The following is a 288,358-nucleotide window of genomic DNA, read 5'->3' as shown; positions in this document are numbered from 1 at the left end:
AGATAATGAAAACCATGTCATCCTTTGCCAGGAACCAGCAATCTATCATCTGTGCCACACCAGAATTCCCACATCATCCAAAAGTTCTTTAACTGGGTAGTCATGATAGAAATGGGCCAAAAATACTTGTTCTCATACTGAGTCAAGTATCTATTCTTGTTTTTTCTTCAGCCATCATAGATTCATAAAAGATGAGCAAGATCTCCTAATGTATGAGTTTAGTGAGTTCTCTTTTTCATTCTAGCTGGTTACCCTATCTGTAAATAACCTATAATGTAGACCTACAACATGGCAGGCAAGAGCAGGATATTGTAATCTCATCTAATCTCATAATAATCCTTATTATTATACTCTGCTTTTAGGTGAGAACCTGAATCTCAGTAAGACTAAGTAATTTTGTAGCATCATTGTAATTAGAGGAGTTTAGATTTGAATACAAGTCTGCCTGAATTCAAAGGCTCTGGGAGAATTTTGATGTATCTGGAACTATTTCTTGTATTGCTTGTCCAAGTATTCATTCACTCACTGAACAAATATTCACTGAATTCTTTCTGTGTACCAGGCTCTGTGTGGGCAGTGGAGATATAGTAATGAATAAAACAGACCAAAAACAAACAAACAAAAAAATCCCTGTCCTCTGGCTTGCTTTCCAGTCTATAGGAGACAGAAAATGAACAAAATACATATGTAAAATAAGTAGCATATCATATGCTAATGATATGCTCAAAACCACAAATCAATCATTGTGATATGTCACATCAACAACATGAAGAATAAAAATCATATGGTCATCTTAATAGATGCAGAAAAAGCATTTGACAAAATTTAATATCTATTCATGATGAATACTGTCAACAAAGAGTGTATGGAGGGAACAGGCCTCGAAGTAATAAATGTCACATACTACAAGCCCACAGCTAACATCATACTCAGCAATGAAAAACTGTAAGCTCTTCTTCTAAGATCAGGATCAAGAAAGGATGCCCACTCTCAACACTTTTATTCAATATAGTATTGGAAATCTCAGCTAAATCAATTAGGCAAGAGAAAGAAGTAAAATCATCTGAATTGAAAAAGAAGAGGTAAAATTGTCACTATTTTTTTTAATTTTATTTATTTATTTATTTATGATAGTCACACAGAGAGAGAGAGAGAGAGAGAGAGAGGCAGAGAGAGAAGCAGGCTCCATGCACCGGGAGCCCGACGTGGGATTTGATCCCGGGTTTCCAGGATCGCGCCTTGGGCCAAAGGCAGGCACTAAACCGCTGCGCCACCCAGGGATCCCAAATTGTCACTATTTACAGATGACACAATATTATCTTTAGAAAACCTTAAAGATTAGACCAAATTTGTTAGAACTAATAAGTGAATTCAGTAAAGTTGTAGGATATGCAATCAATACACAGAAATTTGTTGTGTGTCTCTACACTAATAATGAACTATCAGAAAGAGAAAAATTTTAAAATCTCATTTATAATTGCAACAAAAAGAGTAAAATAGTAATAAATTTAACTAAGGAGGCAAAAGACCTGTACACTGAAAACTATAAGACATTGATGAAAGAAATTGAAGACACAAATAAATTGAAAGATATTCTGTGCTCATAGACTGGAAGAATCGGTATTATCAAAATGCCCATACTACCCAGAGCAATATACAGATTCAACACAATCTTTATCAAAATTCCAATGGCATTTTTCACAGAAATAGAACAAATAATCCTAAGGTTTGTATGGCACCACAAAGACCCCAAATAGCCAAAGCAATCTTGAGAAAGAAGAACAAAGCTGGAGGCATCATGCTCCCTTATTTCAAACTCTATTACAAAGCTATAATAATCAATAGCATTGCATTGGCATAAAAACATGAACCTAGATCAATGAAACAGATTACAGAGCCCAGAAATACACCCATATATATATTGTCAGTTGATTTATGACAAAGGAGCCAAGAATATACAACGAGAGAAAGAACATTATTTCTTTTCAATAAATGGTGTTGGGAAAACTGGACAGCCACATGCAAAGGAATAAAAGTGGCCCACTATGTGTCATCATATGCAAAAGTTAACTCAAAATGGATTAAAGACCTAAATGTGAGACATGAAACCATAAAACTCCTAGAAGAAAACATAGGCCATAAGCTCTTTGACATTGGTCTTGGTAATGATTTTTTGGATTTGACAACAAAACCAAAGGGAAGAAAACCAAAAATAAACAAGGTGGGTTACAATCAAACTAAAAAATCTGCTCAGCAACAGAAACCATTAACAAAATGAAAAGGCAACACCACCTACTGAATGGAAGGAAATATTTGCCACTCATGTATCTAATAAGGGGTTAATATCCATGATATATAAAGAACTCATAAAACTCTATAGCAAAATACCCCCAAACAATCCAATTAAAAATTGGGCAGAGAATTTGAATATACATTACTCCAAAGGAGACATATAGATGGCCAGCAGGTAAATGAAAAGATGCCCAGCATCACTACTTATCAAGGAAATCAAACCAAAACCACAATGAGATATCACCTCACATTTGTTAGAATGGCTATTATCAAAAGACAAGAAAAAATAAGTGTTGATAAGGATAAAGAAAAATAGGAATTCTTGTGCATTGTTGGTGGGAATATAAATTGGTGCTACCATTATGGAAAACAGTTTGAACTTTCCTCAAAAAAATTAAAAATAGAACTACCTTATGATCCAGCAGTTCACTTCATTATGCAAAGAAAGTGCATATACACTAACACAGATATGTGCAATCCCATGTCCACTGGAATATTGTGTACAATAGCCAAGATATGAAAATAACCTAAATGTTTATCAATGAATGAATGGATAAAGACAAGATATATGTACAATGGAACAGTATTCAATCATAAAGTAGAATGAAATCTTGCCACTTGCAACAACATGGATGGACCTTAAGGGCATTTTGCTCGGTGAAATAGGTCAGATAGAGAAAGACAAACACCATATAATCTCACTTATATGTGGGATCTATACAAAAAAGAGAGAGAGGGATCCCTGGGTGGCTCAGTGGTTTAGGGCCTGCCTTTGGCCCAGGGCGCAATCCTGGAGACCCGGGATCGAATCCCACTTCGTGCTCCCAGTGCATGGAGCCTGCTTCTCCCTCTGCCTGTGTCTCTGCCTCTCTCTCTCTCTCTCTCTGTGTGACTATCATAAATAAAAAAATAAAAAAAAAGAGAGAGAGAAACAAAACAAAACAAAACAAAAAACCAAACTAAACCAAGCTCATAAACATAGAGAACAGATTGGTGGTTTCCAGAGGTGGGGGATGGGGTGGACAAAATGGGTGAAGGAAGTCAAAAGGTACAAACCTCCAGTTATAAAATAAATAAGTCACAGAGATGTAATGTACAACATGGCAGCCATTCTTTTTTTCTTTTAATATTTTACTTATTTATTTATTTGAGAGAGAGAGAGAGAGAGTGCAGGGAGGAGCAGAGGGAGAGGGATAAGCAGACTCCACTCTAAGCACACAGCCTGACATGGGGCTCAATCCCACAACCCGCAGATCAAGACCTAAGCCAAAAGCAAGAATCAGATGCTTTAACTGACTGAGCCACCCAAGCACACACCTCTTGCAGCCATTCTTTTTTTTTTTTAAAGTTTTAATAGAAAAATGTTATTTTTCTTTTTAAAAAATTTATTTAAATTCAGCAACCTTCAGTTTGCTTCCTATGATTAAGAGTCTCTTGTTGGGATGCCTGGGTGGCTTAGCAGTTGAGCGTTAGCCCTTGGCTTAGGGTGTGATTCCGGAGTCCTGGGATCGAGTCCCACATTGAGCCCCCCTTGAGGGAGCCTGATAATCCCTCTGCCTAGGTCTCTGCTTCTCTCTGTGTCTCTCATGAATAAATAAATAAAATCTTAAAAAAAAAGAAAGAGTCTCTTATGGTTTGTCTCTCTCTCTGATTTCATCTTGTTTTATTTTTCCCCTCCCTTCCCTTTTGTTCCTCTGTTTTGTTTTTTAAATTTCACATATGAGTTAAATCATATGATAATTGGCTTTCTTTAATTGGCTTATCTTGCTTAACATAATATCCTCTAGTTCCATCCATGTAGTTGCAAATGGCAAGATTTCATTCTTTTGGATGGCAGAGTAATATTCCATTGCATATATATACATATATATCACGTCTTCTTTATCCATTCATCTGTCAGTGGACATCTGGGCTCTTTCTATATTTATATGGCTACTGTGGACATTGCTACTCTAAACATTGGGGTGCAGGTGTCCCTTTGGATCACTACATTGGTATTTTTTGGGTAAATACCTAGTAGTGCAATTGCTGGGTCATAGGGTAGCTATTTTTAAGTTTTTGAGGAATCTCCATATGGTTTTCCAGAGTGGCTGTATCAGCTTGCATTCCCACCAGCAGTGTAATAGGGTTCCCCTTTTTACAAATCCTCACCAATATCTGTCAGTTCCTGACTTGTTAATTTTAGTCATTCTGACCAGTGTGAGGTGGTATCTCACTGTGGTTTTGATTTGTATTTCCCTGATGCTGAGTGATGTCGAGCATTTTTTCCTTTGTCTGTTGGCCATCTGTACGTCTTCTTTGGAGAAATGTTGTTCATGTCTTCTGCCCATTTCTTGATTGGATTATTTGTTCTTTGGGTGTTGAATTTGAGAAGTTCTTTATAGATTTCGGGATGCCTGGGTGGCTTAGTGGTTGAGTGTTTGCCTTTGGCTCAGGACCTGATTCCAGGATTTGGGATCGAGTCCCACATCGGGCTCCCTGTGAGGAGCCTGCTTCTCCTGCTGCCTATGTCTCTGCCTCTCTCTGTGTGTGTCTTTCATGAAAAATAAATAAATCTTAAAAAAAATTTCTTTATAGATTTTGGATACTAGCCCTTTATCTGTTAAGATATTTGCAAATATCTTCTTCCATTCTGTAGATTGTTTTGATTTTGTCTACTGTTTCCTTTGCTGTGCAAAAGCTTTTTATCTTGATGGAGTCCCAGTAGTTCATTTTTGCTTTTGTTTCCCTTGCCTTTGGAGATGTGTCTAGTAAGAAGTTGCTGCAGCCAAGGTCAAAGAGGTTGCCGCAGGACAGCCATTCTTAACAATACTCTATTGCATGTTTGAAAGTTGCTGAGAGAGTAAATCTTAGAAGTTCTCATCACAAGAAGAAAATATTCTGTAATTATATAGAGTTACGAATGTTAACTAGACTTATTGTGGTGATCATTTCACAATATATATGAACATTGAATCATTATGTTATACACCCAAAACTAATACCATATATGTCAATTACATTTCAATAAATAAAAAAAAGAAAATACATCAGTCAGGTAAGTCCTTACTAAGGAAACAGTTAAACAAATACATAAAAACAGTTAAGTTCTATCAGATTGTCATTAACTCTGAGGTCCCAAACACTCAAGGGAGAGGGATTTTCTTTCAAAACTCATTGTGGACTTTTTCCTCTTGCAAGTGATAGGAAAACACACTCAAATTGACTTAAGCAAAAAGTGGGAACTTACCAGCTTAGGGAATTGAAAAGTCCAGGGCAGGATGGATTAAGGCATCAAACAATGTCAATGTCATTAGGACAATCCTCTTTATTTCCTATTTATTTTACTCCATTTGGGCTGCAATAGCAAGAAATACAGAGCACATAGCTTAAACAGCAAACATTTATTTCTCACAGTTCTGGAGGCTGAGAAGTCTGAGCTCAAGTTGTTGGCTGTATCTGATGTGGGTGCATTTCCTGCTTGCTAGATGGCTGTCTCCTTGCTGCATCCTTACATGGTGGAAAGAGAGAGAGTGTGTCCCTCCACCTACAGTTCCCTCATTGTGACCTAATCAGCTCCCAAAGTCTCCATCTCCTAAAACCACTACACTAGGGGTGGGTGGTTAGGATTTCAATGTGTTGATTTTGGGGAGATACAAACATGCGGTCTATTCAGTATCTCATCTTTCCTCTGTGGTGACTCTATTCTCTAGCTTCACACAAAGGGAAAAGTGGCTGCCAGCAACTTTAGGCCAACATCCTGCCTGGTCCAAACCCCAGAGGATGGGGTTTGAGCAACGGTGTTCCGCAACCTACAGTCCAAGCAAAAATCTCACTGTATCTCATCGGGTAGCATGCTTCTCTGGAGACATTACCATGATAGGGAAGGAAATATGAGCTCCCATTGGCTGGGTGTAGTTACCTGCCTCCCCCAGAGTGGGAGTGAGAGTCAACCTACCAGCAGCAAGGGAGGGTGGGGCCCAGAAGAAATCTGGGGTGTTGCCGGAAGGAAATGAACAACTGAGAGTGTAGAAAGCAACTAATATTCACTGTATTTTTTAAAATCTAAAACCAGTTTCTCTTATCCTTCTGTATGCACTATTGGTCCAGTGTGTTCCATGCCCAAAGGATGGTCAAGCATAAATTTCTCCCTAACAGATGGTTTGCAGATAGCTCTAGTTCGTTCAGTGGGACTGGTGGTTTCTTGGGTCTCCTGTTACCACATAGAACTTGTGGGCAGGGCAGTCATGGGCAGTCAGTCAGCCTCTAGAGAATGGCTGGATATACGGTTCTGGCCTGTGACCTCTGTGTTTCCTCTGTGAGTTTCAGTGGGCCACATCGCAGTGCCTGATATCACCAATTTCAGGAGTTCAAGGCGTTGATTGATTGATTAAAGCCTAGTTGACACGTGATGTTACACTGGTTTCAGGCATACAACATAGTGATCCTACAAGTCTGTGTTATACTACGCTTGCCAGAGTTTAACTACCATCTGTCACCATACAGTGCTGTCACAATACTATTGACTATGCTCCCTGTAAGGAGTTCACGGCTTTTAGAGTCTTGCTCTAAAAGCAAGATGCACTTACTGATGCACTTACCCAACATGCTGAGGACACAGTCTTAAGTGCCGAAAATGGAGTCCTGTTACATTGGTAGAACCTCACTATTTTTTCTAGGAAGTGCTATGCTTGGGTCACCTGGGTGGCTCAGTGGTTGAACATCTGCTTTTGGCTCGGGTCATGATCCTGGAGTCCTGGGATCGAGTCCTGCATTGGGCTCCCCGCAGGGAGCCTGCTTCTCTCTCTGCCTATGTGTCTGCCTCTCTCTGTGTCTCTCATGAAGAAATAAATAAAAATCTAAAAAAAAAAAACAAAACAAAACAGTAGTGCTATGCTTGTGCTTTGGTGCTAGATGGTCAAGGGGCTGGGATCTTGATTCCACCACTTATTGCTATGGGAGCCTGGGCAAGTCATGTGACTTCCTGATCCTCAGTTTGCTCATTTGCATAATGAGGTCATTAGGAAAAGTAGGTAAATGAGCAGGCTTAAAGAAGCAGTATACAGTGGGGGACTCAGAACATTTTGTTCTTTTTTATTCCACTTCCTTGCTCTCTTTTTCCATGAAGCCGTATCAGTATCCCTCGGAGTCCATGTTCTACAACTTGCAGATAAACCTGTCAAATAAAAAGAAACAAAAGGGATGGGCAAGTGAACCCCGGGGCAGAGCTAGGAGATGTGCTGTTGCGTGGAAAATCAGAAGTTTTGGAATTAGACTGAATTTTGAATCCAGAAGGCCTTAGGAAAATTATTTAATATGTCAGAGTTGTTTTTCTCCTCTCTACAATGAGAAAAGCATTTATTGCTCTTTTGGATTATTGTGAGGATTGGTTGAAATAATATATGTTAAGGAATCTGACACATTGAGGTCTTCAGGGAGTCTTAGTCCTGTTCATTTTCACAAGTAACTAATGTCTGAATGAACTCTGATTGGCAATCAGGAAACTCACACAAAGGGATGCCTGGGTGGCTCAGTGGTTGAGCATCTGCCTTCGGCTCAGGGAGTGATCTTGGATGGGTCCCACACTGGGCTTCCTGCAGGGAGCCTGCTTCTCCCTCTGCCTATGTCTCTGCCTCTCTCTGTGTGTCTTTAATGACTAAATAAATAAATATTCTTAAAAAAAAAAAAAAAGAAACTCACATGAAAATGCCCCAGAGAGAATAATTATTTTTCTGAGGCCGGAATGTCCAGAACTCTGCCTTATTCTCCTCCCTTTTGGCTTCTGCAATGTTTTCCATTCTCTTGGAGGCTGGGCCAAGGAAATAAAAGTCTGTCAATAAAGGTGTACTGACAACCTGCTATACATGAAGAGAATGGGTGGGAAAACACATAAGTAGAAGATATGATCCTTGTCCTTTAGAAGCTTCTGACTTGATAAGGAGAAACAAACATGCAAAAGAGGCTATTTAAAACACTCATGAGCAAAATCATAGCCTGTCTGCCCAGTGTCAAGGTAGAGTGTGAATGCATTACCTGAACAGGATGTGCAAAGTCAGGGAGGTTTTTTTTTTTTTTTTTTTTTTTTCAAAGAGCAGAGATTAGCACAGAGAAGAGGTCCCAACAGAAATTCAGAGGTAGACTGAAAAATCTGCATGTAGGATGGTGGCCTCCCTGACTTGTCCATGCACCGGGAGAGTATTACATAGGGGTAATGAGGATAAAAGTCAAGAGGCTCTTGGGCAATTGAATGAGGGCAATTACCAGTTGGTGTTATTACCTGTTACTGGCTCTGGTAACAAAAACAAATCCAAACAATCTCCCCAGACCAACAGGTTGGAAGGAGAGTTGAAACTCATCCACACAAGGCAAGGAGTCTGTCTCCTCATTATAGCTTTCTATAACTCTGAACTTCTTGGCAGTTTGTATGTAGGGGAAAGGTTACTTTACACTGTGTAGGGCTGCATTGAATGAGAACTGGAACTCTGTCAGGTGGCACATGTCAGCATAGATCAGGTCCCAGTTACACCTCTCACTGGGACTTGGATCCCTGGGTCTGCCACTTGCATGGCTAAGGACACAGGACTTTGAAGGTGAGGCCTCTGGACACCAGTCTGCAATTTCAATCTCCCAAGACTACCTTAGCTTCCAAACCTTCCTCTGTGCTCTTCTCTACAGCTGGGTGACATCAGGGCATGGCTCTGATTCTTATTTGCTGGGTGGAATTTAGCCAGCTAGATATAAGGATGATGCTAATAGTGGGAATTCTTTCTTCTGATTGCTAGGAGGTAATTCACTTGAAAGGCTTAGCATGGTGTCTGGCATACAGGAATCACTAAATACTAACTTGTTGTTATCTTATTTTTTAAATATTCTTTAAATATTTAAATATTTTTTAGATATTTAAAAATATTTAAATTTTTAAAAAGATTTCATTTGTTTATTTGAGAGAGAGAGAACACTTACAGGGAAGAGGAGGCAGAGGGAGAGGGAGAAACAGGCTCCCACTGAGTAGGGAGCCCAACTCTGGGCTTGATCCTAGGATCCTGAGATCATGACCCAAGCTGAAGGCAGATGCTTAAACGATGAGCCAACCAGGTGCCCCTAACTTTTTGTTATCTTAAACAAGTGTGGGGTTTGGTGGGTTACTATTTTTCTCTGGAAAAGGGCAGATCTATATGGCCTAGAATGGACTGGAGCTTAGGTTAAATCCAGATGTGATTCTAGCATGATGGGATGGAGACTCTTCTGATTTTAACCTACAGTGGGAAGTTTCATGGAAAGATCCAATGGAACAGAGGCTCCTGTGTATGTTAACTTTTTTAAATTTAAATTTTATTTTTTTTAGTATTCAAAACGCAGTTCCTAAGTAACACTTTTTCTTTTCTTCAGATATTAAACTGAAGGTTAATGGATACAGAGCATTGTCATCAAAATCTCTGTGTCCTACCTAGTTCCTTTATGCTCTAGGCCAGTTTGTAAGAAATGATAATAGAAAGCCTGCTCAGGGAATATTTGTTGAGGAAGAGAACTGGATTGATGACCATATTTGATCCTTTATGTAATTCCAAAGAATGTATTGACAACTGGAACCTTCTTTAGACAGAAAATGATGTCATGCAGCCTCTCTGGGTAGGAGGTTTCAAAACACTGCCTGGGCTGTGGCGCTAGGTCTTTCAGATAGCAGATTGCATTTCTCCTCTGGCCCACTCCCTCTGCAGACCACAGTTGACAAATGGAAGCATGTGGATTCTCAGGGTTCTGGTCTATGGCCTTGGGTTGAGAGTGAAGATTCTGAGTTTTGGTCGTACTGACTGCTTGTCCATGGGTGTGTTGCTGCTTCTCTGGGTCTCAGCTTTGGGGGTTTCCAACTGACATTCTCTGAGTTCCCTCCAAGAACTAACTTTCTTTCTTTCTTTCTTTCTTTCTTTCTTTCTTTCTTTCTTTCTTTCTTTCTTTCTTTCTCTTTCTTTCTTTCTTTCTTTCTTTCTTTCTTTCTCTCTCTCTTCTTTCTGTTTCTTTCTTCTTTCCTTCGTTTCTTTTTTTAAAAAAATATTTTATTTATTTATTCATGAGAGACACACAGAGGCAGAGACATAGGCAGAAAGAGAAGCAGACTCCCTGCAGCGAGCCCAATGCGGGACTCAATCCCAGGACCCTGGGATCACGACCTGAGCCAAAGGCAGATGCTCAACTGCTGAGCCACCCAGGTGCCTCTGCTATCTTTTCACTCTAAAAATGTATAACTTGCTTTCTAGCTGAAGAATATGGTCTTACCAGACTAAAACAAAGCTGATGTGAACTTGCTTCATTCCGTTATGAACTTTCTCTGGCTTTCCAAAAGGGGCAGAAGAAGAATTTCAATCAGATTAATCATGAGGATGAGCACATAGGTTGCTAAATCCAGGACACAGAGTCTGCTCTATTGCCTTGAGGTAGTACCCTCCACTGCCTCTATCTGCCACGGGTCGAAAAAAATTCCCATTTTTTTCACTCTCTCACTGAGATTGCTCTCTTGTTTTCTGCACTGACTTTCAAGTCCACGTCATTTCAGAGAGGCTTCCCTCCGTTCTCAGATACCCAGCTGGGGCAGCCAATGATCTCTTTCCACTTGGGACTGTGGATGTATGTGTCAGAGCAAGTCGAATCATGGAGAATGCATTAATTCTCTGACATGCTCCCCAGACAGGTCTGTTTTCTGTGCAACCAAGCTCAGTCCCTTGCCAAATTCTCAAAACTGACATGTGTCTGAAGTTCCATGAGGACTTGGGTACCTGGGTGGCTCAGTCGGCTAAGCATGTGCCTTTGGCTCAAGTTATGAGCTCAGGGTCCTGGGATCGAGTCCCACATTGGGCTCCCTGCTCTGCGTAGAGTCTGTTTCTCCCTTTGCCTCTTCCCTCCTGCTCTCTCTCTCAAATTAATAAATAAAATCTTAAACAAAATTTTAAATTCCACGAGGACTGTTTGATCCCAGGTGAAGTACTTGGTTTGGGTGTGTTTATAAAATTGATAGAAGGCTGCATCTGAGAGAAGCCACCCATTGAGTGGTGAGAACTGGCCATCCAGAATATAACATTTTCTAGCACATTTTTTTTTTTAAGTAGGCTTCACACCCAACGTGGGGCTTGAACTCATGACCCTGAGAACAAGAGTGGCCCACTCCACCCACTGAGTCAGCCAGGTACCCCTTTAGCACATTTTTTAAAGCCTGTACCACCTTACAGGCTTAACAACATCACTATGTGGTAGGTGTTATTAAACCCATTTAACAGATGACAAGAATGAAGTTTGGGGAGATTGAGTTTAGCCCAAAGTCACATAACAAATAAAAAGTGATTCTGGGGACCTAAATCCAAGTGTTTTGATCATGAGTTTAGTGTTCTAACTGATACAGCAGAACCAGGAAGTCAATTCAAATCCACATTCCCACATCAGCAGGAAGAATTCTGTGAACATTTCTCGGTCACTGATCTCATGAGTCATAGGTCCAATTTGTTTGCCAATACCATTTTTATGGTGGTTTAGTCATTTTCCTCACACTGTATGTCTCATGCAGAACAAAATTAAGTAGATAAGATACTGGGACTACTCATGAAAAGTTTGCATTCCAGAGAAACAACTCAAGTGACAGAACAAGGTTTTTTTTTTTTTTTTTTGGTTTAAAGTAAGAGCAGAGTAAGGGGCAGGAGACAAAAAAACATTCTCAGAGGGAAATTGTTCCACCAACGCAAGTTCTAGTCACCAGTATGTTCTTTCATTCATCACATATTAGCTCAGTATCTATTATGTGTCAAGTTCTGTAGTAGTCACTGATAGCACAAAGATAATACTTAGTCCCCACCATCAAGTACCTGGTAGTTCCATGGGTTATCTAGAAGAATCAACAAGCACCAGGGTGTGAAAAGGGGCCCAGGAGATATGTATACATAAAGTGTGCTGCACTAAGACAGGAAAGACCTATTTTACCCAAATTATAAAGGGCTAATAAAATCTGGCCAAATAAATAAGGGAGAAATGATCATTTCAGAAAATCATCACCATCATGAGTCCCACCCCATCACCATATAATTACTTCCTATGTGCCAGACACTGTTGTAAACATTCTGTAGACATTAACTCATTGGATCCTCACCATAACCACAAGGAGATTCTGTAATTATCCCCATTTTTCAGATGAGGAAAATGGATAGGGAATAAGTGACTTACCAGAAGTCAGCCAACTGGTAAGTGGCAGAGTCAGGGTTTGAACCTGGGCCACTTGACTCCAGAGAGCATGTGGTTGACCACAGTGATGCCTACGATGGAAAGAGCCAACTGGTGTAAAGACGAGAAGGTGTGTGTAGGTGTCTGTGTGCAAAACTAGATGCATTTCATTGTGCCAGGAGCATGGTACATTGGCAATAGTGTCTACTTTTGCCACCCTCCCCTCTCCTTTGCTACACACCCCATCTTCTAGTTCCTCAACATTTTGTCCATGCAGTACAATTCTGAACTCGTAGCGTAAGTGCTTGAACCACCAGCGAGGCAGATTTTAGCTGTGTATCTGCAAAAATGCTAGCTTATTACAGACTGGTTTTCATTCTTTTCTTCTGACGCTGCCTAGCGCCAAGACCTCACTCCCTGCAGTTTTATGAGGGTATAATGGGAGGGACCAGTTTATTTCTGATTCACACAGACTTGAAAAGGTGCCTGTGGAAACCCTGCCATCTGTGGCCTGGACTTCTGACTTCCTTGTCCTGAGAACCCATCAAACCGTAGCTCATCTTCAAGCTCAGATAATCGAGATGAACAGATGCCTTCAGAAGAAAAGTAATTTTGATGCTCTGCTTACTTCTCTGGGTCTTTGTATTCTTGTAGACTTAGACCTGGATTTTTCTCCCCACTTTGTCAGTTCTTTGATACTTTTATGAGGATGAAAAAGAAAAACTATCCAGCATGCCTAGTAATTGTCAGCCAGAGAGTTAGTCCAAATGGTGAGTCTCCCCATTTCAGGAATCTTAAAGTTCCAAGGTCCATCCAATTTTCTCAATGACTCTATGATGTAGATGTAATGAATCTTATTTTTCCAATGAGGCAAATGAAATGCAGTGAGTTTAAGTAACTTGCAAAAGGTCACACAGCTAATAGATATTGAGGCCAAGATTCTCACTCAGGGTTTATTTCCTACTGTCCCCTCCCCATTCTCAAGTTCATCACATACTAGGAGTCTGGTTTTGGAGAAATCACTTTCCTCTGTTTAAATTTCTTCACTCATTAATGAAGATAGTAAATGGATCTCTCTCTAAGAGCTGTTTGGATGAATTGAGCTAACACATGTAAAGATTTACAGCTCTGTCTCACACATAGAAAGAACGTTATAAATGTAGTTATCATAATTCTCTAGGTTAAGTGAGGCTGTCTAGAGGCTGGAAGTCTACATGACTTGCTTCAAGTAGAAAGCATTCTCTCTAACCATTCTCTCTCTCTCTCTCTCTCATTCATTCATTCACCACTTAATGGATCCCTCTAATGCCTAAGGTCTCCCAGACAGCAGACATGGAGGCCTTGTAGAACTTTGGGCCAAGGCCATGGGTGTCTCCCTGCACTGGAGTCCTACTTGCCAAAGGGAGGAGTTACTTCCTTTCTGGTCTCTAGGATAAGCAAGGAAAAGCCTGTCTGAGTAAATGTTTTGTAATGAGAGAATTTTCTTGATCTCCTTCCTTATTTTCTTCTCCTATTTCTGAAATCCTGTTTCTTCCAGTCTCTAGAGACACATTGGTTATGTTCCAAAACAGTCAGTTACTATCCCGAAGGTTCTGCCACCAGGCCTTCTCCTCTCTCAGATTGTAGGAGTCTTACAGCATTTAGTTATTTGTCTTAAAAAAAAAAAAAAAAGCTTTGGTTACCTCTTCAAGACTGCCAGACTCTCTCTGAAAGAAAAGAGGCAAAACTCAGGAGAGCCAGAGAGTCATCTGTGAGCAGGGAACTGACTAACCACAGATATCCCTTGAGTACCATGATATAGTCCTGAGAGAAAGTGAAGGGCAAAAAAGTCATAAATAATCATTTTATTCAGCAATAGAGGATTGTCAGAATGCAGATTTTGGGCGCAAGGTGGATTGAACAGCTATCTGGATTGAGTGCTAGGAATTCAAATGTGAAGGAGGGAAGCCTGTGTGTATTTGTGTGTGTGTGTGTGTGTGTGTGTGTGTGTGTGTTGTGATTGGTTAGGGTCCCACTTAGGAGGAAGGGTGAATGAGAATACTGCCCATGTGATGGGGAGAAGGACAATGAGCCCAAGGTCCAGGAAAATGGGGAATGACTAGAAATAATATATTCAGTGAAAATCCAAATATTATAGTGGAGGGGCTACCATCATACGTAGGTATTTAATTAGAAGGTGGCTTAAGGCAACATGTATGAAATCGAGCAGTGTCTCCTCTGATTTGGTTCATTTGAACCAGTAGACTTAACATACACTGCATAATTTTTGATAAAGCTACTCCTGGATGCATGAGTACTTTTTGTAATAATCACCTAGAGATTGTAATAATCACCTTGCCCTTGAGAATAGGAAAGTGAAATGTCTCTTCATTCAGAGACTGACTATATGATGAAATCAGAAGGGTTAGATCCCAGTCATTCCAAAGAAATGGAATCTAACATATTTTGCTCTGGCCTCTGAATCCTGAGTTAATACAAATTGTTTCTGTTCTCATACTATTTCTTTGGATCCTCACTCTCTTAGAGGAGGTCTTGCTCCTGACCTTTGGACCTGGACCTGGATGAAATGAAGCATAAGGAAGGGGTTGAAGAAAGTGTTTAAGACCTGAGATCAGGGGATCCCTGGGTGAGCTCAGTGGTTTAGCGCCTGCCTTTGGGCCAGGACGTGATCCTGGAGTCCTCGGATTGAGTCCCACATCGGACTCCCTGCATGGAGCCTGCTTCTCTCTTGGCCTGTGTCTCTGCCTCTCTCTCTCTCTCTGTGTGTGTGTGTGTGTGTGTCTCTCATGAATAAATAAATAAAATCTTTTTAAAAAAAGACCTGAGATTAATAAAAAGATCATTCCGTATGATGCCTGCTGTGTGTTGCAGAAATGGGCATTACCTCTTTAAAGTGTTGACTGGATTGGACCATTTGTGAGCATAAAATAGCTCAAAACAGGGGGCACCTGGGTGGCCCAGTCAGTTAAGCATCCAACTCTTGCTTTTGGCTCAGGTTGTGATCTCAGGGTTGTGAGATAGAGCCCCACATCAGGCTCCACACACAGCGTGTAGTCTGATTGAGATCCTCCCTCTCCTTCTGCCTCTCCTGCTTGTGCTCGCTCTCTCTTTCTCTAAAATAAAAAATAAATCTTACAAAAAGACAGCATAAAACCGTACTGATATATTCATTATTTTAAAATTTTGTGACAATGCAATTTTATTGAGGTTTTAGACACCAATAATTTCATCACTTGCTTTCTGTTTATGTATCACTTTGTATAAAAGATGAACACTGTTGCAGATCTCGTTGCTGTTCATTAATGCCCCAGGATAAAGGATCATGAGGTGTATTCAAGGCACTTTTTTCTTGCATACTTTGAAAGAAAGGATGAGGGAACAAAAATGGCAGAATGAGCAATGGAAAAAAGAGGGAGTGGGGTTTCACCCTGGGTCCCCAAGAGGCAACAATGGAAAAATCACATAAAGTGAATGAGAAATCCAGAAAGTCATTGAAAGGAGCTGGAAACAGTTAAGAGAATGCAAGAGAAAGCAAAGGCCAAGCAGTAGGAAATAGAGACTGAGAGTCCCAGGTGTGGGCACCAGAGGGACTGGGATATTTCCAGTTGCAGATGGAGGCATTTTCCAGAAACATGAAAGCCTGTCACTGCTAGAAACAGAAAGGAAGCTGGGAGCAGAGAGCATGACATGATGGGATGACAGCTCTGCCGTGGCCCATGTGATGGATGCCAACCGAGGTGAAACTGAGTAGAAGCTGAGAATGGAATCAGTTCTTTCCACCTGGGGAGGCATATGCTGCAGAGCTTGGAAATAATTCCAACTCAGATCCCTAAAAAAAACACAAAATGGTATACGGAAGTGGATTTCCAGTTATTTACTCAGGATTACAGCTGGTCTGGGCTGCAATCCCCGCAGATTCACATGGAGGAAGACTTTGACCCCAAAGAAGGGAATGGACATTTGTTGAGCAACACAATGAAGTTGCGAAAAGGATGCCATCCTCCCCATGTTACAGGTGAATGGAGGGATGGAGTATAAAGTGACAATACATTATTCATCCATGCCCAAGGTCACACGATTGAGAAGTGTGAAGGTGAGATTCAAACCCTCATCTTTCTGTCCCCAAGCCTTACCACTTACATCATGCTGGACATTGTTTCATATTTGGAAATCTCACCTAGGGCCAAGTTCTTTATATACTTTCTCTGAGCTATAACAGGATCCAGCCATGAGCTTAAGTGTCAGCGTGTCAGCATTTCAAAAACCTGCCACTTCCACATGACCCTAACACCTAGAGCTAAAATTGGACAGGATTTCAGAGCCCAGACGTTTCTTTCCTTTTCTGATGATTTCGGGGGGGTAGGGGTGGGGCAGGGAGCCCTGAGTGGGTAGATACCAGATTTGGAAATATGTCCTTAACTGGCCCTTGGGCTTAATCTCATATATTCTTTCCTTATAGTCTTAGACTTGTTTAAGAAGTAAAGACCCCAGAAGAGGAAGCACAGTCTATGGGTTTCCCTATTGTTATTTGAAGGATGAGGTGATAAAGTGACTTTATATCTTTAAAAACACTTTATTTAGGGGCAACAGGGTGACTCAGTCGGTTGAGAGTCTGACTCTTGGTTTTGGCTCAGGGCATGATCTCAGGGCCATGAGTTTGAGCCCTGAGTCGGGCTCCAGGCTAAGTGGAGAGTCTGCTTGAGATTCTCTCTCCCTTTCCCTCTGCCCCTCTCCCCACTCATGTGTTTTCTCTCTCTCGAAAATAAAAAAGTAAATTAAAAAAAAAACCCACTTTATTTACTTATTTACTTTATTACTTTATTACTTTATTTACTTAAACCCTTAAATGATTTGAGCATAGAAACATTTTAAATTAAAAAAAAGAGAAACATTTTAAATAAAAATATCAACTGTGTAGGGGAAGGTAACTAACTTTGGTTGTGAGCTTGTTATGTATTGGGTGCTTTTAAATCTATAATATTTCATTTACTTCTGGGAAGGAGAGATTATTATGCTCCCTTTGTAGATGAGAAAACTGAATTTCAGATGTTACAAAAATAGTAGGTGAAAAAGTCAGGAGTTGAATTCAAAGACACTTGAATCTTTTTTTTAAAAAAAATATTTTATTTACTTATTCATGAGAGACACAGAGAGAGGCAGAGACATAGGCAGGGGGAGAATCAGGCTCCCTGTAGGGAGCTTGATGAGGGACTCAATTCCAGAACCCCAGGATCACAACCTGAGCCAAAGGCAGATGCCTAACCACTGAGCCACCCAGGTGCCCCGAGGCACTTGAATCTTAGCTAGGTATCATGTCATACTTTAAGAAGGAAGCCAGAGGCTTTAAGTGGGTAAGCCTTTATGGAGTGAGCTTTAAAGAATTTAGAATGGTATTGGGAACATGGTAACCTATAAATGTTAACTACCATTACTAGTATAACTAGTATCAGAAGACTGGCTGTAAAACCTCCTTTTGAAGAGAATCTCTAATACGGCGGTCACTTCTCAACTGCATCTGGCAGATCAGTTAATACATGAAGATATGATAGTGATCATTATTCTGATAAGACCACTGGCATGCGACATTTTTAGAGTGATTCAGGACTTGTAAGCCTTCCACTGTTTTCATTATTATGGAAAAAGGGTTGTCATCTGGGTTTCCAGGAGGCTTTCATAGTCAACAGCTGGAAGGAAAAATACAGGAATTGTTTGAGGCCAGAGTGTTGGTGGTAGTTTCAAAAAGACAAACTCAGGCCTTTCTTGTGATGAACAGTCCTGGGTCTCAGAGATAAGAGACACAAGGGCCAAGGGAGTCGGGAAAGGATTGCCTCGAACTCTGTCCACCTGAAATGTTCCCAAGATTAATGAAGAGGACCAGGGGCACCTGGGTGGCTCAGTGGTTGAGCGTCTGCCTTTGGCTCAGGTTGTGATCCCGGGGTCCTGGGGCTGAGTCCTGTATCGGGCTCCCTGCAAGGAGCCTGCTTTACCCTCTGCCTATGTCTCTGCTTCTCTCTCTTCTCTCATGAATAAATAAATAAAATCTTAAAAAAAAAAAAAAAAAAGACCAGGGTGAGCTATGACTGAAGACAAATCAATTAAGATAAGGTAGAAGGAAAAGGATTGGCTCTTAAAAAAAAAAAAAAAAAAAAAAGATAAGGTAGAAGGATGGCCAATATTTAAGGACTGTGGAAATGAATTGATGTTACACCTTGGTTTTTGCTTCATGTGAGCTACTGCTAACTTGCTGGTCAATTTTTCAGGTCTTTAAAAAAAAGTTACATTTTGAACATAGTGCCCTACACTACTTCCCTGTCTGGGCTTCTGTTCATGCTGATTCTCTGTCCAAGCTCTGTCCTCGGGGCTTCCTGTAGCATCATTTCCCCCAAAGAAGCTTTCCTAACTGGCCTTTCACTCTCCCCATTCTGGTCCCTGAGACCCCGGGCATGCCTTTCTACCTATATCATAGCTCATATGGCTTTGAATTTATCTCTTTTTCTGCACTGAAAGTATCTGGTATGTGTCCAAATCTCCATGTAGACAGGAGCACCTGGCCTTCTGTCATTCATGGTGATGACATGGTGATGAGTGTGTGTGTAAACAAACCCCCAAGAATGGCAACTTGAGCTGAACCTCATCTGAAGTTGTGAACACCTCTCAGTTAACCATGCAGATGGTAGCTGGGACCACACACCTAAAAAAAATGACCTGCCTTCACTTGTTTTTTGAGTACTATCTAATTGCCAAATCTCATTTTAGGAGACAAAAAAGATACTTTGAAAGACGAATCCAAAAATCTAGGTATAAATTTTATTTAAAAAAATATTTTATTTATTCATGAGAGAGAGAGAGAGAGAGAGGCAGAGACATAGGCAGAGGGAGAAGCAGCACCCCTGTGGGAAGCCTGATGTGGAACTTGATCCCCGGACCTGAGATTATGATCCCTGGACCCTGGGATCAAGGCAGATGCTCAACCACTGAGCCACCCGGGTTACCCAAAAATCTAGGTATAAAAAGACATGACAGAAGGGCCACAGAAGACAAGGATGAAAGGTTGGGTAATACATTTCGTTTTCCCCAGAAAGTAGACTTCTCTGGGGCCAGCATGATGTTGTTGCCATTCCCGTAATGTCCCTTTATGTCAACAGCCAGAGATGGAGGGGAGTGTCGGCTCCTGCAGCCTGCTCTCCAGCTGATCGTCCTTCCAGTCAAAGCTGGGAGCAAGCCTGGTGCAGGCTGTGGTAGGCAGGATTTGAACTTCCCTGGCACATGTATGAAACAGTGTGATCCAACTGGTAGCAGAAATTCCACGTCTGTGCAGGAGAACATCTGCAGATTTTATCTTCAGTACAGCCCAGATACAGTCACACTTGGTATTTAAAGAATGAAATGAAGCAACCACAGAGAGAGATAAAATGGCAAGTACTCTCTGTCCAGAGCCTCTGTAGCTGTTTCAAATGTGAATAGTCTTCATAACTAGACAAGGAAAATGGGGAGATGGGGGGTGGGGTGAGGAGGCGAGAGATAGGAGGATTTATCTATCAGAGCTGGTGCGTGCACAGTAATCAGTTCTGTGCCAGCTTTGGAGTGGAGGGAACTACTTAGAGACAGGAAGATGTGGGCTCCTGGCTCTGGCATGTGCAAAATGATGTAGGTACAAAGTTATTCATTGCAACATTGTTAAAGTAGCAGAAGACTGGAAACATTCCAATATCCAACAATAGAAGACTGGTTAATTAACTTATGGTATGTCCATACAATGGAATGCCGTGCTCTGTAAAAGGGAAAGAATGAGGAAGCTTTTATTGTGCTGATATGGAAAGATCTACAAGATATATTGCTATGTGAAAAAAGCAAGACACAGGGCAGTATGCAGAGTACGCCATGTGTTGTGTACTCTGCAGTACACAAAATGGAGAAAAAATAAGAATATTTATTCTTACTAACTGGTCTATGCATAAAGAAATGCGAAAGTATAAAACAAGGGACTTGGTGGCTCCTGGTAGTTACCTGTGTGTGTGTGTGTGTGTGTGTGTGGCAAAGAAGACAAGAGATGGGAGGAACTGGATATTTTGGGGTCGGGGTTACGGGAAACCTTTTATTATTATTATTATATATCTCCATACACTTTACAGTTTTTGAAGCATGGGATTGTACTATCTATTTATAAATTAAATGAAACAACAAGCTTCATAGCTCTGCCGCCTTGTTACCAGCTGACCCCTGGACATTGACCTAACAACTCCCAGTCTCCATTTTGACCTCAGGGAAATGGGATATTTATATGGCCTGGCTGGCCTGTTAGGTCACTGGACAAGAACATAGAAGGTACTAAGGAGGGGTGCTCACAAACAGGTGATTCCCCTTCCCTGTGAAAGTTCCAGTGTCCCTCTGACATGGGCAGGATTGTGATCCACCTGCTCAGAATTTCTCAAGAAATATTTTAGGAGCAACTTTCTGCTGCTTGCCTTGTCATGACCTTATCTGAGTCCTGAGTCCAGAGTAAAAAATAGCCAGGGAGCTTAAGAGTTCAATAGCCTCTGAACACTCTTCCTCTAGGGAGGGCAGCCTTCTAGAAACCTCCGCTTTATTTTCCCCTTGGTTGATTTCTTCCAAACGGGCTCCTCTGAAGGATCAACTCCTACTAGATCTCCCCAAAGTGGGGGTTGGGGGAGGCGGGGGGGGGTGGGGTTCAGGTATCTCGCCGGGAAGGAAGCTGAGTGTGGGAGCTCTGAGTATCTGGAGACATTCCGGTTCATCCTCTGGCCACTTTGCTGTATTGCTTTCTCTTCAAATCAGTCCTCCGGGCTTCAGAACCCTGCCCAAGGGAGGGGACAGAGGCAAGTTCTCCTTTAACCAAAGCCTTCTGGCCTGGGGAGGCCAGGGAAGACACCTGGGAATCAGGGGGGCCTCTAGGGGGCCACCCAGCACCCCACACCCCAGGCCTCCCTTCGTGATCCGTGTTGGATGACCCGGGGCGGGGGCACAGAGCTGCAAGCAGAGCTCGGACGTCACGGAAGAGCCCTCGGCTCGGCTCCGAGCTGAACAAAGCCTGCGGGGAACCTGCTCAGACCCTCGGGGTCCTCGCTGAAGGGAGCAAGCGCGGCCCCTAGCGGCCGCTCCTGGACGTGCTCCCAGGGTCTTCACGCGGGTGGGACAGTTCCTCCTCTGCCAGGCCACCGCGCGGGAGCCGCGGGAAAGAGGCGCAGGACGTTGTCCTCTGGAAACCCTCTCCAGGCAGCGTCGTGGCCCGTCCTGCAGGCGAGAGAACCAGGGAGTCGGGCTGGACCCGCTCCCATGCGGCTGGGGGCAGGTTCCCTTGGGAGCCCTGCTTCTCACCCCCAAGTGCATCCAGAACCGCTCCCCTTCCTCCTTCCTGAGTCCTGTCCACCTGCTGTCCTCCCCCAGCTCTGTCCCCTTTCCGCCTCTGTTAATAGATGATCAGGTTATTGGAAGCCCGGCTGCACTTAATCTCAGGCAGTGATTTGCTGCATTGGTTGCTGCAGAGATGGGGGGGGGGGGGGCGGGGAGGAGGTAGGAGTGCTCCTATTTCTTGAATGAAGCCCAAGCCAATTTGGGTTAGTTGAGAGTGGGCTTGGAGTTGAACTTGATCCATTCACCTTAACCTATTTATGTTCTAGGCTATTGAAAAAGCACACAACATCCACTCTTCTTTTTCTTGTCCTAGAATTTTGGTATTATGGAATGCAGTGTTGGAAATACTGATCAAATCAAACCCCCTGATTTCATGGAAGATCAATATAAATTCTAACTTTGTGTCTTTTTTGGAACAAGAAACAAAATAAAATCAAACACTTGAACACTCGTTGGGTACTGAAATTGTTTTAGGTACGGGGCACCACATTTTCTCTAACCCAATCTTGGTCCCGTTAAGGCAATTAAACAGATGTAACATGGCACTGACTTTTTGCACACGTGCCTTCAAATTTCTGTTTTCTGTATTACAAGCTACTGTCCACACACGGTCATAAATCCCCAGGGGGAAGTCATATGGTACACCACGTGATGAACTTTGCATCTGTTTTGCAGCTGTTCACTTTGGACTTTAATTTTGCCTTTTGGAAACCCTAGAGCAGTGCTTCTCAAACATGATCGTGCATATGAATCACTTGGGGATCTTGTTAAAATGCAGATTTTGAGTCAAGAGGTCTGGGGTGGGCTGAGATTCTCCAGCTCTAAGGAGATGCCAGGTGGAGCCAGTTCTGGTGCTCTGGACACCATACTTGGAGTGGTAAGGTTGTCAGATAATAGGAAGAAAAAGACTGAAGCCCTCGTAGGATCAATGTCAACGTGCATGCATCTAGGATCAGCCTGGCTGTGGAGAAATTGTCATTGGTGATTCTCATCTGCCCTTTCCCTCATCCCCTGGTCTTGCTTTTTCCTTTCTTTTCTTTATTGCTTTTCTTTTCTTTTTTTTTTTTTTTTTTCTTTGTCCTACACTGTGGTCTTGACTGGAGAGAAATTGAGAACAAAGCCAAAAGCTATGTCGATACATGATTTGTGGGTAGCATCTTATGCTTCTTTAGGTCATCTATGCTGGAAGAAAACAAAAGGGCCCGGCAGCCAGCCATAACTGGAACTGGAGTGACCTCAGCAATGGGTGTGTGAGCACCAGAAGCAGACCTCACACCCGTGGTTTCAATTCCCTCACCATTATTTTACAGACATAAGAGAAGCAGCAGGCAGCCCCAGGGGCCTCTGATCTCTCTCTCCTTTATGTAGCTGTGATCTAGGGCAGGGTTTCTCAGCTGCAGTACTGGTGACATTTGGTGTTGGGTTGCTTGTGTTTGTTTGTTGTATGGTGTCCTGTGCATTGTAGAATGTTTAGCAGCATCCCTGGGCTCTACCTAGTAGACACCGGAAGCCCCCCTATTCTACCTCCAGTGGTGACAACCAAAAATGCTTCCAGGCATTTCCAGATATTGACTTAGGAACAAAATTGCTCCTGGTTGAGAACTACTGATCTAGGACAAGGCATAATTTGACAGTTGTATTGAATGTATGTCTCCACTGTATGACACTGTATACACCCCACTGGAATGTGTGTACCACTCCAAGTATGGTGTCCAGAGCTGCAGAATTGACACCACCTGGCATCTCCTTAGAGCTGGAGAATCTCAGCCCTCCCCAGATCTCTTGACTCAAAATCTGCATTTTGACAAGATTCTCAAGTGATTCATATGCATGCTTGTGTTCCAGAAGCACTGCTCTAGAGTTTCCAAAAGGCAAACCATTATCTATCTGCCTTTTCAAATTGCATCTTATCTTCCATGCTCCAAAAGGACTGTTTCTGTCTTTCCTTCTTTTTTCTTTTTTTCCCCAGGAGGACTGTTTCTGAGTGGGATACCACAAAATGAAATTTCCAAAAAAGTGAAGCTAAGGCATATGGGTTTGTGTTCTGGCTGCTAGAAACACTGGGTTGAAAAGGATTCTGAGGATTCCACATGGAGCAGGAAAGAACAGTATGCTGTGGGTGCAGAGTAGAGGTTTGCCATGAGTTTGTCCTTTTTAAAACTATGAATTTCCATCTTTCCTTGCGGCCCAATATTCAGTGTGCTCTCAATGGGGGCAGTGACTGTGGTCTAATGGAAAGCATATTGGCCTCAGGGGCTGAAGATTCAGATTGGAATCCCAGCTATGCAATTTACTAAATATGACCTTGAATGAATGGGTCATTTAATATCCCTCAATCTCTGTTTCCTCAGCTTGGAATATGGCATAGGTTGGTGTGAAGATGAAAGGACATTGGGAGTGTGCAGAATATAGTAGCTGGCTTTTGGGAGTGCTCGATAATATATGTGTGTTTATACATCCTTTATTATTCATCTAATATACGGGGGACAGAAATTTTGGGCCAGGAAATATGGTCCTATTCTGAGTGCTTGGAAAATTTTAGAGGAATGTAAATGGTCCAGAAGGAGAAGGGATGAGCTGGGAGGATTGGGTCAGTCGTCCCCTCAAGGTGGAGATCTGTTTGGAAGTCTTTAAACCGGCCCCTGCTGAGAGAATAATTTGGAAGGAGGAAGAACTATATGTATTAGCAGAATTCTCAAAGTGTGGTCCCCACATCATAATCAACAGCATCACCTGGGAGCTTGTCAGAAGTGAGATCACAAGGGCTGGGCCCTTAGCCCTCACTTGAGTCATAGGCAAGATACTCAGGCCCTCACTCAGACCTGTTTTCTTGTCTTTTTTTTTTTTTTTTTAATTAAGGTGTAATTGACATACAACATCATATTAGTTTCAGGTGTACAATATCATGATTCAAAATTTGTATATTTTGTGAAATGATCCCCACAGTAAGTTTAGTTAGCATCCATCACCATATGAAGTTATAACATTTTTTCTTGTGATGGAAACTTTTAAGATGTACTCTCTTAGCAACTTGCAAATATGCAATATGGTATTATTAACTATAGTTGCCATGCTACATGTTATATCCCTGTGACTTATTTATTTTATAACTGGAAGCTTGTACCTTTTGACTTCCTTCATCTATTTTGCCCACCCTCCACGCCCGCACCTCTGTGTGTTGTCTGCATACGAGCTTGGTTTTTGTTTTTGTTTTTGTTTTTGATTCCACATGTAAGTGAGATTATATAGTATTTGTCTCTCTGTTTAACTTATTTCACTTAGCATAATGCTCTCAAGTTTCGTTCATGTTGTCGTAAATGGCAAGAATTCCTTCTTGTTTATGGCTGAATTATACATACATATAATATACATACATATATATATATAACACATCTTCTTTATCCAGTTTATCCATTCATCCACTGATGGACACTTAGGTTGTTTCCATATCTTGGCTCTTGTAAATAATGCTGCAATGAACATGGGGGTGCAGATATCTTTTTGCGTTAGTGTTTTCATTTTCTTTGTATAAATACCTAGAAGTGGACTGGCTGGCTCATATTGTAGTTCCATTTTTAATTGAGGAAACTCCATACAATTTTCCATGGTGGCTTCACCAACTTACATTCCTACCAACAGCGCACATGGCTTCCCTTTTCTCTAAATCCTCGCCAACACTTATTATTTCTTGTCTAATTGATAATAGCCATACTAACAGGTGTGAGGTAATACCTCATTATGGTTTTTATTTGCATTTCCCTTATGACTGTGATGTTGAGCATCTTTCCATGTGTCTGTATGTTTCCTTTAGAAAAATGTATATTGAGATTCTCTGCCCAATCAGAATGTTTGTTTTTTTTACTTGGGTTGTATGTGTTCTGTGTCTTATAGACACAGTTCTATACTCTACTGTCTATAAGTGTCTATACAGTTCTATACTCTACTGAATATCAGTTCCTTATCAGATATATGACTTGCAAATATTTTTACATATGGTGTAAGATAGTGACCCACTTTCATTCTTTTGCGTGTTGTTGTCTAGTTTTTTTCAATGTCATTTATTGAAGATTCTGTCCTTTCCCCACTGTATATTCTTGGCTTCTCTATCATAAGTTAATTGACCATATATGTGTGGATTCAGAGTTTTTTTTTTCCTTAGGCTTACTTCCTACAAAGTATGAATTTTTTAATCCATAGCAGAAAAGAAACAGTAAGTTAGAAGAGGTGATATAGAAGAGCTATTAGAAGTTGGGCCAACGAAGACAAAAATGAGGTGACAATTGATAAAGAATGAAAAAACTCAAATATTAAGACTGGATTTGAGTCCTTTAACATAAGGCAAACAGCCACACACCCCTCAATAAGTTTTGTGGTCATTACTTAATATCCTAAAAGTCGATATTTGTAATGTGGTTTAGAATTATCTAGAAAAATTTAAACCATGTTCTTTGATCTTGGTTTAAAATCCCCTAGATGGCGGGATGCCTGGGTGGTTAGTAGTTGAATGTCTGCCTTTGGCTCAGGTTGTGATCCCGGGGTCTTGGGATCAAGTCTCACATGAGGTTTCCCACAGGGAGCCTGCTTCTCCCTCTGCCTATGTCTCTGCTGCTCTCTGTGTGTCTCTCATGAATAAATAAAAAATCTTAAAAAAAATCCATTGGATAGCGTAGGGGTGCCTGCCTGGCTCTTGATGGAATATGTGACTCTTGATATCGGGTTTGTAGGTTCAAGCCCCATGTTGAGTGTAGAGATTTCTTAAAAATAAAATCTTGGGGAACCTGGGTGGCTCAGTTGGTTAAGCGTCTGACTTCACCTCAGGTCATGATCTCAGGGTCCTGGGATCGAGTCCTATGTGGGGCTCAATGCTCAGCAGGGAGTCTGCTTCTCCCTCTGCCTTTGCCCCTTCCTCCCACTTGTGCACTCCCTCTGCCTCTGCCCCTTCCTCCCACTTGTGCCCCCTCTCTCCCATATAAAATATTTTTAAAAATAAAAAAAATTCTTAAAAAAATAAAATCTATAGGATGACATAAATTTCAGAAAGATTTTTTAAAAAATAAAAAACACACTTCAAATTAATAAAATTTAAGTACCTTAAGGACTTAGCTTTATTTGGAAATTTCACTCTGTGGTAAGTTCCCTTTCCCAAGAAACTGATCATGAGGCACCACTGTAACTTGTTAGAGGTCATGAGCCATGCTCTATGCTTTTTCTATAGCTTCCTGAGCATACTGTAAGAAATCAAATACATGTTGGCTGATTAAGCTTCTTTGTAGACATTGAGCAAAAAATAGCAGAAACTCAATTGTTTTGTAGCCATCATGCTGCTCCTGCCTTGCTTTATTATTGCTTCTATCTCCAAAGCCACACATTCTCTGTATTGTTAGCTTCCTTTTTTCCTCTGGAGAAAATGAAATATATGAGTGGAGAGCGACTTTGCTGGGAACGTTATTTTCCTTTCCATATTGTCTCTCCATAGCAGTGAACTTACCTGCTAGCTCCCTTTGGGTACTCATCATAATCACAGATCTTTAAGAGCAAAGTGATTTTCATCCCTTATTACCAGCTAGGAAGAACATTGCTTCTGGGTAGACTATTTGTTGAGATGACTTATTAGGAAAGCCTTAATGAATTCTCAAAGTGTGGTCCCTGGACCAGCAGCTGTAGCATCAGCTGGGAGCTTGTCTGAAATGTGAATTTTCTATCCCCACTCAGACCTACTGAATTAGAAACAGTGGGTGGGACCCAGAACTTGTGATTAACAGACCTCTAGTTGATTCTGATGCATAGTCAAAGCTGAGATTCATCGTTCTAGATTAGAGTACCAGCCTTCATCCATCTCACCCCTAACTGCACCCCTGTAGGGACAAGTTGTTCTCAGTTTGGAATATTTGGACTATAAACTTAGAGAGGTACCCAAGTTTAGTAGAAAGATCAGGCTGAGCTAAACCTGATTTTAAATTCTGGCTCTGCCACTTATTATGTACACGTCTTTGAGCATATTCTTAATGCACACTAAATATTTATTAACCATTTTGAGACTCGGTTTATTTAATGCTTTCCTTAAAGGACTGTCCTAAAGACAGAATGAGTGAATGTGTATTCCAGCACTTTGAACAAAACTTCACACACAAAGGCCATTAGGACTCTTATCCTTCCTTAATCTGTTTAGGCATCAGAGATGTTTCTACTTGGAGAATGTGTTTTCCCACAAAAATAATGTTCAGTGCTCAGAACCAAATATATATGAAATACATTGGCATTATATTTTAGGTATATTATGGGTTAAAAACCTTGGGACCTTGGAACTTAATTATCCATTTATTTCTTCATTTGGTCATGCTTTTAAAAGGTACAATACGATTTCCCTGTGGGGAAATATATTCCAACTTCCAAAATGTAATTTACACATGACTTTTGGGACATGTTCTGTTCATTAGAGTTTCTAGGCATATATTATAGCTTTAATGTAATCCAGATAGTCAAACTCAAAAAGCCAGGGTTTGGGAAGCTCCACAGAATGAGTGCTTTTCCTCCATATTAGTAATATTCTTTATAATTAAGTAAAACTCAAAGGGTAGCAGAGCCGCAACTTGTTTCTGGTGCTATACTGAGTTGAAATGATGAAATCGAACACTAAGGCAAAGTGCTGTGACTTGAGGAGCAGAGGGCAGTGGAAACTCCAAGCGTGGGCACCTGTTGGCCATGAGGTAAAATTCATTGTCTGCAGAGTGAATTTCTCACTGTGCATCTTGTAACTCAGTCACCACGTCATCAGGTGGCTTCAGTGCTAGTGTTCAAGGGCAAGAGCTCCAGGTCCCTAAAAGGAACCACTCACATTTTCTGCCTAACAGGAAAGGCACACATAGTGAGGTGAGATCTCAACTTTTGTTCAAGGTCAATGATACATTTTCCCTTCCTTAAAACTTGTCTGTGAAAATTTAAGTGGATATGTCCCAAGGGGCCTGCTAACTTATTGAAGCAATGTAGCATGGTTGGCAGTGGTGCATATGGAGTGGAATACCTGGGTTATAACCCTGGCCTTATTTAGTGTAGACAATGTGATCTTTGACAAGTCATACAATCCTTCTGAGCCTAAATTTCCACTTCTGTAAAAGGTGGGTAATAATAATAATAATAATAATAATAATAATAATGCCCAACCTTCCAAATTCACAGGGCTATTGTTATTAGGAACAAATGAGATGATGTATATGAACATCTTAACCATGCCTTTATGGGTGTGGAATATTTAACAGGAAAAATCCCTAGAAGGGTATCAGACAGAACTTTTTTTTAACATTAAAAAAAAGATTTTATTTATTTATTTGAGAGAGAGAGAGAGAGCACGAGTGGGGGTGGGGAGGGGCAGAGGGAGAAGCAGACTCCCCACTGAGCAGGGAGCCCCACATAGGGCTCAATCCCAGGACCCTGAGATCATGACCTGAGGTGCAGGCAGCCACCTAACTTAATGAGCCACCTAACTTAATGAACCACCCAGGCACCTTAACATATATTTTTTTTAGAGAGAAAGAGAGTGAGAGACAGAGGGGAGGGGCAAAGGTAGAGAGAGAGCAAGAGAGAGAGAGAGAGAGAGCAAGAGAGAGAATATTAAAGTAGACTCCATGCCCAGCTCTAAGCCTGACTTGGAGCTCGATCCCATGACCTTGAGATCATGACCTGAGCCAAAATTGAGAGTTGGACGCTTAACTGACTGAGCTACCCAGGAGCACCTCAAATGGAACTTCTTTGACTACAGGGGGAACTTTTGATGGCAGAAGGCACAGAGCTCTACAGATAGAATGGCCTTGAGTGACAAGAGAGATTTTTCAAGACAACGTGCAACCAAGAAGTTCCTCTTTTCCTATGTAGAGCCAAGGACTCTCTGTCTCTTCCACCCCAGCTGGAGAAGGTGTTCACATAGGTTTCCCACAGGCGTTTGTAGGGGTGGTGTGCAGTGGGCATTTGCAGAATGTCTTAATTTAAACACTCACATCAACTACGTTTCAGAGTCTGTGTGGAGCTTTTCAGCAATCAGTGGGAACAACTTAACTACAGCAACAGGAACGCAGTTGGAAAATCTGAACTTAAAAAATTATAAGCAGTAAAGCCATGTTGCCTTGTCATTTATGATTGTCCTTTGCCCATCCTGGCAGAGAGACGGAGGTTTAGTAGAATAGAAGGCCTCTAGACATATTTGTGGGTGTGGGCACTACGCTATGTGAACACTATGCCCCAAACAGAGAGATTAGGTGATCAGATGCACACTAAATTCAGAATGAAGGGCCCTCTTGCCCTGCTTTTCCAGTTGCTATCAGAACACTGGCACCAGGGCCCTCACCTCTGGGCAGGAAATTGGAAGGCTATTCTTGGTGAAATAGACCAGACAAAGAATGAAGAGCTATTTATACTGACTTCAGGGATTTACTTTAAAATACACCATCTGGGGAATCCCTGGGTGGCTCAGCGGTTTAGCGCCTGCCTTTGGCCCAGGAGGCGATCCTGGAGTCCCGGGATTGAGTCCCGCATCGGGCTCCCAGCATGGAGCCTGCTTCTGTCTCTGCCTCTCTCTCTCTCTATGTCTATCATAAATAAATAAATCTTAAAAAAATAAATAAATAAAAATAAAAGACACCATCTGTCCAATCCTCCAGGGAAGTTCAAAGTCAACACAACTCATTATCTGCCCAGACCTTTGACTGACTTTTCTTCTCTACTGGCTATTACGAGTAGAGAACCAAAAAGTTCTGGATGTCTGAGAAGTCTCTATCATGAGAGACTGAGACGAATTAAAGCAAATAAATAAACAAATAAGAACAAGGTAGAGCAGACAGAGGCAAGACAGGGAGAAAACACACAGTAAAAAAGAAACTATAAATCCTCAGAAGGAAAGGAGAACATACTGTGTCTATGGAAAAAAACCCAAACAAACAAACCAGGAGGCTATAAAAAAGAAACACTCAGAGGACAAAATGTGCTTCTGGAAATTACAAACTCAATAGAAGAAAAGAGAAGTACCCAGAAAGTAGAGCACAAAAGTCCAAAAGGGAAGCTAGAATAAAAACGTAAGAAAATGAAAGGATCAGTGCATGAGATCTAATATCTAAATAACCTGAGTTTCCAGAATGAGAGAACAGAGAAAACAAAGAGAATGAAATCATCAAGGAAAAACATTAAGAAAATTTCCCTGAATTGAAAGACACGAAGTCACCAGATTCAAAAGGTTCACTGAAATGTAGAGTAACATGGATAAAATTAAACTTACAAGGGACATCTTTGACATTTCAGAAAGCGTTAACAAATAGGAGTTTCTTTCTGCAAGCTTCCAGAGAGAGAAAAAAAGGATTAATAGAAAGGATTAGGAATAAAAATGAGTTTGGACTTTTCAACAGCACATCGGAAACAATATCATAGAGTGGTACTTTCAAAATTCTGAGGGAAAATTTCATCCTAGAATTCTCTACCCAAACTATCACTTAAGTGTGAGAGTTGAAAAAAACATTAGTAGGCACACAAAGTTTAAAAACCCCTTATGTCTCATGCACTCTTTCTCAAGGAGCTCATCTCAAGTAGGATGTAGTCTATAGAAAAGGAGACAACACATCAAGAGAGACATGGGGCACAGGAATGAGGAGATCCAGTTAGAACAGACGAGGCATCAGTCCCATGGAGGATGGTGAAAAAAACCCAGAATGGGGGTGCCTGGGTGGCTCAGTTGGTGGAGCGTCTGCCTTCAGCTCAGGTCATGATTCCAGGGTCCTAGGATCGAGCCCCACATTGGGTTCTCTGCTAGGTGGGGAGTCTGCTTCTCCCTCTCCCTCTGCCCTCTTCCCCCCACCTGTGTTCACTCATGCTTTTTCTCTCATAAATAAATAAATAAATAAATAAATAAATAAATAAATAAATAAAATCTTTAAAAAAAAAAAAAAGAATAAAAGATTCCAGAATGGGAGCTGTGTTTGCACAGTGGCCGGTTGGTACAGCTTGGAGGAGGGAACTTGACAAACAGGTTGAGTGCTGCCATCAGCAAGATCCACAACTGCCACTAACTTTTCTTTCCAGTCAAGAGCAGTGTGTCTGATAGTCATACTATCTTCTAAACTTGGCTTGTCTTGACCATGTACTGGTGGAATGTCTACATGCACTGCTGCTCAGACCTGCTGAGGACATTCATTTCACCCCATGGAATTTCTGTCTACACTGACTCTTGAGTGCCAGCACTAAGTTACAGGTTTAGAAGCAGAAAATACTCCACAGTCCACTAAGAAGGCTGCATACCCTGTGCCTGGCTCATACTGCGGTCCTGCTCGAAGCCCTACCTGTGGCAAGCTCTGTGTTTTCTGAGGACTCCCTGACAAGCCCTGGCCCTACAGTCTTCACTGGAAGGCGGGTAGTTGAGGCCAGGCTATGATTCAGACATTTTGCTCATTTTTACTTTTTCTCAGGAGCCTTCAACTAAGAGTCATCATTGCCTGTTTCTTCCATGGCTAGGGGTGTGCTTATTACTGAGTTTTTCAAAATGAAGTAATCTATTGTTGAGGGATACATATACTCATGCTACAATTACTCTTTTTTTTTTTTTAATACAAAAGAATGCTTGACATTAATAGGAGGATGATGGGTTAATTTTCTGGGAAGCGAGGGTGGGGAGCAGGACGCATTTAGAGGCAGGCACACAGTGGACTTTAAAATCACTTGTAAAAATAAATAAATAAATAAATAAAATCACTTGTAACAGGGGTGCCTGGCTGACTGTTGATCTCGGGGTCATGAGTTCAAGCTCCACACGGGTGTAGAGATTACTTAATATGTAAACATTACGATTAAAAACAGTAAAAATCACTTGTATTTTCAGATCTAGGTGGTGGAACATTGCTGCTTAATTATTTTGAAAGTGTACACACATGTTTTGTACACTCTTCTCTCTATATTATATGTATTGTGATAAAATTGTTGAAATAAAAATGAATCCAAAGTCCTGTTTCTGGAGTGGACGCTGGAGTTATCTTGGGCCCCAGAGTGGCAGATTTAAGGCAGCATTATTTTGACCCTGATAGGGAGGAGGAAACTCCCAATTACTTGGGTATTAAATTCTCCTAGGAAGTTTTCTTTTCTGACTTGCAGAGGCCTGTTCTTCGGGGATTGAGTCACTGGAAACATCAAGAGAGATGCGGTTACTTCTTTACCAACTGCTGGGCTGTGCTTAGGTGCTCTGCTTTAATTCAGATTTTACTGGGGGGAAAAGCCCCTAATTATAGTCAGTTACTGACTCATAACTATACTTTGCTTGTGGTTATTTCCTCTAAGAGGAATATATGTGGGGCAGCCCGGGTGGCTCAGCGGTTTAGTGCCGCTTTCAGCCCAGGGCGTGATCCTGGAGGCCCGGGATCGAGTCCTACGTCGTGCTCCCTGCATGGGGCCTGCTTCTCCCTCTGCCTGTGTCTCTGCCTCTCTGTGTCTCTCATGAATAAATAAATAAGATCTTTAAAAAAAAAAAAAGAGGAATATATATGGTGTTTCTGCCTGATGTGTGTGTGTGCGTGTGTGTTGTTTATTATCACTCTAAAAGTCTTTCTTAGACCTTCCACTGCCACAGGGTGGGCCTTGCCAGGAGCTCTTCAATCTGCTCCCGTTGAGCACTTGGTGTGGGATTGCTCCAGCAGACACCCCCAGGGATGGGCGGGGCTTGCCGATGCCCAGCTCTCCTGGGTGTTATTGCCCCTACCTCCTGAGCTCAGTCCTAATTGAACAGAATAGAAGGACTACCCTGTTCAGTCAGGACTCTAGGTTGCCAGGGGCAGAAACCCGATCCACAGATCTGAATTCAAAGAGATTGAAAGGCTCATTTAAGTCTATGTGTGCATAGCCTAGGAGCAGATTCAGGTTCATCTGGACCCAAGGGTTCCCAGAAAATCGTTAGCGTCTGTTTCTGTCTGCTTTCTTCTGTACTGGCTTCCTATTCAGGCTGACTCTCCCCAGCGTGGTGGCCTGGAGCCCTCACAGCTTGTACTTCAACTGGTTCATAAGTTCTCAGTGTAAAAGCAGCTATTGCTCACGAATTCCAGCACAAGTCTGAGGCGCTTCCTGGTTTGCGGAGAAGGCCATGTGATTGTCCCTGGAGCGATGGCCTGGGCTGGAATGACAGACTGCTCTCACCGGCAGCACACATGTTATGTCCACCCCCAGGCCTGGGGCGGATTCACCACGCGATGACTCAGAGAAGAAAGGTAGTTTTCGCCAATGCAGCTATGCATACATAGAAACTGCCTCTGGAGCCAGTTTTCAATAACTGATGTTTGAATTTATGTTATGTTATGTTTATGACAGATTTCAGGTCTACTTTATGAACTACCATTATCTTCTACCTGGGTGTCTTTTGCAAATCTTCATACTTAACAAAAACACGCATAAACACCTTAAGGTTTTGGGGGCGCCCGGCTGGCTTGGTCGGTAGAGCATGTGACTCTTGACTCTTGTAGGTTTGAGCTCCATGTTGGGCATGGAGATGACTTAAAATCTTAAAAAAAATCCAAACAAGCCCCAAACTTAGACATTTCCAATTCAGATGAGTAAAGAAAATCTCTTACTAAAGCAATTTGACAAGAATAGAGCCCTTATATCTGTGTATCAAATGGAGAAGAAATCAGAAGTGATCTACTTGCTGCTTTGATGGGTCTCAGAGAGCAGTCTAGTCTGACTTGGGGCCTTTGGTTCAGTTTGACTAAGCAGCTCATGGTTTCAGTGTAGTTCAAAGGCTTATATAGTCGGTCTTCTTACTTGAAGGGATTTCTAACATAGTACCTAGAGGTGCGTGGGAGAACTTTTAGATCTAAGAAGGTTGTCCCAGTGTTTCTCCCTTATTAAAGGGAGATTCACCTTTCTGACTTTGTGTTTTGCTTTCCCCATAGGGGCTTATGTTACTTGCTTTCATTGCCCAGTGGGTGAGATGCAGTTTGGGGATCTGTTGCTTGCTTGCAGATACTTTACTTGCTCTGTGACTTTGTCAGTTAGCCTCTCTGTGTTTCCAATTTCATTATCACTGTGAAAACCCGGTACATAGGATTGTCCACATCAACCTCCTAGGACGGTGCTGGCACATAGTGAACCCTTTCTTACCATTCTTGTTACTTCATGGGCTCCTGGAGCACAGGACCAGGGGCTGGTTTGACTTGTGGTTGAGCTGGGAAGTGTGGAGGGCAAAGGGCAGATGCCTGAAGCTCAGCAGCCTATTAAAAGTCGAATAGAAAAATAGACCAGAGGAAACCAAGCCGCTTTCTCTTTAGATAGCGATCAAACCTCCCCTCGCTGCAGACTCTGGGCTTGGGTATGGCCAGAGATCAAAGGCCCTCTTATGTGCAGTGACATTTCTGAGCACAGGGCTGAGCTGTAAAACTCTTGAATGGAAGGTTTTGGCACTTCGAGCAGCTTGGGCTAGAAAGGCAGAATTTTTATAGAAGCAATTCATGGAACTGCGTATGCTCCTGGAGAATCCAGACTATTATGACTCACTTGTCTCTTTATTACTTTGGACCAAGAACTGTTGTTTCCTTTAGAGTCCCTCTGTAGGAGCTGAGCCACAGCCTAGGGCCAAGACCATCTTTCAGGAAGACAGTGTGGCTTCAGTAAGCATGAACAGGAATACCCCTTTGTTGGGCTCTGGGTCAAGCGTCCAGTGTCCAGGACAAAGCCGAGTGGATTTTATTTTTACCAGGAGATAGAATTTCTTTTGGAAACTGGCAGCATCCTTAAATGCTTCTTTCACTTCAGATAAGCTTCCCTTTTGTCCGTCTGCCATTTTCATTTTATGAAAGCACAGGCTCAATCGGATTGTGTGACGAGGAGGGGACAGTAGACCAACTCTGGAGAGTAGAAATCAGTGTGTCTGTGTGGCCTCATGTTGCAAGTAGGGACCTCAGAAGGGGTCATGTGGAGTCCGGTTTGTCTGAGGTCCCCTAAGGTCTCCTGGGAAGAGCTGGGAAGAGGATTTGGGGGCTGATAAGCCTTGTGTGGTAGGCAGACCTCTAAGGCAGCTTCCAGCATTCTCCACTTCCTGGTACTTACTCATTTGTGTAACTGCCTCCTCCCATATTTGTGCTGGGCCCAGTGACCTGCTTCTTATGAACAGAATTTGACAGAGGTAACGGGATGTGGCTTCCATTATTAAGTTACAAAAGACTGATTTCTACTTTGCTGGGACTCTGCTTCTCCCTACTGCTTTCTCATTCTCTTTCTAGTCCTTTCCACTCATGCTTCCAGGAAGCTAGAGGCCATGTTGGAGAGGAACTTGCCATGTGACAAGGAAATAACAGTGGCTTTTGGCCAATATCCTGCGGAGAACTGACAATTCCAATGCCTGTGAAGAACTGGAACCTGCCAACAACTACTGGCTGAGTCTGGAAGTGTGTACTGCTCTCCTTGAAACTTGAGTTGACTGCAGCCCAGCTGTCACCTTGTGAGAGTTCCTGATGCAGAAGACCCACTTAAGTTGTGCCTGGATTCCTGACCTTCCAAAACTGTGATATGATGGCGTGTAGTTTTGTTCGCTAAATTTGGGGGTAATTTTAATGCCTCAATACAAAACTAATATGCCAGGTCAATGAAACTTACTATCTTGAACAAAGAGGGAAACAAATTCTGCGCCCAAAACTCTGGGGTTTTGGGTAGTCTTAGTGGGTTGGGAATGCACTATGAAGTAGTGGATCATCCTGAATTTGTGGAGACAGAGGTTCTTGGTCTCTGAAGAACATGGTCTAGTGTTAGTTATGGTCTTTTTTTTTTTTTAAGATTTTATTTATTTATTCATGAGAGACACACAGAAAGGCAGAGACATAGGCAGAGGGAGAAACATGCTCTGTACAGGAAACCTGATGTGGGACTCCATCCCAAGACTCCAGGATCATGCCCTGAGCCAAAAGCAGATGCTCAGCTGCTAAGCCACCCAGGCGTCCTTTTAAAAAAAATTTTTTTTTAATTTATTTATTTGAGAGAGAAGAAAGTGTAAGTAGGGAGAGGCAGATGGAGAAGGAGAAAGTATTTGAAGCAGACTTCACACTGAGCACAGAGCCCCACATGGGGGTCGATCCCATGACCTCGAGATCATGACATGAGCCAAAACCAAGAATTGAACATTTACCAGACTAAGCCACCCAGGCACCCCAGTTATGGTCTTTAATATGGTACCTAGGGGTTATCTCAAGACCTGGGGAAAGAATGTCAGAACCAGAGGAGCTAAGATTTTTTTGGGATTCTAACTGAAGTTGAAGTCACTGGTTGGGAGGAAATCTCCCCTTTGGTGAATCACAGCAGGAAGTGTTAAGTGTGAGACAGATAGGCACATTTGGGTCTTTATTCACTGATAACTGGTTTCAGAATAGGATTACCATATGGCTGGGAGGACAAGAATCACAAAGACAGATGAAATTGTAGAGAGGTGGTATGGGAGTGGCAAGTGCTGAAGGATTCCTTCAAGCAGCCCAGAAGAAATGACATTATTAGTGCTAATGGAGGAAAATCACACTTCAGTAAAACAAACAAAAATTTAAATGAATACTGCTCAATGTGGAAAATTTGAATAGACTTGGGTAAAGATAAGAATAAAAATTATTCACAGATAATCTCACTACTCACAGATAATCAATGTTAATATTTTTGTATATTTTTCTTTGTCAGTGCATATTTTAATATTGTTGGTATTTGTACTGTGTATACAATTTTGGTATAATTAAAACTTTAAATTATGAAATAATTAAAACATATGGAAAATAGCAACACCAAGTGTAGTGGTTTAGATTGATGGCAATAGAATGCTCCTTCATCCACTGCAATAACACTGGCTAGATAAGATAGACATTTATTTTTCTCTCACATAAGAGACATCTGTAGATAGTCAGTCCAGGGCTAACTTGACACTTCTACAACATCATCATTAGGAAATCAACTTTCAGTTATCTGCTGTGCCTTTCCTGAGGTGTCCTCATGCTTCCAAGATAGTTGTTGGAAGTCCAGCAATCGCATCCACAAGAATGCCTCTTCCTCTTTAACTTTTGGGAAGTTTCCTACAACATTTTTGCATATATTAGGTATATTTAGTCAGTCATGTGACGATGTCTAATTGCATGGTGGGCAGAAAATTAAGTCTTTTATTCAAGATGATGATGTATTCTTGTAAAAAATCTTTGCCACACCATGGAACCACCTACCAGATTTAACATATGTTACCACTTTGCTAATTTGGGTCCATTTTTAAGGTTTGAAATTAAGAAGTGAAGAATTAAAGATATAGATGGATTCTACTTTCATTGAGGATGTAGAAAGCTAGAAGAGTCTCTTCTGCTTAGCAAGAAGAAGCCAGGTAAACTACAAAACCATAAGCTTTTTTGGAACCCATTATAGAATTAAGGTTGGAGGGTGATGAAGTAGACTGAAATCCAAAGAAAGATCCTTCCAAGGAGAGATAGATACAAACATTAGGCTTCCCTTTGGCAGAGGCTGGGAGAAACACTGGTACCATACTAGTCAGGAAGAAGTGAACTAAAATTTTTGATGAATTTCTAAAGGCTTAATGTGAGTTACTGTGATAGTACAGAAATCTTGGAATTCCCAGATGTAAGGGATTAGCTAGGTTCTTCATCATGGACCTCTGTTGAGTGCTCATGAGAAAGACTGAGGCAAGAAGGGAGACCAGAAAAATCTTGCCTAGGTTGTTTTGACCTTGAGGAGATTGTTAACCACTGCAGGAGACTTTCTCCCTGTGGTTGCTGTAAGTTGTTGAAGGAGGAGTGTTCACCTCCAGAAGACACACAGTGGCTGAGGGAAAGATAAAAGAAAAAGTTCATTTTTATCTCAGGGAAAGAGGGTAGAAAACAGTTCTAAACAAGAATCTTAGACCAATTTTATTTGTGGTCTCCTACCGGTAGGGAAGGTGCAGAAAGCTATTTCCTGAACAAGATCTTATAAAGGTATAAAGCAGAGTTTGGTTGCCATGAGGTAGAAGGACAGGATCACTAAGGAAGTAATACCTCTGAGACCCAGGTGCACATGGACTTCCAGGAATACAGAGTTTCCCTTTTACACCCGCCCCCCCCCCCCCCCACCACATACACAATTCAAGCAAGTGAGTATTGAGTATCAAGCTGACCAGTGGGGTGGGAACAAAAGTATAGAAGGAGATCCCCTGTGTGGTGCAGGCACACAGGGAAGGTTGAATGCTAAGATTGGAAGAAAAATATCGAGAAAACCTTGCTAACATCCAGCCCTTGCACTAAGCACAAGGTAACACTAGGAGAATCTGAAGCCATAGGTGCACTGAAGGTAACCACAGCAACAACAAAGTTCAAACCCTACTCAATTTCTGATTCCATCAACTCAACCCCCCACACTAATGATCTGCTAAAAGAAGACACGAGCCCATTTTCTGGCATAAATATTCTCTACCTCAGTTGTTACTGTTTTAACCACACTGCCTATTCAATTAAAAATTACAGGATATACATATAGGAGAAAAGCCCATTGTTAAAAGACAAAGATGAATAAAACCAAGCTCAGGGACTATTCAGATGTTGGAGCTATCAGGGATTTTAAAATAACTGTGATTTATGTCTTAAAACCTTGAAAGGAAAACGTGGATGACATACATGAACAGATGGAAGATTTCAGCAGAGAGATGGGAAATATAAGAAAGAGTCAAATGGAAATGCTAGAAATAAAAAGCAAGCTAACAGAGATGAAGAATTCTGTCAATAAGCAGTTTAGGAGACTATACCACTGAGGGAAAAATGAGTGAACCCAAAGATAGGTCAAAAGAAATTACCCCAAACACCCAAACCAAAACACAAAGAAAAAATAAAAATGAAAAATAAAAAATGCTAGAGAACCAAAGAGGTATGGGGAATATCAAATGATCTCACATATGTATAATTACACCTTAGAAGAAAAAAGAATGAGATAGATCTTTTCTTTTCCTTCCTCCCTTCCTTCCTTCCTTCCTCCCTTCCTTCTTTCCTTCCTTCCTTCCTTCCTTCCTTCCTTCCTTCCTTCCTTCCTTCCTTCCTTCCTTCTTTCCTTCCTTCCTACCTTCCTCCTTCCTTTGTAATTTCTACACCCAATGTGGGGCTTGACCTCACACCCTGAGATCAGGGGTTGCATGGTCTACCGACTGAGCCAATCAGGTGCCCCATCCCATTTTCTTCCTGTTCTCAAAGGTAATCATTTGTCCTGAAGTGAGTGTGTATCCTTTCCATCATGTTTTCATACTTCTTGGTACACTGGAATGTGTCTGAAACAATATATAATATAATTTTTGTTTTAAAAATATGTAGAAATGGCATTATGGTATCTTTCTTTGCAATTTAGTTGTTTTAATTATAAAATTAAAATAGATTTAACTACTTTAGGGTATCCCATTGGTTTATTTATCCATTCCCCAAATGTTGAAAAGTAGATTTAATTTATAATGTTATAAACAATGCTGCAATTAATATTTTCACATGACACCTTGTGAACATGTGACTTCCATAATTTATTCCTCAGCTTGTAATTCTGAGTTGAAAAAGAATTATTTTCAACAGTACAAAGTACTGTCAGATTGTTCATCGGAGTGACTGAACTGATTTTACACTTCTGCTAGTAATGAACAACACTTTGTTCTTCTTGACACTGTCATACTTAGTATTATCAGACTCTTAATTGTTGCCAAATTATGAGTGTCAAATTATATTTAAATATTGTTTTAGTTTTCATTTCCCCTGAACATCTCTTTTTATTTATTTTAATAATCTCTACACCCAATGTGGGGCTTGAACTCACAACCCTAAGATCAAGAGTTGCATGTTCTTCCAACTGAGCCAGCCAGGCACCCTTCCCCTGAACATCTTTTTATATGTTCATTGGATGTTTCTGTTTGTTTCTGTTTCTGTAAATTCTCTAATCATATCCTTTGCCCATTTTAATGAGATTGCCTTTTAAAAATGTTTGTAATATTTCTTTGTCCTAGTTGATTAATCTTTGTTGATTATATGTTTATCTGTGGCTGTCCTTTTATTTTGTTATGGACCTCTTTTTTTTTTAATCCGGAGGTTATAATTGTAATTCATAAAATTTGACCTTTATGGTTTCTCGTGGGGTTTTTTTTTTTTGTGTGCCTTATGAATTACTTTCCTACAGTAATATCATAAAATTACAGTCTCTTATATTTTATTCCAAAAGTGAAAGAAATACTGTTTTTCACATTTACAATTTGTTTTATGTGGGATAGAGTCTAATAGGTCACTTTTCTGCATGATGTCAATTGTCCCAGCAGTATATTCTAAATTGTGTTTTCTTTCCTCAGTGGTTTTAAACACCACTGCTTTTGAGTTCCAAGTTACCACTTATATGTGGGTGGATCTGTTTCCAGCCTTCTTATTTCATCAGAGGTGTCTGGGCTTTCACAGCTGCAAGAACTGGAGTTTTGAGGAACTTTGATTCTCAGCAGACATATTGAGTGTAAACTCAAGAGACTTGGATGGACCACTTTCTAAACGCTCAGATTGTCCCTCTCACTAAGTACAATGTACGAGTTACATGACTGGAGTTGTGAGTATGATTACATGACTTGGGGAAAAAGGTAAAGGAAAATTAGCCTGTTCCTGGTCCTATATCCCTCTCCCTTTTTTCCTCCACCTTTATGAATTATTGAAATTTTCACCATGGCATTGTTCATTAAAACTTAAATCACGTGATAGAAGGGGCAACATACCTATTTGTCAGAGTAGGAAATGGGTTTAAGGAATATAACTCTTCCTTTATTTTTTTTCTCATAGGGCAATAGAATGGGAGATTAGAAGAAATCTTTGAGATCATTTGGTATAGCTATTCTGTTTTCTAAATGGATAGAGCAACCACATGGAGATATGCCTGGGACCGTTCATGTTTATACCAGTTGTTCCAGAATAATAAATAATGGTAGCTTCTTTCATTATCAAAATGTCTTGGTTGGATAATAAATTATGTGATCCTCCTATTGATCAGAAAGCAGATTCTTAGAAGTGAAAAGATTTTCTTTTGAAACTTGTTTTATTAGTCACAAATGGATACTGTTGATAACAGATTTCCCTAACCCCTCTCCTAGGAAAAAATCCAGTTGTAAGTATATTTAAAATTTTGTCAATTTTGAAAATATGATGTGCATTTGAGGTCTTGATTAATGATACACCTGGGAATCCACAATTAATATTTAATTGGTTTGAAAACATAAAATAGGGTGACCAAATTTTTGAAGAAAATTTAAACTAAACACTACAGGTGAAATAATTTCCATACATTACACAAATATTGCAGGTGGTGTCATGGGAGCCAAACTTCAAGTCCCTTTATTGTTTATTATTCTTTCTTTGTTGCTTTCCTTAACAATACTACTGTAGGGTCTGGAAAAATGCTGGACTGAGCTAATATATCCCCTCACCTTCTATTACAAATGTATAGAAATGTTGGATAAACCATACATATGTAGTTTATATATGTGTATAAAAACAATATATATGTAGTATATCATCATATATATACACACAAATATACATAATACACACATATATAAACTATATATATAATTAATATATGTGCATACATATAATTCACACACCTACATATATTTATATAAGAATAAAGGTAAAAAATAATAAAGAATTATTTCATATGAAGAACCAAAAAAAATTACTTAACCAGAAAGGAATATGTTGGTAAATCTTTTTTTCTAAAAAAGATTTTATTTATTAATTCATGAGAGACAGAGGGAGAGAGAGAGAGAGAGAGAGAGAGGCAGAGACCTAGGCAGAAAGAGAAGCAGGATCCATTGAGGGAGCCTGACGTGGGACTTGATCTCAGGTCTCCAGGATCACACCCTGGGCTGAAGGTGGCGCTAAACTGCTGAGCCACCTGAGCTGCCCATATGTTGGTAAATCTAACCACATTAATTAAGATTTTCCTACTTATCCAAAGGCAGCATTAAGAGAGTGAACATACATATTATGGAGTGGAGAAAGTTCTATGCCACACGCCTAACTGACAAATGAATTGTATTCAGTAGAAAAAGCCAACCAAGGAGTTGAACAGGGACTTCAGTAAAGAGGAAGCCAAGCTCATTCTTTTTCTCTCCTTAATTAGAGGTGAATCTCGGTGATGGGTATACAGATACTGAGCTTGCTATTATTCTTTTTAAATTATTGAAAATTTGAAAACAAAACATCTGGAAAAATAAAAACATAGCCAAACTCAAAGAAAAAGTAAGATTCCCAGATGACAAAACTGCAGAGAACTCACATGGAGAGCAATAAATAAATGCACCAGCTAATGCAACAGTGATGTAGGGAAGATCAGTTTTTGGTATGAGCTCTGGAACGTGGGTCTGTAGTGGCAGGAAGCATGTGAAACAAAGAACTGAAACTGAACATCCTGCATATAACCAGATTGCAAGGAATGAACCCTTTCTCCAAAAAAAGGGATTAGAAAATTCTTCTTAGTATCCCAGGAAATCAGTAAGAAAGCTTGTCTCGGCCTGATGTTTTGGGTAAAAAAAAAATCTCTTTTGGACTGAAACTACATTCTTGTGCCGTAGTGAATGTTGAGTGCAAATGTTTTGTTAACTGCATTATAGATGGATAGCTTCAGACAGATGAACTCTCTAAAGTACCCAGTAGAAGCAAATACAAAACTACTCTAAAGGGATACTTTCTTAACCTAAGGTGCATGAGATCTCCAGTAAGTATTAAGTCATGATAAAAAAAAATAACAGGTCATGGGGTGCCTGGGTGGCTCAGTTGATTAAGTTACCAATTCTTGATTTTGGCTCAGGTCATGATCTCAGGGTCCTCGGATCAAGTCCTGTGGTGGTGGGGTCCACGCTCAGTGGGGAGTCTGCTTGAGGATTCTCTCTCTCCCTCTCCTTTTAACCCTCCCCCCCCCCACAAACACACCCACACCCTCTCTCTCTCAAATAATAATAATAATAAAAAAACTGTTCATGTAAGGAAACCATCCACCATTAGGAATGAGACAAACACAACACAAGGAAGGATTAGGACCTTAAGGACATGAAGCTGTATAACGATGTGAGTGACATAACAAAATGAAAATCTGTAAAACAATCAGATTTTAGAAAAAAGAGGGATGCCTGGGTGGCTCAGTGGTTGAGCATCTGCCTTCGGCTCAGGGTGCGATCCTGGGATCTGGGATCAAGTCCCACATTGGGTTCCCTGCATGGAGACTGCTTCTCCTTCTGCCTATGTCTCTGCCTCTCATTCTGTGTCTCTCATAAATAAATAAAATCTTAAAAAAAAAAGATTTTAGAGAAGGGAATCATGGTGGAAGAAGGGGATACTATAAGAAAAGATATATTTGGAAAATAAGCAAATTAAACTTTTCTTTAAAAAAGATTTTATTTACTTATTCATGAAAGACACACAGAAAGAGGCAGAAACATAGGCAGAGGGAGAAACAGGGTTCCTGCAGGGAGCCTCATGTGGGACTTGATCTCAGGACCCCAGGATCACGACCTGAGCCAAAGGCAGACACTCAACCACTGAGCCATCCAGGTGCCTGCAAATTAAACTTTTAACAATGAAAAATAATCATTGAAAGTAGAAAAACCCTCTGTGGATGGGATAAAGAGCAGGCTATACAGGTCTGATGAGATAATTAGGAAACTGGAAGTCTGTTCTGAGGAAATTACTAGAATGCCACAGAAAGATTATGAGATGGGAAAAATGAAAGACAGTTTTCGAGGTGGGAGTAGAATGCCTATGGAATGAGACAGACCAACACAAGTCCAATTGGAATTCCAGAAAGGGAGAAGAGAAAAGAGACTAGGAAAAAGCAGTATTTAAAAAAGAGAATGACAGAGACTTTTCCAAAAGAAAAGACATGTCTAACTGCATGTGAAAATGAGATTCTTTTTAGTTTTAGCTGGACCAAAAGATTGAGAACAATTCAACAGGAGACAACTATGACCTAGATTTAAAAGTTAGCTTCTTGGTCACAAATGCAAGACACACTAATAGATTGCAAAACTGGTCTGATGATGAGTCAGTTGCCTGCTTTTGACCTACATAAGACAGTAAAGATGAAGAGAGTTCATCTCTGAAGAGAGCCTTAGAAGGGAGTTGTCAAGAGAGTTACTGATATGCTATGTTTTCATGACCATCGTGGAGGAGGAGCAGGAGGATGCTTTGCCCTCATTTCAGGCTAAGAGAAAGTGACTTAGTGGTGCTGCTTGGCCAGCCCAATATGTGTTTCCTGTATTGGAGGATCCTAGGGAAGGTCTATGACTCATTCCTGAAAATTCTAACATCAAGAGTCCGTGGTAGAGCCACTCTTGCCTGGTAGCAGAACGGTAAGTTGTGGCTGCAATATTGGGACAGGGCTGCACTTCCATTAAATGTAGCTAAAGATTGCTTTCTGAGCTGCAGAGGGGAAGATGTGAATTGGAATAACTTTACAGTTTTGAATTTATATTGGACTAGCCCAAAATTATGTAATTGTTAGGTTATTATCTGAGATTTCATATTGGAATGGGGAAGGAATTGCAGAGAAGGTCTGAAGGGACTGAAAGAAGAATCAAATTGGCTTTTTCTTACACCTTTCTTTGGGTCTAGCTTAATGAAAACAGTGTCTAAATATGAACCTTCAGGGGCACCTGGGTGGCTCAGTGGTTGAGTGTCTGCCTTTGGCTCAGGACATAATCCTAGGGTCCTGGGATCAAGTCCCACATCAGGCTCCCTGCAGCCTCCCTCTGCCTATGTCTCTGCCTCTCTGTGTCTCTCATGAATAAATAAATAAAATCTTTAAAAAACATGACCTTCAAATTGTGAAATTACAAAGATCACAGTTAATATAAAATCAATTTGTATTTATTGCCAATTTTAGTAACATAATGAAGAAAGAGAAAAACCTTCCCTTCTTTAGAGTAGAAATGAACCTCCAAATGTTATACTCTGAGAGGATACATCACTGATGTGATATTCCCAGGCAAGGATGTATCATCTGAATCTAATGGAGATAAACTTGAGAAACTAAAAATGAGGAATATTCTATTTAAACACTGGGAAGGGGCTGTAATAAAATGGTAAGTGTCATAAAAGACAGAGAAAAGCTGTATAAAGAGTGTAGAGTCATGAAGGGGCTAAAGATATATGACAGCTAAATCAATACCTAAGACTAGCTTGGATTGTGTACTTTGGGGGTAGGGGAGAGGATGCTAAAAAGAACATTATTGGATCAATTGAAAAAATCAGAATAAGGATGAAAGATTAAATACAATGTATCATTCTTTAATTTACTAAAGTTGATAACTGTACTGTGGGCTATGCAATAGAATGTCTAGGGAAATGTACACTCAAGTATTTAGCAGTAAAGAGCATGATATGCATGACTTATCTTCAAGTGATTTGGAAAAAAATGTGTGTGTGTGTGTGTGTGTGTGTAGAGAGAGAGAACAAATAAAGCAAAAGGAGTAAGAGGTTAATAGTTGGTGAATTTAGGTAGATGGTATATGAATATTCTTGAACTATTTTTATTTTGCAAATTTTCTTTAAAATTGAAACTATTTTTGAACATTAAAAAATGCAAACACAAACAAAAAATAAATGAGGAACCAGAGAGATGAAATAGATTGCCTACAGTGAGATGATGTCATGGCAGCAGAGTTCTCATGAGCAACAGTTGAGTCCAGAGACAATAGGATTATTTTCAAGCTGCTTAAGGAATGCAACCTTCAATCTTCAGTGATTTTTATCCTCTCTAAACTATTTTTCAGGGGTGAAGGCCAAATAAAAAAATTGAAAAAATAAAAATACTTAGATAAAGATTAATTTTTTAATTTTATTTAATCTTTATGTCCAATGTGGGGCTCAGACTTATGACCCTGAGATCAAGAGTCATGTGCTCCATTGACAGAGCCAGCCAGGTGCTTCCAAAATATTAGCTAATAATGAAAATGATCACTCACCGTTTCTTGCTGAAAGAGCCACTAAAGGATGTACTTCAAGGAGAAGAAAATATAGTTCAGAAGAAAGGACTGAGATGCAAGAATACAAAGTTGAACAAAGCAATTAGTAAGTGTGAGCAAATCTAAATAAAATTTGACTAAAAATAAAACTTTAAATGATTTTATTTTGTGGTTAAAGATGTGGAACTAAAATTTTAGACAATAATAACATGAAAGATGAGAGGATGATCCACAGTTAAAACATTTTAATATTTTACTTTAAAAAAAGATTTTATTTATTTATTTGATGGAGAGAGACAGAGCATAAGCAGGGGGAGTGGCAGGTAGAGGGAAAGAGAGAAGCAGGCTCCCCGCTGAACAAGGAGCCTGACACAGGGCTCCATCCCAGGATTCTGGGACCACGATCTGAGCGGAAGGCAGACACTCAATTGGCTGAGCCACCCAGGCGCTCCTCTAATATTTTCTTTATGGCAACCATAGATTTTAATGATTTAAGCTAAATTAAAAGAAAATAGACAGAATCTGTAATTTCTTAGATGGTTAGAGGAAATAGATAATAAAGACAACATGATGCTCCTTTTCCACCAAAAAAGGGTAGGAAAGGAAAAAGCATAAATAGAAAAAAAAATGCAAAATAAGGATGGTGGAAATAAATTCGAATCTATTGGTAATCACAAAAAATGTAAAAATTCATAGGATGAGAAACCACATAGAAGTCAAAACAAACTGACTAGATCTGTGTGTATCTACAGGCATCTCAGAAACATTGTACTGGGTGTACCAAATGAGATTCAAAAGGATACACATCCTTTGGGACCACTTTGCAAAATACAAAAAGACGCAAAACAATGGTATTTATTGTTTATGAATATAAGAATATGTAGCAGAATTGTGAGTGGAGGAATACACATCAATTTAGTGGTTATCTCAGGAGAAGATAGGAGTGGATGGGATGGGAGGAAGGTAAGTGGGTGCTCCTAACTTTAGCTGCACTTTTATTTTCCTTAAGAGAACCACTCTTGAAGCAGTCATGATAAAAAGTTAATGTGTTACATTTGGGTTGTAGAATGTGAGTGTCTATTATATTAATTTCTGGATTTCTTTTTGTATTTAAAGGAGTAATTTAAAAAGCCACAAAATCTCTCCAGTTTATGTTTAATTCCGTTTTTCCAAGGACAGAGAGACGATACAGTTCTGCTCTCATGGATGTGGTTTTAGGTAAGGATGCGGTTATTCTTTGGTTTCCCCTGGATTCATGGCCTCTGTGCTGAGTCCCATGGACTGGGGCAGCCAGGTTCCCTCATCAGTTGGCTTTCAGGTTCAGCCCAGGGGAGGCACAAGGGAGGAGCCTGGAGGGTGAGATGAAGAGAGGTCTGAAAATTTCTTCCATGCTTCTTCCTGCTTTGGTGTCCCGTGGCTATAGTTGCCTCCTTCCATAAGCACGACTCCACCAAATGGCTCTTCCTTCAGGGTTCCTGCTCTCATTGGGCTCTACTAATATTATTTCCTGCTCCTGTGTCAACACGCCTGGGGGTGTTGACCATTTCTCACCTTTGCTTGTCTCCTATATGCCTTACCATATTCCTTGTTTGTTTCCTTAAACTTGTTGGAAACTCTGAGAAAGATACCTGCATTAAAAATTTTGCATTTTAACTTCTTGGGATGACATAATAAGACACTGTGAAAAATCAAAAATGATTTTTTTTTTTTAGTTTATAAAACTTCTTTGCCATGGATGAAAAGATTGATAAGGTGACCTCCATGTCTCAGCCCATTGTGCTATCTGAGCATGTGTGGTTGACAACTTCTTGGGGAAAAGGAATCATGGCTGACATACACCAGAAGAACTGCTCATGCACCAAAGGTCTTAAGATTTCTTGAATGGTATCATTTGTGTTTTATGATTTCATGTACTCAGTGAATTTTGATTGAGTGCTGCTTTGTCCCAAGAACTGTGTATGTAGGGATACGTTGTTGAGCAAGAGGGAATAGTCTTGTCCTCAAGGAGCTTCAGTAGATGGGGAAGGTAGGCAGACCTAGTATGAAGACATATGGTAAATTCTAGGAAGATGGAGGTAGTGAGGGGGTCCCAGGAGGTTTATCCCATCCAGTCTTGAACCATAAGAGATAGTTTTACAAGGGAAATAACATCTAATCTCAAACTTGAGGTTTATATACTAGTAAGCCAGATTAAGGAGAACAGCTGGTAAGAAGGGATGGGTTTTAGTTTAAGATGTTCTAGGTAGAGAGAAAGACAACTTGGACAAAGACCAGCAGGGGATAAAAAGCATTTGGGAAATTGAAAGTATATCTCTTGGGTTAATGTATAGATTGCAGGAAAAAGGGGGAGAAAAAAAGCAGAGGTCAGATCTTGAAAGGCCTTTTAAGTAAGTTTAAGGATAGGAGTGTTATTATGAGGTCAGTGAAGAGCTGTTAAATCTTTTAAAGTAGGTGGTATACATATTATAATGATATTTGCATTTAAGAATGATTATCCTGAGAATGAATTTGAAATAAATAAAACTAGAGGGGAGTTATCTTAGTAGGTCTCTGGGGTAACCCGGGCCAGAGATGATGAGCTGGGCTTGAGTCAGTTGGGTCAGACTGAATGGCTACAGCAGATAGGATGGCTAACATGGACAACCTGAACCCATCCTGTCACATTCAGGCAATTGTTGTCATTATTTTGCCTGGCAAAAAGCAAACTGTCATCTCCTTGCTGGGTTTTACAGACTGTGAACTCCCTGCAGGCAGGGAATATACATTTTTAAAAAAGATTTATTTATTTATTCAGGGCACGGGGAGAGTCTTAAGCAGACTGTGGACTGGGAGTGGAGCCCCATGTCGGACTTGATCTCACGACCCTGAGAGCGCGACCTGAGCCAAAACCAAGAGTCAGGTGCTTAAGAGATTGCACCACCCAGGTGGCCGAGGCAGGGTACATTTTGTAACCATCTCTGTGTCTCCAGTACTTTGAGGGGTGCTCAGGGAATGACTATTCTTGAATAAAGGAATCTTAGGGACAGTTTTTTTGATGCAGTGGTCATCCTGATGACTTCCAGACCCAACTAGGAAAGTTCAATAACAATTGTGAAGTCAATGTCTAGAGCTATTTTTCAGAGGCACAGGAAGGCGTGCGTGCTTTAACTTGGTTCACCATGCATATTGAAATGCGCAGGCTGCTTTTGCCTGACTCAGTTCTCTTGTGCCATCTGCTGGGACGAGCATTTCATGGCACACCAAAGTGAGATAAGCAATGAAGACAAGTCTGAAAGCTTTGTGGGAGAAACAGCAGACAATCCCCTGGGCAGCCTTGCAGTTTCGTTGGGGAAACAAGTGTTGTGCCCAAGCCACAGTCTGTTTGCTGCTAATCTTTAGTAGTTTCCCAAGACAAATATCCCTTTCTACCGGTTTTCATGTAGACGATCTTAAATCCCTGTATTCTCCATCAGGTTTTGCAACAATCCAGTGATACCAGCCGCTATTATTGTCACTGGTTTTGAAACTCAGATAGGGAAGCACAGAGTTTTAAGTAAAATGCCAGTTCTGAGCAGTGAACAAGTGGCCGAGGAAGCACTGAAGTCTGTTTTACTCCCAGTTGCACAAAACATTTCAAACACAGTAAGAGAGAGGTCAAGAGTGGCAGAGATAAGCTGCTTAGCCTTAGCATGGACAGGGCGGTGGAGCAGAGAAGGCTGGCTTGCTCGGTATGTGCACTTCAAATGCCAAGTATTGGTAGGGGGTGGTTAAGGGGGCGGCGAAGGGGGAGCTGCAGCAGCAACTTTCCTGCATCATCCATTCCCCAGGGACAACTCAAGGTGATGTCCCTGAGGGAAAATTTTTTAGAATTCTATGAAAATTGTTAGAGCTTGCACCAAGATGGTACCTAAAGTCTTTGGTGAACATTGTCAAACAAAATAGACACTGCTATTTTGGTTAACATATATGGTTAAAACAAAGAAACTAGCAGACCATCCTTTTATCATTTAAGCTTGTTATTCTTATATTAAATACATACTTGCATAAATCCACAAATATACTCTTGACATTAAAAGACCCAAACATTCAGGGAAAGCTAAAAGTCTCCTTTGCTTTTCCCAAAGATACCGCAGTTAGTGGTATGCTTACAGATCTTTTTCTGTGTGTTTATTATACACACATGGTTCCTACGGGAACGTAGAATATGGTTTAATGTTTTGTCCACCTATATGAATGATATCTTGCTGGACTGCCCTGTCCTGCCATCTCCAACCGAGGGCCATACACTCTCCTGACCCATTGGGATGTGCAGTTGGGTTTCCATGAGGCTCCTCCTGGGGCGCCCTATCTAACTGCCCAATAACAGCCATCCTCTGCCCCGCTCCTGTCCTCCCCACATCACGCCTCCAGGCTGGCTGCTCTCTGCAGCTCATATCCAGCTTTTTTTTTTTATTGTGGCAAATATACATAACATAAATTTTTACTATCTTAACCATTTTTAGGCATTCAGTTCAGTGACATTAAGTACATTCACATTGTTGTGTAACGGTCAACACCATCCATCTTCAGAATGTTTTCATCTCCCCAACTCTGCAGCTGTGAAACACTAGTTCCCCATTTTCTTTCCCCCAGCCCCTGGCCACCATCTTCCTACTTTCTGCCTCTATGAATTAGATGATGCCAGGTAGCTCATATAAGTGGAATCATATGGTATTTGTCTTTATGACTGGCCTATGTGGCTTAGCATTGTGTCCTCAAGGTTCATCCATGTCATAGCATGTGTCAGAATTCCTTTCTATTTTGAAACTCAGTATTATTTCATTGTATGTATAGACCACACTTTGTTTACCTATTCATCCACTGATGGACATTTAGGGTGTTTCTTCTTCTTGGCTATTGTGAATAAAGCTGCTATGGACAATTTAGAAAATATTATTTTATACAGCAAATTCACAACCTTATACGAACTAGTTTTGTGTGTTTTCTTCTTTGCAACCACATAATCCCAGATGAATATACCTTCAATCTTGTCAAAGCTCCTGAAGACCAAACTGTAATAATCTTATTTATAAAAATAAATTAAACCAAGTTGGGCATATTGCCTAGGAAATTTGTATGACATAATTGTAAGAAGAATACTGTCCGTTGATACATTTGACTATTGATTTCTACCAGTCACAATGAGAAATTGGGGATGAAAATGTGTGGGTATTTTGTAAGGTTTGGACTAGAGCCAGTGATGTGACAAACTGGAATTCTCAATTTGTAAGAATGCTATCCTTGGGTTTGTTGAATCTTTTAGGTCTTTCCTGACCCTTCCACAACTAGAGGACAGAGAATATAATAAGGGACATTGTTCTTCCCTCTCAGGACATTGGCTTATTTTATGTATCTCTGGAATCATGAAGAGAGCACAGATTGGGGATTAGGCAATTTTAAATCAGAACAGTCACTTTACCGTATCTTGACACATGTAAACATAGGCAAGTTCCTTAATTTTTCCTAACTTACAGTTCCCTTAAATGATGAAAGTAAATGCACATCTTCTAAGTTCTGCTGAGAAGAGTAAATGAACTGACATATGCAAAGCACCTCACATTCCTGAGTCAGAGGGTACATAACAAAAAGTAGCTGCCTTTGTGATCAATCTTATTCATCAGTTTGAGATACAGATTTATTTTAATATTTAACTTAAATCATTCTATTATCCTGTCCTAGTTAGAGTGAAAATGCATTTTTTCTTTTCCTGCTATCCTCTTTTCTGTGATAACTCCCAGCAGGGGTACTCCATGATTCCTGTCTACTGTCATCTCCAGCAGAGAAAATGGGAAAATCAGTGTCCAGGATTTTTGGCTGCTGTTGCTGGTCCTGCCACACAGTGTCGCTGTTGAAGCAGACAACTTTGTCACGGGGTGCCATCCTCCTGGCTCAAGCCCAGTGATGTTAGGGAAGGGGGAATGGAACATAGTGATCTGAGAGCAGCTCTTGTATCTCATCTCAGCATGCTGCAGAGATCACCTCTATGTATGTACTTGTTGTGATCCAAGCAAAGTTATAAGACCACTGTGTGTGCAGGAGACAACTTCACCCCTGTACATCCTGCCCATGGCTGGGGCTCAGTCTTGCTGCCTGTTTACTTCTCAGGTCTTTGGGTGATACAGCTAGAAACTCCACAATAGATGGCTTTTTTGCATGTGAATGGTTACCACCATGCTCAAATAATTAGCGTCTTCTCTCTGGCAGTATTTGCTGGCAGGTTCCTGCTTCAAAGAGGCCCTTGTAGGACAGCCAGCTGTGACCCAAGGTTGGAATACCCGTCTTTGGGTGCATCTTTGCACAGATGAGTTCCTTGGGCCTGGCTGCTTCTGTCCACACTCACACGAAATGGGCAGGAATCAGGAGGCAGATAGTGCTGAAGAAATGCTGGATGGGGATCCCTGGGTGGTGCAGCGGTTTGTCGCCTGCCTTTGGCCCAGGGCGCGATCCTGGAGACCCGGGATCGAATCCCACGTCGGGCTCCCGGTGCATGGAGCCTGCTTCTCCCTCTGCCTGTGTCTCTGCCTCTCTCTCTCTCTCTCTCTCTCTCTGTGTGACTATCATAAATAAATAAAAATTAAAAAAAAAAAAAAAAAAAAAAAGAAATGCTGGATGTATACCAGTTGCTGACTCCTGTCACTAAAGCCAGATCTCAGGTCTTTAAATGTATCAAGGGTGCCCACCGTGGAAAAGGCATTCATGAAGAGATACCCAAGATAAATAGTCTCGTCCAGAAAGCAGGTTGCTAAACTGTGTGTACAATATGATTCCATTTCCCCCTATTTTTTTGCACTTCTCTGTTGTCTGAATTTATTTTTATAAAGTGTGTGCATTACTTTTGCATATAGCAAAAATGATAAAGATTAACAAACATACTCTATTCTGCTGGCATATTGGTCAGGAATAGAGCCATCCCCTAAAGAAGAAGTAGGGAGTACTGTGGCATCTTTATAAGAATTGTTTTTGGAGAAATTGGGAAACCTGTACTATCAATTTTAAAGTGATGAGCATAAAATAAAATCCACAAGGTAATGTAAAAGTATATCTTCTTTCCTTAAAAGGTTTCTTATAAAGGGCACCGGGGTGGCTCAGTCGGTTAGGCATCTGACTCTTGATCTCAGCTCAGTTCTTGATCTCAGGGTCATGAGTTCAAGCCCTGTGCTGAGCTCCATGCTGGGTGTGGAGCTTACTTAAAAAAAAAAAAAGGATTCTAAAAAGATCAAAACAATATCAAATTCTTACAGTAACCATACCCTAAGGACAACAGCAGAACCAGTTGAGAGCAGACAGTGTTTCTGCTTACTTGTAGCCTAGAGAAATTTCTTTGTTTTCTCTGCATGCAGGCTTCCTTTTTCTGTTCTTACTTTTGATCAAGTGGTTGGTGACTATATTCTTTCCATTTGATTATGTCTCTATGATGCATAGTGTCTGAGTAGCATGCATCATTCACTTAGAGATTAGAAACTGAGTAAATGAGGAAAATTGACATTTAAATGTCTATAATGTACTGAGCATTGGACCAGTGGTTTCACTGTTCTCATGGTCTAATGGCTTTGAGTCCAAAGGGGTTTAAGAGAAAATCCAAAGATCTAACCTTTTTTCCCCCAGTTCAGTTTTCTAAAATAGGGTTTATTTATTTATTTATTGATCTATTTTTAAATAAAATATTTTATTTATTCATGAGAGACACACAGAGAGAGGCAGAGACATAGGCAGAGGGAGAAGCAGGCTCCCTGTGGGGAGCACAATGTGGGACTCAATCCCAGGACCCTGGGATCATGACCTGAGCCAAAGGCAGGCACTTGACCACTGAGCCACCCAGGTGCTCCAGGCTTTATTTTTTAAAGCAATTTTAGGTTCATTGGAAAACAGGAAGGTACAGAGAATTCCTTCCCATATACCCTCTACCCCACATATGCATAGCTTCCCTATTATCAGCCTCCTCCACCAGAGATACATTTGTTACAGCTGATAAACCTACATTGACATATTACTATCATCCAAAATTAGGGTTCATTCCTGGTGTTGGACACATTGTGGGTTTGGACATGTGTATAATGACACTCATCTACCATTATAGTGTCATACAGAGTAGTTTCACTGCCCTAAACATCCATTACACTCTGACTTTTATCCCTTCCCCACCTCTTAACCCTTGGAAACCACTGATACTTTTACTGACTCCATGGCTTTGTCTTTTCCAGAATGTCATGTAGTTGGAATCATGCAGTACACAGATCTTCTCAGGTTGGCTGCTTTCATTTAGTGATATGCACTTAAGTTTCCTCCATGTCTTTTCATGGAGTAATAGCTCATACCTTTTTATTGCTGAACAATTTTCCATTGTCCAGATGCACCACAGTTTACTTATCCAGTTGCCAGCTGAAGGACTCCTTGGTCACTTCCTGGTTTTGACAATTATGAATAAAACTTCCATAAGCATCCATGTGTGCTTTTGGGTGAACATGTTTTCAGCTCCTTTGAATAAATACCAAGAAGATGCTGGCTTAATGAAGATGTGTGGCTCTTGGCTCCTGCATCTGTGAACCTGAGAGCTACAAATATGTATGTATATTTCTTTATAACAACGGGGGAATTCAAATTTGTTCAAATAAAAAGTCTACTTTAGCTGCATTAATTTGGGTAGTATTAGCTGCTGGATTGGATTAACACCAATTCTCAGTGGATTAACACAATAAAAATATATTTCTCAATTCCCTGTCTAAACTGCTTAGGAAGCTTTCCATGAGGCAATTCAGGATCCAGGCTCCTTCTCTCTTGTGGCTCTGCCCTCCACTAGGTATGTAAGGTTCTTTTCATTCAGCCAATGGTGTGGGGAGGGAGCTTGTGTGGTGTGGAAGACACACATATTTCTTGATCATTTTGGCTTCCCAAGATAACATCACTTTTGCTCATATCTCATCGGTGAGCATGAGTCCTGCCTAGAAGCTGGGCCTGGGAATATCATGCCTACTGGATAGTCACTTCTCCGAAACAATTCTACTCCACGGAGGCGGTCACTCATCTTTGGTGGTCACTCAATCATTTCTACTATAGGTATAGTCATGACTCAAGGAAATGATTTTGAATTCTGGAAAAATTCAAGAGTTAATCTCCTCCAAAGTCACTTTTCAACTAGCAGTGAGTGGCAAGAAGGGGAGGTCATTTGGATGACCTCAGAGGGAAGGTCAAGTTTTCTCACAAATCATTGATTGACCAACATGCTATCTCCTCAACAGAGTGGTCCCATCCCACATGAAGCATATCTATCTGTCAACAAAGTCTTTGGAGGGGTAAAACATCCTCCATGGATTGTAAAGAATGTCAAATGTCAATGTATTTGCAAATATTATTAGTATAAATGAATGCCCTTTTGTGAAAGAAGTAGTCTCACCTCTAAAACACTGCTATTGGAATTTTTTATTGCTTTAGCCATTTGGAGAACAAACTGGTGTCGTATCTTGAAGTTGAAGTTGCGGGTATCCTGTGACCCAGCAATTCCATCAGTATTGTTGGTAAGGATTGACTTCCCAGTCAGGAACCCCAGACAACTAAAGAGTACAAACAACTGCATATATAAATGACTCCCAGTGGTTTCATTTTTCTACAAGATGACATCTGAAGAGCAGGAAAAAATTGACCATTCCTACGAGAGAGAAATCAATTCTTTTGGAATGCCACTGTTAGTAGCTGAAAATGCAATTGGCAGCAAGTTTCTAAATGGTGGAGATCATCATCCTCAAAGCAAGCCTATCTGAGATTCTGAATTTGAACAGGAAAAGATATCTGTGCCAACAAGAATCAAGGAAGTATTAGCTCTTACAGGTGCATGGGCAGATACATGAGAAGGGATCATATACCTTACAGTCACATTTTAACCAGTTAAAATAATTTTAAAAAGATTTTTAAGTAATCTCTGTAGCCAATATGAGGCTTGAACTCACAACTCTGAGATCAAGAGTCACATGCTCCATTGACTAAGCCAGCCAGGCACCTCCTAGTTTTTAAAAAATTAATACAATTATTGATTCAGGGGCAAGAAAAAGTATAGAATTTATCTATTGTAGGGTAAGTGGGGATTTATAGATAATAATTTGCTTTGCAGACTGAGTATTCAAGTAATATGACAGGAGCATGGCATGATCACGAGAGTGGCATGTATAGAAAATTTTCTTTTATGTGGGGACTTACCTGAGGACCTATTCTCTTCAGAAGATGCTGGAAATATAAGATGTAGATAAAATAAAATAGGTCTCAGAACAAAAAACATGTCACTAACTTCATGGGCTAAAGCTCACGCCTTTTACTCACAGTGATTTCCTTGCCATATCACTCAGAGCTTACTTAATTTAATTTTGTGTTTCTGTCTAGTAAGCTTGGTTTGCTGATTCTTCCTTTAAGTAGCAGTGAGAAGGAACAAATTAGAAGTGCAGTGTGTGTGTGTGTGTGTGTGTGGTGGGATGTGGATGTTCTATTAGAATAATGGTTCTTAACTAGGGGTGATTTTGCCTCTCCCCTCACTAGGGGACATTTGGTGATGTCTGGGGACATTTTTTATGGCCATGACTAGGGAGGAAGGGAGAGCTGTTATTGGCATCCAGAAGATGATAATATCATAAGACACACAGGACAACCCCCTCCACCAACATAAACAAGAATTATCTACCCCAAATGTCAATAGCGCTGCCCTTGAAGCAGTCATAAGGACATCCGCAAGATGTGTGTGGCTACTTACAACCTAACAGTGAAGAAGGAGGTGGAAAAATGATAAAAACGCGCATAGGAGCTTTAAAAAATTAAATTTACAAAAGCATGTCAATGTGGCATGGTTTAGCACAGAGGCAAAGAACTCTATGCATGTCAATAACCCCTGAGGCTGTCTCTGTATCAGAGCACTGATAATGGCTGTTCAAATAATGTTAATATATTCAGTTTAATAAAATAGATGGGTGATCTTTATTACCTGCAGCTAGGCGGGAATGTAGATGGCAGACACTGATATCACTGATAAACATATACCTCTGACCTCAGCCTGGAGCTAAGGGATTGCTACCCAGTGCACTGGAGGCAGAATTTATGTGGGTAAGGACATACATTTGGGTGCTCCAGCCCTGTCACGGAGTGACCTTGGACACAAGATTTTAAGTCTTCTGAGCCTCTAGAGGGAAATAAAATATCTACTATGATGAGTGATGTGGAGATTAAATAAAAATACTTGTACCTGATGCATCGAACGCATTTAATAAACGATAGTTCTTATTACTGTAGCTATGATTAAGAGAGTATTCATTATAACAAATAATATTTATATTTATGACATTTTTATAATAACAAATGAGAAATAAAAGGTAGTTTTTATGAATAATCTGATGTCCTGAGGTCTAGACATTTGGGCGTCTTGGTGTTTGGCAAACAAAAGGCTGTTGGCACAAAGTCAGTGACCTGTCTTCTGGTGGCCAAGCTCACTCACCCATTCACAGACAGCTGTGATGGGTTCCTGGTACACAGTTGGGGGGGGGTGCGGGGGTCCCTCCAATCCAGACAGGTCTCCAGGATTGGAAGAGGAGAAAGAAGGAAAGTAACAGAAAATTCATCTGACCTTGAACCACTGATGGCATGATGCTCTTGCTGAATTTCCTTAAGCCAACAGCCAGCTCAGTGCTGCTGAACAACCACTAGTCTTGATTCTTCTCACTGCTTCAGGCTAGGAAAGCAAAGGAACTCCGCAGGATTGCGTATTGTACTAACTGATTTCTATCAGGAAAAACTCGGTATCCACGAAGCAGTCAGGCATCCAGGACATGTTTAAGGACATCAGTGACTGTCCCTCCTTTAACTCCCAGACTTCTAACTCCTTCATCTTCAGACAGAACTGGGTCAGCATCCTGGCGTTGTCGCTTACTAACTTACCTTGGCTAGACAACTTGTGACTGATAGAGAAGCAAGTTACTTTATCTCTCTAAGCCTCGGTTTCTTTACCAGTAGAATGGGAAAGTAATAACTCTTCTATTTTTCAGTTTTGTTTAATACATCTCAACCATATTATTAAATAAAGATTAAATGCACATATTCAATGACTATTAAATGTATTTATTAGATAAAATAATGTCTGGGAAGCATGTCCCTGAGAGTTGGCATAAGAACTCCATGAATGTTAACTGCTCTTTTTATTATTAATTATTACCACCCTTGGGATGGATTTGAATGACCCCAATAATCTTGGTCTTAAAGTGGCACTGCTCTTAAGGAGAGTTTATCTATTGGATTTACCAATATAATAATACTGTGTGTGGGTGTGTGTGTCATGATCTCAGGGTCATGGGAGGCATCCAGGCTTGTCCCTGTCCTTCTGCCTCTGCCCTCCTCCCCACCCCCCATCTCTCACTCTCTCTCTCTCTCAAATAAGTGAATAAAATCTTTTTTAAAAATTCTTTATTTAAATTCAGTTTAGTTAACAAATACAGTATTGTTAGTTTCAGGGGTAGAATATAGTGATTCATCAGTTGCATATAAAATCCAGTGCCCTCCTTCATGCCCATCACCCCATTCCTCCCCCATCCCATCCTCCCCTCCAGCAACCCTCAGTGTGTTTCCTGGAGTCAGCATCTCTTATGATTGCCTCCCTCTTTATTTGTTTATAAATAAATAAAATATTTTAAAAAAGAAATGATAAACTCCTCTCTTTTTTAAAATCCTTTTATACTTTTATGTGGGTAAAGGGATATGTTTTGGGATATCCCAAGTGTTATTTCAAATACTCTGGATTATGCCCCCCCCCCTTAAATTATTGTCTGTTGTAGAAGCTAATGAACAGCATGGGTCCTCACCAGCTGGAGCCTGATGTCCACTGTGAGAACCTCCTGGCTCTGCTCGGGTAACATTTCGTGTTTGAAGGCATTTGTGTATATAAAGGATGGGACTTGTCTCACTCAGGACAAGCTTTCATTTCTCACTGTCTGAGCAGATAAAGGTGGAATAGCAGAGTTGTCGGTGGAGATCACTTGAAATACTGGTTTGCTCTGGGGCTTAGACCTGGATCGTCTTCTCTTTTAATGCCAACTTCCCCGATGATTTCTCCCTGTCTGCTGGCTTTGAATACCATGAGCATGCTGATGACTCTCAGACTTTTCTCAGCAGCCCAGACTTCACTCCAGAGGCCAGTCTTGTCTATTCAGCTGCCTACTTGATATCTCCACTTGGCAGTCCAGTGGGTAATCCAAACTTGACAATGCAGAACCACACTCCTGATTCCAGACACGACCAACCCTCATGAAGCCCACCGCCATCTAGCTCCGTAACTGGCTCCACGCCAATAATGAATTGTCTGCTCTTTGTCTCCATCCCTGAGAGGGGGGTCCATGAATCCATGGACTCTCCCATGTGATATCTGTGTCTTTGTTAATCGTGGTGGGCCTCTCAAGAGGTGACTCAGGACAAAGGCTGACCCTGTCAGAAATATCAAGCATGTGATTAGATGGTTGGGGCTTGGAGCCAGGTGATACCAGCTTGATGCCTGAAGGAGGAGGGGAGCTGGGGATTTAATTTAGCTCTGTGGCCAATGATTCAATCGACTGTGCCTATGTAAGGAAACCCCAGTAAAAACTCTGGACACCAGGGTTGAGTGAGCTTCCTGATTGGTGACACACATTGATGTGCTGGGAGGGTGACCAGTCTGAGGGACACAGAAGCTTCAAATTTGAGACCTTCCCAGACATTGCCCTATGTGTCTCTTTATTCAGCTGGTCTTGATTTGTATCTTATATGATAAAATGAAGTATAGTGTTTTCCTGAGTTCTGTGGGTTTTTCTAGCAAACGATCAAACCTGAAGGATATTGGAAGCTTCCAAGTAGGTAGCCAGTTGGTTAAGAAGTGTGGGTGGCCAGGGGCTCTGGAGCTGGTGTCTGGAGTGAGGGGAGTCTTGTGGAGGACCATGCTCTAAACCTGCTCAGTCTGACCTTTGTTCGGGTGCTTGGTGTCAGAGCTGCATTGCACCAACCCCTTTGTAAAGGCTTTGGAGTGACGTGTCACACATCATTTCTGTCTTCCCCTCTACCTCCACATCCAATCTACCAGAAGTTCTGTTGTTTCTGCCTCTACAACGTTGTCTTAGCCCATCTACTTCTTCCCGTCCCTGCCACCACCTTCCCATGCCAGCCACCATTGTTTCTTGCCTGAACATCGTGACGGCCCCATCGTTGATCCAGGCATCCTTTCTGATCCATTAACACCATGATACCCAGTCTATACTTCAAAATCCCTGGGGCACTTAGAAGAAAATACCTAGTACTAAAACAAAGCCTGGGCATCAGTATTTTTAGGAAGCTGTCCAGGTGATTCTAAGAGACAGCCAAGGTTGAAAATCAGAGCATTGATATGACGAGCTCTTTACTGCCTCTAGGCCTTTGTCCTTGCTGTTCCTCCCCCTGGAGTTCTGTTCCCAGCTCTTGAAATTGCCAGATCTCAGTTCAGACATCATCTCATCCAAAAAGACTACCTAACGTTGTTCCCTGTTTTCCTTTCTTTTCATTATTTTGTTTCCTTCGTACTACTTATCTTATTCTATAAGTATCTTATTTATTTAGGTTGACTTGTATCTGTCTCCCCCAGTGGAATGAGTACCATGAAGATAGAGCTCTTATTTGCTGCTACATCCTCAGTGCTTAGCACAATGCTTGGCACTTACAGATGCTCAGTAAATACTTTTGAAGTGTTTCTAAAACAGGTGATTGCATAATGCATAACTGAAAAAACTAAGTAATGCTCTCCATGGAAAAATAGTACTCAGGGAATTTAATAGTGTTTTTGTTCTTTATGTAACATATTTGTATCTATATCTCTATAGACATACATATGCATGAATATGTATATAAGTATGCATACATGCACACACGTACATAATTATGCATAATATATGAGTGTTATATACAGTGTTTTCTCAAAAGGATAATTCTTGAAGAATATTTGCCTGAGTGTGAAAATGTGAAGTACATGAATTCCATGAGCCCCAAATAGCACTGGAACATCATGCTTTGGGCTGTCAGATTGGAGGTTGTTCAAGTTGGGGTCCCAGACTCAAAGTCTTCATGGAACATTCCCTTTGCCTGACCAATTCCTGGCCATCACTCAGGCCTCACTTTCAGTTTCACTCCCTTGCCCCAAGGTAGGAGTACCCCCTGGTGGAGATCATTGCAGAGGCTTCGATGCGCTTGTTTGTTTGATGCTTCAGCGCCCTGTCTCTCAAGGACTGTGTCCTGTCTGCATTCTCGCGGGGCAGCAGACGCAGTGCCTGGTACACACCTGGAGCTCCACATGTGCCCTGGATGCACTTGAGCAAAGGGCAGCAGTAGGAAGGCTTCAGAGACATTCCGCTGGACTCAGACTCTGGCTGTCCTAAATCCTGGACAGAACCTCTTCCCCCTCATTTGTTAAAGAGGTAAAAGAGTCTCTACTTTCAAATATTTTGGGGATGGCCAAACTTGTCCTGGGAACTATGTTTTTGTTTTGTTTTATTTTGTTTTAAGTGGGCTCCACACTGGGTGTGGAGTTCAAACTCACAACCCTGAGGCCAAGATCTGAGCTGGAATCAAGAGTTGGACACCTAACCAACTGAGCCCCCTAGGCATCGCAGGAAATACGTTTAAAAGCTAAACTCATTAAATTTATATGATATAATATGATATATTAATTTTATCTTATTGGCTTTCCTAATATCTTTTCAAAGCAGAGCCCTGGCCCACCATCTCAGCACAGCCGTGCCCATGTGTGCATACCCCTCCACAGTTCTTTCACTCAGTAGCACATTTCTGAGTATCTTCAACTATAAGCAGGGCTCTGAGTTGCACAGATTCCATGGAGCTCAAGCTCCCTCCTGGGTCTCTAGCTTTGCAGAGACTCAGAGGATGAGTTAGCATCTGTGACAAGTAAACAGAAAACCCATGCTGGGATCTTCGGGTCACTTTTCTTCTCTGATCATTGAACAATAGCATGTACAGGGAAGTTGTGAGTCAGAATATTAAATCTGGGGAACTAGGGTGCCTGGGTGGCTCAGTGGTTGAGCTCATCTGCCTTTGGCTTAACTCATGATCCCGGGGTCCTGGGATGGAGCCCCTCATCGAACTCCCTGCTCAGCGGGGAGTCTGTTTCTCCTTTTCCCTCTGCTGCTCCCCCTGCATGTGCTCTCTTGCTCTCATAAATAAATAAATAAATAAATAAATAAATAAATAAATAAAATCTTAAAAAAATAAATCTGGGGAACTAACAGTAACTCATGCAATGAATAATTTTCAATCTGATTATCAGTGTCACTGAACTTAGTGGTGAGGCTTCGTTGCTGGATTACTGAGGTTTGGAGCCAAAACCTTCTTTTTTTTAATCCTTGAAATGTTTAGCTTACTTACAACCCCGGCAGGGGGGACAAGGGAAGGTTCCAGGCACAGGCAAGTCTGCTCCCTTGTAGGAAAATGAATCTCTTTCAATGAAATAAATTTGCTTCTGAAAGCTCTTTTTGGTGTTTCACCCTCTCTCTCTCTCTTTCTCTCTTTCACTTTCTGTAATTTCTGAGCAGATGCAGCAAGGCTGCAGTAAAGTAGGGCCCTGCCCCCTTCAAATTTGGAAATAAGGGAAATGAGACTGCACTCAGAAAATGGAATAGAAAAATTCATGCTAGAAGGGATTATCTACCTGTGGAATAAACTATAAGATTGTTTGTCTTAAATATTTAAGCAGAGGGGCACCTGGATGGCTCAGTAGGTTAGGCATCTGACTCTGGATTTTGGCTTAGGTCATGATCTTGGGGTTCTGGGATGGAGTCCCATATGGGCTCTGCACTCAGCATGGAGTCTGCTTGAAGATTTTCTCTCTCTCCCTTTCTCTCTGCTCCCTTCCCCCACTTGTATGCTTTCTCTCTCTCTCTCACTTCCTCTAAACAAATAAATCTTCAAAGTAAACTTAACAAAATAAATATTAAGCAAAGAGTTGATGGATACCCCAAGCTCTAAACAAGTAGAAGAATAAGGGCTCTATAGTCACAAAAAATCTACTTTCAAATCTGCACTTACCTTTCACTACTTGTATAATCTTGGACAAAGTTATTAATTTCTCTAAATCTTAGTTTCCTTATTTTGAGATTTTAAGCAGAAATGTATACAGTAGAGAACATATTGTAACAGTCAAATGAGGTAATTGTATCTGAAGCACCTGGATCACTGGTATTAAGGAAAAGGCAATCCTCAACATCATCATCTCATCATCCAGGTTACTAGGGCACTGTTTCAAGGAGGTGTGACTATTGGATGTGACCACAATTTTGGAAAAGGATTGTCAGCATTTATGGCAGCATTTGCTGCATGCTGGTGACCGGATGAAATGCTGTTCTTATATGTTAATCCAACAAGGCTGTGAGGTAGGTACACTGCCTCTCTCTGTTTTATAGATGAGGCCACTAGGGCACAGAAATAGAGTCACAGAGCTGAAAGTGGTAGAGACAGACCACCAGCTCGGGGGGATCTAGCTCCTGAGCTCAGGTGCCGAGCTACTGACTGTGTCAGCCTCCTTCCAAGGCACACCCTTTCACCCAATCCACTGCTGGCTCCCTGTATGAAGAAAGACTGTGGAAGAGAAAGGGAATGGTGGATGTAGGGGATAGGATGGGATAAAGTGATTCATATTACTGAAGGTATGGAGGCACAGCGAGAAGCCTATCAAATGTTTTCATTCTGGTTTAGCATTTTATCAGAAATTTGCATAGACCTTTTCATTTTTCTTCGTAGTGCTGTATAATATGTCATATGTTATAAGATATATAGTATTATAACGTATACCTATAAAATATTTTAAATATTATTTGCAATTGCTTTTATTCAATGCACTAGGAAGATAGAGCATGCTTGTAGGCTTTGGTTAATCTTATTTCCTTCTCTCTTTATTTCTTTGCCACATATTTATTGTAGGGTCTGCTTTGTGCTAGGCATCATGCTGCAGGAGTGTCCTCAGAGGTACTTAAATTCAAGAAGCACGGGCTTAGCACAGAGATAAGTTATAGCACTTTTCCAATCTCCATCCAAGGAAGATCCATCTTCTCCAGCCTAGTTGACTTTCATGGTCCTATGGAAGGCGGATTCCCACTGAGATGCCACTCACCATCTTAATCCTTGTTCTTATTTTATACATACAAGAAACTATCTGATGACTTGGATTCTGATTCATACATTCCACAAAGTCTGAGTCTTTTGGTCAGTGTGGTCATTATGTTACTCATTATAAATTAATAAACTGACATTCTGTGTTCTATTCACAAGTTTTTGAAAATTGTGTTAGTGTGAGATCACCCCTGAGAAGTGGTTACATTCTCTCTGACTCTTGATGCATAAATTCCTTGCCTGAGGAATCGACTCTGGAACTTGGTGAGTTTATCAAAATAGTGTCCCCTTTTGAGGTCTCCTGGTGCTCAGTTGGTATGTATGAATTTTGTTTGAAAACACTACATAATCAAATTTCCAGACAAGTGACAGGGCCCACTTTGGGTAAAGAAAAAAAGAAAAAATACTGTTCTTAGATTGGAAAATATTACTAATAATAGTTCTAGTCTCACAGGACTTTTTTGGGATTCATTAACAAGTTTTTGAGATTCATTCATGCCAAGCTATTTAGCTCTGAGTCATTTTTTTTCTCTGCAATAGAATGAACCTATGAATATACTACAATTCATTTACCCATTCTACTGTTAGTGGACACTATAGTTGGTGCTGAAAGCTGGTTTGCTTTGATAAATCATGCTGCTTGAATTTTCACATTCAAGTCTGCCAGTACACATGTGGATGCACAAGCTTCTTTAAGCTACCAACCTAAGGGCAAAACCACTGTATCAGAGTGGATGCAAATATTCAACTTTGCTAGGTCACTTTTCAAATGTTTATACCAATCTTAGTGGGTTTTGAGGTAAAAAAAAATCAATAAATGCTATAATTCATAATAAAGCTGTAAGCATGAATAATGAATAGGTTTTCAGGGAAAAACAATCACATTTGCAGTTTACTGATTTTGTACAAGTAAAAAAAAGATGATTTCTAAAAGGAAGATAAAGTGATAAGTATCTGAAAGTTGAATTTCAATGAATTGCTGATTCATTTGTCCCCTAGATCTATGTGTAAAGAAATTTTCCCATAGTGACACAAAACCTCTGGAGCTTTTGTATCATTTTCTTGCAAAGCACAAGACCTCTTATAAGTTAGTCGAGTTTCCTTCTCCCAGAAAATTGCAAGAAAAAGAAAAAAAAAAGATTTTCTTAAGAAACTGATTAATTTAATCACAGAGACCAAAAACTATAAAGGAATCATTTAAAGGAGCACTCTTCTAATAAAAAGCACAATTATCCTATTGTTTGAGTGCTTCAAAAACCATCCTGAGAGTTCAAGACAAACATTGTGTGCAGCAGGACACAGAGAGAGCCGCTGACAGAATGGGGTATTATGACAGTGTTGGATGCTGAATAAAATCGATAGCATACAATGTTGAAGAGCAATTGCACTGCCTGAAAATTCAGAGAGGTATCTGACTTTACATTTGGATATAGTCACTGAGGGGTGGTATTAGTTTCCTGGGGCCACTGCAAAAAGTGAGTACAAACTGTTGTGGGGGCTAGAAGTGTAAAATGAATTACCCCGAGCTGAAATCAAGGTTCTGGCAGGGCCATATTCCCTCTGGAGTCTCTAGCGCATACTTGCTCCTTACGGCTTCCAGCTTCTGGTGGCTGCTCTGTGACATATAACCACTGGTGTTTTTGCACAATTGGCAAGCATCACATGCTTTTCTTGGCTTGTGATAGCATCATTCCAATCTCTGCCTCCATCCTGGCATTGCCCACGTGGACTTAATCCCATCTGTGAAATCCCTACCTTTCCCGGGTAAGGTAACATTCACACTTTCCAGGGATTAGGGCCTGATATTTCCTGTGGCTGCCCTTTTGCCCATTCTCTGGGCAGAGTGGGGGTCACTGTGATATGCATATGAAGTGCATGACTTTTTATTCCATTTATTACTGAAATTGTGCGTTTCAAGAGGAAAGATTTTAAAATATTTAATCAGTCTTACTTTGTGGGCCATGATGTTCACTTAACGAGGGTCTTTGGGAAAAATATTGGTGGAGCACCAGCTGATTTACAGCAAGAAAGACTTTTCTTAGCTGCATCAAAGGGATGGATCTTGAGTGTCAAACCACAAAATGCTTTCTCACAAAGAATAACTGGCACCTAACCGTATGCCTCCTAATCTTCACTTAGCATTGAAGGAAATACTAAAAATTGTGAATAAGAACAAATCATGACCTCTATGTGCACTGGAGAAACACACGGTTAGGGCAACATTGATTTCCCCAGTGAGTACGCTGCTTTGGTTGGGGGAATAATATATTTTTGTCTTTGAAATAAGGGATGACGCTAAAATAGTTTTCATAATGCTATTTATGTCTTAATTCATAAACCTCAGTAGCTCGAATAGTGTAAATTAGAGGTCTAACCTATCATATTAGAGGCAAAAAACCTCTACATGGGTACTCAGGACACGATAGCAGGATTTCTTCACTAGGCTGAACTGTACTGTAGAATTTGCTTGTGTAGAGTTTGACCATTTACCTATTCTCTTCTCTTGTTAGATTAAAAGATGAAGATGAAGATAGGGTGTTTGATATGAAAAAATCCATATCCACATTCAAATACGGCAATGGGATATGAAAGGGTGAAAGTTGTCTGTCTTCAAAGTCATCTCCCCCAGAAACATTTACCTTCTGACTTTCAGATGTCATTGATGGTCAGTGTAGCATCCAATGGGGCAGGGAAAGTGCTGTCCAGTGAGAAACTATGTTGTCTTAAAAATAAAATTTGATTTGAGATTTAAAAAATCCACTTTACTGAGGTATGACCAACATGTAAAAAGCTGTGTATGTTTAATGTACACAGCCTAGTGAGTTCGGGGATGAGTATATACCTGTGAAGCCATCAATACCACTGAAGCCATAAACATATCGGTCACCTCCCAAAGTGGAAACCATTTCCTTTTTTTTTTTTTAATTTCCAAAATTTGTATACAGGCAGCATCAAACACTACTAAACTTCAAACATGTACCAGAACCAGTGGTCCACATTTGTGCTGAGCAAGCTTTGTCTTCTCTGCACATGGACACATTTGAGAAACATTCTCCCATCTATGCCTACTCTAAGTGAGGCATTGGAGGAAAAAAGATGAACAAAACATTCTATTCGTCAAGGATTTGAAATTTAACTGCAAGATGAATATATATAAAGAATGCTGGAATAATAAGGTGGAGTATGGTGTGTAATTATACAAAGGAATTGGTATTTGCTTAGCAGCACTCAGGTAAGTAGCAAAACTAAAGCTAAGAGAGGATTTTCTGGCTGTATCACTGTATTTGTAGTTTTAAAAAATTTTAAAATTTAGCGTGGAAAATGTTTAACATATACAAAAGAGTGCTCTGTGTTGAGCCATCATTCATCCATTTCACAAATCCAATAATGATAAAACCCATGATCATTCTAATTTCATCTATATGCCAACTGCTTCTTCCCACTCTACTCCCTGGATTATTTTTGAAGCAAATCTCAGATGTGTTATTTAATTTATAAATATTATTAATCTGTCTTCAAAAATATGTGATTTGAAAAAAATCCCTGCAATATCATTGAATGACATAAATTTACTACTTTTCAATCTTGAATATTTGATGAGTGTCTCAAATTTTTCTGATTCTCTTGTAACAATGTGCATGTGCACAGGAACTTGTGTGCACCTGTGCATGTGTTATGTGTGCATGTGCATGCGTATGCATGCATGTATGTGTGTGCATGTGTATGTATGTGTGCATATGTTTATACTTGGTTTATTGGGATCAGGATGCAAACAAGGTCCATTTATTGTATTTTATTGATTTATCTCTTTAGTGTCTTTTTAATTTTTGGTTGCCTTTCCTTGTTTTCTTTTTTCTGACCTGACCATTAGAAAAAAATTATGTGGTCAAATTGATCCGATTTGTCTTACTGCTTCTGGATTCTCTGTCATGATTAGGGAAGATTTCCCCACTCCTAGGTTAGATACATTCACCCTTGTTTTCTTCTGTCTCATTTCATACTTTACTTTTAAACCTCTGATCTGTTTGAAATTTATTCTAGTGTATGGCATGAAGAATCAATCTAATTTTCTATTTCCCCAAATGACTCTCCAAATTTCCTAGTGTCATTTATAAAATGTTCATCCCCACAATGATCTTTTTAATTTCTTTATCTTGTTCTTCAAGGGAGAACATTAGTGTGAGAGAGATGAACTAATATTATTCAGACATTATAACAAATAAGGCAATCCATATGTACTGACATAGATAAATGTCCCTCATATATTAAAGTAAAAAAAAAAGATACAGAAGAGTATGCATTATGAATCAACTTTTATTTAAAATACTTGTTTGTATATAGGCATATGCAAATGATATATATTTATGTTACATATAAAATATAAAAATAATGTATATTTATATAATATATATTTATATCACAGATATAATTTATACATATAAAATAAGATATTCTTTATATATATGAAATACCTGGAAGGATATTCTTCAAATTGTTAATAATGGCTGGTAATGGTTTCCTCTAGTAATGGGATGGGGGTAGAATTTTAATTTTTTTCTTTGTATATTTCAGGATTTAGTTTTTCTTTCTTTTTTTTTTTTAAAGATTTTATTTATTTATTCATGAGAGACAGAGACGCAGAGACACAGGCAGAGGGAGAAGCAAGCTCCCTGCAAGGAGCCCGACGTGGGACCCAATCCCCGGACCCCAGGATCAGGCCTGGGCCAAAGGCAGGCGCTAAACCACTGAGCCACCCAGGGATTTAGTTTTTCTATGAGAATGGGTCTGCTTAAAAAATTCAAATCTGAGAAAAATAGGGCATTAGCATATGCTGAATTTCATTTAACGAATGTGTGTTTTAAAAGATTTTTATTTATTTATTTATTTATTTAAGAGAGAGAAAAATGCATGTGCAAGAGAGTTGGGGGAGGGGCAGAGGGAGAATCTTTAAGCAGATTCCTGGCTGAGCACTGAGCATTGAGCAGGACTTAGGGTTTGATGAGATCATGACTCAAGCTGAAACCAAGAATCAGATGCTTAACCAACTGAGCCACCCAGGTGCCCCTAACAAATATTTCTTGAGTTCTGTCTACTAGATTTGCTTGTATGAACTATGTCTATAGTTCTCTGACTCCATATTTAAAAACCATCTACCTGTTCTGCTTCTGTTTCCTCCTCTCTTAAAAAAAGAAAGAAAGAAAGAAAGAAAGAAAGAAAGAAAGAAAGAAAGAAAGAAAAGAAAAAAAAGCTTCAGAATGCACTCTGAACAAATAATTAGGAGACCTGAGGTCTTGTCTCCATTTTTCCAGGCTAGCTGGTGAACATGAGTTGGTGCCTGTCTTCTCTGACCCTCTGGGTCTGTATCTATTAAATGGAGGCTTGGATCAGATCCTCTCTGTATTGTGACGTCCTTCTCTGGAATTACATGACCTGAAAATATTTACATGTATTCTGCATGTGTCATCTGACCAGTCCATTCCAGCCAGGCTGGATAGTTCCAGTACATTCCTGTCTATGCAGCTTGGCTGGAATACAGTATGAGAGAGCATCTACTCTGTTGGATTATGTCCATTCTGCAGACTAGGATAGCGATTTATTTATTTAATTTATATTTAGTAAGTATCATAGTTGGAAAATGCTGGGCAATTTTTAGGAAAGGAATTAAAATGGGATTATATAAGCCCCTTGAGTCGTACATTTATATTTATTTTTTTGGATATTGAAGTTATTCTATTGTATTCAATAATTTTTTGAATAACAAGTTTTTATATAGCCTTTTAAAATTTTCTGAGGACAGTATGATTGCTTTTTAAATGTATTAACTTAAGCAAAGTCAGCTATATGTACGTGATTCTAGTGTTTATTTTTCACACAGGATGGAGCTTACATGCCAGCTGACTTCCTCATCTGTGCTTAGCTGAAAAAATAGCTTTTTTTCCAATGCCACAGGGATTGTTGGTTGGATCGATCAATGTATATCTGAGTACTCTGCTTGAAGACAATTAAAGGAATCAATTTCGACTGTGATTTTTTCACATTACAAGCTGCCATTGGAAGCTAACACTAACATAAAATACATTTCTCTTAAATGTATAAATACATTTCTCTTATATGTTCATTACAGAAAATTTGAAAAATTTTCAGCCTTTTACTTGGAGATAACAATTGTAATGATTGTTAAGGGTGTATTATTAATCCCTAATATTTATTCCATGCATATATTTATATGATAGGATATAAATTTGAGATATTAATCTAGGTAACTTCCCCCACTGCATTCCCTTGTACTCTACTACCCTGGGGGTCATCCTTCACTCCTCCCTCTACTCCACCATTTCTTTGAAGTTTGACAATTGCTTTGTCAAACTATTTTCAGAATTAAAAGCCTTGAATGTCTAGCTCTTAGATGTGAATATTTTAAAAGTTCTCATCCTGATGAGTTCAGTGCATAAAATTGGGAATAAACAGCTAAAAGGGAAGAGGTGCCAGGTTCCAAATCTCTCACAGGAGATGAGGAATCCCCAGCCTGGGGCAAGGCCTTGTGGGGACATAGAGTCCTTGCCAAGAGAGACGTGGGTGAGGCTGGCCCTCAGGGGGAGCAAGCCCTGAGCTGCTGCCCCAGCCTCTGTCTGAGCGAATACCATCTGCTGTTGGCCGTGGGGAGCCTGAAGGGAGCTGTGTCAGGGCCCCCTGGCCATCATGTCCCACATGAGTAAGTATTTGTATTATGAGTGCCAAGGAACCAAGTCGATGTTCTCTCCTTGCCATTGTGCTAGAAACGCCCACGGAGATCAGCCGGTGGTTTTTTGGCATACTGATCAGCTGGCACGAGTGCTGTCCATCTGTTCCCTGAGACACTGCTAGTCTCCATCCAAATTACCTGTGTGTGGCCAGTGTCTGCTTCATTGGTCAACAACACTTGTGAGCCTAGCTGGAGACTATGCCCTGGACAACTGGAGGAACAGTGGTCAGGTCATATGGAAAGACCCAGCTATGGTTCTTTGGTGGAACTGTGTTAATCAACTCTCTGGGAGCACCTGTCTCGTCTCTTAAACACCCCAAGGCAGGATCATACTGTATAGCTTATCTGGAGACCCTGCCTTTCCCCTTTATAATCTGATCATACACTTCCTCCTGCAATGAAATATTCTTCCAGAGAGTGATTTTAATGGTTTCAGAGCATGTGCAGCCACCATGATTTGCTTTAAAAATCCCCTCGTGTTGAACACTAAGGTGACTTCCAGTGATTTGCTGCTGCAAATGTTACACTGCATGTAACAGCGACTTTCCTTGTGAAATCTTTGTGAACATCTCTGAATTGAAAAATGGCGGGAAAGCGTGAGATAAATACTGTGAACATTATACCCTGGGTTTTGGCCTAACTTTCGGGATTACTAGTGGCCCATAAAGCAGCTGAGGCTCCAGCTGCTTTGCAGATGGGCAATGCTAGCAGAGGCTCAATATGGGCTTAACACACTGGTGGGAGAAGAAAGAGAGACACAGGAATATAAGATTGCCATGGAAACATGCTCCTTGACTAAATACATCTTGGTATCTTAGAGTCTGTGATGACCTGTGTATGTGAAATGAGGTCCCACTTGGAGCTCAACAATTTCAGATGAGATTCTCTAGACTGCAGCAGCCCTTACCTTCCTTTTTACAACTAAGAAGTCCAGTTGGAGTTGTCCCTATACATGTACAGAAAAGCCATGAAATATTAATTCTCTGTTACTGACTCTTAGAGAATCAGTTCCTTTCAAATCAATGCATTTTGCATTATGCATAAGAACACCACAAAGTCACACTTCTCATTGTCCTTTGGGTTTACCATGTGGGAGGACCAGGAATACAGACCCATGGAAGATGCCGACTGGGAGGGTTGAAATCTTTTTCTGTGTTTTTACTACAGAATATTCTCAATCAGGGCCAAGGAACAGGAGTGTGTTCCTCCTCAAACAACTCAAGACTTGGAAGCATGAGGTTTGTTGAGATCCAATGCATCAGTTTGATTTTTTCCCTCTTTGATAGTAAGGAAAGGAGAATGACAGAACTTTAACATATTTTATCTCTGTTTATCTGCAAGGAACACATACTCATTATGGGAATCTGGAGAATACAGAAAGACATAAAATCTTTAAAAAAATTTTTTCCCTTTTAAATAGACTATTTTTAAAACAGTTTTAGGTTCATAGCAAAATTCAGTGGAAAGTTCACAGAGTTCCCATAGACCCTCTGCCTCCACCCTTCAGAGTGTCCCCTATCATCAACATCCCCAGCCCCCAGAGTGCTGTGCTTGTTAAACTCACTGAACCTACATTGATTCATCATCCCCCAGAGTCCACAGTTGACATTAGGATTCACTCTTGGAGTTGGACATCCTACGGGTTTGGACAAGTGCATAATGACATGCATTTACCACATGCTATCACACAGAGTAGTTTCACTAAAAATCCTCTGTGTTTTGCCTATTCATCCTTTTATTTTTAACCTACTTGTGTCTTTATATTTAAAGTAGGTTTCTTTCTTGTTAACAACATATAGTTGAGTCTTGCTTTTTTTTTAAATAAGTATTTTTTTAAAATTTATTTATTCAGAGAGAGAGAGAGAGAGAGAGACTGAGAGGCAGAGACACAGGCAGAGGGAGAAGCGGGCTCCATGCAGGGAGCCTGACGCCGGACTCGATCCCGGGTCTCCAGGATCAGACCCTGGGCTGCAGGCGGCGCTGAACCGCTGCGCCACCGGGGGTGCCCGAGTCTTGCTTTTTGATCCACCCTGTCAATCTTTATCTTTTAATTGGTGTACTTAACCATTGACTTTTAAGGTGATCATTGATAGAGTTGCATTAATAGCTACCATATTTGTTTCCAGTTTCTATTTATGGTCCTTGTTCTTATTTTTGTCTTACATTCTTTTTCCATCAATTGCAGTTTTAACTGAGCATTTTCTATCACTCTGTTTTCTCTCCTTTCTTAGCATGTTAATTAGACTTTTTTCCCACTTTTTTAAGGGTTGCCCTAGATAAAGTTTGTAAATACACTTACCACAAATCCAAGACCACTTTCAAATAATGCTATATTGCTTTGTGAGTCATGCAAATACCTTATAATAACAAGACATTCTAAATTCCTTCCTCCTGTCCCTTACTTATACCTTGTATCATTGCTGTAGTTCATCTCACTTATACAGAGGCATACAGAGATACATGTGTATATACACACACACACTTATGCTTCTTTATGGAATTGCATATACTTGTGTGTTTATATATAATAATAAGCATACATAATGGAACACATCATTGCCATTTGTTATTTTTAACACACTCTTAAAAATCTGTCAGATCAGTTAAGAGTAAGAAAAAAAGTTACTTCATGTACACCTTCTCTGCTGGTCTTTCTTTATGTAGGTCTTAATTTCTGACCTATATGCATTCCCTTCTGTCAGAGGAAGTCACCGAGAGGACCTGACTGCTGATTGATTCTCGAGCCGCCCCAGGGCAATCGAAGACTCCTCACCTCTCTCTGTCCTTGGAATCCCTCCCTGTTCTTGGAATGTCTGCTCTGCCCACCCTTCCACCGTGGGATCCATTTTCAAGTATGTAGTTTTGAGAGAATAAGGTGCTATTGAAATAAACTAGATGGTGTTCTACTGAATGCAGAACCAGAGATTTGATCACACCCCAGGCAGGGTGCAGAGATCCACTGGTCCTGCCACCTGCTAAGATGAACCTCATAGGTAAGCTCCCTTGTTCATTAAACCTGCCACCTTCCAACCTAGAGTGGCTGTTTCTCTCTTAGGTCGCTCCGAGGTTTCCATTCAACTCTTTCTCTCTGAAAAGAAACCTTCTTCTTCTTCTTCTTCTTCTTCTTCTTCTTCTTCTTCTTCTTCTTCTTCTTCTTCTTCTTTCTCCTTCTCCTTCTCCTTCTTCTTCTTCTTCTTCTTTTTCTTCTTCTTCTTCTTTTCTTTTTCTTCTTCTTCTCCTTCTCCTTCCCTTCTCCTTCTTCTTTTCTTCTTCTTCTTCCTTCTAAATTTAAAGATTTATTTATTTATTTGAGAGTGAGAAAGAACTAGCAGAGAATAGGGTCAGAGGGAGAGGGAGGAGCAGAGTCCTCACTGAGCAGGGTATTGGATGCCAGGCTCCATCCCAGGACCCTGGGATCATGATGTGAGCTGAAGAAGATGCTTAACAGACTGAGCCACCCACGTGCCCCTGAAAAGCTTCTCTTAATCTGTATCTTGTAAGACAAGTCTACTGGTGACAATTTCCCTCAATTTTTGTCTGAGAAAGTATTTATTCTTCACTTCTGAAGGATAGTGTGTCAGAATGCAGAATTCCAGGTTGGTGGGTTTTGTTTTTTTTTTCTTTCAACACTTCAAACAGTTCACCTGTTGCTCTCATGGTTCCCAAAGAGAAATTGGATGCAGTTGTTACCTTTGAACCCCGACAAGTGAGGGATTTTTTTTTTCCTCTCCAACTTCTTTCAAGATTTTTTCTTTGTTTCTCTGCAGTTTGAATGTGATACATCTAGGTACAGATTTTTCTCAATTTATCCTCATTGTTCTCTGGATCTGTGGTTTGGTGTCTGACATTAATTTTGGGGATAGTCTCAGTTGTTCTTGCTTCAAATGTTTTTTCTATTCCTTCCTCTCTTCTCCTCTTGATGTCCCCATTACTTGTATGTTATGAATTCTATGGGGGGAATTCTTGTCTCAACTGCATGATAATTTTTTTTTAAATTGGAGTATAGTTGGCACATAGTGTTACATTAATTTCAGGTTGTGTTGTCCCAGTTCTTGGATATTTTGTTCCACTTTTTTTCAGTTTCCTTTTTTGTTTTTCAATTTCTTTTTTCTTTCTTTCTTTCTTTTTTAAATTTATTCATGAGTGACACACAGAGAGAGGCAGAGACACAGGCAGAGGGAGAAGCAGGCTCCATGCAGGGAGCCAGACATGAGACTCGATCTCAAGTCTCCAGAATCAGGCGCTGGGCTGAAGGCAACACTAAACCGCTGAGCCACCCGGGCTGCCCTAGTTTTCAATTTCTTTTTTTTTTTTTTTTTTTTCATTTTTCGGCACAAGCTGTATAAAGAACAGAACACATTTTTTTTTTTCACATTTTACTCAGTCCAACAAGCCCAAGCTGTTGGGCTGTTGCTCTTAACAATCAGTGGAGGCTTCAGGCTTTGCCACTTAGCACATTGTCCACGGCTCTGGTTACCTGATCAGCACTCAGGCTGTTCAAAGAGACATTCTTCTCTTGGGCAAATGCGTAGCGGGTCCAGAGTTTGGGCTGCACATCGGAACACTCGCTGGTTAGGATTGGCAGGTCAGGAGTCGCCTTCTTCAGCTCTACATAGTGTTTCTTGATGAATTCCCTGACGCCCTGACTGCCGGGCGAGCACTGGCACAAGTGGACACGAATCTCACGCAGGGCAACTTTGGCCCCAATTCTCAGACTCGCTGTGGCAGCTGCCATCTCTGCTAGTGCCTAACTCCCCCTAGTTTTCAATTTCTATGGACACATCTTCAAGGTTGCTCAGCCATGTCCTGTCCACAAATGAACCTGTTAAAGGCATTCTTTGTTTCTATGACAGCATTTATGATTTCTAGCATTTTTAAATTCTTTCTTAGCATTTCCATCTCTCTGCTAACATTATCCTCCTGTTCTTCCATCTTATCCTTTTTTTCCTTTAGAGCCCTTAGCGTAGTCATCATAGTTGTTTTAAATTCACCTTCTGATAATTCCAACATCTCTGCCATATAGGAGTGTGGTTTTGATGTTTGCTGTCCCTTCAAACTGTTTTTTGCCTTTTAGTTTGCCTTATAATTTTTTGTTGCAAGCTGGACATGATGTGCTGGGTAAAGGAACTGCAGTAAAGAGATTTTTCATAATACGGTGGTAAGGTACAGGGGGAGGGAAAGTGTTCTGCAATCCTGTGATTAGGTATCAGCCTATTAGCAAGTCAGCACCCATGGGCTGTGAACTTCACCGATGACTCTCAGTCTCCCTCCTCCTGGCTTAGGTGGGACAGGATGACTGATGTTGGATATTTCTCTTCCCCAATGTCGGTTAGGCTCTGACAAACCCTAGTGGGGTCAACAGTTTCTCTTGAGGGCAGGTCTTGTGAAGAACAGAATGTTCTGGCATATTTCAAAATGGCCACATTTCTCCTTCCCTTTGCCAGAAGCCTGAGGGGACTTTTTTTTTTCCCCATCTTCACTGTGAGAACCTCGTCCAACCCCTGGAGGTAAAACTCACAAAAGTATGGGGACTCCCCTCGCCCCCCGTGACTGGGTCCCTCTGGAATTTTTAATCCCATAGACTTTTCCATGTTAAACTTCCAGCAAATTATCAATTATAGTATGGGGTCTCTTGCCTGGGTGCTGGTTTCTGCAGAGGTTTCCACCTGGGGATTTCTCTTCCTGTAAATTGTGAGTCTCTATGTTTGCCTGGCTGTCCCTCCAGTTTTGAGAGCAGCAGTTTGCCCTGTGACCTCACTTTTCATATGGATTTAAGTGTGCTTAGCTTTTTCACTTGTTAAGACAGAGTGAGGATTTCCCAGCTCTTTATATTTCAGACTGAAAACTGGAAGTCTTAGAAATATATTTTGTAAAAATCTGTAGACATCCCTACAAAATATGAGCACTCTTAACTATCTTTTCTTTTTAAAGATATTCTATTTATTTATTCATGAGAGATGCAGAGAGAGAGGCAGAGACAGAGGCAGAGGGAGAAGCAGGCTCCCTATGGGGAGCCCGATGGGAGACTCGATTTCAGGACCCTAAGATCATGTCCTGAGCCAAAGGCAGACGCTCAATCACTGAGCCACCTAGGTGCCCCAAAACAGGTAACTATCTTGATGCATTTTCATATAGAAGTGCATATATATGTGTGTGTGTATATATATATATATATATATATATATATATATATATAGTGTGTGTGTATGCATGTAATTCATACATTCATATATAATATGTAACTGCTTTAAAAAATTGTTGATTAAAGTTTGCACAGCCTTTGTATTTAACTTTTAACTTAATTTCCATTTGTATTTTTCTGTGTCACTAAATAATCTTATTAACAGGAGTTAACATTTAATCATCCTGTAATTAAAGATGATTCATGGTAGAAAACCCACTGATGAATTGAGGAAAGTTGGTTAGAAGAAAGTCAATTATCTGTGAATCTTGAAATAAAATTATTTTAGTTCAGTTAAAAAATGTATATTAAATACTCTAAATTGAGGATACAGGTATATGGAACATAGATTTTTGGCTTGTGGAGCACATATCTAGCTAAGGAGAAGATGAACAAACAGACAATGACAATGATAGCAAAACATAGGAAGAATATGGTATAAATATATGACAAAATGTTTGGGGGTGAGAGGAGAAGCACCTTACCCAGTTTGGGTGGCTTCCTTAAGTGATAGCAAATGAGCCGAGTTTGTAGAAATGGCAAGAATTCATCCAGATGAATAGCAGGCTGAGGAAGCCAGGTAAGTGAATTTTATAAATGAATGAAATTAACCTCCTTCAAGTCACAAAACTTTTGTTTTAAGTTCCAACAATGTTTGATAAAAATCCTATATGAGCTAACCTTTGTCCCATTCCTTGTAAAATAGGATTCTTTGACCATAGTCAGATTAGGGAAGTGTGGCTTCTGCAGTGATTGACATATGGTGGGCTCTGTTCTGCATAGAGTAATACCTGTGAGTTTCTGTTCTCTTTTCAAGAAAAATACAAGACTTTGAGACCAAAATGAAGATAATAACTGAGGAGGAACTTGGTACCTCCTACTAGCCCAGTTCTTATTTTTCCCTATATCAATCAATGATTTCTTTTTAAAGATTATTTATGTATTTATTCATAGAGACACACAGAGAGGGAGAAAGAGAGAGAGAGAGACAGAGACAGAGAGAGAGAGATTGAGAGAGAGGCAGAGACACAGGCAGAGGGAGAAGCAGGCTCCATGCAGGGAGCCCGACTCGGGATCCAGGGTCTCCAGGATCACGCCCTGGGCTGCAGGTGGCACTAAACCGCTGAGCCACCCGGGCTGCCCCAATCAATGATTTTTTAAAAAGATTTTATTCATTTATTCACGAAAGACACAGAGAGAGGCAGTGACATAGGTAGAGGGAGGAGAAGCAGGCTCCATGCAGGGAACCTGATATGGGACTTGATCCCGGAACTCCAGGATCAGGCCCAGAGCTGAAGGCAGAGCTCAACCACCAAGCCACTCAGACGTTCCTCAATCAATGAATTTTTTTTTTTAAATCAATGAATTTTTATTTGCCCTCTAGTACCATGCCTGGTTCCACACCTCAGCTTCACATGGGCTGGGGCCTCTCTTTAGGACATGTAGCTGGCTTCCTGAAAAATACAGCTTTCAATTTTTTTAAATTAGGAGAGTGTTTTTAAAAACACATATTGAACATAATTGCAGTATTTAAAAAAGTAAGAGTATCTCTGCTTGAAGCAAGGTGTGTGTTTATATGTATGTGTGCGTGTGCATGTGTGCACAGGTGTGTGCACATATTAATGTACTGAAGCATCTAGAGCACAAACCACTTGGCATGCCTTTGCCCTGGAGCACCTGAACCCATTTCACACACTACTGACTCAGAACACAGAACTATGAGAGATGAAGGGACTTGCCAAAGCTAATTGTCTAAACTCCTCGTTTTAGAAATAGGAACTCTAAGAGTTATCAAGGCATTGTAACTTTCTTCTCCCTACCAGGGAATGGGACCAAATGATCACTTGGGCATTTCTAAAAATTCTGATGATATTATTCCCCCACATGCGTTTTCCTAGAAAGGAACTCTTGACATAACGGAACTATCTCGGGCTTCCACTCAAGAAAATGTAGTGAAATAATAACAGGTATACAATTTATTATCATTGTAGTACTTTCTGTGTATTCCACACTGTGAAAGCATTTTCTATGCTTATGATCTTAGAAAAATTTTTTCAAAGATTTATTTACTTATTGAAAGAGAGTGAGAGAGTACATGGGGGTGAGGGGCAGAGGCAGAGGGAGAGAGAGAATCCTCAAGCAGACTTCTCACTGAGCATGGATCTGATGCTGGACTTGATATCATGACCCTGAAATCATAACCCTAGCCAAAATCAGGAGTCAGACACTTAACTGACTGGCCACCCAGACCCTATCTTAGAAAAGTTTTTAATCGCGGTAAAATACATGTAACAAAATTGACCATTTTGACTATCTTTGTGCAGTTCAGTGCCCTTAAGTACATTTATATTGTACAGCCATCATCACCATCCTTCTCCAGAACTCCTTTTATCTTTCAGAGCTGAAATTCCACTCATTAAGCAACAACTCTCGTTCCCCTCTCCTAGCCCCTGGCAACCATGATCGTATTTCTATCTCTACAAATTTGACTATGTTAGGTATCTTCTAGAAGTGGGATCATATAATATTGTCCTTTTGGGATTGGCTTATTTCACTTAATGTAATGGCCACAGGTTAATCCATGAGTCAGAATTTCCTTCTTTTCAAGAATGAATGATATTCCATTGTATGAATATACCACTTTTTGTCTATCCACTCATCTGTTGATGGATATTTGGGCTGCTTTCACTGCTTGGCTGTTATAAACAATGCTGTTATAATCTTGGGTCTAAAAATAGATCTTCAAGTCCTTCCATTTCTTGTTGGGTATATGCACATAAGTCAAATTGCTGGATCAAATTTTAATTCTATTTTTCATTTTTTGAGGGAAAACCATACTGTTTTCTATAGTAGTGCCATTTTACATTCCCACCAACTGTGCACAAGGGCTCTGATTTCTCCACATTATTGTCAACACTTGCCCGCCCTTCCTTCCTCCCTTCCTTCCTTCCTTCCTTCCTTCCTTCCTTCCTTCCTTCCATCTCATTCTGGTTTTGATTTGAATTTCTCTAAAGATGAGTGATGCTGAGCATTTTTTTATGTGCTTACTGGCATTTGTATATTTTCTTTGGGGAGGTATCTATTCAAGTTCTTTGTCCACTTATATTTTTATTATTTTTAATTATTTAAAAATTTTTTTAAAAATATTTTTTTATTTGACAGAGAGAGAACAAGCAGGCAGAATGACTGGAAGAGGGAGAGGGGAAGCAGGCTCCCCACTGAGCAGAGAGCCTGATGTGGGGCTTGGTCCCAGCAGAATTATGACTCGAGTTGAAGGCAGATACTTAACTGACTGAGCCATCCCAGCACCCCTATTATTTTTTATTTTTACAAAGATTTTTATATATTGTTTTGAGGGGGAGGAGGCGATGGGGCAGAGAATCTCAAGCAGACTCTACACTGAACACAAAACCCCATGTGGGGCTCGATGTCATAACTTATGAGAGCCGAAACCAAGTCAGAGGCTTAACTGAGCCACCCAGGTGCCCCAAGTTCTTCATTCTCTTTTAAATTGTTTTTTGTTGAGTTATAGGAGTTCTCTCTATATATTCTTGATATTAAGCCCTTATGTAATATATAATTTGAAATTTTTTTCTCCCATTCTGTTGGTTGCCTTTTTACTCCATTGTGTTCTTTGATGCACAAAGCTTGTAATTTTAATGGAGACCAATTTATCTATTTTTGCTTTTGTTTCCTGTCTTTTTGGTGTCATATATAAGAAAGCAATGCCAAATCTAATGTCAAGGAGATTTCCTCCTATGTTTTCTTCTAAGAGTTTTATATTTTAGCTCTAATATTTAGGTCACTGTTCCATTTTGAATTAAATTTTTAATGCAGCATTAGGTAAGAGTTGAACTTATTTTTTTCATGTGGATATCCAGTTTTCTCAATGCTGTTTTTTGAAGCAATGTGACTTTCATAAAACCATAGAGCTATATAGTAGCAGAGATGGGCCAGGACTTCATTTCCCTGATTTCCTTAGTTTTTACTATTTCCTCTGATATTCTTTGTCACTGCCCCATTGCCCACTGTCTTTGATAACTGGGGCATTGCTATAACCGCACAGAGGTGTTATGGAGCATACAGTCTAAGAGTATACTTGCATTTTATTTTATTTTAAATTTCATTTTATTTATTTATTTTTAAAGATTTTATTTATTTATTTGGGGCAAGAGAGAGCAAGCACAAGCAGGGGGAGCAGCAGAGGGAGAAACAGGTTTCCCATTGAGCAGGTAGCCTGACACGGGCTTGATCCCAGGACCCAGGATCATAACCAAAGCCAAAAGCAGACACTTAATTGACTGAGCCACCAGGCACCCCAAGTATACTTGCATTTTATTTTATTTTTTTAAGATTTTTATTTATTTATTCATGAGAGACTTAGAGAGAGGCAGAGACACAGGCAGAAGGAGAAGCAGGCTCCACGCAGAAGCCCGATGTGGGACTCCAGGACCGTGCCCTGGACTGAAGGCAGGCACTAAACACTGAGCCACCCAGGGATCCCCCTATACTTGCATTTTAAAGAAAGAATTTGTTGTCCTCAATTTTTTAAATGAGGAGGTCGTGCAGTGCTTTTTGGCCAATTGGTCATCCAGCTACTCCTCTACTTTATTGTTCCACTAAGTCTGGAATGGAGACCAAATTACAGATTTGCCCTCATGGTCACCTGTCATTCATACTTTACTTCATATACTTATCTTTAATACACCATGGGGCTGGGGATCCCTGGGTGGTTCAGCGGTTTAGCCCCTGCCTTCGGCCTAGGGAATGATCCTGGAGTCCCGGGATTGAGTCCCACAACAGGCTCCCTGCATGGAGCCTGCTTCTTCCTCTGCCTGTGTCTCTGCCTCTCTTTCTCTCTGTGTCTTTCATGAATAAATAAATAAAATCTTAAAAAAAATAAATCATGGGGTTCCTTAAGAACCAAGCATCCTCTATCAGGGAAAGAAAATAGACTCATTTAATAAAGTATAAATATTTGGAAATACGAATTATGAAGTGATTAATGTGAAAAGTCTAGACTTAGTTAACTTAATTTCTGAACTACACTCTATCTCCTGAGACTGTCTTTGATCATAATTCTAGTTTGATTCATATCTAAACTGCCTTCTCTCTCATTTTCTTTGCAGGAGTTGGTACTTGATGTAATCCAGAGGGAAAGATTTAGTAAATTAAGGAGTAATACTATTTAAAAATCACTTTCAGAATGTGTTAAACTGGACAAATTTCACTCAGTATAAGCCTGTGCAACCTGATATATATTGGGTCCCACATGGTCTAGCCTTGGCAAAGTGATATATTTAAAGAAACATAACCTAATGACTGAAAGTAATTAAAAGCAATTCCAATATTATCAATCATATGCCTGTTGATTTACATAAAGGTGGATTCTTGGAGCATCTGGGTGGGTCAGCTTGTTAGGCACCTGACCCTTGGTTTCAGCTTAGGTTGAGATCTCATCTCATCTCATCTCATCTCAGGTCGTGAGATGGAGCCCTGCATTGGGCTCTGTGCTCAGTGGGGAGTCCGCTTGAGGATTCTCTCCCTCTACCCCTCCTCCCACATGGGCACACTTGTGTGCTCCTCTCTCTAAAATAAATAAATAAATCTTAAAAAACCCATTAAAGTAGATTAAATTCACAACCCACATTTCTTCCAATCTCTATCTCTTCACATATTTGTCCCTTCCCATCCACCCCCTCCACTGCAATCAAATAAATATCCTTCCCAACACCTATCCAGTGGCCTTTTCTATTTTATTCTCTTCTCTCTTTCCTTTCTGGAGATCATTTTTCTTCCTCAGCCATTTGCCTCCTCAAAGATTTTACTAGCATGCACCATAAAGGGGATGGGAATGAGCACCTCTCACCTCTCTTGTCCAGACCACTGCCATTTCTAGCCCAAATTACTGCATTAGCATCTAAACTGGTTTCCATGCCTCTTCTCCTATCTCTTACAGTCTGTCCCTAATACAGAAGCCAGATGATCCTTTAAAATTATGTCAGTCTTGGGGCACCTGGGTAGCTTAGTGGTTGAGGATCTGCCTTTGGCTAAGGTTTTGATCCCAGGGTCTAGGTCCCCCATCCTGCTTCCCACAGGGAGCCTGTTTCTCCCTCTGCCTATGTCTCTGCCTCTCTCATGAATAAATAAATAAAATATTAAAAAAAATAAAATTATGTCAGTCTTATCCTCCCCTCTTCCTGAGTATTTATTTGTTTACCATCTGTTTCCTTTACTAGACCTTAAGCTCCTCAATAGTGGAGAATTTTGTCTATGTTTCCCTGTTGTATCCTCTGAGGCAACAATGATGGCCAATACATGAGGGGCACCCCAAATCTGTGGAATGAAAAACTGGGCTGATTAATGAAGTTTTTGTTTTTTATGTCTGTCCCATTTCTTCTGTGTAGCATGCCCTCCATAAGAGTTGACATGATTTCAGCTTCAGATTACAGAAAAGACAGCATGCTTTAGTTTACAGAAGCAAATATAAATAAATTTTGAACACGGACAATAAGGTACCATTAAGGCTTCACTATCAATGAGGAAAACAAATCTTCTATCTCAAGGAAAACAAATTCTATATTTCTGTCTGCCTTCCTGCTGCTATTTGCCATGTCACAGTTCACAAATATATCTGTATCTATATGTCCCCCCCCCATTTGTCTCCTTTTAATAAACAGAGGATTAAAGGAAAAGAAGTGACTTAAACAATAAGGAAGTTAATGTGCTCATATAACTGGACCTACAGAGGTAGCCAAATTCTAGCATCTGGATAATGACCTTGAGTTTGCAGGTGCTTTTGATTTTTCTCTCTGACATCTGGTACTGCTGTATGGACACCTCATAGCCTCATTCTACATTTCATTCAGCCATTGGTGCAGAAATAAACTCTGCACAGTGGTATGAATACCTGGCTTCAGCTGCATAGCGTGTTTTTTACTTTCTGCCCCAAGGCTTTTCTGATACCAGTTTTGGGACTCTTGTAAGAACTTAATGGAGGGCCAGCTAAATACTTGTGTATAATCAAACCTGCAAGTATGAAGAAGTCTACACTCCATGGACAACATTTTAATAATGGGAGATGAAAACTGGCAGAAAAAAGATTCACTCTTCCAAATGTCCAATGGTCACATTTCTGAGTTATATTCTAAATAATTCCTCAGAATTTTCCAGCAGAACCAGCAACCAGTTATCAGCAGTAATGATTGGTTTGCTAATGTGCCCTTGTATTTACTTTTCTTTTCTCCTTGTTTTGCTCTTCAGAATCTCCCCAATCTTGTTCCCTGGGGTCATTTTGAATAAACTACCTGCATACAAATCCTTGCCTTAAGCTCTGCTTTCAGGAGAAAATTAAGCTAAGACAGCTTCTACCAGAAAGAACCTAGGAAACTTGCTACTCAGGCTGGATTCTGTGACTGGATCACTCACCAGTCTGATGGTGGTAAGGACCCCACTGTTGGTGGAAAGTGGAGTGGTGTGAAGCCTTGGCCTGCAGGACTATTACAACTAAGACTTTCTATGATGGAGAATTGGGTGAAAAGCAGGTGAAACTCTGGCTTAAAATGGGTACCTTAGGTTAAGACCTAGCCATTGAGTTAATGCTGGTCCTTCTCATGGTTGTAAAATGGCTGCCAGTAGGAAGCAGGGCTATTTGTTTTCTCTTTCATGTCCAGGAAAGAGAAAGAGTAGTTTTCTCTTTAGCGTGATCTCATGGACCAACTTGAACCAATTTCTGTTGCAAAGAAATGCTATTAGGCTTGAGCTTCTGAGTGAATCATGGATCATGGCATTGGAATTATTTGCTGGAATTACTGACTTGGTGAACTTAGGTCAGTCATTGGCCCCTCATGGCATTCACATCTCCTCCAAACTTTTCTTAACTTCACAGTTGCTTAGGGAGACTGGATACTAGGGAACCAAGTACAATATCCACTACCGCCTTCTTCTCTTGGTCCTCTTGATGTACTCATCGTTCTCCAAGACACTGTTAAAAAAAAATCACTTCTTTTGTGAACTCTTCTGTGAAGCAGGCTTGTCTCGTTTCCACTATATCTGGACATAAATATGGTAGTGGTTTTGAAAGTATAGGCTCTGAAGTCAGTTCACCCAATTTCCTAGATGTGTAACCTCGGGAAACATCTTTAAACTCTCTAAGTGTCAGTACTCTCACAAATAAAAAGATACCTCACAGAGTTGCTATGAAGATTAAGTAAGTTAGAACATGTGAGTGACCTGAAATAGTGTCTGGTAAATAGTAAGTACTCAGTAATGTCAGCTGTTATTAATATGGTTGTACATATAGGTGTACATATTAATATGTTTTATTTTTAAAAACTGTTTAATTAATTAATTAATTAATTAATTTAGAGAGTAAGTGGGCTGAGGGTGAAGCAGAGGGAGAGGAAGAGAGAAACTCCAATCTGACTTCTCGATGAGCAGAGAGCCCAATACAGGGTTCAATCCCAAGACCCATGAGATCAAGACCTGAGCCGAAATCAAGAGTCATATACTGAAGCAACTGAGCCACCCAGGCGCCCCTAATATATTTAAAACATGTTCCATCTTTATGTATCTGTTATAGGATTTCATTTCCAGTCAACTCTGTGTCTCCATTGTTTGAAGCAAATACATTTCTGTTAAATGAACAAATAGTGCAAAATACATGTTATAGAAATATCTGAAAGGGAGAGAGTGCTGTGGAGAGTTGCGGGAGGTAATAGGGTGTTTTGGTCAGGTCTATTGGAAGAGGTGAATCTCACCAGGAACTTGAAAGATAAATTGGCTTTTTATAGGGTTGAGGACTGGAAATAGTATGAGGAATTATGTGTGTAAAGATTTAGAAGAGAAAATAAGTACAAAATATTTGAGCAAATGGACAAACTTGGGTAGAATGGAAGGGGTGGGAATGGAAGTGAGAAGGAATAAAACAGGAAAGTTAGGATGGAACCAAAGTGAGGAGGAGCCAAGACTTCTATTGGAAAAAGTGTGATTTTGTGGAAAGAGCCCAGGCTTTGGAACTATATCATTATTTAACTCTTAACTCCACCACTTACTGTTTGTGTGGCTTTAGACAAATCACCTGACCATTTTAAGTTTGTTTTTTTAATCTTTACAATAAAAATAATCTGCATAATTTGCAGTGTTTTTAGGAAGATTAGCAAAATATACATAGAATGCCTTTCAAGTGGTAATCCCATGGGAAAGGCAGCTGTAATATTGATGATTATAATGGCAGGTAGGGTTAAAGGCTTTTTTTTTTTTTTTTAACACAGGGAGAGTAACATTTTAACATTGTTTGATGGTATCATAATTAAACCATCAAGATTTATAGAGTGATAAAGTCTAGGAAATGAACCAACAAGTCTACCAGACATCTCCAAAGCATGGAATTCATGGCCTTCTTTGGTTAATTGGCAAGTAGCAAAATGTAATGGGAATATTTAAAATCCTGTCATGAGATCATGTGGATTTCTTTCTTTCTTCTTTAAGATTTGGATTTACAATTCTGCTTTCAGGCAGACCATTACTTTCATTTATAAAATTGTTTGTTTTTTTTCTGCACTATCATGTGACATTTTCCTCCCTAAACGCCAACACCCTGAAGTCGTAAGCTCATGTGCTGGATTTTACTATGGTCAAATCTCAAGTTCCTCCCTGCCAATACAGGGAGTGGAAGAGATTCTGATTCTTTGCATCTTAAACCTTTGTCTGGTTAAAGCTGTAGCTAGAGGACTTTATCATTATCACATTATTCTTAGGCAAAGGCCCACCAAGAGTGAGCACTGGTGCTTTCAGAATGTGCTGGATTCCATGTTGTAATGTATGTTGTGACTTATCCTTTGTACCCATGAATCAATAGCTGCCTGTTGGCCTCTAGGCTCTCATCTAGTATTCTTTGGTCTTTTTCAAAATACAAATTGATTGTGGATTTTCCCAGTTTTGCTCTAATTATCTTAGCCTTTGCTGTTCTAATCAAGCAGCTTAGGAGGTCACTGAACTCACACTCCAAAAATGAAAAATATGAAATGAAGGCATTCTCTACAATGCACTTGTATTATTGAAGGGAATTGTCATAATTGACAATAGTATTCTGTGGGAGGAGGATATGGAAAATTTGACAGTTGTCTTTTATGTTTCCTGAAGAAAACAAGGGCAAAAAAAGCCTTTGATTAAGTGAAACTTATCTCTTGGGGCTTGAGGAATAGAAAAGGGTAATTTAGTTTCTATAGAAAATTTTTGGTAAGAGATGTGCCTTGAATTTAAAGTAATTTATTTACATATCTGACTCAAAACAAATCTGAAAAGAAAGCTTAAAAAATGATCGTCTCTTCAGATTTTCAGTTAGAAATCAGAATTAGCATTTCTTTACCTATTAGAAAAGGATATTAACATTCATTGGAGGTGATTTCATGGCTAATATCAGCCCTAGTTTTGGAATGAGTTAGCTTAGGTCCATCTCCTGGTTTCATTATTTGCTATTATGTGATCCTTGGCAAGTTATACAACTTACCTGAAAATGGTACCTACCTCATAAAAATGTTGGGAGTATTGAGAAGTTAATATATCAATTTCTACTTTCCAGTAAGATTTTTAAAAAGATTTTATTTATTTATTTGAGAGAGAGAGAGAGAGAGAGAGAGCAAGCACAGTGTGGGGGGAGCAGTAGAGGGAGAGGGAGAAGCAGACTCCTCACTGAGCAGGGAGCCCAATGTAGGGCTGGGTCCTAGGACCCTAAGATTATGACCTGAGCTGAAGGCAGATGCTTAACCAACTGAGCAACCCGTTGTCCCTCCAGTAAGATTTAATAAGTAATGGAAAGCCATTAATCCTGTGCATCAACTAGAAAAAAATTTAAAAATCATATTTTAAAAAATATCTGAGGAAAGTAGAAGCAAAAAAGATGAAGTGAGCTTCCAAAAAATAGAAGTGCTCTTCCCAGGTGAGCTGAGTTTACTTTTTTCTTCCTTATGCAGATTTACTGAGTCTGACCATGGGTTGAGGAAGAGGCAGAAGGACTATACTAGGGGAAGAGAAACCAGAAGAGATTTAGACTTCCATATGGCTTGATATGCTGGTTTGAAATCTAGAGAACCCCCAAATGTCAGATAGTTTGCCTGATAGGATATTGTTGAACATCGAGTTGGGGGTACATGAAGCTAAGTGCTGGACTGAGGAGGCAGACGAAATATTTTGCAGTCTTATAGTGCTTTTGAGAAAAATTTCCCCTGGAGTCAATGTCCTAGGACAAATAAAAAGTCTCCTCTTTTTTTCTCTGTTTATCTTTATTTATTTATTATTTTTATTTATTTTAAAAATTCAATTAATTAACGTATAATGGGGATCCCTGGGTGGCGCAGTTGTTTAGCGCCTGCCTTTGGCCCAGGGCGCGATCCTGGAGACCCGGGATCGAATCCCACGTCAGGCTCCCAGTGCATGGAGCCTGCTTCTCCCTCTGCCTGTGTCTCTGCCTCTCTCTCTCTCTCTCTCTGTGACTATCATAAATAAATAAAAATTTAAAAAAAATGTTAAAAAAAAATTAACGTATAATGTATTACTAGTTTCAGAGGTAGAGGTCAGTGACTCGTCAGTCTTATATAATACCCAGTGCTCATTACATCATGTGCCCTCCTTAATGTCCATCATCCAGTTACCCCATCCTACCCCCTACCCCTCCAGTAACCCTCAGTTTGTTTCCTATGATTAAGAGTCTCTTACTGTTTGTCTCCTTCCCTGATTTCATCTTGTTTTATTTTTTCCTCTCTTCTCCTATTATCCTCTATTTTATTTCTTAAATTCCACATATGAGTGGGTCATACAATAATTTTCTTAAATTCCACATATGAGTGGAACATACAATAATTTTCCTATGAGTGACTTATTTTGCTTAGCATAATACCCTCTAGTTCTACCCACATCATTGCAAATAGCAAGATTTCATTTTTTTGATGGTTAAGTAGTATTCCAAGAAGAGATCTCATCTTTGAGATATATAAAAACAGGAGTGAAACTAGTCTAAGTAAAGCTACTACCCAGCTCCTGGAAACTTAATTCCTAAATGGATCAAGGTGATCAACACCTCATCTTATCTGCCTAACAGGGGGCAAAGTGAACCATTCTGGAGGAAAACAAAAAGTTGTTTTCAATGATTTCTTCACATACAATAAAAAAATCAGGTTACATGCAAAGAGGCAAGAATATTTTTATTAATAATCAATAGAATAGATAGTTAAGTAGACTAAATTATCCAAATGTTGAAGTTAGAGATTTTATTATAAATATATTAAAGAAAATAGAGGAAAAGGTGAACAAGATGGACAAAAAGAAAACTTCAAAAAAGCCTATGCAAAGTAATCAAATAGACATCTTAAAAATGTAATGTTTAGGCTTAAAAATTAAATGGGCGGGTTTAACAGCAAATTAGTCACAGCAGAAAACAAGTTAAGTGAACTCAGAGAAAAGTTAATAGTAAATATTCAAGCTAAAGCCAAAGAAGGTGGAAAAGAAAAGAAAAAAATAGTGTAATAGAAATGTAGGATGATATCTAAATGGTTTAATGATGTGTAACATATTGCTCTCTCTTTTTCATTCTTTTAAAATAATTTTTAGGGCAGCCCGGGTGGTTCAGCGGTTTAGTGCCGCCTTCACCCCGGGGCGTGATCCTGGAGACCTGGGATCGAGTCCGCGCGCGCATCGTGTTCCCTGCGTGGAGCTTGCTTCTCCCTCTGCCTGTGTCTCTGCCTCTTTCTCTCTCCCTCTCTGTGTGTCTGTCATGAATAAATAAATAAAATCTTTAAAAAACCCAAAATAATTAAAAAAAAATTTATTTATTTATTTGAAAGGAAGAGCAGGGGGAGGGGCAGAGGAAGAGGGAAAGAGAGAGAGAATCCCAAGCAGACTCTAAGCTGAGTGCAAAGCCCAATGCAGGGTTGGTCCTATTACTCTGAGCTCATGATCTGAGCTGAAAAACCATGAGTTAGGTGAGCTACCCAGTTGCCCCTATAAATTAAAAAAAAAAAAAAAAAAACTCAACTATTTATTTAGAGAGAGCATGAGTAGAGGGAGGGGCAGAGGAAGAGGTAGAGATCCTAAGCAGACTCCATGCTGAGTGTGGAAGTCCAATGTGGGGCCTGATCCCATGACCTTGAGATCATGACCGGAGCCGAACTCCAGGGTTGGCTGCCAAACTAACTGATTGAGCCACTCAGGTGCCCCTAGATGTGCTCTTTCTTGATCTAAGAGCACAGGAGAGAGATAATGGGGCAGAAACAACATTTGGAAAGACAGAAGCTGAGAATTTTCTAAAACTGATAAAAAACATTAACCCACAAATTCAAGATGCTTAGAGAACCACAAACAGGATATATATGAAGAAAAATACATGAGAACATTATAATTACACTTTTGAAAGAAAATATAAAGGGAAAATATTAAAAGCAGTGAAAAGAAAGATTACTTTTGAAAAAGTGATAGCAAGACAAACGACAGACTTTTCAAATGAAAGTAGGGCAGCATGGGCAGCCTGGGTGGCTCAGCGGTTTAGCGCCGCTTTCAACCCAGGGTGTGATTCTGGAGACCCAGGATCGAGTCCCACTCGGGCTCCCTGCATGAGGCCTGCTTCTCCCTCTGCCTGTGTCTCTGCCCCTCTCTCTTTCTCTGTGTCTTTCATGAATAAATAAATAAAATCTTAAAAAAAAAAAGAAAGCATGGCAGCAGGAAAACAATGAATGACATCTGTAAAATGATTAGAGAGATTTTCATTTTCAAATTCAATACATAGTGAAAAATAACCTTCCAAAATAAAGATGAAATAAAGATATTTTATGTCAAAAAATCTGAGAGGATTGTTGTTCTCTGAAGTAAAAGGATCTCCAATAGGTGCACAGAACTCCAGAAAGGAATGAAAACCTCTAGACCTGGGAAATATGTGGCAATAGACATATAAAAATATCGAAAATTTAAAATAACAATAATAACAATATCTTATGGGTTTTTATGTACGGTTGGTTTTGAACAGCACACGTTTGAACTGCATGGATTCACTTATATGCAGTTTCTTTGATAAATACAAAACAGTATTGTATATGTATTTTCTCTTCATTATGATTTTCTTAGTCACATTTTCCCCTCCATCTTAGGCTATCATAAGAATGCAGCATATAATGCATAGAACATATAAAATATGTAACAATCAAGTGTTTATGTTATTGGCAAGGCCTCCTGTCAATGGAAGGTTATTGATAGTTAAGTTTTTGGGGGAGTCAAAAGTGATACATGGATTTTTCAACTGTGTAGGTGTCGGTGGCCTTAACCCCCACATTGTTCAAGGGACAGCTAAATATATTACATATCTGGTATAACATACAAAATACATAGTAGTTTGCTACATAAGAGATTGTCCTATCAAAACTCTTTAGCCTGACCAGTGCTTGGGACAGCTTTATTTTTATAAGAACTTCCTTCAGTCCACATTTGTCACCCCATGATAGGGATGTTATGCTAAGGCTAGTCAACCTTACTTTATAGTAAGCTTTAGGGTGTCATGTTGATATCTAAGGGTTAGGTAATAAAATGAAATTCAGTAGTCTGAGAGTATTTATTTGAAATGTATATGTAGAGAGAGACTATTGGATCAAGTTTCTGTTTTTGTATGGGAGATGAATAGCTCAGAAAATTTACTTGGACAAAGCAGCTGATATAATTACTTAAAAAGATTTAAGTCTGTTTACTAATCCTTACGCTTAAAATTCAGTCACTGTAAAAAAAAATGAAAACGGGGTACCTGGGTGGCTCATTTGGTTGAGTATTTGACTCTTGATTTTGGCTTAGGTCATGATCTCGTGGTCATGGGATTGAGCCCTGCACTTTTCCCTCCATGCTGACGGTGAAGCTTGCTTGATACTCTCTCTCCCTCTCCTTCTGCTCCTCCCCCAGACTTGCATGCTCTCTCTAAAAGTAAAAACAAAAAAAATATGAAAACAGCACAAAGATTAGTAAGAATGAAGTGGAGTTAAACTTTTGTAATATTTGTATTGTTTGGGAAGTGATAAGTGAAAAGGAAAAGTGCAATTAGTTAGAGTTGCACTATAAAATCTCTAGAGTAGCTAAGTAAAGTAAAAGTACTATAAGGGGAAACAGAAAAGCAAATTGAGTGTATATACTGATTTAATGAAAAACTTTGATGATTGAGAAAGAAGGTAGAAAAAAGATCAAGAAACAATAAAAGATGGAACAAACAGAAAGCAGAAACCCTCAAATGTTTAGAAACTATGCCACATAAAAAATATAAGCATTGGAAAGAAAAAGTAAAATTTGTCTTATTCATATATATATTATATATTCACATATATATTACACTCCTTCAGATCTGAAATAATGTTAATAAGTGAATTTAGCAATGATACAAGGATACAGGATATGATGACAATATATTGAAATCAATTTACTTTGATACTAGATATAAAGTCAACATAAAAAAATTTATTCTGGTATACTAGCAACAAATAATTGGAAAATGAAGATAACGTACCAGTTACAATAGGATCAAGAGCATGAAATACTTAAAAATAGCACTAACAAAATATGTGCAAGATCTTTTCACCATAACCAATAGAATAATACTGAGAGAAAGGAAGACCTAAATAAATGGAGAGATATACATTGTAAAAGGATTAGAAGACAATGTTGTCAAGATGTCAATTTTCACCAAATTCCTCTACAGATTTAGAGCAATTCTAATCAAAATCCCATCAGGGTGTGTGTGTGTGTGTGTGTGTGTGTGTATGTGTGTGTGTGTACCTATGCCTGTGTATGTATGTGTAAATCAATAAATTTATTCTAAAATGCACGTGGAAAATCTAGAGACCTAAAGGGGCCAAGCCAATTTGGAAGAGGAACAAAGTTGGTGAGCAAACATTACCAGATTTCTAGACTTATAATAAAGGTAAACTAATTAAGACAGTATAATGTTGGTACAAGGATATGCATGTAGACCAATGGAATAGATTTGGGAATCTAGGAATAGATCTACTCTAGATGGTCATTTGATTTACAACACAGGTGCTATTGTAAACCAATTGATAAAAGTGGTCTTTTCTATAATGTTTCTGGAACATCTGGATATCTACGTAGAAAAAATAAACTTGGACTGATCACATTCTGTACATGAATAGTAGACCAAAATATGAAGGGTAAAACAAAAAGGCATGCTAGAAGGATAATAGGTGCTTGACCTTCAGGTAGATTGGATTTCTTAAACAGGATCCCCAAAATTATATGATTAATATTTTAATCTTAAAAGAAAAAACTGACAAATTGTATTTCATCAAAATTAAGAGAATAAAAATATAAGCCCCAAACTGGGAGAATATATTAAAACTACATATATCCCGTCAAGGGCTCATATTAAATAAATAGAATGCCTACAGATCAATAAGAAAAAGACAAGGAAACCAATAAATTGATCAGAAGACTTGAAATGGCACCTCACAGAAGGATATTCAAATGGCCAATAAGCCATTTGGAAAGGCCAACATCATTAGTCAACAAGGAAATGCAAATTAAGACTACACTGAAATATCACTATTCACCCACAAGAATGGTTAAAATTAAAAACACAATGCCGGGTAATGGAAAAGAAGTAGACTATCTGGAATTCTCTGGTACTACAGGTGGGTCTGTACTGGCACAACCACTTTGGGAAGCTGTAAGGTAATATCTATTAAAGCAAAGCATGTACTTACCCTATGACCTAGCAATTCTACTTCTGGTTGCACACCCAAAAGAAAAGTGCATTTGTCCATCATACACTTTGTTTGATGACAACTTATTCATAACATCCCCAAACAGGAAGCAACCCAAATGTCTGCCTTCAGGAGAAGGAATATAAATAACTTGTGTTATATTTGGGCAGCAAAGTACTATATAGCAATAATAAGGAATGTCCTACATATATATAATAATATGGATGAATCTCAGACGTTATTTTGAGTAAAAGAAGCTATACACAAGAAATACTCACTGGGGATCCCTGGGTGGCGAAGCGGTTTGGCGCCTGCCTTTGCCCAGGGCACGATCCTGGAGACCCGGGATCGAATCCCATATCGGGCTCCCGGTGCATGGAGCCTGCTTCTCCCTCTGCCTGTGTCTCTGCCTCTCTCTCTTTCTCTCTGTGTGACTATCATAAATAAATAAAAATTAAAAAAAAATTAAAAAAAAAAAGAAATACTCACTGAACGATTCCATTCATGTGTGGTTCAAGAACAGGCAATACTAACTGATGTTGAAAGAGGTGAGATGGGATGCCTGGGTAGCTCAGTAGTTGAGCATCTGGCTTTGGCTCAGGTCATGATCCCAGTGTCCTGGGATTGAGTCCCACTTCAGGCGCCCCACAGGGAGGGAGTCTGCTTCTCCCTCTGCCTGTGTCTCTGCCTCTCTCTGTGTGTCTGTCATGAATAAATAAACAAAATCTTAAAAAAAAAAAAGAAAAGAAAGATGAGACTAGCAGTTACATCTGGGGATGAGTAGTTATTGCTTGGGAAGGCCTCCAAAGAAACTACTGGATTCTGGAACTCTTCTTTATCTTCATCTGGTTGGGGACCACACTAATCTATATTGGGCAGATACTCTATGCCTGTGCCCTTTGCAATAGCAGCAGACAAGAGATCATGCTTTCCTATAGCTTGCAGTCTAGTGAGGAGGACAGACATTAGGCAAATAACTTTAGTAACATGTATTGGGTGCTGTGGTAGAGGACTTGGTGGTGCCTCCAGGCTCACAGAGTGGAGAGAAACTCAGTTATTCCAGGGATGCTGGGAGAGTTCTTCAAAGAACAGATGGCTCAGCTGAGAACCATTAGGCATTAGGAAAAGGAGAATGGGATGAAGAGAACATTCCAGGCAAGCTGGAACAGTGTGTGCAAAGTCCTGGAGGTGAGAGTAACACATCTACAAGCAACTGACAATTTGGTATTGTCTGAGTAGAGGAGAAAGCACGGGGTGGGGTGGGGGGAGGGCAGGGTGGCTGGCAAGTGAGTGGCCTGCCCTCTGGTGACTAAATGAGATGTATTAGAAGAGTCTCAGGTTTTCTGAGACCACTGGGAAGCCGATTCGTGGTTATAGCTAGGAGAGAGTCAAGATCACGATTACATCTTCAGAAAGGGATCTAGGAGGCTGAGCAGTGGGAGCTCCTGGGGTGGTCCCGGTGAGGGACGGCGGGGGTGTGGAGTGGGGCTGGGACCCAGGAGCTGGCCAGCGGCTCACGCGGCTCACACGGGGGAACCGAAGACCTCGAGACGGTGGCTTGTGCTGGGAGGGGAAGAGAAGTCTTTCAGGACCAGCATTTCAGCACTACCAGCGAAGGAAAGCAGTCCCAGGCCCTCCAGAAGGCCAGGCACCCGGGAGGCGTTGTTCGATTCCGCCTCTGAATTTCCACTGTCATTAGGTGGCCTCTCACTTCCTCCTAGAAAGGCGCCCCGCTCCCGAAAAGAGCCTTTCACTGCAGGGCGAACTCTTCTCTGGGGGGGGGGTGGGGGTGGGGGCGGCGCGGGGGAGGGTGTTGGAAGGAGGGAGGCAGGTGCAGGGGTTTGTTTAAGCCCCGCTGTGTCTTCCACCTTCTTCCCACTCGCCAAAGAAGCTCCTCTCAGTTCCCTGATGAGGTACAAGGACACAGCGATTTAGGTGCATCCATTATCTGAGATACTTGGGCGATGCGGTAGCAGAGGCTTCCCCTCGCCTGGCATTGGAGTCCTGTCCCCTCTGATGGGTCCTGGTTTGGAGTTGGTGACAGAGGACGCGAAGTACGCGGCGCCCCCTCGCCCCGGGCAGGCGGGAGGACACAGCCAAGAGAGATGACGGCCAGAGGCAGTCGGGCACCAAACTCGGGACTCGAGGGATGAGAAGTTTAACATCTACGGGGCTGCAAATCCAGACAGCCCGGGGCCCCGCCGGCCCCCTTCCCCGCGATCACCCCGCCTCGAATCAGAGGGGATTTAGAAGCACCGGCTGCGGCCGCGGACGCCGCTAATGCTCAGGCCGGGGAGAGGGCGGGCGAGCATCTGAGCCGCTGCACCGAGGACCCGGCGCCGCCCGCCCTCGGAGCCCGGAGCGGGGGCGCGCTGCGTGCTGCGCCTGGGCAGGCGGCGGCGTGGGCGCCGTGATGCAGGTGTGACAGCCGCCGGCTCCTGCCTCCGCCGGGATCGCCCGCGCGCCGCGGTGGCCGGAGCTGCGGGCCGGGCCGCGCGCTCCCGCACCTGCACCCGCGCCCGCACCCGCGCCCTCACCTGCACCCGCGCCCGCACCCGCACCCGCGCCCGCACCTGCACCCGCACCTGCACCCGCGCCAGCACCTGCGCCCGCCCCGGCCGCGGATCTCCCACCCAGGTAGGCGACGCGGCGGCCAGCTCGGGAGCGTGCGGAGCGGGCCGGCCGGCGACCCCGCGCGCTCCGGGGGCCTCCCCTGCTCGCCTGCGGGGCCGGCGCCCACACGCTGCCGCCTCTGGACGCTGCGCATCGTCAACGGCTCCAAAGCCGGGGGAGAGTCTTGGAAAGCGGGTGCAGAGAAGCAAGCGCTCGCCGGCCGCCCGCGGCTGCGCGCTTCCTTGAAGGCGGCGTCCCCAAGGGCTGCTTTTAAGCCCGGTTCGAACTGTGAGCGCCGTACAGTTCTGCAACTTAGGCTCCCGACGTTTGTGAAGTCCCTTTGCATGAGCTTCCCAGCCACGGCTTTTAGTTTCAATTCCATTTCTAGGAGGTGGGTTTCGCTGCTGGCGGTTTGTTCCTAAAGAACACATGATACACATGCTTACACCTGGTGGCCCTGGGTTGGGGTTCGTGAGTGTGTGTTTCTGCGTGTGGGGGCGCCCTCCGCGGGCGTGGGGGCCGCTTCTTAGGGACACAGAGAGGGTTTGTGCAGAGATGGATTTTAGCGCAAGGGAAAGAACATGATTTGTTCTGCAGGGATGGGTGAGCAAACGCGTTTGGCCAGGGAGGAGCGAGGCACAGCCGGTTCTTCCGCAGACGGTTGTTAGACATCTCTGCTGTCGAGGGGTTCAGCAGGGCTGGGGAAACACGACCCTTGAACCGGCAATCACCAATGCAAACTAGCTCCGTTTCAAGGTAACTTAACGTCCCTTTTGGGCTTCGCTAAGAGCAGCTGAGTGGGGTGGGTGCAGGGGGATCCCTGCTTGTTTTCTTCAAGCCTGTTTGAAAGGGAAATGCGGGTGGCCTTGGGATTCAAGGAGTGGCAGGTGAGGGGTGAGAGATGTGTGTAGGGGGAAGAGGTGGGCATTGCAGCCAGCTCAGCAGTTGTTCTGCTGCACTGGACCTCTTCTATGTTTCTGTTTTCTGCCCTTTCCAGAAGAGGTGGCTCGTCTTGCTTGCTCCAGTCAATGCAGCAGATCCAGTAGAGGCTCATTCTGCATCTTTCTTGAGTCAGCAAATACTCACCGAGCACCTAGTATGTGTCAGAGGCTGGATTAGTCCTTGGGGATGCAGAGATGAGGAAAACAAAGTTTAGGTTTTCCAGAAGCTCACACCTGGTGGGGGAGAAACACCTGTAATAATCGAGTGTGATGAGCTCAATCATGCAGGTGTGAGGAAAGAGTGGCGGGAGCAAAGAGGAGGAAGGAATTCATTGTGCCAGGAGATTATTTTTAAAACGAAGCCCTCACAGATGAGGTAGGGCGTGGATTTCAGTAGAGCTTGGGTCCCTCCCTTGGTCCTTTGGTCTGTGAGTGACCCACATGACTATTCCACCCCATCAGCATCATAGCTACTGGGTGGGCAGAGCTGTACAAGTCATGACAGGGCTGGCATTTGCAGTGCATGACCAGATCCCAGTAGACACACACACAAGAGTGCACCCAATGCAGGTCAGGTTTTTTTTTTTTCTCTCCTTTTAAAAAAATGGATTGTTTTCCTAAATTCCAGGACCAAGAAGGTTTTGAAGCAGTACTTCGCAAAGGCAAGGATTCTGGAAAATTCTGAGGGATTTTTTCAGAGCAGATGAACTTCTGCTTTCTTCCCGCTTGGGTCCCTGACCTGTCTGTACTTGTCTCAGCCCAGTTCAAAGGGAAAGCTCTGACCATGATTATGTCTAAATGGGTGGGAAGGAAACCTAAAGCCGTTACTACCAATCTACTCTCTGAGAGATGAAAATCCAAACTAATGGATGTTTTGTCTTGCACAAAACTGTAGTAGGGGATGAAATATGATAAAGCTCTTGTGTTATGCGTGCTTACTAGAGCTGCATATCACATGCATTCGGTAATCTAAACCATCATTAAGGTGTTTGAAACGCAGGCTTGATGGACAAACAAACCTAGGTGAGTATCTTGGGCAAGTTACATAGCCTCCTGTTATGCTTTACTTTTCTGATCTGTAACATGGAGATAACAATAGAGTTGTTATACGTATTGCATAGTAGGTGCTTACAAAATATTTGTTCATTGTTAAATGATTTTTGGACATAAACTGCTTGGCACAAAGTCGATGCTCAAGAAATTGCAGTCCTTTATTGAGTACCTACTATGTGTCAGTGACTGCTTTATGTGTGGGGAATGCAGAAATGAACTAAATGAAGCCCCTATGCTCAAGGAGCTTAGTGTGTGTGTGTGTGTGTGTGTGTGTGTGTGTATGCAAATGGATAACAAATAGCTAAATAACTAGATAGTGAATCAGCCAACGATACATTATAATGGAGAGAAATAAAGCAGGGTAAGAGGAATGAGGAGTGCTGCCAAAGGGTGCGGTGAGGATTGTTATTTTTTAATGCAGCCTAGTCAGGGAAGGCTTTGCTGATAGGTGACATTTGATCAGATCCCTTGGGGAAGTGAGGGAGTGAGCTAGCCAGAAGCTGAGAAGGAGCATTCTGGACAGAGAAATAGCACCTGCAAAATCCCTGAAACAAGAGAGAGATGTGTTCATAGGAAAATCAGAAAGGAAGCCAAGGAGGCTGTGGTTGAGTGAGAGAGGTGTAGGACTCAAGATAGGACAGGTGACATGGCAAGGTCACTGGGGTATTGCCTCTTATTATTTGTATTTGTCACTAAGTTTATGTCCTGAGCTCTTATTTTAAGAATTGGCTTAAATCCTACACTCTATGTTTAGAAGAAGGTTGGTTGGTAAACGTTAAGTTCCTGTGGTCACTCAGAGCGTAAGTCAGTGTAGTAAGTGGAGGCATAAATTTTTGCATGGTGACAAATGGCACAGGGATCAGGAAGGCAGTGCAAACAGTGTACAGGTATCTTTCATCCAGATCAAGTATTTGTGATCCTTTGAACCTGAACATCATGTTTGTTTCCTCCCCGACCCCACCCCCGTAAAGAAAGAAAGCATCATCTTTAGTGAATAGTCCTGCAGATTTCTTTTTAGCTCTTTGTTGTCTCAGAGGATAATTAATAGTTTCTGTGGTTGTGGAAAGGTGTTGGAGTTAACTGGAAATATACTGACCTTTGGTGTCTCATGGAACGCATTTACCTAGTGTCATATGATGAATTTATTTGAGACTTTTATAGTTTGTATGAAGACTCTAGTTTGCTGCTCTGCCCTTTTGAGACTTTGTTCCTCTACAGATTTGAGAGCTCCATCCCATAACCATTCGTGGTGTAGTAGGGCAATCGCAGTGTGTTCTATGGACAGAAATGGGGCTGGATGCCTGAGAACCTTGTTAAAGTTTCTGTGAAATAGGATATCATGTGGCTGGGTCACTGTTAGGGAGCCTGGCAGGATTTCTCTCAAGATGCCTCAGAAGGTGACATTTATCATGGCGAATGTCTCCAACTAAGGTCTGGCTTTTAGTTTTGCTGCCCTGCAAACCCGGTCTGTCACTTCTGGGCCATATCCTAGTGACCTTGCTCACCTGCACACGACTCTACTGATTTGTAATGATTGAGACAAACTATATGGCATGGCTACTAGGTCTTCCTGCAGACTCCCCTTCATGAAGTCTAACTCTTAAGGAGGAAGTTTCCCAAAAGCACGTACTCAGAGCAAAGCAGCTTAGATGACTACCCTAGGGATTGATCACACACATTAGGGTTGATATTGTCAATGGGACTACAGAAGAAACCTCCCTAAAAGCAACCATTTATTATTTTCTCACATGTCTATGGGTTGGCCGGGCAGTTTGCAGATCTGGGTTATGCTTGGTTGATCTCAGCTGGATTTGCTCATTTGATTTTGGTCTGCTGATAGAGGGGTGGAAGGCTGGCTGCTTTAGGATGACCTCAGCTGGGATGACTCAGCTCGGCTCCATGTGATCTCTCATTCCTCAACAGGTGAGTTGGCATGTTCATGTGGTAGTGGCAGGAGTTCGAGAGACAGTGGAAACCTGCATAGCCTAAACTTACAGCTGGCACACTATCATTTCATCCTTGTCTATTGGCAAGGGTATCACAAGGCTAGTGTAGAGTGAGGGAGCAGGGAATAAACTCCACTTCTTGATGAGAGGAGCTACTTAGTCGTATTGCAGAGTATGGATACAGGGAAGGGAAGAATTAGGAGTATTTTTGTGATCAATCTACTATGGGGACCTTAATAATTAAAGTCCTCTGGCTAAGTCTCCTTTTCTTCTGAACTCTGTTTAAATGGGAAATGCCTGCAACTGGCCATTTTTCTTTTCTTCTCTGTTTCCATGGCTAATCAACTTTGGACATATATACCTTTAGATAGTCATTTATTCAGCAGATGTTCGTTGAGTGTTCTCTGTATGTCAGGCATGTTATAGGTAGGGGACACAGCAATAAAAATACAACATCTATCCTCGTGAAACATTTATTCTAGTTGGGGGAGATAAATAATATGAAAGTAAATAAGTTAATGTGTAATGTTAGAACATCAAGCGGGGAAGGGAGGGTGGGGAGTGCCTGGTTGAGTGGGGGGTTGAGTAGATGGTGGGCATTTTATAGCAAGTGGGCAGGGTGACATGAAAGAACTGAAAGAGTGAGCCAGATTGATATCTGAGGAAAGATTTTTTTAGGCAGAGGAAGCAACAAGTGTGAAGGCCTGAGGCAACAGAGTACTAGTACGTTCTGGAAACATCAAGGAAACTTAGGAAGAAGGAACTGAGAGAGGGTGAACATGGTAGAAGTTGAGATCTGATAAATAGCAGGGAGCTAAGCAGTACATAGTCTTGTAGGGCCTTGTATGGACTTTGACTTTTGCTCTGAGCAGGATGGGAAGCCATTGGAGAATTTTGAGCACTGGTTGCCATGATCTGATTTATGTTTTACAATGATCACTTGAGATTTAGACCTTATAAATGACGCTAGGGGGTCAAGAATGAAAACAGGGAGAGCAGCCAGGAGGCTACTATAGTTCTTCAGGCAAGAGGTGGTTTGGACTAGAGTGGAGAGTGATGATGGTGAGAAGTGATCAAATTTTGGATATATTTGATAGTGGAGAAGACCACATTTGCTGATTGGTAGATTTACGGTATGAGAGAAAGAAAGGAGCCAAGGATGACTCCACATATTCTGACTTGAGCAACTGGAAGAAGTAGCCCTTTACTAAGATGGAGAAGGAACAGTCATGGGGTTCAATGGATGTCCAATGGGAGATGTTAAGTAGATAGCTATATATGTGAGTCTAGAGTTGAAGGAAGGGGTTTGAGCAAGAGACACAAATTTGGGTGTCATGAATACGTTATTTATTTGTCCTTCAGAAAACCAATTATTGCTGTATCACCAGTGCCCAGAATGATGCCTAGCATATAGTATGTGCTCAATGAATATTTTTTGAATGAATGAGTGAATGAATCAATGGAACAGTTTATTCACTGGAGGTGACTGCATGTTGTTGCTTCAGTGGATCTTGAAGTGTAACTCTCTGAAGTTATTCCCTTTCTTTCCAAGGTCTTGTGGGAGCCTTATTGTGGATCTCATGGGCTAAAAACAGACTTTAGATACAAAGGCTTCAATTGCTTATATCTTACAGAAAGCAATATGTGGTGACAGTAAGAAAGAGAAATAAGTGGAAGCCAAAAAATAGCTCATACTTTCAAAAAAAGGAGACAAGATCTTCCAGAGAGAGGTGGCTGAAATTCAGGGGTGTGATGTTCTTTGGTTATTATTGTACTGCTCTCAATTTAAGATTAAGCAGGAGCAGGGAAGAATCTTGAAAAAGGGAGAGATTTATTTAAATCAATTTTATGCCAAGTGAGAGAGAGTCACCAGCTCGCTTGAAAAATCCCACATCTACAGCATCTTGCATAATGTGTTCCTGTTTATAAAAGGAGAGAAGTAGGCAATGGTTTTATTGCAAAGGGGGAAGGTTAGACTGACTTCAGTCTCAAATTCTGGGTGCTATCCATTTCTTTCCCATGGTGTGGCTAGATATGTGTGAGGGCGAGTTTTGTTTGCAATGATACTGAGAAGGAGGGAATGAAAAAAGTAGGTACTACCATTGGAAGTGGTTTCCTCTGTGTGTGTGTTTGTGTGTGTTTGAGAGAGAGGGGGAGAGAGAGAGTGTGTCAATAGTAGGGAGGAAAAACAATTGAAGCCCAAAAGGAAGTAAGAGAAAGATAGCAACGCGGCCTTCATTTTTTTGTGTGTTTGTAATAAGCCTGACCACATGGGGCATAGGATGGAGCAGTGGGGTTTGGAATCAGACAACCTGGTTTTAGCTCAATTGTCATTACTTTCTTTTTTTAAAGATTTTTTCTTTATTTTTGCGTGCATAGATGCATGCAAGAGAGACAAGGAGAACGAGAGAAATGAGCAAAGGGAGGGACAGAGGAAGAGAGAGAGGGCAGAGGCAGAAGCAGACTCCTTGCTGAGTAGGGCTCGATCCAAGGATCCTGAAATCATGTGGGTCATCTATCAGAGGTAGATGCTTAACTGACTGAGGCACAGGCACCCAAACCTCATTACTTTCTAACTGTGTGAACTTGAGCAAGTTATTTAATTTCTCTGAGCCTTGGCTTCCTCATTTGTAAGATGATGATGATGATGACAATGATGGTGATATTAATGATGGTAGTGATGGTGATGATGGTGACAATAGTGGTGATGATGATAGTAATAACATCTAAGTACTCTGCAGTTCCTTTCATGCTCCTGGACTTGGAAATACATTGGTCAAATGTTAATTAAGTGATCACCATATCTTTAAGTCCCTGTGTTAAGAGAAAATTGAGAACCTGTCATTTAATGTTACCAGTGCTATTGAGAGGATTATTTGCATTGGGTTCATGCTATTCAAAATAAGGCAAGTGACTAATAATCAGCCTTATGGGCTGGAGATTTCCAAATGCCTCAGAAGGAAGCCAACCTTCTATTCTCTGCAGTAAACCAACCCCACTAGCTCAGCTCAATAATATCCTATAGTTTGTTGGAATTCCAGGATGAAAATTTGAGTCCCTTGGATTATGTAGATGCAGAAACTGTCCTCCCAGATGCCTCCAGGCATTGTTCCTCTGAAATCTACCCCATGGTGTCTTCTACTGGAAAAATCTACTGTTATCTCTGTGCCAGGGACATAGTGAGCATGCCCTAGATATAGATTAGATACCTGAATGAGTAAATACTGTTGTGGTTGTTCTCTTGGCTGAACTTCTTCCTGGTGATTCTTCACTTGCCTGGGCAAGAAATGACAGCGTAAGTGACAGTGATGAGCTAAGTCTTCAGCACTAATAGGTACTCAGCAGCTAATGGTGTCTCTTTCCCCAACCTCTGTGCCTTTGCTGCCATTCCAACCTCTTCTAGATCAAGTATCCTACACTCAACTTTCCCTTGGAACTCTCGGATCCATCAGCAGCAAAGGCCAAATCTCCTTTGCTGTCCTGATTATTTATGACAGCTCACCCAACAGTGTTGCCTGTCCTAGCAATGAAGATCCACATCATGATTCCCACCACACAGAAGGAGGTCCTATCAGATCTTCCTGTTTTTCTATAGAAACTCCTGCTCACCCAATTTCTGTTCTCTTTTCAGAGCTTGCTTCTGCCTTGGGTGGCAGGGGAGAGAGTAACATTAACTTTTTTTCTCCAAAAGGCGTTTGAAAATTCTCCTTTCACTGGTGACTGCAGAACTCCTCAGAAATAGAAATGAACTGCACCACTTTTAGAAGTTAGATCATATAGGCCGCGTCCTTTCTCCCACTTCCATCTTACAGATGGAAAATGTGAGGCCCAGCAAAAAAGAATTCACAGAGAAAAGTACCCTTGGAGACATGGAGGAACTACCTCATTTCCTTCTTGTCCAGCTCTGCAACGATGCAAGAGGAGGCACTTTTGCTAGACCTCTGGAGCCTTTTCGAATCACAGATGCCTGAATCCGGAAGCTGGCTATTTAAGCTGGGGGCTCGGTGTCCTTCTCTGTTTCCATGCCGACTGCAGATGACACATGTATTGGCAGGAGTTCTGGGCACCTAACATCTAAGCAGAGAAGGGTATAGGTTTTCAAGGTCTTCCCATGACAGGAAACTGCAGATGAATCCCTGTCCATGGATAAACATGCCCTCATTCCTCCCAAGGATGCAGGTTTTGTTTTAGTGGCTATTTAACAGACATCTTCCTTTTTGGGTCCAGAGCAAGTCCAAAGCAGTGGAAGGACTTTCTTGAACTACAGGGTCTTAGCATTTCCAAGCCAAAGAGATCTCAGAACACAGGAATCTCAACTCCTTGAGTTGCATTCACTGCTTATTATAGGGAGAGGAGTGGAAGTCCTCCTCCTGTGCAAAGCGGGAAGCTGAGTCTAGAGAAGAAAATGACTTATCTAAGGTCCTGCAGTAAGTTAATGAAGGCAAGAGGATCAGAGCCCAGTCAGGCTTGCAGCAACATAAGTTCGCCTGAGGGTAGGGACCTGGAGAGAACAAAAAAATAGGTTCTGGTTCCCTTCATTATTATGCTTAGAAATCCTCCCAAACAGCACAGCTAGTTTTCCCAGGCAGGTGGGTCCCTGGTTAGCCCCCTCAATGGTTTCCTCTGAAAAGTTCCCTGGGATTTCCCCTTCCGGCCTCCAAAGCCCAGGCCCAGGGCTGCTCTTTCTCGGCCTGTGGCCCCTGCTCTCTTGCCATGCCCAGGATCTGACCATGGCCTTGGATCTGATCTGGGGTGCAGCAGATGACAATAGAGAGAGGGGTAGAACTCAGCTGGCACGTGGGTGGCTTTGAGGGAGAGGAAATGGCCTTGTTGGGGGGTGGCTTGCTTCAGGCAGAGTGCTGGTCCCAGGGATGAGGCTGGAAAGCTCATGGCAAAGGCAGGAGCTCCTGATCTTGGAGGCTGAAGGGACTTAGTTCCACTCTTACCCCTATGATGAGTGATGAACACACCCCACTCATGCTTGCTTGAATGTCTATGGGTTAAATGCAACCACTTGAATTTTTTTAAAGCAAAGCATAAAAATTAATCTTTAAGGAAAGGGAAGCTATAGGATTACTGTAAAAGCAGTAGCTTAAAAATTAAAGTGATAGAATATGAGTTACAGGAGAATTGTCATAAGCAATATGGAAGCAGGATGTGGTGCTGAGCCAAGTCCTTTTCTTTTGCATGATGCTGGCCAATCTAATGGGTGCCCCCATTAGATGCTATGTCTCTTGGAGGTTCCTCTAGCTGTCTGATCATGTGAAAATAAGAATGATTATTCTGCATTGAATTTTCACAATTTCTATGAAGTAGGGATGTATTGCATTTTATGGTGGAGTAAACTGAGGTTCAGAGAAGTTAAATGACTTGCCCAAAGTTTAGTATCCACTAAAGGTCAGAGTGGATTCAAATGCAAAGCTGCCTCATGGTCTAGAACATCTTCTTTGGCCTGTGCTGTGGTCCCTCCTCACCACATCCATGAAGGCATGTTAGGTGGGGCTCTGGGCCTCAACCCACTACCCAGACTTAGCTTCTTCCACTCTGATACCATAACTCACTGTCTTATAAAGGGACTTTGCTAATACCTGATAGTGCCACATGGGCTTAACCCAGGCACTGAATCCAACCTGCTTCCCAGCCTGTGGAGCTGGTTTCCTACATTCATATGTCCATCTGCCCTCCTGCAGGCTTGTTCTCAGGGTCATCACTTACCTGTAGGTGGAGATGTTTAACTTTGGAAAGGGTCAAACTTCAAGTGTCCTTGATGGTTAATGGGCCCTAACTCAGTGCTCTGTGGCTCATAACTGAGTTTCTTCTATTACTTTAAAACCAATGTCCTGTATTCCCTAAGGATGAGGTGAGAGAAATCTGCTTGTTTTCCTCTGCATAATCAGATTTCATTTATTCTGGATACTAACATTGGGTGTGGACCCATACCCAGATCATGTTCTTCTGTAGATGTCTATCCAGCTACTGCCATGTTTTAGGCTTCATTGCTTACATTTTTCTCTTATTGAAAGAGTATCTGTTTTCTCAGTCTAGAACTTTTCATCCTCTGGAAGTGGGGTCTTTGAGATTTGTCCCAGGTGTATCATGTGCCCCAAAACAAGCTCCAGGGCCCTGCCACTCAAAGTATGGGCCCTGAACCAGTAGCAGCAGCATCACTTGGGAGCTTGTTAGAAATATAGTATTTTAGGCTCCACCCCAGACCTGCTGAAACAGAATCTGCATTTTACTGAGATCTCCAAGTGATTTGTCTGCACAGCTCACAATATCTCCATACCACTTTTTCCTGCTTCAGAGCTCACATGGTCGTATACTCTTGGCCCTACACCTCTGTCTCATCAGGGAAGCGTACCATGACTTGAATAGGGCCTGAGTTTCCTCTGTTGGCTTGGTCCTACAAGGGCTGCAGTTCCTGGGCTATGCCATTGGGGAGTTCATTGATTAATACCTTGAGCCCAAAGTGAGAAGGTGATATCACAGAGGTATATACTGAGTGAATGTTTGTGGAAGCACAAATTCTAAGCAGTTGCTGTTGCTATGTGAGGAAAGAATACTGGGGGCCAGGAAAGCTATTGGAGTGGGTGAAGGGATATTGCTTCATTGGACCCTGAAGGATGGGTAAGAGTTTTCCATATGGTGGTGGAGGGATGGGGCGGGGGGGAAGAAGGGGATTCCTGCAAAGATAGTTTGCAGAATGACATACAGACACGCAAGTGCTTGGTTGATTTGGGAATAATAGGAAGTAATAGGCATGTGTGGCTAGAGCATGGAGTGTGAAGTGGTTTGGGTCAGGGGGTGGAAGACGGGGAGAGAGGGATGGGGAAGGGAAGTTTGCTGGGAAGTGTTGTGGACACCCACTGGAATCTCTTGGGTGGGGGGCTGTCTAAAGATTATCAGGTGTGCCAAGGAGGAAAAAGCTCAGGAACGACTGAGATACATAGAGGAGCTTATTGTCTTGGCTCCTCAAAATGGTCTTCTGAGTAATGAGATAACTGCTCAACTGTTCTATGCTGTGGACACAAGGCTTGGCTCTGTGTGAATTGAGTGGATCGGAAGTCCGATATGGGCTCTATCACAGACATCCATCCAATTAGAGAAATAGCAGCCTTGGAAACTGTGATTGATGTCTTGGAGATGCTTTAAGGTACAGAAAGACCCAAGAGAGTATGGATAGTATTTAAGAAATATAGAAAAGCCCTTAGACCACAGTTGTGCAGAACAAAAGGAGTAGAATTTTCAGTTTCCCGCATTTGAAAAAGCTTGAGTTACTATTTCTGAGACAGTTGCCTGATTACATGATTCCAACCCATAACTCCTCCAAGAGTTACTAGTTAGAGGTTTCCCCTCTTTCACCTTCTTGTCACCATTTTAAGTATATTAAACCACATTACTGATAATCTAGAAAACTGGGAAAAGAAGAGGGAAACCCACCTGTAATCCCATCAGCTATGTAGGAATTTTGAGTTATTTTCTTTATTTAGAAATAACTGTTAATTATGCAGTTTTTGGAACCCTGTGGCGGAGACTGGAAAGCTCTTCATCAAACACACCTGGTTCCTTGTCTTCCGGGGCACACAAACCACATCTCCCAGCTTCCTTTGCAAGTGGGTGTGGCCAAGTGACAGATCCCTGGTCTGTAAACTTCCACAAGCTCTTCCAGGCCCTTTCCCCATCCTGCCTGGGGCTGTCTCATGTGCAAGAAATAAACTCTGCCTATATTAAAACACCAACAGACATCATAGAGTTCATTTGTTACAGTGGTTCGCCTACCTTCACCAATACAGACCCTGGAATTGCAATTTACTGTTTTTTTTCCAGAAGCTTATGGGAACATTGTGAAAGATCAAGAAGAGAGTTTCTTGACAACATGAAGATTAAAAAGCTGCCCCCTGGGGATCCCTGGGTGGCACAGCGGTTTAGCACCTGCCTTTGGCCCAGGGCGTGATCCTGGAGACCCGGGATCGAATCCCACGTCGGGCTCCCGGTGCATGGAGCCTGCTTCTCCCTCTGCCTGTGTCTCTGCCTCTCTCTCTCTCTCTCTCTCTGTGTGACTATCATAAATAAATAAAAATTTAAAAAAAATACTTAAAAAAAAAAAGCTGCCCCCTGGGTTGACTATTGGGTGACCTGTTTTTGAAGAGCTCCTTCAGTATAGGGAATGGTATGGGTTAAACATCAGTGTTCCCTCTGGTGACTATTCCAGGAACATATATACTCTGAAAAGTCTAAAGTTCCATATTTTCCCTTTCCTTCTCTCATTGTTTCTGACTTGTGCAAAATGATGGGGCTATCTTGTAGAATTCATTTTTAAAAAGATTTAATTTGGGGTGCCTGAGTGGCTCAGTCAGTTAAGTGTCTGCCTTTTGCTCAGGTCATGACCCTCTTTTGCTCAGGTCCTGGGATTGAGCCCCAGGTCAGGTTCTCTGCTCAGCAGGTAGTCTGGTTCTCCCTCCTCCTCTGCCGGCTACTCCACCTGCTTGTGCGCTCTCTCTGTGTCAAATAAATAAATAAATAAAATCTTTTAAAAATTTAAAAAATAAAAGATTAAAAAAATAATAAAATAAAAAATAAAAGATTTTATTTTTATAGAGCACTTCTAGGTTCACAGCAGAGGTGAGAGGAAGTTACAGAGAGTTTCCATGGGTACCTGCCCCTACACATGCAGAGCCTCCACTGTTGGCAGCCTCCCCCACCAGAGTGGTGTCCGTGTTACCACTGATGAGCCTATACTGACACATCATAATCCCCTGCAGGCCATAGTGTACCTTAAAATTCAGTTTTGGTGTGGTACATTCTATGCCCCATATAATTTTTTTAAAAGATTTTTTGAAAGGGGAAGTGCCCTGGATTACAGAACCAAGAAAGGTTCTTGGTTCTTGAAGAATATGGGGAAGGTGTAGCCTCTTGACCTTGGGGTGCTGGAGGGTTAATCTATCAGTTTACCAAAAGGGTTAGAAAACAAGAATTTGCAAAAGAAGATGGGAGTGCTTCCCATTTCTGTTGTGTGTGCTTGGGATTGCTCTATATTTGGATGATGACTGTCTCGTTTGAGGGTTAATCCTCTTTGTCTGAGTCATCCAGCCGGGGGATTAACTGCTTTAAACTCCAAGCCTCACTGGCCCTGACAATGTGAGCTTTATGTTGCCAAGAACCAGGGCTTCCAGGGGTCAATTTCTGTTGACCCAGCACACAAGGCTCCTTTGTGGTTATTTATTCCAACCCCTTAGTGCTATAGAGGGAGATACCGAGGCCCTGCAGGGGAAGTAACTGATTATTTCCTGTAGCGGATCTGTGACCAGAACCGTTTCCAGTCTGGAGATCTCCTTGGTTCTGTGCTCGTTTCTGATGAAGGGTTCAGGAAAACTAGCTTAGCTGAGAGAGTCAAATAGTGGATCCGTGGGAGAGCCCCAGTGCTGATGGAAATTCGGTATTTTTCTGGAGAAGTCTCCAGTCTGTCTGTGAAAAGTCCAGCCTGCTACCTTGCTAACAGGTGGGCTACTTAGAAATCTCCATGGGGCTGAGTCCCCCCCAACCACTTTCTGGCTTTGCGTACTGGGCTCAAGATTCCAATTCTGAGATGAAGGACATCTGGCTGGCCCATACCCCAGGGTACCCTTGCTATAAATCGCACATGGAGTGAGGGAAGGGAGGGTTCTCAGAGGAAAACTGAGGACTGTCACAAAAGCAGACCTGGTTGCTGGCCAGGCAGTCCCCACAGTCCCCACAGATGGCCACCATACACCCTCTTGCTGACATAAGGATTCCTAAATATTAGCTTTGTGGGTGAGTGTCAAAGACTTTGAGAATCTGGCTATGTTTCCATCTTTCCTTCCTCTTCAGAGGGCTTCCGGTTTTCATAACCATGTCCTTGCTTGCCATAATCTTGCATGTTAAGAATTAAAATGTGCAAAATTCAAAGATGGATTCCCCTTCCCCCTTAAATCCTTTTTACATTGATTTATTCAGTGAGCATTTATTGGCTGCCTGCTGAGCTGGGCACTGGGATTAGTGGTAGGCAAGGAAGACATAAGCCGTGCCCTCTGAATGGCTATTTTGTCCGTAATTTGAAGACCTGTAGGCACCACTGCTGCTTGCCAGGGATACTAAGTTCAGTTAAAGAAAGTACATTGTTGAATCACATCGATGACATTATTCTGCCAAAGAATGTGACTCTGCATTCTTTGTGTGCATAGAAATTCTTGGAAGACAATGAGTAAAAACATCCATCTTGGGATCAAACTGCCTGCTCCCTGAGGCTAGGAGAGAGTGGGTGGCCTGTGTTTGGGCTGCTTCTGTTTGCAGGGTGAATGGGAAGTGCCACCAGGGCTGCTTTGTTGTTGGGTGGTGTTTGAACACCGGACAGCGTATTGCTTTGCTCTTATCAGGTTATTTGTACAATCCCAGCAGCTGGCAGTTGTGTAATAATTTTCAAAAGAAAAATCCTGAAGATGTTTGCTTAGAGAGAGAACAAAAATAGGCAGAGAATGAGGTGTGCTCCACAACCCCTGCAGAACATGGGGTAGCTGTGCTTCACAAAGGCGGGATTGTTCCTTGGTTAGAATTCCCCATGGGACTTCCCTTCCTCAAAGTTCAGCAAAGGGTCATGCATTCTGGAAGGGAAGCCTGTCTCGTTCTCTTTGCATGCACTGACAGAGTTATAAAAACTGCCCTGGCCCCCAGGGATCTGGTCGGACCTGCACTGATGGCTGATAGGGAGCTCACAAGCAGCCACTGTGGCTTTGAGCCCAAGGTTGGCAACCAGAGTACAGACTTGGAAGTGCACAGAGCTTACACTTTTCTCTCTTTCTGTTTTATGTTCCATGGCAGTTAGGCTCTGGAGTCAGATTACTGCATTTGAATCTTATCTCCTTTACTTACGAATTGTGCTTCAGTCCTCTGTGCCTTACTTTCCTTAGCTGTAAAACAAGAGAAATATTCATAGTGCTCTATCTCATACAGTTCTTAAGAGAAAGAAATTAAATGAGATAATACAGTGTTCAGCACAATGTTGGCTATATCACAAGCATATTAGTCAGCTATTCCTGCTGACTAATGATAATGCTTCATAACAGGCAGCCCCAGATAGCTCAGTGACTCATACAACAAACCTTATTTATCTTATTCATGAGTTGGCTTATCAACTGGGATGGCTCGCCTTCATGCTGCAGGTCAGATTCAATCCACCTCTCAGGAGGCTACTAGCGTCTACTAGGGACATGTTCTTCTCATGGCAAATGGTAAAAGGATATGAAGGATGCCAAACTGTACAGGCACATTTAAAGCCTCTGTGCTCATCATGTTTGCTAACATTTCATAGGCCAAAGCAAATCACATGGCTAAGCCCAACAATCAGTGAGGTGGGAAATATACTCCTTCTCTCACAGTGGAAAATACTGCAGTGTTACATGGCTAAGAATGCAGATTGTGATTACATGAGGGAGGAGAATTGGGAATAATGATTTGATATACCAAAGCAAGTTAGCTCAGTAGCAGGTTGTTGAGTGAGATTTTTCTATCATTTCCAAATGGGCACACAGAATAGAATCTGAAAATAAGAAGTCGTAGGCACTCTACTTTTTAAAGTGAGCCACAGGGGTGCCTGGCTGGCTTAGTCAATGGAGCATATGACTCTTGATCTTGGAATTGTGAGTTTTCAGCCCCACATTGGGTATAGAGATTAAATAAATAAGTAAGTAAATCTTTTTAAAAAATAAAGTGAGGCATGGATAGCTGGGGTCCCTCATGACATTCTAGGAGGTATCAAAACTGGCCTTGGAGCCCTCAACTATAAGTCCAGGGTCTATATAAATATAGAGATGGAAACAGAAGGTAGAATCTTTGGAATCATAGGGATAGAAAGTTCTTGCTTGAAAGTGACTTTTAGGGGCCCCTAGGTAGCACAGTCCAGTTAAATGTCTGACTCTTGGCTTTGGCTCGGGTCTTATCGCAGGGTCGTGGGATCCAGCTCCACATCAGGCTCCATGCTCAGTGCAGAGTCTGCTTGGGGTTCTTTCCTTTTCCCTTTCCCTCTATCGGTGCCATTTCACTCTCATTCTCCCTCTCTCTAAGATAAATAAATAAGTCTTAAAAAAAAAAAAAAAAAAGAAAGTGAGACTTTTCACTCTCCACAAAGTCAAGTGAAGGGAGTTTGAGAAACTCCCTTGTGGAGATGAGATTTTGCCAGGAGGGGAGACAAGGCAACCTGCACCCTGGCTGAGTGTTTGCTGACCAGTTAACCAGCCACATTCCAACCCCCTAGGGTATTAATGGACTGGAACAGGCTGTACAAAAGACTTCTTTTGAGGGCTTGATGTGCCAGCTGGTGCCTACTTCTAGCCTGGAAATGTTGGCAAACAGGAGGCTTCATGGAGTAGCCTATGCTAGCAGGAAAAGGTAGATGGTAGCATAGTGCCAAGGGAAGAAAGAACATTTTTCCAGTACATTCATTAGGGGCTCAGGAAGGTGCAGAAGGCTCTATGGGAGGGAGCATATAAATTCAGAAGAGAAGCAGAAGCCCCAGAGCTGTCCAAGCAGCAGCTGAATTATGATGCTGAATCCTGCACCAAAGAGAAATCTCCCTGAAGAAGTGGCCAGATACAAGGACAACTGGTGGCTTTGAGGTGGGACTTGGCTGCCCCTCTCTGAGGCTCCACAGTGCTGACAGAGACTGAAGTGAGGCTGAACACTTTGCCCGAAGAAAACTGCACACACAGGAGCCACTGCATCAGAAGAGCCAGTGCAAATCAGAGTAATGCCAGGGAGAAAGAGTTCCTATAATCGTCATCATCATCTTCATCATCATCGACACCATTGTTGCTGCTTTTATGCTTCACTCACATTCTAGTTTGAATGAACAAAATTAGTTTGCTTCCTTTCTCCACTTCTGACTCCTCTTTAGAGCTCCTTCAGTTCAGTTTGGAGCTTTACAAATTTTATGCATTGTCTAATGAGCTCTCTCTGCATGGCAGCCAGGTCTGGGGGTGTGGGCACTCTGGCTGATCCCCTTGGGGTTCCTGGCTTTTACTCCTAATCTCTAGCTTCTGTCTGGCCGGCAGCAGATGGAATTCTCTGCAGGAGGCTCTACCAAGTTGCTTCACTTTTGAGAATTAAGTAGGGTCCAAAATACATTTAAAAAATCCTGGTAGGGAACCTGTCTTTGCAAGGAGTAAAAGGTTGGCATTTCTGAGGGAACAAGCTTTTCTCAACAGTAAGAGCTATTTTTTAAAGATAAATCTTCTCCTAGTTTGATCGTCTTTTAGCTTTCAGGGGGAGATTAGTGGCTAAAGTGGATGAGGAAAGGTAAGCTGTGTCGAAGGTTGTCATTTGAGATGCAAGTACAAAGCTATGATTAGCAATTCATTTGTTCTCATGCTTAGATTTGGGCTGCTTACTGATCAGCCTGAATTCAGCAAGTGACAAATCCCACTTCTGGCTCTGGTCGTAAACTAATGTAATATATGAAGTGAAGCTTGTTTCAAGCCTTGTGTTTGCAAGGAAAGTTGAGATTACCCAAATCTACTGGTGAAATTAGTGAGTATTCAACTTTGCCAACCAGGTAGTCCTTATTCCATTATACTTACTATTTTTTTTTTCTGATTAGAAAAGTGGTACTTGTTATTGAATAAGATTTAGAAAATAGTAAGACTTACACACCGTAAAGCTCTTTATTTGTGCTGCTAGTCGGCTAGCTGCAAAGTTTGTTCTAATTTATCCTACAACCAACAATGTATGAGTGCCTCCCCAATGCATCCTTGCTTGAAGTATTATTTTTAAGAGAAAAATCAAACACTGTCAATTTGTTAATTGAGAAGATATCTTATTTTATTTTTCATTTATTTGATTGCAGATGTGATTCAGCACTTTTACTGACTAAGCACTGTCTTTCCATGCCCTATGCCATTTCAGACTGAGTATGGTGTTTTCTGTATCTGTCAGTAAGAGCTCTGTGTATATTGAGGATATTAAGTCAGTGACTTACAATTTATGTAAATGTTTCCTTGGTCTATTTGCCTTTTACTTTGTATTTATGTGGTCTTTTTTTGCCATGTAGAATCTAGTTTTCTAGACTAATATTACCAGTATTTTCAGTTAAGATCTCTTTCATTTCATGCTTAGTCTTTCCCCCCACAACTTAGAAAAGTATTCATCTGTAAATCTTAACTGTTTTTATTATTTTGATTTTAAATGTGATACAGTATTAATTGTTTGGACTTTATTATGACTTATGGTGTGAGGTAGGGATCTATCCTTATTTAGTCTACTTCCTGTTGTTAATTAGTTTTTTCATATGTACTTAATGAATATTCTTCCTCTCCTCAGTGAATTGAAAAGCTACCATATATATTGTTCCATTGGATCTCTCTGCCTTTTGTTTTTTTTTCTCTGCCTCTTGTGCTCAAACTAATGTAATTATTTTAGCTTTATGTTATGTTTTAATATCTAGCAGTACAAGTCCCTCTTCATTCTTTTAAAATGTTTCTTGCTATTTTCACCCATTTATTGTTCCAAATTAATTGCTGAATCATGTTGTCAAGTTAAAAAAAACCCTGTTGGAATTTGGGTAGAAATTACAATTTAATTTCATTACAGTTTACATTTATATTTATGTAGTTACATTACAAACTAATTCGGTGAGAATTGGTGGTACAGAACATGATAAGTTTCTTTATTTACAATGTTTATTTTCAGTCTCCTTATAAAGCTTTGCATTTTAAAACCATCATGATAAGATAATAGAAACTGACCCTTTTGAGAATTTAATACGTTCCAGGCTTTGGGTTCTTTAAATTCAGTATCTCATTTAATCCTTCCAACTTACCCAAGATGATTCAGATGGCAGATGGTGGAGCCATGGCACCCACTCAGAGCTTTCTGATTCTGAAGCTTGAGCTGTTAACCTCTACAATAGAATCCTTTCCTTAAGATTTCTGCAAATTGAAGTGGCAGAGAACTAGTCAGTGAACATTTTAATTTTTGTTTTGTCACTTTAGGCAAGTTTTCACCTAGTGCTATGTACATCAGAATCAGCTTAAGAATTTATTAAAAAAAAAAAAAACAAACTTCCTAAATGTCGTGTCTCAGGAAATTTGAGTTCGGAAAGCTCAAAACTAGAGATGGGGCTGGGAAATTGACTTTTTAAAATAAAGTGACCCCCATGTGCAGCCAAAAGTTATGACCCAGTGATAAAGTACATCTTCCTATTATTATTTATTTTGGTTTCTACCATTTTTATTTTCCTTCTGGAGTCATCCATAATTCTTGGGTAGAATTTTGTTTCTTTGTCTTTCATGCCTATTATATTCCCTCATAATTTGTACCTTTTTATATTTGTTCTTTTCCTTCTGAAGATGGACTCCACAACCAGGCAAATCAAACAGGGCACTCCCTAGCTGGAAAGGAAGAGGAAGGAGTTGGTGTAGAAATAGTAGCAAATGAGATCAGAACATCCTGTCTCTTGAACTAGGTGGGTCCTCATTCTAATCAGGGAATTTGTTCCTCTTTGTTACTCCCTTACCTTCTACACCCACCTCAAGAAAGTGTCTATTTATATCAATAATGTATTTTTGAAATGATTTGTTTACCTGTTTTAGAGAGAGATAGTGACCACAGTCAGGAGGGGGAGAGGGAGAGAAAATGCAAAGCCTGACTTAGGGCTCCATGACCTGAGATCATGACCTGATCCAAAACCAAGAGTCAAATGCTTAACTGACTACACCACCCAGGATCCCCTATTATCAATTGTATTTTTAATGCAATCTTGCCCATTGACTCCAGGAGTCTTACTACAAAGACTATATTCCCAATATGTGCTAGACAGTCTCTGTTTGGTAAACTCATTATGTCAAGCTCTATGAACCTATTATCTCATTGACATATGTCCCATTAGACCATAGATGTTGTGGATCCAGATAAGATGCACATAGAACTTGATTCAGAGTGGGTGTTTATCATTGGTGCCTTCCCTCCCCTCTATCAAAAATTAGGTGGTGATGCTCATAAATGGGGTCCTCAGACATCTTTTCTGGGGACTCAGGAAAGCAAGAGTGCCTGGGGTTGGTTTCTCTGAATCATCTTTAATCACTAAGTTTTTCCTGCTGGGTTTACTCTGCCCCATCCTCACGCATTGTGAGCCATTTGGACACCAGTCCCCTGCTTGTTCTCTGCCAGCACACTGGCTGCAGAGCTGGCACTCCCCAGTTCTGGCTCCTTCTCCATCCTTTCTGCTGCTCCTAGTTGCTTGTTTCATCTCTCAGTGATTTAACAAAACTGGATGTTCCAGTTAGGATATTTTACATCTGGGGCTCATCTTCTCTAACCTTTCGTCTGTTGTCAGTCCTACACTTTCCAAGACATCTATTTAAATAAGGGCTTGAGGACGAGACAGTGTGGGTGGGGCATAAAACCATAAATCCTGCATTTGCTTCTCGAGGAATAACCTCAAAAGTCAAGATCCATGCAGTAAACGCTCATGCACTCCTGTGTACACTGTGCTATTTGTGGGACAGAAATGAAAGGGGGTGTGTGCATTTGTTGAATGCCAGTTACTTGCCTACCATTTTCTGAAGAGTAGACCTCATTTACTCTGTGTAACAAATTCCTTGAAGGTAGGAAGTCTTCTTTCCCCTTTACAGGGAAACTAAGTCACCCCCCACCTACCCACCGCCTGAGTCCCATGGTTGGTACTTGATAGAGTTATGATCCAGGTCTTTGGACAACTTGTGTAGTGTTCTTTTCTCTCTACTGGATCTGTCTTCACAAGGTCTCCAGAGATGAGCAGGGAGAGGTGATTTGTGGGAAGGCTGGATTTGTAGATAGGCCATCTCTAGGGGAGGTAACCTGTGCTCTGAGCACACTTGATCTGTGTCCCCTGCATGTCTATAAGTTCCCTCTTCACCTGGAGATGCCTAGGTGGTTTAGTCGGTTGACAGTCTACCTTCAGCTTGGGTCATAATCCCAGGGTCCTGGGATTGAACCCTGCTTTGGGCTCCTTTCTCATGGGGGCTCCCTCTCTTTCTGCCTGCTGCTCCCCCTGCTTGTGCTCTCTCTCTGTCAAATAAATAAAAAATATTTTTTAAAGATCCCCTTTCACCTGGAAATCACCTGGATTGCATGGAGAACTGTGGCCCCGAGGCCTGCCCTGAAGAAATGCATAGGGCAGGCAGGTGCATTGTGTTGCCCTGAATGTCTCTCCGTCATGATGTGTTTAGCTTTGCCAGTTCAGGGAAGATTCTTAACATCCCTGAGGAAATGATCCCTCCATGTAGCCTCACTCTGGGCAGATCACCTTGGGGTAACACCAGGGTGGGCAAACTGTTTTGGCTCGCTGGCACTGGTTTGCTATTCTTTTCTCACCACATCCATTAAATTATCAAAACGTTATTAAGATTTAAATGAAATCTCCCCGCCTCGTCTCTCCATCTGTTCTCCCTATTTATTCCCTTAGGGACGTCACGAATCTGTCATTTGCGATTTTACAGCTTCTCGTAGCTGCAGCACCAGCGGTATTTCCTCCGCAGGCTACAAAGCCTGACTTTCTAAGCAGAACTGGGGGCGGGGATGCTGTGAGGCTAAGGGCAACCCCTCCCTCAGGGACCGAGAACCCTCCCGTGGGTGCCAAACCCAGTAAACATGTGCGGGTGGGAACACATGTGCCCTCCCTGTGCAAAACATTTTCAGGCCCTCAGAGAGACCAGAGGCTTCTGTGAAGTCATACTACACAGACACAACTGAATTGAATAGATTCATAATGACAATAACATATTTGTTGCATGCTTTCTGTGTTCTCAGTGCTTTAAATGTATTACCTATTTAATTGTCACCAAACTAAAGAAAGCTCATCTAACACTTTGAAGAGGTGTTGGCCAGCCGAGTATGCGGAGCAAGAGGAGCTGTGCAGAAGGTGGTGTTGACAGGTGCCTTCGAAATACTGCCCAAGATAGAGGGCACTGTAGCCAAGAGGCTCAGGTAGGAGGGTTCCCTTGGCAGGGCTGCTTCTACCGTGGGCACGAATGCAACAGGTTCTGAGCTGGCGACTGCAGCCGGGTGACTCATCTGCCTGTGCTTGCTACGATTCTGTGTTCTTCAGCGTCCTTCCAGGTAGCCTCCCCATGCTGGTCTGCCTAATGGGGGAGCGGAATGCTAGTTGTGCCAAGCTGAGGGTCCTGTTTTACAGATCGACCTCTCTGTAGATAAGTAATGTGGCATTCTGGTTGATATCTCAGAGGGACTCATGTTTTAGGGTTGATGAAACCTGATTTAGGGTGGGGGCTAGATCTCAGGATTGTTTGTTTTCCATGGCTGCTGTAGCAAATGACCACACACTCAGTGACTTAAAACCACACACATTTATGGTCCTACAGTTCTGGAGATCGGAGGTTGAAATGGGTCTCACGGGGCTAACATGAAGGCATCAGCAGGACTGCGTTCTTTCCAAGGCTCCAGGAGAGAATCTGTTCCCTTGCCTTTTCCAATTTCTTGAGGCCAACTGCATTCCTAGGCTTGTGGCTCCATTCTCCATGTTCAAAACCAGCAGCTTAGTATTTTCAAATTTCTCCTGACTCTGACACCCTTGCCTTCCTCTGTTAGTTATGAGAATCCTTGGGATCCTGCAGTGGGTCCATGCAGATAACCCAGGGTGGTCCCTCCATCTCGAGATGCTTAATTGAATCACACCTGCAAATCCCTTTTACCCTGTAAAATAACATCTGCACAGGTTCCAGGCATTAGGAGCCATTACTCTGTCTACCATCACTATCCTTACCGAGATAATACATACCTCTTTGGGAGAACTCTTGGATGATGGTCAGCTCGTCCCCTTTGTCACTGCATATATTCTGCTCTTTGAAGTTGTCCTCCCTTCGTGGTGAGGCATGGAGGAGGGCATTCATATCCCACATGAACATCAAGGAAACTGAGGTTCATGGAAGTTGAGTAGTTTTGTGGGTTTGGAACCTATTCTGGCGAGCAGCGCTATCCTTTTCATTATACCATGCTTCCTTTCCAATCCAGATTTAACAGATAGGGATGCTGAGATTTATTTCTGTGAGACAAATAAGTAGAGAATCATGAGAAGGAATACAGTTTCCCAACCAGGTGGTGGGAATGTAGAAAGAAGGCATACAGGTGTTGTGGCGTGCTGGGGATTGCTTTGTCTGCTTCAAAAGCTAATATTCCTCAGTTGCTGGTGTCACTCTGCACTTTCTCATAAAACTGAGCCAACAAACCAGGTTACAAATCACCTCGAAAAGGAAGCAGGAGAATCTCTTATTTCATTAAATCCACTCATTCATTCATTCATTCACTAATTATTCATTCATTCTTTTATCACTCACAGAAGGCCTTTCCTCTGGTGAGTGCTGTGGGGAATATGGAGATGTCTAAGGTATGGCTTTTGTTCTAAAGGAGTTCAGTTGACACGAGAGACTCCTAACTCTGGGAAACGAACAAGGGGTGGTGGAAAGGGAGGTGGGCGGGGGTGGGGGTGACTGGGTGACAGGCACTGAGGGGGGCACTTGATGGGATGAGCACTGGGTGTTATGCTATATGTTGGCAAATTGAACTCCAATAAAAAAAAATTAAGGAGTTCAGTTGAACAGTTCAGCTTGGTCATGTCTTGTAGGTCACACAGCACGGATGTTGCAATTGAAAGATTCCAACCAAAATCCTAGCTGTTCATCCCTAGTGTGTGATGCTGGGCCAGTTACCTAACCTCTGTGAGCTTGCCTCATTTTTTTTTCTTCTATACGATGGGATAATAACTGTAGCTACCTTGGGAAGTCCTTGTGAGGACTGAATGAATGTCAAGTGTTGGGCTCTGAGCTAGGCTCATGGCAGATGCTCATGAGATGTTCTCTACCCTTCCTTCCCCTCAGTCCTCAGCAATACCTTTAGAGAAAAGAGCAAAGTGTGGAAGAGTGTGGTGGGGAGTATGGAAAATGGATTTAAACATTCTGGGATATAATTAATTAATGGACAGAGGCCAGCCTGGAAACTGATCCTTTGTGTGGCCATTCTAGAATGAGCTCATTACCCGGTGCCCCCTGTTCAAGGCTGCTGGGAAGATATTTTATTCTCCAAACCCACACAGAAAGCACTGTCCAGCCAGCTTTTCTTGCATCCTCTGGCAGAAAGGCTCAGTAGGGGCTGAGAAAGCAGAATGTCCACCTGTCCTGATTTTGGGAAAGAAAAGCTTTTTTCTATGGAACAAATAGCTTCTGGATAGAAAGAAAATACTCCAGAGGCATAACAGACACAGAATGGGCCCAGGGACAGCCCAGAGGGAGTGGGGGGGGGGCATAGGGAGCTGAAATGCCCATGAGGATGTGGGGTTGTGGAGGGGAAGGAGAAGCTGAGTGTTCTACTGGGCTCTGGCACAATGCCTTTATGGGTGGAGTTCAAGTTTTAGTCACTGCATATTGGGGGTATATAAATAGATCCAGGGGTTCACCAGGATTTCCGTGCTAGTTCTGCCAAGCTAAGGAGGTTCAGGAGTAGTTCTTTGAGCTTTTCTTTTCTTTTTCTCTTATAAACCTTAACGTGGGATGTGTTTTGTGGACTAGAAGGAGGCTTGGGAAGAGGTTGTGAATAATGACATTTGGGGCTTTGCACAGAAAAACACCCCCTAGGTATTTGTGCAGAGAAATGGAGAGCACTCTTCTCTTTCTCAGATTCATCCCAAGGGCTCAAACCAAACTTGAGATCATGCAGAAACTGCAGCACCACCCGCCTGAGACACATCCCATCACCAGCCCTTCTTGATCTCTCACAGAGGTTGTCAGCCCCTCCCAGGAGCAGTTCACCCCTCCCACGGCCAGCCAGCCTCAGAGGCTGTTCTCCTAGGAAGTGGGATGCGCGAGCGGGTGGAGGTGTCAGAACGCAAAAGCTGTTCTGTTCTTTCCTTAAAAATGAACTTTGCAGCTTGTAAGCAAGGATTTCTCTGCATGTATCAGAGCAAGTGAGTGGACCAGAGAGCAATGCAGGGTCTGGAATCCCCCAGACTCCCAATCCCCCCCCACCTGACTGAATACAAGATCCTTGTGCCCCTGTGTACCAGTCTCTTGTCCTGCTGCTTTCTAGACAGGGTCAAATAATCACAGAGGCAGTTGGTATGTGAAATCCCTGGCAGCGGGCCACATCACAAATATTAAACATGTCCTGGGGTAGATACACAACACATCCAGAACTGAGTCTGTTGGGGGTATCTGCCCTCAAAATAATTAGAGTCTAATTGGCAAAATAGATATGCAATTGACCATCACATCAACTAGAGTAAAATGAAGGCTGGCAAAGGGATAAGTAAAGTGCTGGGTGTGCTAAAGAGAGAAGTCCGTTGCCCGGGATTGAATTAGGGGAGGCACTGTGGCATTGTGGCTGAGCCAAGAAAGAAGGCAAAGCCAGCAAAGGTGTAGTATGTTTGGGAAAAGCCCAGAACTAGAACGTGGTCTGAGTGCACAGATGTGGCTGCAAAGGTGGATGGAACCCAAGTGGAAGTAACATGTAGGTGTCCAGCACGATGAGCCTAGTGTGGGTGACAGCTGCCTGGGAGGGCCTTAAGGACTATGCTGGGAAGTTGCTGGGCAGTAGGCAGCCCTGGCTTCTTTAGAAGGGATTTATTTATTTTTTTAGTCTGATCTGGTCTGTGGTTGGAGGCAGTATGACTTTGTGTTTTTTGGCCTGCTCCCTGGTTAGACTCTGAGCCCTGCCATTTACTAATTGTGTGCCCGAGAGTATGATTTTCCTGAGCTTCTGCTTCATCTTCTGTAAAATGGAGAGGAGAATAGTACCCATGTAGGGGGCTTGAGAGAGTTCAGTGTGCCAAACTGTTAGAGCACTTTGCTCAGTGACTGGTACTTGGCATGGCTCAGCAAGGGGAGTGCATGTTAATAGGAGATGACTCCTTGGGAAGATGGGAGACTGTCATTTTGGGGCCATGTGGGCAGTTATTGTGCATGCAGGTCGAGGATGTGCCCCTGCCTGCACCTGGACAGCAGTAGGGGAGGGAAAGGAGAAGCTAATGATAACTGATTAGATGCCTGGGACTTGGCAGGTGTAGGAGGAAGGAAGTGGGGCTGAGGTTCTCAGGTCAGGGCAGCTGGGAGGGAGGATAGAGCAGTGTTGGAGGAGTACTGATTCCACATGGGGGCACTTTAGGGGCTGGGTACATCTGCATGGGCAGGTGCATGAGCTCATTGCAAATTCAGGGGTAGGGCCAAGGTTGAGTTATGTGGTAGAAATGGCAGCAATCTTCCAGAGAGATGGTAGAGGCAAAAGAGAGATGTGTTGTGCAGAGCACCATAGAGAATATTTCCGTTTAAGCTGGAAGTGGAGGATAAGGAACAGAGAACAAGAGAGAGAGAAAGAGCATTCAGGGAGGAAATCAGGAGAGTCAGGAAAGAGCAGGGTTCATGGATCCCAACGCAAGAGAGGGATGATCAAGAAGGGGGTCCGGAAGGCACCTGAAGGAGGTGCCTGGATGGTAATCAACGCATCCTGGTGAGCCTGGAAGATGCACTGCCAGCACAGCAGTGAAAACCAAACCAAGAGTGACCGGCAGTAACGGGGAGTGGGGAGGGGGGAGGCAGGCAGGACACAGGCCAGTGAATCCAGACATTCCTCAAAGTATTTGGTGGTGAAAGTGATGCAGGCTGGCTGGGTCTGAGGACCCAGACTCCCACAGGACCAGCCAAGAGGGTCTGCTTCGTGCAGGATAGGAATCAAATGTGAGCCGGAGAAAGTACAAACAGAATAAATTTACTGAGTAGCATGAGTGATAGAGAATAGCTGAGGAAGTGTCCGGGGGACTCAGAAAGGAGAGAAGAATGACTCTCATCATTTCTTGGGCTAGGGGTTTATGTTAGAAAAGGAGGGCAGCCCCGGTGGCGCAGCGGTTTGGCGCCGCCTGCAGCCCAGGGTGTGATCCTGGAGACCCGGGATCGAGTCCCACGTCGGGCTCCCTGCATGGAGCCTGCTTCTCCCTCTGCCTGTGTCTCTGCCTCTCTCTCGCTCTCTCTGAATGAATAAATAAATAAATCTTAAAAAAAATTAAAAAAAAAAAGAAAAGGAATCCAAGGTGGGGGCCAGTCAAACGCAATCATCAGGGGAACAATAAGTATTATTCCATAAATTATTAAAAGTACAAGTATGGATGCCAGCGTCAACCAAGGTTTATTTGAAGCCAATGTCCTGTGACATGTTTGGGACCTGGCTTTTCTTAGGTGTTATCAGGTGTTTGGGGCCTAGGACAAAACTCAGAGAATGATTAATTCTCTTGCTTCCCCCTTGAAGTGGGAACTTCAAGGTTCTTTGGCTTGTTCAGAATTGGAGGCCGGGAGAAACAGAGCAGATATGGAGACAGAGCAGATATGGAGCCTTTCTAAAAAGGAGCCCCTTCAGCTTCCCTGTCTCAAAAGGAAGGACAGGATACAGATTGAGGTGATGGGAAAGGGAGCAGAGAGAAATGTTTTCAGATAGTGTGATATCTGCGTGTCTTTACGGGGTGGAAAAAGGGAGCGTGTAAGGAGCTTAGAGATGCAGAAGGAAGAGGTGCGGATGGAGCCAAGTTTAGGAACAAATGGGAGCAGCGAGGCTGAGCCCAGGGGGAGGTGAGCCTTAGAAACAGGGTGGTGGTGCTGAAAAGCAGGCGTGGAGAGGGGGAGATGGGGATGGTTGGAAGCGGGAGGCACTGTGAGTGAAGGTGACAGCATTTATGGATCTGGGGGTGTGGTCAGGAAGTAAGAGTGGCAGTTCAGGGAGTGGGGTGGGATTCTTGAGAAAGGCTTGAATCAGCCCCCAGGGGAATAAGATGAGGCACTTACTATGGGCTCTCCAGCCACTGACAAACAGGACGGGGGCTCCGCTGATCTGAGCACCTGCCTTGGAGGTTGAGCAGATGAGTACGTGTGTGTGTGGTGTGTGTGTGTGTGTGTGTGTGTCTACACATATTATGTGTGTGTGTATGGATACGTGTATTTTGTTTGTTTTTTGTTTCACTGTTGTTGATTTTCTTTTACACTGAGTGTTTGGCAGCATAAGCAATGGGAAAAAGAGAGAATGGGTTTCTGTTGGCAACGGTGCCTGTCTGTGGTATCTCCTGGAACCGTCAGCATTTCACATACAGTCAGTGCATAATGGGAACTGGGAGACCAAAGAACACTGGGATCTGTTATGTGCCACAGTCTGGGAGACCTTTCCCATCATCCGCATTGGCTCAGTGAGGGGGGTGCCTGAGTGGCTCAGCTGATGGAGAATCAGCTCAGGTCATGCTTTCAAGGTCATGGGATCAAGCCCTGCCTAGGGCTCCACGCTCAGTCTGGAGTCTGCTTGGTGTTTTCTCTCTCTGCCCCTCCTCCTGCTCATGCACACACACACACACACACACACACACACTCTTTCTCTCTCTCTCTCTCACATAAGTAAATCTTAAAAAAAAAAAACACACACACACACAAAATGAATCACTCAAACCCTGTGAGGAAGGCTACACTTTTATTCACATTTTGCTGATGGAGAAACTGAGGGCCAGAAAAGTTAAGGGACTTGAATATGGTCATATACAGAGTAAATGGTGAAGGCGGAAATGGACATCTGTGACCATGTAAGAAAAGGCATTTTTTTTGACATTCTGTGCATGCAGTGCAGACTTGGTTTTGGAACTAAATGGGCATGAAGGAGTAGCTTTTGCTTTTGGGCCAGATGCATCAGTAAGCACAGGACTTTGACCGTAGAAAAGAGACCAACCCCATTCGACTGCTGCCCTCCCGCTGCACTGCTCTCAGGCAATATGTGTGGGAACTTTTCCTCCCTTTCTCTCTCTCTGTCTCTTTTTTCTTTTTTGGATACTGCCTGCTCAAATGCACAGGAATTGACAAATTCTAATGATAGTCTATTTTGGAGGGAGTGTTAAATTATTCAGACTCAGGCACAATTAGAATGTCTCTAGCAGCCTCGACTTCCTGCTTGAACCTACAGATGTTATTTTGCGGAGCCCAGTGCGGATCTGCAGACGACACCCTGGGCAGGCAGGTGGCAGGGCTCACATCCACTGTCCAGGAGCCTATAAATCCAAACCTTCCCTGTTTCCAGCCCCAGGCTGTGGGATCCCTGGGCAGGACTGGCACCGTGGTGACCAGACCCTGGCTGGAGCTTCTTTGCATTCGTGTAGGTGTGGCTGTAAAGTATGCTGACTTCCAGATGCTAGAAAAGCTGCCACATGCTTCCATGGTGACCACACATGCAGTTTTGCTTTTCTCTGAGCTCCCAAAGGTCCACATCCATGCATTGGAGCTTTGTGCAGCATCTTTCCAAAACTGAGGCGGGCTGTGATTTCTGAATATGGGAGTCCTCTCATAACTCCACTTTTCTTGCCACTGCTCAGCCTTTCCTCCTCCAGGAGGCAATTTCTTTGCCTCCTCTGATGAGGATGTTGCTGCACAAGGCTATCCAGGATTACTCTGATTCTAGCCCTCATTATGGAAATATCTGGAGGGAGAGACAGTGCAATAATGCAGCTGTGATGTAGGGTGATTATTTATTATCTGACCCAGGACACTTACCAGAGTGAAAAGTGGGCACTCTTTCATAGCAACAAGTGACAGCAATTTGACATGATGACCACTCTTGAAGGAATAAGGGCTTCAGATGAACTGTATGCTTAACTTCAAGGGACCTTAGTTTTCCCATCTGTTAAACCGAAGCTTACTCTTCATGATCACGTGGGAGTAATATAGCTAATACACCCAGCACAATTCCTAACACATAAGTGTTCAATACATATTAGCTCTTTCTTCTTTTTAGTTTAAAAAACACAGAGACTCAGAGCACCTGGATGGATCAATTGATTAAGCATTGAGTTTTGGTTTTGCATCAGTTCATGATCTCAGACTTGTGAGATCCAGCCCCGGACAGGGCTCTGTGCTCAGCATGGAGTCTACTTGAAATTCTCTTTTTCTCCCTCTCCTTTACCCCTCTCTTTGCTTGCACTCATGTGCTCTTTCTCTCTCTCTTAAACAAACAAACAAACAAACGAAATCTATTTAAAAATAGAACACAGACTTGATTAAAAAAGGCAGCAACAATAAAAACCATCTACACCAAAATCATGTATAGGATTCCTGAACTCCACCTACTCTCTGCCCCTCCCCCACATCTGGTACTCTTGGTAACCCAGATTGGGGTGTTGCTCTTTTAGTCAGCTCTTTCCTCTTCTCCCCAGATGTTTTTTATCTTTATATAGTGGTGTTTCTCAACTTTTTTTTTTCATTATTAGCCTCCAGGAGGCTTTTCAGACATTTCTCCCCACTAATTGCCAACGATTCCCTCCTTATGAAATTTTAATACCACAGATGCTCCATATATCTATTTATGTATCATGGCCCTTTAAGGAGCCACAAACCATTGTGATACCTAGGGTCACCTTCACCTCACAGAGCCAAATTTTTCCCCATTCAAGAAATGATTTTCACATTCGTGGGGCCAAGGTCTCCCCCTTTGAGAATTCTTAGCATATACCATGGTCAACATCTATCTTCCCACTCCATGTTAGATCCTCCCGTGCATGGGGTTTGGTGCTTCTGGGTTGGAGCCTACATAATGGGGAGGAGGAAGAACAATGAGAATCAGGAAGAACTACCTTCTTTTGAACAAATGCCTCAAGGCACTTTATTACTAACCTTCATAGCAACCCTGCAAGACAATTTTTTTTTTCATGGATGAGAAAGCTCAAGCTCAGTGAGGGAAAGTCATCCACAGCTGAAGTGACAAGTGACAGAAAGAGGATTTAAGGCTGTGTCTGTCAGATATGAAAATTGAAAACCCTTAGGCCACACTGCCTCTTCATGAAGACCAGGGAAAAGGTGATGGTAAAAGGAAACCAGCATTAGCTGAGCTCCTTCTATGTGGCTGGGGCTCTTTTAGGTACTTATCTCTGTGAAGTGGGTGTCCCAGTTTTAGAGATGAAAATGGGTTTGCAATGATTATTTTGCTAAATCTTGCATGGACAGCATTTATGAAGGCTGGATTATGACCCAGGTCTGCTTGTTCCTAGAACCCCTGTCTCTGACCATTATGAGAGAGGACATGCTCTGAGCCTCTACCTTCCTGGAGAGTGAGAAAACCTCTACAGTTGTAGCTTCCTCCCATGACCAGTAATTTATGTGTTTCAACTCCTCTTCCCAATACATACACTCAATTTTTTAGGGCACAGATAGGAAGAGAAATATACACAATACTGTTTTGAAAACTTTGTAATTATCACTACCATCCTCAAACTATGAGGATCTGGGAAACCCAGATTAAATCACTGGTCCCTGATATGGCAAAGAGTGACCTGCGCTCTTTGGAGATATTATAACAGGATGGCATTTGGTCAGTCATGGGCAAATGGTGTGGCTTAGGTATGAACCTCAGATCTGGAAGAAGAGAGTGGCCCTACCTGAGCAGGTTGCTGGGAGATTTGATGCAGGGGGAATATATCTGACAACTCCAGAATATAAGGAATCAGTTTCTGGGAGGTTACTCTCTAGGGCCCTTTGGAATGTCTTTAGGAAGAGAACTTTAATCTACATATGCGGATCCCAGCCAGTGGAACAGCCATAGGAGGGCCCAGACTCTATGGGTGCTTTGCCCCAGGCAGAGAACCATGCAGGGGGATAAGGAATCTTGGGGGCAGCATCCCCAAGCCCCTTATGTCCTTCATTTCATCATTGACTTGATACGCTGAGTCCTGACCTGACAGCCAGACAGGACCCACCCTGGCTTCCATACCCTGGAGCAAGAGCTCAGGCTCCAGTAGGCAGACTGCTTTTTTTAGTTATCCTGTCTGTCTCTCCAGGAGCAGGAATGGCTGCCTCTTTCCCCTGGGAAGGTGGGGGCGGTGACAGCCAGGGTTGGCTGGCTCTCCTGCTGCGCAGAGAGGCATCTGGAGGCTGGCTCCTAGGGATCCAGAACTGGCGGTGATGAAACACAGAGCAGCAGCTCTGGCCCTAGAAGCAAGATGGCTCTGAAGGGGCTGCTCATTCCTGCCCTCCTGGAAACAGGCTACTTCACCTGACAAGTGTTACAGCAGATTAAGAAAGAAATATCTGGTCCTAAATGAAGAATTAGATTCTGAGCAGAAGACAGTCTGCAGGCAAATCAAAAGTGCCTGTGCCTGATTTGCAGGGAATGGAAGTCCCAACTCATAAACAGGCTATTGGGATGACTTGGGGAAATCAGGCCATCGGCAAGCCTCAGTTCTTCAGCTATAAGATGAGATGGGTCAGATAACTTCCACACACCATTTTTTTCCCCTGGTTCTATATATTTTAAAAATGGTTTTGTTGAAAATTGGAATATGTTATTAGGGAACCCCTCCAGACTCTAATTATTAGTCACCCCAACTAATGAATGTTTAAGGCATGCTCATATCAGAATCTTGAAGACAAGAGTGACATCACAGCATCTGCTTAAATCTATTACTTGTTTCTAACTTATTATTATTAAGTTTACTATGGATAAAAAGGCAGCAAATAACTAGTGAGTAGCTATATGCCAGGCATGAGAGGGTAAATATATTACACATGCATTTACCTTTAGATTCAGAAATCTTACTTCTACAATTTAACTATAAAAGTACAGCAATGGAAATGTGAAAAATATATACCCAATGTTATTAATTGTAGCTAAGAACATCAGAACATGTGTTGACCTAAACACATCAAATAGGTTAAAACCCATAGGTTCATAATGGTACTCAGAATAACATATCTTATTGGTCACTTTGCAGGATGCTAGGGAACCATCTTATTATTTTGAAAACTGGTAGATAAGGGAAAGAATCAGATGTTTACTTTGCTTTTCCTTTGCAAGCTGTATCTCAGGACAAGCAAATAGTAGATATGGGGGAAGTTTCTCTTTATGTAAGTATTCCAGCTAATGATTGAAGAAATAATTTTATAATTAGGATTTTGTAATCCTGTCATGGGGTCTAGGCAATGATCATCTGTGTCTATTGGCATCATGGGAAGAAAAACAGCAAGATTTTATGTGCCCTTGATAGAAATACTACAATGCCTTTGAAGTAGCTTTGACAACCTCCTAATCCCCCTACAAAGCTAACCTGAATATGAATAACAGCTGTCCAATAGGTTTCTGTGATGATAGAAAAATTCTATCTGCACAGCCCAATGTAGTAGCTACTAACCATATGTGGGTATTGAGAACCTGAAATAAGACTAGTGTGACTGACGCACTTAGTTATTAAGATTTAAATAGCTATGCGTGACTAAGCATTGCTACATTGGGCAGCTCTAGACTTACCTATGAACTATGGGAGACACAGGGGATGGAAGAACATGTCAAATGACACCATAGGCATGCAAACAGCAGAACACACTCTATAGGAGACTTTATAGGACAAACTATCTGCTCTCACCAACAAATAAAATAAGAGGTAGTGAGGAGAATGCATAAATTATTAAAGACAAGTGATATCAACCAATTATAAGGTATGGGGCTTATCTGAATCATGATTTGAACAAATATTCTAAAAATATTATGAGATATTACAAAAGTATTATTGTTTTAGGTGTTATAATGCTATATTGATTGTTTTTAAGAGGAGACCTATTTTTAAAAAGGAGTCTTATTTTTAAAGAGACACTGCTGATATATTTATGGATGAAATCATGTAATATCTCGGGCTTAATTTAAAATAATCCCGTGTGTATGAAGGGAAAACTGTGTGAGGTGTAGATGAAACAAAATTGGAATGAGTTGGTAATTGTTGAAGCTGGTTGGTGGGTGTATTCATTATATCATTTTCTTTATGTTGGAGAGTGTTTGGAAATTTTCACAATAAAATGTAAAAAACAAAAAAAAAGTAAGGGAAACTTCCAAGAATCCCCTCTCCAACCCCAAATAACAACAACCATAATAGCAATAAGAACTTCACCTTTGAATTGAAATCAGAGCTGAGAGTTGGGGGCAGAGGATATACAAAGGTTACCCTAAGGGGAAGGTAGGCTCCCCTGAAGGCAAACACCACTATTGATACTGTAGTAAGGAGAATAAGTTTAGGGCCAGGGGAAGCATTGCAGGACAAGAACTAAGACTTCTCCAGCAAGTTGCAATCCCAGCTAAAGTGATCCCATATTTAGTATCCTTGGCTCTCAGATCTCAAATTCTCAAATTCTCTTTGCAAGACAGCATCCTCCATTTTGGCATGTTGAATTCCCATGGGTTAAGATTAGGCAAATATGAACAAATATTAGGGTGCATGTAGAACCTGTCATCTAAACTGGGGCACTTTTGAAGATCAGACGGTGTGCCAAAATAACTAACATGTATAAATTACTGCAAAAAGATATAAACCCGGATTGTGGAGAAAACAAGGAATATGGCCCCCTGGCAAACAAGAGGGAAGACAAGGTCTCTTCTGTTCCTGGAGTTTGGTGGGAGTGAGAATCTGCATCTCACCCCAGATCATTTGGAAGTTGGGCTCATGCTCTTGATCAGTGGTTCTCAGTGTGTGGTCCAGGACCTGTAGCATTAGCATCATCTGGGAACTTGTTAGAAATACAAAGTCTTGGGCCCTACCCTAAATCTAATAAAGTAGGTGATGGAGCCTAGCCAGGTGTTTTGGAACAACTCCTCCATGTGATTCCGATGCACCAAGTTTGAAAAACACTGGTCTAGGTAAACATTTTAAAACTGATGTTCATCAGCTATTAGGAAACATTCCACGAATGTCACTATGCCAATGACATTTTTCTTAAAAGTAATAGCAGATAGGAAAAAAGTTAACATTTTCCCAATAATAAACATTTAATGGCACTAGGTAGGTCTATAAATAAGGTATAATAAAAGTCGTATGGCAATTATCCTTTAAGAAGGATTTAAAAATAATAAAAATGCCTTTTATGTAAGTATTTTCTATCCCAAAGGTATGGTGATTGTCCCAGAGAAGGACAAAATAACACCTTCTTAAAGGAGCCTTTCATTAAATATATGGCTCTCTTAGGTGCCATTTTGGGGATCCTTCCTCCAAGGAGTTAGGTTTTTAAATGCTTCTGGCTGTAACTGTCTTTAATTAGCACTAGCTCATTTAGCGCTGGTCTCACTTAACCTGGGATCTGGGCAGCAACCATTCCTGTCTCTTCTCTTTGATCTACTCCAACAAAACTTGGAGAATATGGCTGATGTTAAGCTTCTCTTTCCCCACTGAGCTTCCTGAATTCACCAGACTGGGCTTGGGATATGTACCAGATATTTTTTGTGGTTTAAACCACCCTTTTCTGCTAAGGGCATGCTTGTGCTTGTCCTAAACAAAGTTTTGGCATGCCTCAGTGGCTGTTTATCACTTTTGTATTAAGCATAATAGGATGGGCCCCTCATTAATTACAGTCTTGCTGGGAGTTAGTAAACAGATGGAGAGATAGAAGTCTCTCTGCTTTCTTATGGCCACAGGCATCAAACAGAAACCCATAGAGCCTTAGATGAACATATGTTAATGCTAAGATTGTCCACACTTCCCCCAACATCTCTTAAAATAGAGCAGTTACTGGATGGAAGCTAGAAGCACCAGGGTGGTATGGATTGGACCCAAAGAGTGGCCTAGAATTGCAGTGTTTCTTAAACCCCACTTCTGGAACTCCCTACATTATTTGGGAACCTTTTAAAATATAGAGCCTTTTTTGCACCCCATCGCAAAACAATTTCCATTAGCAGGTTCTGCTAATTGAGACCTGAGAAACTTCAATTTCGGAAAGTGTCTTGGGGGATTCTGATATACAGCTTGAGTATGGAACTGCTAATGTCAGAGATGTTCTGGCAAGGGCTGGAAGTTTTCCCCAGTCCTTCGCTGATGTCATCTATGGTCTTTTGCAGCCCAGATGTTAGGGACATGCTCTTCTCTGGGAAGATTTGATGTTTTCAGGAACATCTTTGCAGTTTGCTGCTCCAACCTAGTCCCAACCTAGTGAAGGGTGAGTCCATCAGGGTGGCCTGGTTGGGAACACAGACAGGCCCCCAGCACAGACAAGCTAAACCTGGCTCTGCTACTCACCACTTGGGGTGAATTAGCAAATTCCTGTGAGTCTCACATTGCTTATTTGAACAATGATAAGAATAATATTTACTTGGAAGGCTCTTATGGAGATTAAGAGAATATAAGTAAAATATTTAGTCAATAGCATAGCACATGGTGTATACTCAATAAATCATTATTTTTTTTCTCTTGAAGGTTCAAGCCTATAGTTGCCACATAGGTTTTTGTTTGTTTGTTTTCCTGGAGAGAGCTCACATTTTGGTGACACTTTTCGGCTAAGAGAGATGATAGAAAGTTTCATTTTGAGAGTTAATGCTGTACCTGGAAGAGTATGGGTTTAGAAGACAGACGCTTTCTGATGGAAATTGGAAATAAAGAACTTAGGGTCCCACAGTGTTGATGTGAGCTCCCTCAGGCTCCTGAGCAGCCAGCTGAGTAGCACAAAAGAAGTAGAGATATAAAAGAGTAGGTGGCTCTTGCAGGAATCTTAATGCAGCTCAGATGTTAGCAAGAAGCACTCCGACTCTTCAGAGGTAGGTATGGGTTGGCTTACACTGTAGGAAAGCCCCACATTTCTTGCAGGTCTTGGGGACTTTCATGCCAAGGTCAATGTTGACATCTTTCCTCTGCTGACTCCTGTCCTTTATTCTGGCTTACACAGCAACTTTCCTTGGTTGCCACAAAAACTCTTTGGATGTACAGCATGTTTTACTTAAGATTGGAGAAATGGGCATGAATTTATATCATAGTAGGGCAACAATTTAAACTCAAATAGTAAGCCTCCCTGTTATAAGACCCCTTCTTCCTGTGGCCCCTTATATCCCACTGTTCTGACAACTCATCCAGTTCATTCCAAAAGTGAATCATTTCAGGACCCCTTTTTCTGTTTTTTTATTGCTAACCCATGCTCCCAGGGTTTCTGCTGCTCTTAAAATGATAATTTCTTTTTTATCCCTGATCCAAACTAAAATATTTAAGCAACAAGATGCTGAACAAATATAGGCATGATCATGGGGGTGGCAGAGGTGGTATTAGCAATGGAAAGAGAGACTGTATCCAAGAGATACTTGGAAATAAGATCCCACAACAAATTGAGCATGAGAAGAAGAACAAAAGGAAATGGATTGATTATACACCTAGGTTTGGGGGCTATTGGAATGGGTAGCCATGAAAATCCCCTGTATCTCCAGAGTCTATGAATCCTGTCATCTGTTAAGAGAGGGAGAGTCATGGTTTTCCTTATCTTGGATTCTTTAAAACACAATCTTCTGTTCATGTGGGCAGTGACAAATGGTCAAATATTATTTGTTTGTTTTTTTTAAGATTTTATTTATTTATTCATGAGAGACACACACACACACAGAGGCAGAGACATAGGCAGAGGGAGAAGCAGGGAGCCTGATGTGAGACTCGATTCCAAGACCCCAGGATCTTGAGCCAAAGGCAGAGGCTCAACCAGTGAGCCACCTAGGTGTCCCTCTGTTTCTTTCTTAGGGAAGATATGATACTAAGCTGCCTTTAAAATATCTAGGCTGCACATTCTCCTTGTAATGGAAAATGTTATTTGCTCTGGCAGTGCTTGCTGATGATGTCAGCAGACCACACACACTTTACTTTGAAGAAGCCGGATCATGTTTATACACCTGCAGGAATTAGCTAGAGAGATCAAGATGAGGTTCTTAGTTGGTATCACGTTCATTAAAAAAAACACAGAAGGGTAAACACAAGACTGAGGTGGTTTGAGGAATATAGCATGCTTACACACACTTTTCCTTGGCATGCTTGAATAATAAGAAGAAAAGGTCTCAGGAGAGTCAGTGGTAAGTGTATATTTTCTGGATCTTGGAGAAGACACTGCTCAATATCTCTCCAGTTCTTGAGTCAAAGCTTTCATGGATTTTTAAAAAGCATTGGCTCATTCTTCCCCAAATAGACGGATGCTAGTAATAAATAATGAAAAAATATTGAATGCTAGGAAAATGACATGCAATTTTCCCTTCCTCTTTGATATAAGCCCTTCTGAATAATTAACGCACACATCTTTTCTGGTGGCAAAGGGCCTTTCCTTAAAGGGAGGAATAATGTGGATGAAGCTGAGAGAGACTTTCTGAGACTGTAGCCAGTTCCAAGGACTTGGAGGCTTTGGCCACTAAACCTTTTCTTTCTCAACAGAGGGTTATCTCTTAGGTGAAGACACGGTGTAGAGAGGTGATGCTTCCCCCCACTTTTCTCACTTTATTCTGTGATGCTGAGTCGTCTTTGGCAGCTGTCCTGTTCCTCATTTTTTAAAGTAGGAAGGTTCTATAATTAACTGGAGCTTATTTTTGCTGTGTTAATTAATGTGTGCATATAGGAGATTGCTGTTTTCCCTTAAGGTGTGATGAATAGAACTGGTTTTCATGGAAGTCACCTAGAGCTTTAGCAGATGTAGCAATTGTCTTTGGGAAACATTCACATTGGACAGCAAAACACAACAGATTCTGCTTGACAAAATCTACCAGGGTATAAAGGGTGGTCCTCAGATGCCGCTAGGCTCTCTGGAGGCATTTGAGGATGATGAGCAGACTGCAAAGAACCTGTCCACTGAAATCGGTCAGACCTGAATCTGAGTCTTAATGCCACCCACAGTGACTGTGTGGTCTTTGGTAAGTTGCTTAACCAACTGGAGTCATGTTTGTCCATTCTATAGATGGAATCATGTTTGTTCATTCCATAGATGAAAAGGTTCTAAGATGTGTAACTCAGCTCATGAGTCTACAAGTTGGTCATGACTGTTTATCCTATCACACTGCTAGCTCTTTGGGAATACACTCTGTGTCCTATTTGATTTTTGTCTCCACTGCCTATTAAGAGTAGGAACTCATTTTTGAAAGAATGAAAGAGGAATTGGCCTCGTTTGGTTAGTAATGTTCACAATGGAGCAGTGGCTAGTGATGGTGTGGACAAACTCTTGACCCCTAAACTCTTAACGTGTCTCTGTCCATAAAGGAATTTGGACTCATCACTCAATCTCAGAGTATTGGGCTTGCCAGCCCACAGAGGCTGCAACCCGTCCTTCCCACACAGTCCTTCTGGTCTAGGAGTCTTCTGTAGCTCCCTGAAGCTTCACAGAGACACCAGTGGTCCAGCCCAGGCAGCTCAGATGGGCCATGCAACCACTCATCTCTTGGGTTTTTCCATTGGCCAGTGACAGTATTGTAGGCAAGCAGAGTGTGACATGCAGTGGGATATAGGTCTCCTCTGCCTCAGAGACTTCTCTGCAATCTCTGCTTCTGCTCTTCTTCCCCCACTTCAGGGAATCTCTTTTTGCTCATGTGAAGTCGAGGCTCTCTTTTTAGGACACTCAGTTCCATGTACAGAATCCTCTTTCCAATAGACCTTAGGTCTTTGGAACACATGAGCCAGAAACACTCTCAGGTGATTTATTTTCTTCTCTGCCGTAAACCTCTCCTGGGTGCCAATGTGCAAAACTCACTACTTGCTTGAATGGGGCAAGGGAGAGTTAATATCTTAAAATACTATATCACAGTGTCCAAGAGGAAATAATTGTCTTATTAGAGATGGCAAATATTACAGGCCTTTAGGGGCTATGGATTCATTCTGGATGTAAGATGGTGATAAAACTTCAGGTACCATCTCAGAATTTAAGGCAGGGAGAAGAATAGAAGAGATAAGTTTTCTTTTCACATGTTTCCATTTTTAACAAGAAGGAAAATAGCATTTCAGAAGCCCCAGAAGATTAACTTTTATATCTCATTGGCCAGGATTGGGTCACCCAGCCTCCTGTAACTACAGAGGAAGCCAGGAAAACAACCGCTGGGTTTCCAGCCTCAATGAGAGGGAGACAGCAAGAGAGAGAGGGTCAGGAATGCAGTTGGGTTTGTTTTAGTCTGAATTCCCTCAGAAGCAGATGCTTACAGAAGGATTTGAAGGTAGTAGTTAGGTTGGTTGGTGGAATAACCCCTAATAGGGAAGTGGGGAAATGAGGCAAAAAGGAGAAGCCTCATGTATTAGAGCTCTCCAGAGAAATAGAACCAATATGTTTTACACACACACACACACACACACACACACACACACATATATTATTACATATATATAACATATATCTTATATTATTACAAACACTTACTATAAGGAATTGGCTCACATGGATTTGGGAGACTGAGAAGTCCAAGATTGGCAGTCAGCTAGCTGGAGACCCAGGAGAGCTGATGGCATAAATTCCAGTCTGAACCTGAAGGCAGAAGATGTCCCAACTCAAAGACAGTCAAGCAGAAAGGAAGAATTCTTTCTAGTCAGACTTTTGTTCTAGTCAGGCCTTCAGTGAAGGGGGCAAGGCCCACCACACCAGGGAGGGTGGTCTGCATTGCTCAGTCTACCATACCAGTTCACATGCTACTTTCATTTAGAAATATCCTTACAGACCCATCCAGAATAATGTTTGACTAAATGTCTGGGCATCCTTTGGCCCAGCCAAGCTGATACCTCAAGTTAACCATCACACCAAGAAAGAGGGCATTGTCCAGTTCTGATGGAGTGATTCCAGGAGCCAGAGCAAAATGTACTCTTAGGGAGTTACCATACTTCCACCAGCCACTGGTTGAGGCCTGTTGGGGGCAGGTTTAGTCCCTGACACTTTTGCTCTGCCCATGAGCTGGCAAACAGGCTTTGGCCACAGAATAACTTCAGGCAAAGCAGATAATGGCCATTGGAAGTCTGGAGGGTGCTCTCAAGTAGTAAGATGAGGAGATGTGGATAAGCAAGGCCATTATCAACGGACAGTGTGCCATGTACGGTGTGGTGAAACACATGGAGGTTGAACAAGTGCTTTTTTTATCTCAAAATATTTTTAGACTTTTATTTTTTTTTAAAAGGCTTTATTTACTTATTTGAGAAAGAGAAAGAGATAGTGAAGGAGAGCATTAGCCAGAGAAGGGGAGAGGGGCAGAGGCAGAGGAAGAAGCAGGCTCCTTGCTGAGCAAGGAGCTTGAGGTGGGGCTCGATCCCAGGACCCTGGAATCATGACCTAAACCAAAAGCAAATGCCTAACTAACTGAGCCACCCAGGCACCCCTAAAAATTTTTAGATTTCTAGATTGATAAGTCTCAGATGTTTTGACCTCTAGGACTTAATTTCAGAAGAGAAACTTGGGCTCTTAAGACATTTTCTCTGAGAATGAACCACTAAAGACAAAATGAGGATCCTATAAACAGAAGCTTAAGGGATGGGACTATTGATGATGTTGTTACAACCACTGGGAGCTGAGGTCTTAGTCACTCCGTGAGGGAGGGTGAATCACATTACCTTATGTAACCTTCAAATTCAACCTCGGGCAAGATGGTGCTATCCATTGTTCCCAAGAGAGAAAACTGAGGTCAGGAAGAGGGAGGAATTTGTGCAAGTCACACAGCTGAAAAAGTCACACAGTGGAGTCCAGGGCCACCTGACGATAAAACCGGTGCCCTTTCCATGATACTCAGCTGTTCCTCCAGGAAAATAACCTTTCAAAGGCTCAGCATGAATTAATAATACTATAATTATACACTTCTACACTTTTTCTTGAGCTGACTCACACCCAGGGCAGTGGTAGAAAGTTGTTTTTCTAATGGGAGAATAAGTTGCAGTGACCCTCTGACCTCCTGCCTCCCTTCCTCTCTCCTTTCTCCTCTTCCCCCCCTCGCCTTTTCCTTCTGTCTCCTTCAATCCCTTTCTCTCTCTCTCTTTCATCAGATACATACAGCTGTTGGTAGCACTGGTGTCATGTTCCTGAGCCCATCATGGAAGCTCATGCTGGACTAACCATACCCTTGACCTGTTGATACTTCCTCCTGAGGTATCAGTAGTCAGACAGTTGTGATATGTGAGTTAGACAAATGTATGTTGCAAAAGAAATTTGGCTCTCTTCAATCCTTCTGTTATTAAGGTTAATACAGAGCAAATGTATGAAGCCCCCTCCTTCTTTGGAACCCCTCTTGATGCACAGCCCTTGCACAAGGGAGGACCAGGCACCCATGGTTGTGTCTGCTTTCATGAGCACAAGGCAGATACATGCTTGAGAGGGGAACCAATCAGATTATATTTTCTGTCCTGGGGATTTATTCATTTATTTTTAAAAATTTATTTATTCATGAGAAACATAGAAAGAGGCAGAGACACAGGCAGAGGGAGAAGCAGGCTTCCTGTGGGGAGCCCGATGTGGGACTTGATCCCAGGACCAGGGAATCATGACCTGAGCGGAAGGCAGCCACTCAACCACTGAGCCACGCAGGTGCCCCTGTCCTGGAGATTTATTTCTGAGGCTGTGAGAGACCAAAATAGTCACGCTGTGGCCAACCATGCTACAAAATCAGGTGTGAACCTCAGCTATGGAGGAGCAGAGGAGCTCAGAGTGAGCAGAAAGCAGGCAGATGCTTGCCAGGAAGCAGAGACAAGAGAACAGATGGCTCTGTGTGGAAGGAGTTTGGATCCTGCACCCCATCCCTCCCCAGGCTAGACTTCCCTCCCCTGTTGAAAAGAGCCACACGATTTTGCTTGAAGAACCCCACATGTAACTGGGAAGGGGCATGGGCTTCTTTTCATCCAGATGATCCCCAGTCAACATGATTTGTGTAAGAGCCTGTGGGCTTTGACCACAGATGCTACCTCATGATGGGCATGGAACTTAGCCAGTACAGACATGGAGCACGGACAGCTAAGCAGGCTTGTGCAAATTCAAACCTGTGTGTTTACTCGCAACATTGATCAAAGCCAGGACTTCTGATTGAAACAAAACAAAACCACAACCATCAAAAAAAGAACCATAACAGTAATGGTTGCCCAGGGAGTTTGAGTCAAATTATCAGGTGGTTTCTATAAAAGAGTTAAATTTCAGTTTTATCATTTTGCTGTAATATCCCTAGGGGACAAATTGTGATTTATTTGCTTGGCTGGTTATCTAAAAAGGTAAACAGAAGCAAAAAGAGGTGGGGATATCTAAGATCAGCCTAATACCACCCTCTGTGGCCTGATGAAGAGGTATTGACTCATTGCCATGTGAGGGGGTGGTCTGCACGGTGAAAGAACCATGGGGCATTTCACCCAGCACAGGAAAAGGTAGAATGGTTATAGGATGTTTAGGAAGGGTAAAGTTTAGGTAAAATGGAAATAAAAGTTCAAAACAAAGCAGAGATGGGTATCAGGGTGTCAGTGTCAGTTCTGGACTGTAAATTGGTCCAGGCTCCTGTTTCCTTGGAAACAACATAGTTAAGATAAATGTGAATGTCTTCCGAACCCCCTTCTCTGAAGCTCTGCTCTTGGGCTGGAAATCAGGGCCACGTCTCTGTGTCAGAGTGACTTAGATCCTCCCCCAGGCGAGAATGACATGTTTCATTCTTACCCATATAATTTCCAAAGCTGAGTTTCTGGCTGTCTCTGATTTTAGAGATCAAGGATTTCCAGGATGTGAGAAAGCCATGGTTAACTCAAAGAAGGTTATAATGGGCAGTGTGTCCTTGGGAGAAATATTATTTTCTATTATATTGCTGCTGGCTTTGTCTGTATGTGTTATCTCAGCTTGATGAATCGCCAGGCAGATTTTTACTTCTTCGGTCTGAACTAAATCTTAACTTTCTCAAAACTTTGGGGCTATTTGGAGGAGAATGTGGTAGGTAATGGGTCCGTACTCCTTAATGTTTCTCAAACTTGTAGCTATTCTAAATGATTACAAGCCATGAAGGTGCTTAAAGAGCAGCGAAGTGGGAGGTGCCAGCTTGGCTGGTATGGCAGCTGGGACATCCGCACCCCCCACCCCTGTCCCCAGTTTCGGGGGGTGGTAACACGCAAGGCCTCAGTGTTTCATTCTGGAGTCTCTTTGTGCTCTACCTTCTGAGTGGTCCATGTTGGTGTACCACATACACTGTCAATTTTTAAGAAGTAGAATCACATGTGCTTAAACAAATGCATTACAAAATAAAGCCTTTCATTGTTACCATGGAAGGAAAAATGGTATCAGTTGCATGAATTCAAAGTCACCATAAAAAATAAATAAGATGATGAGCAGTATCATTTTTTTTTCCTTGATGGTTGCTTATCAAATTTCCTGAGTTACAGACTTGCCTGGCCTTTTTAAAGAAATCAGGGAGGGTGATGGTGGCGAAGGGGGTGGTGGTGGAGAGGATAATAGCAAATATCAGAAAAGTGTTAAATCTAATGCCACACAGCATCAAACCAAGACTTTTTTTCTATGGTAAGACCAGAGAGATGGGAGAGGATTCTCATGCCAGGAATAAAATGAACACTGTGTTTGTGTACCACCCCAAATCATGGTGATGCCAACAGGACTGTGTATCCCACACTCAGGGAAAGTGGCATTGTGCTCTGAGACCACTGGCTGCACAGTTAGAGGCCAAGAAGGAATCAATTGCACCACTTCCTAGGTGTGTGACCTTGGGGGCAGGTATCCAGCCTCTCCAAGGCTGTTTTCTTATCTGTACAATGGGGATGGGAACTGCTCTTTCCTCTTGGGATTGCTCTGAGGATCTAATGAGCTGATCCATGGCAAACCATTAGCACCGTGTCTGGCATAGACCAAGTTTTCCACACACGTAAGCTAGGATGCTGGGACAAGCTTGTGTTGTGTATCTGACAAATAGCCAGTGCGGGGCTGGTCCTTACTAGTCAGATCTGGGTCAGACAGGGTGTCCACCAAAATTGACAGGAGGAGGGGGAGGTCAGGCTGAGTGCTGAGGGTCAATTCCTATGGTCTCAAGGCCACAAGAGCAAGACCAAACAAAATAGATAAGAACTCCCCCGCAGGGGGGCAATAATAGAACATCTGTCAGGATCATGGTAGGAGCAAGAAAGAGGGCCCCCCAAACCCAGGCAGGCAGTGCTGAAGTGTGTCTGCAGTTTTATTGGTCCTCCGTTACCCCTTGTGAGGGTGGGTGGTGTTGATTAAGGGACTTTATTTCCCCAGAGACAACTATGGCTAGGGTCCTTGGTCTTGTCTCCAGAACAAGACTAGCCGGATGTCATGCATTCATCATCTTTTGTATGTCTGTTATGTGCTGAGTACAGTGTGTGGCACCAGGCAGGGTAGCACAGAAATATGGTTGGCCAGAAAGATTCAGTGTGTCGGGTCCTGGAAATACCGGGACCAAAGCACAGAAATTGAGTGTTAGAATGGGACACTGTGCTGGAATAGGCAAGATGCCAGGCACCAGCCCAGCCCCACTTGTCTTGTGGGGTCAGATTAATGGTCTCTGCGTCTGTCCTGACTCTCCGGATGTGGGTTGAATTTTGTCCTGAAAAAATATGTTCACATCCTAAGCCTCAATACCTGGAAAGAAGACCTTATTTGCAAATAGGGTCTTTGCAATCAAGTTCAGATGAGTCATGCTGAATCAGAGTAGACACTAGTCCAGTGACTGGTGTCCTCATAGTAGAGGGAGTTTGAGCACAGAGACACACACAGAAGGAGGATAACCACGTGAGGGCAGAGGCAGAGATTGGAGCAGTACAGGTGCAGACCACGGGATGCCAAGAAATGCCAGCAACCACTGGAAGTTGGAAGAGGCAAGGAAGGACTCCTTACTGGATTCCAAGGGAGCACAGCCCTACAGATACCTTGAATTTGGACTTCTAGCCTCCAGAACTATGAGACAATAAATTTCTGTTGTGTCAAGCCACCCAGTTTTGTGGTTGTTATGGCAGCCCTAAGAAGCTGCTCCTTCCACTGCTTTTACAGGGGTCAGGGGAGTGGGGAGTTCTTCCCCTCACAATGGTTTTCATGAAAAGAAAGACGTGTCAGTTGAATTGCATTCAAACTAAAGAAGAGGCTTAAAATAATCTGGGCCATTTGATAAAACTGGAAGGATTGGATAACAGGTTTGTTTCTGTTTTGTTTTTGTTATTTTTGTTTGTTTTGATTTTTTAATATTGTGTGGTGGTCATCATTCTAGATAGTTAAAACCATCATCTGGAATTAGTGGAATCTAGCAGTTCCCTAGACCCATGTGGCCACTCCAGATTCATGTTACCTCAACTCTGAATGCCACCTCCCCTCCTTCTAAGAACTGGTTGCTCCAGATACTGTTATTCTGCTGAGCTCATATAGACATGAACTTCAAACACAGGAGTTTGCTTGGGGAGGAGCAGGAAGGTCAAGGAATGGAGAAATGCTTTGTGTTCATGCCATGGGGTCCTCCAGATTGCTCCAGGCTGGAGCTCAGGGAAAAATGTCTCAGGGGAACTTTGTGGCAATGCCCAAGGGACTTAGGAAAAGTGAGATCCCAATAAGCTTGCATTCTTTCTGTCGGATTTCAGGGAAAGGGTACAGAGAGCCATCCTTCCTTCCCTGGAGTGAAAAGGGAGGGGAGGCCTAGTGTGACCACTTGGGACTTCTCGGAGATGGGTTCTCTGGTGTGAAGTCACTTGATGAATGTGTGCACCTAGTAGAGTATGGAGAGACTCGTGACATCCAGTGTCAGAGATGTGTGCCTCGGTTGGCCATGAGGGCCACAGGCATAGCCTTCCTTTTCCTGAGATCCTCTTAGGAACCACAGGCATAGCCTTCCTTTTCCTGAGATCCTCTTAGGAACCAATCCTCTTAGGAACCAATGTGGGGCCTGGGGGACACTACACAAGACACCAAGGCTAAATAAGCCTGGAGTTGGAGGTCAGTAGGAGTATCTAAGCATCTGAACAATCAGGCCAAAGCTCAGAACAATCAGGCCAAAGCCCTAAACGAAATGGCTGAATTAGAGTGGGAACCAGTAGCTGAAGATGAAGGCAAGGTTCTGAGAGAGATCACAGCAGAATGGGAACAGGTTAGTGATGGGAAGATGTACAGGGGAGACTGGTGCTAATGACTCTGGACTGTCTACCTTTTTTTTTTTTTTAAGTTTCTTTTAATTTATTTATTTATTCATAGAGACACACACACACACACAGAGAGGCAGAGACACAGGCAGAGGGAGAAGCAGGCTCCATGCAGAGAGCCTGATGTGGGATTCGATCCAGGGTCTCCAGGATCATGCCCTGGGCTGCAGGCGGCGCCAAACCGCTGTGCCACCGGGGCTGCCCTGGACTGTCTACCCTTGATGGCCATTGGCTTGGCTTAAACATACAGGGGCATGTACTCATTTCTTCTTGAAAATCTCTAGTTGAAGCCAAAGTCAGATAGATGGAAACTAATCATCAAGCCAGAGTGAAAAGCAGAGTCCTCCAAGGAGCTCAATATCACCTGCCTCTCACACAGCCTGGAAAGCCTCCAGGTGTACCTCCTTTAGCCCATTGTTCTTGGGCATGAGCAATCCCCTGGTGTATGAGCCACATGGATACAGAACCTACCTCCTTTATGTGTGCTTTTGTGTTTATGTAAAGCACTGGGACAGACGCTTTAGTTAGAAGCCAAAACCTTAAGTCAACAAGTATGGGCACAAGCCCATTGCTTGCTGCCTGGAGCTCTCTGTAGCTGTGTTTGGCCCCAGCTGCAGTGTCAGTCAGGCTCTGGTAAGGGTGTGGTTAATGCCTGTGTGTATTAAACACTGAGGTCATGAGGGCAGTTTAGGGATGGGGAGCTTGGAGAAGTCAGGGACAGGGGAGCAAGATTCAGGGAGGATTTTCTCCTTTTCCCCATTTCCATCCCTATTCTGAAGAAACTGGGTGTGAAATTACTGGATGCACAGAGAATAAATGGTACTGTGTTAGTTCATCTCCCCGAAGCGACAAGAAAGAGGCATGAAATCAGAAGAGATGTTCTAGATCGACCATGGAAGACCCAGCCATTCTGTTTCCTTTTTCCTTCCCATCCCACACAAGAGGTGATGTTAACGCTTCTCTCATCTTTCCCTGACTCCAGGATAATTTTGGCCAAAGTAACCATCTGAAAACATGGTTTTCTTCATGACTCTGTCTTGATCAAAAATAGTAATAACACAGACACTTTTTGATGCTTACAATATGCTGGGGGGTGTTCTGTGCGCTTTGCACATTGCAGCTCATTTATTTCTCACAACAACACTGTGATGCAGATGCTATCATCATCCCCATTCTCAAGAGGAGAGAACTAAGATGGGCAGGGCTTAATTAACTTGTACCAAGTCAGAGCTGGTAAGTGGCAGAGTCAGGAGTTGACCTGGGATCTGGATTGAGAGCCCATGCTGTTATCTGCTCTGCCTGTAGAATGAATAACAAGTTCACTGGCCTGGCATTCAGTGTCCTCCACCTGGGCCCCATCTGCTGTGTGCCCTGTGTATGCCTGAAAGTACTCTGTGTGCTTTCTTATATCCACCTTGTCCTCTCTGATCTTCGAGGCGTGTTCAGTTCTGGGAGTGCAGCTAGAAGCACTGCTGGCCTTGGATTCTGAGATTTGGCCCAAGCTCATTCTGCTACTGAACTCTGTATGCCCTTGAGTGAGCCAGCTGCCCTCTTTGGCCTCCTATTTCTTTACCCATGAAAGGTAGAGAGTGGACTTCATAGTCCCCTGGTCTCTCCAGTTCAGACACTCTGGGATCCTGTGGTGCTCTCACATTACAGTGTGATCTAGATGGACGTGGATGAATATCTCCTTTATTCTGGGCATAGTTTGGGCCTTACGTTCTGCTCCAGTTTCTCTGTGCATGCATCCCACTTGATGTCTAGGAGAGGCTAGGAGAGGCTCTGATTTGAGTCATTTATCTTCCTGCCATATGGAATATTCCATCGCACAGTTTTATACCAAACTTCCTCAGAGGCATTTGACCTATCATGTGTATCTGAGACATGCTGGCCTCTGTGACACAAGCATTGTTGATCCCTGGTCCAGATGGCTGTAGTCAGCAGAACATGTGGGCTTTTCCTAACACATGTGATGGGAACCTTAACTTAGGCAAGTTTCCTTAAGAAGTCCTTTAAGATTCCGTGGACATTTCCCATAGCCTGTCCAGTAGCTTAAAAATATGAAAATAACTTGACCATGTGCCTTTTGGAGTCGATATGATTACCTCATGGTTAAAAGCACAAACTTGCAGTCAAAGATGGAGGTGTGAGCACCTGCTCTTCTCTTGCTGTTTGACCTTGGGCAAGTTACTTAACTCTCTTAATTGGAATTAAACTTTCAAATCCTGCCTCATGGAATTGAAAGAGCTTACCAACTCCCCGGGCTCCCCCAAAAGGTAGAAAGAGATGGGATAGCAGGAAGTGCTGGGATCTTCAGGAACATGGAAGGGGGAGATACAGCCCAACCTGGGGGTTTCAGAGAAAGTGTCCTGGGAAAATGACACCTGAGTTGAGGCCCAAAGGATAAATAAGTGTTATCCAGCTGAGACAAAGCATGTTGGAAGAGAGCCCGGGAGGGGGTGCATTCAGGGAAGAGCAGGCAAGGCCTTCTTTGTCATGCTTGAGAGATTGAACCTTATTCTGCAGGTGATGGGAAGCCTCTGAATGATCTGAGTTCCTCTCTGGAGAGATCACATGTAGAGCAGCACAAAGGAAGGATTAGAGGGGAATAAGCCCAGAGGGCAGGAGTCCAGGTGGGATGCTGTTGTACATAGGATGCATAATGTGGGTGTGTTTGTGACTTCCACAAGAGTGTTTGTGGGGCGGGTGAATGGGGAGCTGGAGAAAGGTCACCTGTTTTCTTTTAAAAGTTGCATTTTTTTCCTTCCTTCCTTCCTTCCTTCCTTCCTTCCTTCCTTCCTTCCTTCCTTCCTTCCTTCCTTCCTTCCCAAAGTTACTTGCAGTCTCTAAGCCACATGAGACTGAGCCAGAGTGGAGGGGGCACCTTTTCTAACCAGTTGGCCCTTCTGCAAATTTCATCCAAGGTGCCTGATAGGCTCTAGGCAGCCCTGGTTGCGGCAATGCAGGAGGGAAATGAAATGAGGCCCCATAAAGGCAGAGACCAGCTGGATTGAGGGACATGAAAAGATTTGATTATTAGATACACCTGACAGCCTCAGTGGCCAATGCAATGTGGGCAGTATGGGAGGAGGAGGAGAGCTGTGGAGACTGGGTCTGGGGAATGAGGTGGCTAGGCATGAAGAGGCTGGGTAAGTGGACTTGAGTTGTCTTAGTCAAGAGCACCAGAAATCAGTCATCAGGAGCTCTGTGACATCATAGCCACCTCGCTTCTTGGCTGCTCTGGAGAGCTCAGCTGCTTTATCACTTTGACTCACTGCTGCTTGGCAACCTCCTCGCTGCCTCAGCTTCTCAGTCCTGCAGCTCAGCTTCCCTGGGTCTGGACTTGGCAGCAGGACTGAGCTCAGCTTTTGGATGTAATGTTCAACCTTTTCCCTTCATGATCTGGACAGATGATCTTGTGACTGGGAGACTCTCAGCCTCTATCCTGGCTGGCAGACTCAGAGTCCATGTGAGAATTTTCTTGTTGGTGCTTGTGCGTGTTGAACAGTTAACAACTACAAACGTACAGTTCTTTTAAAAAATATTTTTGACATTATAGATAGAAAAGATGGAAAATGCATGAAGAATTTCCTGGAATTACATGAATTAACTTCTTTTTAGGTAGATTTTAAAAACATTATTGACTCAATAGATATTTTTTGAGCACCTACATAGCAGCCCATCAGCTACAGTGATGAGTACAACAGATGAGATGTCTGCCCATCATGAGCTTGTGGTCTAGTGGGAAGTTCTGAGTTAATTGGCAAACACAGAAACATATAATTACACCCTTGGGAAAGTGTTCTCTGAAAATTTGTTGTTGACTTTTGTCTAGGAAGGAAAGCAGACAATGACTTTGAGTTATTTAAAAGATTTATACTATTTTATCTTAACAGACCTAATAATATTTTCTCAGAAGAGTAGCATAGTCTTAATTTGTCTGGACCAAAGTTAAAGAGGCAGAAAATGCAATCAGTGAAGTTATCTTTGGTACAAAATTATTTCCTTCAAGTGCACCTCTAGTTATAGGTTTGGGAGGTCTAGCTGCACAAAGAAATCCAAATGATTCACTGGGTAGTTGGAGGTAGGATTGAAAATAAAATTTCTGGTTATTCAGATGATTGGCCTACACAACAAAGTTCTGCCTACTGAAAAGGGAGTTATTTTAAGCCTGTCACAGTGACTTAACATTGGGAAATCACCTAGCCAAATAACTGCATTAACAAATCAGAGGGACAAAATATGGCCAAGTCAATAGATAGCAGAAGAGCATTTGCTAATATCCAGTAACCATTTCTGATAAGCTGTAGGGAAGTAAGAGTTGAAGAAAGCTTCATAAAAGAGATAGAGAAATATATTAAAAATCAACAGCAAGCATTATAGCAAACAGTATAAAACATTCCCATTCAAGTTTTGTATAAAGCAGGGATATTTGTTAACCCTGCTATTATTCAATGAAAAATTTAAGCTTCTAATTGATGAAACACAACAATAAAGATATGTGATTTAAATTTTGAAAGTGAATGATAAAATTATTACTACCTGCTTCTGATAGCCCTTTATAGCTACAAAAGCTATGAGTCTGAATGGAAAAACTATATTATAACTTATAAGGAATTTAGCTAGAAATAAGGTGTATATGTAAACATAAGTTTTCAATTTTCCCCTGTCAAAAATGATTTAGAAAATAAAATGGAATAAAAATGGTAAATGGTAAAAACTATCAAATAATTGAGGATAAATTAAATAAGGAATATACTAGCAATGTGAAGGAAATTCTTTTTTTTTGTGAAGGAAATTCTAAGCTTTTACAGAAGAACATAAATTTTACCAAAGGAATAACTGAAAGGGTATGCCATGCTCTTAGAAGATTAACATCCTGAAGATAAAAATCCTTTTAAAACAAATGTAAATATTTAATGCAGTATTGATAAGAATCATAATGTTATCTTTTTGGAGCGATGGGGAACTGAAAAATGTATTCTGTTTCATATTGAATGCTAAAAGTGTGGAAATGGCTAACAAATCTTTGAAAAGGAAAAATAACTATCCTACTAGATATTAAAATATAGCACGAAGCTACAGTGGTCAAAACAGACAAACAGTAGAATGAAAGAGGAAGTCTATAAGTAGATTCAAGGATAAATGGGAAGTTAGCATGTGATAAATATAGGAATTTGAATCAGGGGGGTTAATATTACTCATTAAATAGTGGTGGAAGGATTGTTATCCATTTAGAAAAAATAGATCCCGACATGAAACCTTATAATAAAAATAAATTTCATGTGGAATAATAATCTAAGAGTAACTCCAAACTGGAAACAATCCAAGTGGTGCCAAGTGGTGATTGGATAAACCAAATGTGACTTATTGGTACAGTGGAATACTGACTACTCAGCCACAAAAGGATTGAACTCCTGATATACGCAACAACCTGGATTAAACAAAACAAAACAAAAAAATCATGCTAAATAAAAGAAGCCAAACACAAAATACCATGTCTTCTGTGATTCCATTATATGCCATTTGTAAAAAAGGCAAAATCGATGAAATCAGTGGTTTCCTGTGGTCTGGAAGGGGAGCAAGGATTGGCTGAAAACGAGCATGAGGGACGTTTTCAGGATGTTTGATGTGTTCAAACACTGGATCGTGGGGATGGTAGCACACTTGCATAAGTTTACTACAGGTTCTCAAGCTGCAGAATTCAAATGGGTGGTTTTTTGGGGGTGAATTGTCCTCAGTAAAGCTATTAAAAATGTTATGGGTAAAGAAGAAAAAGATTAAATTTTGGAGGAAGGTATTGGAAAATATGGTTTATAAACTTATGGTGGGGAAAGCTTTCTTAAACAAGTCATAAAAAACAAAAGCCATGGAGAAACATGTACTTTTGATTACAGAAAAATTAACAAAAATCGTGGTGAGAGACATTTAAAATGTAAAAATGCAAATAATAGATTTGGATAAAGTATTTGCCCTCATTTGTAAAAAAACAGAGTGACTGCTTCTATTACAAAAAACCTCATAAAAATTAGAAGAGTCAAACAATCTAATCTCAAATTAGCAAAAGATATTCACAGAAGACAGTACAAATGGACAATATAATGAATAAATTTGCTTACGTAGTCACGGACATGAAAACTTTAATAAGTTTGAACTAATAACTAATAAGACTAGCAAAATTCATAAAATTTAATAATACTTAGTATTACTTATAATGGTGTGAGGAAATGCACAGTCTGTTTTTGGGAGTATAAATCAATTCAACAACTTTGGAGATTAACTGGATAATAGCTATTAAAATAAAAAATGTGCGTGTTTTTGGTAAAAAATTGCTCTTTTTGTAATTTATTGTCCAATAAAAATTAGAACAGGGGTGCCTGGGTGGCTCAGTCGGTTAACTGTCTGCCTTCAATTCAGGTCATGATCCCAGGGTCCTGGCATTGGGTCCCCACAGCAGGTTCCCTGTTCAGTGGGGGTTCTGCTTCTCCCTCTGTAGCTCTTTTGTGCTCTCCATCTCTCTCAAATAAATAAATCAAATCTTAAAAGAAAAAAATAGGACAGATATTTCAAGACAAATGCATTGGGATGTGTGTTGGTAGATAATATGAAAATAATAAGAAATAAGAACAGGTGTATTCCTATAAATAGGGATGTGTTTGAATATGTTTTGCTATATCAACATAATATCAAAACCTATATTATACAAATATATGATACAAAATATATTACACAGCCTTGAAAATAAGTAGAAACATTTATCTATATTGACTTGGAAAGCTGTATATTGTTATTAGTTTTTTTATTGCTGTGTAACAAATTACCATAAATTTAAAATAACACCTACTCAGAAGTCTGGTATGGCTGGGTTCTGTGCTCAGAGTATCTCAAGACTGAAACTGAAGTATCAGTTGGAATGTGTTCTCATCTGGAAGCTCTGGGGGAGAAGCCATCTTCCAACTTGATTCTTCTTGTTGATTGAATTCAGTTCCTATGGTTGTGGGACTGAGGTTCCTATTTCCTAGCTGGTTGTCAACTAGGGACTGCTCTCAGCTCTTGGAGACCACTTGCGATCCTTGTCATGCATCTTCTTCCATCTTTAAGCCAGAGTAGCACATCAAATGCTCAAGATTTAAATCTCTGACTTCCTCTGTCTCTGACCTCTTGACCCAGATATAAAGTGTTCAAGTGATGATGTCAGGTGTACCTAGATAACCTCCCTATCTTAAGGTGAACTGATTTGGGGTCTTAATTACATCTGCAAAATCACTTTACAGAAATGCTTAGATCCATATTTGATTGAATAGTGAGAGAAGGTGTGTGTACACCGGGATCTGGAAATAGTGGGTGCCATCTTAGAATTCAGCCTACCACAATGAAAAAGCTACTTCTAGATCAAAAGATTGACCATGAATCCATTAAAAATGTTTGTGTTTATATATGGCTAGACGTACAGATGGATATGTTTACATATGTACAGACACAATTTTATATGGAGCTGGACAGTGGAGAGCCATTCAAGAACATTCGGGAGGGGGCACCTGAGTGGCTCAGTCAGTTAGGCACTTGCCTTCACTCAGGTCATGATCTTGGCGTCCTGGGATCAAGCCCCACATCCAGTCTGCTTCTCCCTCTCCCTCTGCAGTATCCTCTGCTGTGCTCCCCCTGCTGTGCTCTCTTTCTCTCAAATGAATAAACAGAATCTTTTTTTTTTTTTTTTTTAAAAAGAACATTCAAGAGCACACTGTTCACAGTGATTATTTCTGGGAGTGGGATTGTATGGGGCAGAGAAGACTTTCCTTTGTTTTTACATGTTTTAAATTATGAAATCATGGATGTTTATCCTCTTACAGTTTTTAGTATTTTTTTTTAAGAGTGCACATCCTAAGGACTCATTTGAACAAGTAAGGTTTCAGACATCACCTTATTAGACACATCTGAGGGAGGAAAGTGGCCCATCTACAGGTCACACTGTCTCAAACTTTTTTTCTGATGATAAGCCAAGACATGGTGCTTCTCCCTTGAAAGGTAAAATTAGACAAATTTGGGGAATGGGGATGGCTCCTAAGGGAAAGGATTCTGTCCCACAGCTGTGGACAGAACTTACCCATTTAGTGAGCACATAATTAGCAATGTACTTACATTATGCAAATGAAGGAATGATGAAGCAGGAGGGATTCATACAAACAAGTAGGTTGTGAAAGATGCAACACCCAGAGTGGACCCAGGAGGCAAAGCTTGTGACTATAGGGGAAGTGTGTGGAAAAATAGTGAGAGATTACATTTCCTATTAATGGTTAATGAGGAACGCAGAATAAAGGATGTTTAAAAGTAGCACCAGTGGTATAGGTTCTGCTTTGAAGAAAGATTCTATGATAAAGAAAATTACAAGAAAGGGACTAGAACACATGGAAGCCTTGACAAATGTCTCTAAGATTTGGATAAGGAATTAAGTGACCTTAAAAAAATAAGGCACTTAAATTGGTAGAGATTGGAGCTGGCATTGGAGAGCCACACAAGAGCATTTGAGGACAGGATGAACATGCAAGAGAATCTCAAAAGTTCTAGTAACCCAAGGGTTTCTTTGTCATGTAGCACTCAGCAAACAAAGCAGTATAGTTATATATTCAGGTGGGTTATTGAAGATAGAATATAATTGGGTCTTTTCAAAAATCAGTTTATAATGTTTTTTAATTTATTGATTTATACCATTAATGTAATTATTGATATGATTGAATTCACACCTATCATTTTTCTATCATTGTTTTCTGTTCTCTGATTTTCTTTGCTCTATCTCTCCTTTCCTGCCTTCTTTTTGGATTGGAATTATTTTAAAATATTTTATTTTATTTGTTGGCTTTAAAAATTGTATTTCTTTGAAGAGTCTTTCTCCCCCCTTTTTTAAAACAAAGAATTGCAATGTAAATATTCTAACGAATTACAATGTACATACAAGTATACTTCAGAGATATTGTGGTTTTGTTACTAGATTGCCACAAGAGAGTGAATATTGCAGTAAAGTGAGTCAAATAAATTTTTTGGTTTCCGGGTGCATATAAAAGTTATGTCTACATTACGCCATAGTCTACTAAGTATGCAATAACATTATTTCTAAAAAACCAATATACGTACCTTAATTAAAAAATACTTTATTGTGGGACACCTGAGTGGCTCAGTGGTTGAGCATCTGCCTTTGGCTCAGGTTGTGGTCCTGGAATTCCAGGATCGAGTCCTGCATCAGGTTCCCTGCATGGAGCCTGCTTCTCCCTCTGCCTATGCCTCTGCCTCTCTCTCTGTGTCTCTCATGAACAAATATATAAAATCTTTTAAAAAATACTTTATTGCTAAAAAATGCTAATCACCATTTAAGCTTTTGGCATGTTGTAAACTGATCACAGATCACCATAACAAATATAATAATAAATGGAAAAGTTTGAAATATTGTGAGAATTACCAAAACACTATGCAGAGATGCAAAGCAAACAAATGCTGTGGGAAAAATTACTCTGTTAGACTTAATCGATGCAGGGTTGCCACAAACCTTCAATTTGTAAAAAATGCAATATCTAAAAAAAAAAAATGCAATCTCTGAAGTGTGATAAAGCAAAGCACAGTAAAAGGAGGTATGCCTGTATTTAACTTCTTAAATAATTTTTTACCAATGAAATTTAGAACCCTTACAATCACATGGGTTGTAGTTTTCCTGCATATTACATCTTCATGTTGAAAGTCCCATCAGACAATGTTATAATTTTTGTTTCCAACAATCATACATATTTTAAAGAATTGAAGAGGAGAAAAATAGTCTATTATATTTACTTGAATATTTACCAATTTCCAATTTCTTTCTAGTATTATTTCCTTTTACTTGACAAGTTTTCTGCAGTGTTTCTTTCACATCAAATCCGCTGGCAGCAAATTCTTTTTTTTTTTTTCCTCCTCATCTGAAAATGTCTTTATTGTGTCTTCATCCCTGAAGGATTTTTTTCATTGGATATAGAATTTTAGGTGGACAACTATTTTGGAACTTTAACAATGCTGTTTCATTGTCTTCTGTCCATTGTGCTTTCTGATGAGAAGTCTCCAGTAATTTGAATTGTTTTCTTATTTCAGAGTTCTGGATTTCAACACTATTGACATTTTGGGCTGAATGATTTTTGCTGTGGGGCTGTCTTGTGTACTGCAGGATGTTTAGCAGCATCCTCTCTACTAGATGACAGTAACACCCTACTTCTGGTCTACTAGATGATGATCACAGATGAAAATATCTCCAGGCACTGCCAAATGTCTCCTGGGAGGCAAAGACACCCTTGTTGAGAACCATTGATGCCTTATATGTAATGTGAAAAAAATTCCTTCCTTCCTTCCTACCTTCCTTCCTTTCTTCCTTCTTCCTTTCCCTCCTCCCTTTGATTATAATGTATCTGGACATAGTTTTCTTTGAGCTTATCTTAATTGAGTTTCACTGAATTTCTTGAATTTGTATATGTTCTACATATTTGGAAAGTATTCAGCCATTGTTTGTTCAAATATTTTTTTTCCTGAATTAGTCTCTTTCTCCTCTCTTTTTGAGACTCCAGTGACATGGATTTTAGACCTTTTGATATTGTTCCACAGGTCCTTGAAACCCTATTAATTTTTTTCAACTTTTTTTCTGCTTTTGTTCACATTAGAAAATTTATGTTGATCAATCTTCAAGTTCATTGATCTTTTTTTTTTTTAAAGATTTTATTTATTCATGAGAGACACACAGAGAGAGGCAGAGACACATAGGCAGAGAGAGTAGGCAGAGAGAGAAGCAGGCTCCACATAGGGAGCCTGATGTGGGACTCGATCCTGGGACTCCAGGACCACACCCTGGGCCAAAGGCAGGCACTAAACCACTGAGCCATCCAGGGATCCCCCTTCATTGATCTTTCTTGAGTCATCATTCTTCTGTTGAACTCTTGTAGTTCTAGGGAACTTTTAATTTCAGTTATTACATTTTTCAGTCCTAAAATTTCTACTTTTTAAAAGTTTCCACATCTTTGCTGAAAATCTCTCTCTTTCCATGTATTTAAAGAGACTTTGCCTTTACTTCACAGAATGGGGTTCCAGTAGCCATCTTAAAGTCTTTGGTAATGCCAATATGTGGGTCACCTCTGTGTTGGCATCTGTTGGCTTTTCTTGGGGGGTAAGATTTTCCAAATGTTTTGTGGAGTAATTTTATTTTTCCCTTCTTCTTTTCCTCTGTTGAGTAATTTTAAATTACTTAGTTTCCTATTGCTAATATAACAAAGTAATACACATTTACTGGTTTTAAAAAACCACAAATTTATTCTCTTATAGTCCTGGAGATCAGAAGCCTAAAATTAAGGTCTTGGCAGGGCTGCATTCCTTCTGGAGTCTTCAAAGAAGACACTCTTACCTCTCCCATCTTGTAGAGGTCTCTGTATTCCTTGGTTTACGGCTCCTTTCACCATCCTCAAAATATATAACTTTGATTTCTGGTTTTATCATCACATCACCTATTTGGACCTAATATTCCTGCTCCTCTGATATTATATCAGGACCCTTGTGACTACAACAAACCCAACCAGACAATCCAGGATAACCATTTTAAGATCTTTAATTTCCTCACATTTGTGAAATCCCTTTTAACATATTCATAGGTTCTGGGGATTAAGATGTGGACATTTTTTAGCCTATTACAGATTGCATTCTGTACATAGTAAAAATCATGTTTATGAGACCCTGGGTTCTTTTAAAATTTTCTAGAGAATGTGGTATTTTTGTTATTATTATTATTTTTTAAAGGCAAGTAACCAATTCAGTAAGGCTCATATTCCAAGTCCTATATTCTGTAGGCTCTGGTTCCAATGTCAATTTTATTTTCAAAGTGTATTGCTACTTGGGTCTGCCAACTCAGGGGCCAGTCTGGGCTCTGTGGGATGGCCCATGCTATAGTTCAGTGCTCAGGTTTTGCCAGGCTGCTTTGGGAAATTCTACACATGGGTGGCTTGAGAGTGAGCCTAGGATTTCATACTTAAATTTAGAGAATAGCTTCTGCTGGCCCATTCCAATTGGTGATGACTTCCATACTCTTTTGATTCTCTGGCTTTAAGTCTCGGGTTCCAATCTCTCTGCCTAGTTCCACATTTAATGTGAACAGTTCCACTTTAGGGTGAAACAATGGGGCAAAATAGAAAGAAAACAGTGGGGTTTCTCCCACACTCTTTGCACCAGAGAGGCTCTTTCCTCCAGTCAAAGAACAGGATTTTTTTTTCTCAGTTGGTGCCTCTGTGGCTGACACCGTTGCAATTACTAAAGAAGTGTAGGTTCATGATAATGATCTCATTTTTAATTTATTTACCTCTTCAAAGACCCCATGGCTTGCTTGGGACAGAGCCAAGGGAAATAAACAGAAGAAAAAAGATGGGGGTACCTACACATCCTCTGTCTCATTGGGGCCCCCCTTTTGGTTTTCTGGCCAAAAGGGGGAAGTTTCTCTTGGGGAATTTTTTTTTGCTGTCTGTGCCTGCTATGTAGTTCTAGGATTTGGGCCACCCTGGGGTCCAAGAGAGAATTGAGTTAAAAAATTAAACCAGGAAACTCACTGCTGTATTGGTTGTACTTTGACTTTTGATTTTCCTCCCCAGCATGCTTGCTATTATTTGCTTTTTTCAATTCTCATAGAGGTGTTTTATCTAGCTTGTCCAGAGATTTTAGCTGCAACCAGTGGGAGAGAGAGAGCAGAGTGTAGTCATCCCATTTTCTGCAGAACTGGAAGTCCCAGCTAGATTATTAATAATATGAATGACAACACGGCTGTGGCTTTAGATAAGAAAGTGAAATACACCGTCAGTCTTGGCCATGGTGATTTATCTTATCTGTAGGAAGAACTTATACTGAATTCTCCTCGTTATTCCAGGGGCAGATTATTGATACTTTTAAAATAACCACAGTAAATATTTATTGCTTATTTGATGTCTGTAGGAGCTTACTTTATCTTTCTGCATATAAACTACTCATCATCACCATCATCATCCTGAATAGTCTCTTCTTTTTCATCAGTTCCTGGATGCTTATAAGGGCTTTGCATATATCATATATCTTTGAGGTAGTCCCATTAGTGTATACTTTGCAGATGTTCCAGACTTGGACTTCTGCAATAATGGTTCTTTAAGACCCTGGACTACATCCATTTTATTCTCCTGCATGTACTCAGCACTTAGCCCAGTACCTGGTCCATAGTAGTTGCTCAGTAAATATCTGTCCAGTAGATGCAAGACCACCCTTGACCCAAACACTGCATTATATGCTATTTAAGAATTTAGGAATTTATACATGCTTTTTTTCTATTTGTTAGAGCTTTATTTATTTATTTTTAATTTTAAAAAATGTTTTTGAACTCATGACCCTGAGATCAAGACCTGAGCTGAGACCAAGAGTAGGATGCTTAACTGACTGAGCCCCCCAGGTGCCCCAGGATGTTAGAACTTTTTAAAATGAAAAAGAACATTATGCCAACCTGATTAAAAATATACACTAAGAAGAAATCTAACTGTCCTTGCCCATAAAGTCAAAGATTTTCCTCTTTGGTTTACCATTGTATTTTCTGAAACTGAATAGTGCTTAGCAGGAATAAGTACTTGATACTTGTCAAATGAATACAGGTTTTCCAGTCCAACAGAATAATAAAGCTTTTATTAAAACCAACAAAAGGGGCTGGCTGCTTGGGTGGCTTAGTCCATTAAGCTTCCAACTCTTGACTCTTGGTTTCGGCTCTGGGTGGTGAGACAAAGCCCCGCCTCCAACTCTATGTTCATGAGGAGTCTGTTTGAAGATTCTCTCTCCCTCTCCCTGCTTGCATATGAGTTTGAGTGCTCTCTCTCTCAAAATAGATAAATAAATCTTTTAAAAAATTGTTTAAGAAAAGTAAAACCAACAAAAGTATATTAGTACTCAGATTTTTTGGTGGCCATTTGCCAGTGAAGTTTGAATAATATACACCTTGTCATTAAGAGGTTTGTGAGCTCCTAAATAAATACTGTGACATTCCCTATTCATTGTGGACTCACTCTGTGCCAGGTGCTTTTACACATTTAAATCCTCACAACTCTGCCACTTTGCAGATGAGAAAACCATGGGCTGAGAGAAGTCAAGTTCAAGGTCATGAAGCTGGTTGGCAGAACCAGAATTTGGATCTCAGTAGGTCTGGCTCTGAAACCCGGGCTCTGAACTGCTGCTCTGTGCAAAGGCAAGAAAGTGTGGGGATCATGGTTTTGAAGTCTCAAGGTCTCTGGAGCTGGGCTGCCTGGGGTTTGAATCAGGCTCTGTGACTTCAGATAAGGAGCTAGACATCTCTGTGCCTCAGAGTCACCCCCTCTAAAATGGAGATAAGACTCATACTCGCCTAATAGGGTTATTTAGACAATTAAATAAGTTTTTATGTAAAACAAATAGTAAGTGCACAGCAGTCACTTTCTATTATTATTTCTGAGTACAGAGAGTTTGAATATTTGGTCTTCTGAGCGGGTGCAAAGCACCAGGCTGGTGGTTTATGTGGTGTCGATCATCTGGGCCAGGCTGCCTTTCTGCTGCTGCAGTAGCTCTGGCAATAGCCTAGCTCTATGCAATCGACTGCAGTTGGTGTCAGACACTTTACACTTGCCTGCTCCGCTGGTTTGGGTCGTGTGTCAAGTTGGCAGCTCATTTTCCCAGAGCATTTGGTTGGAATGGGACTCAGAGGCTGCGCCTACAGTCATAAAACACACAGACCCGGCTAAAATGGTCATAATCTTTCCTCGTGATGCATATGGATTGCTGCGGCCTTATTGATCAGGCAACGATCTCTTGTTCTCACGAGAAGCCCTGTGCTTACCCTGCAGAGACCGGTTCTGCTGTTTTGTGCTTTCTTTTCTTTTGGCATTTTGACAAAGTCTGCGAATTAACAATGTTCCAGGGAGTGTTTTGAAGTGGTTGGCTGTTTATGAATCTATCTTGCTCTGTGCATCAGAAGCTGAGACGACTGAAGATTATTATTGCGTCTTTGATCCTCTCCCCCACCCCCCCGTACAAGCTGCAGAATCATCTTTCTTGAACACCAATCTGATTGTATCAGTCTTTTGCTTAAAAATCTTCAATGGTGAGGGAGACTTTTGGGATGATAGAAATATTGACGGTCATGAGGTCATGATTGTGGTGGTGACTGTATATCAAAACTCATCAAACTACATTAAAACCACATCATTAAAATTTGTGCAGTGTACCATACGTAAATTACACCTCAATAAAATAAAAGTAACCAGGAGCAGAGAGAAGCCCCAAATCCTTTGGTGCTCATTCAGAACTCGCTTCTACCTGGCCACAGTGTCTTTCCAGCCTCCTTTCTTTCCAACTCTGCTTCCCTGTCCCCTACACTGTAGCCGCGCACCTTTCCTGGCCTGCCATGCCCACACACAAACCCAAACATTTGCATTTGGTTTCTTCTTCCAGGACAACTCTTCTCTGTCCTCTTTTTCCTTTCTTTTGAGATCTATGTGCCAGGGTCTCTGGATACCACTAGACAAGTCTATTACCTCCCCCCTGTAGGGCATTTCTGTCCTTTCTGTCCCCACTGAATTGTTTCTTGTTTCTGGCACATGGGATCTTTAGAACAGAGGGAAAGGTAGGAGATAGCACCAGACAGGAGGACCTAGATACAGGCAGGTTGATGTAAATAAGATCCCCAAAGCTTCTCTTTTGTGACTTCTTCCAAGACATCTCCTGTTCTCCCTCCAACAGATAGAAGCAGGAGAGCAGAGTGGTTGAGAGTTTGGACTCTGAAGACAGCCTGTCGAGGTTCCCATCTCTTGTCCTTGCTAACTGTGTGGTTTTGGGCAAGTTACTTAACCTCTCTGTATCTTGGTTTTATATCTTAAAGATAATGAGGACAATCATAGTTTTCTACTCCAGAGGATTAAGTGAATTAATACATGTCAAGTACTAAACACAGTATCTGGCTCATAATAATGGTCATATAAATATTGGTATTATTATTCCTGCCCACCAAATACACTGAGATGAGTAAGAGCCCATCTTGAAAGAACTTTTTTTTCCTGGTGAAGTTCAGACAATCAAATGAACAAGTCAATACCAAGGTGATACCACATTGCAATAGCTGCTATGAAAGGAACAAAGAGGATAATGTGCTAGGGAGCAATTATTTTTGGAGGAAAGAAGAATTTTTTGGCTGGTGTAGTGAGGCCTCTGAGAAGATAGTATACTCAATCTAAGTGCTGAGAGGGGGCCAGGCATACAAAGACCATAGGAGGGGTATTCCAGGAAGACAGAACAGCAAGTGAAGAAGCCCTGTGGCAGCATGAGTGTGCTGTGTTAGAAGAATGGAAAGGAGCTGCTATGGCTGGAACACAGGGAGGCTGGGAGATGGGGTCATAAGACTGGCAGGGGTGTGGTCATGTAGACATGTGCCAGCTATGGCAAGAAGTCTGAATTAGATTTTAAATGTTAGAAGACACTGGAGAGTCTTTTAAAAAATATATTTGTTTATTTGAGAGAGGGAACATGAGAGAGAGATTATAAGCGGTGGGGGTGGGGAGGGCAGAGGGAGAAGCAGACTCCTTGCTGAGCAGGGAGCCTGATGCAGGACTCGATTCTAGGACCTTGGGATCGTGACTTGAGGCAAAGGCAGATGAGATGCTTACCTGACTGAGCCACCTGAGAGTCTTAAGCAGGTCTTGATCCTACCAGAACATTTAATACCTTCAGTTTCCTTGGTGGAAGCCAGATCAGGAACACTGTCTTCTGGGTTGTTCCCTGCAAAGGCTCTCCCACGGTGATATTGCTACTGTTTCCTCCAGAAGACTGGCCCACCCAGGCCTGCCCTGTTCTCAAAGTTTTCTCAGCCCACTTCTTTGACCCCAACCCAGCCTGTGCCCACACCCTCATGACTTTCCTAAGAAACTGTCCAGTTCCAACCTGGGAGAGATATTCCCAATTTCTTCCAAATGCCTCAAAGTTCTTTAATTAGGAAGCCCCACAGAAGAAGTGCATATGCATAGGTGAGTATTTCCAACAACAGAATTAGTCATCACACAAACTGGCTGGGGGAAATATTGAACAAAAGGACTGTTCTTTGTGGCTCTCTCAGATCTGGCCATGCCTCTGATGTGGAAGCCTCTTCCTCTGGATACCTTCTCAGTATTTTGATGTGGGTTTACCTTGATCTTACCTGTCTGAGGATTTCCATCTTATCCTTGGGATCTTGGTTTTAGTGTATGTTGAAAACCACTGCAAAGGTCCTCAAACCAAGCCAGCTACTGTTGAAGTGAGAAAATACACACAATTGTCATCTCCTCTGATCATTTAGCAATTTTAGTGTCCTGACAGCATGAGTCTTCTGATCATTTGTCTGACAGAGCTGACACTAAACAGATTCTGGAAGAGCCAGCGGATCAATCTAGAGAAACAGCCTTCAGCAACTCCAATTCTGATTTGAGCAAATTGCAAATGAAATGCATTAAAACCTGAACAATAGAAGGGTTCATGGTTAAGAAAGTTTGATTTAAGAGACAGAGAAACCTGGCTTTGAATCTCAACTTCATTGACTATTTTTGTGGCTTTAGGCAAGTTACTTGAATTTTTTGTGCTTCAATGGGGTTGATAATTAAGCTTTGCAATTACCAGTGTGATAGCTCTGTGTGTGATAACCATGTAAACTGTCTAATAGTGCATAGTAGGTACTCTATACTTTAACTCCATTCTTGGCTGGAGGTTGAATGTTGAGGGCTATGTTATCATTTACTTTTGTCGGCTTTAACTTAAAGCCAAAGATCATATTCTCCCAAGAGTTTAAGTCTCAGCACTATCCCATCTTACCTTCCTTTACCTTCCCATTAATATTCTTAAAAAAATATTTTATTTTTAGGTAATCTCTCCACCCAACATGGGGCTCAAATTTACAAGCCTGAGTCAAGAATCACATGTTCCACTGACTGAGCCAGCCAGGCACCCCAATATTCTTCATTAATGGGATCTAGCATGCATCAAGCTGCTGGCTAGCTTAGGCAGTTTCTTCTTCAGGGAGCAGCCCATGGAGCAAATTTTAATTTTGGGGGCAAATGGAATCTTACTGTAGTGGTAATGGAGGGAAAGCTTTTTCTTTTCCTTCAACTTTGTAACATTTCTATGTAGCTCATTAAAAGGTGGTTCAAGCCACTCCTGAATGGGTCAGCCTTTCAGCATTGAGCCTTCTGAGCCTACTGGCATCCCCAGTGTAGGATTCAGTTTAAGTTGTAGATACTGAGTGGAGTGAAGGCAAGCTTCCACCCAGCTGTCTTGATCTGGAGGTGAGGAAAACATTGCCCATCCTGTAGTTCATAGAAGAGATAAAAGAAGAGGTGGATGGCCATGAAGGTTTTTTGTTTATTGCATCAGAAAAGGTGAGTATGATGATGGGGTAATGTCTCTAAGAGCATGGATATAGGAAGTCTTCTCTATCAGTCCCATAAGGGAGCACATTTCAGACACATGAATATGTAGTATGCTGTCTTGGTATGACTGAAGCAAATCTGTTGAAGAGTAGCTTTCCAACAAAGTATTTGTCATATCAAATGTAGCACGATCTCCTCCTCCATCTCCCCTTTCCTCCACTGGTAAAAGAAAAGTAAAAATTCCATATCGTTGACAGATCTCAAGCTGATGTATTGGGTATTTTAAGTAAAAGAGAGAGAATAAACATTTCCTTAATTCCTAGTAAGTGCTGACATTTTATGGGCATGATCTGGTTTGCTTCTCATCCTGTTCCCACAATGTAGGTGCTATTTACCTGCACTTGGTAGATAAAGAATCTATGGTCCTGTGGCTCTGTTTAAATAGAGATCAGCATTCAAAATCTCATGTTTCTGACTCCTGAGACCACCAATTTCCACTTTCCTATTGATGATGGGCACTTTGGCAAGTTCTTTCATGCTCAGGGATTTGGGGGAGCTCTATTTAATGGACATTTGTGGCAGGTCTGTGCTAGGTACTGTGCCACAAAGTTAAGTGAGACCTATATTCTTCAAGTCCCTCTTATGCTTTATGAATTCACAATGTTATGAATGTTAAGTGTTTTAAATGCTTCATAAGAGATGAAGGTGGATACAGTTTCTTCTTAAAAGACCAGAAATGAAGTTATTTTTTTTGGTCTCAGGCAATTATTTAGGGTGTTAAGCTACTTGTGAAAATAAGACATTTAGAAATGATGAGCAGATGAAAATGTCAACATTTTCAAAGGCCAGGAGGAAAATTCAATTTGTGTTCCATCCTGTCCTCAGCAAATAGTTTCCTCCCCCTCTGTTTTCTTATTAATCACAAGTGAATGTGGATCTGGCTTATTTACTTCTTTGATCTGTTTGCTCATTGACATTCACACAGCTTTGGGATAGGGTTTTCATTTCCTTTGTCATCTTGATGAATGCCTGGGTGGTCACACAGCAAAATGACTGTGCAGGCCAAGAAAATGGATTCAACAGTAGAGCTTAGTCTATGGAGAAGGATCAATGACACATTACAAGCATGGAAAAAACCTATGATGGAATCTACTATAATAGGTGTGAAGAGTTTTGAGAGGTATGCCTCAGAGTTTTGACCTGGTTCAAGTCCTAAATCTTAAACTGGACACAAGTGTCCCAAGTGAGGTGGTGAACCCAAGCAACTGTGTGTATAGTTCCTATCTAACCACTTTTCATGAAGGGTCTATATGATTATAGCAAACATATTTTCTGGTCTCTACATGGTATTTCAATAGTTTATGATAGAAAATCAAATGACAGGATCTGGGTCATTCAAGTGAAAGCCAATTTTTCCCATATCTATCCAGGTAATTTAATCCCAATTTGTATGTAATCAGGATCACATGGTGGCCATGGCTTTTTTTTTTTTTTTAAAGCGGATTTACATCCTTTAGGCCACCTTCTTTCTTGATCCTAGACTCAGTAAAATCCTGGTGTTAGTTACTATAAATGGTGCCTTATCCTTTGTTTTTTATTGAATTATATATTCATAATGTCTATCTCTTCCCTAGAATATGTACTCCATGAGGGCCAGTCTCTCCAGTTTTGTCACAGGAGGTGCCTGGCACTTGGTAGGTTCTCAATAGAGGCTGCTGAATAAGTACAAATGAGTGAGTAAAGCAAACCTTAGACTCCCTGGATATATAGATAAATGGCAATTCTCTGTAACAGTTTCCAAACTTGAAAGCTCTATGTGCTTTTGAGCCTGGTTTGTGACTAACTAATATCCAGTAGAATTATGGACTTTCCCATTCACAAATGGCATTTTTAAAGGTGGTAGGGATAAGAAAATTAAGAGGAAGTCCTTAAAATGAAAGACCCAAAGAGGTGATCCTGACCTCCTCCAGGGAACAGGCACTTGGAGTTGTTCCATCCAGCTGTGACCCAATGCTGATTCATCTGAGATGTCCTTGTGGTCAGTGGCATGCATTTGAGAGATGGCCCACTGGGCCTCTGGCTCAGAATCATCAAAGCTAGCTGGCCTCCCAGGGAATCAGGTTCATGAACATCATCAATACTAACCTCATCATTGGGACTATATTCAGGTTCATAATATTTCCCACTCTTGAAATAGGAACTTCTTGATTCTGAGCTTTTTGAGATAGCTTTTATTGGGTTATTAATATGCATGCATTCATCCAAATATTAATTGAGCACTAGCTATGTGTCAGCCAGAGTGCAAGTCACTAAATTGCATGCAGAGCTTGAAGCAAAGCAGGTGCTCAATCTCGATGACAGTTGGATGGATGGTCATACACCACACCTCAAGAGGCTTCTAAAAAGGAAAGCATTCTCTGCTTGAACTGATCCTTACTTTAAATTAATCATAGGAAAAACATTCTTCTTCTGTTTCATACAAATCATGTTTCTCCTACTTCAATTTATTTTGAAATGTCACTATATTTTTTATTTGAATGCATTTTTTATCAGGAGGCCAGCAATAATGTGGTTCTAGACAATCTTATTTGAGATGTGTATTTCAAAATGAGAGAAGAAAGTGCAAAATCCCAAAGGTCTATTCTCTCTCCTTATCTTTTAGACTCAAACTCTTTTAAAAGTGCCTGTAATGTAAATATGCATATACACATCTTCTGTCATCTATCTATCATCTATCTATCATCATCTGTCTACCTATCATCATTCTATCATCTGTCATTTATCTATCTCTAGATATCAATTACAGAGACATACAATCCAGCTCAAACTAAAATCTTTTTCATTCTAGAAGATCAGATGCCATGAAGTTTGTTTGTTTGTTTCTTTTTTTCTTTCTCTCGTTCTTTTCTTCTTTTCTTTTCGGGTTTATTTAGTTATTTGAGAGAGAAAGAGCATGGTGGGGAGAGGTAGAGAGAGAAGAGCATCTTAAGCAGACTCCCCACTGAGCCCAAGTAGAGCTCAATCTCACGGTTCTGAAATCGCTACCTGAGTGGAACCAAGAGTTGGACACTTAACCAACTGAGCCACCCAGGCACTCCATGTTTCTTACATTATTTTACAAATAACCTAATTCAATTTCAACTATGACTCCCATATGGAAGAAGTGACACATGACAGCCCCTTTACTGAGAGAAGTGACAGCCTCATTTTGGCTGCCAAACTGATTATACCACTTGTTTATCTAATTAGTTAATTGAGTGAGTCATTATTTGAAGACAATGAACTGAAATAATTTTTAAAGAAGCTTTCGGGCAGTAAGAAGTAGTGCTTTTTTGTATGCATAAAAAGGAAACGGAGAAAATACTACCTAGCTTAAGAAAGTCTCTGATGCTATGGAATTATTATTCCCATGGTTCTGGGATTCTTTCATACTGTCAGTTTTAATCAGGGTATGGCCGGATGAGAACATAATATATATAGATAGCCAATGAGATTTTACTATTGAAGGAAGAGGGGCTGTATGGAATTCTCCCTTCTTCATATCATTGGATTGAACTCTATTAAATTTTTTTAACTTTCAAGCAATTTATCCCATTATGTAGTTAAGAGCATGCATCACATTTTCTGGTCATACCTGGGCACTACGATGGATTTGCTACACATCCTTAGGCAAGTCATTTAACTTCTCAGAGCTTTAGTTTTTCCCTCTGAAAAATGGGGATGATGGTGACTCCCACCTGGAAAGGTTAAAGAATGTTTGTAAAATGCTTAGAAAGATGCCTGGAACATAGTAACTTTTCAATAAATGCTACCTATTAGTATCTTGCTTGGGTATAATGAACAGATGGTAGATGTTGTGAGATTTGATACATGGGTATCAGTTATTTTTTGGGGAAAATTTTGGCCTTGGTAAGCTCTTTAAAATGTCCCTTGGAATCTTCCCCCAAGGTCCTGCTAGTAGAACCTATACTGCGTTCTGATTCACCACCCCAGAACTTTCTATTCTCCCATTTCTTTTTTCTTTAGCTTGTTTTTTTCCATTGCTAGTCAGCTGCTTCTTCCTTTGTGAGCTTGTAAAGTGCTTACTCATGACTTCCCTGCTACTTCAAAGCCATATGTTTCATTTTATCAGTGGCATCCAACTTATCTATCTGACCTTCACCACTTTATTCAGAATTCAAGCAGTCAGAGGCAATTGCCCTTCAACTCCTCAAACGTTTGCTTGGAAACTCTAAGCCAAAATGTCACCATGGTGCCTTAGGATTTCTCAGACTATTTTGCGTAAATGTAGACAAAATATGCATATGTACTTGGTATACTAATATTAGTAGAATAAAATTATTATGCATTTGCTTCAATTAAGATAAATATTTATAGTATTTCTTTCATTTTTTAAGGAAGTATAATGTTAGAAATTATTCCATCTTGTCATGGAAACTTCTTTTTTTTGGGTTGGGAGGGGGAAAGGGTAGAGGGAGAGAGAGAAAAAGAGAGAGAGAGAGAATCTCAAACAGGTACCATGCCTAGTGTGGAGCCCAATGTGAGACTCAATTTCATGAAACTGAGATCATGAGCTGAGCCAAAAATCAAGAGTCAGACACTTAACCGACTGAGCTACCCTCAGGCACCTCTATCATGGAAACTTCTGAACCAGATGTTCTCTCCATCCAGTTGAATATCAACTTTAAGACATTTAAGGGAAAAAAAAACCCTAAGAATCAAATTTATTTTGATTTTTAATTCACAAAGATCTGCAGCATATTTCTATTTTGTTTTGATTTGTTTCTGTTTGCATCTATTTGGCTTTTTGCATGTAGTCCTTTGACATGATACAGATGGCATTTTCCTTCCTTCATTTAAATAAATAATCAGTGGGCTTGACCTGTAAGATATGCAGATGTCTCCCACACACTGATAAATGTCCTGGTCTTATGAGTCCAGAGCTCATAGCTCTATTAGAAGGTATTTTGTTTTTCCCCAGCAAAGCATATGAGAATGAATGAAATGGAATAGAGATGATTCTGCCCTTCAGACCCAAGGTCAGTGTCTTTTGAGATTTCCTGGGGAAATCAGTACATTTTTCAAAAGTCAAATTGCTGAACTGGAAAAGTGATATAATGGTGATTAGGGTGATGATCATGGCTGGCATTTGTTCAACCTTTACCCTGCACTCAGTAAGTCACTGAGCTCTCTGCTATCCCATATGGTAGATCTCATTATCTCTTTTCCCCAGATGAAGGAACTTAAAACTCAGGAGGGTTAAGTAACTTCTCTAAGGTCATGTTGCTGTGGCCAGATTCTGAAACCCACACCCATCACCCCCTAATGAGGCTGACCAATGTGTCCTGATAACCCAGTGGGGTATGGTCAAACCCCTCCAAAGATAGGCTCCTGCCTATCTGAGGTTCTCTAAGACCCCTGCTCCTTTTCTCTCCTATGTTAATTACTTATAAATATATAATTTATAAATTAGGGATTATTACACTGTGGTATATTTCTTCTTTAAACAAATGTGGGTGTTGGCAAGAAATTTCCTGCTTACTTTCTCCTAACAAAATATGCCCTGGCCAATCTGAATATTTGTTAGTGAGATGTGAAATGAAAGGCTGAGACTGGTTTCTTTTACACCCGAAGCTGGTACATACAGGTCTTCAGGGGACCCATTTGACAGCTCACTGTCATAAACATGTTTTCCTTTATGTAAATAGAACTAATGATATAGTTTAAATTTCTTTATGCTTTGCCAGAAGTGAGATAAAGCATTGAGCAAGAATTATTTGTAAAACATGTTATAGGGGAGCAACATCATGATAAATATAAAAATCATTATGTATGGAGTTGGTCAAAGCTAGTCTCAAAGCTCAGCTCCACTACTTACTTGCTTTGTGTTCTTTAGCAAGCCACCTAACCTCTCTGAGACTTGGTTTTCTAATTTTTAAGAGGAGGTAAGCTCATCTACCAGCAGAATTATTGAATAAGCTGTAGAAATGTGAAAAGATTTATGTGCTTAATGAACTTTAAAAAATAAGACTCATCTTTTTTAGGCAGTTAACTTGGAAGCATGATGCATCAACCAAATACACAAAAGAAATTTATTTGGAGGACTTGTTTACCTTTGTAAAGCACATATTGTTTTTGCACTAGAAAGAGATGATTGTTTGAGCATGCTGTATTCTTATAATGAGTGCAGAAGTCCTGAGTCACACATAAAGCATACTTTAAAGAAAAACTGACAGGCATTAACATTTCACAGGCATCCATCCCTGGATGTGTGAATATTGCATTAAAAAAATCTACTGGCATTATGCTTTGTGGCATATTGTTGGAGGTGAATAATTTATCTGGTGTGACTGCTTGAGGAAATATTTCTCCATATCTGCAAGTGGATTCTTCTTTCTCATTTCTCAATAGATACATTGCATAGGTAAAATGAATTCTATAATGCTCTTAAATGTTTCTCAGTAAAAGATAAATTTCAGAGTCTCACATTTAATCAATTATTTTCTACTTGACAGCAGAGTAGGAGAGCATTCCAACCAGCTTGCTCACCAGCATCAGAAAACAGCAGGTAAAGGTCACTGTCCAATGTGCTGAAAGCTGCTACTGCTTTTGAAATAAGTAGCCCTGCTTATAAAATCCAAAATTTAAAAATCTTTTGCAGTGTGTAATTTGACAGATAACATCTGTCAAATACTGGTTTGATATCCAGAAGAATAGTGATAATCTTGAAATTATTTGATTTTATGTTTTTTATTGCAACAGTAAATAAGAATTTCTCCTGCTACAAAAATAAATGGACTTGTATAATTTTAGTGAGTGTAAATTATAACTAATTTAATAATTTTAAATATTCATTTATTAGGAAACAGCACTTGGGATTTGTGGGATTCTTTTCTGCACAGAACTCTGACTCTATGTATTTTTTAAGGCTGGTATTTTGATGCTTAGAGCTTTTGAAGAAAAACTGAACCACATAAATGAAAGTTAAGCTAGCTCTGATTCACTATATTTGGATTTAATTTAAAATATAATGTCAAAAACTACAAAATAATAATAATGAAATTAACTGATACTCATAAAATATTCAAATGTAAATTACTAAGAAATTTTGGGCTGAAAGCTTAACATGTTGTATGAAGACTATATATTAGCTTTTATTCAGTTATTTTATTTGACCAATAAGTTTTCCTATATTCACCTTATTTTAAAAGGCATAATTACAGAATCACAAATACAGAGGGCAAACCAGTGGTTACCAGATGGGAGGACAGTGGGGGTATGGGTGAAGTAGGTTAAGGGGATTAAGAGGTACAGACTTCTAGTTATAAAACAAAGAAGTCATGAGGGGAAAAAGTACAGCATAGGGAATATAGCCAATAATATTGTAATATTTTCTGGTGACAGATAGTAGCTACACTTACCATGGAAAGCATAGGGTAATGTATAGAATTGCTCAGTCACTATGTTGTACACCTGTAACTAATATAACCTTGTGTGTCAATTATATTTTAGTTTTTTAAAAAAGGAATAATTATAGAGAGATCAAGTGAGATAAGCAGAGCTCTATGACTTGCCTTCAAGGGGCCAAGACAGGTCCCAGGAATACGTCTGTTGGTTGAGTATATGCTTTAACCATTTGAGTCCTGAGAATTGGGAAGCCAGAGGAATGCCTTTTACTCTGAACATGAGTGTATGGTTTGGATGGTGAAAGTTATCTAATGGCTTTTTTTAAAAGAAATTTATTGGGAAGCTCTTTTATAACCCACCAACTATTAATATAGGCTGCTTTTCTTATTGTTCTCATGACCTAGTTTTTAATTATCTGCATTCTCTTTCTTACCTTAGTTTTTTTTCTCCGTATATTTTCTCCTCCTCTGTTCCTTTTGTGGATCACATTTAATCCATGGCACACTGTCATAATTGGTCCTTGGAAAGATGTTCTGTGTTTTGGAATCTAGTTATTGTCATTCTTTCCTCACCTCCATTCCATTTATCTCTTCTCAGATGCATCCACTGCAACATATTTAGCGAGACCACCTACATAAATTCTTAAAATATAATCATCATTTTAAAAACAGATTTAATTTATTTGTTTATCTAGAGAACACAAATGGGAGGGGCAGAGCGAGTGAAAAAATCTCAAGCAGACTCTCCACTGAGTGGAAAGCCTGACATGGGTCTCTACCTCACAACCATGAGATCATGACCTGAACCAAAACTAAGAGTCACAAGGTACCCCTCATCATTTAATTTTTTATATTTTATATACAAAGATGGCATGGCATCATACTTTTGTTGTTTCTTCCTTTTTTGTTCAATGCTATTTTAAAATATCTACCCATGCTAATCTATATGTGCTAATGTATATATGTGCATATGTTTATATGTATTTCAATGCTTCTGACTTTATGAAGTCAATTTTCTCTAAATTAACTTACCAATACAATCTAATCATAAGAAAATCCTCCGTTTATATATAATGTTGCAATCTTATACATGAATATGGTAAATCTCTCCATGTAATATATAACATAAAAGTGTTTTTTGGCAGAGTTTTAGATTTTCTTCATAAAGGTCTTATACACTTATTTTTAGAATAATTCCTTGATACATGTTAGATTTTATTGCTGTTGTGTATATTATCTTATTCCATATTATGTTTTCTTGTTAGTTACTGTTGATAAAGAGAAATGTTATTTATTTTCGTATGTTGACCTTTTATCTATCAACCTTGAATTATTACATCTAAATGTATAAACTACATGAGATCACATCATCAATAATGCTCATTATGCCTTGTTACTTCCAATGTTTTCTGTTTTTTTTTTTTCCCCTTCGATTTTCTTGCCTAATTGCACTGATGAGGGCCTCCAATACTCTGCTGTACAGTTGTGGTAAAAGTGTGTATTATTTTCTTGATCTTAAAGTGAATGAATATAAAATTTTCTCATTAAGTATGTTGTTTCCTGTAGGTTTTTGGTAATGTGTTTATATATAGTCACAAATACTTTTTCATTAAGTTCCAAGAATCTTCAATTTTCCATTTTTGTTTTTTAAAATATTTTATTTAGTTAGTTGAGAGAGAGAGAGAAAGAGCAAGTGTGAGTGGGAGAAGGGACAGAGGGAGAGGGACAAGCAGACTCTGCACTGAGCATGGAACTTGATGTGGGTCTTGATCCCATGATCCTGAGATCATGACCTGAGCCAAAATCAAGGGTCAGATGCTTAACTGACTGAGCCACCTAGGCATCTTCCCATTTTTATTTTATCTTTCTCCCAGACATAGAATATTATTTTTCAGACATATAATGTTGATTTCTAATATTATTGCTTTAAGGTCAGAGACTAATATGTATGAAGTTTCTGTTGTGGTGTGGTACATTGTAAATTTTTGCAAATATTTTGTATGTATCAACACACCTCTACACAGAAACTTTTTTAGTTCTTCTATGAAATGACTTTGTGTTTGCCTTATCGTTTTCTGAGAAGGAAGTATTAAAATCTCCAGCTACAATGGTTGATTTATCTACTTTTTTCTGTAGTTTTATCAGCATTGCTTCATATATTTTGATATGGCATTATTAAGAGCATTAGGTTCATGACTATTATAATTTCTTGATTTAGTATTTCATCTACCAGTATAGATCATATGTATTTATCCTTATGATAATTTTTACCCAAGTTTTATCTAGTCTAATATGACAGTTATTACTGTGAATTTCTTTTGTTTCATATTGTTTCATTCCTTTATTTCAACTGACAAAGACTCCCTCCTGAGCAAACGTCTCTCAGGCCCTTTTTAACCCTCTTCTTGACTATACCTTGACTTTGGCCTGCTAATCTTTGTAAATATGACCTCTTGAATTTAGTGTTTCTATTATAAGATCTGAGGTCTCACTGAACTTTATCTGCAAAAATGAGATAATATCAGATATCAGTACATATTTTACAGTGGATGTGATAAGAAATTAATGAAATAGTGTATAAGACATGATATTCTTGATGTGTTTATGAACAAGAGAATATGCATTGCCCCTACAGCTCTAAAATTTTTGATAAAATTATTCCTTTTACAAAAGGATGGGAGGAAAACTGGAGAGAAGGTGATGTTTTCTTCTGTTTCACAAGGTTAGGGAATTTGCTGTGATTTTTCCCATTTTAAAAAACCATAGGGGCACCTGGCTGGCTCAGTCAATAGACCACACAACTCTTAATCTCAGAGTCATGAGTTTAAGCACCATATTTAGGCAGCGAGCCTACTTAAAAAAAAGCAAATAAAAACAAAAAAACAAAGTTTTTCTTGCTGTGGACAATTAATAACTTTTAGCAGCTTCTTTTTATGGAGTGGGCCTTAGGGACCAGAATGTGATTCCTAGCTTGAAACCAAGTCATGCTGTTTGCCAAGTGCCTGCTGTGCAGGCTCCTGAGCCTGGGCAGAATGGATGTTGTTTTCTGTTGCAGCAAGTTGGCCTGGACAGTTCACACCTGTCATTTTCAGGCATGTTACTCTCATACCTTACATTTTTGCCCATTTTTTCCTTTATGAAGTTAAAAAAAAGCAAATCTAGTCATTATTATCTGTCTGTTAATACTTGGTGGTCACTTTGACACATTAAGGTGTCTGTTCCTTGGGCATCTGTGTTTGCTCAACAAGGTGCCCCTATTCAGCTCTTGGAAGTGAATGAGTAGGGGAGAAGACAGCAAGCTGGAAGGGAGCTCCTGCAAGCGCTGTGGGAGGGGAGATTATTCAGGGAGTTTTTGCCATACCAGCCTGATGCCCTGCCATATAGTAGTACCTCAACAAACATTTGTTGTACCCTGTTGACCTGATGGGTATGATTAACCTCTTATTTCCAACAAGTAGGGCTAACTTTACTTTGCCCTGACATTTTCCAAACTGAATATTAAAAAAGAACAAGAACAAAAGCACCATCAGAGCCAGGGAGCCCCCTCAGGAAGACCCAGACCACCTGCAGTTCCTTCTCTCCCTTGGAACAGAGCAGATGGTGGCTGCACTTGCCAGGTCTAAGCAAGAAGAGGCAGATCTGAGAGTGGATCCACATCATGCATTTTGAAAATGTTAAGGCCTTTGAAGACAACCATATATATGAGAAAAGCAAAAACACTTTGCCAACACAGAATGAAAGCACCCATCATCTCAAGTTGCTTCACATCCTAGTTCTGGAAAGCACTCAGCTTTCATAACTGTCCATTTATATTAATGTGAGGACTAATTCTCAAGCAGAAATGCTTGTAAAATGACCCCAAAAGAGATCACTGGAATAGATTTAAGTGGTATGAATGTACTTATCGGCTCAGAGACAGCAGGCCAGAAAAATATTTTGTTTTCCTCCACCTTATAGCACGTTTAAGTATATCACACTTAGATTATAACCTCATGGACCCACCAAATGTTCTCCTCCTTTTACAGTGAAAATGCAGAAATTGCAAACCTGTGTTTGTATTAGCTAACTAATCACTAAGGTACAGATGAGTCAGAGAGCTTTCTTTCTCATAGGAACCTGGCCAGGGCACTGGGATGCTGTAATGGATGGCCAGTGCAGGACAGAATCATATTTGGGTTGAGTCAGCTGAGATCAGTTGAGGGCAGTTTTTATTAGTGTCTTGTACTAGGGAGATTAGCAGAGAGAGAAGTCCTGGAGAGAGAAGACAATGTTACAGTTAAGCAGAAATGGTACAATAGAAAAGCAGGGAGCTCTGGCTTCACCACTCGAGTAACGATGAACAGAGCAATGCCCATGGAAAGAGAAAGCTCTGTGTCCACCCCCCCCTCCTCTGCCTTGTAAAAGTGTGACCATGGGCCAGCCCACTCATGTCTCTGGGCCTCATGAGCTTCAATTCCTGTTTTGATGAAGTTGGGATAGTGCCTGTGGGCAGCCGGGTTGCTTCCAGCTTGGGGTGATTGAGAGTAATCTCATCTGGAAACATCCTCATGATCACACCCAGAAGTAATACTTAATCTGAGCACTCCATGGCCCATTCAAGTTAACACATAAAATGAACTTTCACTACCTTCTAGGGTGGTGGGCAGGTTAGATGCAAAAGTACAGATAAAGCATAGCAGAGTGCCTGACACTTGATGGTTACCTGCTCTAGCTGTCTTTATCGGGTTATGGATGTTGATATTGTTACCTAGGTACATTTTCTGTCAGCAGAATTGAACAGCCTGGGAGAAGGCTGGCATTCTGCAGTTCTTTCTATTCTATTATAGCTGGAACAAAATATGTATATCTCTTTAAAAAAAAATCTGCAAGCCTAGAAAATATCCATACAAAGGAAACTGTTTAAGTGCTTTAGACTTCGTGCTCATAATAATTTATTAAAGATCTGCTACTAAAAGTGTCTTCTTTCAAAAATAAATCAATAGTTCACACATAGCCCAAGACACTAGAATTATCTTCCTCTTGCTAGAAGTTAGTCATGGAAAGAAAAATCACATTTGATGTGTTTGTGAAACATTTATTCACTCTCCTATGTCCTGGGCAAGGCATGGGTGTAAAATGATGCAGAAAACATCAGTCTAGGGGATGCATATAATTCTATATAAAGAATTAAGGAATGAAAATAAAGATGCACTAAGTGCTGGTGCATTACAGAGTTACATAGAAAAGCTGGAAATGGGGCAGCCCTGGTGGTGCAGCGGTTTGGCGCCGCCTGCAGCCCAGGGTGTGATCCTGGAGACCCTGGATCGAGTCCCACATCAGGCTCTCTCTGTATGATGCCTACTTCTCCTCTGCCTGTGTCTCTGCCTCTCTCTCTGTCTCTATGAATAAATAAATAAAATCTTAAAAAAAAAAAAAGAAAAGTTGGAAATGACATGTTATATCTAGGTGGGTGTTAGACAAAGGAAGGGGCATTTGAATTGTGTTTTATAGGCTAATAGGACACTCCTTGAATATGTGGGACCCTGTGGGGTGGAAGGAGGCATGAACTAGGAGACAGGCTCTGGAATATGGCTACAGATGAGGCAAGTAGCTGAGGCTGGTTGTAAGGCCCTCCATGCCAAGTTAGGGAGTTTGGATTTGATACTGCAGCCAAAGGAGGAATATTGTAGAGCCATATGCATTTGGCACATATGCCTTGGAGAAACAGCAGAGACAGAGAAGGAAAATTGGCAAAGTTATGAATTATCCTCTATTTATATATCAACCAAATTTTTTTTTTTTCTGGCTGAGAAAGATGTGCCTACTGAGGTTTGTCAAGATGACATTGCATTAAAATAAGGGCTATGCCATTTGTGTCTGTTAATGTGTAAAAGTGTCTCTATGGAGTAAGTCTAAAGGGGACAAAGAGGAAGAGAGCTCTGGGATTCTAGCCAAGCACAGGGTCAGGCAGGTAATAAGAACAATGACTGTTTTTCACATAGTACTGGTGACTTGCCTGGCTGTGACACTTGGCCCTACCACACAGGGCAGTTGAGATCTAATCCCAGGGCTGTGGGATCTTGCCCCTCTTCTGCTCAGTCTGTCAGCCCATAGATGCTGGTCTTAGCTGGTAGCAAATGAGGAAGGCCTGTATGCCCTGCTCCTGATAGATATAGGAGTGAGTCTGGCTTTATCAAAATATCACACTCCTTCCCAGAGAGTCAGTATCAATTAACATAAAAGAATATTCTCATCACAGTTTTTAATAAGAAAAAGCATTGCCGTAAAGAGGAGAATGGATCATTAAAGAGAAAAGTACAGGGGAATACGATATGGCAGTTAAAGTAAGTTAGCTAGAACTACATGGGGGAACCTGGGTGGTTAAGTGTCTGGGTGCAGGCTATTAATTTCAGGCCCACTTGCTGATGAGGAAGTAGCTTTGAACCACTGAGGAGGAAAACTATTCTTTTCCTCTAACCATCTTAGGTTCATTGGCCAGGGCCCTGTCAACTAAACGCTGAAGACAGGTTAACAGCAAAAACAAATTGAAGCTCTGGGACAAGTGCAGTGTGCGTACACATGGGTGGACTCCAGGATAAGAAACTCAAAGAGGTGGTTAGAACTTGGGCTTAGATAGCATCTTAGCAAGACAACAATACATTCTGAGAGAAGTGACAAAAGAGAAGGAGTTTGAGCTTCTAGGGTGCAATATTGTGGGAAGGCAAATATGGGGAAACTAATGGAAAGGAAAGACTTGTTAGTAAGATTTGTGATGTAGATTCCTCCCATGCCGCCTCAGGCTGATAAGAGTCTAGAATTGTCTACAGTGATTAAATTCTGTCCTTCCTGCTAGAAAGGAAAGAGGGGACATCTTTACAGATTTAAGTTCTGCTTTCAGGCAAATGGGAGAGGGCAGAGAGCTTTTCTCATATCTGCTTCTTCTCAATTGTCTTCAGCTGAAAATAATTGATATGCCAAAGTGGTATATTTGGGGGTGGCACATTCTGCTGCTCTTCAGAACATAATGTGGCAGCTGGGTGGTTAGGTGTGCTTCTCGTTGACCAGGGACTAGGTGGGGCTGGGCCCAAGTGCCAAGGGGATTCAGATATTTGGCCCATCTAGAGAGGCAAGCTCTGATAGCTCAGAGTCTGGCTTTCTTCTGAACTGTTACCACTGATTAGGACTTTCCATATTTATGTATCTGAGGTGCATTCAAAAGTTTGGGGACTGCCTTGATCCTACACAGATTCAGACATCTCTTACTGCTTATGTGCTGGTATTTGATAATTTACGTAGAGCTAAGGTTTCTGCTGAGAGAATCAGATGTTTAATTTTTATGTCTGTTCTTTGTGGCCCATTTCACTGAGATCCAGGTGGAATTGCTCTGTCAGAATCAAGCTTTTGACCTTTGAAATGCTATTTCTAGAATTGATAAGAATGGTGAGATACAGAGAGTTTAGAGAGATTTATTGAGCCATATGACCTTGAAACTTGTTCATATATACTGGTTCTCCCCATCATTTGAAAGTAGAGCATTTCTATGAAATCCTTCATGGGCCAAAATGATGTAAAACAAAAAAAGCAATTCCATTAATTTATATGGGAAAATTTTTGAGCATTCCCAGACCCCCAAAATAACATCTCAGACTTTTCTGATACTTTAGGACACATCTTGCTAACAGAAGATTTATTTTATGCACAAAATAAATTGAGATCAAGCACAGCTACTCATAGATAGTTCAAAGCTCTGGTGCTTGGTGCTTAGATGCTGTGTGGAGTTCTGGGGAAGGATGTTGGTGAGGTGAGGGGGGCACTCTTGCTGCTTGGGGTGCATGCTGTCTCTATAACGGCCTATTGCAAAACAACCCCAGAATGCTAGTTTCATGTTTTTCACAAAAGCAAGAATCTTCTCTGGATTTCTTTTGGTTAGTGAAAACAGGCAGGTCTTTCTTAAAGGCAAAGTGGTGTAAAGTGAACTTTCAAAAAGAGGGGAATATCTGCAGTTAGAAGAAAGGCAAATGCCAATTGCTGTTGATGACTTTTTGAACACATTTGTCCTGGAGAGAAGGGAAGAAACTTCAGAGGGGCTGGCGGGGACTGTTAGCGGCTGTTGGAAACTCCAGTGTGTCAATGAGGGCTTTCACATGGTCAGTGGTGGCAAGACCTGGCCCAACTCATTAAAGGCAGGTACATGAGAAGGTCCAATGGACTGGACCTGAGTTGATTTATCTTACATAAATAAATTGAGAGCCATTCTCATTTTCTTTAGATGTATCATCAAGTCTGAGCATCAAGGAGAAGGATTAATACAAATGTCATAAGATAACTATTTTGTGTTGGCTATAGTTTTTGGGAAATGGACATCCTGGCCCCTCTGTTCTGAATGCTCCCCCACACCCCACACCCTGTATCCATCTGACTACCTCCTATTTATCTTTCTAAGTGAAACTCAGATTTCATCTCTGGGAAGCAAATCTTCAGATACAGTGAATCTCCCCTCCTGGGGACCATATTGTACTAGATTGGGTTCAGGGCACGCTATCCCAAAAATGGCACCTTGGCATGTGGAATATTTTAAGCAGAAGGGGCTTGAGAAAAATGGCATAAGCAGGAAGGTCACTGTGACCTGCCGTTCTTTGCCTTTCTTCCCTAAATGGGTCATAAAAACCACATGTGAGAGGTGTCCTTCCTATACCCAGAGGAAAGGACCATGTTTATCTTTGAAGCCAAAGGAAGCCTGAGAAGAGTCCTAATAGGCCTTGCTAAGTTTCCCTCAGTTTACTACACTTCTCTCATGTTCTTTAACCTATCATATGTCTACCCAGCTGGCCACTCTTCATCAAAGCTAGCATAAATATACTCAGCTACAAGTGTTTCTTTGGGTCTTCATTTCCTTAGAAGGGGTCCCATGTCACATAAAGTTCATATTAAATAAATGTGTAGGCTTTTCTCCTATTAATATGTCAGTTTAATTTTCAGACCCAACCCTAAAAGGGTTGGGAAAACTGTTTCCTCCCCTACATACTACCTCTGAATCCTCAAGTTTGACATCAATTGAGGGGATAGCTTTTATTTTAAAATATTAATATTGCGCTTATTGCATAAGAACCCCTATTCTAAACACTTCTACACATACTCATTTAAGTCTCATAGTGACCCCACGATGTAAGTACAAATATTCTCTGTTTTACAGATGAGAATAATGAAGCCACGAGAGGTGTAGTATCTTGCCCAAGGGGACATAGCTCATAGTAGTAGAGCTGAGATTCAACTTTGGGTAGTCTACCTATGGAATCTGTGTTCATAACCAGTGCGCCATGGTGCCTCTCCCTAAATGCTACAGCCTACTAACAGCTACCTTGCATCCATATGGATCTCCTGATCCTGCCTCATCTGCAGTCAAAGCTGGTTCTCCCACGCATTTTATCCCCCGTCACTGTCCATGGCTACTCTATCATCAGAACTGCTCAGGCCCACATATCCTTGATTTCTTGACTCTTCTCTTGCAGTCACACTCACATCTGATTCATCTGCAAATCCCGGTGGCTTTCCCTTCAGTGGTTGAGCCCCATCTGGCAGTTCCTAATGCTTCCCTTGTGACTGTGCTGGGCTAAGCCACTGCTGTTGCTGGCCTGGATGATGGCAGGGCATTCTGCCTGTTAGCTTCCCTGCTTCCTTCCTTGTCCCTCCACCCCTGGCCGATTCCCAGCACGGCAGCAGCCAGTGTGAGCCTTCTGAAATCTGTCAGATCATGTCACACTTCTGTTCAATATCTTTCATTGTTCGTGACTTTACACTTGCACCCTTTACATGAAATACTCTTTAAATATCTTCATGGCTTAACTCCCGTATTTCCAGTTTCTACTCAAATGCCAACTTACCAATGAGATCTTCCCTCACCTTCTTACATAAAATAGCTCTATTCTTACTGCTGTGGCTTCCATCTCCCATAACCTGATTTATTTTTATGCACAGCACTCATATAACATTTACATTTACTGATTTGTACATTTCTCACTGCTCTTGCTAGAATGTTATCTCTCTGAGGGCAGAAACTTTGACTCTTTTGCTTAATGCTGTGTCTACAGTGCTGAGAATAGCACTTAGTATATGGTAGATGCTCAATAAATATTTATAGTGTGAACAAAAATGTTAATGAATGAGAGGACTACTTACTTTGTGCTAGTCACTATTATAGCGTGTTTATATACATCATCTCTTTTTAATCTTTCACAAGCCCTCTGAGGGCTTCTAGGTGACTATAGAAAAATAATTTGCCTCCAGCTCAGTTTCTTTATCTCTGAAATGAGCATAATAATAGTACTTGCTTCTAAGAGTTAAGCATGTATAAATCCTAAGAATGGTGCTTGGCACACAGTTCCTGTCCCAGGAACTGAGAAGCAGAGTGGGGGAGTTTAGCACACAGGATTTGTGCTCTTGAGAGCAACACTGGAAGGAATAATAATAATAATAATAATAATAATAATAATAATAATAAACAGAGTGGCAAGAGGGAGGATGTGGCTTCGGTCTCATTACTTCAAGGAATGCAGGAGCTGGAAGGACCCAGTAGAATTGGCTTGCACTGGGGCAAGTGTACCTGGCCTTCATATTCCCACATCACTGAGTCATGTACTCCAGGCTTCTCTGGAAGGGGCATGGCCTCGGGCAAGTCCATTCTCTAGGGTAGAGACAGCCATCCACACTCCCAGGAGCTGGGGAATGAGAGTTGAAGTCTCCAAAGTACGTGAAGGTCAGGGTGCAGCAGGCCAGTACCCCCTCCAATAAACTTTAGTAAATGTTCAAAATCACAGTTTATTACTGCACTGTTTTAAGTGGCAAATGCCATCCTTTTACTACAAGCTGACTTTGAGAGTCAGCTTGCCTGTAAAGATTTAGGATTGGATTTGATCTATGAGCCTTTGTCCCTGTAGACTTCCTCAAGTGGAAGATGTCCAGATGCCTTATTACTTAGGACAGGCCTGAGGTGTCAGTGGGTCTACCTCATCCCCTGTGATGGAGGTGATTTAGAACAACACAAGGCTCACCTTTTGAGCAAAGGTCAGCAGGCTTGTGTGTAATGCCATTTAAAGGAAATCTCCCTCACCCCTAGGGTGCCTCGGTGGTTCAGTCAGTTAAACATCTGCCTTTGGCTCAGGTCATGATCTCAAGGTCCTGGGATTGAGCCCTGCATTGGGCTCCCTGCTCAACAGGGAGTCTGCTTCTCCCTCTCCCTCTGTGGTCTCTCTCCCTCTCAAATAAATAAAAGAATCTTTTAAAAAATTAAAAAAAATATATAAAGGAAATGCCCTTACCACCTGGAATTCTACCATTAGAGGTCCATGATGTATTGAAGCATTTTGAAAAGCATCAAGAGTGTCCTGTTGAAATGCAAATAACCCTGTAAAAGCCAAAGGCTTGAGCTTTCATGATGAAATACCTTTCTATCTTTATTCAAACAGACTATTAAGTATTCCATTTTAAATTATTCCAAATACAGTGATCTTGTTCTGGTTTTGCTTGAATTTCATATGTTTTTAGTGCAAACCATCTGGATTTCTTTTCTTTCTTTCTTTCTTTCTTTCTTTCTTTCTTTCTTTCTTTATCTGGATTTCTTCACTTGAGCATTTTCTTTAAAGGAAGTTGGGGACCAGTAGAACCATGACTTTAGGCTGGAGAAGTGGAGTTTAGTGTGAGATGGGTTCTGGAAGGTAGAGAACTTCTGCTAACTTCCTTACTGTCTCTGAAGCTCATTGTCCCCTTGGTGGAAGGAGTTCTGCCGAGATCTGCATTGTCTAACATTAGCCCTGTGTGGCTATTTAAATTGAATTTAAATTTAAATTAATTCAGAGCCTCAGTCCCACTAACCACTTTTCAAGTTCTCAATGGCCAGTTGTGGCTAGTGGAAATGTTGGGGTTCAGAGCCAACAGCCAAGGAAGAATTCTTGAGACGTCTTTAGTGCAAAAAGGTGGTTTTATTAAAGCATAGGATCAGGACACATGGGCAGAAAGAGCTGCACTGGGGTTGTGAGGAGTGGCTGATAAATAAACTTTCAAGTTGGGAAGGGATGAGGGACAGTATAAGCCTCCAAGGAATTTTGGAAACAAGGTTTCCAGGATCCTGAGGGGGCTAGCTATTGTGAGGAAAAAGTCATTTATTACTGTAGAGAACTGAGCTCCCAGAGGAAGCCCGCTCTGTTTCAAGGACTTGTCAACGGGCTGTAGGCAGTAAGGAAATTTAATTTTTTCTTTTGCCTGTTTCCTACATCAATGGGCAGCACAGAAAGTTCTACTGGACAAGTGCATGAGGATGATTCCTTCATTTCTTGTAAATGTCTAACACTTTTTAGTTTTGAATAAGGGTGTTTGTTTACAAGAAAAATTAACCCACATCTGTGATGTAGGTTGAGAGTTGATGATGGTAGATAAAACTTATTGGGATTTACACACATAAACTGATGCTTATTTATCTATCCAGTTGCTTTCTTCTAACCTTTACCACCACCTTAGGAGCCTGTTATGTTTTTCCCTTTTTTTTTTTTTTTTTGTTTTTACTTTTTTTTTTTTTTTTTTTTTTTGCGGGTGGGGAGGGATGATTTTAAGTAAACTATATGCCATATATGGGGCTTGAACTCATGACCACAAGATTAAGAGTTGCATACTCTACCAACTAAGCCAGCCCAAGGTCTCCTTATGAAACTTTTAAAATTATTTACTTATTTGTTTGTTTATCTGAGAGACAGAGAGAGAGAGCTAGCAGAGGTGGGGGTGGGTAGGAGCAGAGGGAGAGGGAGAATCTTAGGTGGACTTCCTGCTGAGCCTGATGTGGGCCTCAATCCCAAGACCCTGAGATCATGACCTGAGCCAAAATCAAGAGTCAGATGTTCAGCTAACTGAGTCACCCAGACACCCGGAACCGGTTTTTAACAGAGGGGCAAACAGACATTGAAGGGGGTCAAGTAACTTTCAAATCTAAACTCAGATTCAAACCGATGCTGATCTAATGCTGAAAGAGGGGCCCCAGTTTTTGTTTGTGAATAAACATTTGCCTAAAGCTTCCCAACTCACTGTACTTCTGAAAGGTCAGTGATTCTTTATTGCTGCATTTTCTCCTCTTCTCCCTCCTTTGCATCCTCTTCTTCTAGAAGGCTTTATTGTCTTGGTATAATGCACATGATTCTCCTTTCTCAGAGGTAACTATTGCTAATATTATGTTACAGAAGTTCACCCTTCCAGAAGGTTCATGCATATAGCCATATGTATGCTATATCTATATATGGATGCTTCACAGATCCACATGGGGCTGCTCTTCAGAGGCTCGGCTATGGCTCCTATTTTGAATTTCAGTTCAGAAAAGTCAGAAACCCCTTCAGGAATTTCTTTGGACTATAATCAGATTGAAAACTTCCAGTTTGTTGGGGACTTTGGAAGGGCTGTCCATCTGGGCACATTGTGCAAAATGCCCTCTGGGAAGCTAAAGGTCATGCAATCACTTTGAGTGAATGGGGGTGGGGTCGAGGGGATCCATGACTCCTTAAGAGGATAAGGAAGTTGTCTTCTCATTTATCAAGTGATGTGCTCATGAAGTTACAAGTGTTAGACCTGGCTAGTGTACCTGCTGTCTTTTCTCTGGTCTTGATTATACTATAAAGAGAGCAAGTTTAAAGTCAGGGGTGTCCAGAGGAGGGAGGATGGGTCCTCTGATTGATCTGCTGTTCTGATGTTAGGATCCATTATTTTGCTACATCACCCCTAATAGGAAAGAAGACTATGACCCAGCTCTGGGGATGTGCGTCTTTCAGAGAGGCCTGGGAGAGTGAGAAAGGGGCATTTTGGTTGAGACTGCTCTGTAAGAGATGTGAAATGGAATCATAAGCAGCTTTCTTGAAAGCATTCATCTGCTGCAAATTTTAAAAGGTGGGCCTGAAGAATACCTCTGTGGAAAGCATCCTGCGTCAAGAGCCAAGAGTTGCCTCAGTGGGGTGTCTTTCTAGTCTCTGAAACTGAAAGTGGCCAGTGTGATGCCCACCAGGGAAGTGATTTGTCCAGTTCATCCAAACAAAGGGCTGGTTTATTAGGAGCATGTCTATCAAGCTTGAGTGGTCAGCTTGAGATCAACAGCCTAACCAAGGTCTTTGAGCCTAGAGGAAGCAGCTATAGCTTTTCTGATGTGCTAGAAACTGACCAGTGTCTGAGCTGCTTCTTTCCACTTCTCCCGCAGAGACCACTTCCATTTTGCAAACCGTGTGTCTGTCCTACTTATATGCACAACAGCTTGCAAATAACCTCCTTTTCTTTAGATCTCTAGGGGGAATCATTACTGTGTGGTTTATGATGAAGAAAGTGGTATTTTCCCCCTTTGAAATGAAAACAACACTGGATTAGCTGGTTTCAGGGGTGAAAGTTTCTGAAGATCATTCTGTTCATGACACCCGTATATTCACAGAATGCAGAAAGACATTGAGGATTTGGTTTCAAGGCTCCTGATGACAACAGCAGGCTGCTCTGGAGGTGGACCCCAGATGAGGCCTGAGGAGGAACTGTCCTTCATGAGACGCGTTGCAGTGATGTGCCATCTGTTTCTAGAATGATTCTAGTAACAGTGGAGGAGCCCATGAAAATATCCCTGCCAGGTCTTCTCACAATTCATCTTCTTCCCTCCTTGTGTATGACAGCCCTCTATATAATAAGCAATGTAGGAATAGGAGGACAGTGAAGACACATCTTCAAAAAAATGATCTTGCTGTCACTCAGATTCTCTCCTACCTGCCCCTCCTTTTGATCTACACTCTGGATGCCAGGAGATAGCACACGTTCTCTCTCAGAGTTCATTTTCATCTCAAGGGCAGTTTAAAGGATGCTGTGGTGGGTTACCTGGGTCTCTATTGCTCTGGGCTTCAGTTGGGCAGGAGTCCAGTATCCTCTTTATTTTTCTTTTGTAATATTATATTTATTTAAAAATTTTTTAAGGATTTTATTTATTTATTCATGAGAGACACAGAGCGGGAGAGAGAGGCAGAGACATAGGCAGAGAGAGAAACAGACTCCATGCAGGGAGCCTGATGTGGGACTCGATCCTGGGACTTCAGGATCATGCCCTGGGCTGAATGAAGGCTGGCGCTTGACCGCTGAGCCACCCAGGCATCCCCGCAATATTATATTTATTGAGGACTTATCAATGCAAAGTTCTGCCACCTGCTAGGAGACAAAGATGAATGTGAGATGGACCCTGTCCTCAAGGCGCTTAGTGATCTAGGTGGTCAGCTGTGAGGGTAAGCAATGGGACAACACTATTTTTGGTGGTTTAAGTAGAGTTCTTTAAAACATTGACATCATTTGAAAATTGTCCTTGCCAAATATGTAGGAGTAATTTCAACAGTAAGCCAAACAGTGGAAAAGGGTACGTCAAAGATGCATCCCTCAAATAGCCAGGGATGCCAGACAGATAATATGCGGTGTTCTGTGATATTGTGGGGAAACCCGCAGAGCTCTGCAGAGGCTGTGAGGTATGGCATGGTCTCTCTCCAGATTTGTGACCTTGGGCAATGCCCTTGACCTCTCTCAGCTCCTGTTTCCCAAGCACTCTCTCCTCAGACTTTGTGAGGATTATATGAGATTGAGTGAGAAAGCTCCCAACATATACTACGAGCTCATTAAAGGGTTTCTTCCTCTCCCCATCCTTTCCCTGTTACTCTAGGATTTGGAGCAGAGCCCAGAACTGTACAAAACGCTAGGCTGCAGCACTAAATATGTTTGCAATCCTGGCAACATTTTAGCCCTTTCTAATTACAAAGTTTATACTTTGCCAAAGCTGAATTAGGGGCTGGAGGATGGAGAGAAGGGGATGGGGTGCTAATTATGGAGACTAAATACACTAGAGTGGGGGAAGGGGAAGGAGAAGAACCAGAGGGCCTATCACACCCAGAGCCTGAGTAATTCCAGGATAATGAGGAGATGCAGACAGGAATTCGGACATACCGAGGTAATTAAAAAAAAAATTATTATTTCAGGGAAATACACGGGACTGATAAGTACAAGACGAGCTATGAGCCTCTACTTATGCTTTCCCCAAAGTGAGAGGTGTGGGGAGGTTTCTGGCACTGGGAGAGCTGCAGGCTGATGGGGTTCAGGGTGGAGCCATAATTGGACAGCAGGGACCAGGAGACCCTAGCCAAGCAGTGTTGGGTAAGCCCATGGGCCCCAGCCGCAGAGGATGGGAAATGCAGGCCGTTCTGGAGAAGGAGGTATTTGGGCACCTGAGTCATTGCAAGGCTAGAATGTAGCAAAAAGCTGGTTAGTTTCAAGAAAAAAACATACAGGAAGGCTAAGAGGAGCGCACAGGCCAATCAGGGCATCAGGGCACCAGAAGTGCCCATCCTGGCTGTATCGGCTTTCGGACTTGCCTTTGGGGCACATTGGGAAGGTCTTGGATTCTCCTTGATATCATCTCCATCAGTTTGTCCATCTGCCAGTCTTTATGTTCTTCACGGATCTGTATCTTCAAAGTTTTTAGAGATCCAGACTTTTAACCAGAATCCTCTCCTGGAGTAACATATTTGTTTCATGCCAGTTCTGTATTTTTACTTTTTGGGGGGTAGATTTGCAAAGGTTCTAACAAAGCAAAAGATGGAGAATAGCTCATGGGTGAAAAGAAGACTCTATCCTTACAGAAAGACTGTTGTTTTTATATTTAGTAAAATTGCAATCAGCTAGAATATGAGGGCTATGAAGGCAGAAGCTTGTTATAATCTCCTTGGGGTTCATGGCACCTGGCACCCAGCACCTACCATGTAATATAGGAGCCCACCAAAGTACTCATGAAATCAGGACCGACTATCATAATGACAATTCAGTAGGGCTAATCCCCTAGGACGGGGCTACCAGGAAGGGAGTAAATGAAGCCAGGGAGGTGGATAGATTTTCATGAGGGTCTTTCAAGGGCAAATTAAGGACAGTGTTTTGAAGGTCTTGAGAAGCTACTTAAGAGATTTGAGCCACGCTGCGTGGAAGGGGGATGACTGTGTCGAGGGAATCCAGTTGAGCGATGCGCAAGGCTGTGTCAGTGGGGTGGAACGCAGGGCATGACTCCAGACCTTGTTTGTTTGGCTTCATGTCAAAAGTTAAAAGCAAATAGGGTCAGCTGGCAAAATCTGCGGGCCGCATAAGGAGGGGATCTCTGGCTTTCTTTGATGATGGCCATGGTAGTCTTCAAAGTTATATTCAATTCTATTATTGGTGTAGTTGTCTAAACTATTTGTTCCTTCTCTTCAAGCCGGTCTTTCAACCAGGAGAACTGTTTTTGAATCACATCTATTTGGGGAAGGACAAAAATGTGTCTGAAAGGCGCAGCAGGTTCTAATAGCTCTTCTTGCTCTGGGAGATTGAAGTCCACCAGCAACGTGACCTACCTATAAATGTTCCCTTAGATAGCTCTGTGTTGTGTCCTCTAAGGCTCCTGGTGGATCTGTGTAGCAAAGGGGTTCAATTTTAACAGCTCTTTTCTTTCCAAAGGAAGTATTGCTTCTCAGGAAACAAAACAAAACTTGCTGCCATTCTTTTATCTTCTTCTAGCCTCCTTGAGTGTTGAGACATCAATTAGTTGAATACCCTTTGTTGTCACTCAAGGACCTTCCCAGTCTGGCTCTAACTTCTTTTCCACATTTATCTCCAGCCATCCTCCCAGAATCCTCCTGCACTCCCTCTTGACCCATCAGCTCCCTTGCAGGTACATCATTAGATAATTTGGCATCACCGAAGAAGAACAGAATATGCCACCCCAAAAGATGCCTTGACCTATTGACTATTTTGAATTGAGCTTACTTAAGAAAGAATTGTTGCAAGAAGGATCCTCAGATTCTCCTTTGTTCCTCTGAAAGCAGGAAATAAATCCCCCTTGTGAAAGATATGCTCCTTGTACCAGGAGGGTAGAAGGAATCCTTGTCACCAAACATAGGGAATTGAGGGCCAAGAGGGCTGTGTGAAGAACACTTATCACTTCTTAACTAATTTACTATCCCAAGATCAAATCGCTTCATCTGGTCAATTCTTCACAAATTTATTGTTTCTTTGTCTAAAAGGTTTAAAAGCTGCCTGCTTTGGTCACTTGAGTATCATATTTTTATAGTGCTCCTCTACATACAAAATTAAAAATTTTTTTCCTGTTAATCTATCTTATGTCAATTATTAGGTCAGTCAAAGAACCTAGAAGGAAGAATGGGAAAATTTTCCATCCACATTTGCAGGATTCCCTATATAATTTTGTAAGTTTGATCATTTACTTGGGCACGTGTGTTTCTAAGTGAACATACCAGGGTTGTGCTCAGTTGTTCATGGACAGTATATACTCGTTGTTGAGTGTGCCTGATTGTAAGGTAAAGTGGGATGGTAGAAGAATGTTCTGGTATAGAATAGAGGAACCCAGATCCCAAGGACCTGGGTTGGGGGCTCTGAGTTGTCTGGTGGGCAGGCCCTCTCAGTAGTAGCCAATAGATTCCTGCGCACATGTAAGTTTTTTTTTGAGCTGGCAGCAGGAGAGGAAGTAAGGGTAAGGGGGCAGAAGCCTAGTATAGGTGGAGAGTTTGAATCTGACTCTTGAACTTACTAGCTGTATAACCTTGACAAGTGCCTTAGCCTCTCTGAGCTTGTTTTATCTTCTATGGAATAGAGAAATAAGGATATCCATCTTGCAGTGTTGTGAAGTTAAATGAGATGATACATTTTTAGTACTCAAGTGAGAAAATGTTGCGTTCCTTCTACTTGGAAGACGGCATTTTCTGTCTGGGTGGTATTTGCCAGTTTTCCATCAATCATGCATGATTCTTGAGACTTTTACCATATTACTGGCAAAGATCAAACATCACCTGTACTCCCATTTAATTAAAAAAATCAACTCATTCTTATTAACAGAATACCTTTACTTAGGAAGGAAACTATATCACTCCTGTAACCATAGGGTAACTATAAAAACAAACACAATGAAAACAACACAGTTTTATGTTACTGATGTTCAGCCAGACACTGTTCCCTGCTAAAGGCTACGAAGCTAATCTTGTTTGTACTTTGTTGCAAAAGGTTCTCACTTTGTTGCAAAAGGGCAATTCACTAGTTAGCAGGTAGGTGGTAGAGCTGTACTGGTCCCCCAAAGAAGATTTTGATGTCCCTGACTATCAAAAGGGATTGAAAGAACATTGAAAATACAATCACCCTTCTTCTCTGTGATTCTATGGTATTTAATGCTATGCTTGAACATCTTTTGAAATGATGTCAGGTCCCACAAAAGATATAGCATCTTCCACTTTGGGAAATGCCAGCCTTAGGCATCAATCATTTAGGAGCACAATATTAGCTCATGACTACAGGGATGTGGGTCAGGGTCAGGATCCCCAGAGAAGGGAGCTGACATAGGGTGGTGGGGAGAGGTGGTCAAGACCCTGGTCTGGGAGTGAGGGTTGGGGGTGGGGATTCAGAGCAGGGTTGCAGCAGAGTGGAGTGCTAAACATCCAGAAGGTCTCACCTCAAAGGCTGCAGATTTGCTGCTCAAGTAGTAGGGTGAAGGTAAGGCTCTTATTGTCATTTTGGCCCTGTTATGCATTGCTGCAGAGGTTAATAAATATGTAGAAATGCAGATCTATGTGTTGGGCATTGATATAACAATAGCTATTTTTGCTGAGCTCTTATCAAATGTTTCTGAACATATTGACTCATTTAATTCTCATAACAACCCAATGAATAAAAATCTGTATTCTTTTCATTTCACACATGAAGAAACTGCAGCCTAAAGGTTAAATAACTTGCTCTGATTTTCTGAGCTTATAAGAAGCAAAGCTGGTATCTGAAAATGTGTGCGGTGGGCAAGAATTTGCTTTATAACATTACCCAGGGCAAGAAAGAACATTAAAAGTGTTTTTCTTCATCAAATCGCAAGTAGTGTTGATAAGATGGCCATTATCACTCTTTGTAAAAGCTTCCTTCCCTGCTCTGCTGGACCACTTATGTGGTCCCCTGAACAGAGGGAGTGCCTGGCTCACAGCCCATGGCTATGGCCACCATGGTCCTTGTTCTTGCTGCTTCTCAGGTCTGCCTACAGGAGCCAGCTTTGCACCATCTGCTAGGCAGTTTTAGTGTGGATGAATACAGTGACACCACTCAACAATTCTTGTTTCTGTTTATGGATTGTACGACTGGGTGGGATCCACGTGGCTGGTCTCAAGGCTGCAGGGTTAATAGTCTCCATAGATGTCCCCAGCTCTTCCCCATCCAGAGTGATGCCTACAAGAGGGACTGGGGTCTCCTCTCAGGGAACTCACTTCCTACTTCTTAGAGTTCCCCTGTCCCAGAGCTTGGGCACCTCATCTACATGTCAAAACACCAGTACCTGTTGTCTTCCCTTTTAGCTTAGCTCCTGGAGGGCCTAATTGTGTGAAGACTGGGTAGGAGCCTTCTTTGGTCTTGCCCTTGAATCGATAACACACATAAATGTCACCTGCTTCCTGAGGAAGGAAGAACATAGGGCAGAGATTCTTGACCTTGAGTAAGCACAAATTACCTGGAGAACTTGCTAGCAAAACAGATTTCTGTCCCCTTTTTGTTTCAGAAGATTTGGAATGGGGTCCAGGAATCTGTATTTATCTGGCACAAAATGATTCTCCTGCAGGTGATTTGAGGACCACACCATGGAAAACATTACTTGCCTTTAGCACACAGAGGAGCCAAGAGGGAGAAAATTAGCATTTCAGGGAGTACCAGGCAAACATTAACATCTTAACAAATCACCCTGCTGGAGACATTTGCATAATAAAAATACATATTTGTAATATATAATATTATGGAAACTACTGGTAAAATGATATGAATATATGATTTGCTTAGCATTTTCCCCTACTATTATAGTGCGATCATTTTCTTCTTTTTTTTAATAAGTCTTTCAAAGAACATAATTTTTATAACATGGTAATATTTAACTGTATGAGTATGTGAACATTTATTTACCTATTCCCCATTATTTAATATATGCTTGTTTTCCAGGTTTGATGTTCTAAATAATGCTTTGTTTTTTTGTTTTGTTTTGTTTTTAAAAATTTTATTTATTTATGAGAGACACACAGAGAGAGGCAGAGACACAGGCAAAGGGAGAAGCAGGCTGCATGTAGGAAGCCCAATGTGGGACTCGATCCCGGTCTCTAGGATCACGCCCTGGGCTGAAGGCGGCACTAAACTGCTGAGCCACCCGGGCTGCCCTAAGAGATAGGACTTTAACTCAGGTTCTCTATCCTGTGATCTGGTGATCTTTCTCTTACCCAGCTTACAATGTTTTATACTGAGTCCTCCTGACCTCTCTCAGCACTCATTTTTGATATGACTTACACAATTAGGATGGGAACTTAAGGAAGAGGTGCCTGCAAAGCTAACTGACCCATTGAACATCTGATTACTACCCACTGGAGTTTGTTGACTACCCCACCTCTTGTTCATGTAAGTAGAATTACAGCAGGATTCTCAAATAACATTTACTCACAAACCTTTATATGCCTCAGTTCCCCCTAAATTCCTGCCAAATAATTTCAGGAGTGCTCAAGTCTAGCTCATGACTTGGTGTATTAGTCCTTCTGGTCTAGGTTGTCTGCCATTTTCTTCTGCCCTGGCTCACTAGAGTGAATCTCCCTTCAAAGCCAATTGCACTTGAGGGTACAGCTACTGGTGATTCCTGCCAATGGGGCCAGAGAGTGTGCCCAGCTTTCCAGGGGTGAGTGTTGAGGACATTAGTATCTTTACTACGGGGACCATCCTTTGTTATTGCTTGCGCTGAAGTTGCTACATTCCAGGCTCTTGATACATCACCAAGATTTGACTGAATCCAGTGAAAAATCTGAGTTACACATTTCCTCCAGTTGTGACCCATTGGGCTGTGACCAGGCTGTGCTCCCCACTTCTCTCTTCCAATAGGAAGCTCTTGGTCCCACATGCAAGTAGACTTTGGGATGCTCACCAAGTGGGCTTTCAAGACACGAGAAAATCATAGGATGAATATACCTACAACTATAGGCACAAAATCAGTGTGTAACTGTTCAGAAAAGCCTGGATTCCATGGATGTTAACACAGGTTCCAAGGAAAAAGAGTTGGTGATTATGGGAAACACTGATTTCAACAAGTTAAATGGATTTATTTTGGTGAGGGAAAGAACACCAGTTTTATTGAGGTATAACGTATATACCATTAAATCCAGTCATGAGTGTACATTTCAATGGTTTTTTAGTAAACTTATGAAGCTGTGCAACCATCACTACAATCCAGTTTTAAGACATTTCTGTCATTCCCCCAACCCAAATTTCCTGAAGTTTACTTACAGTCAATCCCCACTTCCACCCCTCGCTTTGGCAACCAATAATCTGCACTCTGGTTCTATGGATTTTTGTCTGTTCTGGACATTTCATATCAATGGAATACTATAATATAAGGCCTTTGGTGTTTGGCTTCTTTGACTTGGCATAATGTTTTTGAGGTTCATCCATGTTGTAGTATGTATCAGTACCTTGTGCTTTTTTATTGCTGATGATTATACTATTGCCTGGATATACCACATTTTGTGATGGATGTTTGTATTGTTCCCAGTTTGGGGCCATTATAGATTATACTATTATCAGCATTCCTGTATTAGTCTTTAGAGTGGGCATATGTTTGTTTTTTATTTTTTTAAAATTTCTCCCAGGTAGATTCTTAGGATGGAACTGCTGGCTTATTTTGTAAGTGCATGCTTAACATTTTAAGAAACTGCCAAACTGTTTTCCAAAGGAGATGAACCATTCTTCATTCCTAGCCCCAATGTTTGAGGGTTCTGATTCAGCACATCCCAGCCCATCCTTGCTATTGTCTGTCTGTTGATTGGAGTTGTTCCAATGGGTATGTGGTACAGCTCGTTGTGGTATTAAATAGATATCTATTTAGGTCTTTCACAGAGTTTTCTTTTTTTTTTAAGATTTTATTTATTTATTCATGAGAAACACAAAAAGAGAGAGGCAGAGACATAAGCAGAGGGAAAAGCAGGCTCCATGCAGAAAGCCCGATATGGGACTTGATCCCGGGACTCCAGGATCACGCCCTGAGCCGAAGACAGACGCTTAACTGCTAAGCCACCCAGGCATCCCTTTCACAGACTTTAACATAGAAATGTACAGTTTTAATCTCCAGAAGAGAATGGTGAATAGGATATGCCATGTTTCCTAAACTTATTTGCTCTTGCAATTCTCTCCCCCTCCTCCCCTCACCCCTCCTGAAATGGGCTTATGAAAGGCCTAACATTCTAGAGCACACATTTTGGGAAGCATTACATCATTTTATTATAATATTATTTTTAGCTTTGTTCTTCATGATATTTAATTACATGCAAGGGTTTACCACACAGTGATGCTGAGTCGAATAGCACAGACCCCGAGGTTCAGAGAATGTGAGAGGTGAGAGAAGAGGCTGACGTGGTTAGGGCTGGCATACATCTGAGAGCAGTGGTTTTCAGGAGGAGCTAAATGTCAGTTTGTTTTTCTCTTGTATTTGGTTCCCCAGCATGGCCCAGATGGACCCCCACATCTCAAGCAGAGCTGGGCTGGGCTCAAGCTGAGATCCTGGCTACATTTTAATTGTCAACGCGCAGTCAGATAATGATCATAATGACAGCAACAACAACGGTAATTATATCAAATTTACATCAATCACATCTGCGCCAAGCACCAGGCTGAGCGCTCTTCATGGGTTATCTCAAGTGGGTACTTTTATAGTCATTTTACAGATAAGAAAATTGAGGCACAGAGTGGTTAAGAGCTTGTGCCCAGGTCATAGGGCGTGGCAGTCAGGACTTGGACTGGGGCCCTCTGACACCGGTTTGTGCTTTTGAACCACTCTGCTCTGTGTCCCACCACCCCACCAGAAAGGCAGTCTGAAAGATGTCTGGAAAAATATTTTTGTTTGTTTTCATTATACAGCAACTGGAGCATTCTGGAAAGATTTCCTGGCTAGAGTTTGCACCCCTCCCTAGAGTCACCACCATCCTAGTCACCTCATCTTCTCCTTCTCAGCTGACAGGAAATGTAGCACTTACTCTCCTGTGGGAGTCTCCTCATATCTGTCCTCCTCTTCTCATGGCCCCCACCTTTATCCTGGCCTAACCTCACCTCTGGATTATTACTCCTCCCCTCCATGAAAACTTCTACTTAGTTTTCATTGTTCACAGGTCTTCTCCCTAGAAACCAGGCCACGTATCCCCACCAGGGAGATCTTTCTAGATCCCTGCTCTGCGTGACACACTGCTCTGCCCACTTCAACAACTGTCATGGCTCCCTTTGCTCAGAGGAAAATTCTCAGTCCCAGAGCAGGGTGTGCAGACTGACTGATCTTCCCTCCCCCAGTGTATCGCCTGTAAGCCTCCCTTCTAGGATCATCCACTATAGGCAGGTGCTTCATTGCTGCCCAAACAAGTTAAGCCATGCTCTCCTCCATAACTTTACTGATCCTTGTTCTCCAGTGTGCAATGGCCTCCTCTCCCTTCTGGCTTCTCTGAGCCCTTTCCTGCCCTTGACAGTCCCCAGCTTCTAGGATGCTAGCACATCCCAGCGCATAAACAACCCGTCCCTCTTCTGAACCACCTTGGGAGAGCCTACGATTGTGATGTCCTAGCATTAGTCTTGTTCACTGTGAAATGAGTTTGTAATGATACTCCTTGCCTTGTAGGGTTGTTGTCCTGGTTAAAAATTCAGGATACATATGATACACTTAGCATAGTACCTAGCACAAAGCCACAGGCAAGTATTTGATAAATAAAAGATAATATTATTAATAATTAAGATCGTCATTTTTATTACTGCATTGTTCTTTCTAACTCTTCCATGAGGGGTGGATATCTTGAGAATGGGGCTCAAGTCATATCATATTAATCACAATGTCTGAAGCACCAAAGGTCCTGGGGGACCTTTGTGGAGGATGGGTGCACAAAGCCTAACCAGGGTATCGGAAGCTTGATGCCACTCTTGGCTCTGCAGGTAACTCCATGTGTGACCTTGACTTATCTCTTTGGAGTTCAGCCTCTCTCCCTTGTACCTCCTCTTTAAGGTTCTCTGTGAACCTGCTTCAAACCTAATCCCTGACATCGGTTCTCCACGTTAACTTGGACACATTCTTTATTCCTCCCTAACCCTCAGTTTTCTTCATCCATGAAATGGAGAGAATGGTTTTGCTTCACTACTGGCTGTGAAGATAAATGAGTTTGCTTTTCGGTACATAGTGGCTCTCGTGCTTCTTTTGTTATTGCTGGTTAGGTTAATGTTGAATTCATTAGTTTCTTGGCTGGGGCTGCCATAACCAAGTACCACAAAGTGGGTGGCTTAAAGAAATTCACTGTCTCATGGTTCTGAAGGCTAGAAATCCAAAATTAGTTCCTTTGGAGGGCAGTGAGGGAAACTGTTCCAGGCTTCTCCTCTAGCTTCAGGTAGCCTTAGTTATTCCCCGGCTTGTTGATGGTGGCACTCTCCCGGTGTCATGTCATCTTCCCTCTATTCAGATCAGTATATGAGTCCAAATTTCCCCTCTGTATAAGGTCATCAGTCATACTGGATTAGAGCCCACCCTAATGATCTCATCTTAACTCAATTACTTCTAGAAAGACCATATTTCCAAATAAGGTCACATTCTGAGGTCCTGGGGATTAGTGCTTCAATATACCTTCTTAGGGATTCACATTTCAACCCATAACACTGAAAGTGATTAAAGATTATATTCTCTACGAAAAGCTTTGCTGGAAAGATAACTTGGCATTTCTCAATGGAAGAGAAAACAACCCTACAACACCCGACAGCAATTCCTGTCTACTCTACTGCGCTTGCCATTTGCAGCAGTTCATTTCACTGGATCAGATAAGTGGAATCAGCTTCAACGAAGATCCGTTTCTTTCCACAAAGCAAATCCCAGGACCTCTGCCCCTTGTGACATTTCCCACATGTGCTTTTAGAATTGCAAATCTATCATTCCTGGTTCATGACATTTTTTGCAGAGCCCCCAGGATGGAAATAACACACCAGATCTCAGGCAGTTGGCATTCTTTCCCTGTTTTTTTTTTTTTTTTTTTTTATAGCATTCTGTGAAACTCTCATGCTGTTTACATGTGATTTATATTCTTCCTGTGGTTCCTAAATGGATATAATAAAAACATTTAGAATATTAATCTGACATGGTTCAGGCCAGCATGGTCTAATACAAATGTATTTACTAGAGATGGTGAAAGTCTGAAAAGATAAAGTGAGAATCAGTCCTTAGTAAATCTTTCTTGCTGGCTCCCTATGACACTGTTTCTGAGAGGGGTGTCCCCTGGAGTCCTTGGGATGTTTGTGGAAAATGTAGGTTTCCAGGTCTCACCCACTGCTCTGCAAGTTCAGAGGCTTTGGAGGAGGGGTTCCAGGGTTTGCGTGTCTAATAAGTGCCTCAAGCCGCTGTGGTTTGGGCCCACCCTTCGTCTGAGAACCACTGGTCTCCGGCATCACCCAGAAGTGTGTTTTGGTTTTGAGTCACATGATTTCCAGAGCTGGAGACTGTCCAGGGCTGAAGGTGGGGAGAGCCAGGCAGGTAGGCATTGGGGCAGGGGGCCCAGGGCTGTGCCGTCAGCATCGCGAGGATGAGTGTGTCCTGTCCATTGTGGGGTGGCATCTGCTGAATGTGGCAACAGATCAGTGTGGATTTCAGATGGAACAGGTTGACCTGTAAAGGTTGATGGCATGTATATATGACAGCAGGTGGGTTGACCTGGGGAGTGGGTTTCTGGCAGTTCCAGTGAAGGTGTCTGGCAGCCAGAGAGAGCTAAAGTGGGGTCAGGTGTATGGGATGGGCCTTGCCTCTGCCCCTGAGGGCTGCTCAGGGAGCAGGTGGGGCTCCGTGTTGCCCTGGGGAGCTGTGTGAAAACTTGGACTCCTGAGCTTGAACCAGCCCCTCTGTGTGTGCTGGGAATCTGTATTCTGAAGTCCTCCAGGTGATTTAATGTGACAGTCCCTCTGAATAGCATTTGGGAAGCACGGGTGCCATGGAAAGAATTGACTTTGGGAATCAGCAGGTCTGGCGTTGACTCCTGGCTGTTTGATCTTGACCTAACTCCATCTGAGCCACAGTTTCTCTATTTGTAAAATAAAGTACAAATATTTTCTTCTTGTTTTGATCATTGTGAGAATTAGGGAGAAGGGATGTGGCACATTTTAGCACAGTTTCTGGCACATGGTACACTTCATGTGGTGGTGGCTCCAAACCTCATAAGAGCTGTGTTTTGAAAGGATGTGATTGGGACAGAATGTGCCAGTCACTCTGTAGCAAGTGGCCACGGAGATTGACTTTGGCTCTGATAGCACTAGGTCCTGGTTTCCACAACTGAGACTAGAAAAAAAAGAAAAAAAGAAAAAAAAAAAGAATGACAATGTCAAGGCTTAAATAGTGTTTCCCACTCAGGTCTGATACTGTCCCAAGCATTTTATGAACGACCTTATGAGTTAGCTAGTATTGTTATCCCCATTTTACAGATGAGAAAATGGAGGCTCAGAGAGACGTGAGCATGGTCACACAGGTCTGACGTGGTGGAATCAAGCTCTCTGGCTCTGAGCCTTCAGCAGCTTTTCCAGCCAAGTTCAAGGTCACAGTGGTCCTTGACCCACAGTGCTGAGTCTCCAAGTGAGTTGGGCCTTCGGAGAAACAGTCCTTGATGTTTGCCACACCTTTCTAGATGTAAAATCGTATAGGCACTTCGTAACAAAGTTAGAAAAGCCGGCATTTTCTTAACAGAAGCTGAGTTGTAATAAACGTGTCCTGTTGCCAAAGGCTTGATAAATTCTAACAGAAAACCAGTAGCACATGGGGCACCTGGTGACTCAGTGGTTGAGTGTCTGCCTCTGGCTCAGGTCATGATCCCTGGGTCCTCAGATCAAGTCCCACATCAGGCTCCCTACAGGAAGTCTGCTTCTCTCTCTGCCTCTGTCTCTTTCTGTGTGTCTCTCATGAATAATTAAATAAAACCAAAAAAAAAAAAAAAGTAACACAAATTGTCTTATATTGAGACTCCTTTGCCCACTTTCTATTTCCTTCCTGTGTAAGAGTTGACCCCTTCCATAGATTAATCAATACCACTAAGGGCTTCTCTGACCACTGTTCTTTTTTTCCTTCCACTTTGTCTCACTGATTCAGTCTTTATTCATTTGATACGAATCCAAATGTCTAATCAAGATTTCTTCCACTTAACACGTGAAGCACTGGCATTAGTAAACATATTTAGTTCTGAGAGTATTTTCTCATAATTTCTGCATTTTGTAACACTTCCTCTCTCTCTTCTCTGTACTCCCAGGGCATAACCTTCAGTAGCAGAACAAATCAGGCCTGCCAGCAAGCTGCCAAGTCCTGTGGGCTCCTTGTCAAGGAAAACAGCTGGCCCCATTTCTAATCAACATTTCCCCCACAAAACAAAACACTGCTGGGTCACTGAAGGAGACCAGACCAGAATTTGAAACTTTCCAAAGACTTCCAATAGACATCGAATGCAAAAGGATACTTACATCGTTTTTGGATAAATCTACTCTGTTTGGGAGATAAGAGGGAGAATCAACCAAGAAGTCACACAAACAGTTTCTTCATTTACACCTCTGCACATACGATGGATGATGGTTATCGAAATAGCCCAAACCTTTACCACGGTGCAAGGGATATAGCTCGAGAGGCGACCCGGCAGTCCCGGAACCAAGGAATGGATGACTACAAGTATCAGGACAACTATGAGGGCTATGCCCCCAATGATGCCTATTATCGTGGCAATGAGTCCAACCCAGAGGAGGATGCACAGAGTGATGTTACAGAAGGCCATGACGAGGAGGATGAGATCTATGAGGGCGAGTACCAGGGCATCCCTCACCCAGATGATGTCAAGGCCAAGCAGGCCAAGATGGCGCCCTCCAGGGCGGATGGCCTTCGGGGCCAGGCTGACCTGATGGCCGAGAGGATGGAAGATGAGGAGCAGTTGGCCCACCAGTATGAGACCATCATTGATGAGTGTGGCCATGGACGTTTCCAGTGGATCCTCTTTTTTGTCTTGGGTTTGGCTCTGATGGCTGATGGAGTGGAGGTGTTCGTGGTGAGTTTCGTCCTGCCCAGTGCAGAGAAGGACATGTGTCTGTCCAGTTCCAAAAAAGGAATGCTTGGTAAGTAGAAATTTCCAAAGATCATTCTCTTGTGGTGTTAAATCATGAAGGGGAAAGAGCAATAAAATTTGTATAGCACCTGTCACAATTGGGTGCCTTAAATCAATCACAATGCCTTTGCAATGTTCTCACTTTACATCCATTTGTCTTTAAGGTAAATTTATCTCAGAGACAATTAATTTGCTCAAGTTTACCCAGCTAGTAAGTACTGGAGCTTGAACCCCTGCTCAGGTCTGTCTGACTCTCAAGTTCTTGTTTCTTTTTCCAAATCCTATTGCCTTTTTGAGAGTCAGACCTCTCTCATCTTCATATTAAGCCATCTCCAAACATATCCAAATGACAATATCCAATATCCAATATCCAAATGACAAACACATTTTGTGAGTGGTAGGCCAGAAGGCCTGTTCCACTTAGCCCTCTCTGTGTCCTTCTAGAATCCAGTGGCATCTGCTACCAGTTTCTCTTGTACGTAGATGTTACTGGGCTGACTACCCATGTACCTTGGGGATGCATGCTGGACTGAACTTACCCCTAGAACCCCTGCAGGCCATTGGGAACCACACTGTGAAGGACAGATGGATTCCACAGGATGGAGGACCAGCTTTGCAAGTCAGTAATGAGACTGGCACCATCAGAGTCAAAGTGTCAGATATCAGGACATGAGACAAAGAGGATTTTAAGTTAGAGAGAGGAAGGGCACCAATGGCGTGGTATACAAGAGATTCATCATAATACAGACAAGGGTTTGTCTTGATTATTAAACATCTTGCAAACATATCCACTTCTAAATGTAAAGTCCATGCAGTTGATTATTTACCAAACATACAGTTTTTGAGAACTTCATGTAAGTCATATTCTTAAGAACATTCAAGAACTCAAAACCTATCTAGCAACTTAGTTTATTAATTCAACAAATATTTGTTACATGTATACTGTGTGCCAGTCTCTATGTTCAGCCTTGGGGAGAAAATATTGAATCAGATTGACATAGTCTTTGCCTCTCAAGGGACTCACACAGCAGAACACACAGGCATTAACAAACACAGAGACTTATTTAATTACTGTAGAGATAAGTGCTATGAAATATCTTATGTAACTCTTTTCCCTAGTACTTGCTTTAAAGCAAGTGCTGGCAAGGGTGCCTGGGTGGTACAATCAGTTAACCATCTGACTTGGTTTTGGCTCAGGTCCTGATCTCAAAGTCCTGATTTCAGGGTCATGAGATTGAGCCCTGAGTTGGGCTCCATGCTCAGCATGGGGTCTGCTTCAGATTCTCTCTCTCCTTGCCTGTCCCCTCATGCTCTCTTTCTCTCTGAAATAAATACATCTTTTTTTTTTTTAAAGCAGTGTTGGTAACATTTTCCATAAAGACCCAGATACTAAATATTTTAGGCTCTGCAGGCCCAGATAGTCTGTCACCACCACTCAACTCTGCCTTGGTAGTGCAAAAGAAGTCATAGACAACACACAAACACATGGGCATAATTTGTTCCAATAAAACTTTATTTATGAAAAAAGACAAAGGGCTGGATTTAGCCTGTGGGCGTAGTTTGCCAGCCCTGATATAAAGCCACTATAAATAAGGTTGGGATATAAAATAAAGAAAACATCTGCAATAAAGAATTGCTCCTGGAAGCTTTTAAAATTTGTTTTATCCATTTCTGCCTAACTAAAGGGCAATTTAAAATGATTAATGTGTCAGATATGATCGTTAGGGAACCAGAAGAGACTGAGTATGGACAAGTAGAAGGAATGATTTGAGGAGCAAGGCTATCACCTGAAGTTTTTAAACACCAACAAAATTTTAGTTGCTTTTAAAATTGTATTCTTATTTAAAAAATTCTGCTCTGTGCTTTTAAGTTTGAATCCTTTTTTTTTTTTTTTTGATAAGGGCAAAAAATCCTTTTTTTTTTTTTGATAAGGGCAAAAAACAAACCCCAAGCCCCAAACCAAAGCATACAGCCCCTAACTTATCTAAATATTTCCAAAGCATTGATTTGCTTTGTGGTATTCTCAGCTGAAACCCTGGGTCCCCATTAGGCCAAATTGGCAATGTCAGGAATGATTTCATGCCCTCTTGGTCTCTCTGCCATCCTGGTGCCTGGCAACCTCATTAATAGAGTCATGGTACAGTTGGAGCTACTAATGGCTCCCAGGGCAATTGCTGGGAGTTGAGGGAACGGGGTCCTAATCTGGAGAGCTCATGCTTGTGCAATTTTGCTTTCGATATTTACCAAGAAGACACTATGACTCAGCCCAAGAAGGACATGCAAACTACCAGACCAGAGATGGACTTCTGGGGCTCCCTTTGTGGTCAAGGAAATGGATCCGGGGCAGTAGATGGTGGAATGGTCTCCAGGGTCCAGCATTTCCACACGCCATCTCATCTGACCTTCATGGTCACCATGGTGGTTAGAGGAGTTTTACCCCATTTGTACACGACAGGAAGCAGGCTCAGAGAGCTATATTCTAGCTTACACAGTAATTGCTGGAGCTGAGATTTCAATCCAGGTCTGTCTGATTTTAGTCTCTACTCATTCTGCTCCACCATACTACCTTTCTTTCCTACATGGTCTTTGGAAAAGAGGTCATGCCATGAGACAGGCCTCCTTTCCATGTCATCAAGCAACCCCATAGATTGCTTAGAGGACCATAGATTGCTTCCAACAGAGAGGTAACATGGTGTCATAGATGACGGGGTGGGCCCTGGAGTCTGGCCACTATGAATTGGCCACTAACTATATCATTTGTCAGTTAGTGACCTTGGGCAAGTCATAAATTCTCTGAGTTTCCTGTATGTGGACTAGGGTAATGGTACCTTTTTTTTTTTTTTTTTTTGATAAGAACTAAATTAGATAAAGCTGGTAGAGCAACCAGCTCTACATAAGTCCTGAACAACTGTTATTTCTTGCTACTTTGTATCTTGACATTATCCTTCCCAGCATTTGCCACAAATTATATTTGCAGTGACATAATGGAGCAGCATGCATGCTGGAGCCAGGTGGCCTGGGTTTGAGTTCTTGCTCTGCCAATTCCTAGTAGGGTGATTTGGGGAAAGTGGCTTAGCTTCTCTATGCCTTCGTTTCCTTGCCTTCAAAATGGAGATGACAACAGGCTTTAATTTAAGGGTTATGTGAGGTTTCAGTGAGTTCAATGCATTTAACTTTCCTAAAACAGTGCCTTGCATGTAATAGGTGCTTGAGATATCTTGTTATTATTATTATTAAATAGTTGTTATTGTTACTAAACTGATGGCTTGATAATGAGGAGCCACCTAAATTCAGGCCTAGATCTTCCCAGGTGATGACACTGCACATTTTTTTTCAGGCCAAATTATTTTTTGTAGGCTTTTAAGGTCAAGCTGTCCTACGTTGGCCGGTAACAAGGCCTCCTCTCTTCTGTGCTAACCCAGTTCTTTCTTTCTTTCCCTTCCCTCTGTGTGTGTGTGTGTGTGTGTGTATGTTTGTGTGTGTTTAAGACTTAATTTTTTTTTTTATTAGACAGAAAGAGAGCACGTGCATGTAGGGGGAGCAGCAGGCAGAGGGAGAAGGAGAAGCAGACACTCTGCTGAGCAGGGAGCCTGACGTGATCCCAGGACCCAGAGACCACAACTTGAGCCAAGGCCAGACACTTAACCAACTGAGCCACCCAGGTGCCCCTAAGACTTAATCTTTTTAGAGCAGTTTTAGGTTCACAGCCAAACTGAGAGGAAGGTACAGAGATTTCCCATATGACTCTGCCCCTATACATGCCTGGCTCCCCCCATTACCAATATTCCACCCCCCACTAGAGTGATACATTTGTTATAATTGTTTAACCCTTGTGGACACATCATTGTCACCCCAAATTTGTACTTTACTTTCAATTTAGGGCTCACTCTTGGTGTTATACACTCAATGCATTTGGACAAATGTATAATGACATGCATCTATTATAAATAGTATCATACAAGGATGTTTCACTACCCTAAAAAATCCTCTGTGCTCTGCCCACTCAGCCCTTCCCTGACTCCAATCCCCAGAAACCACTGATTTTGTTGTTGTTGTTTCCATAAGGTTGTGCCTTTTCCAGAATGTTGTATAGTTGGATCATACATACAGTATGTAGCCTTTTCACACGGGCTTCTTTCACCTGAATAGTGTGCATTTACATTTCTTTCATGTGTTTTCATGGGTTGATAGTGCATGTCTTTTTAGTGCTGAATACGATCCCATTGTCTGGATGTACCACAGTTTATTTATCCATTCACCTACTGAAGGACGTCTTGGTTGCTTTCAAGTTTTGGCAACCAGAATAAAGCTGTCTTAAACATCTGCATGCAGATTTTTGTGTGGATGTAAGTTTCAACTCCTTTGGATAAATACCAAGGAGTGTGATTGTTGGATCGTATGGTAAGAACACGTTTGGTTTTGTAAAAAACTGCCAAACTGCCTTCCAAAGTGGCTGTACCATTTTGCATTCCCACCAACAGTGAATGAGATCTCCTGTTGCTCCACATCCTGGCCAGCATTTGGTGTCCTTGATGTTCTGCTTTTTGGCCATTGTCATAGGTGTGTCTCCTTGTTGTTTTAACTTACCTTTCTCTGATGACATACCACATGGAGCATCTTTTCATATGCTTATTTACCAAATATGTAACTTCTGTAAGGTCTGTTAGGGTGCTTGGCCCATTTTAAAATTAGATTGTTTCCTTATTGTTGAGTTTTAAGAGTTCTTTGTATGTTTCGGATAACAGTCCTTTCTCAAGATGTGTCTTTTGCCAATATCTTCCAGTCTGTGACCTCTCTTCTCATTCATTCTTCTTGAATCTCTTCCTTTTAAAAAGAAACAGAAAGTGATGCCTCTAGACTTGACTCCGAACTTGATGTTCCAAGGAAGAGAATTCGGAAGAGAACATCTCACACCCCAGACTCAGGCCTCAAATCATAGAGTATTTTGTTAGTTTTCTCCCTGGAATCAAATGAATCCGTTTCAGAAAATAAGAGAAGTGTCCCTGGGACAGGTAACAGAAATATCTGAGTGCCTCTGTGCCACTTTCCTGAGCTTTCAGAAAGATGCAAGTGAGTTCCTTCAAGTGCTGTGCTTTAGTGGGTCACTCATCTAGAACTATCTCACTTGGGGAAGAAAAGTCTGTTAAAATGTTGTTAGCGTTGAAGGTCCTGCCCTGCTTACTGTCAAGCGGTCAGTCTCTTTCAAGACAAGGAAAATGCATCCATTTGTGAGTTAAAACCTTCCTTCATTATTATTTTTAAAACTACTGAGTATTACCGTATGTCTGGTATTCCCTCTGGTTGATGGTCAACCAAAGCAGGCAGGGCATAGCACACAATGAAATATATATATATATATGCTAACTTATCAACATTATTATGTGAATGGTTTCTTGGTAGTTTATTACAAAACAAGAAGTAAAACTCTGTATACCACTTTTCTGGTCTAAGATATATTTTTCATGGAATAAAATACTTTGTTTTCAAAACCATGACTTCCTTATAAAGAAACTCAATGCTAGACTGGTGCTTTAAGTAACTGCTTGTTTTTAGAGTGTGGTTCAGAACATTTCAAGGATAGATGGTTCTGGCAAGGCCTGTCTGCACACTGTGAGACAGAGCAAAATGATTTTATTTATTTAAAGTCCATTTAAAAAGTTAAAAATTAGGGGGAGGCTATCTGATACTTAATGTCCAACTGTATTATGTATTTAATTAAATTTATTTATTTTTGCAGTTTTATGTTCTGCTTTTTTTTTAATGCAAGTGTAGTTGACACAAATCAATGAGTTTTATTCTAAAGGCAAAGTTAGAGCTCACACAGTAGATATAAAATATAAAACAGCATAGGGAACCTTTCAATGGCACATCCAATGTTATCCTTATTGTACAGATATGAAGAAAACAAAGATGTGTACTGGATGGAGCTGGAGAATAGGCTGCTCTGAAGTCTGCCTCTGAGATTTTAGGTAGTTGATGAATGAATTCACATTTCTTTTTAATCCCCTTTCAGGTAATACAATGTATTTTCCATTTATAAGTAAAAAATCACTCAAAGAAATAACTGTAAAGGTAGGTAGTTCAGGATTGTGTTTGATGTTTTCAAGTGACAACCACTGTTGGCATCTCAATGCCTTGTTTCCTTGCATTTAATACTGGTGACACATAGGGCAAACCAATGGCACCCTCCTCTGCCTGGATTTGTTCATTGACACCAAAGTTTCTCCACAATTACAAAAATACTCCTTAAATTGGTGGACTAAAGGTGGACTCTTCCCACCTTAATGCTGACCAAAAGAAAGTCCCATTTTCATGCAAGAGTTCCATTTTTGCCTTCAGAATTTTGATTTCCTGGAAGGGTCTAGTTGCTTGACGTGTATTTTATTGGCTCTTAGTTTTTCTTGCCATTTGCAGTGGACAGACAACTCAGGGAGTCCTACTCTTAAGACAGTAATTTAGAACCTAACAAGAGACCCCTGGAGCTTGAGGTCTGCATGAACTATGGGGCAGACACAGAGCAATGTCCCAGGGGGTAGATTCATTAGAATAAATTTTGAGCTGAATTTCCATGGCAGCTCATCCATAGGCATCTCGTCCATGGAGATGCATTTATTACTCTGCTGTCATGGAAAATTATCCTTTAATTGTTTTATGTGTGAGTTTGAGGTGAACATCAAGGCAGAACATTTGATTTATGAACTACTTTTTCTTTAGGCCCTGAATTCTCAGTGTCAGTTCCTGAAAGGAGGGCCACTCTGGGCCCTAGAGCCTGACACAAAATATGTGCTCAGTAAGTACTTACCTACCACCATGAAAATAAATACTAATGATGGTGAAATTCACTGCTAGGAATACACATACACACACACAGACACACACGTGTGTGTGTGTGTACCTGCTTTGGTTGGCCGTGTGTGTGTGTGTGTGTTATTTATATCAATAGGTCTGAGTCCACAGGCAATGGGGACTTGTTTAATGAGGAGCTATCAAATGCCTTTGAGGAAGGGAATGATGAGGTGGGATCTGTGATTTAGGAGGATTAGCTGCCCCAGTGGTTTTCGTACTGGGAGTGGTTCTAGAGGAACAGAATCTTAAGGATGAGAATCAGAATGGGCTGTGGCGCTTCTGGAAATGGCTCTCTAATCTGATTAGATATAGACATGATTGACCATTCCAGTAAAGAGAACACTGACCATCCATGGTGTGATGTGGCAACAGAGATATGCAAATTATCATCCTTGAATACTTTGAAGAGGCAAGGTGACCATGTACAGAATCCCTTGGAACTTTTTGTCCGGCTAATGAGTGTAATGAGTTTGGCAGGGTCAGAGAAGAAATTAGAACAGTCTGATTCGTGGAGACTGTGGTGTTTCCAGAAGTGAAACAGGCAGGAAGTGTACTCATGTTCCGTATAAGCAGAAAAATTCTGGGTAAATTGAACAAAACTCCAACTTGTATCATAAAAGCAGCATCATGTCAATTTCCAGACTTGAGCCAGTTTACAGACCCAAAACCCCTGAATGAGGAAGAGGCTGAGTCTCTTTGAGGATGGATCCTGGTACACTACCAAAAACATTCTTTCTCACAATCTTTCCAATTGTGCACTGGGGAAATGGAAATAATGATACTTTTTGAAGATTGCGAGACATTGGCTCTGAACTGGCTCTAATTCTGGGAGACCTTAACATCTCTGTCGCCCACCAGGCAGAGTAAGGGCCCATGGAGGTTAGGTGATCAATGGAGATTTAGCTCAGGTCCCTCTCACAGAGGACTCAGTGGATCCCCAAACCCTCCTGTGGTTATTCCCCCAGTTCTGGAATGTGTCATTGGGGTAGATCTACTCAGCAATTGGCAAACCCCACATTGATGAAAAATGGATTGTCAGGGAGGCTAGAGATAGGACAGCTGACAGAAGATTACTGGAATGGTCTGGGGGAGAAATGTGCAGCCCCTGGACTGGTATGTCGAGGAAATAGTAGATGCCATCTGAGTGTTTTGAAAAATCAAAATTTTTATATAGAGATTTAAAATATTTCTGCTATAAGTACCATTTTTAATTTAATTTATGCAAGGAAGGAAGCAGAGGATCTGGGCAAAGAAGCTAGCCTCTTTTAAGAGATTTACACTTTCCCACAGCTGGTTGTGTTTATTATAAGATCAGCACATTCATAGCAAAGGGTTGACTATTACAAAGCTTATGAATAAAGCCAATATTTTTGAAACTGACATACAAAGAGTAAAAACAATTTCCTGTGCAACCAACTAACCCACCGGCCAATCATCCATCCAAAAAACTAGCATCATGTTTTTTTTTTTTTTTTAATTTCTATTTATTTATGATAGTCACACAGAGAGAGAGGCAGAGACACAGGCAGAGGGAGAAGCAGGTTCCATGCACCAGGAGCCCGACATGGGATTCAATCCCAGGTCTCCAGGATCGCGCCCTGGGCCAAAGGCAAACGCTAAACCACTGCGCCACCCAGGTATCCCAAGCATCATGTTCTTAAGATTAAGAGTTTTTTTTTTTTTTTCACAATTAACGATGGAGGTTTGGGGAAAAAAAATATCTTACAAGGAGAACTTCTTGCAAAGAAAATCCTCACTTTCATGATGTGGGATACAGATTAAGTATAGATTTGGCTTTGAGAGAGGGACTTTCCCACCTGTCTACAGCTGTTTTGGTTTCTGTGCCTTTTCACTCACTCCTACGTTAAAGGTTAGTGCCTACCTTTGTCTCAAAGCCCTTGTGTCAACCACTTCAAATTATTATTTGCTAGTGCAAATTTATGTATCCTGGGTTTTACTCTGATTTTTAAAAAATATTTTATTTATTTATTCATGAGAGACACAGAGAGAGAGGCAGAGACACAGGCAGAGGGAGAAGGAGGTTCCTTGCAGGGAGCCCCATGTGGGACTCGATCCTGGGACTCCTGGGCCCTGGGCCGAACGAAGGCTGACGCTTAACTGCTGAGCCACCCAGGCGTCCCTTTACTCTGATTTTAACCTACATTGAATCAACGATATTTGGAGCTTATGTATGTGTAGTTTTTAGTTTTACTTGGAGTAAATGGCATTGTCTGGAGAGAGAGGGAGGAGGGAGAGAGAGAGAGAGAAAGAGAGAGAGAGAAGAGAAGGAAACAGAGGATGATAGGCCACCCTCCAGGGTTCTGAGAGGATTAAATGGAAGCTCATGCTAACTGTGCAGCTTGGTATGTGCACACAGTAGGTGCTTACTCAGTGTTCATCCTGCACCTCTGATCCATCCGCAAAACCTGATGGTTTAGCTTCTCACGTGTTTGAACCTTGGTTAGAGCAAGGACACTTGAGCACATTCTGTCTATTCTGTTTGCAGAACATTTCCTTTGGCAATAAGACTTTCAAAGACTTGAAGGATATTTTTTCCCCTCTATGTTTATATGCACACTCCTTGAAACCTTGTAAATAAAAGATGTTTGGTTAACCATGGACTTACTTATTATCAAAATAAAAATGTCGTGGTTATTCATATATATTGGCCTCCCAATATTTATATTTGTCCCCATCATGGAAAACTTCAGCAAATAATAAAAGCTCATGAAACTCTTTCCCTGACCATGGAAAATACAACAGGAATGAATGAGAGGAATTCTCAAGTAAACTGGTATATTTATTGCAAATGGAGGGGAAGTTGCAGGGTTGGGCATGGGCTTAATACATATAGATAGCCCTATCCCTGTAAAAGTATATAAAGACTTTGATGTCATTGGCCCAGTCAAGGTGAGCCTGCCACGGATCTTTCACAGAATTGTAGTGGGCTTCCTTCTGACTCTATATTGCTGCATATCAAACAAACAAACATACATTCCCTGTAGAACCAAAACCTTTGCACCATTTTCTTTGCTAAAGAACCTGACTTCTTTGCTAATGAACCTGCAGTCTGGGCAGACACCTGGCCTCTGTTCTACTTGGCTTTACCTAGGGCAACTGGAAGGTGGAGCTAGAATCATCTGAAGGCTCACTCACACATGCCTGGTGCCAAGACTGGGAAGACACAAACAGCTGGGGGCTGTTTATGTTATAGGGTCTCTCTACACCAACATGGCAGCTTCAAGACAGATTTCATACTTGTTGGCTCAGGGTGGCCAAGGTGCCTACCCTGAGAGAGAAAGACAAGCAAAAGTCATATATTTAAGTTTTTATTTAAATTCTTGTTACCATACGGTGAAATATTAGTTTCAGGTCTACAATATAGTGATTCAACACTTGCATGCATCACCTGATGCTCATCACAAGTGCCCTGCTTAATTTCCATCCCCTATTTCACCCATGCCCCCACCCACCTCCATTCTGGTAACCAACAGTGTGTCCTCTAAGAGTATATTTCTTGGTTTGCCTCCCTCTCTTTTTTTTCTCTTTCCTTATTTGTTTTCTTTTTCTTAAATTCCACACACGAGTGAAATCATATGGCAGTTGTCCTTTTTTGATTGGCTCATTTTGCTTACTGTAATACTCTCTAGCTCCATCATTGCAAATGACAATATTTCATCCTTTTTATTACTGAGTAACATTCCACTGTGTATATATACCACTGATTCAAAGGGTACATGTACCCCAATGTATATATAGCAGCATTATCTACAATGGCCAGATATGTAAGCAGCCCAAGTGTCCATTGATTAATGAATGGATAAAGTAGATGTGATATATATCTCCATGTTTTTTTTTTTTTTTTTGTGATGAAGTCTAAGGAGGCAGGCAGTGTTTCTTCTGCTGCATTCTTTTCATTGAGGCCATCATGAAGACCTTTTCCATTTCAAGGAGGAGGGGAAATAGACCCCAGCTCATGATGGCAGAGTGACAACATTCTGGAGAGAAGGGAGCAGGAGGGACCAGAAATATTGCCGAGCCATTTTGTGCGGTGCAATCAGTGACTGATTGTTTTGAACCAGTCCTCTTGGTGGCCCCTCTCAACAGCATACATTCTTGCCATTTGAGACTAAATAATTCCTTGCTCTGGGACCCTGTTCTGGGCATTCAAGGCTATTAGCAGAACCCTAGACCTTTACCCCACCAGATGCCTGAAGCACCCAGCTCCCACTTATGACAACCAAAAATATATCCAGAAGTCACCAAATGTCCCCCAGAGAGGGGTCAGGTTGTGTGGGGGGGGATCAGCTCCAGCAGAGAACCACTTCTAGATGAATTTTCTCAGTCCTGTCTTCCCATAAGGTCACGTTAGAAAGAAACAGACCCTGCTCTAGAATAATTAAGTCAGAATCTCTACGGGTGAAGTGTGGGCATAGGTATTTGCTAATAGGTCCCTGGTGATTCTGTGGTGCAGCCAGGTTAGAGAGCTAAGTATTTTACAGATGCTTAGTGGCAGTAGGAGCTGCTGAGATGTCAGAGTTTTTGCTTATTGTGCTCTGTAAGAATGTCCCCAAAAGGCTTCCTTCTTATGTTTGTAATGATGGTTGGGATATTTGTGTCTACTTTGACCAGCATGAAAAAATGGGGTTGCATCTGAAAATCATGTTTGCTTTTGCACAGTGCTTTACAGATTTTCGGGGGTGTTCATGGATACTCTGAATTTTAAACAACCTAGTAAGATGGTCAGAATGATCATCTCCAGTTTATGTGATGAGAGGAATGTTGTCAGAGATCTTAGGTGATGTATGCCAGCCCAAAGTTCAGTTCTGAAAGCATTTTCTTATCCTGTGTTGTCACTCATTGTCACTTCTCTTCACTGTGGGCTACTTTCTAGTGATGAGGCTGAAAGATTCTTTGCTCTTGTACAGAATTTTTCATAGAAAGCCAAAGGAATCCATTTATTGGAAATCAGTTATTTCCCAGTGCCTGATACAACCTCTGTGACCTTTCTTATAATTTAAAAGCCAATTATAATAACTATACTGCCACCACCAAGGGCTATAATCTGGTAAGCTCTTCCGGGCAACCATTCTGTACTAGGTATTTGATATATGACATCTATCATCCTTAGAGCAACCCGCAAGGAAAGCATTCTTTTCAGCATTTTACAGGTGGGAAAAGTTAGGCTCCAAATGGTTAAAGTAACTGGTCAAAAGTAGTTAATGATACGTCTAGGATTTGAAACCAGTGATTAGGTCTGACTTCAAAGTCTATTGCTTCTCCTTCCCCTTGCTGTCCCATCCATGGCAGTTGTTTCTAGGTACCCACTCCAGGATGCTGCAAGCACCGGGCCTACATGGGAGTGCTGGAGTAGGGTACAGCTCATATCTGTAGATGTAGCCCATGTCCCAACAAGCTGCACCAGAAAGGCAGATGTTGATTTTACTGGGGATTCGCAGGGGTCCCTGAGGCATAGACCATCAGCCCCCAGTAGGCTGTCCAAAGAGTGAAAAGCAGCTCTGCCTTCCTGTATCAGGCCATATAAGACGTCTCAAGGAATGATCCATCACTGTGTAGAGACCAGAGCAACAGAGGCAAAAAGAACTCCCCTATACCCGCACTGCACTGCCAAGAATCATGTCAGATGTGGCATTCACAACTATTCAGCTAAAACGGTCCTCTGTAGGCCAGTGGGTATATAAAATCCAACTTTATTTATAAATCATGTGCACCACAAGCCAAGATGAGTTAGTTTTCACTTTGCAAAGGATTGTTTTAGTTTCCAGAAAAAGTCTCAGTTAGTAGCTGGGCAGGAAAGAGGGAGGGGAGAGTCAAATATACGGTCTTGGGATTGTAATAGCCCTTGACATGCCCTGTGGAGTCCACTAAACAGATTGAATGTGAACACCTTCTACTCCATGGGGGTCCCTAGCTGGGGCTGCTCAAATGTGCAGAGTGACCATTATCTGTTTCACTGCTGGAATTTTTGCTGATTCGGAGGCATGCATCCCTCTTTGCTGGGGACATGTAGGAAAGGGCCCAGAGAAGTTTCATCCTTTCCTTGGTCCCTCTGCCTCACCTCTCTTGGGTCCCAGAAAGGGAAGTGTTATCTTTGAAAGGACATGTGATAACAAATTATAAGGCACAAGCCATTAATTATAACATGATAGAATCATCTAAGATTAGAAGTGAGAGGGATGAAGGAGAACTCCTAGCATGCCTTTCCTTTCTAACTGGAGGAAACTGAGCACCAAGAGGGAATGCGTTGGTCAAGGTCAGATACTCTGAGGCTAGGACCTAGGACGCTTAACTACTGGCACAGAGCTCTTTCCTCTATACCAAGTTGTCTTGCCTTTTGTTTTTAAGAAAGACTATGTAAATCAATCAGATGATCTTTTACCTGTATGATTTCTTTTTTAGGAGGCAGTATGTGTCTTGGATGCAGTTCAGTTGCTGATAACAATGGCTTTGAATCATAGAGATGTTTATTATTTACTTATCAAGAATTCCCAAATTAGGTGGTTCCAGGGGGTGGGTCAGTGGTTCACCCACGTCAGGGTATAAGGCTTGTCATCTCTGTCATCTCCTTCCTTTTCTCTCATGGTCACAAGATGATCACTGAAGCTCTAAGCTCTGCATCTTTCCATACTGACTTTCCAAACAGAAAGTAAGAGAGATGGTGGCAAGGGAGTGCTTTCTCTGCTTTTATTAGGCAGAAAAATATTGCCCAGAAGCCTCTGACAAATACACCCATATGTTTTATTGCTCTCCCTGAATAAATCACTGACAAAAGGAATTGGATGAAGATGGCCATCTTGAATTCATTATGATCTACCCCTTAGGGTTGAGTATGTACATAGGGGGGCAATTTCTCTGAGCACATTTTAATACCTAAAGAAAAACCAAGGTTTCTTTAATAAGGAAGAAGGAAGAAGTTTTTTTGGAATGTGACCAACAGAGTCTACCATATGTATAAGTGCTTTAAAGACAGACTGTGTGATTTTATATCTTGGCTACACCATTAATTACGTCTATCATCCCAGACAAGTCACTTAACTTCCCTGAACCTTGGCTTCTTTTTAAAAGATTTTATTTATTTATTCATGAGATACACAGAGACCTAGGCAGAGGGAGAAGCAGGCTCCCTGTGAGGAGCCTGGTAGGGGACTCAATCCCAGAACCCCGGGATCACGATCTGAGCCAAAGGCAGATGCTCAACTACTGAGCCACCCAGGCATCCCCAACCTTGGCTTCTTTATTTATGGGATTAAAATACTATAAATCCCTACCTTGCAGAACCACTGGGAGGATTAAATAAGATAATGCACATAAAGGGTTGATCACAGTGCCCAATAAGGACCCAATACATATGAAGTTGCTTTGTATATTCTTTATTTTATATAATAACTCTAAGGAATCAATTATTTGTTGAATGACTCATTGATGAATGACATACAGCTCCCTTGGTCATGGAGCTAACATTTTCAGGGAAGTAGACAATAAATAAGATGGTTCCCCTGACCTCCACTCCTCCATTGGCAGGAACAAAGGGGGCTCCAGAGCTCACTGTGCTCTTCATTGTAGGCCCTCCAATACTTTTTTCTTCCCCAACACTATCAGCCTTGCCACCAAAATTGGTCTTGAGAGCATCGGAACTAATTTCATTATGCCCTTTATCACTCTCTGTGTTGGTCACTGTGAGGGGTCTGTGTCTTCTATGACTTTCCTTATCACCCAGATTCTCATTACTGTACAGCATTGTCCATCCCTTCTTCCCCGTCTCTTCTCTCTCACCTCTTCTCTTAAGGCCATTTGCCTTCTTGCTGTACCTGAAATGTATCCTTCTGCAGTCTCGAGTGGTGGCTGTTTTCTCTCTCATACTCCATACCCCTAGTCCCATTGCTCCTCCTTGCTTCTCACTGACAGTTCCAGACCATTCTCCCCTCCTCCTCCCTTATATCCATATTTAATGTGTCACTGAGATAATTGCCTACAGTGTATTATTGTGGTAGTCACCTACTGATCCCTGTCTCATGCCCCCTCATTCCTTGAGGATCTTAATTCCAGGTTCACTGTCACACTCCAAAACTATTTCCATTAGAATTCTTGGTGATTTCAGTAAGTGCTCTCCAATATCCCTGTCTGTCATTCATTGAGGTGATGTCAGTTACTTACCAGTGATCTCAATTACTTACCTTCCAATCCAGTGATCTCAATTACTTACCTTCCTGGTCTTATCTAGATCTTATCATGACCATTAACTCCAGCTCCGTTGCAACTCCAATAGGAAACACCCCTTCTTCTGTTTCCAACTCACTCTGTTTCTAGTTCTCCAGCCTCCACTTGTTTTCAGCCTCAGGGACACCTTCAGCCTTTGGTCTGTCCTCACCACCCTTTTGTCCCCACCACATTCTTCACTGAGCTTAAACTCTATGGACCAGGGCAGCCTGGGTGGCTCAGCAGTTTAGCACCACCTTCAGCCCAGGGCGTGATCCTAGAGACCCGGGATCGAGTCCCACGTTGGGCTTCCTGCGTGGGGCCTGCTTCTTCCTCTGCCTCTCTCTCTCTCTCTCTCTCTGAATAAATAAATTTTAAAAATCTTAAAAAAAAAAAAAAAACAGAAACTACAACTTAAACTGTATGGACCAGAATCTTAACCATTCCTTGCATATGCCATCAACTTCCTTGTGCATCTTTTACTTCTCTGTGTTCTCCCACTCTGGTTCCCTCTAACTCTTCATCAGTCTATTCCATGGACCCTGGAGCTGAACATGGCTGGTGAGCCACACACAGTGCTATCCACTGGCCTCACATTAAATTCATGATCAGTAGCCTCAAGGGGCCCTTTATGCTGCCAGCCTTCATTTTTCATTGCCATGAACCATTTACTTTCCCATGCTCCTGATGACTATTTCCTGCCTTACCCTCTGCTGTCAATTCCCAGCATCTCTTCCTCATCCTCACTCTCAGTGCAAAACATTCAGTCCCTCTTTCATCAAGGAAACAGAAACCACCAGTAAAGAAGCCCCACAGCTTTAACCCCCACACCTCCCTTGCTAATTGCCTCTGTTTTTACCTTATTCCTGTGGGAGTGGAGGAACCTTAGTGTAATGTGCCCATTCTCACACCAGATGCCCATGCCCAGGGAAGGAGACACAACTCATAATGATCAATTTCCTCCTCTTCATCTCATTTTCTACCTGTACTCAGCCATTCCTATCAATGCACAAACACGATACAGTTTCTCCCATCTTGACTCTGCACTCATCCTTTCTATTCCCTTTTTGGTAAAATTCAGCGAGTCTAACTCCTCACTTCTCATTCTCCCTGGAGCCCTCTGGGAACAGGATATAGTCCCTGCCACTTCCTAAAACTGTGCTTGTCTAGATCACCAGTGGCCCCACTTGGCCAATCCAGCGGTCCAATCTTGGTCCTCAGCTTTCTAGACCTGTCAGCGGCAACTGAAACAGTCTACCCCCACTCCTCAGTGATACACTTTTTTAATTGGACTTGCAGCTACCATAATCTTCTATCTTTCCTGCTGCCTCTATCCCCCTTCCCTGCCTCCCCTGCTGGTCCTTCCCAGCTACTGGCTTCTCTTCATTCTTTTGACCCTTAAACATTGGAACATTTCACTACTTTGCCCTGGGATCTCTTCTCATTGCCCCTTCCTTGGGAACTCTGGTTGTCTCTGCTTTAAGAACCACCCATTTTCTTGACTCTACCTTTGAAATGTATCCAGAATCCAATCACTTCTTACCACTTACACTGTTACCTACCACTCTGGCCCATACTGTCAGCATTGCTCACTTGAAATAAATGTCATGGCCTTCTAACTGGCCTGATTACACTTTTGGAAGGAGAATCACTATGAATGGGTGATCAGAGAAGGCCTCCCAGAGCCTGGGTCTGGAGTATGAGAAGGAGCCATCCATGCAAAGAGATGAATAAAGAACATACTAAGTGAAACAAAAGCAGTATGAAGACTCTGAGATGTGAGCATAGAAAAACACTACCCAGGGGGTAATTGATACCTAATAAGACACGTTGTCATAAGAATAGAAAAAATGAAGAGATCTAAACCACAAGAAACATTTTAATGAAAATGTGAATATTCACGTTCCTAATATACTACTAAAACCTGTACAGCTCTTTCTCACATAGGGTTCTTAAAGAGTGGAGGAAAATAATTGCTTTCCCAGTCAAGTGTTTTAAAAAGCAAAGAGTTTTATTTAGAAATCCATATTTCTGATGCTCTTTGAAATTCTAGAAATAGCATCTGTATTCCATAACACAGCAATTGGCTAAAGGTGGGTATGGCTGCTCCCTTTAGATGGGTGTGTATTCCTTATTAGGTATGCCTGGTTGGCTTCACTCGCTTCCTGGCCTGGTCCCTGTAGGCATCTGATTTTGCAACCCTTGGGCCAAGTGGTGAAAAGATTTCATCATTTTGGGTATTTGAAAGGATTCACAAGTCTCCACCGAGTACAATCACATAAGGCTTTTATTTAAAGACAAAGGACCAGAGAAAGATCATATGGGCAAGCACTGGGAATTCAAGACGCATCCAGGCAGTCTCTCCAGGGTTCTTCTTATTCTCAGATGGACCTGTCACCAGATTGAACCACCAAGATCTGTGCAAGAAACCATCACTCTGTGATAACTCATGGTAGAAGTCCCCCCAGGGGCTGTCATGTCCCTTTGGTCTTGTGATCAAGCTGGGCTGACCAATCACTTATACCACTGGAAATCATCAGTAAACAAACTGGCCCCCGAGGTTGTCAGGGGAGTTTCAGACTTAAAAAAAGCATGTCACAAATTCCATTGCTCTTATGTTTCCCAAAAGTCAGAGACAGACATCCAGGTGTCTCCAGAGAGGAAGATAGTTCTTTTCCAATCCGGCTGCAAATCAACTCTATCCTAACATAGAGGATAGTGTCCTTTGAAAACAAGGTGACCCACTTTGGTGCAAAGTGATTATACCAAAAAGGCAACTAAGTTCTGGAAGATCATGGGTTTGACTTTGGCCAATAATCAGCTGCATCACTTTCTGATCCCTTGCTGTGATGCTCAGCTTCACTCCCACCCCACTGGCCATCTGCTTGCTCAGCTATCACCCTTTTTCAGCTTGCCAGAGTTCTTGCTGTGTCCGTTCTCTGGCCCTTGCCTTGATCCACCATGTCCTATTTCCCTACCGCTTTATTTCTGCTAGATTGTCAGGTTTTTGAAAACAGAGGGCTAGGATTTATTTATCTTTATGCCCCTATGCCAGGTTCACTGACATGTAGAGAATGGGGTTTAGCAAATTTCCTTGTAAAGACTTTGGTTTCCTCTTCTGATCTTTTATCATCCACTCTTTTCTCAGCTTCTGGCTCTTGGCTGTACTCCATAACTGGCTTTATTGTGATTCCCCTGGACCGGTCCACCCTCTAGAAATGACCACAGTGGCAGCACCAACTTGGTCTTTAGTGGAATGGCCAAGGGATTGTTGGGTCTCCCTGGGTAATGATCACATCTGAGACACCCACAGTACCAGAACAACTATCAGAGATGTCATAATTCTACTGGCTTTAGCCCAGGTGACACCCTCCATTGCCTCCCTCACCTCCTCTCACCTGCTGTGGGAGGTACCTGAAGGGAAACTTTGCTTTTTTAAGAGATCTCTACTGTGGTAGTATGTGAATAAGGCAATTTCAAGATTCTCACAGTATTCTCAGGAAATGCTTCTTGAAGCCTCTTGTTTCTGGTGTGAAAGAAAATTGAGGTAAATGACAGGTACCACTTTGCCCCAGGGCTAATGGACAGAAGCCTTATTAGTGACTTGAATCCTTTCTGTTACCATTGCTCCCACCATGGCTATGGGCCTATCTTCTGCTCACCAAAGACATGGCCAGGGATCTGAGGCCTGGTCTCCTCATAGGCTCATAGCTTGGCCCAGAATATTGCCTCATGACTTAAACTTGGTCACACACCGCTGGGACAATGAAGTCTCCAGGCTGCCTAGCAGGGTCTTTATTTCCCCTAAGTATGGTTGAAGAGAGAACTGCTTCCTGATTTAAGATCTTACCCTTACTCTATGTTGCTGAAACAAGGAGCTTCTCTCTCTCAGACTCCCCAATCTGTCTGCAGACTTCTGCCTTTGGACCTGTTGGCCACACCCAGAACCTAGAACTTCCAGAAGAGGTAATTCTACTCTTCCATAGGGCTGTGGCTTCTACTGAGCAGAAGGGCCAGATGAAAGTGAGTGTGATGCATCCTCAGGCAGAGTGACAAATGCCTTATCCAACCCAGGTGTCCCTGAATAGTACTGGTGTATCTTCTCTTGAGGGTTACCATGATCTGGGCCATGGATGAGTCACTCAACTGCAAACCTAGATTTCTTCCATCAGATATCAGAAAAACTTTACTTAGATATTTTAATAATTGTGATCAGAGAGGAAAACTCTTAATCTCAAGTTCCTCACCTGTTAATGAAGATATTAGTACTTCCCTCATGTTGTTGGAATGACAAGTTGAAATTGTAACCTATGTCACCTACTATAGTACTTAGCATGTGATAGGAGCTGAACAGATACTAGTTCCTTTGTCCTTCCTTTCTCGTCTGCCCATTTGTTTTTAAATAAATATGTGACATTTGGAAAAGAATTCCAACTTTTGATAGGTAAGGAAAGTCAACCTACTACCAAAGATTCATTCACTTGAGTTTATTGGACACATAAAGTACTAGAAAAGTCCAACATCGTGATTGCCAGATTTGTTTTCACTTGACAAGTTGTTAAAGCCAAACCTTTTCTGTGCCAAGTACCTGGATCCAAAAGAAAGTGTTTATTCATCCCAGAAGTTTCCAAGCATCCACATGTCATACACACACAGCACTTGGCTGACTTAACCTAATGCATCTGATTTCATGGAGTTGTGCAGATAGATAGCCTGAAATTCTTCCATGACTTAATACCAAAATGAGATGTCACTGGGGGATTCCTGTATACATGAAATCTTTATGAAATTAACTTCCCAGACCCTAGTCCAAGAAAATATCGCTCTTTATAAAGGTATGTTTGTTTGAATAATAAAGAGATGTAATGGAGATAGTTCATTTGGGAGGTGCTAATTTTGATCCTTGCAAAGCATGTATGTATAGTCCAATAAATGAGTGGTTGCAAGGAAAGGAAGCTTAGAATCTTCCCAGGGTAATTAATGCATTTAATTTCCATGTATTCAAGAAAGAAAGTTAGAAATGGCTTCTTTGTCCTTGGTTAATTGTATACTTCATCCCACTGCCTCCGATGCTCAGAGAGTATATTCACAAAAAGCATCTCTAGAGATTGCAAGAGGTTTGTGATGTAGATTAGCTCTCTGGAAGGAGATTTGGCATCGTGTCTCAGGAACCACAAACTCACTGAGCCCCTTTGACCTCATGATTTCATTTCTTGGAATCAATTCTGACCCCATGACAGACAAGGACATATGCATAAAGATGTTCTTTGTAGAGTTATTTAGCAAATGGAAAATAGGTCATGAAACTTCTAATACAGAATAGTCTCAATCATATAGAGTATGTAGTTGCATGTGTACAAGTACAAATACAAAGAGTAACACAGGCTATCACAATAGCTTTGGGTGGATGGCATGATGGACAATTTTTGCATTCACTTTTGTACATTTTTTTGTATTTTTCAGATTTTTCTATCTGAACAGCATTGCTGCTGCCTGCCAGCCTCCGAGCTAGATGCTAGAGACACAGAGAGAATTTCACTCAAACAAAACCAACACAGTCCTTTCCTCTAGGGGTCTACAGTCTGAGGGACTGGACAGATATTGAACAAATGAGTGTATAATAGCAAACAGATACATGTGATAGGAAAGAAGGAGCGGTATGTTGCAGAAATACCAGCAGGGAGGAGAGAATTTCCTTTGGAACAGGGCGTCAGGAAACTATGGCCTCCTTTTGTTTTTACATTTTTAAAGGATTATAAAGAAAAAAGGAAGAAGAAGATGTCACTGCGACCATAGGAAATCTGCAAAGTAAATTATTTACAAGTGAAAGATTTTTTTTTCTCTGCCCCTTTAACAGAAAAAGTTTGTTGAGTTCTAGTTTGGAATATCAGGGATGCCTCTCTAAGGAGATGACAATCAATCTGGCAGCTTAAATATGAGTTAGCAAAAGGAAAAAACAATTCCCAGAAAAGTTTCCTTAGAGGAAACTTGAAAAATGTTGTAGTTAAAAAAAGCTTTTTATTGGAACCTGGCTTCTTCTTCAGGTAGGGAGGAAGGGAGGTGCGTTTAAAGGGCGTGCTACTATAAATAAATTTCTTCTGCTAGTCTCTGTTCCCTTGCCTCCAATTCCTTTAAAATATGATTGGTTTGACTTTAAAATACCACCAACTTATTTTCATTTTTCTAACCCTGGGCTTTCTTAGGTCACAGCCAGTTCTATGCTGCTGCTGCTCCTAACAATAGCAACTTTGATTAATTGTGCATTTACTTTTGTGCTAGCATCCTGCTAGCATCCTGCTAGGGTGCTTCCAATCCACTGTGCTGTGTCATGCTAACAACTCCACAAGATGAGCACTAAGCACTATCATCTGACTTTTACAAAGAAGGAACAGAGATCAGAGAAGCTGAATGGGTTGCCTCTGGTCATGCTGTGGGTAATTGGTGGAACCGGGACTGGGAACTGGATCATCTCTCTTTCAAGATTGGGCTCTTCTTTTTTATGGCACCTCTTGCTCATTGTGGGCTCCTCTTTCTTCCATGGAGACATATTTCATTTCCTCTGTGGTGTTATCACCCATTAAAACTTCCTCTCACCCTCCCACATCCCCTTCCCTTTACCCTCATCAACCCTACTCTGAAAGTAGCAATTTTGGCTTATGATTTTCTTAAAATGCTCATTTATTGTAGGAGGGGAGATTTCCTTAATCTGCCATTGAGCTTGTTGAGGGGAACTGAAGGATAATAGACTTTCTCACTTTCTAGCTAGTCCCTTATCTGCTTTGTGCTAAAGTAATTTTTGATAACTCCATTACATTTCAGTTTTCCAAATTTATTGTCTTAATTTCTTCTGCTAAAGACAAATTTTAAATACATTTAATAGCACAGCCATTTCAGAGGCATTGTTAATTTTATATTTCTCTTCTCTGTGGATTGGCCCCTCTTCCCTTCATTCATCCTTGTCATAGCCTTCCAACAAGTGCAGGGGAGGAAAAGCTTCTTCCCTCAGCCCTCCCAGGTTGGAGGCTGAGTGAATTAAACTGACAAAAGATTGATTAGCAAAAGAAAAACCATTTATTAGCACGTGTCTTACACTGGAGTCATTCAAAGGGATGGTTAGGACTTGGCTTTTATTTTTTATTTTTATTTATTTTTTAAATATTTTATTCATTTATTCATGAGAGAGAGAGGGAGAGAAGCAGAGGCACAGGCAGAGGGAGAAGCAGGCTCCATGCAGGGAGCCGGAAGTGGGACTCGATCCCGGGTCTCCAGGATCACGCCCTGGGCTGAAGGTGGCGCTAAACCGCTGAGCCGCCCGGGCTGCCCAGGACTTGGGTTTTAGATAGGAACTTCACAAAGAACAATACACTTGGAAAGAAGGAACAAGACAAAAGAGCAGGGTTGTAGGCTTCCCTGGGTGGCAAACGGGGCAAACTAATGGAAGACAAGAATGTTTTGGTTTTTATTATCATTTTTAATTTTTTAAAATTTTTGATTCACATTCTTTTAAAAATTTTTTTATTTAACTTTAATTAATTAACATTATGTCTAATTGGTTTCAGAGGCAGAAGTTGGGAATTCATCAGTCTTACATAATATCCAGTGCTCATTCCATCACATGCCCCCCTTAATGTTGTTTTAGGAAGCTTCGTTATGTCCATCCTTCTTTGTGCTGTCTCTGGGCTGGTAAGAGTCTGTGGTGATGAAACGCCTAGGCCTGCTTTTAGGCAAATATGCAGGAGGGCAGGGAGCTTTCTTTTGGAATGTGCTGTTTCTCAACCATCTTCAGCTCAAAATAATCCTTAGACCAAAGTGGCACTTTTTGGGGCTGCGTATTCTGATCCCGGACAACAGCATCTTGAAAAGCTTTTCTTATTCTTTCTAGTTCTTCCTCTGCCTTGGACAGTAAGTAACAAAAGCCCCAGGCTAGGAGCCAGGACAGCAGAATCGCAGTGCCAGCAGGTCCTGAGCCAGCAGGGAATTTCCAGGAGAGTCACTGACCAGATCTGGGGCTCAGCAGCCTTAGCCAGTAAAGAAAGGGAATTGGATCCCAAACCGAATCTCTGTGATACATCAGTTTGCCGATGTGTCTGGATCGGTCAGAGTATAGTCAGTTACTAGAATAGACAGAATTTAATATAAGAAATTTTTAGCAGGGTGAGTAAAATGTGTTTATAAAGTATACTGAGATAGTGAATGCAGGGAGCAGCTGCCACCCTAGGACTGTGGGAAGAAAGGGAAGAGAATGGAATTACTCTGCCTCAAAATGCTCAGAGAAGGGAGCTCATGGAGCTATAATTCAGATCTCTGGAAGTGGGGGGACCCTCCCTGGCTGGTGTTGGTGTGGGAGAAGAGGGGATGGCAGGATGTGGCTGGTTCTGCTAATTGGATTCAGCTGCTCCCATGTGGAACAGCATTGCTGCTGCCTGGTGAACAACGCTGAGGTGGAAGTCATAGGAACAGAAAGCACAGGTCCCTTCTTCCTGCTCCAGCCTTTCAGCCTCTCTCTCTCTCTCTCTCTCTTTCTCTCTCTCTCCTGCCTCCCTATTGCCAGGGCCTAGCAGTGACTGGCTGGCAATGCACAGGTGTTTATGGACCAAGTAGGTGCTGAATAACAACTGGCACAAAGTCCGTCGCTGAGATTGCACACTGATGGTTCTACTGGCCATGTATCATCCATAGACATGTCTTGTGTGGGCTTCACAATAGTTTGATCAAACATGTGTCACTGGGTTTATTTCCAAAATCCGAACATGTTCTTCCTGGGAAAACTACACAACTTCATCATTCATGATTTATAGTTTTGAAAGACAAATGAATAGGAAGGCAGCTTGGAAATTCTCTAGTAATCAGTTTACACATGTGGTGGTAAGGCCCTCAGAGAGTGTGAGAATTTCCTCTCAAATCTCACAATCAGTGAAGGATATTTTGAGATTCTAAGGCCAGAATTCTCATCACTATCCCCTCACTGTGCTTCCAGGAGGATGGGTATGCTATGGCCTCCCATTGCTCAGACTGTGGTCCATGGATCAGCAACATCAGTCTTGTTAGAAATGCATAATCTTAGGTACCTGGGCGGCACAGTTGGTTGAGTGTCTGACTCTTGATTTTGCCTCAGGCCATGATCTCAGGGTCATGAGATGGAGCCCCACAACAGGCTCCACACTGGGCATGCAGCCTGCTTAAGATTCTCTTCCACCCCCTCTCTTTGCCCACTCGCCCATTCCAGCTAGCATGCTCACTTTCTCTCTCTCTCATTTAAAAAAAAAAATGGAGAATCTCAGACCCCACATCTGACTTACTGAATCAGAGTCTGATTTCACTAAGATCCTTCCATGATTTGTGTGTGCACAGTAGCATTTGAGAAGTGCTAAAGATAGCTTTACTGGAAAAAGAAAAACAAACTTGGATACTAGTGTTTTTCTCATCTCATGAGAGACCAGGGTGGGACCAGGGCATAGGGTATACAGAATGGTTCTCAGCAAGTCTCCTGACCACTCCTCTGATTTCTCTTCTTCCTTCCTCCCAATTTATAGGCCCACATACATGGTGCGAACAGCAACATGCACATAACTACACATGCAAGGATCAAAAAATGCATAGGTTTTTTCTCTTTCTCTCTCACATGCATGCATGCGCACCAATGAGCCATTTATGGTGTGCCCTTTGCTCTACCTCCTAGCCCCAATCCCTTACCAGGTTCCCCCATGTACACTCTGCTCTACTCACATTGAACTACTCTAACATTGTTGCCCAAACATATCAGGTATTCTTTTTGTCTCCCTGTCTTTTGCATGTGCTGCCTGCCACTGCCTGTGATGCACTACCCCAACCACCAAGATAGAAACCTGAATAACTTCTGTTTGTCCTTCACCAGCAACTCAATGACTTTCTTTTGGAAGCCTTCCCACATTGAGTGAGGTGCATCCAGACTGTGCTCTTTCTCCATTTTGCATATTACCTGACATACGCCTTTATTGGAATGTTCTTTCTCACCAGGAGATAATCAATAATTTACTGTTTATCTCCTTGAAAGGAAGGAACCATGCCCCACTCTGAGGGTGAGCAAACACGGAAATAATAAACTAATACAAAGCTAAGAAATCTATCTGATGCTTATCTATAAAGAACAGTAAAGGGTAGTAGTTAAAGCCTCAACTCTGAGGTTGGAATTCCCAGATTACAATCTTCATACTTCACTAGTTGTGTAACCTTGGGGAACCACTTTACCTCTCTGTGAATCAGTTTCCTCCTTTACAAAACAGGGACAGAAGTGGTATCCACTGAGTTGTTATAAGCATTATATGAGACCAACAATGCCTGTGAAATGGTTCACATGGAGCCAGGCTAGTAGCGAGTGCTCACTCTGTGTTTGCTACCTCGGTGCTATGAGTTGATACATTAGGCTCTCATGACCTATTGCTGGATTACTCACTGTCTTAAAGCATCCATAACACTTACTTTGCAATTTGGGTAAGGCTCTCTTCCTCCCTCCCTTCATCCTCTCTTCCTTCCTTTCAATATCTGTTTCTTTATTCCAAATGTTATTGACCACATATCATGAGAGAACCACCAGGTATTTGTTGGCTGAATGGGGTATTGGAAATTCTTGACAAGGAGTTGAGCTGAAGCCAACAAATTTTGGGAGCTGAATAGATCTAACTTGGAAAAAGATGTTCCCTCTCTGCTCTGGTCTAGAATTCTAAATTACCAAGTACAAAGGACTTGGGTAAAACCCCACTTTGAGTTGGGCTGGTGGTGATATCCCAGTAGTCTACCCAGAAGGAAGGGCATCTCAGGTATGGGGCTCCTGACTATGGCCAGCATGTTGGTAGGTTACCTAAGTCAGAGGAAATAGAATCCAGTTCTTTCCTGGGGAGAACCTGGCTAGGCATAGACAGAGTTTGGGTCTTTCCCAATTGGTTGGGATATGAGATGCTAATCAGAAACTAGCATGGGGATCAGGATCACAGTCATGAGCCACTTATGCGGACTGAAACCATGAAATGAAAGTAACAGGGAGGCTGCAGTCTGACCTTCAATCAGGCTTATCTGGTGGGCATGGGGATGGCAGCAGCAGATGTGTGAGTAAGGCATCACTCACTCATCAGTGAGTAAGGCAGTTCTGCTGGACATGGCTCACAATGGCTAAGAACTGAGCAAGATTAAGTCTGCAGGGAACTAGATATTGGAGACTCTTGGCTGGTCAGGGCTGGATAGCAGATAAACTCATAGTCTAGCAGAGCACACTGACTCACACGTTATTACAACACAGCATGACATATACTGAGTTGTGTTTGCAAGTCTTTACTCATTTTCCGAAACACAAGTGTTGGTGACTTAATATTAGTAGGAAATTGCTCATTACATTTTGGGAGCTTTGGGCTGGGAAACTGGTGAAATAGGGAGGAGGAGGTGTCCTCACTCTATTACTTCTCTGTGGATCCTTCAAGTATGCAGAGAAATGGCAGATCAGGAGCACAGGCTCAGTAATTTCCCTTAGATATCCCCATGGTTGGCTTCCTTAAGGTCTTTGTCCAAATGTCCCATCTCAGTGAGGGCCTCCTGAACTATCTTCTTTAAAATTGCTACCTCTCAGCCTGGATCTCCCTGTTCCCCTCCTTCACATTATTTTTCTCTAGAACTCTTATCAGTTCCCCACTAACCGTATATTTTGCTCATGTATTTATTATCTCTTTTCCCCTAAATGGAATGTAAGCTCTGTGAAGGCAGGGATTTTCATGTGTTTCTACCTCACTGTATCCCCAGTAACTACAAGAGTGCTTACCTAATAACAGACATTTAATAGATACTTTGTAGACCCGTTGACATATTCCATGAAGTAACAGCATACACCGAAATATAAAAGGAAATAGCATCTTACATAGTGTTGAGCTATGTAAAGGCTAAGAGTTACAATCCAGGTAAGTGAAGGAAATCTTCATGAAAGCCATTGACAACATCAAAGTTATCATTTCTTTTCATCTCATAGAATAAGACGATAAAAGAACGAACTCTGTCATTGGGAAGATAAAACAGAGCATACTTAAATCTTTCCTTTTGGGAACCAGCCTTCAAGTTGATTAATCAGCTAATTGAAGCTCTTTGCTTTATGTCGGCCCTTCCTGGCACACATCTGCATAAATAAAGCATCTGTATGTCCAAAAGCTTCCTTTCTGTGAAAGACAATTTGTGTTCATCGTTTGATTTACAGTTAAGGCTGGGTGAAAGGATCCTTCCATAATTTGCATTCAGCATTTTCTCCTCATGAAGGATGGTCTGCAAAGTTTCCTTCAGAGAAGTAGTAAATCACATACGGACTTAGCACAGTCGTTGATAATTAGTAAGCACTCACTATTTATCAGGAAGGAATCATCCATATGCTTTTGGAGATGTGCCATGTCTGTGAGGATGCTGACTTTCACTGGAACACCATAAACATGTCAACAACAATATATTTATATGATACCTTAAATTGACTGATCTTATTATTAGAAGGCAAGTAGAAGTTACATGTCTTAAAGACAGGACAGCTCATTGCTTGTCTCTTATGCATTCCCCTAAGAAATCTGAACGTTGGTTGTAGTGTGGAGAAGATCTTTTTTGGAACAATAAAATAGCCAGGCTTATTGGTAATTGCTACTTTACACTTGTACATTTTTCTTCCTTCCCATGTTCCTTCCACCCTTTTGGCCTTTTCCCTGGAAATTCTCTCTTTAAACCTACCCCTGCAGGTAGGGATTTTTATACACATTCTTTTTCACTTAAAAATAAAATGACAGCACTGCCTTCTGCAGATTATGCCTCTAAAAGAGTCATCTTCAAGAAAGGTACATCAGACCGAGCTATGGTTGATCTATTTTAGTATGTGCACATATGTATCAATCTGTGAGGCTATTTTTTTGAATAGCATTCTTAAGGATTTGAGTCTGTACCATACTTCTAATTTGCCATGAACATCTGTTATAGTCCACCTTTTATGTCTTTGACATGAAATTTCTAGAATACATAAAAATGGGCATTGGATTTTCTAGCACATTGCATGGTTTCTAATGTTTTGTATCTTCTTTCCACCCTCTCTTCTCTTTTTCCTTTCACCTTCACAGGGCTGATTGTCTACCTAGGAATGATGGCGGGGGCCTTCGTCCTGGGAGGCCTGGCAGATAAGCTGGGGAGGAAGAGAGTCCTCAGCATGTCTCTGGCCCTCAACGCTTCCTTCGCTTCTCTCTCCTCCTTCGTGCAGGGATATGGAGCCTTCCTCTTCTGCCGTCTCCTCTCAGGCATAGGGTATGTACATGCAGGGCTTTGCTAGACCCTTATAGACCATCCTGCTACTTTAGCCCTGAGTGGTACCTCCAGAAAATCTTGGACTGAGTTTTGTATTTGACTTCCAAGATACTGTATTAAAGTTGAACCTTAGAAAAGGTTGTAAAGTCAGTGTGTAAGGTCACATAACCCGACACTGCCTTGGCTGGTCTTTCAAACTCACAAAGGTGGAGTATAAGGTAACTAGGCTTCTGGCATGACCATTTTTAGTGTTATGACTTGATTCTTTTTGGCATCTTATTTTCGCAGGATCGGGGGTGCTCTGCCCATTGTTTTTGCCTATTTTTCTGAATTCTTATCTCGTGAGAAGCGAGGAGAACATCTTAGTTGGCTGGGCATCTTCTGGATGACGGGGGGCATCTATGCATCTGCCATGGCTTGGAGCATCATTCCACACTACGGTGAGTGCCCTGCCTTCAGATAGCCCAGGGGCCCTTGTTACTATGGAACCTGCAGCCAACATTTCCTGTCCTTAACCTTATTCCCCATACTCACACACAGTTCCCTTTTATACCTTTGATCTTTCTATAGAACTTCCAATACTGGATACACATCACTAATTTCAATATACATGTCTTTCTGGAAATAATACAAACTGTTCTTCTTGCCTCCCTCCCTCCCTCTCTCCATCCCTTTCTTCTTTACTTCCTTTTATTTGAAAGAATTTCAATCTTTACCTCCCTAGCCCTCCTCCCGCAGTCATAAAGTTAGGCTTCGGGAACCCCATTTATAGATGATGGAACAGAAGTCAAGAGAAGTTGGTGACTTGGCTAAGGTCAGGTCCCTGGCATGACCTTGACTGGATGCTCTGCCTGCCTCCTACCCCCATGTAGTACTTTCCACTCTAGTGCCTGCTGTCACTCTTGTTTGGCTGCCGAAGTGGAGAGCCCTTACAGACAAGGTCTTGGATTCAGCCGGGACAATTTTATTATCCTGGGTAATTGCAAAAACCGGATTCTCTGGACAGAGACCTGGCAATGTTTACTTTCACAATTGGTTTTGTTAAGAGTAAAGTAGGGAGAAGGCAGCAGTTTTGAATTTGATTATGTCTTTTGAGCATCCTGGGCAATAACTGCCATCGCGTCCTGCGTCCTTCAAGGTTTTTTTTTTTTTTTTTTTTTTGTAAACCACCAATTACAGGTATAGGCTTTGTCATCATTTAGAAACCTGCAGACCTAGAAGGGTAGCAGGTAACTGCCCTGAAGCTAACCAACATTTTTCTACCCATTCACCTCCTTGGTGTTTTTGAAACCTCATCCTCTGTGTATTTGCAGGTGATGGAGGTTCCATGTATATTTCTTTAAGAAGCAGCTTTAGTGTAGACAATGCCTACTTTATTAGTTAAGGTGATCCTGGGTGCATTATTCTGGTAATCTGATAAACCCTGAAATCTCAGTGGTTTAACACAACAAAAGTTTCCCCACTTGTAAAGTATGGCTAATGTTTCTGATCTGCAGGTGGCTCTGCTTCATCGGTAATATTGGGGCTCAGACTCCTTCCTACATGTGATTCCACTGTCTTCAACGTGTGGCTTGAAGTCTCTGGTTGGGGAAAGAGCATGGGCAGTTCTAGATGGAAGGCTCTGAAAGGCAGGCTGGGAAATGGAATGTGTCCTCCCTGCTTACAACTCACTGGCCCCAAATCTGTAATCTGATCACCCCTACTGCCAAGGACACTTGGCAATGTAATCTTGTTGTGTGTCCAGAAATGGATTTGGGAACAAGTAATCTTTGTCCTGTCTAGTCTTTGAGAACCCACTGGGTTTCATCTAAGAAACAGAGAAGAAATATGAACAAGAATAATGAAATAAACAGCTAAAGAGTTTTCCAGATAATTCTGTCACCAAAAGCAATTCTCCATCATTTTTAGATACAAAATCATATTACTCCTAACATCATTTCTGCACTCTGTCTAGCACCCGAACACACACTTTAATGATCCCTGTACTGTGCTGTGGGTTATATGGGTCAGAGGAATCACTTCCCCTCTCCCCAGTTCTTGCTATAACATCATTTATACTGTTAACTGGTCCAACTGTGTGAGTGCTAAGAAACTATTTCCACATTTAAATTAAATGAGTAAAAAAAAAAAATCCTTTTTTGGAGGGGGGCATGGGCGACAAGTAAAATCTGAATAAAAGCTGAGTCAAAATAGTGGTGGTGTGTGACTGGGGATAAGTCCCTCCATCTTGTCTGGTGTCTTCCTTTACCTATAAGGAGAGAGAAGGAAGCAAAAGAGCAGACTGTAGATATCGTGCCAGCCCTCACATTCAGTAATTCCTGAGATGCAAAGAGCAGTGCAGAGAATATGTTTAAAACAATTCTTGGGCACCTGGGTGGCTCAATTGTTGACCATCTGCCTTTGGCTCAGGTCGTGATCCCAGGGCCCTGGGATTAAGTCACACGTCAGACTCTGTGTGGGGCCTGCTTCTCCCTCTGCTTATGTCTCTGCTTCTCTGTGTGTCTCTCGTGAATAAATAAATAAAATATTTAAAACGATTCTTACACTTGAGCTAGCTTCCCTCCTGATAACATTAACAGTGTCAGCCTCCTTATTTGCAGACTGCTTGTTCCCTAAGGGAAGCTTGCGGAACCTCGACTGGCTAGGCTTAGGTCATGTTCCCACCTCAACCAATCACTACACTCCAGAGGATGCTGGGTCCTGATTGGTTTCCAGATACTTCCTTCCTCAAATCCAGCAGGAGTGGGGATGGGGTAGGGTCAGTCCCACCCATATCAGGTGGCCGAGCACAGTGGAGCCCTCCTGGTGCGGGGTGTTGTGACAGGGGCCATGCACAACAGTTACTACATGCTGCATCGCTTTTTCATTCTGCTTTACACACACAAGCACACACTCCCGTCTGAGGGTATGGCTGCTAAGGAAGTGATACAAAGATTTAGGCTGGGAGTGTGTTGACCAAGACTGAATGGGATGCCCATGGCAGAGGGGCCACATGGCTGCTGGCTGGCCACTGCTGGCCAATATCAGGGCTTGTGGTTCAATCATTTTACCCCAAATGTACAGAATATTTTTCCTGTTTGTATGCTTGTATGAAATCTGTGACTTTTATGTCCATTTTTAAGATCCAAGCCTCTAGGGCACCTGGGTGGCTCAGTGGTTGAGTGTCTGCCTTTGGCTCAGGTGTGATTCCGGGTTTCTGGGATTGAGTCCCACATTGGGCTCCCCACAATGAGCCTACTTCTCCATCTGCCTATGTCTCTGCCTCTCTCTGTGTCTCTCAGGAATACATAAATAAATCTTAAAAAGAAAAAAGATCCAAACCACTTGGGCAATTGGGTATCTTTGAAACAAGCATTAGCTGGGGGAAACCCACCCTAGAAACATGGTATTCTAGAATCACAGCGTAACAGGAGTGATTATTCATTTTAAGCCTCATTTTACCAGGACCAGATGTTGTGTCCACAGTGAACCATACATTTGATGATATTTCTCAATGTGCCCGAGATGTTAATCCTCTAACACCCCTCCACTCAGCAGGGACAAATGCCAGTGTGACAACAGAAAAGGAGACTGATGTTTGTGGATGGCTTGTGCAACCCACTTAATCGCTTTTGCAGGAATGAAGTGATGGGAGGTCTTGGCACCAGGAATTTGGGTGACTGAGTCATTGAGAAAGAAAATTACAAAACTCAGAATGTTTTCTTGGGAACTCATGGTCACAGCCCAGAAAAAAAATTGGATATATTATGGAAGATTAATTCCCATTGTAGTCAGCACCACCAGCTGTTTGTGAAATCCTGATGGAGAAAAGTAGGGCAAGCTAAAAGATCAGTGAACAGAACAATCCCTGTCTCCAAATTAATAGTTGTTCTATATATTTGGAAGCAGTTCACTATTTAATTTTATTTAATTTAAAGTCCCAAAGATCTGCCTAATGAATGCAATAAATGCAGATTACTAAAATCACCATAAAAATCATAGAGGCATGAGGGAGTAACGTATTTGGGATAATTTACACATATTATCATAAAGAAAAAAATTTGTCTCAGGAAGAATACTTTATAAACGTACCCACTTCTGCTGTCCTTCCCTCATTATCCACCTGAGTTTGACTGCTACGTAGTTTTGATCAACTTGACTTCTAATTACTCCAGAGTAGCTTTTGATATGAGCTGCAAGATGTGTAAATATTACTATGGTTTTATCTTCCTCTTTCTAGTGTTACTGTCAGGAGAAATGAAAGGTTTCTTAATTAAAATGAAAACAAACAAACCCCAGGGAGAGCATGCTGTGCAAAAAGAGATTTGATTTTGGTTGAGAAAGTTGGATGATGTGTGTGTTGTGTGGACAAATGTGTCACAGCAGCTTCAGTCCCACGTTTTTCCACCTGGGGTTCCCTCTGGCAAGTCCTTCAGTAGCACAGAGTAGGAAATATCATCAGAAACAGTAGTGCAAGTAGAGTGAGTTGAAGCACAATGAGTTAAGAGTCAAGGGCAAGTAGAAACGGCCAAAACACAATGAGAGTAATAAAGCGTTCAAGACACTCACTGCCCAGCACTGCAGTTGGCCACGTGATATATTTTTATGCATAGACATTTCATTTTATTGTGCTTCACAGATAGTAAATGGAATAGAGATTTTATGTCCCAATAATGATTACCCTCTGAACTTTAGAAAATATATTTATTTCTATGAATATATTTATTCATTTATACAGTTTTTAAAAAAGATTTTATTTATTCATGAGAGACACAGAGAGAGGCAGAGACACAGGCAGAGGGTGAAGCAGGCTCCCTGCAGTGAACCTGATGTGGGACTCGATCCCAGGACCCCGGGATCACGATCTGAGCCAAAAGCAGGTGCTCAACCACTGAGCCACCCAGATGTCCCCCATTTATAGTTTTGTGTTTTTAAAAAAATGCTGTTGGAATGGTCTTCAGAGCTACTTTGAGTGGCATGAGAAAACCAAGCCATTTTAGAGCCTTGTATTATTTATTTAAATATTTATTTATTTATTTATTTATTTATTTATTTATTTAATGAGTAGGGAGAGGGGCAAAAGGAGAGGGAGAGATAGAATCTCAAGTAGATTCCCCGCTGAGTATGGAGCCCAATGTGGGGCCCAATCTCACGACCCTGAGATCATGACCCAAGCCAAAATCAAGGGTCAGATGCTTAACACACTGAGCCACCCAGATGCCCCTTAACCTTGGGTTGTTTTTTTTTAAGAAGCAATTATTTTGCCGATCCTTGCTGATGTTCATCTATTTCAGTCAACAACTTTGGTACTAAATGTAAATTAGCCATTTCTAAGCAAACCAAATCTACTCTCAAAGCAGATGAATTATTATTGATTGCCAGGAGCTTTTGCACTTATCAGATCTGTGGTGATATTGTTACCTGCATTCTGCAGCTGTGAAAACCCACCAACCCAGTAATGATATGAGAAAACCAGGATTTGTACTTTGATCTCATGACTACAGAAATCTAGGCTCTTTCCACTGTGCTACCCATTCCGTAAAGGAGGGACTTCTGTGACCCATGAGGATATTTGAAATAATGTTTTGTAGATACAGAGGCAATTTCTAAAAATGAATTTTAGAAATGTTTTCAAGAGGCACCTGGGTAGCTCAGTTGATTAAGCATCTGCTTTTAGCTCAGGTCATGATTCCGGAGTCCTGGGGTCAAGCCCCACCACGTTGGGTTCTCTGCTCAGTGGGGAGTCTGTCTCTCTTCTCTGCCACTTCCAATTCCCACTGTGCTCTCTCTCTAATAAATAAATAAATAATAAAATATATTTTAAAAAAAGAAATGCCTCCAATAACGAATGCTGAGTAGGAGCTCTCCATTTCAGTGATGATAGAATTCATTTGAATTTAGAAGCCCTGTCTCCTTAAAATTAAAAAAAATTAATATAGGCATACCTTGGAGATATGGGTTTGGTTTCAGACCACCCCAATAAAGCAAATATCACAGTATAATGAATCAAATAAATTATTTGGTTTCCTAGTGCATCTAAAAGTAGTTATGTTTACATCAAACTGTAGTCTACTAAACGTGCAAATAGCATTATGTCTAAAAAAAGTACATACCTTAATTTTAAAAATGCTGCTAAAAAAGCTAACCATCATCTGAGCTGTTGGCAAGTAGTAACAACTGATCACAGATCACCATAACAAATATAATAATAATGCAAAAGTTTGAAAGGTTTTGAAAATTGCCAAAATGCGATGCAGAGACACAAAGTGAGTGAATGCTGATAGAAAAGTGACACCAATAGACTTGCTCGATGCAAGGTTGACACAAACCTTCAATTTGTAAAAAATGCTATATCTGTGATGCACAATAAAATGAGATGTGCCTATAATATGACTGAGAGTGCTTTTCAGAGTGTGATCCTGAACCCTTTGCATTAGAATTACCTGGGGCTGGTACTGCCGTTTGACCTGGGTAAGAGGGATGCCCATGGTCATAAGGCCCTGATCTGGCTTTCTTTCTCCTGATGCATGATCATCCTCCTTTCCATTCAGATCATGCTCTGGGTACTCAGAACTGAGAAGATCCCACTAAACTCAAGGAATCATGACAAGGATACCCATTGTCACCGAGGTGGAGTGTGATGTGTTCACATGTGTCAACATGAGGCCCCTTCACTCCGTGGGAGGGGCTAGGAGAAAAAATGAAAGGGGTCTTGCAAGGGTGGGTCACGGCCTAGCCTTCTGGCTCCTTATTTGTCAAGGCAAGGGGATAGAACATCTGTCATTTAACAGTTTATTAACTTAAAGTTTAATGAATATAGAGAAATATGGGATGCTGCCTCCATGTGTACTCTTGCCCAAAGCCCTGTGAATGTCAGACCTGGCCAACCCTGGGGGGGTTCTTGAGATGCACATTGCCAGTGCCTATCCAGACTTCTGCATCAGAAGCTTCGGGGCAGTCAAGGGTTTGCATTTTATTTATTTATTTATTTATTTATTTATTTATTTATTTATTTATTTATTGTTTGCATTTTAACTTGCTCCCCAGGTGATGCTCTCATGCCCTCATTGGAGAACCAGTGCTTTAAGGTTACTCTAAGATAATGTCAGAAATCCCCTGTCTTCACAGGCTGGGGCTTCAGCATGGGCACCAATTACCACTTCCACAGCTGGAGGGTGTTTGTCATCATCTGTGCTCTGCCCTGTACCGTGTCCATGGTGGCCCTGAGATTCATGCCAGAGAGTCCAAGGTTCCTGCTAGAGGTGAGTCAGGCCCCTGACCCCACACCACCCCCCATGCGAGAGCAATAGCCCTTTGACCCCACCTCCTCTCCCACTGGCATGTTGCAAACTACCCCCATGTCAACCCACCTGGCCCATCATTACATCTGGTTTCATTGCCATCTGTGATGGCTGCCTAACCTGGATTCACAGACTGTCAGAGACAGAGGGGGGCCCTCTGATGCTGCTTCCAGCACCCACCCTCTCTAGGAACTCTTCAAAGCTGTGAGATTTTTTTTTTTTTTTTCAACTTGCTGCAATAAGATCTGTGGGGAAAACTTGTGTTGCCTCCAAGCCCTTCAGGACTCTTGACCAGCCAGGCCCCTTCCCCATGGGAAAGCCACTCCTAGTATCTTGAGAAGAGTCTTTCCAACCTGGCGGCGGGGTGGGGGGGTGGGGGGGGGTGGGGGGGGTGGGGGGGGTGGGGGGGTGGCGCTGCTTGTGGCTGCAGTGATCAGACAAAGGCGGCTGGCAGGGGAGCAATAGGGCTCTTTTGTGTCTCCTTCTAGATCTTTCTACAGAGTGACCATCCTTGTCAAATTCCCTTTTGTCCCATTGATCAGGGGCAGGCACTGCAGGAAGGCTTTTTTAACCAGGGATATCCCAAAAGTTACCCTTTGTGGTATACTAGTTTCCTAAGGCTGCTGTGACAAAGGACTAAGTTGCAAACTGAGTAGCTTCAGATAACAGAAATTGTGTCACAATTCTGGAGGCTGGAAACCAAGGCATCAGCAGGGCCATGTTCTCTCTGAAGTCTGTAGGGGGAGTCCTCCTTTGCCTCTTCCAGCTTCCAGTGCTTTGCTGGCAATTACTTGGCTCTTGGCTGCACCACTATGCTTCCTGCCTGGGCCATCTCTGGCGTTCTCCTGGCTTCTTATAAGGACACCAGTCGAACTAGATTAGGTGCCCACCCCTACTCCCATATGATCTCATTTTAATTATATTTACAGTAACCCTATTTCCAAATAGAGCCATATTCCAAGGTACCAGGGGCTGGGGGTGGGGACACAATTCAATCCATTACATGTTGTTTCTCTGCTTTCTCTTTTGGGGAAGAATATGGCTTCCACCCAGCAGTCATTCAACCTTCGGACTAGGAGGGTTGTACTATGTAGTGGAAATAGCACTGTAATAATGTAATAACTGCCTCATGTTTACACCGTGGAGGCACCACGTTAGTATCCTTCCAAGATCGGCTGGGGACAGAGACTCGTCCTGCTCTTTCACAAGCCCTAGTTGGCAGTGTACTCATGTCTAATCACCTCACACTCCGGGTTGGATGTGCAGGGTTTCCACCCCTCATCAGCAAAGGATTTCTTATCCCTCTTTCCTTGCTTTAACCAGATGGGCAAACACGATGAAGCCTGGATGATTCTCAAGCAAGTCCATGACACCAACATGAGGGCTAAAGGGGCCCCGGAGAAGGTGTTCACGGTGAGTGTGTGGCACCTATGCCAGCAAGAGGGGGCCTCCCCTCCTTACTGTTTTGGCTTGCTAAAAATATTAATTTTATTATATTAGTATGATGTTATATTAATCTGACAAAGAAATGTATCAAAGGGAGAATAAAACCCCTGACATTCCTATTATGGCGTCATAATTATTTGTTCATTTTGATAGATATCCTTCTTGTAACTGCTAATTGTTCAAAAAATCACTGAAAGAAAAAATTAGCTGTATTCATATGGGGATAAGCATATGTATATATGTTTACAGCTACATATTTGTTTGTTTTTCAGAGAGAGAGAGTATGTGCGAGCAGGGTGGGAGGGGCAGAGGGAGAGGGAGAGAAAGAGAATCTTAAGCAAGTTCCATGCTCAGCACACGGGGCTTGATCCCAAGACCCTGAGATCAGGACCTGAGCTGAAATCAAGAGTCAGATGATTAACCAACCAAGTCACCCAGGCGCCCCTGCATCTACATGTTTTTAAAGAGTACTCATAAGCATTCTGTATGTTGTCTCATGACATTCATAATTATCATTTTAATAAACATTAAAGTTGGGAACATTAACACAGTCTTCCTAAACATGTCCCGAATACTAGAAATTTATTTACCCTGTTTTATTACCTAGTTCCTATTAATACTGTTTCAGTGAACCTTTATGCAACACACATAGTTCCTTCCCCTTGATGTTCTAGGTTTGTTTTCCAAGATAGACTCCTAGAAATAAAATGACTGGCTTAGAAAGCACTAGTATTTTTATAGCTCATGAGTTACATTGCCAGATTGCATTTCAATAGGGTTTTGCCAGTCTACAGTGCCATAAGCAGCAGTATAACCATTTCTCTCCACCCTTACCAGCATTGGCTCTTAGCCTGAATTTTGTTTCTTGCTAGTTTAAAAAGTGAAAAACCAGTGAGTGACAATTTCCATAAAGATGTCCTGTTAGTTACCAAGATCTGTGCTCTGCCCTGCCTCCCTCCACAAACCCTGGGGCCAAGGAGGAATTCCTGCTTTGGGTCCTTGTTTTGCATAACTTCCTTTCAGGCTGACTTCAAATCCATTTCCACTAGGAAGCCCTCCTGTGTTAACCCCTTCCCACTCCAATTCACTTGTTTTGCTTCTTTGGCCTCAGCTGTCAATCTTGGACAAGACACTTGTCCTTGTTAACCGTTGCTTGGAAGCCCTGATGCTCAGGCAGGATTATGTGGCAGCTAAAAATCCACAGCCTGGAGCCAGACAGTCTGGTCCAAAGTTTTGGACTTGATACTATGTTTTGATACTTTCTAGCTATGTGGCCTTAGGCAAGTTATTCCCTCTGCCTCAGTTTCCTTATTGGGAACAGAAGGATAATAATAGCTGTAAATATGGTCATGGTAAGGATTGAATAAAGTACCTGAACCAGTGCTTGCCTTGGAGTAGGGGCTACATAGATGTCAACTATTATTCAAAAACGTTATGACATATTTTTTCTTAAATTAACTCAAGCAATAAATTTTACTGCCTATTTCCCTCAATTCCAGTGCTCCTAAAAATATCTAAAATATGGGACCGGTGCTTTCTTTTGACATTTATTAAGAAGCACAACTAACAGATGAAAGATGTTAAGGGCGTAGATGGTTCTTCCAAGCTCCCTATCTCCACTGCTGTCCTTGGTGGATTGTAATGCTGCAGCTGGACGGCAGGTGTGGGCACCAGATGTTCGCGGGCTCCCCCCACACCAGGGCTTGGGTGTGCTTGGCTCGGTCCTATCCCCACCCCTACCCATTCCATAGATTGCCCTTCAAACTCCTGCTTGTTCCCAAGAGACGTCTTCATGGTCTTCTGTCTCTGCTTCAAGGCTCTGAATCCACATCAGCTGCATTGGATTGTGGGCCACATCAATCTGGTACGGAACACACATGTTGACACGTAGACACATCCAGACACAAAGACACATGAACACATCCAGACACACAGATCCAAACTCACACACATCATGCATATAGGCACACAGACACATGTATACAGACACACACATACAGATACACATGCACACACGCACACAGACACAAACATCATGCGTATAGACACACAGACGCATATATACTGAAACATGCACACACACACAGATACAGACGCATAAACACAGGCACATCCAGACACACAGACACACACATCACACATACACACAGACACATGAATACAGACACATGCACGCACATAGACATGAAGACACAAACACACAGACATATCTCACTTATACCAAGCATTTGTGACTTTAATAATCTTTATGACAATTTGAGGAGCTTCCTCCCTGTCCCATTCCCCCTCCTTTCCTCCTCCTTTCTAGTTTTCCCTCTTTCCCCTGCCCTCCCTGTGGAATAGTGAATTTTCCTTAGCTGGCACAGGGCGGGCTGCTGCTCCTCCCTGGCATTCCCGAGCCCCTCAAGTAGACTATTAGCGTATCTATTCCAAGCAAACCCAGAGCTCTCCTGGGAGGAGTCCTGATGGATGATTGCTCTCCATCTCATTTGTATGTCTGTCCCCACCTGCCCAAAGTGACTGTAAACTCTTCCTGGCCTTCGTCTTACCCACGTGGCCATGCAGCATCTCACCCCCAGTGGCTTCCCCGTCTGTTGCTTCTGGAAGACCCACTTCTAAACCAAATGCGTGGGCTTGCCAGACTGGGAGTCCTTTTTAGAAAAGTGATCCCACATTCTCTCCTCACAACAGGTTTATTGTTAAGCAGCCTGATTTTGAAGAATGAGGTCTTACTTAGCTTGGAAATCAGTAAAGCCTCCAGTTTGCAAAGGCAAAAGCTCAGCCTTTCACTTCAGCACTAGAGCCCCTCACCTCTGGGATGGATATGCATCCCGAGGAAGAAGAGTTCAGGCAGGGCTCCTGCAGCAGGAATGTGAACCGTAGGTGGGCAGTTTCTCTTACCCCAACCCGCATGCCAGCCATACGTTCTCAGGCATCACCTCTGCTTTTAGTAGTTTTCATCTAATAGGAAAGAGAATCAGAAAGAATAAAAATCAGAATCAGAATCATCTAACAAGAAAGAAATTCAGAAAGGTTGTGGCTTCAGCATTGGTAATCACATTAATTAGGTAGAAATAGATGAGTGGATGGGCCAAGGGAAAGAAAAGAAAGAAACAACCAGAAAGTGTTGACTGGTCAGAGAGCAGAGGCTGTCGGGGAGTGAACTCCTGCTACATGGGGTTAACTGCTTTGCTGTTAATAAATAATGAATGCATCCTTGAATGTATGTACTCGGAAGCCTGGCGGAGAGCAACAGATGATAGGGTCTTCACCTTCATCTTTGAGCAGCTGGGGTTCAGGACACCTACCCCAAAATGTGGCACCTTGGCATAGTGAATATCATAAGCTGAAGGAGTTCGAAACAGTGACAGAAGCAGGAAGGCTATTCTGACCTCTCCACATTCACCCTTCTTCTGGAACAGGTCTTAGATCTCCTGTGTGAAGTGACTGTTTACGCAGCCTTCTTGATCTCTCCACCCATCTCTGATGATAAGAAAGTCTTCTTCCTGGTAGAGGGACAAACTTTCTTTCTTCCCAGTTACTTCTTCACCATTTGCTACTCTTAGCCCACACCCCTTTGTCTTGTCAATTCTTCACAAATTTATTGTTTCGTGGTCTAAAAGAGACAAAAGCTTTCTGCCCTGGTCACTTCATCAAGCCTTCATTCTCTTCAGAAGGCTCCCTTGTCCATGTTAAAATTCAATAAAATTTGTAGGCTTTTCCTCCTGTTATTCAGGCTTTTCTCCTTTGTCAGTTTAATTTTCAGACCCAGCCTGGGATGCTGGAAGAGGTGAGGGAAATTTCTTCATCCCCTACAAAGTCCCAGATTTCAGTCATCCCATTTGCTGGCTCCCTCACGAGCTTCTGAACTGCTACCTGGCAGGTGTCCCCCATAGAATGTTCTGCAGGGCTGGGGTGAACACAGGCCATATTTCTGATTTAGACCCAATCAAGGACGAGTATCTTAGTTAATTGTAAACTAGAGCAATTTTGCTTGAGGTTGTCAAATACACTCACTCCCAAATACCTAGGGAATAGAATGTTATTTTCCCTAGGAACTACGAAAGGAAAAAAATTGCATTTGAGTGGATATCTTAATGCTTTGGAGTATGATTTTTGACATGCTTCCTGATTTGGTTTCAGCCTTGTCCTCTGGCTTCTTTTGGATGCTTTGGAGAGTTCATGGTCTCCCTGGGGGTATCTGATAACATGAAGCCCAGCTCCAGCCGAGAGTTCTGTTGCAGGGTCTGTGCATTCATTCTCCTGTGTCCTTGTCAAAGCTAGGCAAAGAGATTTGCAAAGGGCGCACAGCTGCAGATGGGAGGATATGCCCAGGAGGCTCTCAGCATGCTCATGTACCTCCAATTTTAGGAAGAACACTGATGCTTTCACCAGATTCTCAAAGGGGCATGCAGCCCTCCCCAAAGTTTAATAACTACCGTTTCTAGGTTAGAAAAGCATAGCCGTGCCATTCTGGTCCTAGTGCTCAGAGTTAATGAGTCTGTTGTCCACACCCAGGAGCTCTTTCTTTTCCTGTGGATTACCAGCCTTATTTCCATATCTTGTCCCTTCTCCTCACAATCTCATATGGCTGAAGAAGGCAATAGAGACATTCCTATGACTAAAACAATTTTCCCTAGACAAAAGTTTGTTGGACTGGGTGATGGAAACTCTGAATTTTTTTAGTGTGCTCCTCTATTTTTCTCTGAATGTCTGCAAGCATGTATCTTGCTAACTTGGCTAAAAAAGTGTACCTGTGGTTGGGGATCTCCTTAACATGATGGTTAGTTACAGAATATACTGGTTGCTTTAAACATTGTTTAACTTGACAATCACTGTCTTTGTGAGTCAGAATTGCTCATTGGTTGCTCTGCTGACATTAGACAAGTCAACACTTTCCAGGGTCCTTTCGGCAGAGCACTGAGACATATAACCTTATCCTCACTCCCCATTTCTTTGATTTCCACTAGGAAAGCCAGAGACAGCCAGGAGGACATGATATCTCTTATTCTGCTGTGTTTTAAAAATAGCTTAAGTAGTAGGGCATATGGGTGGCTTAGTTGGTGAATCAGCCAACTCTTGATTTCAGCTTGGGTCATGATCTCAAGGTCCTGGGATTGAGGCTTGTGTCCAGCTCTGTGCTAAGCAGGGAGTCTGCTTGAGGATTCTCTATCTGTCCTCTCCTTGAGCCCCTCCTCCTGCTTGCAAGCTCTCTCTCTTTACCTCCCCCTCAAATATACAAATCTTTAAAAAAAAAACTTAAACAGCAACCTCCTTGTCTAACATACACACCATTGTTTACATTGTTTCTGTGATGTTAATTGTTAATACCAATTATGGATAGACTTGGTGAATTTTAAGGTGGAGTGAACTTTACTGTGGGCAAATCACGTGTACATGGGAATTCAGCATATTATGACTGATGAATATAAATTTCTCAAAACATGATCTGGTGAAAAGGTGGGTTCATCTTGTCTTCAGTGGGACTTATCTCTCCGAGCAAGATCCCAAAGAGAGGCCATATACATCTTTGGTTAAGAATCACTGAACTAGAGGGTCATTCAAGGTTCCTGTAGCCCTTGATAAGTAATAGAAACTCAGTTACATTAGACTAAACATTGAAAAGTCTGAAACAGAGTGGGGTTAAGATTCCCTAGACTATCTTTGTTTTGCAGGTTTCCCACATCAAAACTCCCAAGCAAATGGATGAATTCATTGAGATCCAAAGTTCAACAGGAACTTGGTACCAGCGCTGGCTGGTCAGGTTCAAGACCACTTTCAAGCAGGTATGATTGGGTACATGTGAGAGATGAGAGAGAGGATGTCTAGAAATCTGTAACTTTGGTGGATGAAGGATAAAGACCCTAAACACCCCCATCAACCCAAGGCAGTGTGATAGGAGGAAGTGCCTTGGATGGGGATGCTTGGGACACAGCTTGTGCCTGCTTCTTATTCGTTGTGTGACTTGAGCCACAAACTCTCTAAACCTTCATTTCTTTTCTTTGCTCTTCCTTCCCAAGGCAGAAATTTTGAATGCAGGTGAAGTGTCTACTCTTAAACATCCTTCTCTCTACATAATCCGTAGGAAGAAAGTAATGAGTGAAATAGATGGCCCTTTGAGGTGTGTTGGTGGTTTCTGAGAAGGTGTCTGTGAAGGGCAAGGTCATTTCCCTAGAAGTGACTCCTTTAGGCAACTCAGCTTTTGGGCACTGAGGCAGCCAATGAATGGTTTCATGGTTATTAAATGTTAGGAATATCACCTATTTCCAGAGGCAAGAAGCAGAGCTCACTACTCAAGTTTATCCAGTGTCTCAAAATCTCAACCCAGTGCTTTTAATGATGGATTATTGTGTTCCCAGGGAAGATGCCCCGGGACTGTTATGTTGGAGGCCAAGGCCAGGCAGTAAGAAAAGAAGAAGCTTTGTTATTTGAACAGAATTCCTGCCTCTGGGAGATCACAGTTGTCCATTCTCTCATGGGGGTCCTAGGAAATTTATCAGAAAATCCTAGAAATGAGCTTTCAAGTCTCAAGTCTCTTGCTTTAATAACCCTTCTGTGGGTTGCAGGTCTGGGATAATGCTCTGTACTGTGTGATGGGGCCCTACAGGATGAACACACTGATTCTGGCTGTGATCTGGTTCACCATGGCTCTAAGGTAAATTCTATCTCACTTAACTCCATTAATTTCCCTATGCCTCCAACGCCTCATCTGTAAAGCAGAGATTACAATTAGTTCTAACTCATAGAGTTTGGATGCTTTGGGCTGCAAGTAACAGGCAACCCACATGTCTTATCCTTTGTAACAAGAATTCCATAGAGAGGCAGGCTCCATGTGGGGTTTCAGCCCCAGGCTAGATCTCCTGGTGTTTGACAGATGCCTGTACTCTTCTTGGCACCCTGTCAATGTGGGAAAATGTCCCAAGGAGGAAGAGGCTGCCTCTCTGAGCTTCTTTTAGTAATAGCAAGGAAAGCTTTCTCAGGAGCACCCCCACCCCATGCCCCCACATCAGCAGTTTTTCTATTACCCAGATGTGTGTCACACACCTAGTGCCAAACTAATCACTGGTGAAGGGGTTATAATTTCCCGGTGATTTCAAACTAATCAGGATTTGCATCTGAGCTAAAAATACCATTAGCTTTCCTGAGGGTTGGTACCCAAACAAAATCTAGTTTCTGTTCTCCAGAAGTGAGTGGGGAATGAGGGCTATGTAGGCAGCCTTCAGTTGTGTTGTGGCTATGGGATAGAACAGTGAGACTCTGCAGTACTGTGCCCTATAATACGGAAAATCGAATATAATAGGAATGGTGATTAGCTGGCTCCTCTCTTAACTGGCAGGTTCTCACCCATCTCATTTCATGCACTTCCAAATATCATGACCTTCTTTATGCCACTTAAGTCACTTACAGCATTATGAGGCTATTTATTGTATAAAGAACATGCTTGCTATAGTTTCTGGCACTTAGTAAGTGCTCAATTAATTACTATTATCAACAAGGAACTGTCAACAAGATTTTAAACTTCCATCTGTGAAATCACTTGGTTTCCCATCACCTGTGTCTGGGTCTTATCCCTGACGTTAGTGGGACTGTCCTTACTATTTCCACATGAAGTATGATTCTACCTTTGAGATATGTATTTTCTTACATGCTAAGGAGTGCCCACCAATTCCAAATCTATATTTTTTAAATCAGGAAAAAAATTTAAAAAAAAATCAAATGCCTTCTCAGCATCTATGGGGATAGTCATGATTTTTTCCCTTAGATCTGTTCATATAATGAGTGATAGTATAGCCCTAATGTCTTAATTTCTAATAATGAACCATAGTCATACATTTAAAATGAGCTGGATTTACATCAGATTAGGGATATAGACTGTGATCATGAAAGAATAAATCATGTTGCTGCTTGAATATTCTGTCTTCTTTATTACAGCTACTACGGACTGACAGTTTGGTTCCCTGATATGATCCGGTATTTTCAGGATGAAGAATACAAGTCCAAAATGAAGGTGTTTTATGGTGAGCACGTGTATGGTGCCACCATCAACTTTACGATGGAGAATCAGGTTCACCAACGTGGGAAACTTGTGAATGACAAGTAAGTGAGAGACCATAGGCTTTCCCCAGATCAGGAGAGCAGTCTGTGGGGATTATTTCTTGGGAGAGGGTCCATTGGAAAGAGAATTCAATATGCCAAGTGAATGAGCCCCAAGACTGTTGTAGAATCTCAGAAACACAACGAGGCCTACTGAGGCTCCACTCATCCCTCATCACCTGGCTAGAGCTGATTCATCCAAGGATGGAGACATTTGACTGAGGAGAGGCAATCAGACCATGTTTCCTGAGACCTCATACCTTTAATGGAGATATGCACAGGGCTGTGGCTTCTTATCAGTGTCTGCCTAGAAAGAGGGCCCAAAAAAAAAAAGAAAAAAAAAAAAAAAAAAAAAAAGAAAGAGGGCCCAGAGAGTTGAGCTCCCTATACCAATCTACTGCCTGGTTTTTTAGCTTTTTCTTTGATTTTTATTTATTTATTTATTTATTTATTTATTTATTTTTTTATTTACTTATGATAGTCACAGAGAGAGAGAGAGGCAGAGACACAGGCAGAGGGAGAAGCAGGCTCCATGCAGCGGGAGCCCGACGTGGGATTCGATCCTGGGTCTCCAGGATCGCGCCCTGGGCCAAAGGCAGGCGCTAAACCGCTGCGCCACCCAGGGATCCCTTTCTTTGATTTTTAAAGCTTCTCTAGAAGCAAATCTAGAGGCTAATGTGGTATTGTCTTATGTTATTTCACCCAATATTACCTCCAAGGGTTGGTCAGCATGGCCCATTGCCATCAAGAGTGTTGTCCCTTGGGGGCAAAATCAGTGGTGTATTGGAAGAGACCCACCCACATCTTTGTGGGGCTGACTCCTCAATCACTTACACTTCTCTTCCTATTCCTGGGACCAACTAGGTGGGCAGTCCCATCGCTGGGCTTTAAGAATGCCTCCTTGAAGCTGCCCTCTGAAAGCCCCCACATGGGTCAGGACAACACATTAAAGTTGACCCCAAGAAGAAATGTGTGGGAAATATCAGAAAGGGAGACAGAAAATAAAGACTCCTAACTCTGGGAAACTAACTAGGGGTGGTGGAAGGGGAGGAGGGCGGGGGGTGGGGGTGAATGGGTGACGGGCACTGAGGGGGCACTTGACGGGATGAGCACTGGGTGTTATTCTGTATGTTGGCAAGTTGAACACCAATAAAAAATAAATTTATTATTAAAAAAATAAAGTTGACCCCAGGCCACATTATTCACCAAGCTGAACATCTACTCCTGTTCCCCTTCTTGAATTGTACTTAGCAAGCTTATCAAGTCAGGATGCATGACAGCATTGGAAATACCACGGCCCAGGTAGTTCAGCGTCAATGATATAAACTGCCCCACATTTTCCACCTCCGTACAAGAATTAACACCATGAATTCTCCCCTGCAGTGCATGGTCTCCCATGACCCCTATGTCCACTTCTGTGTCTAAGTGAAGTGGCCTGGCCCGTGACTATCAGCCACATCAGGAGAGGATCCTCAGTCTGGAGGATGTCTTCTGCTGGCTGCTAGTCCATGTCGCTCTTACAGGCCACACCTGAGCAGACATTCACTGTTATTCAGGATGAGAGAGAGGAAAGGGGGCAATATCATTTCTGCAAATATGAGACCTCTGGGGAGGAAGGTTAGGACCAAACATGAATAGACAAGGAATTTAGACTTTCATATGATTTTTTTTTCTTTTTAATGAAGAAGCCCAATCACAAACATCTACACATTCTCATGCCCATGCATGCACACAGCCCCTTTGTCTGCACTTCATTCAGTTCAGGGATGGCATCTTGAGCTAGTAGGGGTGGGCAGTGGTTACCCTGGGATTTCTCACTCTCAGGGATCTTTGGTATAAATCAGGAGATCTTGTGGTAGCATTGCCAAGGAAAAAACGTTACCCTTGCTTTATAAGAATGCTTTGGAAATGTTGAAAATGAAGGGACGTTATGTATGGCCAGATGTCACCCATGACATGACACCATTCTCTCCAGAGATGAATTCAGTAAGAGACCTCATGCATGAAGTTTCCAATGTTCACTGGTACTCTCTTGTGGTATTAGTAATAGTAATGATAGTATGACATTGATAATGAAGCTCATGATCATAAATGTGGCTGCCATAAAAACCAGATATCGTTTCACCAGGAAACTTTCTGTTCCCACAGAGGCCCTGTGTTACATAGTATCTTCTGCATTAAAAAGTTCATCCCTATGCCAGCGCCTTCATAGTTTGCAACAGGTTGGTTTTGTAGTTTTTAGACTTAGCTACATAAAAAATGGGAACTTCTGATTCACTCTGTTTTTTTAAAAAACGATTTTATGTATTTATTCATGAGGGAGAGAGAAGCAGAGACACAAGGAGAGGGAGAAGCAGGCTCCATGCAGGAAGCCTGATGCAGGACTTGATCCCTGGACCCCGGGATCATGCCCTGAGCTGAAGGCAGGCGCTCAATTGCTGAGCCACCCAGGCATTTCTCATTCTGTTCTTCTAACCTTTCTCAGCCTCTGGAAGCTTTCATTAAGCTTCTGAGTGGGAGTGGGAAGAAGCAAGGGTTCTTGAAAGTGGAGGTCTTGTGTGGACCCAGAACCCCCTCCGGGACCATACAGTTATTACCAAGGGTCTGGGAATGCAGAGGCATGCCAAGGATTGTCTGAGAGTGGGTGAGGATATTCTGCATGCACAGATATGTTGCCATGTTTCTATGTTTCAAGAGCATGTGAATGTTTCTGTGTAGCTATTACAATATAAATTCCTTCAGAAGTTGCAGTGAGTTAATTTTAACTTGTCATTTATATGTTTTTTTTTTTTTTTTTTTTTGAGAGAGAGAGAGGGAGAGAAAGAGAGCACAAGAGGGGCAGAGAGAGAATCCTAAGCAGGCTTCACACCCAGCACGTAGCCTAACTGGGAGCCGGATCTCACAATCCCGAGGTCATGACCTGAGCTGAAATCAAGAGCTGGACGCCTAACCAACCAAACTTCCAAGCACCCCTCATTTACATTTCTTAACCAGTGGATCCTAAAAGCACAATCACTATCATGTGAAACCCATCATTTTTACCCTCAGCAAATTGAATAAAAAGGGTGTTTTCCTCTTTTGTAGGATTAGGAACCTTGAAATTTACCTAAGAAATGAAGGAATTTGGTTTCTTTTCTTGAGTTATGCTGCCACCTGCTGATCATGGGCTAGAAAGCACCATATCTTTGTAAACCCTGACCCTCTTTGGAGAGTTAACTGCTGGACTTGAGCTTGGGTGGCGCATGTCTCCATACATGCCCTGTATACCTCCTCTGACTTTATCCACACTGACTAATTTAAAATTTAAATAGAAATTGTTTACCTCATTGACTATTGCACACGGGGGAAGATGACTTTTGTGTAAGTAGGGCTTCAAACTTTACCCACAGGCTTTGTCAATAAAGGAAAACTTCTTGAAATCTGAACTTAGGGGCGCCTGGGTGGCTCAGTGGTTGAGCATCTGCCTTTGACTCAAGTCGTGATCCCAGGGTCCTGGAATCGAGTCCCGCAATCGAGTCCCGCATCTGGCTCCCTGCAGGGAGCCTGCTTCTCCCTCTGCCTATTGATTAAATAAATAAAATCTTAAAAAAAAAAAAATCCAAACTTCATCCTGCTTTAAAACAATCCCTTTGGCCCCAAGAAGAAATGAAAATATACAGATTAGTTTGCGCTTATTCCCCAAGCACCGTCCTGCAGGCTTCCTGGGCATCTAATGGGACCAGGTGGCTCTGAACTCTCATACTGCTTTTGCTCTAGAACTTGTATGTTTTTGGAAAATGCAAGAAAAGCAAGAGAAAAAAAAACTGATATTCTAAGCCCCAAGCCAAAACATCAGGCTAGGCTTCTTGTGCTGTTAATTGAAAGCAGGATATGAGAGCATGCGTAAACTAATTAATTAATTACCCTCTCTGCTTGGGAAGACTCCTGCTGGGCAGGGCTCCTTTCTGAGAGGGTTAAGATGGGGGAAGAGTATGATACAAGTCAGCCAAGGGGAAGGAAATTGGAGAAAAGCTCTCATGAGTTCTTATAGTAGGTCAGGGGATGGTACTCTGAAATGAGGGTGGCTTGGCAGAAAAGAGAAGAAGGCTGGTTTCAAACATTACACTGAGGCATTACTCACACTGCAAATCTCCTTTGAGTGAGGCAGAAAGAAGAATTTTCTTCAGCTGCCCTGGGTCTGTTTCAAGGCCATGAATTTCCATGAAGCTGCCCAGAGTGGGAAATGTGTAAAAGCACCTTCTGGCTTCCCAGTCTGAGGAAGTAGCTTGAGGGACTGGGTTTTAGGCTTCATGGGTTGGAGACTAGCTGAGCTATCTGACCTGTGTCAGCCTCCGATTCCACATCTGAAAGCCGTAATATCGATAGATAACATACCTCCTGCTTCAGAGTTGATTAAATCTCTCCATTTAATACAGGTCCTGCAGAGTTCTTTGTGGAGACTCTTCCGGGATATTTTATAACTTCCTCCACCACTGAAAATTGGGTTGCTTCCTCTCCATCAAATATTGACAGAGGTTATTGCAAATAAATAGAAATCCTATTGATTTGGAAGTGTTTACTTGGTACCTAAGCTTTTTAATTAGTCCTAAGAGTTTCCCTTTGTGATTGTTGTATGATCCCATCTTCTGCAAATAATCACTGTTTTGTCTCCTTTCTTCTCTTTTATATTCCATTGTGGAGTACATCGAGGAGGTGGAGAATAGAGAATAATGCAAACAACCCGATTCAGAGCATCTAGCTTTATAAAATCATAAGCTGTGCTAGACTTCAGATTTCAAAATAGATTAAACATTTCTCACTCTGTGACCCTCAATGCAATTCCTTTCCCTCCCAAAGCGGTGATGATCACCATTGTTAATAAATCGGGTGTTTTACATTCGTGTTTTTACACTTTTCCCATGTATTTCTGTATCTATAAACATTGTACAGTGTTCTTTTGCATGATTTAAAGGTTAGATAAATATTATACCATCTTATGTATGCAAACGTATAATTATACTATAAATTTCACAACTTTTTTTGGTGTAAAATCAGGGTTTGGAAGACTCTTTCTGTTGGTTAACGTAGCTACATAATTCACTTTCATTCACTGAAATGTCATTACGTGAGTATTCCATCGTGTGTTTGTCTGTTCTTCTTTGGATAGACATATAAGTCACTTGCAATTCTTGGGTGTTACATATAATACTGCAATGAGTGTTCTGATGGGGGAAATCTTCTAGCCTGATACTAAGAGGTGGAATTGCCAGACAGAAGGATGTTCACATCTTCAGCTTCTCTGCCACATTAGTCTCCACGAGCCTTGTACTAACTATACTTCCCACTTAGCAGACTGAGCACGCCTCTCTCTACTACTGGGCCCATTCTTGGTTTGTGAGATTGAGGAGTGTGACATGGTATTTCTTTGTCTTTTAACTTATATTTTTCCCATCCTGGTGAGATTATCTTTTCCTGTGTTTCTTGGCTCTTTGGGTTTCTTCTTCTATACCTGTTCATGGACTTTGTTTATTTATTGGATATTCATTTTCATATTAATTTGCATAATGCCTTAGTCTCTTCTGGCTGCTATAACAAAATACCACAGACTGGGTGGCTTATAAACAACAGAAATTTATTTCTCCTAGTTCTGGAGGCTGGAAGTCTGAGATTAAGGCACAGGTAGATTCCGTATCTGGTAAGGACCCTCTTCCTGGTTCATAGATGGACGTCTGTTTGCTGCGTGTCCATGTGAAGAAATGCAGGAGGGGGCTCTCTGGGGCCCTTTTTATAGAGGCATTAATCCCATTCACTACCCTCATGACCTAACTCCTCCCCAAGGCCCTACCTCTTAAGACTATCACATTGAGGATTAGGTTTCATCATATGTATCTTTGAGGGAGACGCAAACATCCAGTCTATAGTACATGAGTTCTTTAAACTTATGTATAAAATCAAGTGTCAATGATATGTTTGAAATTTTTCTGTGTTTTTTTTTAAATAAGATTGTAATTTTAGAACAGTTCTAGTTTCACAGAAAAATTGCAAAGGTAGTGTAGAGAGTTTCTGAATATCTTGCACCTTGTTTCTTTTGTTATAACAGCTTATATTACTATTGCATGTTGGTTACAATTAATAAACCAATATCAGGACACCTCAGTAAAGTCTGTACTCCACTTGGATTTCCTTTTTTTAAAGATTTTGTTTATGTGTTTGACAGAGAGAGAGAGAGCATGAGCAGGGGCAGGGAGGGGTAGAGGCAGAGGGAAAAGCAGACTCTCTGCTAAGCAGGGAGCCCAGCATGGGCTGAGCCGAAGGCAGACACTTAATCACCTGAGTCACCTAGGCGCCCCACTCAGATTTCCTTTTACCTCCTATTCTTTCTCTCTTCCAAGATCACTTCCAGGCCACCACATCCATGTTAGTAGTCATGCCTCCTCAGGCTCCTCATGGCTCTGACAGTTTGTAGTTTGCTTTTTTATTTCGCTTCAGTAGTCCCCAAGAAAGGGCAGATACTTCATATTTTAATGCCAAGTTTGTCACATTTCCTTTTAAGGTTATTGAAGAAATCCTTCATGTTTGAAGTCATAAAGTCATTTTCCATTTGTTTCTCTTCTTTAAAGCTTCTTTCACATTCAAGGCCTTAACTTACCTGGGTGTGGCCTCTAAGAGACAGGAATAATTTGATTATCCCCCCCATGTGAATAGCCAATTGTTTTCATGTTTGTAAAATTGCCCATCTTTTCTCTATTGACAAGTAGTAACGCTTTTATGGTAAGTCAAGATTTCTTGTCTGTATTACTGTGTTTCTGTGCACTCTGTTTGGTTCCATGGTTCTAACGGACATGGAGCCAAACAGAGAGGAGCAGTAACCATGTCTCTCTCTTTACCATACTGACTTCTTTGCTGTAATTTTATTGTTTTGTTGTGTTTCCAGGAGGATTAGGTTCTTTCACTTCATTCTTTACATTTTTCTTGGGTGGTTTAGCCCCTGTGCTTTTCCAGACAAATTTTAGGATCAAGTTATAAAATTCCATTGAAAACAGCTTGTTGGGATTTTGATTGGAATGACATAGAATGTCTGGATTCATTGGGGGACATCTTTAGAATACAGGATCTCCCAATCATTGCATGTGGTATTTTTCTCTGTTTACTTAGTCATTCTTTGATAATGGTTTATAACGTTCTCTATAAGTTTCCATATGGGACCACCTGGGTGACTCAGTTGGTTAAGTGTCCGACACTTGATTTCAGCTCAGGTCTCCATCTCAGGGTCATGAATTCAAGTCCCACATTGGGCTACACGCTGGGCATGGGGCCTACTTTAAAAAAATTGATCTCATATGTATTTTGTGAGGTTTATTGCTGATGCTTCATTGGTCCTTGCTGCTGTTGTGAGTGGGGCCCTTACTTTCTCCTCTTCCTCTCTTTTCTCTCTTGTGGTTCTCCTCCTTTCTTTTCTTCCTATTCTTCCTTTTTTCCCTTATACATGATTTTTTGGGCTCTAACACGTTGGCCCAACCCTCCATTAATTTTGGTAGCTTCTTGGTAGATTTGCCTAGCTCTTGTATGTGGCACACACACTGAAAAAAATTAATGATAGTCTTATTTCCTCCTTTCTTACCTTGGTATTTGTGTTCTTTTCTCATTGTGTTGCATTGATTAGAATCTCCCATTCAGTTGATGGATATGAGCAGTGCTAACAGGTATCTTGACATCAGAGGGTGCTTTTGGTGTCTCCCTCTTAAGTATGACATCTGCTGTATGTTTTTGAATCATCATCTTTAGAAAGTAAAGGAAGAGGGTGCTTGGGTCCCTCAGTCAGTTAAGCCTCTGCCTTTGGCTCAGGTTGTGATCCCAGGGTCCTGGGATCAAGCCCTTCATTGGGCTCCCTACTCAGCAGGGAGTCTGCTTCTGCCTCTCTCTCTCTGTCCCTCTCCCTGGTCTTTTTCAAAACAAACTGTATAGGATAGAGGTAGTTGTTTTCTTAAAGGTTTGGTAAAGCTAGTCTTTATAACTATATCAGCTTGCCATTAATCAAGGCAACAGATTTTGATTACCAACTTATTTTTTAAATGGCATTAATATATTCAGGTATGCTCATTTTTCTTTTGTAAAATTATTTCTTTTAAGCTTTAGATATATTGTCACAAAGTCCATAACATTGTTTTATGACTTTTAAGTTTTTATTAGATTTGCAATAATGAATCCTCCCTTTTTATTGTTAATACTACTCATGTGCTTTTGGTCTTATTTTATAATCAGTCTTACTGGAGTTTTGCATATTTTATATTTAAATAATAATATTCCTTTCTTTAATAATTTCTTCTTAGGATTTACTTTTTTATGTCTCATTAGTTTCTTTATTGTATTTCTTGATTTAAAAAAAAAGTTAATGAATTTAATTAGGTACATTTCATTTCAATTTTGCTTTAGTTGCATCAAACAACTTTTTATACTTACTAATATATATTTTATATTTTCCAGTAATATTTACTCTTCATCTCACAAATTATTTAGAAGTGCATTTTAAGTATCAAATGCTATTTTTAAAAAAGATTTATTTATTTGAGAGAGGGAGAGAGCATCAGTGGGAGGGTCAGAGGGTGAGGGATTGAGAATCTCAAGAAGATTCCACATAGCACAGAGCCCAATATGGGGTTTGACTTCATGACCCAGAGATCATGACCCCAGCCAAAATCAAAAGTTGGCTACTTAACTGACTGAGATACCCAAGTGCTCTTTCAAAATGTCTTATGCCAAATTTTCTCTCTCTTTTAATTCTTAAATTCCAATCACACTTAAGTTCGATTGTTTGATAGTTTCCCAAAGTCTTTGGTTACTCTTTTCTGGGTTTCCCCTTTCTCTTTCTCTTTATGTCATAGTTTTGATAACTGCTCTTGAATTATATACCAGCCAGGTAGTTCTTTCCTTGAATATGATGAGTCTACTGGTGAGTTCATCAAAGGTATTCTTAATCTGTTTTACTGCTTTAAGAAATTTCTAGCATTTCTAGTCGACTCTTTCTAATAGTTTGCATTTCTGTGCTAGAATTCTCTATAATGCACGCATGTTATTCACCTTTTCCAGTAAGGCATTATGTTAAAGTTATATTAAATTTCCTAATAGTTCCAGCAATGATATCGTATTTATACCCGTTTTAAAAAATATTGTTTTAACATAATGCTGTTTTACTCTTACTTCTTTGTGTGTATTGTAATCTTGGTTGAAAGTCAGATATGTAGGACAATAGAGACCTTTTTAGGAATGGGTACATCTCTTTTGCTAAGCATTTACAGGGTGTGGGAGTTTTGAATCAATCTAGTTAGTATTCGAACTTTGGGTTTTTTTGGTTTATTACCATAGAAATTTGTTGGGACTTCTATTTATTTATTTATTTATTTATTTTTAAAGGTTTTATTTATTTATTCTTGAGAGAGAGAGAGAGAGAGAGAGTCAGAGACACAGGCAGAGGGAGAAGCAGGCTCCATGTTGGGAGACCGACGTGGGACTCGATCCCGGGTACCCAGGATCACACCCTGGGCTGAAGGTGGCACTAAACCCCTGAGCCCCCCGGGCTGCCTGGGACTTCCTTTTAATTGGAGTGTAATTTATATATAGTAAAATTCACCGTTCTTATAGTATAATTCTGAGTTTGCCAAGTGCATATGGTCATGTAACCACCACAATCTAGATACCATTATTCCCCAGATTTCCTATGCCACTTTTTATCAACCCTTACTCCACCTCCAGTCCCTAGCAACCAGTGATCTCTCTGTCACATAAATGGAATCCTACAACATTGAAGCCTTTTAATCCTATTTTTTTCACTTAGCATTGTGTGCTTGAGATCTATCCATATTGTTGCACATTCAGCAGTTTATTTTATGACACAGTACTTACTATTCCATGGTCTGAATGTACTACTATAATTTTATCCATTTACCAGGTGAAGGAATTTTGTGTTTTTTCCAGATTTTGGCATGTTTAAATTAATGTTTCATTTAGGATGTTTACAACAATATTTACATATGAAGTTGTTCTACTTTTTTCCTCTTGCAAGTCAATAATTGCTTTTCTCTTTATTATTTCTCTTTTTTCCTAAATTCCATTTTTATAATTCTTTAAAAAAATTTTTTTTTGTTTTTATAATTCTTGCTTAAGATTTTATTTACAAAGGCTGTCATGTGCTAGGATCTTTGTCAAAGGAACAGGATGAGACCTTGCTCCCTCCTCAGGGAGCCTGAGTGTAAAAGAAAGGGAAGAAAGGAAATTGGGTTTACTGGCAGATTCACCAAGGCAAAAGAATGTATGTTCTTAGAGAGTCTATTAGATTGACATTGGAACCAGTATTTCCATGAATACTTATTCTCCATGATATAATATTTTCACAATTTGGAGAAAAAAGATGGTCATATCCTCAGTCCACTCTTTTATTTCTTTTTTTTTTTTTTTTAAAGATTTTATTTATTTATTCATGAGAGACACAGAGAGAGAGAGAGAGGCAGAGACACAGATAGAGGAGAAGCAGGCTTCATGCAGGAAGCCTGATGTGGGACTTGATCCTGGGACTCCAGGATCACGCCCTGGGCCGAAGGCAGGTGCCAAACTGCTGAGCCACCCAGGGATCCCCTCTTTTATTTCTTTTTAGGCAACAGACAGTTAAGACACTCCTCATTTATAGAACTATACAGAGCTGGAAAAAAAACTCCTCCTCAATACCTCTATTTTAAAGATTTTTTCTAGTGTCAACCTAGAGAGGAGAAAAGACTTGCCTGAGATCTCTTGGTGCTTAAGCTCTGAAAGTTGGACTCCATTCTTTGGTTTCTGGAGAGTGGTATCAGAGGTGGGAGAAAGGCCTTATGACCACATTGGAGAATTTAACAAGTTATATGGAATATCAGGCAAGACTACCACTTTCCTTATCTCTTTAAGAAAATTAGGCACGCTCTAGCATATATTTTCTGAAGCAAATGATCCTCTTCTTTATGCTCTGCTTTACCTCAGGTTAGGACCTGACATGAGATAATGTGTGAGAGACTAGAATTCCAGTTATTTTCCAAAGCATTCTATTTCATTTTGCTGTGGCTGGAAGGTTTATTGTAGTAAGATATGTATATGGAAGCTTTGGAGAACTGTACCCTTTGTTTGTTTTCTCCCCACAAGGTGAATTAATTTATCTAAAAGAGAATTTTCTACTTCTCAATTTTTTGAAAACACAGTTAAAGGGTCTATGTAATACAACTCCATGTCTTTGCACATGCTGTTTCCTCTGCCTGGACTGCATGTCCTCCATGTCTTCTCTTGGATAGCCTCTATTTGTCCTTCAGAATGGGTCACCTCATGCTTTTCCCAACCAGATCACAAGTGCCCCCTTTGAACTGATCTTGAAACATACCCCTATCTTGATAATTATCACACCAAATCTTAACGACCAGTTTCCTTGATTATCTCTTTCATTAGACTGAGCTTCTTGAGGATGCCATAAAGTAAAACACAGTGACTAAACGGATACAATTTTTGGCATAGTTTAGACCATCTGGTGGACTGACCATCAGCCATGAGGGTGACTAACATAAAGTATTTGTAGTAATAATTCTGCCATAGATTCTGGATTGCCAATGGCTCCTGTTTTCTAATAGAACATGTTCCAGAAGATACTTGCACTAACTTTTCTTTCAGCCTTTGAATTCTTCTGAGTGAAGAATCTTGGACCATTTCAGTGTATAAATGAGAGATAGGGGATGATTTATATAAAGACTCATAAAATATGCCTTGGTCCTTTCTCCTTTTATCTCTTTCCTTATAACTTTGGCTTTTTATAACTCACTTGAAGATACATTTTAAGGTCTGCTTGCGTCAGGCCCATTATGATTTATGGCTCTGCTCCCTCACTCACTCTTGGAAGAACATTAAAATATATCTGGGGGCCACATCAGCAGCCTATTACTATATTAAAGAGAAGGATATATTAAGAAAGGCAAAGACCTGAGACAGAATCCAGGAATAGCTTTCCTGAGTAAACATATTCAGCACACAAATTACATTAATTTTGAAATTGAAGGCATCTTCCTGTAATACAAGGCTTACCAATCTCCATGGAGATATGAAGAGTCCAGTGATAGCCTTTGGAGGCCCCTGTTTAAAAGTCTGTAGCAAATTTGACCCTATGAAAAGTTATATAAAATAATTTGACTAATCTAGACCAGTGACTCTCACATGTTTTAAATAATCTGACATCTGCCTCTGGTGATTATGGTTCAAGAGGTCTAGGAATATAAGAAACTACATCTTTTTTAAACAACATTCTGTTTTGTTCTGATACAAGTGTTCTGGGGATCTCTCTTTGAGAAACACTTGCTCAGGCCTTTTTACTGGGTGTGGTGGGGGTCTGTTTGCAGAAATTCGTGACAGGTGGCTCTAGATTAGGGTTGTTAGCAGAATATAATATAACATAAATGGAAAGGGAAACTGATCATCATCTGAGGTCATGGGATGAATAATATGATTGCCCTGAAAAGGAATAGCCTGTGCTACGTCTATCACAGTGATTCCCACTATATTGTTGTCTGCTTGTTTTTTTTTTCCAATTAGACTTAAGGGCAGGAACCATATCTTTCCTCTCTGTATTCATAGCACCTAATACCATGTAAGTAAGTTTTGCTGAAGACTGAGTGTATAAATAAATGGATAGACAAATGAATGAGTTGTAATTCTCCACAAATGAAAACATATCCAAGGTTTCTAGTTTCAAGTTTGACCAAGCTTGGTAAAGGTCCAGCAGAGGATGATGTTAACATATGTTGGTATATGTTTCTGAATGCAATATTGTTTTTTTTCCTATTAAGTTCATGTAGGAGTTGGAGTACAGCAGTGGCTCTCAAATGTGGATGCACCTCAAAGTCCCCTAGATGCTTTCATCTGTTTTATTATTAAGTGAAAAAGTAATATGTATGCTTGATATAAAGGAAAAATTAAGTTTATCTCATTCCCAACTCCCGTTGGACCTCTCCAGGGCCAACCACATCCACCAGTTTCTTGTGTGTATTCTATGCATTTGGAGGCATATCTTATATGAATGGTCACAGGCTAGAAACACTGTATTGCATTTGATTTTTTTTTCAGTTAACAATATACCTTGAGAATTGTTCCATATTAAGGTATATAAACTACCTAAAAACTGTAACAATCACATGCTATTCCACTGGGTGGTGTCTGTCTGTCTGTCTGTCTACCTACTCATCATCCATCTAGTAATCAATTCTTGCTGCCAGAAATTTTGCAACAAGCATTGGTGAATGTATCTCTTTGGATGCGTGAGCAAGCTTAGGTAAGATAAATTCTTAGAGGTGGTATTTCTAGGGCAAAGAGATTGCGTGTTTGAAATTTTGCAAAATTGCTCCCCCAAGAGGCTGCACCAATTTTATTCTACCAACCATATGAATGAAAGTGCCTGTCCCTCCAAATCTTTGTTGGGGGAAATTTTTAAAACGAAGATTCTTAGCCCCTCACAAATCTATTGCTTCCAAACCTATTAAGACCAGCTGAGGGAACTGGATTTTTTTAAAAAAGATTTTATTTATTTATTTATTTATTTATTTATTTATTTATTTGAGAGAACACGCATAAGTGGGGGGAGGGAGGGGTAGAGGGAGAGGAAGAAGCAGACTCCCTGCTGAGTAAGAAGCCTAAAGTGGGGCCCTGGGATAGATCATGACCTGAGCCAAAGGCAGGCGCTTAACCAACTGAGTCACCAAGATACCCCAGACCTGCATGTTTTTAAAGCTCCTCATAAAGTGCCATGTTATCAGTATTTTCATTTCACACTAGTCCGTATCTCGATGAGTCTGATACAGAAGGTCCATGACTGCATTTGGGAATCACCAGGCTGCTTCATAACACCCCGGTATCTACCCAGACTGGATACCAGCTTCCACATTCCTGCTGCCCTCCCTCCTTTATAAACATCAGCTAAGGAATAGGGAACTAACCTTGGAAAATAATGTTTCAGCACCTTTTGGTTTGAAGTTCTCCTTTTTCTGCCTTCCTGTGCTTTCCATTTTGGTCTCAAGTCTTTTCTCTTCCTGGCTGAATTACTCAGGGACTAATGTCTTTTCCACAGGTTCACAAAGATGTACTTTAAACATGTGCTCTTTGAGGACACATTCTTTGACGAGTGCTATTTTGAAGATGTTACATCTACTGATACCTATTTCAAAAATTGCACTATTGAATCGACTGTCTTCTATAACACAGGTGAGAACATGGGTGGTGTGGGTGCACAGTATCAAGGGTGGACTGGTCTTATGTAAGAAGCAAAGTGCTCAGTCATAAGCTTTAGGAGTATCAAGGTATACACAGATATGACTACTGAGTGTTAGGTTGGAGAAATGAGTTCTAGCCCAAGTATGGCACAGATTAATTGCCCAGTCCTTACCAATGCATTTAATTTGTCTTCATGTTTTACCACGTGTGAAGTGGAAACAAAAGTTCTGGATGAGTGCTCTGATCTCAATGAGACTGATGCTATGTGTGCTTCAGATCTTTGGTAGGAACAAAATATGACGCAGATGAAAACTAAGCATTCCAGGAGGGCAGCATTTTATGCATGGAGTGCATTCTTGAAGACCTCACATAATTTGAGTTTTGCAAACTTCAAGGCTCATGTTCTCACAATAATAAAGGAAAAGGGAAAATTGTATCTTCTCAAGCCTTGTGCATAAAACGAGACAATAAGAATATTTTTAAAAGGTACCTTTCGGGCTTCGATGATTAAAAAAATATTCACAAAGTTCCACCATTCTATCATTCTTTGTTACGTTTACTACCATCATATATTAATAACATACAGAGTGGAGTTGGGACATGAGGAGACTACCCTGAGCTTTTCCAGGGGCTTCATTTACATTGTCTCCAGTGAGAAATGCACAATTATTCCCATTTTTTAAAGATTTTATTTATTTATTATGAGAGACACACACACACACACAGAGGCAGAGACATAGACAGAGAGAGAAGCAGGCTCCATGCAGGGAGCCCATGTGGGACTTGATCAGGATCACGCCCTGAGCTGGAAGGCAGGCGCTTAACTGCTGAGCCACCCAGGCATCCCAATTATTCCCATTTTATAGCTAGCTCTTGCCTAAGGCCACAGCTAGCAAGCTGAGGGAGCTTGGACTCATTCCTCAGTTGCTTGGTTGTAAAGTCTGTGATCTCTCCACTGTACTCCATTTACCATGCCAATATCAGTATTTTCTCCAAGACCTCACCACCATGGTTTATGCAAAAACATCTTCTTCCATGAGGTCAGCTTCAAGAGGTTCAATATCTGGCCTCCACATACCCTTCAGTCTCTAAATGATCTATTATGAGATGTACCTTCCTAAATTTTTTTTTAGGCTGAACTTAAAAAAAAAATGAGTGCTATACACTTCCTTTGTCATTAAAACCTGAGGCATCTTTTAGTTTCTTCTTTCAAGTTTTAATGTTGCCTTGTGGTTTGCATACTCTCATGTGGGGATTTTTGCAAACACCTGTAGTCATGAAATGTCAGTGCTGGGAAGTGATGGAGAGAACCAGGTGTACTTTTCTAATTTTGTAGGAGGAGGTTTAAGAAAGGTTAGAGAGGGTCAGTGGTAGAGCCAGTTCCTGAAACCCAGATTTTCTGAGAGCCCACTTAGACATGCTTTCTGCTTGAAGAGTTGGTGTTAGAAGGTGTTGGAAGACTTGGGAACTAGGTCTAAAGCAAATGGCTTCTATTTTTTTAAGACTTGATTTTTTGGAGATGTGTTAGATTTCTAATTTCATTAGAAAGAAGGTACAAAGATTTCCTTAGAACTCCTGTCCTCTCCTAGTCTTCCCCATTATCAATCAACATCTCCCCAATAGAGTGGTGTATTGGTTACCACTGATGAACCTACACTGACACATAATAATCATCCCAAGTCCAGAGGTTACAGGAGGGTTCATTGTAAAGAATGTTAGACATTCTTTGGGCATGGACAAATGTATAATGGCATATATTCACCATTATTATGCTATATAGAGTATTTTCTCTGCTCTGTGCTCTCCATATTCATCTCCCTTGCTCCCCACCCTGGAAACTACTGAGCAAATGTTTTTACTTTTCTTTTTTAAAAATTTTATCTAATCTTTATTTTTAAAAAGATTTTATTTATTTATTAGAAAGAGAGAGAGCAAGCGAGCACAAGTGGGGAAGAGGTAGAGGGAGAAAGAGAATCCCAAGCAGATTCCCCACTGAGCAGGAAGCCTGATGTGGGGGGTCAATCCTAGGGCCCCGAGATCATGACCTGAGCTGAAACCAAGAGTCAGACTCAACCAACTGAGCTACCCAGGCGCCCTGCAAACAGTTTTTATTTTGAAGAATGTTCAGGTTTCTGCATGGACTCTAGAGTGGTCACCTCAATTCAGATTCAATTCTCTCGTCTTCTGTTTCCTATAAGTTGGGTAGCCTCGGAGGAGTGGTTCAGCCTTGGTGTGGACCTTAGTGTTGTCTCATTGATAGAAACAGGACTGCTTCCTACTTGAGAGATGATGTATTCAGACATGCCTCTCTGTGAGCATTTGTTTCATTTCCTATGCTTACGGGAAGTTGAAGCAGTCATCACACTGTTACAGTTTTCTCTCTTCATCCACATCTGGCCTCATGTCACCTTGACTTTGAGACTGTCTTATTGCTGGAGGCTTAGGGCAGCCTACCCATGGAAAGAGCCATGACTCCATTCTTGCCTCTACCCCATCTCTCTGCAGCCCCTGTCCACTGTACATGAATCAAAGGTTTCCTTCTCTCCCCAGACCTCTATGAACATAAGTTCATCAACTGCCGGTTTATCAACTCTACGTTTCTGATGCAGAAGGAGGGCTGCCACATGGACTTTGAGCAGGATAATGACTTCCTGATTTACCTCGTCAGCTTCCTTGGCAGTCTGTCTGTCTTGCCCGGGAACATCATTTCTGCCCTGCTCATGGATAGAGTTGGAAGGCTCAAGATGATTGGTGAGTAGTTAGGGATGCCACATCTCCTCCAGTAAGTGAGGACCATGGTTTTCAAAGTGTATTAAAGAAGAGGAATCTTTTTATTTTTCTTAAAGAAATCTTTCACTGGAAACCAAACAGGTAGGATAGGATCTGCTGGTGTGGAGCCCAGGAGGCAGCTATGTCTCCAAAAACCCTAGGACTCCATGGAGGTAGTTTGAGACCTATGGTCCAGGTCAGGGACTCATTTTCATTTCCCAACTGGATGATTCTGTGACAGTGACTTCAGGAGGAATATTAAACATGCCCATTCTACTTGCTTTGTAAGATTATAGTCAGAAAAATATATAAAATGCTCTTCAATGAACATTGGTTCATTTGATGGGCTTAAAATAAATTGCATCACTTATTATTTCATAGTGATCACACTTAGGCTTTGGAGGTGGGCAGACTCACGTCTGAATCCTATCACCTTGAGGCTATTTGACTTTGAACATGTTCCTTTACTTCTCCAGGCTTCAATTTCCATATCTGTACCTCTAACTAGCTGGCAGAGTTTTGTGAGGTTTGAACATAATGTAGCCAGAGCATCTCATAGTGCTTGGTGCACTGTAGGTTCTCAAAAATGGTCACAAAATTCATGTATCCATGCTTCACTACACCAGGATCTGCAGCAGTTTACTACAGAAATGCCATACATGGCGTGCATGGCAAACAACAAACAAAACATGTACACCCGGGGCTAGGGAAAACATATAGCAAAATATATATATTGTAAGGCCAGGGTGGGGATAAGAACCACATGCTGATACACATGCCATGGAAGGTCTGCTCCAGGGATGTAGTTGATCAGGAAAATTAATACCAACTCCCTAGCAGCAAAGCCCAAAGGGAAACAAAAATAAATCACATAGTCATTTTGTCAGAGAAGAGCAAATTGTTGAGAGCTTGGCAAGGGAATCTTGTCCTGGTGTTGGGCTCATTGAGTATTATTATTGTAGAGTAGCAGGAATATTCAGAATGGTGAGTATACGATTTCAGCTTTTAAAGTGTGTGGTGAGGATGGAGTCATATCTAGGCATGGCAGATTGAGCGAGCTGTCTCCTGAGTCTGAGGTGGGGCCCTGGTTAGAGCCCTGAGGGAAGGGCAGTGTTTACTAACTCGTAAATGCCTGAGCTTTTCAGCAGAAGGTAACTGCACGGTGCACAAGACCAGCAGCTGGGAATCAGGTGACCATCTCAGCCAACATTTGCTTTAGAGTCTGCATACCTTCCTTTCCTTCTCTGAGCTTCTGTTTCACAACTGTTAAAGTAATACCTCTGTTTACTCCAATGAGATAAGGCGTGTGAGAGTAGATAGTGAGCTTTAGTAAAGGTCTGGCACGCAGCAGGCGAACTGTGATATTCTCAGTGCATGCAGATAATAGATGCTCAATAAACGTCTCGATGGGATGTGGATGACCTGTTCTGAAAGAGTCTCTGAAAGAGACTCATGAAATAGTCTTAGGAAAAGACAGAGTTATTTCCTCAAATTCCCTGTAGAATTTGCTGTGGCATAAAAGTTGTCCTGCTTACTCTGTGTTCTTTCCTGGGCAGAAGTAGTGTCTTGTTAACAACAGAGTAGAAGTTTCCCTGATGAGGCTGTTAGTCCTCATTTATTCATTCAATAAGCAGTAATTTATGCAGCACTTATTCTTTGCCAGGCGGTATGGCAGACAATGGGAAAACAGCAGTAATTGACACAGACAGCATCCTCATGCTCACGGAGCAAATGATCTATTGGGAGAGAGAGACATGAACTAGAAATTTCATTGAACAAACACAAAGCATGTATTATAGGTCAGGCTTTGTGCCAAACATTTTTAAAATATTAACATATTTAAAACTCAGTCACCCTGTGAGGTAAGGACTATTTTTTGCCAACATTTTACAGATAGGGAAAGTGAGACAGAGAGGTTATGAGACTCACACAAGGTCACACAGGGGAATCTGGGACTTGAACTCAGGCTTCTCCATCATAACGGAGATGAGAATTAACAGGATGGAAGGAGAGTGGACCACCAGGAGCTATAGCAGGATTACCTAACATAGTTGAGAGGTCAGATCACTGAATATCACTTGATTTATTTGAGGGTAATATTTTGTATTCAATAAACATTTGTCAACATTTATTGTAAACCAGGAGCCAATGGCTGGCCACTTTGAGGGAGGCATGAGTTTAGGTGATATAGTTCTCAAGGCACTTGTGGTCTCATAGATGTTTGTCTCCTTCCTAGCTGTTTGGAAAGAGGTCACCAGGTGGCCTACTCACAGCCCTGCCTCTTCCCAGAATCAGCAGAATCTAGGCCATAGTTACCATGTCATGGCTCATCAGCAGAGGGTTTGGCATCAGTGTTGGTAGCTCCAGGTCTGAGGGTGAGATTCCAGGCAGAGGCCCTCCAAGGAGGCCTTTGTGGGTAAGGCCAGCCACCAACATGACTTCTTGGCAATTGGAAGGCCTCTCCTAGAGGACCTCTCTCCCCCAGGGTCCTGATGCCTGGCTGGGACCCTTGGCCTGTCTCCCAGCTGGTTGTCTGGAAGATGCTTTCTTCTTTCTGCTAACTATTCCCACTGCATTTCCAGCCATGCTCCTGGTCCATACCCTGCATTCACTCCACACTCCCCAGGCTCTTCTGGACTGGATGTAATGGATTTGGGCAGCATTTGAGACAGCCTTCTTTTGGTGGGACCTCTTATCATTAGTTGCATCAGCCAGAGTGCAGGTGGGAAGTGAATCCACACCAGATAGTTCTAGTAGAAGAGACTTTACAGATGGGATGTGGCTTTTAGAGGGGTGGGCAGGCTTGTAGGAACAAATAATGTAAATGAGGCACCCAGATGCTAGCAAAACTGGCAGCTCATACTGCTTCTAGGACTACAGGGAGAGAACAGCACACTCACAGAGCCCAGGGCAAGCTGGAACCGTGGAGGTGGAGGCTCCTAAAAGGACCTGTAGTCCTTAGCGGGTCAGAGAGTGGAGTGTGTATGTGGGGGGGTGGGGGGGGAGGGCAGTGTAGCCATCACCATAAAAGGAGATATAGATAGGATAGGAATTGAGAAGAAATACTCCAACTCCTACCTGCTCCCAGTTGATAAGGGAGCCACAGGTACACAGTCCCTGGGGGTTAGCTGCTCAGGACACAGGACAAGACTGAGAAGGGCAGATCAGATACTTGGGGTGGAGATGGAATAAATGGAGCATAAACAGCAGGGGCCTTTAGGTTTTCTTCTGCAGCCCATTTACAGTTCTGTTCTCAGTAGTATATAAGCTCCACGAGGATTTTGTGATACTGATGTATCTCAGGCACCCAGAACAATGTCTGGGACCTAAGAGATTCTCAAGGAATGTCCTTTCTCCCCATCCCCAGTAATTCTGGGCTGAGCAGCACCACAGGGTGAGGATTTCAAAATCCTTCTTGGAAGCTAACTCTGGTGACATGACCCATGCTAAGGGCTCTAATCCCATGGCCAGAGTATCATGCAGGGGGTTCAAGCTGTGTTTTCTCCCTGCAGAGATGGGCCTGTTACTTGATGTAACCTGTTACTTCAGGTGCACTTGTGAAGATGGGAGAGTGGAAAGGCCTGTGGGTGACAGTCTTGTCTAAAACATGGGCTTCAAGGTTTGTTTTTTTTTTCCTGCCCTTGACCTCCCCCTGTAGGTGGCTCCATGCTAATCTCTGCGGTCTGCTGCTTCTTCCTGTTTTTTGGCAACAGCGAGTCTGCGATGATTGGCTGGCAGTGCCTGTTTTGTGGGACCAGCATTGCTGCCTGGAATGCTCTGGATGTAATCACAGTGGAGCTGTATCCCACCAACCAGAGGTCAGTTCTTCCCTGGGCTTCCCTCTGGGACTTGTTTGGACTTTAGCCAGAGGTCTACTCATTCCAATGTCCTTCACCAAAGCCATCTTGGTCTTCTGGTGTTTCACGGACCAAGCATCTCTTTGGTTATTGAGTTTCTCCTGCATGGAGGCTGGCATAGGCACGGAGGTGAGCAGGCTAAGGCCTGATGTAGTGGAGTGAGTGGCTAGGTATGAAGGACAAGTGCAAACCATGTTCAGGAGAGAGGAGTGAGGGTGCCACCATAGGAATCATGCAACCCAAAGAGGGGCGAGAACAGGCCTCTAATGGTGTAGTGGGGCCGGGGGGGGGGGGGGGGGAGGTGAAGAACTAGATAAACAAAGGGCGAGGGAAAGGCAAGGGCAGATAATGGTGGGAATGCGACTCAATGGTCTAGGGCATTCACAGAGATGTGGCAGAAATGCTCAGTGCTTACTTTTATTTTGTGCAAGCCACATGGAAGAGGCCTGATTGGAAGAGTCAAAGCCATTATGTAGCAGTTATCTCTCTTTATGGAGAAGGAGTTTTGCATTTTAAGGATAGCAGGTAGGTGGCCCTATGGTCAAAAAGGAGTAAGAAGTGATGTGGAAGGCAGGGAAATGAAATTCTCTAAAAAATCTTAATGATATTCCCCAAATTGATGACAGAGATATTAGAATATGAATAGCTATGGCAATGCACAGCATCCCATATTTGGAGCCCCTCTCCCCTAAACTGGGGAGCTTCTAAGTTTTAATAAGAGGAGGAAAAATTATCATTATTTCAACAGTATATAATTTTACATCTAGGAAACTCAAGACAATTAATTAGAGACTGCTGGAAACAGTAAAATAATTTGATAAGGTAGTCAATAATAAAACTAACTTAATAGCATATGGGATTTAATAATGTATCCAAAAATTTAAAAGTAAAGTTTAATTCTATTTAATAATAGCAGAAATCATGAAATATCTAGGAATATAAGAATATGTGGGATAATAAGAAAGGTGAAGAAAACCATAAAGCTTTACTGCAAGATAAAACAGAAAACTTACATATCAAGGTATACCTTATGAAATTCTAAGATTTATTCTTGCACAAATTTCAAATTTTCTTTTGTTTCCTTTTGACTTCAAAGAGTCCATTCAGAATTCAATGAGATTTTTTCCCCTTCTTCATGGAAACTTGGGACAACTTTGGAAATTTCATTTGGAAAAATATGTGAAAATATCCAAGAAAATCCTGAAAACAAAAAGATTGGGATGGGGCTGGTTATGTAAAAAGTGATTTAAAGTGTAAACATTATTTAGGTACAAAAAATATAAACACATTCTTAGCAAACCTATGGTATGAAAAAAATATTTTGCTTCAGTTGAAGAGAGTTGGTGCTGGGAATATAATCTCTGTATGCAGACGGAGGCAAGAAAGGACAGATGATTAGTAGCAGTTATCACGGAGGGGACGTCTAGCTGGCTCATTCAGTAGAGTATTGACTCTTGATCATGGGGTCGTGGGCTTGAGACCCACCTTGGGTGTAAGGATTACAAAAAAAAAAAAAAAAAATGAAGTTAAAAAAAAGTAATAGTTGCCCCTCAGAAGTGTGACTGAAGGATACTAATCAGGATTAGGTTTTGCTGTGGGTGACAGAGATCTCAAATAAATGCAGCCTTAGGAAGGTAGGCATTTCCTTTTTCTCTCCTGTAGAGTCCAGAGCAGGCACTGCAGGCTCTTTTTATCTTGTTGTTCACCCTCTCATGAGCTCAGCTATGGTCCCAGATGGGACTATCTACATTTTTGGAAGCAGGTTGGAAGGAAGAAAAATGCAAGAGAAGAATGCAAAAAATACCACTCATGACACCTCTTAAGGAAATTTCTTGGGAGCTGCCACTTGCACTTACATCCTATTGGCTAAAAATTTGGTCACATGGCCAGACTCCACAGCAAGGGAGTCTGGGAAATGTAGTCTACATCTGGAGAAAGGCTTATTAGGGGCATCCCGCAGCGTTTGCCATAAGAGGGTCAGATGTTATTAGGAAGGAACAGTGACACTTTCTGCTTCATTCCATTTTTTTTTTCAGTGTTTCACAATACGCGTGTACTACTTGTGACAATTTCGAAAAGGGAAAGAAACAAGTTTGAGGGAAATACTCCAGAATGTTAATAGTGGTGATTGCCTTTCAGTGGTGGGATTACAGATCTTTGCATTTTTAAGTTTTTCTGTATTTCCAAATTTGATTAAAATGAGAATGTCTCACTTTTATATTTAAGAAAAAAAGTTGGAGCGTCTGGGTGGCTCATTGGTTGAGTGTCTGTCTGCCTTTGGCTCAGGTCGTGTTCCTAAGGTCCTGGGATTGAGTCCTGCATCAGGCTCCCCGTGGGGAGGGGGCCTGTTTCTCTCTCTGCCTGTGTCTCTGCCTCTTTCTATGTGTCTCTCATGAGTAAATAAATAAAAGACTTTAAGAAAAAAAGAAAAGAAAAAAGTTCCCTCCCATACCTTTACCATACCTTCTCTCACAACAAGAGAAAGAAAGGACTCAGTCCCACTCATCTAAGGAGGACTGGTTCATCTTTCAGAATGAGTTACTTTCTTCTTCTTTTACAGGGCAACAGCCTTTGGCATCCTCAATGGATTATGCAAATTCGGTGCCATCCTGGGAAACACCATCTTTGCTTCTTTTGTTGGGATAACCAAAGTGGTTCCCATACTTCTGGCTGCTGCTTCTCTCGTCGGGGGTGGCCTGATTGCTCTTCGACTGCCAGAAACCCGAGAACAGGTCCTGATGTGAAAGCAACCTCAGGGGAAAGAAAATGTTGGAAGAACCTTATCTAGGAACCTGCAATGCATCCATGCTTGTGTCTGTCACTGTCTGGAGGACACTGTCCAGAGGACACCGGAGGAGAAGTTGATTTTGTGACTCCTAGTTTAGGAAACCATTTCAGCTGTCAATATGTTTGTAACTCAGGTGACTGATTTGGGGGTGTCCTGAATCACCTGTAGAATCCCAGAGCTGCATTCTTGGCTTCAGGTTTCCCCAGCCCAAAGCAGGGGAAGAAGGATCACACCTTCCAGTGGGCACACATGCTGAGCAAGGAGTGTGTATTCCCCCTGGTTAGGTGCAAGGACTTATTTGCATTTCAAAATGAATTTGAGGGTAAGAAACATTTACGCTCTTCCTCCATAAAGTTCCTCGGAGCCCAATGACCTAACAAACTGACTTGCCAGGAAACTAGAGTCATATAAATATTGGGCTTGAAATACAGGATACTTATATTTTTGCATTTAAAAGTATCACCAATCATATGTTCCATTTGAAAATTGGCACATAGCATTGAAGATATTCTGATATAGAAAACCAGATATTTGAGCAATATCTATAGAAGTCTACTCCCCCCCTCAACCAAGTGTCCTAAGTTTTCCATGATGATTAGGTGGTGAATTTAAGGATGCTATTTACTCCTGTTTTGATCTATTCAAAGAAACTTAAATGCGATAGGTTTTCTGTAAACTAACTTTGTACATAACTATATTTGGGTTTAATTTGCAGAAATGGTACCTGCAAATATTTGCCAGCACTGTAGCCATATTTTGGGAGGAGTTGGTGTTTGGGGTCCCAGGAGATTGGGTCTGATTGAGTGAAATGCAAGAATAATCTTACTTATAGCCATTTAACCTGCTGTCAGGAGGATGCACTTTGCAAGCTCACATTGTACAGTTCATTTAATCCAGGCACTATTCTTCGTGTAGGTGGAGTAGTTACTTTTTTCTCTCTTACACAGATCACTTGTGAAACTCAAGCTCACCCATTGTGAGTACCAGCTTTAGATGCTGCTGCTCCCCCAGAAACAACACGAGAAGGGTTCAGGGGCCTCTGGCATTCTCTTTGTAGACGAGAATAAAACACAGTGGAGAACATAGTTGATTGAGGGAGGGATGGGGAAGTGTAGCCACACTTCTCCAAAACATAAATTCTTTTTGTTTCTTTTAGCTTTAAAACATGATCTATATTTGTTATCATGGTCATGTCCTATGAGAAATCTATGCTGTGTGTCTAGGTCAGGGACTTTCGAAACAGCTGTCACTGGCATGGGAATTAGGGCATGTAGTAGATGTGAAATATGTTTCCCTTCACTGCTCCAAGTGAACTCTTTTTTGAGACCTTTTGGAACATAAATGGGGGTGAGGGTGGGGGTGGAGTGGGGAACCCAGGAAAACTACTTTGGCAAGGGTCAGCAATTGGCTGAAGTCTTGACAACACAGAAAAGAAAGGTTTCATCCACCAGAACTGTCTAGCATGGAAAGACAGTGAGCTATGAGCTCTTGTTCCTAGAGGTGAACTGGCCGAGGCCAGATGAATATCAGTTTGCAAGAACCCGTGCTTTGAGTTGATTTGCAACGTGTTTAGTGCTGTCAAGTGCCACACGTTCCCTACCAGAAATCTCTAAAAACTTAAGCAGGAAAATGACCACATGGAAGGTTTTCTCGGCTTTGGGGAGACAGGTCCCACGATAGCTCCGGGCCCTCTTTCTGTTATTCTCTGAAATAACAGGTAGACAGGAGGGAAGAGTAAATATTACGACACCTTTCCACCTTGGATCTGAGATCAGTTTTAATGGTTAAAATGTTTACTCTGCTTCTCTTGTCCCTACCTCTTGATTCACTCTTTTTTTCTGTACAGCAAAGGAAGACATGTCAACTCTGATGTGACACCCTGATCCCCTCCCCAAGTATATAAATATACTACTGTGTATTAACATTTCTCTCAGTGTTTTATAGGAGTTACTTAAGGTAAATGCTATGTCAATAATGAAAGGCCCAGTGTAACATACCTGTAATATACTTTCTGTATTCTGACAATATGAAATACAGTGGCTAGGCTTGTTCAAGACAATTGTATAAACCAGAGATTGCCACATCCCTTGTAACATTATTTGTCAGTGGGATAATACAATTTAATGAGCAGCTACTACGTAAGAACTTTACAAAGTCTACACTTGTATTTAAGGTGGATCTTGTAAATCTAACATCTGATTAATTTTTGAGTATGGAGGTGGCTGCCATAATTTGGAGGTCAGTTGGGGGTTTTCAAGCTCTAACTTTATGGCTCCTTAAACCAATCACCTAACCAACCAAGGGCAGTTCTTGTTTTATCCATCACATAAGCCTCTGGAAAAGGTGCAGCCATACTCTGCAGCCTTTCCCTGTGAAGGATTGCCTGGCTCTGGTACCTGGCCACTTCTTAAGAAGTGCTGTCATTCCTACTGAGATAAATGCTTCTTTAAAAATAGTCTCTGTGGCAGGTCATTGGGGGATAATGTACAACATTCCTGGCCAGGCACTTCTTTTTCATTTCGTGTTCTACTCTGAGAAATTCCCGGTGGCATCCTTGCAGCGTGGAAGGATGAAGCTCTCCTTCATTGAGCAAAGCTGTTCATGGTTCATGATGTATTTTATGATGCCTGTTTTGGGAGTAGTTACTTTTAACAGGCTCAACTGTGTTGTGTCATCTCTTGATGCTGATTTTTGACCTTCTGTTTTATTGGAAATAATTAGTGACAGGGGTGTGCCTATTTGTGAAGTTTATAGCACATGTACCTGAGGTCATGTGATAAATAACTGCATTCCCAGGGTCCCCTGCTACCTTGTATTAGCTCATTAAAAAATAATAATAAAAATAATTGTAACCAACCTTTAAGAACTGAGGCTAGAGGTTATTTCCAGACACTTAAGTTTCTTCTGGATTCCTAAGTTGATTGGATCAGTTGGGGTTGGCATGCTGAGAAGTATTTTCTTCACCTTTCTTATTTTGCATTTGGGGACCTTGAGAGGTCAAATGATGTTGGTTATAAGACCAACATGGACCAATGGAGTTGGTTATAAGACCTACAGTGATGCTCTCTCTATAATTCTGGAGTAAGCTCTCAATCAGTAATTTCCTACTACAAGGCCTCCCATTGAGTCTCTGAGGAATGGGATAGCGTGACAAACATTTACCCTCCATTCCTGGAGGCCACTCATTGAAAAGTCACATGATTGTCTTACCTGGAACAAGTGGAAGGAACATCATACATATGAAAAGATTGGTGTTTATTAATCCATCTAGTCACTGATTCATTCATTTATTCAGTAAATCCTTGCTGAGCCTGTACTATGTGCTAGGCTCTGTTCTAAGCCTTGGGGACCCAGTGGTGAAAACTCTGGTCACGGTTTCTGCCTCCTGCCTCCTTTTACTTATGGCAAGTGGGCAAGATGGTTATTAAGTTGGCAATAATAACAAAGTGCAATGATCTTATCATCAGTAAAAATGTACCTTCTGCTTGTAAGAGTGTTCTTATTTCCTTACTAGTCAATTGTGGATTTCTGCATGTCATTGTTTTCTTTCCTGTGTTTCTTTTCTTCAAGGAGTGTGCTAATTTCTTATCTTTATAAACCAGGTAAGGGAAAAGATACCTTTGCTCATTTTCTCCAGAACTTACTCCATTTTTACTTCATTGACTTTATAGAGGGTTGTACATGGAAGAAGGGATAGGAGCCAGGAATGCAAGCAGGACATTGGTTAGTGGGCAAGGCTCCCAGGAGTCTCAGGAAAGGGTTCTCCACTTTCATGGTTGGCTCTTCTATTGGCCATCTGAGCTAACACTGACCCTATTTGGGGTGTGGAAAGGATGAGGTTAGATAGGGCATCTGGATGGCTCAGCCAGTTAAGCATCTGCCTTTGACTCAGGTCATGATCCTGGGGTTCTAGATGGAGCCCTGCATCAGGCTCCCTGCTCAGTGGGGAACCTGCTTCTCCCTCTCCCTCTGCCTGCTGCTCCCTCTGCCTGTTCTCTCTTGATCTGTCAAATAAATAAATAAAATATTTTTTAAAAAAGGATTAGGTTAGATAACATACGACTGAAAACTCAAACCAACAGGAGTACATCCATAATAAGTTAAAGGTTTATTTCTCTCTTGTATTAAGGAAATCTGGAGGAAAAAAAGTAATAGCTGATATGGCTGCTTTGTGATCTGATTATTGGGAATAGACTCCTGCCTTTAGGCCCTTAATTTTTAGTGCACATTTTCCAGGAGACTGCCTCAGGAACTGGGATGGCAATTTTCCTGCTGGTCCTCGCATCCATAGTTAGGTAGGAAGCAGAAGGAAGAGCGAGGGCTGAAGGGGCGAAAGAGCAGCAGCACGTCCCCGCTAAGCACACCTCCCTGGAAACTGTTCTCTAAGATGCCTCTTCCAGTTGCTTCCATATGTCTATCATCAACCTTAAGTGGCTGGGAAATATGCCATTTGCCTGGGAACATTGTCACCATTGTAGCAGAGTGGGAAAAACAGAGTCTTTACTTAGACTTCATTCAACACATATTTATAGAATGGCTCCCATGTGTCCTGTGCCAGGATCCTCAATTTGGACAAAGGGTGACAATGGCCTACAAATAGACATGGGCTCTTAAGTTCAAGGCCTGAGTGAAACCAAGCTGCTTCTAGGGAAGGGAACATTTTTATTGAAGGATCCTGGCACTAACTCTCTCCTAGGCTCAGCAGAGGGTGGACACACCCTTTTACCTGAGGTTGATGAGCTCTGTTTTGCCTGTTCCCCTGTGGTAATGATTTTTATAGATACAAATATATGTGTGCCACACTGTAATCCATTAGGCATTATATTGGTACTCTTTGCTACTAAAAGCTTTCTCCTATCTAGGGATGCACAGGGGGGTAATAAAAACATACCTACGTGTGAACCTGACCTGTTGACAGTCAACTTGAACTTGGTTTGGAGATGTCTCTTGAAAAAAGTGAAGGTATTTCTCCTTTAGGTAAGAGAAAAGCAGAGTGGGAAAAACAGAGTCTTTACTTAGACTTCATTCAACACATATTTATAGAATGGCTCCCATGTGTCCTGTGGGTCCCTACTTTTAAGTGGTCCCCACATCCCTGACCCCATCCAAAGCTTTGTGCTTTTGTGGGTAGCTGTGCTGTGTTGTTCAGATACAACCCTAGGAACAGCTTGGAAATAAATCCCTTTGCCTTTGAGGCAAGCTTAAAGCCTGTTTTATTTAATTTGTACAAGTATGGAGAGGAAATTTATATGCTTGGTTTTGGTGACAGCAATGAAGCTTCCAAAAAGATTAATGATGAAATGAAACAGAGACTGGAGCTATCCAACAAAAGTTAAGTGGAGAAATAAAAGTTACATCATTGCTAATTACAGAATGAAGAGGGGATCTGCTTAACAGGACTGACTATAACACCTTCCGAAATTCTGAGCCATGAGCCAAGTCCCTGTCACTTCACCTGAAACACATACTTAGCTGTCCATGCACCTCTGGTTCTGCTGACTTAAATGATTTTAAAATTTCAGAGATGACAAATATATATTCCTTCAGAAAGGGACTGTCCTCCACTCAGTTAATGTGGCCACCACATTTGATCATTTTTCTGGGAAGGGGGAGTCTGTTTAATCAGTGACTATCACTCAAGCCCACTATCCCATCCTCCACTTCTTATATATATTATATAATCTCAGTTATTCCAATATCTCAAAAGCAGCCTGTGTGATTTCAGTAGGGCATGAACAAAAGATCCGTAAAAATGTTTTTGCAGGAAAATCAGACTTTGGACCATATCACAAAAGACTGCTTCAAAAATACTCAGAAAAACAAGTGGTAAACTAAAGATGAACACATTAATTATAAGTGACTTTTATTTATTAATGTGACCTCCTAAAGAATTACAAAGCAAATTCTATTGACCTTGAAAATATTTGAGAGTGATAAAACTAAACTTTAAGATGTATTTTATGATATAGCTTTCTTTTCAATTTGGATTTGTCTGTTGAAGTCAAGGAAATCCAAGTTTCACAAATGTTTGGAGTGGATCACTGATAACTGATTTGCTGGTCTTCCTACTAATGATTTTAATAAGGGTAATTTTTAGAAACCTACAGTCTATATATTTTACAGTAGAAAAAATTATAAACAACAATATTTTTAAGTTTTATTTTTTTCTTTTAGAGAGAGAGAGAGAGAGAGAACATGAGTGGAAGGGGCAGAGGAAGACGGAGAGAGAATCCCAAGCAGACTCTGTGCTGAGTATGGAGCCAGATTGGGGCTTGATCTCATAACCCTGAGATCATGACCCCAGCTGAAATCAAGAGTCAAATGCTCAACTGACTGTGCCAACAGGTGCCCCAAAGATTTGTGTTCAGAATATAGGTTGCTCATTGCTGAGATGTATGTTAGAACTTAGGTGGTCACAGGTGAAGCACAAAATGGATATTGATGTGTATCCAGCACATTTAACACATTATTTTGAAAGATAGCTCAACATTTTAAAGTTACATTTTAAGGAAGATGGAAGTATTTGCGACATATCAAAATAAAACAAATTCTACCCACAACATCTAGATATGCAAACTCTTATTGTTTAATCTACATGCCATGAATTGGTCCAGTTTGATTTGGGCTATTTTCATATAAGGGATAATATCTAAGAGATATTTAAAAATGTATACACATGAAACACTGATCAAGCAGCTAAATGCAGATTTGTCAATTCTACATTTCAAATGGGGTCAAACATTAAAATAGCCGATCTGTACATTTCCAGTTTCAGGAATGGAGGAGTGTGTGGGATTAATTTTCTGCATGAGATTTGGCCCCAGATTTTTGATCCATCTGAATCCTGGAGGTCCCTAAACCTAAGCGATTAGGGGAGTGTCTGTATCTTTTGTTATCCCTTCCCTGTTCTTGTTGTGATGGGCACAGGTGGACAAAGAGGCTGAGGTGTTAGGAAGAACTCTTAAAGTTCACAGGTGCTTCTTTCCATACCAATTTATGCTTATGAACCTTTTTTTCTATTTCAAATAAGTAGGCTAAATTCAAAAATTCCAAATGAAGCTTCCAGGCTCCAAAGAGCAATGCTGGGGGATTAAGAGTTTTTATTCTCTCGTGGGAGGGGGGCTGAGAAACATGCCATATAGGGGGAGAAGTCAAAAGTTTCAGATGTGGGTGACTGTTCATGGTCTCCCTAAATGTCTGGCCAATGGTTTTCAATCTTTTCTACAGCCACTGCTACAAATGTGGCTATCTCAGTCCTCTGACTAGATGGTATACTTCCTAGCTCCTGGAACAGTGGTGTCTGGGAAAAACTTAAAGGTAATCTCACCAGGTATTCTTGGTGGCCCTATGAAATGCTCTAAGATTTGTGAACAATACTTTGTAGGATAGAAGGCATTAGTAATACCATTGCTATTGATGAAATGTGCTAACACACAGCCAGTGAAGGAAGAGGGTGTCTTTGGAAGCTTGCTATCTTTCTGTAAAGCATCTTCCAGTTGAGATGACGATAAGTCAGGTGTATTTCATAGACCTGTGTCATACTGACCTGTCCTCAGTTCCACGACCATGAGGAGGACAGAGCCACATGCTGTGAGCCATGAAAGGGAAGTCTGCATGGGGGACCCATGACCTGGGTTTCAATGACTTGATGACTGGCTGGATAAACCCCTGCCATATGTCCATCTAGAGCTGCTTGGATATGTCTGTCAACAATACCATGTGCAGTGAATGGCATCCACTGAATGATTAAGCTCACACTGCGAGTGTAGAGTGACCAGAGTCATTCTTGTTTTCCTATCTATCACGCTCTAGTTTCTCTCTGTCTTTAAGTGTTTTCCATCTGACTGTCCTTGGAAAGTGGAATTGCTCTGATGACCCAAGCAGTTTTTGTTCTTTAGTATATTAAAGTAGTAGAAACATTTGATTTGATGATTGTTGACTAAACTTTTAACCTTTAATGCTTTGTGATCCACATATTAGCAAACCTTTTTTTGAAGACTTACTGTATGACAGGGAATGTGATAAAGATTACCTCCGTTAATTATCCTCATAACTTAATGATGTGTTATTTTTTTTTTCCCTTTAGAGATAGGGAACCTGAAACATAGAAAGGCAGAGTAACTTGCCAGAGGCCAAAGAGCTGTTGAGAGGTGAGGCCAAGGACTGATCCTTCCTCACTGGGCTTACAGGATAGTGTAATCATCTCCCTGAATTTTCCCCTAAGAAGCCTGGGTATAGATTAATCATTGGCTGCAGATGTTTCCAGGCAATTAAGACAATATTAACCAAATCAGATGCACATCTTAAGTTCAGAGAATTCCACAGGATGGTGGTTGTTTCATAGAACACTCCTCATTTAATGATGAATGGACAGATGAGGAATCACAATAGTTGAATGGTAAGAAGTGTCACATTTGAAATAATCACTGAATGGATTCAAACACTGGCCTAACCCTGCACCCATAGCTCTGGATCAGGGTCTTAGAGGTCCCTTTCTTCACCAAGCATCATTGGTGTTATTGGATGCTGGGGAGCTCCAGGGAGGCATCCAAGGGAGAGTCCTGGTTCTGGGGTGACTGTGTGGATATGGGGACACATAGGGTAGTGGCTTTTTGCCAACCAGCATAAAAGCATTTCAATATTGTAACAAGTATGGAAGTACTGGTGTAAATTGGCTGTGTAGAAATCTTGGGGGTCACAACTGGTCAACCCCGTGTGGCATCCCTTTCTAGTGGTGTTTTCCAAGTAGAGTTTTCCTGAGGCTGCCAAGAGACTTGCCTTTAATTGAAAAACTGTGAGGCTGGATTTAGACTCTACCATGGACACGTGTTGCTGGATTCCTAAAACACTAGAGGGCAGTAACGACCTTGAAGATGCAAAATAGGTTTCTACTTCAGGGCTGTTAGCCTTTCCTCTCAGCCTCTGTCAAGTGGAATAAAACAGCTTTTGCAAAGCTATGCATATTTCCCTTCTTTAAGATGCATCCAACCAAACATAGAGATGATTCCAGAACACATTTGCTGGAGAGCCCAGGGCATTCTACCAGGAGAAATGTACTCCAGCCTGACATAGGAAGACCTTTCTTTTTCTTTCTTTCTTTCTTTCTTTCTTTCTTTCTTTCTTTCTTTCTTTCTTTCTTTCTTTCTTTCTTTCTTTTTCTTTCTTTCTTTCTTTCTTTCTTTCTTTCTCTTTCTTTCTTTCTTTCTTTCTTTCTTTCTTCTTTCTTTCTTTCTTTCTTTTTCTTCTTTCTTTCTTTCTTTCTTTTCTTTTCTTTCTTTCTTTCTTTCTTTCTCTTTCTTTCTTTCTTTCTTCTTTCTTTCTTTTCTTTTTTTTTTACTTTTTAAGAGATTTTATTTATTTGAAAGAGAGAGACAGAGATAGGGACAGAGCAGGGAGGTAGGGGAGAAGCAGGCTCCCTGACATGGGGCTTGATCCCTGAACCCTGAGATCATGACCCGATCCTAAGGCAGATGCCCAACTGACTGAGCTACCCAGGCACCCCACAAAGACCTTTTTCATTGTTGGTGGGGCTCATCTAGACCTGATTTAGTAAACATTTATTAAATGCCCATGTGGAAGCACATAGCACCATCATAGCAGACTGCTGACGTTTAACCCATGCTGATTTGGTGAGTCCTTCCCCAGTTACTGTTGCTGGATGATTTCATAGTGGACAAAACCTCAGGGTGTGCCTGGGAATTTGTGAAGATGAAGTGTTATAAATGAGAATGCAGAAGTGAGTAGTGCTTTGTATATTTTTAGTGTGTCTACTCAAAGATTGAACTCTTCGATGTATGGGAGGTGGCCCTGACATCAACCATATTTAAAAACCTGTAGCCCCTACCCTAACTGAGCTCATGGGAGCAAATCTTTCCAGCGCAACTGATCCATGGAAAGGTGGTCAGATGCCCTAGGAGAAGCTCAGTTTGGGAGCTCGGGGGTTCTTGGCTCTACTCCTAACTTGCATGATCAAGGGAAAGGCTATGAGTTCTTAGACTGGTTACTTAATCTCAGTTTCCTCATCTTTAAAATAGTAGAGATGGAGAAATGGATGTAAGCCCCTCCAAGTTTTGACTTTCTACAGTAAGAACAATGTCCCCTAGGGAATGCTTACAAAGCAAAACAAAGAATAGAATGTTTGAGTGTGAGTCTGAGCAGGATGCAAGGAAGAGGATGCAGGTGATGTTAGGTATGTTTCATTTTGAGACAGGATGTACTTTGCTTGCTCCACACAGTGCCTTTTGCTGAAGGAAAAAGCAGCAGGTGACCTGTAAGTGGAATGTGGAGGGAAATCTGAAATCTGGGCTGAGGGCTAACTTAAAGAAAAAAAGAAAAATGATGTTTCTATGGAGAAGATGGAGCTTAGTTTTATGTTCAGATGTTAACTGAGATGCCTACAAAACAGTGACAGGAAACTTCATTTAGCCGTAACAATGGAAACTGCAAAAGAAGGTAATCAGAAAGGCCAGAAATGAGAGAGAGAGAGAGAGAGAGAGAGAGAGAGAGATGTAGCTAGACATTCCCAGGGTTCAAATCCTGGTTCTGTCATTTACTAGATGGGTAAGTTTGGGCAAGTGAGAGACATCTGAGCTTCCTCCTTCTCATCCAATGTCTGTAAATGTTAGTTACTTCTTCCTTTTGCTTTCCCTTGAATCTGTAGTTCTAAGGGGAAAAAAGTGTTTCCTGTTTCATCTATTCAATACAATAAGTCTCTAAAGCCAATGGGTAGAAAGAGTACCAGTGAGTGTATAGAAAAATCACAGTGCACTAAGTCTGGACTGAAGAAACCATGCCATTTGCAGAATGTTCCACAGCTAAAGATGAGCACACAAAGAAAGGAGACCAGAAAAGACAGATGGCTGAAGGATCTGGAAATGTGTCTGAGCATGAGTTCTGGTGTATATCATGAAATGGACCTTCCTGGCATTAGTCTGCACAGCAGAATCCATTTTGGCTGGAGAAGAACAGAGACGGTTGTGTGTAGCATGCCTGGGGGAAAGAAGGGTGGGGAAGAAGATGTTGTCTCAGAGATGGGTTACTGGCTACTTCCTGGACTTGCATGGGAGCCTTGGTGGGGATGGGACGGCTATGGGGCTGCGAGCAGCAATCCTTGCAATGGTGCTAGTGGGGATGGCTTTGTGGAAGGCCATACCTCAAGTAGGGAACCAATGCTGACAGTTGAATTTGAGGAAAGCAGTTCTATACAAACATGTGGCACCTCTTGTGGACTTACAGAAATAACCAGGTGGAACTCTTAATAGGATTGGAAATCCTACATTAACAGCCTGGAGGACATTTTAAGAGACATAGGTGCTTACTGCAAATGTGACCCACTTTACAGGAAACTGAGAAACCAAGGCCATGCACCATGTGAAGAATGACAGAGGGAGGTTCAGGTTTCTTGAAAACAGGTATAAGAAGACTAAGTGAAATTTAGCAGAAATTGTTGTCTCTTTCAAAACTCTGGTGTTAGGGTGTCATGGAGTCTGATGCAATGCCTGAGACACCAATAGAATGTTCCAGAATCTCATGTTTTGAGGTTGAGCTCTGGATGGCTCAGTGGTTGAGCATCTGCCTTTGGCTTGGGTCATGATCCTGGAGTCCTGGGATTGAGTCCTGCATCAGGTTCCCTGCAGGGAGCCTGGTTCTCCCTCTGCCTGTGTCTCTGCCTCTTTCTCTGTGTCTCTCATGAATATATAATAAATTTTTTAAAAATCTTAAAAAAAAGAATTGATGTTTTCATGATTTCATCATATGGATTTTGGCCTGCCTTATATTAAAGAACTTCAACTTCATGATATTGTTAAAGGAATTTTGACAAGCAAATTAATCGACTATCCACAATTTACATGGTCTTGCTTAAAAAATCAGTATCGCCTGTGCATGAAGTTCTTGGATGTAATTTTCTCTGCATAGAGGATTTCCCCCAGGGGAAACTAGCCTAAAGGAAAGAGGATCAAGAGGAGATTCAGAGAGAATGAATTAGGCGATGGGCACAGAAGAGCACAGAAGGGGAGGAGGAGGCCAGGACATGGATGGAGGCCAGGTGAGAAGGGACAGCCGGTGGTGTACACAGAACCGAAAAAAGAGGTCATCATGAGAAATTCTAGGAAGACAGAAGGAGAGCATGTTTGGAAATTCTGATTTCCTCAACAGAAGGAAAGGGAAGAGGTGCAGAATCATAGATTATAGGCTTAAGTCTGCACCACACATTCCAGAAGGTCAGGGGTAGATGGGATTCGTGTCTGAGGATGCACAGTTTTAGATGGATATACATCCAGTACAGTAGTTGGGGAAGATTCTAAAGAGGGAGATGGGAAACTGCATCCGTGGGTCAGGGATGGAAAGTCAGGTCTTTAATATTACATGCCCCAGGAATGACCAAGGATTCCAGAACAGTGTCTGCTTATGCTCTGCCCTCATTGTGACTCCTCTGATGGGGGGATTGCATACCTCTGGGACACCACTTTGAATCCTCATGAATTTGCCTCTTATTTTAATTAATGATGCTGTGGCAATCAATCCATGCAGGCTTTCCTGTAGTTTCTTGCAGATGTGACCTGACAGCACCTTTCTTCAGGTCCCTGCTATGGACCTCCTGCTTGCTGCCTTGGGCATTTCTGACACATGGCACGGCACACTCAAATAACTGCTTAGTATTCACAGATCCTCTGCTCTGAAATAGAGGGGAGTCAGTGTCCTGCAGGGGAAGCATCTCTGGACCATCAGGGAATAGGAACCTAGGATAAATGTTTCCGCTTTCTTATCCCAGGAAGATGACTCCAAGATGCATTTCATGACTTCTCAGGTGATCATGTGTAAGTCACCCAGGAGCAAGGGCCATTTAGACAATGCAAATACCTCTTTAAAAAAAGATTTTATTTATTTATTCCTGAGAGACATAGAGAGAGAGGCAGGGACATAGGCAGAGGTAGAAGCAGGCTCCCTGTGGGGACCGTGATGCAGGACTCGATTCCAGGACCCCGGGATCACAATCTGATACAAAGGCAAATGCTCAACCACTGAGCCAACCAGGTGTCCCACAAATACCTCTTTTTTTTTTTTTTTTTAAGATTTCATTTATTTATCTGAGAGAGAAAGAGAGAGAAAGCAGGCGGAGGAACAGAGGGAGACAGAGAATCAGATTCCACACTGAGCACAGAGCCCATTGTGGGACTCGATCCCAGGACCCTGAGATCATGACCTGAGCTGAATCAAAAGTTGGGCAGCTGAACCATCTGAGCCACACAAGCTGCCCCTGCAAACGCTTCTTTTTCTTGGTTTCCTTAGTCTCCTTTCCCTCCCCCTGTCCCGCAGTCTTGTTCCTGGAATCATCCTCCCAAATAAATGACTCTGACATCCACCTTTGTCTCTGGCTCTACTCTAGGCTAACCTGGGCTAGGAAAATAATAGACTGAGTGAGAAGCAGGTAAGGATCACCTCCCTGGGAAGGCTTCTTGAACATCACCTGTCACCAGGAGGAGCAGAGGTAGGAGGGCATCAGGGCAAACAATGTGGACACTTTTCTCCATCTTTTGTTCTGTGGAGGCAGAACATGCTTGGGGCAGGTTTCTCGCTGGCTAAGGACACCCCTTTTTGCTCTTCAGAGACCATTTCATATAAAACACAGACTTTCAGACTTAAAATCTCACAGGCTTCTCCAGACCAAAGGCTCTCAGTTTCCCCCAGGCTTAGTTTTAAGACACAGTTTCCAGATCTGTTCACAGACTTGGTCTCTGGCCCATGAATACAGACCTATTCATCACTCTGCCCCTGAAATCGGTCTCCTGAGCACGGGACATCCCACCAGCTGTGGTCTGACTAAAGGAATTGCAGGGAAATTCTTGCCTCTCGTCTTGGAGATTTAGCTCTTGGTCAAATAATTGGGACCCGGATTGTAGAATGCAGTTCTTGGCTTTCAGAGAATTCAATTACAATGTTGGAAGCACTAATTACCTGCTTTAAAAACCAACATTATTAGCCAAGAATAATTATTACTGCAAGGAAAGTAAAAACAATCAGAAAGGGGCACATCTTTAAAGCCACCTTCAATTTCAGCTCTGCTAGCAGAGCGGGGGAATGCACAAATCCCGCATTCTCCTCCTATTAAAAAGGAAATCCTCAACAGCAAGCAATCTGCTACTGAATTCCATTTATATTTTTTACCTTCGATGTGAATAGTAATTAGATATAGTGATAAAAACACAACATGTGGTGGTTCATACAACTTTTGGTATTTGTTATTTTAAACCCATTTTCAGGATATAAATGAGTTTTGGAGTGTGAGTTGTAGTTGATGGGTAAAGCATGTCAAGTGTATGCATGTGCGTGTGTGTGTGGGGGGGATATCATAGTGAGGCTTTGTGGTTACCATGACTACACCACGAAACTCCCCTGGCAACTTGAACAGTGTATGGGGAAAAGGAGGGTTTGAAAAATCATACAAATGAAATCAGAGGGGGTTACAAGTTCCCAAATTGGAAAACTATATTTCCTTAAATACCGCTACCATCTGGACACATTCTCTTTTAAGATTCTGTACTCCAGATGCATTTTTGTCAAACAAAGCAGAGTTATCTTTAGTAATATAACATGGAAGGAGCAGTGACTGAATGTAATAATTTTAAGGAAATCTGGGAATTGGCTCCACAGTGATGTTTGCTTTAGCTGGCATTGCTGGGGTCTGTGTGCCACATAAATAAGATATCTCCTCAAGGGGGGCAATCTTGTTGAATGAGGAAGGACAAGCAGGACAACACAATGATTCTTGTCATCCTCCCCTAGTCTGCACCTACCACATCTCTCCTGCACCTGCCTGGGTTCTCAAGCGTGCCACGGCTTTGGGGAGACATAATAAAGGAAGGAGGATGAGGGTGAACCACTGCCTTTGGGCTTCAGGTTGTATGCCCGCAAATAATTAGGTTTGGAGAAAAATGTCTTCCAGATCTTTTGCTTGTCACTTTACATTTTCATTAATTACAAATGTTGTATAAGGTCAGTTGATTGAACAGAGACTTCTGAAATGATAGCATGAGGACCTTTGCTGATCCACTCACCAGTGAAACTGGTGAAAATGGTTTAAAGACTCAACCATTAAGAACCTCTGGGAATGGTCCTATGGGGCAAACAGCAAGTGAAAAAAAAAAATTATCCCCTCCCTCCAAAAAAAAAAAAAAAAAAGAAAGAAAGAAAGAAAACTATGAAAATTTGGTAAGAAAGAGCAGAGTTTGTAGCATTTGAATCAAGATCACTTCCTTTGTCACCACTCCTGCCCAGTAAAGAGGAGACTCCATTCCAGGCTTCTGTAGGGAATACAGTGTTCCCTCACTCCTGCTTCCAGTTGGAGGGCTTTCTTCTCAGAAAGAGAAGGACTTCAGCTTTTCTCATCTTGCCCCCGATTATTTGATGCTGAGGCTAAGATCCAGGTGAGTGGGAATGGGAGGTAGAGATTATTCCCTTCTTCTGTCCAGCCCCCACTTGTGGGAGAACATTCTACCTTGGGCACTGTCAATACTGAGGTCTTACTGCCTTTGCCAGAGTTTATGAGGTAGTGGTTCCATACCAGGAAAGGCAAGTCGAGAAGATTTCAGGCTGTGCCTCCCTCTCAACCTCCAACCCGGTGCTCAGCACATAGAGCCAAGTGTCACCCAAAGCAAAGCTTGCCTTGTTCTTACCACCAGCTCCAGAGATGTCACTCAGAGATTTGCCTAGGGATAAGCAGACCATAATAAGGTGGATAGCGCCTAACCTCTTCAATCCAGTGTGAAGAAGTTCAAACCTAAGGGCACTCTCAAGAACAGAGAAGGTTGTGGTGAAAGGTAATTAATTGGGTGGAGACTCAAGAATTTCATGAAGGTGCAGTGCAGACAGTAGGCAGAGTCTAGTTTTCAGGAGAGAACTGGAGCATAAAGACAGCTGGGCGGAGACCTTCTGGGTTCAGAACAAATATCAGACACAAACTCACAAAAAGTGTTCCTCCAAAGGAGTCACAATTTGATTGGATTGGCAGATAGAGCAATTTATGCCCTGGAGCATTGTTGAAAACAACTGACAATGAGTAAGTAGAGTTTAACAGCTGGGCAAAGTCAGGGGAAGAGAGAAAAGAGATCCCAACTAATCCCTTCATTATCCTGACAAGACTGTGGGGTTCCCCAAATCTGCACCTCGCTCAGGAGCAACACTCCTCAGAGGCTTGATGTGGAGCGTGTGTTTGTGGTGGGGAGGGGGCATGTAGAATAGACTTCTCTAAAATCTAGTTAGATGCCAAAAAATAAGCAAATTACAAAACAAGTCTTGAAGGGGATACCAGTACCCAGAGTTGCTACAATACATAATCTCAAATGTCCAGTTACCAATGAAAACTTAGGAGGCTTATAAAGAAATAGGAAAGTTGACCTACACACGAGGGGAAAAAAAGAAGATAATGGAAACTGCTTGTGGGAGTGACCAGATGTCAGAATGAACAAGACTTCAAAGTAGCCTTTGTCCAGATGGTCAAAGAATTGAAGGAAACCATGATTAAAGAAATAAAAGGAAGGCATGATGGCAATGTCATACCAAATAGAGAATATTTGCAAAGAAATAGAAATTATAACATACAGCTAAGTGGAAATTCTGGACTTGAAAAATGCAGAACTGGAATAAAAATTTACTACAGGGGCTCAACAGTTGGTTTGACATGGCAGAAACAAGGATTACCAAACCTGTAGATTAGTAGAGACCGTGCAAGATGAGAAATAGAAAAAAGAATGAATGAAAATGAGGAGCATCTCAGAGAAACACGGGAGACTGTCAGTTGTACCAATGTATGCATTGTGGGCATGCCAGGAGAGGAGAGAGAAAGGAGGAGAAAATGTTCAAAGAAATAATAACTTGGGGTGCTTAGGTGGCATGACTGGTTAAGCATTTGACTCTGATTTCAGCTCAGGTCATAATCTCCAGATCGATCTCATCAGGAGTGCCTCATCAGGCTCCGTGCTCAGCACTAAGTCTGCCTGAGATTCTCTCTCTCCTCCCTCTACTTCTCCTCCTGCTGCTCATGCTTTCTCTCATTTTCTCATAAATAAATAAATAAATAAATAAATAAATAAATAAATAAAATAAATATTTTTTAAAATAATGCCTTTTTTTAAAAAAAAGATTTTATTTATTTATTCATGAGAGACACAGAGTATGAGAGAGAGTCCGAGACACAGGCAGAGGGAGAAGCAGGCTCCATGCAGGGAGCCCAACGTGGGACTCAACCCCAGGTCTCCAGGATCAGGCCCTGGGCTGAAGGCAGCGCTAAACTGCTGAGCCACCCGGACTGCCCTAAAAATAATGGCTTTAAAGTTGTGCATAATTGTTATAGCAAGTGAAGCAATATAAAGATTATATAGAACAAATGCTGCTAATCTTTCACTCACAGCTGTGTTCCCTACTCACCCTCAGGCAATCAATTGAACTGTTTGGTGTGTATCCCTCCACACTTTATACTCATGCAAAGATAAGCAACTGTACATTATTTAGCTTTTTTTGGTATATAAAACAGAGGGGTCATGTTCCATTGCTTGGATATACCACAGTTTATTCAGCTATTTTCCTATTCAACCATTTCCCTGCTAGATCTCTAACAACTATGATTCTGTTTATCTAAGAGCAGACATTAATATGTAAAATTTATTCTCAACCATGTCTAGCCAAATTTTAGAGGTTCAGGAAAATACTCATGCTGAAATAGGTTTAATAGAATTCATTATCATGTGAATATTTAAGAGTGGGAGATCATAGTGGGAAAGAGATGACAAAGATGAACTTGTCCAGTATTCCATTTGGTTCAGCTCAATTTCCCATATATCAAGTGTGATTTTAGTAGAAATTTAGACTGTGTGCTAGTATGGCACAGAAAAAAGACTATGGATTTGGAGTGAGTGGCTAAGTTTAAATTCGGATTTAGACACCATTTCAACTGACAATGGCCACAATAATGCTTAGTAACAACCAACCACAAAATCTCAGGATTGCACAGCAGTAAGGACCAATTCAGCTCATGTATCACGGGACAGTGGTGGTGGTGGGGTTGAGTGTTTAGGGGCTAGACTGACCAAGGCTTCATTCAGTTGAGGTGCTCTGTTTCATGTGTCTTCTTAGAACCCCAAAAAACTAGGCTGGTGATGGCAGATGTACAAGAAAACAAGCCCAATTACACAAGTACTTTTGCAGCCTCTGCTTACATCCTGTCTGCTAATGTCCCATCAGCCAAAACAAGTCATGCAGCTGAACTCAGAGTCAAAGGGGCACTAGCATTTACATGGCAGTGGGAATGGATGTATGATCCTATTATTGGGGTTGAGGTAAAGGTTGGGAACCAGCACTCTGTCTATTGCAGTCATTTGCTAGCAAGTTACTTGGTGTTATCTGAAAGAGGGAGATGATAGTATGCACCTTGTAATTTTGTTTCAAGAGTTAATTGCAATATTGTATATACATCCCTTGGCATGTAGTACATAATCAGTGGCTATTAACTTCCTTGCTTTACAAAGCTATCATGGGATATATGACTCTTATATGGTCAACATCTTATACATTGTTGATCAAACATTTTAAAAAAGTGTATACTATAAATTAAAAAGTTATTTTTCCAACACACTAGTACAATAATGACTTTCACATTACCAATGAAATACCACGTGTGTAGATACTTTTGCATAGTTGCATCCAGAGTATATGGGACGTTCTGAATTTTGCTGTTTTAAATTTTCTTACATCAAAACATTGCTTTTCAATTCTTTCACTGTTTTCTTCCTAATTCCATTTTGAGGCTGTGTGATAGCTCATCATTTGGCTGACTCATATGAGGTAAACTGTTTCATGGGGAGGTTTTGAGGCCTCTAGCCTGAGCATCAGTTACCTGGGCTGGTGTCCTGTTGGTTTCAGAGAATTGATGCCTGCTGAGTAATGGCAGGGAAGGTCTCAGGGCATGGGGGTTCTTGAGCTCCTATAAATCCTCTCTTCCCTCAGAAGACAAGCAAGCTTGCAGGAAAAGTAATAAAGTCCTCAATGTGATATTAGTGTGACTGTGCCCGAGGGAGGAAAACCAAAGCCATGTGCAGGTGCTGTCAATGACGATGACACATGGCACCCAGCTCCAGCCCCACTGAGTTGATTTTATGGTCTAAGATATTTTAGCCAGATGTAGGACTGAACCTGTGTGGCTTTGTAAATCTGACGAAGGAGCCATATTGCCTCATTTGTTAAATTGAAAAGCAGTAAGTGAAGTGGACCTAGAATTGGCTTAACAAGGAAGTAGCTAAGCAAGTGTGATGAGCAGCAGGTGTGCCCCATTCCCTGGGGATGTTTAATCCAATTAGGGCTGGTTTGGGTAGCAAGTCACTGGTGTTTTCTGGGGTGGAGGTGCTCATGGGGCAAGCCACTATTGCTAATATTAGTTCCATCACTGGCCTCCAGAGGTGCTATATCAAATTAGGGACTCTGTTAAGGCAGGAAAAGGGACTTCTTTTGCTTAGGGTTGTCTGATAAACATTTTCTTGTGAACTTTCCAGGGTCTTGTGGAGGTGAGACTGGCTCCTTGTGTATCTCAACCTCTACTGTATCATAACCAGCTCTCCAGGGGCACCTGGGTGGCTCAGTGGTTGAGCATGTGCCTATGGCTCAGGTCATGATCCCGGGGTCCTGGGATTGAGTCCTACATCAGGCTCCCCACAGAGTCTGCCTCTCTCTCTGTGCCTCTCATGAATGAATGAATGAATGAATGAATGAATGAATGAATGAATAAATAAATAAATAAGGAATCATTAACCAGTTCAGAATCTTTCCAAAAAGTGGAGTGCAGTGAATTTCAAAGTATGGCTTTCTTGCAGTCTTTGGGTCAGGAAGGTTTGGTAGAAAGTATTAGAAGAAGAATTCGAATTAAAAAACTTAAAAGCTTAGAAAGCCCACCTCTCAAAATAACAGAAAGTAAGGCTACACAAAATATTAAGATTGAATTCCAAGATGAACTGTGCAAGAATACTCCAAAATATTCTTGTAACAGCTTGTCACCTGGAGTAGAAAATAATTCCATTTTATAATTACGTGATTGCAGTTGTTTCCCCCCATTCCAAGGGTTGTAATGATGTTTATTAAATCTTAAAAAATAAATTAAAAAAAAAAAACAGATCTCCAGAGGTAATTACATCTTGTTTCAGGTTTGCCCAGGAAATTCAGAGGCTTCTCTGAGTATTCGTCATATTTCTCATAAGCATTATTCAATTTCCCTGTGAAGCATTTCTTCTGTTTTTGTGCCTTGATTTTACAAGTCCAGCAATGGATCCCTGTATTAATGGAAATGACATTATGGTTACATAACTATATAAAGTGTTATGTAAGCATGGCCAATATTGGAGCATCTGGATGGCTCAGTTGGCTAAGCATCTGACTTTGGCTCACGTCATGATCTCTGGGTCCTGGGATTGAGCCCCATGTAGGCTCTGTGCTCAGC

At 41.6% G+C, this 288,358-nt stretch overlaps 1 protein-coding gene, 3 long non-coding RNA genes and 1 pseudogene across 10 annotated transcripts; 3 read left to right on the top strand and 2 right to left on the bottom strand.

Moving 5' to 3' along the window:
- Positions 1-44,937: 44,937 nt before the first annotated feature.
- LOC144290678 (uncharacterized) lies at positions 44,938-51,725 on the top strand. The gene is made up of 4 exons (XR_013358249.1): positions 44,938-45,202; positions 47,933-48,034; positions 48,529-48,680; positions 49,611-51,725. It is a non-coding gene; the product is annotated as an uncharacterized LOC144290678 (long non-coding RNA).
- A 1,522-nt stretch (positions 51,726-53,247) lies between these two features.
- LOC144297330 (uncharacterized) lies at positions 53,248-58,900 on the top strand. Of its 2 annotated transcripts, XR_013364371.1 has the most exons (3): positions 53,248-55,396; positions 55,567-55,631; positions 56,264-58,900. It is a non-coding gene; the product is annotated as an uncharacterized LOC144297330 (long non-coding RNA). The 2 variants fall into 2 exon arrangements; XR_013364367.1 differs by having other exon boundaries at positions 53,248-55,631.
- A 17,109-nt stretch (positions 58,901-76,009) lies between these two features.
- On the bottom strand, positions 76,010-76,568 carry LOC144290673 (NADH dehydrogenase [ubiquinone] 1 alpha subcomplex subunit 2 pseudogene; annotated as a pseudogene).
- A 20,570-nt stretch (positions 76,569-97,138) lies between these two features.
- On the top strand, positions 97,139-270,735 carry SV2B (synaptic vesicle glycoprotein 2B). 6 transcript variants are annotated; one of them, XM_077871254.1, is made up of 14 exons: positions 97,774-98,000; positions 170,585-170,715; positions 198,221-199,067; positions 227,224-227,404; positions 227,693-227,844; positions 234,512-234,645; positions 236,008-236,097; positions 241,806-241,916; positions 242,697-242,785; positions 244,063-244,227; positions 258,323-258,456; positions 261,016-261,216; positions 264,893-265,052; positions 267,652-270,735. In XM_077871254.1, the coding sequence occupies exons 3-14, from the start codon at positions 198,527-198,529 to the stop codon at positions 267,833-267,835; spliced, it is 2,142 nt and encodes a 713-aa protein (XP_077727380.1). In that variant the 5' UTR covers positions 97,774-98,000; positions 170,585-170,715; positions 198,221-198,526; the 3' UTR covers positions 267,836-270,735. The 6 variants fall into 6 exon arrangements, with proteins under 6 accessions (XP_077727361.1, XP_077727390.1, XP_077727380.1 ...); XM_077871225.1 differs by lacking the exon at positions 170,585-170,715 and adding an exon at positions 138,947-139,049; XM_077871235.1 differs by lacking the exons at positions 97,774-98,000; positions 170,585-170,715 and adding an exon at positions 97,139-97,268.
- LOC144290667 (uncharacterized) lies at positions 216,390-218,055 on the bottom strand. The gene is made up of 3 exons (XR_013358245.1): positions 217,971-218,055; positions 217,519-217,646; positions 216,390-216,537 (listed from the first exon to the last, which is right to left on the bottom strand). It is a non-coding gene; the product is annotated as an uncharacterized LOC144290667 (long non-coding RNA).
- Positions 270,736-288,358: the final 17,623 nt, after the last annotated feature.

Source organism: Canis aureus, chromosome 2 (genome assembly GCF_053574225.1).
Source record: "Canis aureus isolate CA01 chromosome 2, VMU_Caureus_v.1.0, whole genome shotgun sequence".
Lineage (NCBI taxonomy): Eukaryota > Metazoa > Chordata > Mammalia > Carnivora > Canidae > Canis > Canis aureus.
The sequence above is the reverse complement of the archived record's forward strand: the minus strand, read 5'-3'. Positions and strand labels throughout refer to the sequence as shown.

Coding starts and splice junctions, on each gene's coding strand:
- SV2B (XM_077871235.1), top strand. CDS start 198,527: ATGGATGATGGTTATCGAAATAGCCCAAACCTTTACCACGGTGCAAGG. Junction 234,646..236,007: donor GTCCAAGGTTCCTGCTAGAG/GTGAGTCAGGCC, acceptor TGCTTTAACCAG/ATGGGCAAACACGATGAAGC. Junction 258,457..261,015: donor GACTGTCTTCTATAACACAG/GTGAGAACATGG, acceptor TTCTCTCCCCAG/ACCTCTATGAACATAAGTTC.